General features: G+C 48.8%; 9 protein-coding genes across 20 annotated transcripts; 4 read left to right on the plus strand and 5 right to left on the minus strand.

Annotated features, from left to right (window-relative positions):
• Positions 1-253: 253 nt before the first annotated feature.
• Positions 254-36,434, plus strand: SYT6 (synaptotagmin 6). The gene is made up of 7 exons (XM_027746267.2): positions 254-628; positions 19,080-19,416; positions 22,568-23,126; positions 27,273-27,393; positions 28,368-28,539; positions 29,443-29,593; positions 34,875-36,434. Exons 1-7 carry the CDS (start codon positions 475-477, stop codon positions 34,944-34,946), a joined length of 1,566 nt encoding a protein of 521 aa, XP_027602068.1. The 5' UTR covers positions 254-474; the 3' UTR covers positions 34,947-36,434.
• Positions 36,435-48,191: 11,757 nt separating this feature from the next.
• On the minus strand, positions 48,192-51,904 carry OLFML3 (olfactomedin like 3). Its single transcript, XM_027746251.2, has 3 exons — positions 51,728-51,904; positions 50,932-51,217; positions 48,192-50,519 (listed from the first exon to the last, which is right to left on the minus strand). Exons 1-3 carry the CDS (start codon positions 51,833-51,835, stop codon positions 49,732-49,734), a joined length of 1,182 nt encoding a protein of 393 aa, XP_027602052.2. The 5' UTR covers positions 51,836-51,904; the 3' UTR covers positions 48,192-49,731.
• A 3,919-nt stretch (positions 51,905-55,823) lies between these two features.
• HIPK1 (homeodomain interacting protein kinase 1) lies at positions 55,824-78,618 on the minus strand. 3 transcript variants are annotated; one of them, XM_027746233.2, is made up of 16 exons: positions 78,363-78,618; positions 76,387-77,464; positions 70,786-70,909; positions 68,703-68,822; positions 67,852-67,938; positions 66,855-67,039; positions 66,388-66,550; positions 65,782-66,004; positions 64,808-64,929; positions 63,188-63,322; positions 60,529-60,668; positions 60,189-60,371; positions 59,426-59,641; positions 58,951-59,189; positions 58,449-58,585; positions 55,824-57,462 (listed from the first exon to the last, which is right to left on the minus strand). In XM_027746233.2, the coding sequence occupies exons 2-16, from the start codon at positions 77,460-77,462 to the stop codon at positions 56,980-56,982; spliced, it is 3,633 nt and encodes a 1,210-aa protein (XP_027602034.1). In that variant the 5' UTR covers positions 77,463-77,464; positions 78,363-78,618; the 3' UTR covers positions 55,824-56,979. The 3 variants fall into 3 exon arrangements, with proteins under 3 accessions (XP_027602034.1, XP_027602033.1, XP_027602035.1); XM_027746232.2 differs by having other exon boundaries at positions 60,529-60,671; XM_027746234.2 differs by lacking the exon at positions 63,188-63,322 and having other exon boundaries at positions 60,529-60,671.
• Positions 78,619-83,490: 4,872 nt separating this feature from the next.
• Positions 83,491-86,254, minus strand: DCLRE1B (DNA cross-link repair 1B). Of its 2 annotated transcripts, none has more exons than XM_039381937.1 (3): positions 85,803-86,254; positions 85,040-85,219; positions 83,491-84,869 (listed from the first exon to the last, which is right to left on the minus strand). In XM_039381937.1, the coding sequence occupies exons 1-3, from the start codon at positions 86,044-86,046 to the stop codon at positions 83,998-84,000; spliced, it is 1,296 nt and encodes a 431-aa protein (XP_039237871.1). In that variant the 5' UTR covers positions 86,047-86,254; the 3' UTR covers positions 83,491-83,997. The 2 variants fall into 2 exon arrangements, with proteins under 2 accessions (XP_039237871.1, XP_039237872.1); XM_039381938.1 differs by adding an exon at positions 85,395-85,539 and having other exon boundaries at positions 84,777-85,219; positions 85,803-86,047.
• Positions 86,246-94,962, plus strand: AP4B1 (adaptor related protein complex 4 subunit beta 1). 3 transcript variants are annotated; one of them, XM_027746229.2, is made up of 10 exons: positions 86,246-86,788; positions 86,878-87,102; positions 88,159-88,289; positions 89,147-89,294; positions 89,915-90,411; positions 91,089-91,172; positions 92,093-92,196; positions 92,350-92,557; positions 93,108-93,392; positions 93,621-94,962. In XM_027746229.2, the coding sequence occupies exons 1-10, from the start codon at positions 86,676-86,678 to the stop codon at positions 94,046-94,048; spliced, it is 2,223 nt and encodes a 740-aa protein (XP_027602030.2). In that variant the 5' UTR covers positions 86,246-86,675; the 3' UTR covers positions 94,049-94,962. The 3 variants fall into 3 exon arrangements, with proteins under 3 accessions (XP_027602030.2, XP_039237869.1, XP_039237870.1); XM_039381935.1 differs by having other exon boundaries at positions 86,660-86,788; positions 86,891-87,102; XM_039381936.1 differs by having other exon boundaries at positions 86,660-86,788; positions 86,930-87,102.
• A 1,039-nt stretch (positions 94,963-96,001) lies between these two features.
• PTPN22 (protein tyrosine phosphatase non-receptor type 22) lies at positions 96,002-112,605 on the plus strand. Its single transcript, XM_027746231.2, has 21 exons — positions 96,002-96,139; positions 98,904-99,012; positions 100,013-100,089; positions 101,065-101,160; positions 101,577-101,615; positions 102,019-102,090; positions 102,189-102,248; positions 102,690-102,832; positions 103,648-103,714; positions 104,755-104,832; positions 105,370-105,462; positions 106,770-106,846; positions 107,759-108,462; positions 109,470-109,583; positions 109,720-109,850; positions 110,550-110,577; positions 110,940-111,020; positions 111,314-111,417; positions 111,946-111,976; positions 112,155-112,232; positions 112,516-112,605. The coding sequence occupies exons 1-21, from the start codon at positions 96,053-96,055 to the stop codon at positions 112,578-112,580; spliced, it is 2,334 nt and encodes a 777-aa protein (XP_027602032.2). The 5' UTR covers positions 96,002-96,052; the 3' UTR covers positions 112,581-112,605.
• Positions 112,606-113,997: 1,392 nt separating this feature from the next.
• On the plus strand, positions 113,998-144,605 carry LOC114001229 (protein PHTF1-like). Of its 4 annotated transcripts, XM_027746222.2 has the most exons (23): positions 113,998-114,428; positions 117,973-118,643; positions 124,064-124,201; positions 124,635-124,777; positions 125,562-125,729; positions 126,655-126,763; positions 132,558-132,614; positions 132,692-132,761; positions 133,400-133,558; positions 134,065-134,224; positions 135,143-135,265; positions 136,044-136,203; positions 137,254-137,427; positions 137,508-137,585; positions 138,498-138,704; positions 139,239-139,367; positions 139,779-140,051; positions 140,614-140,745; positions 140,870-140,956; positions 141,903-142,058; positions 142,435-142,530; positions 142,887-143,012; positions 143,366-144,605. In XM_027746222.2, exons 1-23 carry the CDS (start codon positions 114,074-114,076, stop codon positions 143,384-143,386), a joined length of 3,792 nt encoding a protein of 1,263 aa, XP_027602023.2. In that variant the 5' UTR covers positions 113,998-114,073; the 3' UTR covers positions 143,387-144,605. The 4 variants fall into 4 exon arrangements, with proteins under 4 accessions (XP_027602023.2, XP_039237868.1, XP_027602029.1 ...); XM_027746228.2 differs by lacking the exons at positions 113,998-114,428; positions 117,973-118,643; positions 124,064-124,201; ... (1 more) ...; positions 125,562-125,729; positions 126,655-126,763 and adding an exon at positions 132,384-132,493; XM_039381933.1 differs by lacking the exons at positions 113,998-114,428; positions 117,973-118,643; positions 124,064-124,201; ... (1 more) ...; positions 125,562-125,729; positions 126,655-126,763 and adding an exon at positions 132,384-132,493 and having other exon boundaries at positions 136,044-136,095.
• On the minus strand, positions 144,308-213,045 carry MAGI3 (membrane associated guanylate kinase, WW and PDZ domain containing 3). Of its 4 annotated transcripts, none has more exons than XM_039381931.1 (22): positions 212,658-213,045; positions 178,801-178,917; positions 177,423-177,542; positions 175,678-175,887; positions 174,213-174,387; positions 173,314-173,393; positions 171,838-171,895; positions 170,702-170,796; positions 169,911-170,099; positions 167,949-168,560; positions 166,903-166,934; positions 164,744-164,894; positions 164,064-164,155; positions 162,238-162,430; positions 161,334-161,519; positions 157,757-157,942; positions 153,582-153,684; positions 153,375-153,492; positions 152,735-152,878; positions 150,093-150,231; positions 148,201-148,290; positions 147,440-147,732 (listed from the first exon to the last, which is right to left on the minus strand). In XM_039381931.1, exons 1-21 carry the CDS (start codon positions 212,977-212,979, stop codon positions 148,241-148,243), a joined length of 3,372 nt encoding a protein of 1,123 aa, XP_039237865.1. In that variant the 5' UTR covers positions 212,980-213,045; the 3' UTR covers positions 147,440-147,732; positions 148,201-148,240. The 4 variants fall into 4 exon arrangements, with proteins under 4 accessions (XP_027602019.1, XP_039237865.1, XP_027602021.1 ...); XM_027746220.2 differs by having other exon boundaries at positions 164,744-164,897; XM_027746218.2 differs by lacking the exon at positions 148,201-148,290 and having other exon boundaries at positions 144,308-147,732; positions 164,744-164,897.
• A 30,408-nt stretch (positions 213,046-243,453) lies between these two features.
• On the minus strand, positions 243,454-267,670 carry LRIG2 (leucine rich repeats and immunoglobulin like domains 2). Its single transcript, XM_027746263.2, has 18 exons — positions 267,503-267,670; positions 262,257-262,328; positions 261,690-261,764; positions 261,072-261,206; positions 260,415-260,558; positions 260,151-260,294; positions 259,273-259,416; positions 258,897-259,040; positions 256,161-256,241; positions 255,312-255,383; positions 255,111-255,179; positions 253,596-253,759; positions 251,925-252,245; positions 250,544-250,825; positions 249,185-249,634; positions 248,543-248,692; positions 247,390-247,671; positions 243,454-246,524 (listed from the first exon to the last, which is right to left on the minus strand). Exons 3-18 carry the CDS (start codon positions 261,758-261,760, stop codon positions 246,307-246,309), a joined length of 2,871 nt encoding a protein of 956 aa, XP_027602064.2. The 5' UTR covers positions 261,761-261,764; positions 262,257-262,328; positions 267,503-267,670; the 3' UTR covers positions 243,454-246,306.
• Between the last annotated feature and the right edge of the window lie 13,851 nt (positions 267,671-281,521).

Below are 281,521 nucleotides of genomic sequence, written 5' to 3' on the forward strand. Positions count from 1 at the left end.
TGATGTGCCATCCTCAGCCAGGAGGTTTCAGCATTCATTCTGTTTGCAAAATCTCTCCGGGATGGGGATTTGAAACTCTGTACCTGGAGAAAGGGCAGCAACGAAAGGGTTAAAAAGAATTATCTGGGCTGCAGCTTTAATACGTGTGTGTCGTGTGGAGGGCACGAAACTGAGTTTGGTAGGAGGTTCTTTGTCTGGAGCAGCCTTGGCAGTAAACAGATCTGTGATCTCAGAGGCAATGAGGCACCGGGAGCGCTGGCAGGGCCGTGGGGAGCTCAGGGGCCGGGAGGCTGGGGGAGACTCCGGCTCTGAGCGGGGTCCGTAGGGCTGGAGCTCCGGGTGTCCCAGCAGGTGCTGCCATGCCAGAGGGTGGAACTGGTGTGAAGCTGCTCGTGGGATGAAAACCAAACCCACCCTCTTTTGCTAGCCCAAGTTTCTTGGAGAGCAGGGGCTGGCGGAGGATGCGAGAGGGCGATGAGCGGCCCCAGGGACGACGGCCGCTGTCGCAGGGCAGTTCACATCGTCACCGAGCTGTGCCAGAAGAAAAGCCTACCCAGCTTGGACCTGGACACCTGCAGGGAATTCCTCCTGCTGCCTTCTGACCAGAGCCTCATCATCTCCGAGCCAGGTACAGTCCCCTGCTCCCGTCTGGAGGGTGCCTGTGGAAGGCAGGAGGACTCCGTGGGGAAAGGGAAATGTTTGGGATCCCTGTGTTAGACCTGAGGGATTGATCTGGGCACTCTTGCTGGGGGATTATTTTCCTCTACACATGGTCCACGGTGAAGTTCTGGGTGCAAGTATTGCCTCACCTGTTGATGTGGAATGGGAATGTTGCACGGGGGGACAGTCGGGGTGTTCCGGGCTGGTTAATGAGAGAAAGTTTCTGAGGAAGTTCCTTTTACACAAACCTGGAGTCCTGTCCTGTGTAAAACAAAAACCAAACCAACAAAAAAGAGTAGTAAAGAGCCTATTGAAGTAACTGAGGTGACAGAAACTGTTTGCTGCTATCCCAGTCTGAGAAAAGGAGGGACTCACATGGATTTCATGGATTTTAGTTCACCAGTAAGGGATCTGAAGGTACTCCCACGTACATTTTACTCTCTGTAAAGACTGCCTGAGTTGTTCCTCCTCGGGTTGTAGAGCCAGGGAGGGACACTGGTGTGTCAGTGATGAGTCAGGAGCAGGGATAATACTCCAGGAGCAAAGAGGCATCTCTGTGTTACAAAGGGGGAATTTTCCATACACTTCTGCTCACACCTCCTTGCCCCAGTGAGGTTCTGCTGTCATTTCAGGAGACATTGGCAGGGAAAGCTTGAGTCCCATGTGCTGAGGAGCAGAACCCCAAATCTCATGGTTTTTAGCATTATTGATGACCTGTATGTGTATTCCAACATTTTCAGAAGGATCCTTCTAAGGTTTCTGTAGGCAGTGACCTGCCTGTGGATTTCACAGCACCACTTCTCACAAACTTTCTTTCTCTCCTTCTGAACACACCCTGCAGAACCCCTGTGCAGCACAGTCACCCATCAATCCCTGCCCAAGGCTTTCTGTGTCATCTTCCTTCCCTTTTTCCTGCCCCCTCATGCTGGCATGTGACTGGCAACCAGGGCAGGTGTCACCAGGATTCTGCCAGCTGTTGGTTTGCACTGGTGCTTCCAGCACTGTTTTGCTGGTATGTCCAGCCAAACACCTTCCTTTCACACCCCACTCTGCCTGTAACTGAATTCTCTTTTTAATAACTTTGCTTTATACCTTGTTCTGGAGGCCTCTTGCCACGGCTGGTCGTGTCCTTACACATCACATCCCATGCAGCTCTTTTCCTTATTGCAAATAACTTATTGTATCACTTGGGAATTCTTCACCTCAGCACCAAAATTAACATTTTCCTGACTCTGCAGCAGCAAGACCTGCACTGCTCTTGTTCTGTCCACCCTGACATGACAGATGTGAATTTATTTGTGCAGCCTGTTCAGGACCTCGTGTTCAGGTCGCGATCACATCATCATCTGCCCTTAGCATTGCAAATGTTTGTGTGCTCTGAGCTCTGGTTGGAGCGTCAGCCCCAGTGCCTTGGTGAGTTGTGCTGGGCTGGCTGCAGGAACAGCCAGGGCTGTTGTCTCTGCTCTGCACGACTGGGCCCATTTTTATGTCTAGACAGCACCGAGAACACACTTTGGGCCCGACATGTGCTAATATTTCTCAATACCTGACTGTAAAACTGCTCCAGCACGGGAAAATATCTGTTTGCATTAAGTGTTAACTAATGCAGTTACAGAGGTACGAAACCTTTCCCATCAGTGTCTGGATGTTTATCTCATTACCTGCCTTGGTGCTTTGTCCATTTCATCCTGAAGTCTTACATTAAGCAAATTTGCTCTGGGCTGCCTGGAGTCCTGTGTTCAGACCCAGCGAGCTCGTCCTCATAAAGGCAGGCAGATAAAAAGTGTGGTTGTGTGAAGATGAGCAGATGGCACGAGGCATGTGCCATGTCAGTACCAAGGCAGAGGAGTCCTGGCTCCTGCTGGAGTGTCCCCGTGGGGACAGCACAGCCCTGGCAACCGATCACCAAGTTTGCTGGAGTCAAATTGGCCCTATTTGTCATCATCACGTGAAGTCTCGGGTGTCTTGGTCAGTTTGCTGCCTCCTGGATAAATCTATTAACTTCTGGCTGAATCAGCCTGGCTGGTTGAGTATCCTGGTGAAGTCCATGCTGAAGAAAGCACTGCCATGCTGCCAAAGCTGGGAGCCAGGCTGCTCCTGCACAGCTCTGCCATCAGTCCCACAGGGGCGGTTTGGGTTTTTTTCTGCTGTTTCATGCGTTGGTGGGGAGCAGTATCCTCAGGGAATGCTGTGGAGTGGCGAAGAAACGAGCCAGGTATCACCAGCCTTCTTGAACTGCATCCAAGAGTGGGAAAAAAACCTGTGAATATAAAAATATTACTGAACAGTTTATGTAAGAGTAAGGCTTTATGCAGTGATTTTTTTTTTTTTTAAACCATTTTGGACTGAATGGTTTAAAGTGCTGCTGTGGACGAGGTAGATGCTCATCTGCTCTCTGTCCTTCGGGTTATGTAATAGCTGAATCTCCTCCTTAAAGTCAACAAGAGAAATGGAGCTGCAGCATTTCTCCTGTGTACACCCAACAAAGGAGGATTGCAGGGCTGCTGCTGCTGCTGCTGCTGGCAAGTCACCCAGCAGCTAAATATGTCAGAAAAATGAGGTGTTTGGCTGGGGAAGGTTTGGGTCCCGATGCATCAGGGGGGTGTGAGGGGGAGCTTCGCCCGCAGTTTGGCCCTCGGCGGTGCCAGGAATAGAACTGAGCTCTTGGCTGGGGGCCCTGAGATCGAGCGAGAGCTGCAGCAGCCTTTTGTTGTGCCTGTCTGAAACCCTCCCCCGGAGCTCCCTCCATCTGATAGCTCTCTTCCCTGCCAGGCCTCAGCTGTCGTGCAGGGATGCTGTGAGTGCCACCAGTGCACAGGCACGAGCTGTGTGCAGGGGCAGTGCCTGTGACACGGGGACAGCATTCACCACCTCTGTGGTGTCCCTTAAATGCATGGACACGGCCCTTCTCTGCCCTAGAGGGGCAGTGGGAGCTCTTGGATCTTTGAGAGAGTTTGTGGTCCAGCCCCACTGAAGTGCAAAGCCCTTGGCTGTGGAACAGGGGAGCCCCCACTGCCAGGACCCCTCAGCACAGTGAGCTGCCCCCCTCACCAATCCCTCTTCCCATGGGAGCGGAGCTGCAACAGCCTTTGGGAAACAGGGTACTTGGAGTGGTCCAGTGCAGGGCCAGTTGGTCTTTGATGATCCTTGTGAGTCCCTTCCAGCTCAGGAAGGGATTCTTGAGCTGAATTCTGCAATTCTATGATTCCCCATGGGCTGCTCTGAGCTCCTGCAGTGGAGTGAGCTCTCCCTGCCTGCTCCTGCCCAGGGCTGATCCAGGGGGATGAATTCTGTGGTCCTTGCTGAGGGAAGCTTGGTTCCAGCATCCCTGAATCCCTGGGAACTGGGACTGTGTCGTGCCCTGCACAGCTCTCACCACCATGAACTCTGCTGTGACTTGTCAGGTTGTTGCTGAGTTTGGACTGAATTTTGTTGCTGACTCACTCCCCAAATTCCCCTGAGCTGGGTCCTGCTCCCTGTGGATTCACAGTGCTGGGTTTGGATGAGGACAGAGGCTGCCAGCTTGGGAGATCATGTGGAGGGATGGGATGGAAGGTTTGAGCTTGACTTATTCTGGAATGAATGTGCAGAGCTGCTGGAGTGGGACTAGAGAAAGTAGGTTTGGGTTGGGTGTTAGAAAGTAATCCTTCCCTGGGACAGGTTGCCCAGAGAAGCTGTGGCTGCCCCATCCCTGGAAGTGTCCAAGGCCAGGTTGGATGGGGCTTGGAGCAACCTGGGCTAGTGGAAGGTGTCCCTGCCCATGGCAGGGGGTGTGGAACAAAGACAAGCTTTAAGGTTCCTTCCAACCCAAACCATTCTGTGATTCCATGATTGTATGAGTGCAGCAGGTGGCCTGTGATGCTGATTTAAGGGATGGTGCCTGGGTATGGGAGAGAATTTACAAAAGGATCAGAGCATATCCAGGAGCAAACCCCTGGGTTTGATTCCTACCTGTTGCACTACTGTGCTGTGACTTTCTTTAAACAACCCAAGTTGTTGGTTTTTTTCTTCTTAATGATCCATTTGTAAAAAGCTTTGCTTCCCTCTGGAAAGCTCAGGATGCAGTGGGTGATGGACAGAGGGGCTGCAGGTTCTGTCCACAAAGCTCAGCAGTCCCTGTTGATCTCAGCATAGTGTGTGTACCCTCCTCAGAACCTCCTTTATGCACTGGCTCACCCCTGCAAAATGCTCTTGTGCTTTGCTGGTGCAGGAGGTTTAAAGATGAAGTGAGAGAATGGGAATAGGGCAGCTGGGGAAAACCAGAGGCGACTTTAGGATAATCTGTGTTCCCAGCACACGTTGCCAGCTGTCCTGGGCTCTCACCCCCAGTAATTCAGAGCACGTTTAGTGTTTTGCCCCTTGTGTGAACTGTTCTTTTTGAACTCTCAGTACAGCTCGTACAGCGCTGAACACCCTCCTGGCACTTGGCAAAGACTATTAAAATGTTAAACCAAGCACAGAAGTGTTCTTGCTGCGGGCAGGAAAAGGGGAGAATTTCCTTGCAATAGAGGATTTTTTGTTGCGGGAATGTTGGTGCAGAAAGACCATTTTTATATTGAGAAATTGCTTCTGGAGTATTTTTTCTTGGAAAAAAAAAATTATCCCTTGATAGGATAGTTTGACTAATGGGAAAACTGATTACACCCCCATTCATGGATATGGGATACCTGCAGCCACTACCTGTGAAATATGGGCACGTCTGGAATTTACTCACCAGCCATAATAACAGTTTCCTGAATCACCATTCAAGTGTATTTTAAGTCAATATAACAGTAAACATGCTCAAAACCACCCAAGCAAAGCTAATATTATCCACTGAAGCTTGTGTTTCCTGAGGCCAGGCATGTGAGGAGTTGCTCCTTGGGGCAAATATCCTTCTTATCACAGAGTAATGCACTTGTAAAATGGATCTTGCCTTTCCTCCCAGGAAAGAGCCAGCCAGAGCTATGTGCAGCAGATTTCCTCTTTAGATCAAGTAAACCAGGTTTCTGCTCAGGTCCTGGAGGTATCAGGTTCAGACCTTGCTGCCAGGAGGAAGGTTTGCAAAACTATATTGGAATAGTGTTGAAACCAGCTGTGTCAATGTAGGAAAAATAGATTAAATTGCCTCTCTATGGACACGTATCTCTGCTTATGTATTGTGTGCGGATCTGTGACTCTCCAGCTGCCTCTGGCTCTGCTCTGTGATGGTCCTGGTAAATAAAATGCACCTCTGGAGCCGTGTGGAGTGTGCGTGTTCAGGAGCCCTGTGAGCACCTCTCTGCATAGACGCAGGTTTGCAGCCGCCTGATTGCTGCTGGTTGATTCATCCCCGAGGCAGAGCGGGGAGGCTGCTCCTGTTTGTAGGTTTTTTGCGGACCGGGGAGCCTGTTCCGATGCAGCTGCAGTAGCCTCATGCATAGTCAGGGATCAGCATCTCCAACTCCATAGAAACAGGCGGCGGGATCGCTGCTGGTGTCAATTGATGCGCGAGCAGGCTGAGGGCAGCGACCAGGGACCGCTCTGAGGAGCTGCTGCCGCGCTGGTAAGTCCACATTTCTGAAGTTACTTTAATAATTCTTTGCCTTTTTTTTTTTTTTTTCCTCAACATGGAGCCGCTTATCCTTAAAAAAATACACATTTTGCTTCAGCAGTTTCTGCCTTCGCCGCCGAAACATTTCCTCCCGCTCTCAGCATCCTCCCGGCGTTTCGCCGAAACCCAGCGTGTGCTTCCTTCCAGCTGGTTCAAACCAGGGCACACGCACACGCAGCCTGGCTCCGAGCTTCCCCGCCGTTCCGTGGGATGGCTCGGGGAAGGTGGTTGGCGTTTTTGTGTTTGCAGGTGTTTGTTGCTTGACATCTTTGCCGTGCTGGAGTCGCTCCGGCGCCGGGCGCCGTTTGCTGCACGCACACCCCCCGTGTGCTCGCCGGCAGCCGGAGCCTCTCACATGTGTGTCTTCATTGTGCAGGGACAGAACAGACCCACAACAGGGTCTCACGCCTCATACGATTTGTTATTTAACTACAGTTTCGGCTATCGTTGTATTTCTTACCTGTTTCTTCTTACTGTTCCCCGTTTCTAGGTGCAATCACATATTCTTCCTCAGGACCCCGGGTCTCCATCTCATCTTGGTTAGGTGGCTTTTTCTGGCTTTAATATTTGCTATTTCTTTTTCAAGGGTGATAATATATGTTTTTCCTTCCTATCTGCATGTCATAAAATCGGGGAGCTCGTCTGCAACAGCCCTTATTGCTTCAATCCAGTGGACTCACTAACAGAGCAATCACGCTGGCAGTTGTTTGGGAGAGATGCAATTAGTCTCTCTGCCATGTATTGTCTTTAATTATACTTGTACCTTGCAAAATGGCATCCTGGACGGTCAGGGAGGGGATTTTTGGAGTGATTATTAGCTGTACAATTCACCTGCCTGGGGAATAAAGAAAGTTATCCTGCAGGGTGTCTCCTGCGTAGCGGAGCTGCAGATGCTGATTGAGGGTGTCTTTATGTTTAGTTCAGTTTGTTTAGTGCAGGTTGATGTTTGACAACATCACAGGAAACTGTGTAGCAAAGCCTGAAGGCAGGATGCCAGGAGCATGGTTCATACAAGCCCTTTCCAAGCCATCATTAAGACACACAGCCCTAGACTGTTTGGTTCCATGGAATAATAATTGCCCAGGAATTCTAGCACAGCAGTGCCTGTGGGATTGCATTACTCTGGGTTTCTGTGTGTGTTTGTAGCTGCTGCAAAGCAGTGAATACACTTGTGTGACACAGTGTGAGGGGAGCACAGGGAGCACCTCCTCATTTTATCCTCTCCAGATGCAGCACTTCATCTCTCGGATGCTGGGGAGCGTTTGCTCGGAGTTATTTGATCCCAGGTCTGAATCTGGGCTCTGGTCAAAATGTTCATTTTGGCAGGATTGTGAGCTGCAGGGTGTGGAGTGAAAAGAATCACTGGAAAAGGGAATCTCCGAACCCATTTAATCAATGTGTAGGATCAGGCAGCCCAGCCTGCACACACCACTGCTGCGGAGCACATTTGAGGGGTTAAAGATCCCTGTCTTTGTTCCAAGCTCATGGAAGCAGCAGCAGCAGCAGCTAATGACAGGAGCAGAGCCTTTCAGGGAGGAAGTTCCCTCATCATTCAGCGCAGCTTGAACAAAGAAATGCTCTTTTCCAAACCTCTGCATTTCAGAGCAGGGTCCCTGTACCAGCCGTGGGGCCCGGGCAGGTGGGACCTTCCTGGCTCTCCATCTGCATCCTGAGCAGTGCAGGACCCACTGGTGCTGCTCTGCCATTCAGAGCCAGGGGCTGCTGTGTGCTGGGTGTTACTGGCACGACAAGTTGAGAGAGGGAGAGAGAAAGAGGGCATAATGTGGGTTTAAGTGATTGTTTTGGGTCTGGGTGGCTTCAGTTGGCAACCTGAGGACACTGGTCTGGGTAGCACCCAACCTTTGCAGCCCCTGGAGCCAGGGGAGTTCTGGATGAATCCTGCATCTCTAGTTTTGGGTCTCTAGTGTGGCAGATCCAGGTAATGAAGCTCCTCCAGGATGCTGTGAGAGCTCAAGGAACCCCTTGTGCTGGAGGAGCTCCATGTCCTGGGCAGGGGCCACTCAGGAAAGTCTCTGGAAAGCTTTCTGGGCTGCCTTGTCCCACAGTTGGGATCTTCTGCCCACACTGACTGAGCACTGCTCGGATTGCAGAGCAGGGGGCTGCTGGCACTAGGAGGGGGGGGCACTTGTGCAGGGTTGGGGTGGGGAGAGACCCCAGTTCTGCTCCCAGTTAAACTTCATCCTGAGATCTTTTCAGGCCAGCCTGATTTTAGTGACTTTTTGAGCCAAAATGGAGTCCAACAGAGAGCTGCAGGGAAGCCTTTCCCTAAAAATGAATCCCACAGTAGGAAGTGAGGGACAACGAGGCAGCAGCTCCGGGGTGGAGAGTGTGGGCACAGAGGCACTGCAGACCTGTGCTGGTGCCTCACAACAGACACAGCTTTGACCAAGTTTTTGAAGGGAAATTTTAAGGTCTTCAGATGTTTAAGGGAGACAGAGCAACAGCAAAGAGCTTTTACTTGTTTCGTTTGCTTCGCATCCTGAAATGCAGCTGGATTTTTGCATCCCAGAAATGTCTGGATTTCCGTGGTTTCTTCTCTGCCCGACCTCTGCTCAGCTTCAGGTCTGAATAGAGGCTTCCCTTTATGTTGAACAGTCTCCACAAGGTTCCCCTGGCACACAGAGCTCACCTCAGGCCCTGTGTGTGCAGAGTCACATCACAGGATGATGCTCAGAGTCGGGGATTTAACCTCAGCCCGGGTCACTGTGTGTGTTCAGCACCACCAAGTTGTTTACAGATGTTGCTACAGCATATTGTGATTAAATGTCATGGGATTAGCACACAGCCCTGTGCAATAATTGCAGGCAGTGTGGCTTATAATAGTTCATTAGCTTGTCATCACTTAAGCAGAAAGCAACGACAACTCTTACTATCACATTTATAATGCTCTAGAGAACAGTTGATTAAGTCAGAAAGTGACATAAATCACCGGGAAATGTTTCCTTCGGCTTGAAAAAGTTGGGGTTTTTTCCTATTTTTGTCACTTTTGATAACAGGAGTGCTGTGTCTCTGACAGCCCAAAGTTCCCCTTTGGGCTGCACATGCCAGCAGAAGTTTCAGTGACAAATGTGCCTTGGACACAGCCTGGAGGGAAAGGCCAAATCAGCCAATAACCACTGAATACCAACATTTTTGGTCTTCAGGAGCCTCTGATCTGTCCCCTCCAGCCCAGCTGTTCTGCTGGGGCACAGCCCCACTGAGTGAGTGTTAGTTCTTGTCTCTGCTGTGTCTCTCAGCACAAAGCCCACGGTCACCAGCGGGCGAGGTGACGGTGGGAGAAGGAAGTTTTGTCTGCAGATCCCTCTGGGGATGTCAAGCTGAGGATGGGTTAAGGACTGTCCATAGGCAGAGCCAACATCTGAGAGGGTGGCTGGGACATTGGATTTGGCATTACAGCTCAGCAGAGGTGTGGGCTGGGTGGTATTTCATGGCTGTGCTTCAGCTGTTCGGAGCCTGAGAGGGCAGAGGGCTTGTGCCTGTCAGCTGTTCAGGATATTTTGCTTCTTTTTGGGGCAATTAACTCTTTCTCCATTCTATTTCAGTGAGCAAGGCACAAGCTCCAGGCTACCAAACTCTCATCTTACACCACATCCCTTTCTTTGTGTTTTGTGCACTTCCGTCTGGTCGGAGTCGATGATCTTGGAGGTCTTTTCCTTAATGATTCTATGATTTGTATGTGTTTATTTATATTTTTTTTTTTTGCTTTGTATACATACAGGGCTCTAAAGTACCTCATGGTTGACTCTGCACTTAAAAATCACGTTTAGTCTTTCCCTCTGAATGACTCTGTTCAGATTTCCCCTCTGCTTTTTTAAGCTCTGCCGGGGGCTGGAGCAGCTCCTGTGACTGAGAGCATTTGCTGCCTCTTCCCTGGGTGGTAAAAGGGCCAAACCTTCTACCTGATGAAGAACACCAGGTAGCAAAGGGTGTGGCAGTGTCTTTTCTCTGTTTAATGCACTTGTCTAAGCATCTCTCTTAGACCCTGAGCTGTGACAGTCCCCACCAAGGGACCAGGTCCGGGGTGCAGAGAGGACGAGGACAGCGCAGGCATCGCCTCCTCCGAGCCAAGACAGAGCAGGAGCTTCAGCTGTAGCCTGGATATGTAAGCAAGAATAAAAAACACTCTCTTTCCTTCTTGCAGGCAGGGCACAATGTAGGTGACTGCTCAGGGCTGTCCCAGGAGCCCATCCTCTCACAGCCATGAGGAGCCACAGGCTCCAACATGACATGGGAAAGCCTAGGGGCTGTGGTTGTTGGAACAGAGATTTATTCCATGTGCAAATTCATGGCTTAAATATTTTCTCCTTAATTATAATTTGAACTGCAGTTTACAACATTTGGGAATTTGCAAGTACTGGCACTCACAAGCTTTCCAGGGAAGCAAATTCTCATAGAAAGCTCTTCTCTGTGGTGACCAGGACACGATCTGATGGAACAGCTGGAGCTGTGTCAGGAGAGGGTTAGGCTGGATATCAGGAAAATGTTCTTCCCCAGAGGGTGGTTGGGCACTGAACAGGCTCCCCTGGGCAGTGGGTACAGTCCCAAACCTACCAGAGCTCAAGGAGTGTTTGGACAATGCTCTCAGGCACATGCTGGGATTTTGGGGAGTCCTGTGCAGGGCCAGGAGTTGGACTGGATGATTCTTGTGGGTCCCTTCCAGCTCAGGATATTCTGTGATTATAAATTACACAACAGTTAAAGGAACAAAACTTTGGCCGAAATTGTCCATGTCACACATTCTAGTTCCTTTCCCAGCCACAGAGCCACATCCCCATAAGAAACACAGTAAATAGTGGGAAAAGCCCTGGCATTGCTTAATGAAGGAAGTTTTGCCTGGATGAGAATGATGAGGCTGCTGTTTGCACTTGGGCCATAGATCACAGACACTTGAAATGCTGGATCCCTGCAAGGTCTCCATATGAAGGAGGTTGTCTCCATCCTTGCAATAATGAGATGGTTTGAGTTTTATAGTCTTATATAATTACTCTCAAAATAGCTTCTGATTCATCCTCCCCTTTGAAGCTTATAGTTTGCATTCCAATAAGCCCTTGCATGGCAGGAACCCTGTGGTAGCAGCAAATTAATTTTTAAGAAGTTTTTTGCTGTCTAACTGAAACTTTGGCATATCCAGTTTGAGTATTCCTGTCCTTGTCTCCCCAAGATCCGTTCCACGGCTCGGTGTGTGCAGGAGATGAGGAGGCTCCGTTGGGGTTCCTGGGGAGCCTGTGCTGGCAGGAGGAGGCTGGTGGGAGCTGATAGCACAGGACTCAGTGTCCAGGGCCTGGGGAAGCACAGGAACAGGAGAAATCTCAGCTTCCAGGGAGGTATTTCTTCCAGGGAGATTCTGTGGCTGGATGGTGCTCTGGGCAACCTGGTCTAGTGGAAGGTGTCCCTGCCCACGGCAGGAGGTTTGAATAAGATGATCCTTAAGGTCCCTTCCAACCTAAACCATTCCATGTTTCTATGATTCTATGAGTGTCTCCTCTCACAACATCCACCTCATGAGCATTCCCAGTATTCCCACCCCTCTGCTGCTTTGAGAGGGGAGTTTGCCTTTGAGCTCCCTGTGATGAGCTCAGTGTGAAAGTTTTCAGTCTGTGAAAACTTTTGTCAGTTCAAATTCACCACTCTGTCTCCAGTGGGATTGCTTGTGGTTGATGCAGAATAACAAAAGAAGTGGATTATTACTTACATGACCAAGAATTAAAACACACCCTGATTTGTTTCTCTGTTGACCAGGACCCGAGGGAACGGATGGAGCTGTGTCAGGGAAGGTTTGGGTTGGATGTGAGGAGAAGGCTCTTCCCCCAGAGGATGGTTGGCACTGAACAGGCTCCCCAGGGCAGTGATCATGGCCCCAGACCTACCAGAGCTCAAGGAGTGTTTGGACAATGCTCTCAGGGACAGGGAGGGATTTTAGGGTGTCCAGTGCAGGGTTTGACTATGATTCTGGTTTTTATCTGGATGAGTCATGGTGCCAGGTATTTCTGTGACTTCAATTCCCTGTCCCACAAACTCTCAGGATGTGTCACTGTCCTCAGCTGGGTGATGGTCCATGTCCTCCTATGAGAGATCCTGACAAACAGCCAAGCTCTGGTGGGTCTGAGCAGGGTGACTGCAGGTGTGGGTAGAGCCATAAGTGAGTCCTGTGCTCCTGGTGCTGGGATCACTCCCTGCACAGGAGCAGTTGGGAAGGTCTAAGAAAACAGGTCTGTGACCCTCAGACCTGAAGGTGATCAATGTCCCCAGTGCTCTGGGGTCAGATGTGGTGCCCTGCAGCCCTTACCACCTCCCACAGCATGAGATAACGTCTGAGGGGTGGCAGGAGCTCTGCTCCATCCAGAATTGTGTTCTGACCTGGTCCTTTAACATCTGCTGAGCACTTGATGAAATATTTTCCCCTCACTGAGACCCACAGCTCTGTGATCGTGTTGGAGCAGCAGCTCCTGTGCTGCCAGGCTGCCTGTGAAAGGCGAATTGACGGCGCTTAGACTTTGAAGTGACAGCTCCTAATGACTTGTCTAGCTCAGGAATATTTCAGGGCATTTTCCTGCTGCCTGGAGAACGCCACCAGTAAATCAGGAAGTTGCTGAAGTTTCAAATGACAGCCAAATGGCAGCGAGGGGGCCTGAAATGTGACAACGAAGCCACCAGCAGGGGACTGGCACACTGGACACCATCCCAGCAAACACAGGCAATCAGTGAGTGGGCTTGCAGTGCTTCCCTCCCGCTGCCACGCTCTCTGCAGACCCCAGTGCCCACTTAGCTGTGGGCTCTGCAAACACAGCTGCCAGCTGACACAGGGATTGGAGCTGTGTGGGGTGACAGGGACAATCTGATCTTTATTATTTGTTCTGTTTCCATTCCTGAGGCTTGGAGAAGGGATGGGGAGCTGGCTTAGAACTGCTCTCTGCTGCACTGCAGTCGCCTCTCATCCAGCTCAGCATTCCAGGATTTACAAGCCAGACAGTTTCCTTTCCAGAATCCCTGTTGTAAAGGGCTCTGTTTGCTGCTCACCCCCGTGGTGCCCCTCAGGGTTTGCTGTGTCCCCAAAGGGGACATTCCCATTTGCCTCTGTGGCCCCTGGTTTGGTTTTGGCTGCGATGCTGCTGTGGGGGTCTAATATTTGGTTTCTGTTCCACCCAGTCCCTGTTCCTTCCTCCAAAGCTGAACAGCTTTGCTAAATAAACATGTCTATGTCTGAGGTTTAATGGAACCCTCTTCCCTCTCCACAGCTGCTGCCCTGTGCTCCCCTCTGCCCACAGGCCTCTGAGATCCACCGCGGCTTCTCGTGCCCAATTTCCAACCCTCAGCTAATCAAACTCACATTGCTGATGCTTCTCAATTGAGAGAAAATGAGCTCAGCAGTTGGTGGGTGCCTCACGTGGTCCGTTGTAGCCCCAGAGCTGCCTGTCTTCTCCTCCAGCAATAACTCTTGTAGTAATCCATCACTTGAGTGCGTGATCCCTACAAAGCCCTGCAGAAATAGAACAATATATTCTCACAAGCACTGTTGCAAGAGAAAAATGTAGCAGAAAACGGACGGAGGAGCCTGGAAATATCTGCTGGCGTGGTGTGAGCGATGGCTGGTGTGTGGCACTGGAAAACCAGTCATGCAGCCAGTGCAGGAGAGGAGAAGGTACGTCACCATCACCCCCTGCCTCTGGGATCTGCCATCTCCTGGAGCTGCTCTGCTCTTCCAGGACTATTTGCGGGGGGAAGGTGTTACGTGCTCCGAGTTGTAGCTCAGAATAGCTGGGAGCTGCTGAAGGAAACCCAGTGGGGAGCAAATCAGCCCAAGCTCTCCAGGTTTTCCATGAGCAACTGGAGAACTTACAAGTTAGAGCCCCTTGCAGGGAATGACAGAATTACAGAATATGCTGAGTTGGAAGGGACCCACAAGGATCATGGAGTCCAACTCTTAGCCCTGCACAGGACCCCTTTGCTCTTGGTAGGATCAGTTTTGAGGCTGTGTCTGGGTCTGTGCGTGAGGATGGAGCTGTGGGACCAATTGTGCTGTGGTGACAGCACTGCTGGTACCCAACACCAGTGGAGGGTCAGGTCAGGGTGTCCCCTCTGCCTTGGTGAGGAGCTGCAGGGCCTGAGAAAAGTGTCTGTCCCCTTGCAGGTGTCACAGAGCTGGGAGAAGGGGACAGCTGAGTGGTGGCCACTTCAGCTGAGCTCCTCCAGCATCACTCTGTCCCCACGAGGCACCTCTGCCTGCAGCACTGAGTGTTTCCAGCCCATCAGACTTCCACTCATGGTATTCCAACTTGGTTTAAATACAACAGGTAGCTGGAATGACTAATGGATGCTGGAGTGCTGAGAGAGCCATCAAGTGTGTTTTGTTTTCTCTATGGGGAGTGGGTGGAAGGAAAGCTAAATTACATCTTCAGGATATTAAATATAACTCTTCACATTAAACTCGGAGTTAGCCATGAATCTCTTTAATGACAGTGCAAGCTGCTTCACAGCAGTAAAAGTCAATGTTGCCACAATTAGACCACTATTGTCTTGCAGTTAACAGACTGCTGTAATCATGACTCTGTCATATTATTAATCGCTTTCTGTTTGGACCTTGCTAATTATCCCCTTTGGTAACTCAGTTTGGGTATTATGGAGTCATCAGGGACATCAAGCTGAAAGGTAGCTCGACCATATCTCTTAATTAGTTCCCATCCAAGACGAAACAAAATGGGTGATTTTACTGATGAGCTGCTCCCTGAGTCCACAGATCCTGGGGTGGGGAGTGCTGGACTAACCATGGAATGATTCCCTCTTCCTCAGTTTGCTTTTAGCTTCACAGTTTTATTGCCCCACTGGCTCTTCGTCCTTCCCTGGGCCTTTAGTCTTTGATTTAAAGGCAGTAAAAAGCAGTGACCTTCTTGGAAATTTTACAGTTTTGAGCCATTCTGTGAGCTTTTTGGTAAGGTTCAGGAGCAATGGGTTTAGATGTGACAAAATGGGTAAAAACCACAAACCAAGAGGCCGAGTCAAGGCAGAAATGAGATCATTTGTGGGTGGCATTGATGGGATTCAGTCTCCCTGATGCTCTTGTTGCTGCTATCGGCTTCAGGTCTTTTTTGTGGTGTTTTGGTAACAAATGGGTTATATAATAAATATATAAATAACAGCTCGGTGACTTATCCTAAACATACCAGCTCATGCAGGGAGATGTCCGTGTTCATACCCGTGTCTTTCCTGTTCCTTGTTCTCCTCTCCCTCCTCATTAGTCAGTCAAGAGCTTCGTTACTGCTGCTCTGTGGCCAAAAGCTGAAGATTCCTCTGGGAAGCAGCTCTTGCTCCCAGGGGGGAGCGAGACTGGAAAATAACCACGTTAATTTGTTTTTGCAACCTCCTTCTTTTAAGCTTGATCTTTTCAATTACAAGTTGTAATAAACCCCATTTTCCAGCATGACAGTGTCTCTCAGGGGAACTGGGAGAGGATGAGGGACCAGCACAGAGTTTGATAGGACCAGAGTGAGGAATGGCTGGAGCTGCTCTGCACTTCTATCACACCACTTACCCAACAGCAAAGTGACAAATAACTTGCTGTTAATCTTTTTAGAGCAGAATACAATAAAAACATAGTTCTTGTCATGTTTTTCCTCAGGTGGGTTGTTTGTCAGAGTGATAATGTGACTCTGTCCCTCGTGAATGGTCAGGGGCTGAACTGTTCCTGCATTAGACAGACTCCTTCCTCACTGCTGGATACAGGCACATCCCTCTTTTCCCCCTGCTTAGGACATCTTGGATCCAAACCTTGCACAGGGTGGGATAATACTAACCAAGGAACTCATTCTTCCCCTTTTCTGAGGTGTCTTTTTGGTCTGTTCTGTCTTTGGGGGAACTGGCTTCACCTCCCTCTGTGCCAGGAATACCCAAGCAAGCTCTGACCCTGAGGCATTTTCTGCTAGATGAGGAATTATCCTGTTTTTACAGTTCCTTGTAAGTTAAAGGACATTTAAAGCATAACATTTTGAGTACTATGTATTTTCTGGAAAGTAAGTGGTATTTTCAAAGTCATAAGAGAAAGCTCATTAAGTCAATGAAGGTCAATTCTGTCCAATTGATATTTAAGTTTAATAAGTTGCGAAAAAGTCCTGGAGAATTCAATGTCATTTTCAAACAACCCAATATTCTAACCAGGCAGATGCTTAAAAACTGCCTGTAAAATCCTGATCCCTTCTCCTCCTGCTTTATGGCAGCTGCCAGAGGAAGGAGTAGGAGGTCATGCATAAAAGTGTCTGTAATGCTGTCAGATACATTATGAATGCCAGCCTGGCAAGGAGTGACAAGAACCAAGATCTTTCTCAAGCTGGCAACAGGTTTTCTGAAGGAAAAACTGATTATTTCTGATGGTTTCTATTAATGAGCCACATGGCCCATATAAATCCTTGGAATGGGTGGAAATAACAAAAATTCTGTGTCATGCAGCAATTCCCAGGAGAGAGAGATTCTGCATCACAATGATTTCCTTTGTGCCAACAAAGAGGTATTTGCAAAAAGTCCAGGTTCTTGAGTTTTCTCTTATGAAAGTGTTTGAGTTTCCTGGGCACAATTCCAAGATTTAACTCAAAGTGTGGGGAATTGGTACCTCTCTGCTCTCAGCTTTGGTGAGAATACATTTAGCCAAATCTCTGAGGAAGCTCAGCCGCTGACTTGTACAACCCCATTCATTATTAAATAAGATGGGATCTGTTTATTCACCCCAGCAGCGAGTTGTGTTTCCACCTCGGAGCTGAAGGAGAGAATAAATGCTGCAGCCTGACCTGTACAGGAGGCTGGGAAAGGGAAAGAGGAGTTGTAAAAAGCTCTGGACGACATTTATTCTTTCCCTCCGGACCTGCTGGCACCTTCCAGCCCTGCCCTTGGGTTGAAAGCACCTGTGGGCAGTCAGGGAGCTTTGCCTCGGGCTCTTGGTGAATTTGCTAAGCTCGGTAATTTTGTGGGAAAACACTTTCCTCCGGGATATCAGAAACAACAGATGGTTTCCCAGGTGTTCAGCAGAACTGACTTGCTCAGGTGTAGGTGTCACATCTTGTGTCTGGTGCTGCCTTGAGATTTCACTTACAGGAACTGGTGCAGCAATCCCAAACACCCAGGAGCTGCTGTATTCCCAGAGGCACATGAGCAAAGGCCAATGACACAAATGTGTTCCTGAACACTTTGCTGTTACGGTTCATAAACGGTGGGTGGGGTTTTGTTGTTTTTTTTTGTTTCTTTGCGTGTTTCTTTCAATAATTTTAAAATTCAGCTATTTTGTCAATGTAAAAACCTTGTCTTTTCTCATATTTCATAGATTTTTTTCTTAGCCTTAAGCATCAAGGACAGGTTGGACGAGGCTCTGAGCAACCTGGTCTAGTGGAAGGTGCCCCTGCCCATGGCAGGGGGGTGGAACTACCTTATCTTCAAGGCTCCTTCCAACCCCCACCATTCCATGATTAAATGTCTGATTACAGCTGTACAAAACTAAACTATATGACCAAGGGAAGCAGAAGGTCTTTTATGACTCCTGTTTAAGGTAAAGCACATGTCAGGAATCCCATTTATAGCATAGAGGTGAGTTCCCCAGTTCAGGAATGCAGAGGTCACCAACCATGTTCCTTGGGGTCAGACAGGGAAATAAATGTGGTAACAGAAAACATTTATGGCTCAAGAATAGCCATAAATAGGGTGAATAAGAGGTAATGGTTATTATGTATAAAATTTTGGAGTGTTTGGTGGTTTTTTGCCTTTCTGTCCTGACTTGCACTTAGGTAATTAAGAAGTGTTGTTCTACTGGTAACTACAAATAACACAGCAGGCAGTCAGGAAATTATCCATGAACTCAAAGCAATCCATGTAGTCCTGACACTGCAGACTTCCCCTGGCTTCACCATCAGGGACTGGTATTCCTTGTGATCCTTGTGATCCTGAACTCCTGGAGTTTTGGTTTGGGTAGGAATCTGGGAATTCATACACTGTAGAAAAGGAATTCAAATAGCCAATGTTTTCTCTTTGTGAAGTGCTGTGAATAATTTCATATCCTAGATGTACACACACACACACACATATATATATATATATATTCCCTCTTTTCTGATTCTTCAGCCACATGTATGGAAGCTCTGTCCTCTCCAGAAAAAGACTGAAATGCTGAATTACACAACACATGAGGTAAAAGTGTCTCAGAGAGTCAGAGAACACACAGCTCCTGTGCTGTTCAGAGTAAGGAAGACTGTGCAGTACTCTCTGTACAGACTCCTTCTATGTTTGGTTTCTCTGCATCAACAGCTCGTGATCTTTTTTTTTTTTTTTGGTGTTGGTATTTGCTTTTTATTCCCCCTGGACACATCTGGACAAGATGTGGGTGTTGACAGTACAACAATAATCTACTTCCAGGATGGTGGTAGATGGATTTTTTTCATTGTAGTGCCTGAACAGCCGTGGCATGAAGCAGAAAGGCACCTTCTGCCAGTACAGCACTGGAGCTTGTTTCTACCATGCAGTTGTACAATTCTTCCTGATTTCAGACTCAGCAGTTTGCTGATGACACAAAACAAACCAAGGGTGATATTTTATAGCCAGTTTGAGCATCATGGTATGAAACTTCATAGCTCTGGCCAGATGGAGACACTCATTTCTACCCAGACACGTCCCAAGTCTGTCCGGGGATGCTCATTTGGGTTTGACTCTCACTTGAAGAACTTGCCGAGAGCTCTACATTAGTTGTGAGATAAGTCAGCTTGGACCATTTCTTCCATTTACTTATGATTTTCTCACCATCTTTCTTCTCTCCTCTCCCGTCCCTCCCCTCCCTGTCGCTGTTGTTCTCTCCCTGTAGAGCTCTCCGTCAGCCTCCTTGCAGTGATAGTTATTGTGTGTGGACTGGCCCTGGTGGCAGTGTTTCTGTTTCTCTTTTGGAAGCTGTGCTGGGTTCCCTGGAGGAACAAGGCCCTTTCCTCTAACCTGGCCGTGCTGAGGAGCGAGGCAGGCTGCCACAAGGACAGCATGGCAGACAAGCTCAAGGACACGGGGGCCATCAGCTTCCTGGAGGCGGCGGTGAAGATCAGCCACACGTCCCCAGACATCCCTGCAGAGGTCCAGATGTCCATGAAGGACCACATCATGCGGCGCACACGGATCCAGAGGCAAACCACGGAGCCGGCGTCTTCCACCAGGTGAGTGAGGGGTTGGGATGCTCGGGAGGGATGTGATACCCAGTGTGCTGGTTTAAAGGTAAACCAGCAGGGGAAATGAACTCAACTCAAAAGAATAACAATTTAATAAAATAATACAGTAATACGATTATACAGACAAACAGTTGGTTTTAACCCACAAAACCCAAATGTATAACCCAGCACCCTGGGGCATGAACTGAGGGGTGTTTGTTGGGCCCCCTGAGTCCAAAGTAAAAGGAGAGGGGAAAACCTGTTGGTGAGAGTGCTGGTGCAGTCTGGCTGAGAGTGGTGATCTGCAGTCTTCCTCTGGATCCCATAAGTGGTTAAAAAAGTCCCAAGACTCCAAGATTATATATTCTCCAGTTCAGGCAGGAATGCCCAGTACTTTCCTCAGGGTGGGGAGCTCCACAAAGGGTGTGAGGACAAGAGCATCCTCCTATCTCACAGGCCTCTTAACACCCAGTTTATAGCCTGAGGAGTCAGGCTGTATGGGCAGAGGGTGTAAATGGTTCATTGAGAACAGTTTCTGGGCAATGGCATGGAAGGCTCTAGAATACACAGTTTTGGGTTACACCCATCCAGTGATGAACTGGTCCCAGCTGTTCTAACTAGGACACCCAGCCTGGAGAAGAGGAGCCTGAGGTCAGACCTCCTCATGATCTGCAGCTTCCTCTCGAGGGGCAGCACTGATTTCTGCTCTCTGTGAGCAGTGACAGGACCCAGGGAACGGCTGGAGCTGTGTCAGGGGAGAGTTAGGTTGGATCTCAGGAAAAGGTTCTTCCCCCAGAGGGTGGTTGGGCACAGAACAGGCTCCCCAGGGCAGTGGGCACAGCCCCAAGGCTGCCAGAGCTCCAGGAGTATTTAGACAACACTCTCAGGTGGGATTGTTGGGGTGTTCTGCGCAGAGCCAGGAGTTGGACTGGATGATCCTTGTGGCTCCCTTCCAGCTCAGGGTATTCTATGATTCTATGATTCTACTCAGCAGGGTCAAGGTGCTCAGCAGGGATGGGGTGCTCAGTAAGGACACTGCTCTGTGAGCAGCTGGACAGGCAGGAGGATTGCTGAATGAAGCCGAAGGTCCAGATACCATCAGGGAGGCTAAAGAAAGCACCAACATGTTGGATTACCATCCAAAGATTGGCCATTAACCAATTAATGTGCTAAGACTGGCTTACTGTGGGTCTTTTTAAAAAACCAGGGATTCAAGCCCTATTACTGTGACTTGACCTCATTGTGTCAAGTCACCAGCATGCTTTGGCCACTTTAATTTTGTTCTAACATGAGAGGCAGGCTGAAGTATCAATGATGTACTCTGTCAGACAGAATTAGACCTCTTGGCTCGCTCTCGCTGCCGTGGCTCTGAGCGGGAACAATTAGATCAGCAGAATTGATGTATTGCTCAGTGCACAAGCTCAGAACCAGCTGCAGTTGGTGCTTTTGCCCATCTCCATCTCAGCCAGGGACAGAGACATCAACATACCCTCAGGACGTGGGGTAAGGCTGGATGAACGTTGGGACACCTTCTCGGCAAGAATACTGAGCAGAGATTTAGATTAGATGTGGGGAAGGGGTTCTTTATTCGGAGGGTGGGGAGGCCCTGGCACAGGGTGCCCAGAGAAGCTGTGGCTGCCCCATCCCTGGAAGTGTCCAAGGCCAGGTTGGACAGGGCTTGGAGCAACCTGGGACAGTGGAAGGTGTCTCTGCCTGTGGCAGGTGGTGGAAAAAGATGAGCTTTAAAGTCTCTTCCAACACAAACCATTCTGTGATTCTATGAAATACAGTAGCTCTCCTTGACACAGAAGGCGGTGAAATGGGGACAGGAAGGGGTGATGGCAGGGTCCTGGCTGAGCCCCAGCACTTCTGTTTGCTTCGCTGGCCGTGCCCGTGATGTGCGAGGGAGAGCAACTGTGAAAACAGACATTGCTCAGAAAATTGGCTGCATTTCTGCAGAATTAGTGAGGCACCGACCGCAGCCTCCTGTTCGACGTAGCTGGAGTTAAATCAGCACTGTGCCACCTGCAATTCTGCCACACACTCTTTCATTTATCCACACGGCTCTTTGCACTGCTGATTCCCTCTCTGCATGCACATGCTCATTCTTTTTATTACACCTTTCCAAGAGAGGAGAAAAAAAAAAACAACAACCTCAGCCTGCTTGAATTAGGACAAACAAAGTGGGACTTGGCTGTACGTGGGCAGGTTTCAAACCCACTTTCTCCTTGGCAGGTTCCTCTGATCCACAGCCCAGCCTAATGCCTCCAAGGAATGTGCCAAGGAGAGTAATTTCTCCGAGCACCACGTACCACCAAAAGCTAATGCTCTGGCTGTACCAGTTCTTGGTTTGGTTAAGTAACTCCATAAACTGCCCTTGTAAACACCAGATAATCTGGAATAATGCCGTGAGTCCACAGAAAGCTTTTATGCTTTGCTTAGATAAAGCTTTGCTTACACACAGCTTCGCTTGTGCTGGAGGGGAGCTCAAGGCAAGAGATGATTCCTGACAAGGCTGTGCCTTCCTCCCTGTCAACAATTATCTATCAGTTTCTGATGAGTCTGTTGGAAAAGTCTGGAAGCAGCAATACCCTGCAAAGCCAATTGGATGGGACTTGGAGCAACCTGGTGTGGTGGAAGGTGTCCCTGCCCATGGCAGGGGGTAGAATGAGATGAGCTTTAAGGTCCCTTCCAACCCAAACCATTCTGGGATTCTACGGATAAAACCTCACCTTCTGAGGTTGTCATGGTTCTCTCACAAAGAAAAAAAAAGTGAGGGGTTTTTTTTGCCTGAGAGAATTTAGTGCCAGTATCTTGGACTGAGGGTGGGAATAGTCTGGATTGGTTTTGACCTGGTTAAGGAGTTGTTGGGGCTCATCTGTTCAACTTTGGGCTGTGACTTGTGTAACAGGTGAAAAAATGCAGCTTGTTGCAAATACTCTGGAATTTCAGAGATTTGCTGGATGGGTTCCTTCAAGATTTTTGGAGGTGTTCCCCTCAGTGTTCAACTTCCGTAACACACACGATTTCTGTGCAGAGGTCGGGGGGACCTATTGAACTCCTTGTGCTCTCCTGCTTTCCGAGCTTAGTATTCCAGGGGAGAATAAAGAAGGGGAATATCCTTGGAAAACCACACAGCTGTCGTGTCTTCCTCCTGCAGGCACATCTCCTTCAAGAGGCACCTCCCTCGGCAGATGCACGTGTCCAGCATGGACTATGGCATGGACCCCCCGGCCGTGGCCGAGCAGCCGACCAGCATCGGCCGCATCAAACCCGAGCTCTACACGCAAAAAACCCTCGACACCGAGGACCCCAAAAAGGAGGCGGAAAAAACCTGCGGGAAAATCAACTTCACCCTCAAGTACGACTACGAGAACGAGACGCTGACCGTCCGGATTCTCAGGGCTTTTGACTTGCCAGCCAAAGACTTCTGCGGCAGCTCGGACCCCTACGTGAAGATCTACCTCCTGCCCGACCGCAAGCGCAAGTTCCAGACGCGGGTCCACAGGAAGACTCTGAATCCCACCTTCGACGAGTCCTTCCACTTCCCTGTGCCCCACGAGGAGCTGGCGGGCAGGAAGCTCCACCTGAGCGTCTTTGACTTTGACAGGTTCTCCAGGCACGACATGATAGGGGAAGTTATCCTGGAGAACCTGTTCGAGGACTCAGACCTTTCCCGGGAGACTTCCATCTGGAGGGACATTCAGTACGCCACGACGGTGAGTGTGCGCCGGGGAGGGGCAGCCCTGCCCTGGCAGCGTGTGTGGGGTGGTGCCCTTGGGGTGGTGTGGGGTGTCTGACAGGTACCAGGCGTGTGCTTGGGCAGGGCTGGTTGGGATTCACTTTTGCCTGCGCTGCCCAAAGGGGTGAGTCCTGCACGACTCCCCAGTGATGGGTTTGTTGCCTCCCTGCAGTTGGTCCCGTCAGCCCTGGGGACCTGCAGCCGTGGCACGGGGGTTTGCCCATGTGCACATGGTCACAGCAAGAAAGAGCTCTGGAGGGCCAGTGGGAGGTGCTGGGCTTTGCTGCACTGAGAGATGTCAGATGTGCTGCTGGCAACTCTTCCAGAGGTGGGTTTGGGTCTTTTAGCAGTTCTGTTGAATTCCCTCTGAAAGAGAATCATAGAATCATAGAATCATAGAATCAGCCGGGTTGGAAGGGACCTCTGAGATCATCAAGTCCAACCCTTAGTCCACTACCCCCATGGTTACTAGACCATGGCACTCAGTGCCACATCCAGTCTCATCCTAAAAACCTCCAGGGATGGAGAATCCACCACTTCCCTCGGCAGCCCATTCCAATGGCTGAGCACCCTCTCTGTAAAGAATTTCTTCCTAATATCCAACCTAAACTCCTCTGGCAGAAGCCAAGCCTCAGGGAAGTCCCAGTTCTTTCAGTGTCACACGGAGCTGGCAAGGGAAGGCACTCCTCACACTGATCACTGAGTGCAGAGCAATGGCATTAACCTTCCAGAATAGCTGCCTGTTCCTCCACTGCCCTCCCAGGAGGACCTGGCTGGTTCTGGGGGCAAACAAATGATTGAGCTGCTTTGCAGCTGGACACCAAGTCCATCGTTGTCCTTGTCACTTCACATTTGTTATTTCTGAAGTGTAGATATGAGACACCCTCACCCCTGTGGCCCAAAGTGTGGGCCCTGTCACGTCTGTCCTGGTGATTGGCAGAACCCCACCCACCACTTGCAAAAATCTGTCCTGCAGCTCCCCTTGTAGCTCATCTCACACCTTTGCTCTCCCACCTTCTGTACTGGGGAGGGAACTGTCAAACACAAACACTTACTCAGTTGTGGTCAGCAGCACCAGAAGGTGTTTGCTTTGTAACTCTGCAGGTTTTTCCTCAGTTGTACCCCTTGGTCACTGCTCTCAGTGCTTGTTCTTCCACTGTAGGTGTTCAGAACTTTCTAATAGAGCTGTGAGGTCTCACACATGTGCCCAGCACTGTGTTCTGTGCTGCTGTGCCCAACAGGGACATGATCCCAGGCACCACAGGGAGCACAGTATGCATGCAGGATATCCAGGATATCCAGGATACCAGCCCTGGAAGGTGGCTCTTAGGCTAGAGCTGTCCTGGCAGGGCACAGAGAGCTTTTCCCTGCCAGTCTAAGGACATGGAGGTGGATGTGATGCCTGCCAGGTGCTCTGGGGCAGTGCTGGGAGCTGCTGCTGTGATGCCTTTTGAGCATCTTGCCTAGAAGTGCTGTGGGAGGGAGGCACAGGATCAACCACGAGGAAAGTCAGTGGTGTTAGTTAGCAGGGAGCTCACAGCTCTTGGCTTTCAATCCTCAAATAGCCATGGCTGCTATGGCTGATGGATGGTAATGAAAGGAAAAATGCTGGCAAAGAGTCAAGGAGGCACCAGGCACATCCTTCACCTGGCAAAGAGCTGCTGGGAGGGGAACAGGGTGCATCAGATGTGCTGGTGCCTCTTGGAGGAATCTACCCATCGGCTCTGCAAGAAATAGTGGGTGTTTTCCCAGCTAACTAAACCAATTCAATGGGGGGAAACCCGACAAAAACAGGTAAAGATACACCAACAGATGTGTTGCTGAGGGAAAAGCCTCCAAAAAAGGTGTGAAGGGAGCAGAGCCAACATCATGCCCAGGGCATGTTTGTGTAACAGCCTTGCAGAGCTCCCACGGACACGTCCAGTGCCACATTTGGCTCCATCCCCTCGTTCTCTCTGTGCTGTTCTTAAGGAATGAGCTGATCCTGGTACATCCCAGCCAGTTGTAGCACACCCAAGGACATTTCTGTTTAATCAAAATTGAGAAGGGTAAGTACAGTTTTCATAAAACCCAGAGAGAGCTCTGGGTGACTAATAATACATTAGATCAATCGTGTGGGTAAGAGGATGGGAACACAGGCAAAGACCTAGGCTAGTCAAATAGCCAGCACTCAGCTGCTTAATTAATGACTGTACAGCTTGTGAATCAGTGAAACACTTTTGGTTTCAAGTCTGAAAAGGTTATTGATTCAGAGCTTCCATTATTTCCTAAAAGGTACTGATATGAATTTTGGAAGTGTCCCAGTGTCTATAATCTGCAAGAAAATAATGTACCCACAGGACATACTTTGGTATTTATGGTTGCAAAGAAAAATCTCTTGCCCTGATACAAGGAAGTCAAGGAACAATTTATGTTCATTTTATAGCCTGAACAGGTTCTCCCAGTGCCAGAAGAGGAATAAAAGATGAAGTGGTGTCCAGAGTGTGCTCTCACCATCTCACACAGTCAGTGATGTCTCTTCTGACGTGTGTGTCCAAAGTTTCCTGCCCCTCGTCCCTCTCAAACCAACTAAGAACAAGGAATGCATGAAAGAATAGACCCAGTCAAGAATAATGACTTTATATAATATTCATTAGTATTCTGCACATCTAAGTGGAATAAAGATTTAATCTTTGCCTTACCTGAGAACGAGCAGGAAATAATTTGGCAAAAATCTCATCCATCAACAAGATCTATTCCCTTAACACTCAGCAAAGCTTTAAGTGCATTTACTTGTCTTTCTAGTTCCATCACTCTCCTACTAACAGCTACAATTTCTTTTCAGCAGATCATTATATCACATTGAAAGGAATCAAACACAACTTCCGAAAATAAACGGGTTGTTTGCTCTACAGATGTGGGGTCTGTATGTGGGAAATAAGATATTTTTCTTTTTAATCCATTTTTAGAAGGTGTTTGGAAATCTTTCTGCTGATTTCAGATAAGATGCTTTCTAGTTTAAGTAAGACATTTGGTTTGTTGATGTTTTTCCCCTGAATTCCCGTGGGCAAGGCAATGATGGAAAGGGCTTTTAGGAGGTGTAGTCGATAAAGCTGCATGTACAAGGGGTGCTAAGAGCAATGTATAAAAGTTATTTGATGGGGCACTAAAAGAGTAAATTGTGTTGGCCTCTGTGCAATCCAGAACTACCAAACACTTCTGAGTGCCATCTGCTGGTTAATTCACCATTTATACACACACATACACAGCCCCACACTGTGTCAGCTCCCTGAAGGCATCTCAGAGGGGTTGGGGGTCTAATTGACAGTAAACTAAAAGCTCAATTGCCATCAAACTGGGCCCTTCATGGTTCTCTTCTGATTTAAAGCTACGACCCCCCAGTCAGTAACTACCCGGAAACTCAAACTCAGCTCCAGAGAAAACCACTGTGTTACTCTAAAAAATGTTCCTTTTCTGCCAAAATGCTGAGCACTATCAAAGTCCATAAACCTCTATTACTGAATTCTCCCCTGCCCACGGCAGGGGGCTACAACTGGATTATATTTAAGGTCTCTTTCAGCCCAAACCAGTCTGTGGTTCCATGAGCAGATGGCACCAGCTGTGCTAGGAAGTTTCTCCTGGAGTTTGTTCCAGTGCACGACCAAAGAACAAGGCAACCCTGCCTGTCAGGGTCTCACCTTTCTGTCATCTCACTGTGTTTGTATCACATTCCTCCACTTGAGGAAATAGGTGTTAGTGTCTCACACTTGACAGTAGGAGATATACACTGTGCACTCAAATAAAACTTGATACTAATATAATTTCCTTGCTGGCACTGATCTGGTGTGAGATATCCCATCACTTCTGTGTGAGCAGTGGAGCAGAAGAGCAGGGCTGTGATGTTGTCACAGGAAGCACCTACTCCTCTGAGGCAGAGGAATATTGTCCTTAACTATGATGTGAAGCTGTAACGTATTTTTCCTGTTCCCTATAATAGTTTTTAGCCAAATAATGTTGGAGTGCACTGGAAGCCCCACCATGGAGTGAAATGTCCTTCACTTCAAATGGCAGAGCAGAGAAAACAGAGGCAGCCTGGCTGGTTCCTGCACGTTTCCAATCTCATGTGTTCTCTGTTTTATTAAAGGAAAGCGTGGACCTGGGCGAGATCATGTTTTCCCTTTGTTATTTGCCAACTGCAGGTCGCCTCACCTTAACAGTCATTAAATGCAGGAATCTCAAAGCTATGGACATCACTGGTTACTCAGGTGGGTGCTTGGTGGCTGAGGAGGATCCCTTTCCATCCACATTTCCCCCTCCCTCACGATATCCTCAATGGATGGTGGGCTTATGTCTCTGTGTCATCATGGAAACACCTGACAAAGCTTTGTCTGTGTCTTGTGCATGAACAACATTTTAAAAGTAGAATTATATTTTAAACTTGCTCCCCAGAGCCTGAACCCAGGGAAGGTGATTGTATGCAGGAATATACAGTTCATGGAGCCTGCCAGTGGTTTCCCATCCCCAGTGAAGGGTTTGCAGGGTGAGAGCTGTGATCCATCTCTCAGGTTGGACACAGACCTGCTGCAGACACTGACCCCAGCAGTTTTATGAGAATAAGGTGCTTTCCACCAGACAATCCCCTATGGCCAGAATCAACCATTTCACCCCAAAATTAGGAAAGGAGCATGGGCCACCTGGCTACATCCCAGGGGAATGTACATTCCTCTGTGCAGTGGCCAGTATTCAAACAGAAGGATCACAGTCACCTGAGGACTGTTTGCATTCACAGTTCCAAAGAGCTGATCTGTAAATTCAGCATGCACAAACTCTGGTTTTCATCATAAAAAGCAGTTTCTTTCCCAGAGATCAACATTTGAATTTCATTGTACAAAAGGTAATAACAACACAGACCTTTGCAGAAAATGTTTCTGCTCAGCAGGAGCTTGGTGCCTTATGAAATATCTGAGAATTGAGATTTCAGGTGAAGCCAGTTCCTGTAATAATAATGCAGTGCTGGTTCTCTGGTGCCTGAACCTCATGTCACCACTCACAGCAGGATGAGAAAAGGATTCAACTGGTGTGCAAACATCTCTTTTTCTAAAAGTCTGTTTGAGGAGGGCCTCTGGCTCATGGGAACTCACAGCCCATCCTCTGACAATGCTGTTTCCATATCGCAGAGGCAACAAAATACACCTCTGTAAACTAAACACAATGGTTTTTATTATCTCTTCCTCTCCAGATCCATATGTCAAAGTGTCTTTGCTCTGTGACGGGCGAAGACTGAAAAAGAAGAAAACCACCATAAAGAAAAACACACTTAATCCCACCTACAATGAAGCAATAATCTTTGACATTCCCCCAGAGAACATGGATCAAGTCAGCCTGCTCATCTCTGTCATGGATTACGATCGGTAGGTGGGAGGCCCTGGGAGCTGGAGGGGAGAGCAGCCCGTTGGGTGCAGATTTTCCTGCTCAACAGCCATTTTCCAGAGTGTTTTCCATAGCCTTGATTGCAGAGCTCTGTGGCATCAACCTGTCCCTGGTGATTTTATTGCTGCAGTCTCATTCATGTTCATGGTTGTGGAAAACTGGAATAGTGGGTTTGGTGAAGCTGGTCCTTGCTTTGTGGCATCACAGAATGTGCTGAGTTGGAAGGGACACACAAGGATCATCCAGTCCAACCCTCAGCCCTGCACAGGCCCATCCCCAAGAGTCACATCATGTACCTGAGAGCACTATCCAAACACTTCTTGAGCTCTGTCAGCCTTGCTGCTGTGCTCACTGCCCTGGGGAGCCTGGTCAGTGCCTGGCTCAGAACCTTTTCCTGAGATCCAACCTAACCCTGCCCTGGCACAGCTCCAGCCATTCCTTGGGTACTGTCACTGGTCACCACAGAGAAGAGATCAGTGCCTGTCCCTCTTCTTCCCCTCACGAGCCCTGTGTTCCCCTTTGTTATTTACTTGTCCTGCAACCCATCACCCCACTCTAGAAAGCAAACAGTCTCTGTCTGAGCAGCAAGTGGTGTACGAATTACCCATTACTGAACTTGCACTTATTCTTGCTGTCCACTACAGCACAAACATCCTTCCAGGTCCTGTGTCTGGACTGATCTGCAGTTCAGACAATTCAGAAGCTTCTCTAACTGTTCTGGCAGTGCCTGGGTGTGCTGGCAGTGCCGGGTGTGCCCAGACTGTCCCTGTGCAGCCCCCACGGCCCCGCTCACCAGCGCCGGGGGCCAAACCTCGGCTGGGAAACTTGGGCAGAGCGAGAGAGGTGATGAGAGGGGTTTGTGCTGCTTCTCTGTCGTCCTGCAGGGTGGGGCACAACGAGATCATCGGGGTTTGCCGCGTGGGGGTCAACGCTGAAGGGCTGGGCAGGGACCACTGGAACGAGATGCTGGCGTACCCCCGCAAGCCCATCGCGCACTGGCACCCCTTGGTGGAGGTGAAGAAGTCCTTCAAAGAGGTGTGTGGGGTTGTTCTTCCCTTCTGATGCATGTTCTGGGCATGAGTGAGCTGGTTCCAGGCTTTCAGAGAGCTTCTCCCCTCGCCTGGGATTTTCTGAGAGGAGACGAGGGAATTTTCTCACCAGAAATGAACTCCAGAAAACAAGTATTTCTGTATTGCCTCGAAATAGCTCCTCCAGCTCACAAGCAAGGATGAGAGAAACTGTATTTACAGATGTGACTGTTAACATCTTGTTTTTTTTATTTTTCTTATTTTTTTTCTTTTTAAATTAGAGATTGAGAGCAGTAAGGGAAGAGAATGCTGCTCTGATTGCAGAACAAATTGTCCAGGGATATTGCCTATTTCAAGTTTCAATTTTTCATCCTAAAAGATTTTTCTGTTGACTCATCTCCGAGCCTTTGAGGGAGAATAAATAGAACAAATGTAATTGCTCTAAGCATCTCCAGAGAAAGAGACTCACTTGATGCAGCCCCAGATGATAAAATAGGGCTGAAATGCCTGGGTACCATTTTGACCATCTCTAGCATTTTCTCCCTCCTTGCACTCCAATTTCTCACGCTCCTATAGAGCTCTTTGGCTCTGGCTGATTTAGGTCATAATTTCTGGAGGAGGGAGAAGAGGAAAAGGGCAGGCACGCTCTTGACACTTCAGGTATGAGAAGAAAGCCAGCATTTGTGGCCAGTGATAAGATAATAAAGGCAATAAAACCTCCCACTGCATCTGGGGCTAAGGAAGTATTTTCTCTCAAAGCTAGAGAATAGGCACTTAACAAAAAGCATCTTATTTTCCCCTTGAGGTTCAGATACTGAGCTGCACTTGAAGGCAGATACTGGGCTGGGTGAGTCTGATTTAGTGAATCAAACCCTTTGTTTCTTTGAAATCTGCTCTTTCCTCTAACAAGAAGGGGTGGGGAGGCCCTGGCACAGGTTCCCAGAGAAGCTGTGGCTGCCCCATCCCTGGAAGTGTCCAAGGCCAGGTTGGACAGGGCTTGGAGCAACCTGGGCTAGTGGAAGGTGTCCCTGCCCATGGCAGGGGGTGGAATGGGATGAGTTTTAATGTCCCTTCCAGCCCAAATCATTCTGTGACTAAGAAGGCAGTTTGTGCTCAGAGCTCTCTATCCCAGCCCAGGTGGGCATCACCCAGTGGGAAAACCTGGCAATTAATATTTTAGTTGAAGACACAGTGGAGGTGGATGTCAGATGGATCTATCAGACAATGGACACCTGAAAATTCACACTCATGGGGACTTTCTGTGAGCTCACCACTGCAAATCAGGAGTAACCACACAGGCCAGAACTGGTGCAAATGGAAGCAGAATTAAAACAATGTGCCACTTGTGTTTAGTAATGTGGTAATGTTGCCTTTTACTGGTGAGCAGCAAAAGGCTTTCACTGACCTTGCCATGCTGAAAACCTGGCAGTGGGAACATGAGCCATGTTTGGGCAGGATCCATGTGCCACCTCCCACAGCCACAGGGAGCTGGAGACCACGGGGTTTCAGCATAAATGAAATGTGGTCCATCATTTGATCAGTTGGCTCAAGGTCTGTGGTGTCTGTAAGGTGACACCAGCTGCTGTGTCTGACCCGGGGGAGTCAGGAGTTTCTTCTCTGGGTTATAGCTTTTATGGCTTTACTACACTATTTTTCAGATGCAGTTGGGGTTTTGAAAGAAAACTCTTCTAAAGTTCTTCATGATCACTAGGAAAAATAAAAAAAAGACATCACTATTATGATGAAATGCAGAGAAAGCAAGGGGCAGACATGTAAGATGACTCACCTTCTAAAAAATACTTTGAAAACCACGGCTGAGCCCCCAAGACTTTGGAAAAAAACCCTGAGTGAATCATTTCACCCCCCAGTGCACAGGTCAGGAGCTCTGCTTAAAAGGAAAGAAAAAACCCTCTGATCATCTGTTCTGGTATTTCTGCCACAAATTGGTGCACAGAGCCAGCAAGCAAATGGTCCCTGTGTTTATTTGCCCTTTTAGGTTTTAGCACTGCTGTCTGCAAATCCCTAGAGCAGCCTAAAAAAAAAACACCAAACAGAAAAGGCACAGGGCTCCCGGAGAGAAATTAATGGGAAATGGTATTTGCTGGTTACAAGTTATTGCATCATCTTTTCCATCATCTTTTCTGTATGAGTTTGGGCATTTTTTGAGAAGAAATTCGGGCTTTTGGTCCTGTAGCCTCAGCTCTGGGTCTGGTGCAGGCTGCTCTATCCATCCAGGCTCTGTGGTCTCCCCTGCCCCTCTGCCCTGAGTGGCCCTCCATCCCTTCTTCACCCTTGTGGGGGTGAACTCAGGCTGTGCTGAGCCATCATCTTCATCTTTGTCTTCATGACTTTCATCTTTGTCTTCATTTGCATCTTCATCTTCCAGACTGTTTGTTCTGGGCACCAGTAAATGGAGTGTTGGCTTTCTAGTTGATCCTCCTGGTGGTCTGTGACCATCAGCAGTGGCCTCTGCTGCACATCAGTGCCTTTCCTGATTGAGTGCTTGACCTCACACTGGAGGCGACAAAGCTGGGATTGAAGTGTCTTTTTGATGCCTAAATTGAGAAGTGGATGAGTGGAGCTGTTTGCTCCCTGGTTGGGTGTCCCAGCCCCCTCCCCACAGCTCAGAGCTGGAGAAAAGGGTGGGAATCTGGAATTTCTTTGCTAACCAACACGTGCACTGCCCTGCCTGGTGCACCGTGGAAAAGCTCCGGCCAAAAGAAGGAGCTGCCACCGTATTTTGAGCACAGCTCAAAACACCACCCAGCCCTGGCCCCCTCACCCTGCCAGAGAGCTACAGGACAGATGGATGGATGGACAGTGGTGTTGGATGGATGGAGAGAGGTGCTGGACACCCCAGGCTGGGCCACTGGCCTCCTCCTGCATTGTGGGCATGGTTCTTGGACTGTCCACCACGAGGACCTGGCCAGCATCAGCCTGTCCCACCACAGTGCTGGGCTAACATGGCCCAGAAACCTCATTTCTGTGCTGAAAATGTGATTTGGGCCCTTCCTCTGTGAGTTGGTGTCACTCACTCTTCCCTTCTCCTCCGTTTCTGGAGCCTTTAGGGAAATGCTTCTGATGCACATCATGTCTTTGGTTGCTCCATATTTATCAACAGTGAATAACAAACCATAATCACTGCACTTCTCTAATGACCATCATCATTAACAAGAGAACATGGAGAACATGTGCAAATGAATCATTAATTACAAGCTTCTAAGTACTACCCTCCTCACACAGATGTTCAGAAGGCGAGTTTCTGAGTAGAAGAGGAGAATCCCACTTGCTGCTGCATTGTGGAGTTATTCTGACAATAAATTCTCCCCCTCAGCACGACTTGTTCCCATCATTCAGCCCCGAGGTCCTGGTGGCACCTGCTTGGCCTCCCCGGCTGCTTCAACCATCCCACTCGTTGCTGTTCCCTCTTCATTTCCCAAAACTCCCATCAGCCAGGTCAAGTGACGTGTCCAGAAAGGGAAACACAAAATTACAGCTTGTTCTCCCAGACTTCGGAGGGAACTTCTGAAAATAGGAGTTTTTCCTCTGTTGTCTGTGAGAGACAAACTCTGATATCGAGGAGGAGCATCATCAGCGCGATGCAAAACGGGCCTTTGATGTTGCCAAGTGCCTCTGACATCCAGCAGGGGAGCATTTATTTGTTTAAAACATTTCTCCAGATAAAAACCGATAACTCTGCTGAGAGCCAAGTCATGAAGAATAACCGTTTATCTTTAAAGATAAGCTCTTCCAGACTTTTGGGCCTGTTTGGCTTTGATGGAAGTGCTCCTGGTTTCTGGCTGTTCATTGCACAATGCACGGTTCACCTTTTCTAATTGAAGGAAGGAAAAATATCTCCAGGCTCTTCTCCCGTCATTTGAACCTACTCCTGGAAAAATTTTCATCACATTTTTGGAGTAGCAACGTTCTCACTGTCACTGCAGACAGAACAAGGCAGGGGGCACAGAGAAGGCTCTGCCAAAAGCCTGTTGCTGCTGGAATTTCTGCAGTCTGCCCCTTTGGTGGCAATTCCAATCAGGAGGTTGTATCCATCATCAATTCCTCAGGGATTTTAGCAAATACATTTGACATGAGAAAAGTAGGAGAAAGTGTTTTCTTACCTTAAAGCTTCCCGTTTGGAAGGACAAGCTTCCCAGCTTCTTCATTCATTAATTTAATGCAATTAACTTAATGAAATTAGTTTAATGCACACCTACACAGTGAGTTACTTTTACACCCTTTGGGGAAGGAAATTGGCCAAATTCTTGACCACTCCAGACCCATGGAGCATCTGCAGGTGGCTGTTTGCCCTGCTCAGCCTCCCTGCAAGCACCACACAACCATCCTCTCATCTCCAATTACGCTTCTTTGAGATGCCTTTGCCAAGGCAAGGGCGAAGCCTGCTTTCCCAAGTGAGTTTTCACCCAGAGAAATGAAATTCATACATGCTTGAGCATTAATATCAGCCAGCAAAGAGCTTCTGCTTATGCAGGAGAGGAGGGAGTTGATCCGGGGGGGGGGGAGAAGGAAGCGGTGGAAATTCTATGCCTCCCGTTGTCTCTGGGAGATGTCTATCATTTGTCATTTGAATTTAATAAAACAAGATGGTGAGATGGGCAAGTACTCAAAAGCTTGAGGAGAAATGGGTTTGAATTGTAATAATAGCCCCCAAGGCAGATGACTAATAATTTATGATCCCATAAGTACGGCAAAAAAAAAAAATGTTTGCTCCATCCACTGACTCTCTGATCTGATTTTCCCTTTGAGAAATGTCTCTGTTGCTGTGGACAGAGCTGCTGTGGAGTAAAATTACCAGACTGGAAAGACTCAAGTACTTCTGAGATTAGACAGTATTTCTAACCCAAAAAGACAACGGCAATAAAGCAAGAAAGAGCCGAAAGCTGAACTGAGACCGCTTTGTCTTCACAGCACGCGGAAAAACTGTTTATTTTCCCTCTTTTTCTTCGTGAGGAGTCCTCACAATTGGGAATTGATTTACAAAGCAATAAAGCAAATTGTTCAGTAATTCCTCCTGAGCGGTTAAACACGGGCGTCCAGTAAGTTGGAAGATGTAGAGAAGATGAGAATGAGGTGGGACAGGAGACGGGCAGAGCGGTGCAGGGATGGGGTGGGAATGCTGAGGAACAGGATGCAGGCAGTGTGGAATACTGAGGAACAGGATACAGGCAGTGTGGAATGCCGAGGAACAGGATACAGGCGGTGTGGCACAGGGAAGAATCCCAGATAATTTCTGTTTGCTTAGGCTTGTTTTCTCTTTCCTCTCCCAGTGGCACGGCCGGGCAGCGAGCTTCGACAGCCAGGGCTCCTGTCCCTCTCCCAAACCACCCCCCACACCGTGAGATGGAGCACAGAGAGCAAAATGGGACTAATCCAAGTTGGTTTTGCCCTTGGCCCACAGTCTCAGTGATTGCTGAGTGGCAGTGGCAGCAGCGGGACTTTCTGGTCTAGTTGTTCCTGCGTGAGTAAAGGTAGAAACCCGTTTTGTGGTCAAATATGTTTTCGTCTAATATGTCTCCCAAGGTGATGTTATTTTTGTGGCTTTTTACTGTATGGATCTGTTTCCAGAGGAAGGAGGTGGACTGAGACATGAGCTGGAAGTTTGGTGTGTAAAATAACATGTAAAATAGTTTTTAGTGTCTACGAAGGCCGGACAAGTGAGAAGGTGTGTCTGCAGGGAGCAGAGGGGGCCAGGAGAGGGGACATCGCTGGGAGAGCCGCGGCAGAAGATGGGAGAGACTCTTCCAACCTGCCAGCAGCTCCGTCCTCGTGGTCAGCCCCAACCCAGCAGAGTGTTCCTGGGTTTCCTGTTCATGTAGAGGTGTCCATGAGCTCTTAGAAGTGTGTGCAGTGTGTATCCCAAATTCCTTTTGTCATATATAAAAAAATGCTGTTGATTCCTCGAGGGGTGGGGGGGGAAAGCTGGTTTTTTTTTTTCCCCCCTGTATTTGAAGTCTCCCCAGAGTTACTTGCATGAACAGTTTCTTCAGAGCCCTTTGTAGCTGCTGCTCATCCCCCCTGTACATCACCACGTTACCTGGAGTGGAGGGAACGGTGCTGCCAAAAGTGGGATTCAGAATTAAAAGGGGGAAGATGTTACAGAAATAGGTGATATCCTTGCATGACCACTGGATCTCTATTTCATTTATCACCCAAATAAATAAAGGGTGAATCAAAGGGAAAAGGGAAACACGACCAATACTAAAAAAAAAAAAAAAAGCTTCCAAACTTTTTTCTTGGACTTCCTGTCAGCATTTCCCCAAGGAATAAAGTTTCTAGGGCCCAAATCCTGGAGGAAGGTCAAGTTTTGGGAAAAAAAATGAAGCTTTGCTGGTTCCTTGGTTGTAGAGGCCAAAAATGAAGTTATAACATCCCAAGTACTGGCTTTGCAGCTAAATCAGCTGATCTTTATCAGCCAGCTGTGGAGTTTGGACACTTTCTCATTGTGGATTTTTCTCTGAGTTAAGAAGTGCTTCAGTGCTGTTAATTCCACCCCAATGAAATTAAGTAAAAGCAAATATTTTTGGTTTTCGAGGTAAAATTTGCGAGCGAGGCAGCCGGTTCTCCTCCCATCAGGGTTATCAGAACTGCTTTCATCAGCCACAATCCTCAGGTCAACTTCAGCTTCCATTTTCCTAAATGTCACCACATCATCCTTCACTGCACATCACGGCTGGCAGAGAGGGGTGTTTGCATTGCTTGGGGGTGAGATGAATCCTTCGTGCAGTGAAGGGTAAATACATCATTTCTCATCACACCTTGTGTCTTAATTCTCTTTACGTGCCACGTGCTATAGGAGCAGAAACCCAATAAAATTATTTTGTTTGTAAGTGCTGCCTTGCCTGGTGAAATATTTCCTCTTGTGAAAGCAGTAATTGTGTGATCTGTGGTGTTGGATGGTCGCAGTAATCACAGTGGATGCCATAAAATGTGCTAATGACAGAGCCTGGGATGGCGTGAGGGAGGGCAAGGGCAGACGGCGTCATTTGGAGCAGACATAAGCTCTGCAGCTCCTGGTTGGGCTGGCACAGTCACACCACCCCTTGGGGAACAGTGAGCACCAGTTGCAGGAGGAAAAAAAAAAAAATGTATTTCAAGCACTTACAGTTCATTGAAACAAAAAAAAAGTGGTAAAACTGCTTTAGCTTCCCAGCACAAAGGGCTCTGTGGGCTTCTACCGAGGAACAGAGGGGAGGACACCCTTTTTGAGGCCACCCATCCTTGCTGGGAATGTCCCAGGTCTCAGTACAGGAAAAAGGTTCTAACCACTGAAAATAATTGTCTGGGTGGGTCAAACACTGGCCATGAACCCCCTGAACCTTGGCCTGAGCTGAGCCTCAGGTGAGCAGTGCTGTGAACTGGCAGTGCCCCTGGCAGGTCTGCAGACCAAAGAGCAGGACACCCCCAGAAGAAGCCACAGCAGTCCTGGCTGATGGCACTTGACAATCTTTTAATTGCACCAACCCACTCAAACCCTTTTCTTCTTTAATCCTGGCTCTCCTCAGGGTTTGGCATTCCCTGTGTAATCTCCGTCTTTTATCCACTCTTCTTGTTATCTAGGATTTAGTCAAAACATACGTGGGGTTTGACACAAAGCTGCTATTTTTAATCCTGGCTTCACACAGATAATCAATTTGCACTCAATACTGGCTGTCACTCGTGTTACTGGAAAACTGGATCTCCTCTTAGTGAATAACACCCACGCCCGGGGGGGGCTCAGCCCCCCTGCACTGGGATTTTCAGTGCTGAGGTTTTGCCACATCCCCTCAGCGAGGGGATAATCAACCCATTGTGTGTTTGTCATCTCCTCCTTGCAGCCCCTCCTGGAGATTGGTCACACTCACGGGGACAAACTCCAGCACCACGAGTGCAAACATTTCCCTTTCATCCATGGGGGGGGATTAGAGCTCCGGGAAGGAGCTGAGCCTGGAACAAGTGCCATCCCACCATTAGTTAAGTTGTTTTCTTGCTCTTCACTTTCCTTGCTGCTCTTAACCACGGAACAGTAACTCACAGAGAAGTTTCAATTATTTCCAAGCAAAATAAGGAGGGTCACCACAGGGCCACATCCCACGGGATGCTTGGCCATCGTGGGACTCCTTTGAAACTTGCTGCAGAGGGGAGGATGCTGCTGCAAGCAGCCCCAAATGAATAGTCTATTTTATTGAGCTCTGCAAGCAAAATAAACACATGGAGAATTCCCAGACCTTCCTCTTATTTTTTCCCCCCCTCTTTCTCTTATGGTTTTAGTCTCACAATCTCCAGTTTAATAAAAGTCTGACTGACTGCAGGAAGAGTGAGAGACACTGGAGTGAGGGTGGCCATGTGGGGACTGTTGGTTTAAGGGTGGGGACACAGAGAGAAGGGAAATCCCACGGGTCCATTGCACAGCTCCTTGTGAGGGATCAGAGGGTTGGGAACTGTCCCAGGCATGTGCCCTTTCACTGACTGGAGAACAAAACAACTTGTACATGAAAAAAACCCTGAAAAACGTCCAATGGAAAGTGAATTTCAGACATAGAATCCCAGAATGGTTTGGGTTGGAAGGGACCTTAAGGATCATCTCATTCCACCCCCTGCCATGGGCAGGGACACCTTCCACCAGCCCAGGTTGCTCCAGGCCCCGTCCAACCTGGCCTTGGACACTTCCAGGGATGGGGCAGCCACAGCTTCTCTGGGCAACCTGTGCCAGGGCCTCCCCACCCTCACAGGGAAGAATTTCTTCCTGATACCAAGCCAGGGTGATATTCTCTGTTATTGGCTTCCCACTGATCACATTATTGTGTGAATTTTACTTTTCATACATCAGCAACACATTTGTTTGGCAAAGAGAGGAGTCTTGTCATAACAATTTATATTTGTTCTCCAAAAGTGGCCCTTAATTTCTAATTATGGAATACTACTCACAGGTTGGCAAATAACACACACGCACAAAAGACAGTGTGGAAGAAAACAACTGGGGTTTTTTGAGGGTTTTAAGAAATAAATCAACATGTTCTGTAATTATCTTAGGGGAAAAAATAACAACTGAGCAATAAATTTAACCTCAATATTGATGCTGACAGTGTTTGTGTGTGTCACAGCTGCCGTACTAAGGCTGGCTCTGTGTCCCCACAGCTGGGGATCACTTATTCCTCAGGATGTTTTTGGTCATGTGGGTCACTCCAGGTGCCCTCTGCCCACCCTGGGCTCAGCTCTGGCAGGACCAGCTTTGAGTGCTTCATTTTCAATTTTTTTTCCTGTTTCTTCCAAAACCTTTTATTTACATGTAATTCCTGAGTAGCCTATAAAGAGCATGGAATCACATCCATTCAATCCCAAGCACGTCCCAATCCTGCTTCAGTCTTTAGGTCAAGTAACATCAGTACAGATACTTTTATCTTCACTTACAAGATAATAAATTAGACAGAAAATTATATATAGCTCCTTGCAGAAAAGCACAGTCCTGATCCTGGAGATCCTGATCTCAGTCCTCTATTTGTTCTTCATTTTTACCACTTCTGTTATTTGCCATCCTAATTGTCTCTCTAATTAGGCAACCCCAGACTTCTCAATCTCATTTTGCCAGAGGTTTTTTCTGCCAGTGCCCTCATCATTCCTCCTGCCATCAGACATCAGCAGAGTTGAGCACTTATTTAAATGCCAGGGCAGGGATCCCATTCCTAGTTACAATGCATCACACAAGGATGTTCTCCCTGGGACTGGAAACTCTGCCATTTGTGTGGGCCCACAGCTCCTGGGTGAGCAAACCCAGCTGCTGCTGGGGCACAGGGGGCTGGGATTCACAGCCCAGCACTGGGAATCCTGCACCAGCTCCAGGTGATCTCCAGAGCCCAGGACACCTGGGTTATCCCTGCCTGTTGTGGGAGGACAAGAAGGGATGGTTCTTAAACTGCAGGAGGGTGGATTTAGACTAAATATTTGGGAGAAATTGTTCTTTGTGAGGGTGGGGAGGCCCTGGCACGGGTTGCCCAGGGAAGCTGTGGCTGCCCCAGCCCTGGGAGTGTCCAAGGCCAGGTTGGACAGGGCTTGGAGCAACCTGGGCTAGTGGAAGGTGTCCCTGCCATGGCAGGGGGTTGGAATGGGATTCTATAAGGTCCCTTCCAACCCAAACCATTCTGGGATTCTACGGTTCATTTTGCAATAAAAGGTAACATAATTTGCTCTTTTACTGGGGTGAGCATCACCCCAAAATCTGCCTTGTCAGGGGGCCAGAGCTGCAGGTGAACTGGAGTTTTGGCTCTTCTTTGCACATGCACAGGCTTAGAAATTCTGGATCTTTGCCTTTGTCTGCATCTTTGTCTGCATCTTTGTCTGGATCTTTGGACTGACATATCCTTGTCCAAGAGCCAGAGGCATCCTGGTAGCTCTGCCTGGCTCCCAAACCCTGCAAGCCTTCAGCTGCAATGCTACTTGGATGTACAGGAAATGTTGGTTTCTTTTTTCCCCTGGACTTTTCTTAAAGATAATTTGTAATTATATTTTACAGCTTTATATATATATGTATTTTTTTTTTTTAAGACAGTGCATTAGTCATGCAAATATAATTATATATCTTACGTTCCCATGTCAGTCGTAATTAAAAACACGGTATTTAAAGCACATCTATTTCAAAAACCCAGTGTAGGGTTCTATTAAAAATACAGTTCGTTAAAGCTAATAAAGTACCTGGATGGGTCAAGGCAAGCCCAGAGCATGTCCTGTTGCCGTGGGAACAGGAAGCATCAAAGTGCAGCCCTGGTAACCTGCAGCACCGAGAATAACCGGCAAAAATGGGATTAGGGGAGAAAACCACCCCAATTCCAGAGCGGCATTTTCCTGGCTGGTTCTTCCTGGAGCCGGAGGAGGTGCTGGGAGTGGATCGCAATGCTGGAGCCCCTAAGGCATCCCGTGGGGACGGGGTGTGGGGCAGCCTGGGGGGTTTGGGACATCGATTAGAGGCACATCCAGAGCCCAGACGGGCAGAGAAACATCCCCCAGCAAAGCAGCGGCTGGGAAAGGGGAGCCAGCCCTCCAATTCACATATGTAAATACTTTCTGGCTCGTTAATTGCTTCCAAAGTGGAAGATTTCTCCTAATCTCCCATTAGCAGCTGTTCATCCCTCTCCATTTCAAACTGCCGGAGATGAGGGTTTCTTCGCCGTCAGGAGGGACACAGTGGAGGAGCAGTAATTTTTTAATTAAGTCGGTTTGCTGGCTTTCCTCTCGGATGGCTCACAGAAATGAAAGAGGATTTTGCTCATTTTTGCTCATTGCTCTGCTGATTTCCTTGAGACCACCCCTCCAGCCCCAACCATGGACACCCCACCAATCTCCCTCTCCCACATCCACTCTCTGCACCAGCCCAGTGGGGACTCTGGCCCCACAGGACCATTCCCATCCCACAGGACCCTTCCTGTGCCACAGGACCCCAGTCCAGCACAGTGCTGCAGGTTGAAAATCCCCTGGAGCACCTCTGTTCCAAAGGCAGCCACACTGGGAGCAGCTCCAGGCACAGCTCCCTCCTCCCAGGGAGGAATTAATGCAGTTTTTCCAGGACGTGATGGTTACAGAAACCAGGAGGACCTTCCTGCCAGTTGCATAACCTCGGCTTTATCTAATGAGCCTCTAATTGCTGCCCCCTGTGTGGGCTCTGCAGGGCTGCCCTGTCCTGGTGGAGCAGCCCCTCTGCAGGGATGCACCAGCTGGTCCCTGTGTGGTGAGCAGGGAGGGAATTTTCCCCTCCTTCCTCAGGCCAGCAGGATCCTCCACAGGGCCAAGTGGGAGGGAGCATCCCACGGAGACAGAGGATTCTCCTCCTCGGGCTGCACAGTGGGAGCATCCCTGGTGCCTCAGGACTGGCCAAATGCCATCCTGGGACTGGCCAAATGCCATCCTGGGAGGGAGGATCCAGCTGTGTTGGGTTCTCAGGTAACTGGGCTGGTGTTGGGATGGATCAGGAGCCTTTCAAGCTCGTCCCTCCAAGGTGATGCCACCCGTGCTGATTCTTGGATGATGCTGCCATTCCCAAAGCCAGAGTTCCCAGCAGCAGGAATGGAGCTGATAATGCAATTAAAGTGATTATTTCCTAAATCTGCACATTTCTCCAAGCCTGTGGAAAAAGCGAAGGGGAGAATGGAAGCACCAGAGATGCAAACATGCAGCTGGAATTGCCTGGTTTGCCAGCCCAGACCTGAACATCCGAGGGGAGGATGACACTGCACCCCAGCTGTGCCAGATTTCATGGGATTTATTGGTATTGATGTCTCTTGATTAAATTACATTTCTTTCTTCATTTATTCTCTAACAAGCTGAACATTCCAATTTCCGAGGCGAGCTCGGGTCGGGGATGGCAGGAGGTGGTGGCTGCCACTGGCATCGGAGAGGGCTCAGTTGGGGAAGAATGCTTCTCATTTAAACCCCTGATTTCCTGAAAAACTGCAGTCGGGGAAGAATTGACAATTTAGAGCCAAGCTGTGAGCAGGGATTTTCTGCAGGGGCTCCGTGGCCTCTCTGGCTGCCAAGAATCCAAGGTTGCAAGGCTTGGAGCAATTTTATGTTGAAAGGGAGTCATAGAATCACAGAATGGTCTGGGTTGGAAGGGACTTTAAAGATTATCTAGTTCCAGCCCCCTGCCATGGGCAGGGAATCAGACCTTTCATTTTTCCTTCCCTGAGCAATTCCACGGAAGTGCTAATCTTTGCATCATTTTCATTTACAAGGGTTAGGAGGTAATTTTGGAGAAATCCATTTAACTGAGCAATTAGTGAGTCAATAACACACTCCTGCATTTTATTAGAAAGAGAAAAATTGATAATTTCTGTTTGTTTTGACCTTCCCTCCTTGGTAACGGCAGCAATTTCCCGGGATAATCACAGTTACCATGGTTATATCTCCCTCCAGGTCCTCAGCCACCTGCAGCAGGAGCGTTGGCACAGCCAGGGGTGCTGTGCTGGGGGGGCAACTGCTCCAACCCTCCCAGGTCCTGAGTCCTTGTGTCACCCCAGAGCCCCAGATGTGGGAGCTGGAGCCCCTGGGCAGAGCAGGGCACCTGCCCTGCCTGCACCACTTGTCCTTCTCCAGCAGAGAGGACGGGCTGGAGACCCCAAATTTGATGCTTCACTTGGTGCCTCGTCCCAGCTGGGCATGAGGGACTTGGAGGCCAGGAGACAAACAGAACTGCATCTCATGTTTCTTGGAGCTGACTCACGATCCCTGAGCTGCAGCCAGCAAAGCACTGGGAAAGGGACCCCAAAGCCTCCTTTCCCAGGGAGAGTCACTGCAGCCCCTCAGCACTTCTGCCCTCGGGAAGAGGGATTAAGCAGAAAATTCAGATCCATTCCAGAAAGGCTCCGGGGAGCTGATTTTTGAGAGGAAAGAAATTAAAGAACTGCTTAGCTGAATAGCTGAGCTGGTATTTTTCTGTCCTCGGGAAACAACTTTGCTATAATAGCATTAGTAATAATAACACCCCAAAGAAAATCCTGGTGAAATCATGTAGACTTTGCAGGGTGTGTGAAATCCTCGGGCTGGGGGGAGCTGTCAGTGTGGGCTGTGCTGGGGTCAGCAACGTCCCCCTTGGATGGGATGGAGACACAAACTGGGGCAGTGTCCTAGTTAGAACAGCTGGGACCAGTTCATCACTGGATGGGTGTAACCCAAAACTGGGTATTCTAGAGTCTTCCATGCCATTGCCCAGAAACTGTTCTCAATGAACCATTTACACCCTCTGCCCATACAGCCTGACTCCTCAGGCTGTAAACTGGGTGTTAAGAGGCCTGTGAGATAGGAGGATGCTCCTGTCCTCACACCCTTAGTGGAAACTCCCCACCCTGAGGGAGGTACTGGGCATTCCTGCCTGAACCTGAGGATATATAATCTTGGAGTCTGGGGACTTTTTTAACCACTCGTGGGATCCAGAAAAGGACTGCAACCACCACTCTCAGCCAGACTGCAATCCCCACTCTTGACCAGACTGCACCAGCACTCTCATCAACAGGTTTTCCCCTCTCCTTTTCCTTTGGACTCAGGGGGCCCAACTCACACCCCTCTGTTCATGCCCCAGGGTGCTGGGTTATGCATTTGGGTTTTGTGGGTTAAAACCAACTGTTTGTCTGTATAATCGTACTTATTGTATTATTTCATTAAATTGTTATTCTGATTTATAATCTCTCTTTTGAGTTGGATTCATTTCCCCTGCCGGTTTACCTTTAAACCAGCACAAGAGCACATGGAATAATCCATCCTGGTCAGAGCACCAAAATAACTGCACAAATCTGTCAGTGAGTGAAACTGCCCAGAAAATACTGAAATATTGAAATACTGGTGCGTCACGAGGCACCGCTCCCCTGACAGGGCTGAGAGCTCCCAGTTTGAAGAGTTTATTTTTAATCATCCTGTCAGGAGGGAAGGAAGGAGCAGACAGCACTGGGAGGGGTGAGAGGAGCCTGAGCACCCCAGCCTGGCTGGGGCAAGGGGGCACAGACCACAACATTCTGCAGAATTCACCTTTTTAAAAGGAATTTGCACCTCTGTCCCTTTGGGCTGCAGCACATCTGCTCTGACAGGGCAAAAGGAAGGGGGGAGTGCAGGGGTGTGAGTGCTGGGGGAGGCTTGGGGGGCTGGAGAGGGATGAGGGGAGCTCTGTGCCATGGAAAGTACAACCAGAGCCGGGGTTGGTGTTCGAGGAGGAACAGTGGGGCTGGGGGAAGTGGGGTCAGTCTGAACCCAGCTGGGGCACAATGTGCTTGTCCTCAAATCTCAGCTTCAGCACCAGCATCTCCCCCAGGCAGGAAAAGCTGTGGATGAGGGGACTTCATCCTTCCCCTCCCCAGGCTGAGCACCCCCCGTCAGACCAGCTCCAGGTGAGGGTCATCCCCGTGGATGGACAAACATCCCAGGAAAACCTGCCCTGGCACTTCATGGATCCTGTCCCTGCACCTGCACCCCCAGAGCCCTCCTGTCCCCACACTGCCTTGCAGGACCCCAGGCTCACTGACAATGCCAAAACTGGAACTAGCACAGAGCTGTGCTGGAGCACAGACTTCCCAAATCCCTGTAATCCGTCAGGAGATCCCACTTACAGAGGAAGGTGAGTGTCTCCACGTCAGGAAGCACTTCAGGTGAAACTGGTTTTGCTTGTTCTACGTTTTCATTAGGAAATGCAAAGGACTGTAAAAGAGCTGCTGCCATCCCATGTCCTTCTTGGCACATCCGAGCTCATCCCGAACTCCAGTGTCCTCCCAGCTCTGCTGGGAATCCTTGGCTGGAAAGTGCTTTGCTGCCTCCTGATTCATGTGTGAGGAGTTCGACCTCAACCAGATGTTCTGTGGGCAGAAACACCTATTTGAACTCAAAACCCAGTGATTAGAGTTGCCAACCAGCCATTAAGAAAGTATTAAATGGAGAATTATCCCCCCCTTCCCATTTCAATACAAAGGCAGCTTCATTATACACTTGTTTGAGTTGCCTGATTTTAATTTTAGTTCCAGTGTTTCTAATAGGACATCCAGAACCATTTCACTTTATCAATAGCTCCTGTGAGCTGAAAAAGAGTCAGGGAGGGAAAAAAAGAGTCAATATCCTTGAGAATTAGACAAAGGAGAAAAAATTAGCCCAAAGATCTCACTTTCTCTTTCCCACTGATAACACAACTTCTCAATTTACTTGACCAAATTGCCTTGCAAAGAGGAGTATTTTTCAAGAGGAGCAGAGATGAAAGGGATTATTACTTATAGAAGCTCTTCTTTAAAGAGATAAAGTAGTTGGCAATTAAAGCACAAGGAGCTGCAGACTCCCAGGGAAGGCTGTGACTTCTGGAGCAGCCCCATCAGCATATTTTCCACTAACCCCTGGTTTTGGAAAGCAGTGATCCTGCTGAGGGGTCGGGGTGTGGGGCCACCAGCCACCTCCTGCTGCTGCATGGATGGGGGGAACAGGAACAATCCTTGTCCCAGAGCCAAGTCCTCTGAGGGATGGAGGAATGAAGGTTTTTCACAACCTTCAGTGGGGAAGAGGGTCTGTCTGCCCACGTTGGCTCCAGGTAACCTGCCCAGTGCCAGACTGGAAGGCCATGGAATCTCTGCCACTGCTGACCCTGAGTCAAGGCTGAATTTTCCTGGAAATCTGTTAGTTCAGCAGGAACAACTGGGAGGGCAGAGACACAGCAGCCTGGGGCTGGGGCCGTGCAGGGCAACTGGGACCAGCCACAAAAACCCATTTCCACGTGGGACAGAGGGGTTTGAAACAGCCCTGTGGAGTCCCTGCATCCCACTGGAGTTCCTGCATCTTGTTTGGATCCCTGCATCCTGCTGGGAGTCCTTGCATCCCTCCAGGATGACTGCATCCCATGAGGGGACCCTGCATCACACCAGGATCCCTTCATCACACCAGGATCCCTGCATCACACCAGGATCCCTGCATCCTGTTTGTGTTCCTGCATCCTGCCATGGTCCTTGCATCCTGCCAGGATCCCTGCATCCCACTGGGATTCCTGCATCCTACCAGGAGTCCTTGCATCCTTGCCAAGGTCCCTGCATCCTACTAGGGAATCCCCTCATCCTGTTTGGGGTCCCTGCATCCCAACAGGGTCCCTGTACCCTGCCAGGGTCCCTGCATCCTATGGGGGTCCCTGCATTCTGCCAGGGTCCTTCATCCTGTTTGTGTTCCTGCATCCCACAGGGGTCCTTACATCCTACTCAGGGTCCCTGCATCCTGCCAGGGATTCCTGGATCCCACCAAGGGAGCCTGGGCCCTCCCATGGGCAGGGCTGGATGTTGCTGCTGCTCCCACTGGGGCCCTGGACAGGGCTGGGCAGTGGGTGGGGAGATTAACACCAGGGAGGGCACTGAGGGCCCTGACAGCTGTGGCACAACAGCCCCCCCAGCTGTGGAACAACCTTTGCTTTCTCCTAATGGGGTCAATAAATATTTAAACAAGAAAAAAAAGGGGAATCAATAACCCCTGGCAGGAGATGAGCTCTGGCATTCACAGCGGCAGACCCGGTGCGGTGCCCGGGGGGGGTGGTCGGGGTGGTTGGGGGGGGTGTTTCCATCCCAGGGCAAACATGTTCCTGCATCCCTGCTGCTCCTCTCTCCCGTGACTAACTCCCTGTTCTGTGGGATATCTGGCAGGAGAGATGCTGGAACAGGCTTCCCCTGGGGTCCCTCACTCTGCACAGTGTCTGTGATGCTGGATGGGGACATCTCGGGGACGGTCTCTGCTCTCTGTGACCAGGGACAGGACCTGAGGGAGAGGCTGGAGCTGTGTCAGGGAGGTTTAGGTTGGATCATAGGAAAAGGTTCTTCCCCCAGAGGGTGGTTGGGCACTGACCAGGCTCCCCAGGGCAGTGGGCACAGCCCCAAGGCTGCCAGAGCTCAAGGAATGTTTTGTCAATGCCCTCAGGGACATGCTGGGATTTTGGGGTGTCCTGTGCAGGGCCAGGGTTGGGCTGGATCATCCCTGGGGGTTCCTTCCAGCTCAGAAGACTCTGATTCTTTGAGCAGGACAAGAGCTCCCAGCCCTGCTCCCCACAGCCCTGTTACAATGAGCTCCAGCCAGCTCAGAGCTGAACCACTTTTCGTGATCAAACGTGTTTTTTGTCTAAGTGTTTGTCAGCAGATGAAGATAAGGCCGTTCTCCTTTATAGGAGTTATTCCAAGGCTTAATTAGTTGATGCTTCCTGAAGTACTTTGAAGATGTGGAGTGTGAGATAAGTGCTGTGCTTCAGAGGCCCATCGGGCACTGCAGTTATTTTTTCATTTTACTTCTCATTCCCAAAGTGTTTGTACAAAGCAAATTCCACGGGAGCATGTGGGGCCCTGAGCAACCTGATCTAGTGGGTGGCACCTCTGACCATGGTGGGGGATTGGAACAAAATGATCTTTAAGGTCCCTTCCAACCCAAACCAGTCTGGGATTGCATCCTGCTCTGGGGTCCCAGCACAGGAAGGACGTGGAGCTGCTGGAGCGAGTCCAGAGGAGGCCACGGAGATGCTCCAAGAGCTGGAGCCCCTCTGCTCTGGAGCCAGGCTGGGAGAGCTGGGGGTGCTCACCTGGAGAAGAGAAGGCTCCAGGGAGACCTGAGAGCCCCTTCCAGGGCCTAAAGGGGCTCCAGGAGAGCTGAAGAGGGACCTGGGACAAGGGATGGAGAGACAGGATGAAGGGGAATGGCTTCACATGAACAAGGGAGGGGTTAGATGGATATTTGGGAGAAATTCTTCCCTGTGAGGGTGGTGAGGCCCTGGCACAGGTTGCCCAGAGAAGCTGTGGCTGCTCCATCCCTGGAAGTGTCCAAGGTCAGGTTGGACAGGGCTTGGAGCAACCTGGGCTAGTGGAAGGTGTCCCTGCCCATGGAAGGGGGTGGAATGAGATGAGCTTTAAGGTCCCTTCCAACCCAAACCATCCTGGGATTTTGTGATCCTTGGCAGGTGCTGCTCAGCAGTTTCTGACCCTGTCCTGCTCCCACCAAGGGCAGCACTGGTGTCACAGGGGGTTCAGACTATGCAGGACTTGGTTCAGGTTACGAGATGGTTTCTGGGGCAAAGTCATTACTGCCCCATCAATTTTAATTCAGGACTGAGAAATCATCGGTATAATTATTTACTACTGTGAGATTTCTGAAAATTATATTTCTGGTACCGTAGTTATTGATCTTGAAAGGGGCCATAAATTAACTTGACAGTTCACAGAGCCTTTCACACTTGGATAATTTCTCTGCTTGACTTCCACTGTGTGTTGAACTTTCAGCACCAGCCAATTACAGTCATTCAAAGTGCATATTTGAAGATTTTTCTTATGCAACTAGAAGATATTTTGATTATAATACAGAAGAACTTGAAGGAAATACCCAGTGCCTTCCACACTGCAGGACAGCTTGAATTAAGGTGGGTATGGAGGGATGCTGAATGGGCCTCATGGTGACAGGGGGGTGGCATGGCCATGCCATGACCCTGGGAGGGCTGGTGGCCCCAGGATCCCCCCAGGTGCTTGGTACTGGTGCTCCCCATGGGGCTGGCACCTCCCTGGGGTGACCAGGCAGCTCTGTGGCCTCTCATCCCCGAGCTGGCACCAGCAGGATGCAATCCCCACCTGACCAGCCCAGCCCACAGCTTCACATGTTCAGTGCTTGTCCCCAGAATTGACCTCTGATGGGAAAAAGGGATGCTCACAACACAGAAACACCTCCTGATCCACCCTCTGTGCTCTCAGGACATTGTGACAGGAACAAATCACAGCAAACCCGGGTTTCTGGAGGGGCCCCACAGCATCTCTGGCCTGAAATGGGCCAAATCCTGCACCCTGCAGGGGTGTGGGGCAAGTGGGACATGTGGGACAGTTGCTGCAGGGGCAGGAAGGACGTGGCATGGTGGCAACAGGAGGCTGCATCCCCATTCCATGAGGGGCTCCCAGATCCTGCCCTGTCCTGTCCCACCACCTCTGGGGCTCCTCTGTGCAGGAACAGGAAAGGGAAGGGGCTGGGGGATCCGGGGCCTCACGTAAGGTGGTGATTCTTTGGCTGCAGGGGGAAGACAACTGTGCTTCATCAGAAATCAACTCAGAAAATCAGCAACATCTGGTGCCTGCTGGCTGACACCACCCCAGCATGGGACAGCAATCTCCTTTTGTCCTCCCAGATTAAGGGATTTTGCTGTTTGCTCACAGTTTTGTATATGTAAAACAAGCTGGCCCTGACCAGGGACCTGCTGAAAGCCTCAGCATCAATCCCTGCCCAAATCCCCCCCAAAACCCTCACCCAAAGCTCCAACTTCAATCCCTGCCCGAAGACCCCCAAAGCCCCAACATAAATCCCTGCCCAGTCCCCCACTGGGCAGCACTTGCTGCTCCAGCCAGCCCTGCATGGACTCCCTGCCCCTGGGAAGGGCCTTTTGGGGTGACTCTGGGACCAAGTGGGGCTCAGAGCTCTGGCAGCCTGGCCCCAGCACCCCCTGCTCCCCCCAGGCAGGTGACCGCACTCGCTGCGTAGTATTTATTCATTGTATCACAGAGAAGAAAACCTCCTTCAATTAGTCCAGGGTTCCTCAGGGTGGTCCCAGGCCTGGTGCTGGTGTGTGAAAGGGGTTGGCCTGGGCGGGGATCCAGCGTTTCATCCTTTCACAGTGGTGGGAGACGGGGCAGAGTGGGCGGCCCCTCAGACCTCCATCTTCTTCTTCATCTCCATGCGGTAGATGATCTGGTAGCCGTCGTCCCAGGCGTAGACCTGCCTCTCCCGGGGGCTGTACTTCATGCTGGAGTGGGACCCGTAGCGCTTGGGGAAGTAGACGAGGGAGGCGTCCTCGGGGGCCAGGGTGCCGCTGACGTCGAACACGCACTGGACGCGCGAGCGGCTGGGCAGGCGCGTGTTGTACACCACGTGCAGGGCCCCGCACACCACGAACGCGCCCTCCGCGTTCTCCCGCGGGCACGGCGTGTCCCACATCTGCTCGATGTCCAGCGAGCCGGGGTCCAGCTTGGCCAGGCAGATGTTCTTCTCGTCCTCCTTGGTGGCGTAGATGGCCCACAGCCCCTCCTCGTCCGCCGCCACCTCGATGTAGGTGAAGGGGGAGAGCCCGAAGACGGGGATCTGCTCCTCGGCCGGGAACACCGAGCTGTCCACCACCGTCTTGTTGGCCAGGTTGAACTTGATCACCTGGAATGACAGGCCCTGCTGGCGGATGTAGTAGAGGTGCCCATCGTAGACGAGGTGCCCGGTGCCCACCCAGGGGTAGGGCAGCTTGATGCGGGCGGCCTTGCGGGTGGCGGAGAAGAGGGTGAACTCCCTCATGCGGGGGAACACGTACACGGTGTCGTTGGCGGTGCCATCGAACACGTAGATCTTCTCTGAGTTCCCCGCGGCGTCCTTGGTCCAGAGCCCCGAGGTGCTGCCGAAACGCTTCAGGATCTTCATGGCTCTGACGCTGGCAATGGTGTCGCTGCAGTCTGCAAGGGTGGGGTAGCCATGAGAGCCTGGAAACCACCCAGCCCTGCACTCCCACCCCACACTGGCATCTCATGGGTCCTGCTGCGTCCTATCCCAGCCCCCAGGCAACTGCCCTGCAAATGCACCCATCCCTGATGGCATTGGGAAGTCCCCTTGTGCACCCGTGCCATGGGCAGGGGAGTCACCCTCACCCCAGCCCTGTCCCACAGGGCTCCAGCCTGGGGCTTGGATGCGGCTCCCAGGCAGCTGTGGGGATGCAGGATCTTGTGCCAGAGACACCTGAGAGATGCCCTGCGGGGACACAATGCCGTGGAACATGGCCAGGGGAAACTTGGATCTGGTTGGGCTGGGAAGGCTTGGGGTTAACCCCACATGGGATCAACCCCACAGGGAGCCACGGCAGCCCCTCACCTGTCAGCTTGGTGTACTTCTCATTCTTCCTCTGCTTGGCTGTGGCCACCTGCTTCTCCATCAGGGTCTCATCCACCTCCACGCAGGGCGGTGCAGGGTTCTGTGTCTCCAGGTAGTCCACCTCCCGCTCCAGCCGGTCCACGCGCACCGCGGCGCTCTCGGCCTCCGCCCGCATCGCCTCCCGCTCCTTCTCCGCTGCCTCGAGCATCCCCAGCACCTGGTTCTTGAAGTCCCGCAGCTCCGTGGAGTAGCGGCTGCTCTGGTCGTGCCACTGTGAGATCCTCTCCTGGGGTGGCCAAGGGGACGCTGAGGTCTCCACACCTCACAGCGTGTCCCGCTACCTGCACGTGGCTGTGGGAGCCCCCGGGGCCACACGGCACCGCAGCCCTGGGCTTGTGTCCCTGGGTCCCACTCCCATGATGGTCCCGCTCCTGTGATGTCCCTGCTCCCACACGGTGCCCCCAGACCTGTGATGCCCCTGCTCCCCTGATGTTCCCAGACCCTCGGTGCCCCTGCTCTCCCACAATGCTCCCAGACCTGTGATGTCCCCACTCCTGTGATGCTCCCAGACCCACAATGTCCCTGTTCCTGCAGTGCTCCCACACCCGTCATGCCCCCATTCATCCTCATGCTGGGCTGTGCAGGGCCCTGGCAGGGGGTGCCAGGGCACCCCACACTCTGCTCCATCCCCATCCCAGCTCCAGACCCCACCGGCCGCCATGGAGGAAGGACTGGGAGCCCCACCACGGCATGACACGGGGTGACTCGGGGTGTGGGGCCCTCCATGGGGCTGTACCTCCAGGAGGGTGAGGCGCCGCTCCACGTACTCCATGAACTGCTGCTGCTGGGCACGGAGGGGCACGGCGAGGAGCGGCAGGAGGAGCAGGCAGCACCAGGGCCCCATGGCCGTCGGGGAGTGCAGCCTCCAGCTCAGTGCTCAGGAATGCTCCGGCCTCTCCAGCCCTTATTGAATCCAGATGTGCAGAGGGAGGAGAGGCTGTTCCTTCCCCGCAGACCAGCCCCGGGCGCCTTAACCCCTTCACGCCCCGCCGGGTGCCCACGGCAGCTCCACGTGGTGCCATCAAGCCCCGGGGCTGGGATTGATGTGTGGGGCTGGGATTGAGTCGTGGGAATGGGGCAGGGGACAGGCTGCTGGTGGGGTTTGTGGGATTTGGGGCGCAGGGAGTGCTGCAGGAGCCCCGAGCAGCAAGGGAAAGACATGTTCTCATGAGGGACATCCCGTGGGACAGCAAGGACCACGCTGTGCCACAGGCATGGGTGCAGCCCTGGTTCCTCGCCTGCAGACATGCCCGAGGCTGGTGGCCAACCTGAGCCTTGGCTGTGCCCAGGTGGGGTGGAGGCAAAGCCAGACCAGCACTGCTGCCACCACCCCCCTGACTGTGTCACCCCCCCATGTCCTGGCAGCTGAGCCAGGAGCTCCTGCCTGACCCCCTTGTGCTGGGGTCTTGTGGATCCCCCTGGGCCCCTCGGGGCCGTTGTTTGGCCACGGTCAGTCACCACCCTCAGCCAGGGGCTGCCCAGCGCTGGCTCCAAAGGTGGCCTGAGAGCCAGTGTGGGGCCACACGGCAGCTCCCACAGCCAGGGCGGGACAGGGGCGGTGTGAAGGACGGACGGGTGGATGGACAGATGGACGCTGCAGCTCCGTGCCCTGCATGCAGCCGTGCCAGGCGGCTCTGTGGGCACAGCCCGTGGGCTCCTGGGCCACGGGAACGGGCCGAGGCTGCCCGTCCGTGCCAGGTGCTGTGGTAGGGCGAGTGTGCCATCTAGTGCTGCCACATCCCAAATCCACATCCCAAATCCACTTCCCCGGCACTGCCGACATCCCACCCCGACATCCCACCCCGGATGCACCAAACCCCTCCTTCAACAGACCAAGTGACCACATGAATAGAGTACAGAAAATTAACCCTTTTTATTGATGCATTGCAATTGTTCTACATTTTTACCATATTATGTAGAAAATACTTAAAATACAAGCTACTTTGTAAAACCAAAGACAAACATTGAATCCAAAGATAAACTATGTTTTCACAATGGACCCTTTTCCCATATAGTTAGTATTAAATTTTTAAATATCTATTTCTTTTGTTAAAATGATTTTTACATACCCCCTAAGTACATCAGCAATACAAACATAGATCAGTAATTGTCAGAAACTACCTGTATCTAGCGGCTTGTAAAAAGGAAGAGCACAACCATAAAAGAAAGTTAAATTTTACACAGTAACTAGCATATCAAATACATTTAATAAAGTAGGAATTCCATTGCAATATCAAGGATTCAAGCAGAAATACTAACATTACATATAATGTACTGCTACATGTAGTGAGATAGATATAGTTCAAGCTGAATCTGAAATCACACATTATATAAAGTTTAGCAACAAACAACCATGTGGACATGCGGCACCATTCAGAAGTTTAAATAAAAATAAAAAAAGAAAGCAGGGCTGTGCCAATCCTGTCATTTAGAAGCAATTTAGTTTCATGTACTAAAAGAAATTGCTGAGTCAGAGGTAAATTACTGCATCCCATCAACTAGGTGCTAAGCAGGAAAGCCTTGGGAGTCGCCTCTGCAGTGGCTATCACAGCTGCAAATACAGGTCAGGTAAGAGAAAACTGATTGAACAGCTCAAGAATCACACAGACAAACCTAGATGGGACCACGGTCATCAAATATTCCAAAGGTGAGTCCCAAACTAGTTGTAAAAAAAAAATTAAAGTACTCCAATTCCTATCCAGAGATAGCAGATTTCTCTACAAAATACGTGTAGTGGCTCTGACAATGAGGAGAGTCAATTCTTGAACCCAATTTGAGGCTGGATATGCAAAAGGGAAGAAGGGAAGTATCTCCTCAGAGCACAATACACACCCAGACTGGGCATCACATCCTGGGGGCCAGACTGGGACCCACCGAGCTTGTGAAGCCCAGTGTCCCCCTGGCCCTGCTGGGCTGGGGTTTGCTGTGTATCACTGAGGAATTCTGGGGTATTTTGGTTCCAAATGGAGCACATTTGATTTTATCTATGTCATTTCCATCTCATCCTCCTCGTTCCAACTCTTTTGGGAACTTGGGCAGTGGAAGAGATGACACCGTGCTTCGGGAATACATTTGATTGGGATTAATTATGTTACAGAAACTCTAAATGGTTATTTCAAGCTGCTTTTTTGGGGGTAAAGTGGGCAAGTTCTCAGAACTATTAACAGATTTTGCTAGAGGTCCTTTTTCTTTTTTTTCTTCCTGTTAGTAAAGTGTTTTCCACGAAGTCCTATTTGTGAAACAGGGAGTTGGAGCTTGGTTTGCCTTTCGGTGGAAAGGCACAACTCTGTACACCCAAGAGGTATCTCAAGGCAAGTACTGAACACAAGCAATGTCAAAAAAAGCAAGAAAGTGCCTACAGCAACAAACAGCATCGTTTCCAGCAACGATGTGGCATAGCAAGGTTGGTTATCCACTTACAGAAGTGCTCTGACTACAAACACACTGAACAACAACGTGGCTAATGCTACCGTCCAGTTCCAAAGTCCTCGACCCCTCCAGCAAAGAGATGCCAAAACCTCCATCAGTTCATCCATTTCAGGGCAGTCCAGACTTCCTTCTATCAGGAACGTGGGGATTTCAGAAATGACTTCTGCATTTCTCACCACACCACCCCCCCCCCCCTCAGAACTGGCCTCCTTCCCACTGGGACGGAACATAAACTGGGATTCAAGGTTACCAAACCTCTTATTGCTGCAGTAACACGACCGCTCGAACCAGTTTATCATCCACTTGGACAAGATACTTCACCTACGTATTAGATGAGAAATAATTCCTAGTACAAGGGACCCGAGAAAACAAAGTGTAGTCCAAAAACTGCACTGATTATCCAGAATGAGTATTTCCTCTGAACGCTAACTAGGGCTACAGCTGACAGACCTTCCCAACAACTCCACATTAGCAGTAGCATTATAAAACTTTTTTAATGGTATTATGTGCTTTACAGCAGGCTCTCTTTGGTATAAATATTCTATCACCAAGCTAGCAATATTTTACACGACACGTCTGCTATTCCTGTGGGGGAAGGTAACGCCACACTAACCTAATAAAAGTGATTGCACATATTTAATCACTTCTGCAATATTAGACTAAACATTCCAATGCATTCCCAGCACTACCTTTTATCCGAAATGCACTGACAGACACTAACAGTACATGTGCCATTTTCAAAGGGGAAGCTTTTAAGGGGACATCGCTTCACTGGGAACAAAAACGGAGCTTTGATGGAGCGTTGGAAGGGATAAGACGCAGCTCTGCACCTCCTGCTGCTCTGGCTGTGGAAAGCTGGGTGAATTGCTTCAATTCGACGGGGGCTTGCTGGTCCCTCATAAGGCAAAGCTCACTGTAAACTCTAGTCACACTACATCATCATTTAAGGCACTACAATAAGGGGACACACCAAACAACTCTTCATCACACATACCTGTGCAAAACAAATCCGAAGGTATCCTTTCCTCTCGTGAAGCTCTAACTCCTCTCTCAGTGCTACAGTGATGAGCTCTAACCATTGCATTATATCACATACATTCCAACATGAATCAATTCATTTTGGTTTAAATACAAAGGATACAACACTTCCATCCCCAGGAACGTTTAAGAATTAGACAAACACTAAGTACAGAGTTCAAGTATAATCACTACACATTTTGATTACAAAGACAGAACATTTGGGGTTAGCAGGAAGTTTTGCTTGTTATATTTTTCTAATCAATATGTACATATTTCATTTTCTGTAAAATATTAAAACACCACCAATACAAAACTTCTAAAATAGTTTTAAATTCAGTAATAAACTTTAAAATCTGGACTTTTTTTTTTTTCCTTTTTTTTTTTTCTTTTTCTTTCTCTTTTTTTGTTTCTGGTTTTTTTGTTTCTGGTTTTTTGTTGCAATTCCTACATGCACTTACTGTTTACAAGTCTTATTAAGAGCGCTTTAAAGTAGCTGTTGACATATCCAGGAGGATACGCTCACAGGAGTATAAAAAGCTGTACATCATCAATACAGTGATGTTTCATTGTATTTCAAATTCATCTCCCTCCTAAATGAATCACGTGAGGAAAAAAATCATTAAGAAAAAACAGAACAAAGCAAAGCCCTGTGCTTCTGTGAAGGAATCCAGCTCCATTATAGGGCCAGCATCTAATAAGCTGCAGAAACCAAATTTTAGAGCAGTGCTGCACTGTTCACTCTCAACTGAAGACAACAACATCCTGACAGAGCTGCTGAGCTCTGTCACACAGTGAGATCCTGAATGCACTTTGAAGAACTTAAAAGAATTCTGCAATGAACACAACAGAAAATTCAGCTGGGTTATGGAGAATTTTCAAGAAAACAGACTCCAGGGTTTGCAGGACTCCTGAATATATCACGTTGCTGCTGTAAGGCAGCTGCCTCTACCAGTCCTTAAACAAAGCAGAGAAGTAAACAAAAAACCTTTGACAGAAACATATATGGAGATGTAATGGCTTTTGCAGAACCAGCAATTTGTTAGAGACAAAGTGAATTAGAGAACAAATGTTAAAATACTAAATCTGATTTTAAAACTGCCCCAGCAACATAATGAGATAAACATGCATTACATTTTTAGTGGCAACATGGATTTGTGCAAGCTGCTAAAATAGAATCTGCAAATCTTTTCTGTTTAAGTTACACAAGTTAAAAAAAGACATCAGGATCTGTCTTCCAAGACACTGATTTGACACCCCTTTTGATTAGCACAACAGAACAATTTTAAATAAATGTGACCATGAATTTTTTTTTAAAAGCATCTATAAAAAGTAAGTAAAATTTTAAAAACTTAATTAGTGACCCTCGTACTGGTAACAAAACATGCTGCCCAGTTAGTGACCGAACTCACCAGAGACATTTTGGAACAACACACACCCAGGTCAGGGAGAAACACGAGCCAGGCAGTCATTCCCAGGTAAAGGTTCACCTGAAATCCTTCTCCACTCTCTCTCTACTGCAGGACAGTGCTTTACTGGGAACTACAAGTAGGAGTACTGGTTGATCTTGGTGGGGCTCAGCGGGTATCCAGTGTAAATAGCAGATCCTCTGGAAGCACCAATATAGGACTGGGGAGCAAACTGGTGTTGGTACTGGGCGGGTGGGACGTTGGAAGTCAGCAGACTGGGCCCAACGCTCACGGGGACCTGGTGGACGAGGGTGCTGGGGTGGGCAGCGTACGTGGGGTGCCGGGAGGAGCCCTGAGGGGAGAAGAGGTGGGCGATGGAGGTGGTGGAGCCCAGCGTGGCCGCCGTGGTGGGAGCGTAAGTGTACATGTGGGGCTGGCTGGACAGGTGGGCACTGGCCGTGGCTGCTGCCAGGTGGGGATGCACTGGGCTGCTGTGCTGGAACGTGTAGGGAGCCTGAGAAATAGTTGACGTGAGGGGGGCCACGTAAGCTTGCTGCCTACGCGGGACAGCATTTCCACTTCTCTCCTGGGAGGCCAGCACTGTGGTCTGCTGGTTCTGCAGGGAGAAGAAGTAAATAAGGTCAGTGGTTACCCCACTCAGGGGATCCCCCCTCAGCGCAGGAGGTGAGCAAGGGTCAGCCAGAGCCTCCCCATCAACACCTCCGTTCTACAACGCTCCTGCAGATCCTCCCCTGCGAAACCCTCCCTGCAGATCCTCCCCTATGAAACCCTCCCAGAGATTTGAGAAGGGTGGCTGCAGTTCCACTGAGACAAAAATGACACTTTTTCCCTACAATGGGATCAAACTGCCACACCTGGAGTGCCACAGGACACAGCTGGACAGTCCTAGGACCGATCCAGCCCTTGAACTCCTCACAATCTACTCCTCTGCACCTTGATGAGGGTGGCAGTAGGGCTAACACATTTTAGGACAAAAACCTGTCTTGTGCCCATGCCAGAAACGAACTGGAAGTGTAACACTCCCTCTCTTCCCAAAGGCTACTGCAGCGTGACTCAAAGGTCAAGAATCGTGACAAAAACTGAAGTGAAACCAAGCTCTGAAAGTTTCAAGGGAAGTCAGGGGCTAATTTTTAGTTCGAGGAAACAAAGTCCAGCCTTAGTCTCCTGGTTGGGCCTTTGTGAGTTCTAGAGAAAAAAGGTAAAGAACAAAAGTACTGTAGTTGTACTGTGACTTCAAAGCTACTCTAATTCAACAGCTGGATCTCTGTCACCCTCCCACCTGAGTGGCAAGAATGACCTGCTGTAAGACAGGTATGAACATGAGCACAAAGGAAGAATATGGACATAACCACACTTCCTTCTCCTGCCCTCTGGTACAGGGACAAATCCTTTGCCTCGAGAACCTTCCCTGTGCTCCCTACAGAGTCTGTCCCACCCTGCATCGCCCCGGCACAGAATCAGCTTCGAATCAGAGGTTGCAGCTATTGATCCTCCAGTCATTCCCCCTGCCTTACAGCACTGTGTTCCCAAAGCAATCCTAAAGCCCCACAGGAGGGGTCAGCAGAGCCGGGCAGTGCTCACCTGGCTGAGGTTGAGGGGCTGCACGCCGCTGGTCACCACGCGGTGGGAGCGGTACCCCGTGGGGGTTATGCAGCATCCTGACGACTGCCCGCTCACCGAGGCCACTGGCTTGGTCTTACTGGTGCTGCTCAGGATGCCTGAAAGATTTCACAAGCTTAGTCCATTCCTCCCTCTCCCCTGCACTGTGGTAACCAGCTCTGGGAAACAAAGAACGCCCAGGGGCTGTTTCTGTCACAGCGACTTCTCTTTAATTATGATTTAAAATGCGGTTAAGAAACCATCAGGAATGTTTAGAGATCTTTCTAAAAGCAGCCAAACATTAATGAAAGGTAAATCTATCAATGACATTTGAAACAGTCTAATTCTTTCAGAACAGCAGCTGTGAAACCTAAAGCTGCCAAAGACCCAGAAAGTCCAAAACTGTGGGAGTGAATGTGCCAGGGATGGGACACACCTGAGCCCTGGCAAAGCTCCTGGGCACAGTGAGCTCTGAGATACCCACCTGAAGCCTGGGTGGCTACAATGCAGTCGTTGAGCTGTGTTTTCAGGGGTGGCACGATGATGGTCCGGGAGCTGGAGCTGTCGGGAGCGGCCCTGCTCGGCAGCTCCAGGGCCCCTCCGGTGCTCCTGAGCGAGGACAGGGGGTCTGTGGCATAGGGGCTGTTCAGGGAGGAGTCAGAGTCAGGGGAGTCGTTAACAGTGACGTAGCTGATGACATTGGATCTCTGCTTCATGCCCAAACTGCAGGGGAACAAAAAGACAGAGCACAAAATGGAAAACATTCTGGCTTTTCCCACCAGAAAACAGGAGCTCTCCCTCTGGGATCTCATACCCTCCCTCCTCGTGGGACAAAATTCGGGTTAACTAGAGAACCAAGAGCACAGCAGAATTTTATGTCTTATGTGTTCCCCACTCTCCCTGATCCTTGGGCTGAGCTCAGCACAGATCAGTCCCAGCTGCCCCAACAAACCTCCTACCTGGCAGGTTTGTATTTGCTGTCCTCTTCCTCGTCGGTGTCGCTGCGGATGGTGATGACACTGACGGGGGGGCTCGGAGTGTCCGGGATCACGATGGGCTGGTGCTGCTCCTGCACTGGGACCAGCACGTTGGAAGAGGAGGAGGTGGAGCGCAGGGGGCTGCTCCCAATGAGAGAGTACACTTGGGTGGGCACGGTCTCCAGGGTTGAGCTGGGCCTGGGGGAAAACCAGAGCAGGATTCAGCTCTGTGTCAGCAGACTGGGGCAAACAGCACTAGGAACAGGCAGGTTCCAGCAGGCTGGAGCTTACACACAAGCAGCAGCATCTTGACAGACACAAAGAGGAGCTCAGTGCAGAGCACCACAGACACATCCCAGAAGCTATCAAGGCACTCAGGGATGCCCTGAATGGGACTGATCCACCTGAACACTGCCAGAAACCTGCCAGCCCTTGTTTGATGATTCTGTCACCTGCATTGCTATGGCACCAACACACCCTGAATGTGTAAAACCCCTTTGGCCAGGACAGTAAAACACTTGGTCAACCACATCCGTGTACTCACTGAAATTAGTTTCATTTAAATCAGTGACTACAGCACAGAGGTTTTTTCCAAGACCTCTTGAAATGCAATTGTAGCACAATAAAGTTACACATTCAGTGCCTCTGTGATCAGAAAACACGTTTTTCACACCATAAAGGCCAACCTCCACAAACCAACCCATGGTTTTTCTAGGACTGGGAGAGGAAGCAATGGGATTCTTACTTGGCTGTGCTTGGTGCTGGCTGCTTGTTCTTCTTTGCTGGCACATTGCTGCTCTGCTGCTGCCTCACAACATGAGCCACTCCAACGTTCAGAGGCTGTGCTGTAGCCAATGTCACGTGGTTGGTCAGCAGAGATGGCTGTTGCATGAGAGTGCTGTACTGATTTCCATGGGAATGTGCATTCCTGGAGTAGAAAAAAAAAAAAATAAGAGGCCCAAATCCCATGACTGCCCTGCAGGAACTGAGCTCCTGTGAGATTCTGAGGGGAAGGGAGACATTGTGGGCACTGTGATGGCATGTATTCCCAGCTGGCACAGAGCTGGAGCCCATGCAATCCCTACCTCCAGTCAGCCAGCTGCTGGCTGCTGCCGATGGTCTCTGGGATGACAGCTGCTGGCTGGACAGAGTTGTGCAGAGCAACCCCTGGGAGCTGCTGCCAGGTGGAAGGGAGCAGGATCTGCTGGGTTCCCCCCGGCCAGGCCTGCTGCAAAACAACAAACACACACACCAGGCTCACTAGACTTCAGTTCCTACAGGTGCAGGGAGAGATCTGTCCAAGCAATAAGTGCACCGGGGTGGATTGTTAACTTGCAGAGGTACAGCACATCATTCCAAAGGTCTCAGCACAGGAGGATGACAAAACCAGAGGAATGAGCTTCCTCTGAGACTTTGCTAATCTTTTAGGTCACTGCTGTCACCTGGGGAAAGGAGTTTAATATTGTTTTGCAGATGCAGCCACACTGCACTGCCAGGTGCAGCTTGAATGCTCAGGACTGTTTCTGTATGTAAATTTGCACACCCTGTTCTGCTGAAGGATTCCAAAATACTAAGCCAATTTGGTGCTTTCTGTTTTTCAGGGCTCACATTGAGAGAGTTGAGATGGTGTTATTATTGTGGAAATCCACCCATGTCACCGAAATGTTTAAGAAAAGCCACACTGAGAGATAAGTTAGTTACAAGGGAGATATGTGAAGAATAGGTCCAATTAATTAACATTATCAGTGTTCCTGTCCAAATAAATTTGACAGGAGAGTATTTCTATGATTTTGACAGGATAATATTTCTATGATTTTGACAGGACAATATTTCTATGATTTTGAAAATATCTCTCTCTTGCAGTTTAAGCTGCAAAACCTGCTGTTTTATATAAAATATTTCTGCAAGTAACAGATCCACTTAGTACAAATACCAGTTCCGAACAAGAAGCCTTCAAAGCAGAGAGCTGCTAAAACCTCTGCCAACATAAGCGGAATAATCATAACAACATTGAAAAAAATTAAAAAAATAAAAAGAGAAATATGTTAAAAGTCACACCATGCGTCTTTCCAAAAGCCAACACCTGCACAAGACAAAGCAGAGAGTTTAATACAGCAAGATATAAATTCCCAATGAGAGGCAGAAATCGGGCCTTCCAAGCGACGAACTGTTTTGACAGAGGAAGGACAAAAATATGCAAAGCTTAGCAAATGGCTAATGCAAACTCAGGGGAAGCAGCAAGGGAGAAGTGTCGGAAGCACTAAAGGTGAGCAAATTCACGCCAAAGGCTCCCAGAATCCAAACAGAACTAGTAAGTCCTCCAGGGAAACTCAGAATCCAGAGTCTGGAGACAGCTGGCTCGGATCTCCACGGCTGTACAGGGGAGTTGAACGTCAAGTCCACTGCACACACACAGGAGAACAGAATTTGCCTGTTGAATCAAAAGCCCAAATACACTTTGGAAAGCATCACTAACAACTCACTTGTGTCCCAAGCTCTGCTACAGTCACCCCTTGCTGTTTTTGGAGGTTAGATTGCAGCCTTTCAGCAATCTCAAAAGGAGGAAAGGAGAAGCATCCCTGGGTCTGTTTAGCTCAGAGCTGTGACCAGGAGAGCCCCACTCTCCTGCCTTCCCATCCTCAGAACCAGGGAGCAGCTCACTTGGTTCAGAAGAACTCAAATGAGTGGGTCTGAATTTCAGGACAGGTATGACTTGAGCAAATTCCACTTCAGCAGAGACCTCCCTCTTGGAAGAAAATGACATTCAAACTACCACTTCAAAGCCACAAGAAACAACATGGTTCACACAATGGAATGTGCTTTGAACGACATGTGAGGATACCAGCACTTCAGTGCACTGCAATGTTTTCAAAAGCTTCACTGATCTGATTCTGGAGTTTTACAATGACTTCTTTGTGGCACTCGCAAAGTTGTTCTCATGCAGGTGCCAAATAAATACAGAAGAGGACAATTTTGCAAATGGACATTTCTTAAAGGTGTGTTTATTCCCTTCCCCCATCCTTTTTTCAAAATTGTTCCAAATAACCTAAAAGCTAGCTATTGCCATTTTGGATACTAGAGCTCACCTTTAATTTCAACCAAGAAATACATATCAACTGAAAGTATCTGTGAAGAACAGAATCTTTATCTGGATGAAGCAAGCTACGTGCGATTGGCTATAAATAACAAAAGGCCAGAAAATTATTGTCAATGTTCAACAGAGGTTAAGAGAAATCAACTGCTAAAGCAATACATTAAAGGATTTGCTGTCATTAGAGATTTTAGCCTGTGCTTAATGATCTGAAACATTTCTCCATGCAAAGCAGCTTTAAACATGTTGAAAACAAAATATGGAGCTAACTTGCCAAGTAGGTCAAATTCTGGCCATCCAGGTACCTGTAGCAGAGTCAAGCTAAAGACTGATTCCTTTGTATTCCACAATCAAAAGGCAAAGATAGGAGAGTAAGCGAAGAACAAGAATGATTATAACTCTTCTAGATTATAGCTTAGAAGAGCTTTAAATACTAGGCTAGTAAAAGTCATAGTCAATGGATCTGGATTCTTTACAGAGCCACACTAAACGTCAGAGTCAGACAGTGCTTCAGCAATGTTGGGGAGGAAAACAACGAGACATTAAGATGTAGCAAGAACACAGCCACAAGATGGCACATGCTTCCATGCCCTCTGCAAGTCTAAGTTAAAACAAAAACTCAGTTAGTGAACACAATCAAGGGAGGCAATTACCAGTACTGCAGCCGTCTGTTCGACCAGCGCCGGCCGGCCGGCTGCGCAGTTCAGGGTAAAGGGCACCGCATACTGCGGCGTGATGGTGGCTACTTGAGGATGAAGAGTTGCTACCATTAGTGGTGTACAGCTCCCCTGAAATGTAGATCAGGCAGTGAGTGAAACACAGAACCGAGGCAGGGCAGTGGGGTCAGCAATAGGGCCAGGCGAGGCGTCACCTCGCTGGCGTTTCTACGGTGCGTGAGCGGGCGCCGGGATGGGAAGGGAGGCACTGAAACCAACACCCAGACCCTCCTCTAAGCACCTCCGTGGCCCTGAGGGGAACGTGAGGGACAAGGGATTTGGGAACAGCATCTCTCTGATGACACAGTTAAAAATGAGACAGGGTCGAGCTATTGATACTTTGCTGGGCCCCAGAGAGCAAGTGGCACCCTCACGCTGCACTAACCACGGCACAGGCTGTACCCTTGGCTCCAACCTACCTCCAAATCCACACACAGAACCCTCGGAAAAAGGCAAACTATGGGATTTAACAGAAGGCACAGCAGGTCTTTTGTGTCATCAAAGAACGAAGTTATCCGAGATGAAACCACTCAGACACGTATTAGTCCATCAAATGTCTAATTGAAACTAGACTATGAGTGTGTAATTTTTAAGTCTCAGGAAAAGCAGGGCTTGGATTCAGGTGGCCCTTCAAGTGGATTCTGCTTTTTGGATACTGTTACCTGCATCATTATGCTAAAGGAACCAGAGACCACAGAATGCCACCAAAATTACTTGGACTGAACAATTTAAAAATTACTCCTCTACAAGAAGGTCAGTAAGTTCAATATAATGCCTGGAGAGTAAAACTCACAGAGTATGTGTTAATGCCAGCAGAAACTAAAACTATGCAAATAAATAAAAATGCACTTAATTATAAAGGTAATTACAATTTTTCAGTGAATATAACTTGTGAGTCACTGGGTGCTCATTGTATATTAAAGCATTACTTTTTGGAAATAAAACTGATTTTAATTTATGACACATTACTAATGTTTAAAATAGCATTCTTAGCATTATTAGTCAGTTTTGTTATTACATGTTAAAACTGCAAACTACAGAAATAGGTATGTCATTGCTACACATTAATTCACACTCAGAATGTAACTAGTTGAGAAGGATTCAGAAATAATTTTGTTGATTTAAAGATGAAATTTTATCATGAATAATCTGCGTTGTCTCCTCTGTTTACTGAGATCTCACTTCTCTAAGAAATGGTTTCTCCTGACACCTTTTTAAAGTGTAGGTAAAAATAACACCCCCCTCATAAAGCAGTGTACACCCCTGAAAAAACACAGCCTGTTTTTAGCAACTGAAAACTACATATTTATTCCCATTATTAATTCAAACTCCTGAAAGCAGGGAGGCACACGATATAAGACAGTTTAGACTTTAAATATTCCAGAAGAACAAAACAAACCAAGAAAAGACTGTCTTAGAAGTGGATCTGCATTTACCCTTTCAGAGAGTTCTGAGAACCCACTGCACTCCCCCCAGCACGGGGGGGCAGGCAGGTTCTCCTGGATGGAGGTTGGAATTGCAGTTAATTCTGGGGGGGTTTGGGGTGGTTTTTTTTACCTGTGTGAGAACTCCAGACTGGATCTGCAGTGGCTGTGCTGCAGGTGCTTGTGGCACAATTGGGACAGCATTTTCCATCCTTACTGGGAACCCAGAATGCTTTGTAGTTGCCTGAAGTCCAGCTGTGGAGGACAAGATACATCACCACTAAGCTGATTTATTATTCTTTGTTTGTTTGTTTGTTTCCTAAATCAAATTCCTACCAGTAAAGGCAGAAGACAGGGCTGGATTAAGAGACAGAAAAGCTGTTCCCTGTGACAAAAGCCTACTAATAAATCACCAGCTGAAGTAAATACTTCTGCTGAAGGGCCGTGACGGACAACCAGTTGTCACCAGCTCAGCTCTGTGGAGTCTTGTCTTCAGAAACACAGATAACACAGACACCTAATTCTAAGTTGCTTGAGATCAATTCCAAAGTTCAAACCTTCCACTATCAGTTCCCATTTCACACATAACCCTTCAGACCAAGATAATCCAGGTACCAGCATAACTAGAGACCTCTGAGGATGAAGGGAGGGATGAACAGAGCCTGTGCTGAGCTCACAGATTCACAATCTGTTGCCAGCAAACGGCTGCCCCAGGGCTTGGGAACTGAGGCTCAAACACCACATATTTGCTCTTGAGATACAAAACACAGCAAGACACTTTCTGATTCTCAGGCAGGTCTGGCTCCTCTGTTGCTGCTTTCTGTGGAATGCTGTTGTGTTCAGTTTGGGGGGAAAAACTGGTTGAGCAACCAGCTGGAGGCTGCAACCCAGGCAGGCAAGATACTGTCACCTGTTCTAGCATGACCTGGAAGAGAATCAAGTTGTCTACACATGTCTGACCTGATTCTGCATTTACTGATGCAAGAGCACCGTGTGACACACACAGGGAGCTCTTCTCAACTTCATACTTCCTCAGTTTAGTGCAAATCACAACTTCTCCAATGCCTAATTGAAACCACAGGACCACACAAAGGGTTTTCTGCTTACTTTGAAAAGCAGGGGGACAAACAATGAAGGTCTGCTGGAAGGGGTCAGTCTGTGTGCAGATCTGGGTGGTTCCAGGCTGCAAGGAAACACTCTGCTGAGCCACTCCTGCAACTGGGGCTGCAGATGATGGGTACAGGGCAGACTGATAGTTTAGCAGGGAGACATCCGAGTTTGCCAGGGAAAGAGTAGCAGCAGCAGTAGAATTGGATGCCAACACACTGGCCTAGGAAGATAATTTAAAAAAAAAAATAAAGAAATCAGACTTATCTCTCGTACTTGTTATAAAACAAACAATAGGAACCATCAGTATTATACTATGAAGCAAGGACCATGAAAAGGTTTAAGGTAAAAGGCGTAAGATATAGGAGAAAAAACATGAATTACTCCAACTTTACTTACATTGCTCAACTGACAGACAAATTTCCCACACATGAAGTAAAGAGACTGCCTTGGCCTGAGTTTTGGAAAATTAAACTTCAAGACAAGACTATAAATTTTGCAGAGGAATGTAAATAAGTATTTTGCAGAACAGGCTTTGGCCTGAAGGCACTGAATTAGACTACTCCATGTCTTTGATTAGTGTAAAACAGGTAAAAGATGCTGTACCTGGTTGTGTACTGTGTTGAGCTGGTTGTTAAAGCTCATTGTCAGGTTTGTGCTTGTATTGGGAGCAACGTGAGTTGTGAATGGGCTCTTAATCTGATTCACTGTATCGTACATGTTAACCCTTCGCTTGCAGATCTCCATATTCTGAAAGCAAGATTTCACACTGGAACAGAGTAACAGAAGGAAAACATGAGATATGTAACAAGAGCACAACAGAGACACGACAGATTCCCAACTTTATGCACGTTTTAGGTTTAAATTCTTTTTTTTTTTTTTTAAACCAACAAAAAAATGTCTTAAAACACGAAAAGGAAGTTTATGAACATTCCATTCCTTACACATGCCACTGCTATTTTCAGGTTCAGCCAGAAATTGCAGAAAACAGCACTGACAGAAAGTAGAAAAGTGCTGTTCTGTGCTTCCAGTAAATCCTCCTGAAACAAAATAAGCAATCTAAGGAAGCTTACTGGTTACTGTGGGGGAAGTCCAGTAGATGTGTCATTGTAACAAATGGATGGTTCAAAGTCTTCAGTGGAGTAACTCTCTTATCTGCATCAATTGTCAACATTTTCTTCAACAAATCAATATACTCCCTTCGGTCAGCCTTCTCTGCCAACATGTCGGTGCCCTCTAAGTCTGTAGACATATTCACCTGAAAAATGAAATGAGAGCAGGTCACACAAACATCAAATTAATGCTACGTAACAATTCAGTGATTTCACACGGCACAGAAATATTTATTAACCATTTCTGTCTCTGAGCCAGAATCATTTCAGGTAGTGCAGCACTAACACACAACCTTTCCCTCGCTTCTTCTATGAAAGGAAGTCAAATTTAAATGTGGAATTCTCATCTCAACATGAAGTTGGTCTACTCAAAGACACCAACCAGGCTTCACTCTCCCCTGCCTGGCAATCTGCCCTCATGTTCTGGGGTGCTAGAAGGAGCTGGCAAATCAGAATGGGAAGATTCTACCTTCTCTGTACAGATGCAACATAATGGTAACACCTACAAAAGTGATAGAAAATTGATATTTAAGATTTCAGGCCTCATGATATTAAAAACACTCAGATATTCCTTCATTTCACCTCTGAAGAGAGAATGAAAAATAGAATGATCTGTAGTTACTGTCAATATTTTCAAAATCCAATAACAGGCCTAATCCTATAAACACATTTGAAGGGGCTTAGCTCTCCTATTGCTGGTGAGCACATTGAGGCATAGGAAAACACAATAAATTTCAGACAGGTTCATAATTGACATTTTGACAGCCTTTAATCCAGTGATTTCTGATGCAAACTGGCACCGTGGCAAACCTACACCAGTGCTCCCAACTGCAAGTGGAAGAGCTGATTATTCCAGCACAGGAGCCTCATTTTTAGAGATCCCAGTGATTAATGATGATTTTAGAGATCCCAACAACGTATGGAATCAAGTTCTCTGTGTCCCAGGACCCCCACACACCTGCGCCATATCATCCAAACAGTTGAAAATATATTTCCGAGCCTCTTTTGATTTGATTCCTGTTTCCAACTCATGTTCTTCTGGGGTCTATAAAAGAGAACATTCATTAACATAAACCGAGATATCACATACTGATAAAGAAAAAAAGCAGCAAGGAATTGCTGAGTCAGGTTTGCCTGTTTCACACAAACCACACCCCAGCAGGCCAAACCCCAGCCATGGGTTCTCATTCCCTCAGCTGCAGAGATCATTCCTTGCAAAGCTGAGTTAACAACAGGATGGCTTCATATCAAGGTTTCCTTAGGCTGTGCATTAGCCCAAAGAACTGAAGGTTTCTGATTTAGGAAGAGAAGAGGCTATAAATATTTTAAATCCCCCTTCTATAAAGAAGAAAGGCAAAATCCCCTTCCTTTTGCTGCTCAGCTTTAAAGGCAAATCAAGCCTACATCTGATTCTTTCCTGTCCTCTGCCCATCCATAAACAGATTCCTGTTAAACTAACAAAGACAATCACAAAATACTCGGTATTTTACTCGTTGTATTGTCAGGAGATGACAACAAGATGACACACTTCCCCAAGAATGAGCAGCCCATAATAAGTAACCATTATCTCAATTACTTTAACACCCACCCTTTGCTGGTACTATCATGCACAGCTGCCATTGTTAGAGCACTACCAGGGGGTCTGTACAGCCTCTGAAATTAAAATACCCCAAAACCAGCTACGTCTGAATGGCATCTCAAAGCCAATCTTCACTCAGAATGTTCTCACAGCACACTAAAACTAGGGGGGGATTTATATCAAGTCCTCCATGAACAGAAGAGAATTGGGGATAGAACAGACAGACAAACCTTTAGCCTCCACAGTGGGTATCCCAAATTTGGATCTCTGTTAAAAAACCTGCTTGTTTTCGTTCCTGCACTGAGAAGATACTCTGCTGGAAGGCCTTGAGTTTGTGAAATATAACGAATCTAGGAGAGAAAATGAAAATAATGAGGATTCCCAATATAAAGAATTCATAGCTGATGGAGTAATTAACAGCCAGGTTTGCTCATAGCAAATAGGAAATTACCTGTAAAGAAAGAATGCCCTGATAACTAAAACTGCAAAATTAAAGGGACTATCTCGAGTATTTATAGGAATACTTCTTCAATTATATTATCTGCAAAAATTTGAGGTTCTTGTTTTATGGAAATATTTTTTTGCTAAAGTATATGTAAGCAGACTTTTAAGACATTAAGCAATTTAAGAAGTGCATATTTTGAAAGAAAAATACCACAGAATTTTTCATTATGTATATATAATTAAAGGCATAATTATCCAAGCAACATTTCTGTGCCTGGCTGTATATACTCCAGGCACACAAGTTCAGAATAATGTCATGGCAAAGCTCTCATTGACAAAAAAAAAAAAAGCAAACCCCTTGTACAGTCAGATTCTTAGATCCTCAAGCAGTTTTAATATACTTTATTTTATATCTAAAAAAATGGCTTGAAATTTTGGGAGATGCACCTGAATCCTTGTGATGGTATTGATAAGACACAGGTAAAGAGATAACAAATAAAAAGGTATTCTCCAAAGGAAAGAAAACAGCAACTTTATGAAAAAAAACACAGTGTTAAGATAACTATGCTTTGTTCAAACCATCAATTACAGGACCTTTAGGATGTCTCATTTCTTATTTGCAAAACTCCTGCTATTCCACTGTGCCACAAGAGCTGAACATTGCAGGGCACTGAGCTTGTGATCACATGAATTTATGGGCTCACTTTTCATTTAAGCCAGTGTGGAACTAAGTGTCTGCAGGTGAGTCCTTTTTGTACCTACACAAGTTCTGCTCTTTTTACGAGACATAACTCTTGCTTTACAGCCAAGGGGTGTTCAAAAAATAGCTGTAAATCCCATCCTGACCCATAAACTCATTCCTGGAGAGGTCCTCTCACAGGTTCCACCTGAGCTTTCACTTGCTGCTGCAGCATCTCAGGAAACATGCAAGCAAGTCATGCCTAGTTTTCAAGGGAAATTCAGACATCAAAACCAACCCCGTGAAGTCACACCTCACTCTGCCTCACAAAGGACTGCAAAATCCTGTCATGAAGCAATGGAAAAAGCAGCTCCTCCCCACCCACCTACACGAGCAGATAAGGTTCTCAGAATTACACAAAATTCAGTGTACAAGGAAACCACGGTGCCCTACCTCAGTTACTTTCTAACTCATTCTGCTCATTAAGGTACCACTGTGTTTCCTTTGGAAATTTACTGTGCTGGGAAGACATATGACAAGTCAGTTTTCAAACTTACTAAGTTTTCATGTATTTTATCACATAAGGAAAGCTATACCCAGCACTGTAACAAGATACCACCATAAAAACCCCTGTGGAAAAGCTACTCTCAAAAAACCCCTCTTGCAGACTTTTTGTCCTTTTATAGGCACAGACCAGCCCAGGTAACAATGCCAAGTGTCCACGGAAAGGACTAATTAGTTCAAGATGCCTTTCAGAGTATTTCAAAGGCAGCTTGGGGCTCACACTTTGCATAAAAAATGAGGGCTGCTGTAGGTATTAACAGGGCAGGAATGATAGGCTTGCTCTGTCTCCACATGGAAAAACTGCCCTCATGGTGAAATTACAGAGAGCCTGCCACGTCAGGACACACACCTCGCTTCTGTTTTGACAGGAAGGTGTTTCAACAGCTTTTGGGTTTGGAAATCAGGGGTTAACTGCAAATTGGACCCTATTTTTGCACAGGATACATTCAGCTCAAGTGGAAACACAGAGAAGTATAGAGACAGGCAATGGGAATATCACAGGGGGAAGATGAATTTCAGATGACAAACAGCAGTGTGTGCTGGGTGACAGCTGACAGAGGACACATGGGGTTCAGAGGGTCATTGTGGTTTCATGTGAAGATCCCACATCCACCACGTGCTCCCACCTGATCATACTCAGATGCTCCTGGATACAGAGGCCAGCCCAGAAACAGCTCAGCAATCACACAGCCCAGCGACCACATGTCAATGGCTTCACAGAACGGCAAACCCAGGATGATTTCAGGAGCTCTGTCAGAGGAAAAACAAAATAACAGTAAAATAATTTCTTCCCCTATAAATAACTCTGGAGAATGACAGAATATGCTGAGCTGGAAGGGACCTGCAAGGATCACTGAGTCCAACCCCTCCATGCACAAGTAAACCTGTGTGAAAATAAATTATTCACTTTAAAGCTGAAGTTGTTTCCTCAAGCGGCCTAAGGGATCCCAACCTTTTCATCCCTTAGTGGCATAGCTGGATTCATTTATTGCCACAGTGCCCCTCAACTCCTAGGAGGCCTTTATGCACCTGTGATATGAAGTTACTCCTTGAGTAATCAGTTTAATTACACCTGACAGCAAGTGTGGTGTGAGGTGTCCCTGAGACAGCACATAGGATCACAGAAATATCAAGGCTGGGAGAGAACCTCTCAAAAATCACTTAATCCAACCTATCCTAACAGAATTGGGAAGAAAAGTTCTGGCAAACAGTGCTCAGACTTTTCTTGGAGGGAGGTCTTGAGACCCCAGGTAAACCAGCTGCCTGTTTTCCACGTGGAAAAGAAAAGCATTTGCAGAGCCAGAAAAAGGAGCTCTGCAGAGCAGTTTCTACCAGCAGGTTTTCATGCAGGGTTTGTTCAGAGTTTCGAGTTTAAAATGGACGGAGAGGGCCCAGCTGGAGGTTGTGTTTCAGGTTTCTGTGCACTCAACCACACCTAATGCAAAATGTACCTGCCTGGCCCAGCCTTCACCAGGAGGTGATGAAAAAAACCCTCAAACTCCAAGCAGGGTTTGCTTCTGTAACAGGTTGGAATTTCAGGGAAATTTCTGTCTGGAACTGACTCATAACACAAAGGGATGTTTCAGTACAACTCTTCACCTACACACAGCTCTGGAACAAACTGATGCTGTTCCGGCAGGAGAAATTCTGGTCACACATTTGCATACAGCCTAAAACCCAAGTGCTGCAAAACCCAAGTGAGCTGGTGTGGGAATTTACTCTGGAAAGTACAGGAAATACGAAAACCTTGAGCTTCTTCATGCATAACTAACACAAGCACACAGGAAGCAGAAAAGCCCTAAACTCCAGGCTATCTATTTCCCGACTGTGCCTCAGGGAACGTGTCCCAGGGCTTGTGTGGCATTTCTTGTGTTACACTCTGGATGCTTCAGTTGGTAAAAGAAGCTCTGAAAGCAGTCCTGATCCTTCCACAGGATTCTAAAAACCAGGGCTTGCATAATGCACAGGTGTCAGTAAATCTGACACTCGACTGCTCAGCCAGAATGTGCCTCCCAACTGTTTGTACATGGCAAGAAGTGACTCCCCAATTAATCACCCTTTGTGCTGTGGTGACACAGATACACCTTTTGTTTTAGGTGTCCACACAGGTGTCTCTAAAACACATGCACTCAGCCCAGCTGCCCACGCACAGTGCCCCTGAGAAAGGACAAGGTCTATCAAAAATGGCCAGGCTGGATGGAGCTGGAACAGCCTGGGCTAGTGGAAGGTGTCCCTGCCCATGGCAGGGGGTGGAATGAGATGGGCTTTAAGGTCCCTTCCAATCCAAAACACCCTGTGATTCTCTGATTCTATAAAAAAGATAAGCAGCTGAACCAGATGCAGTGAGGTCACTGTTACTGTCTATCATCCACCTTCTAGCAAGGAGGTTTTAGTGTGTCTGACCCCATGATGCACCTTTAGTAATCAGAATAATAGATTATTCAAGCTAAGACATTCTATTCTACCTTCTTGTTTGTTTGTTCCTGGCAGTTGTTGACTTTTATATGTGAAAATATAAAATGATTATGCAAATATGGTCAGGATCTGATATTTGAATGCTGAATGTCCTGCTAAACATTTATACTTTAAGGAAATACGGCAGAATAGATCCAACTTTCTACAGGTTAACAGGTGCAGACAAGAGGAATCTCTTCCTTCACAAGCAGAGCAAATATGGTTCATTCATTCACTCAAGAATGAATTCTGAAAACAGAACCTCACATGCCTTTAGTCTACAGAGTCATCATCAACAAACTGCACTGATCCTCTTGATTATGTTCCTCCTGATGCAGGAAATTCCAATTCAGAAAGGACCCAAACCTGTCATATAAGGAATGCTGCATGCCAAAGCTTCCTTGGTTTGGACTGGTAAACAAACTAAAATATAAATGGCTTGTGGAATATGCAGAGCATGCTAATCCTTCACAAGTGTGTTAAAAAAACCTCACCAATTCCAATGGAAACACAGATTTGTGGCACCAAAGGCTGGATGTGACAGTTTGTTAGTCTTTAACTCCAGGCTGGAACAGATTTAGGTATTCCTAAATCTCAATATCACGATGATAGCAAGTTGAATTATGTGGATTTTACTCCCTGCAATTAAATAAGTGAACTTCTCATGAGCCACCTGATTTCATTCTGACTGCAGGACAGAGCTGGGAAATCAGAATCCCTCTCATGTCCCTTTACACCACTACAATTAGCAGCATTAGGAGATGTGAGCTGGACCAGGCCAGCAGGCTGAGGTCACTTCCATAGCTGCTCTGACAGAGATTAAAGCGATTTTACCATCTTAAGCTCTTTGAAATAAAATCAACACCACTCTTTGCACACAGGCTTGCCAAGCACTGCCTTCCAAAGCTGGCAAATATGCTCAGGCACTCTCAGAAGACAGAGGATTCACAGCAGCCCCAGAAAAACCCGAGACTCACTCCGAGCATTTCCAAACACCCCATGTTTACACCTGTGCCTTCATCCCTCCCCCTGTGAGGGATGATGGGAACAGGGAGCTCCTACAACTGCAGGCAGCAATGCAGGGAACAACGGGGTCACCCCTTGGAGCTGGATTAGCAGGCAGAGTTAGATTTGGCAGCAGGCACTGCTGCTTCCCAGGCCAGTATGGCTGGGACAGAAGTAGGTCACGGAGCCCAATGCAGAGGTAAGAAACGGATACTCCTGCATTCTGCAAGCTCCCCCCGTGCTCTGTGCCACCTCCTCGTGGCCCAAACTGTGCAGTCCTTCAGCTCAGGACCTTCAGTTTGTGCTCTCTGACCCACAGGCAGCACCAGGAGCCGAGTAAAACTCACACGATGGCTGCAGTCCCACATAAGACAGGACAGGAGCAAACCTCCCTGAGATCAGTCTGCCAGGGATTTTTCCTTTCTGCAAGCTGTTTCCTTCCATTGTTCATCCTCCCCAGGGGGAATAAAAGCATCCATACCCTTCCTCACCTGACACAACAAGCACACACTCTGGTTTTCAGTGAGGAATTACTGCAAACAGTTCTCAGAACTGCCACAAAAACTCTTCACTGCATAGAGCTGACCTGCTCCTCGTCCCTGCTGGGCTTCAGAGACAAAGAATTCTTCATGGGCACTTCTACTCACTCTTTAAAGAGTGTCCAACTGCCAGAAGGACAGTCAGACCCTGGAGTGAGCAGGGCTGTTGGACAGGATGACCTCCAGCAGCACGGAGCATAATTAATATGTTTTTTCCTTCAGGGTACACAGACCAGAATGTCCCTCTTACAGCACCCGAGTGTGGCTGGTTTAGATGTCTCTACAGGAGACAGAGGCTACCTAAGTGCCAGCAGCAGGTATTAAAAACCAAAAGTGAGCACAGAAAAGTTTATTTTTAATGGCTGACAGAGACCCATATGAAGAACCAGTCACACTGTTTTATTAAACAGAGCACTGAAAAAATTTCCAACTGGGAACTCATCTGAACACTAATTTAACATGTATATGGTTAAAGCAATCCAGTCCTCCCACAATAAGCTGGTTTCTGTGCCATCTCCATAAATTCCTAGATTATGGATTTTAGCAATCATCACCATTACACTAATTACATATCACTAAATACTAGACTTCCCCATCACAGCATTCTTCACTTCAGCCAAGCAGACAGTCCAACGCCACCTAATCCCAGGTTATTTGCCTTTCTGGCACTGTCAGTCACCCCAGGGAGCTGGAAGGGGCTGTGAGGCCAGTGCCCCACACGCAGATGAAGCAGCCACGTCCCTCCCTGCAGCCCCTTCAAGATACTTATCAGCCCTCCCTGCTTTTCCTGAGCCAAATCTGCTCTCTGTGATACCAGAAACTGGAGAGCACCATGTGCCTCCCCAGACTGCTTTGCTGACACGTGTGGCAAGTCAGATAGAGGAGATCCTTGATCAGTGGTCCCCTCTTTCAATGCAACAACAACAAAATCGATGATGTATTTTGGAGAGTGAGCATTTTAACAGAGCTATGGGGAATAGGACATAACTGCTACAAAAAATAACAATCAATAGTTTAGAAGTGGAAAGATTGGTGCCAACAAGCTGAGCAAAGATCAGGAGGAATGGATTAAGAAAATAAAAGTCTATAGCAAACGAAAAATGGCACAGAAAGTTGGTACTGGGTGTTAGAGGGAGTTAAAAAAACAAAACAAAACAAAGGAGGCACGAATACAGGCAGTATGAGGAATGAACACAACAAACCTACAATAAGCCAGGCTTTAAACTGAAGTGAGGAGCCAGGAAAGACATCAAACAGGGCAGAGACACAGGGTGGGGTGGAGTGTCTCAGTCCTCTGTCTCATCCCAGCTGGAAGGACTAGATACTAGTTAAGTTTTGCGTCAAGTGAGCTCACATTCCACCCAAAGCAACCCTGACAACACAGCACAGACTTTTTCACGGCCCTTTGATGCCAGAAGTTCTTTCTGCATCCATTTATTAAAGTCTGCTGCTACTTAAACTGAAATACTTAACAGAACCAAGCTAGAGGAATAATTGAAAGAAACAGCATAGCTTGCTTTATACAAAGTTTATGAGTTTTAATGCTTTTGCCCATAGTTTATTTTTAATTCTTAGGCAGGAGTAGGGTAGAAGCCATCCCTACATTTTGCTAAGGGAAGCAGAGATCTATCTCACTGCTGCTTTAAAGGAGCCACAGGTCTCATGAAAGCATGACTTAGCCAGGGTTGACACAGGAAGTCATGTGCTTGTGAAGGGGGTTCAGACAAAGATGAAATCAGAAGAAACAGAGCAAAAAGAAACTGGCATCTCTTTGACTTCTCTCCCTTCTAAATGATCAAGGTCCATGGACTAGTTTCAGACCAAGGCAAACAACCCAAAACACACCACTTATCTGTTTCCCCAGTTTGCTGCTTCACACACTGTCACAAACTACAGAATGCTGTTACTACTGATGGGGTAAAATCAACTTACTGCACTGTTCTGGGGCGAAAGGAAGGTGCTGGGCTGCAGATCAGGTCACACTTGCAAAGCACGAGTTCTATTCATTTCCATACGAATTTCACAAGAAATCTCCAGGAAACACGCAGAGCAGTGGACAGGCTGATCACTTCCTCCTCTCCCCGGACAGGGGCAGAAGAGTCAGTGCCTGTAGAAGGAACCCTCCAGCACCCTCCAACAGCAGGATCAGCCTGCCTGTGCTAAGGCACCCCCCAGCACCCCAGCAGGATAAGCCTGGCTCGGTAAAGCCACCACTGTGTCAGTGCTCACCTGTAATAGCGTGACTGCAAGTACGTGGAGCACACGGCCTTGGACACGTGGCTGGCTGACCCAAAGTCTATCACCTTCACTCTGTAGGGCTGGCGTGCAGGATCCACCAACATGATGTTCTCTGGCTTCAAGTCAGCATGGATCAGACCCAGGCTCTTTAGCTTCATCAAGGCAGTGGCCACTTGCTGCAGAATGGGCCGGATGTACTTCAGGGGCAACGGGCTGAACTTGTTTTGCTTTAGGAAATCATATAAGTTCTGTTCCAGCATCTCAAATACAAGGCAAGTATGATTCTTGTGTTGAAAGCACTCGTAGGAGCGGACAAAGTTGTACTCGTCAGCATTCTCACTGCTCAGGCGGGACAGGATGCTCACCTCGATCTGGCCCTGCCGGGCGTACGACGGGTGGTTCTTCAGGATTTTGATGGCTACGATCTCCTTCGTGCTACGTTTCCAGCATTTCGCCACCTGCCCGAACGTCCCCCGCCCCAGGAACTCCAGGACCTCATAGCTGTTTGTCATAGAGCACAGGATCTCATGCTGGACCAGCTGATAATCCCCCTCCCCACTGGAGCTGCTGCTTTTCGTGGTGACCGTGGTGGTCGTGGCCGCAGCACCCACCGCAGGTCTGTTTTGCAGCATGAGAGGTGGATGTTCCTCAATGATCTGCACACTACCGTTGCTGTCGACCTCCTCACTTTTCCTTTTTAATCCACATTTTTGGTATGGTTCCAGCAAAGAAACGTTGCTCCTGTGTGAGAGGGTCTGGCTGCTCTGGAAGGAGGCGGTGGCACTGCTGCCGGTGCTGTCGGCCGCGGTGACCACGATGTGCTCGACGGAGGGAGCAGGGAGAAGGAGGTTCTGGTCGTAGGCAGGGATGCTGAAATTGGCTACCTGATGAGAGGAGCTGGCTTGCCCTTGAGCTGCTGGGAGGTTTTTGCTGTGGGTATAATACTTGTCACTACTGCTCTGTCCTGAAACATCCCAGACAGACGGCTCCACTTTCAGTTTCTTGGCACTGCAGAAGGCACTCGAGGATACTGACGGAGGGGAGAACACCTGCAGCTGTGAGGCCATACCTGGAAAGGGAGAGGAGAACTCATTAGGGGCAGCAGGTTGTGATGGACAAGTTCCTCCATCTGCAGGAGAAGAGGAAGGACTTCTGAGCACGGTATGGTGCCCACCACCGAGGGAGGCAACCTCTGGAACTGCTGCTCTTAACGGCATCACAGAGCGAGGCACTCTGTTGGAATTACTGCATTTTAAAAGCAGAGAGCTCTTTACCCAGCTCTCTAAAGGCTAAAGGAATCCCAGGACACGACAGGAATCACACGATCAATTAGTTTGGAAACGACCTCTGAGATCATCGAGTCCAAGCTGTGGCCGATCCCCACCTCGTCACCCAGCCCAGAGCACTGAGTGCCACGTCCAGTCTTTCCTAAAACACCTCTGGGGACGGTGACTCCGACACTCCCCTGGGCAGCCCGTTCCAATGTCTAATCACCCTTTCTGCCAAGAATTGCTTCCTAATCTCCAAACTAAACTTTCTCTGGAGCAGCTTAAGACTGTGTCCCTTCGTCCTATCGTTTGTTACACGGGAGCACCGCCCGGCCCCCACCTGGCTACACCCTCCTTCCAGGGAGTTGCAGAGAGCGATAAGATCCCCCCTGACCCTCCCTTTCCCCCGGCTAAAAACCCCCCAGCACCGAGAAAAACAATACCGAGGGGCGGGCGAGCGCAGGAAGTGGGAAGACCCTGCTGGAATCAAGATCCCGTCCCCGGGCCTGTTTCCCGGGCACCGCAAAAACAACAGTCGGGGAGGAAACCCACCCGCTCCCGGCCAACCCCCCCCCCGGGCCGGGCCGTTACCGGGCCCGCTCCCGGCCCCGCCGCCGCCGCGGGCCCTCCCCGGCCCCGCGCGGGGGAAGGGCGGGCCCGGGCCTGCCCGCCGCGCCGGGCCCCGCCGCCCGCACTCACCGCCGGTGGGGGGTTCTCAGCCGCGGGCCGGACCTGCCAGGGGGACACGCGGGGGTGCGGAGCCCCGCAGCGGGCTCATCATAGCCCCGCCACGGCCGCCGGCCCGGCCCGCTCGGCCCGCGCTCGCCGGGGGGAGCCCCCAGGCCGCTCCGCCGCCGCCGCCAGGCTCCGCCGCGCCCTCACGGCCCGGCCGGGCTCCCCCCGCCCGCTCCCGGCCCCGCCGCCCCCCGGCCCCGCCGCGCTCCCGCCGCCGCTCCGGCCCCGCGCCCCGCACAGGCCCAGCCAGCCGAGCCCCGAGCGGGCGAGCGCGCACGTGACCGCGGGGCGGGGCCGCGCGCAGGAAGGGGCGGGGTCGGCGCGGGGCGGGGCCCGGGAAGGGGGGAGCGCGAGGGGCCGGGCTGGGCAGGGGCGGCTCCGCCGGGCCGGGTGCGGGTGTCAGGGGCCGGGCCGGGTGCGGGGTGTCAGGGGCCGGGCCGGGTGCGGTTGTCAGAGGCCGGACCGGGTGCGGGGTGTCAGGGGCCGGGCCGGGGTGTCAGAGGCCGGGCCGGGTGCGGGGTGTCAGGGGCCGGACCGGGTGCGGGGTGTCAGGGGCCGGACCGGGCTCCGCTCGGGGGTGCCCAGCAGTGGGACAAGAGGCAACGGGCACAAACTGATGCCCAGGAAGTTCCGCCTGAACAGAATCACCGAGGTTGGAAAAGACCTCTCAGATCATCGAGTCCGACCTTTGCCCCGACACCACCTCACCTCCCGGACCATGGCACTGATGCCACATCCAGTCTCTTCCTAAACAGCCCCAGGGACGGTGACTCCACCACCTCCCTGGGCAGCCTAATTCCAGTGTCTGAGCACTCTCTCTGTGGAAAATTTCTTCCTAATGTCCAATCTAAACCTCCTCGGTGCAGCTTAACACCGTGCCCTCTTGTCCTACTGCCGGTTGCCTGGGAGGAGAGCCCGACCCCCACCTGGCTCCAACCTCCTTTCAGGGAGTTGTAGAGAGCAATGAGGTCTCCCCTGAGCCTCCTCCAGGCTTCCAAGGAAGAACAACTTCCCTGTGCAGTGACCCGGCACTGGAACAGATTGCCCAGACAGGGTGTGGAGTCTCCCTCACTGGAGATATCCCAGAACCGTCTGGACACTGTGCCATGTGCTCTGGGATGGTCCTGCTGGAGCAGATGGTCCCTTCTGACCTGCCCCACCCTGTGATTGTGCCCGGGCCCCACAAAGCCCAGTGAGCTCAGAGCAGCTCAGCAGGGCTCGGTGCCTCCCCTGCCCCAGCACGGGAGAAGTGGCTACACAGTCTCTCCTGACCTGGAGCCTCTCCAGCATCCCCACGTGGGGCTGTGGTGGTTTCTCACCCCTTTGATGCCCCTTAAATGAGAAGAAACCACGAGTGTGGGAAAGGCCAGTTCGGCTTCTTGGAGGTCAAATGCTTCCAGAGGGATTCAGTCCAGTCAGGTCACTGTTGCCCACTCAGGAACTCCATCTCCAGGATGTTTTAATTCAACTTTCTCCAAAGTCAGCGTTAAAGAGACATTTATTGGCTTTCTTGCAAAAGCTTACAACACTTTTAAAATAACGATAACAAATACTCTTACCAAAATTCAGACTGAAAGAGAGTAGGTTTAGACGGGATATTGGGAAGGAATTCTTCCCTGGGAGGGTGGGGAGGCCCTGGCACAGGTTGCCCAGAGAAGCTGTGGCTGCCCCATCCCTGGAAGTGTCCAAGGCCAGGTTGGACAGGGCTTGGAGCAACCTGGGCTAGTGGAAGGTGTCCCTGCCCATGGCAGGGGGTGGAATGGGGTGAACTTTAAAGGTGCCTTCCAACCCAAACCACTCTGGGATTCTATCAAAATTTCAGAAATTCTCACAGCTTCCTGTTTACATGAGCAGCAGCATAACAACTTGAAGCAGCATATCATATAATTATCAAGCTGATTCTACCTTTTCAACATGTTCTACTACCTTTCAGAGGACTCAATTAAAAAAAACACAAAGATTTTAGGCTTGAGCTCCAGTAGAGCTCAACACACCATAGAGGAAATTATGTAAACTCATTAATTTTCTGGTGAAGGAAAGATTTCATCATTGCACTTTTATTTTTTTTTTAATCTAGAAAACAAGCCCCTGTGCTGCAGGAAGAGACAGCAGCTCTGCAGCAGGGGAGAGAGAAGTTGTTGGAAGTGCTTTAGCCTTGTATTAGGGGAAGCAGAGTTAGAAACCAGACAGAGAAGTGCTCTGAGATGTTCCCTGCAAAGTGACATTACACTTGTTTGCCACAGAGTGCACGAGCCAGGCAAGTTTTACCTCAGTCTCTTGACAGCATCCTAAAGAGCAAATTTCTCCTCTCTAGCCCTTCATGCTTTCCAGTCAGAGCCAACTGAACTGCTCCATGGTGCAGTGATTGTCCCTCCTCAGGCAGCTCTGGAGGGAGCTCAGCAGACAGCCCTGCTCCGGAACCATGAGCCTGCCCTCAAAACATGCCAGCATTTGATCACAGCTCGGTAAAACAGCACTGAAAACTTGCCAGAGGGAACTCAGCTCGTTCCTTACTCCTCTGCAAGGCCTTGGCTGAGCTGTTTCACCCCACTGGGGCTTGGTTCCCAACTGTAGGACAGAGATAAGCAGCTCAAGCATGCTCTGTGTGTGTAGATTTGGGAGGACTTTGCTCTGAGCGCTTTCTTTTCCTGTCAGGATAACTGCAAGTTTCCCAGCATGTGGCCCTCAGACACCCCACAGTGAAGCAAATACTTGGCTACAGCTTCTCACTGTCGCTGTTGTGAGCAAACACACCTGTGGCAGCAGTGCTGCAGCTGAGCTGGGAGCAGCAGGTTCAGGCCCTGGGGGACACGATGCTCCAGATCCCCCAACACTGCCCTGTGAGCCAGGCTGGGGGCAGGAAAAGAGGGAAAATTTGGAGGCAAGAGTGAGGGAGGACAAGGCCTGTAAGAGGCCAGACATTTACTGTCAGGAGACTGCATGGAATCCTTTAGGTTGGAAAATGCAGTCCAACCCAGCACTGGCAGGTCCACAGCTAAACCCATCTACACATCTGACTTCAGGGGAAGCTGAAGGATGCTCAGAAACCTTGCACTCAGCAACTCCAGTTTTCCCCACAAGGCCACGTTTTCAGGATTTTAGAATAACACACAGTAGTATTTTAATGCCTAAGAGAGAAAGAAAAGCATGGCACTCAAATGCCTCGTGCACCTGCTGTGCTGAGGCAAGGATCTCCAACACTTGACTGTTGGTCAAGTCTCTCCTGCTTCTGTCCTTTTAAAGCCACAGAGAGATTTTAGGTTTCCTTGGCTCTGCATGATTTGGATAATTTCCTTCTCAAGTGGCAGAAACTACCTTTTTAGCTCTAGCAAGACACCAGCATTTCTTCTGCAGCTTTAACTAAGTGTGCAGAAATGGGGTGCAGATCCCCAGCTTCTGAAGGCTCTGCAGTTTTCATTAATTTTTGAGGGATTAAAGATCAGAGTTACCTCTGTGAAGAATTACCATTTACAACTCCTTTTTGCCCGGGGGCTGACCAGGAGGTCCTCCACTTCGTTTACTTGAATAAATAGTTGATAAGAATAAAAGAGGAAAGGCTGGATGCCACAAAGCATCAGCAGTGAAATGCATCAGATCTCCCAGGTCATTTGCAACATGCCCTCATGGAGCAGTGACTCAGAAGGTGAGCATTCCTCCTGAGCACTGGAGAGGCTGCAAGGAGCAGGACCTGAAATCTGGGAGCGAAGGCAGCAGCTTCACTCCCCTGCCTGTCAAATGAGTCACTTAAATTTCAACAACATTTAAATAACAGCCTGCATCTCCCAGGCAGCAGCAGCAGACAGCACACTACAAGCACAGCACTGTCATCTCCACGTTACAAAAGGTGCAGGTGTCTCCACTCACACTCGCCTGACAGAGCTCTGCAGCTGAGTTTGGATTAGCAAATAATCCATACAGAAACCTCCAAGAAAAGCAGGACACGCAGGCCACAGCAGGAAGCTCGAGCTGCCCTTGCTGCCCCTGTGAAGGAGTAGGACACTGCTGTGTCACTTCCCTTGGGAAGGGAAGGCAGAGCCACAGCAGGCCCAGGGACAGGCACTCCTTATGTAACAGGGATAAAGGCTGCCGTGCCTGGGAAGGCGCAGGGTTGGGAGCCAGGATTCATGTTTGCCAAACAACTTTCCAAACATATCCACTCTGGCTGTCGACACCCTCACTGCTCCTGACAGCCCTGTTTGTGACAGGTGTGACGGGGGCATCTACAGCCACCTTTGCTTTTCACAAGCCCTGGCTTGGCTCCAAGGGCAAAGGCTTCCTTTTCTGGCTCAGTTCAGGGAATTCAATCCATCTGGCTCCCTGGTCTTGGACAGACCTCCCAGGACACCACGTTCAGAAGGCTCTGATCCTCCTCATGATCACGTGAAACATTTTGCCTTGAAAGTAACAAAAGGAGGCTGGAGAGAGCTGAGGAACCAGCTGGTGTGTTGCTCCAGGAAAGTGCCCAGTGACCATTTCCACGCCAGTGTTGCTGCCCTGACCATACAAGGAGCCAATTTGCAATGTTGGCAGCGCAGTTTGTCACAGACAACTCCAGTGTTCCAGGCTCTGCAGTGGGTACCTAATGACTTATACACCAGTGACACTTCCCAAGTGCCAGGCCTGGCTCTGCAGTTTATCTGGAGTGGGAAAGTGCCTGACCTCTAAAAGCCAGTTTTGCTGTTTAGTCTTCTTTCCAAACAATGCTGCTAAGACTGATCACTTCACACCACTAAGCAGATGTTTCACTATCTTCCATTCTATTTGCCACTGTGTGACAAGAGCAGGCAGTGGATGGGAAGGCAGAATGCTGGCAGTTATCAGAAGTGCTTTGCAGTCAAGCAGAATTCAGATGTGCAGAGTCCAGAAACTGCAGAGGATATAGTGACCCACTCTACAGCTCAGGAGCCCAGACAATTCCTGTTTTTCTCAGCCAGAAACCTCAAAAAGCACTGACAATAAACATTGGGATGGTGCTTTCAGGAGAGCAGAACTACAGCCAGCTGCAGTTGGCTGGCTGGATGCAAAAGCTGGAAGTATTAGTAGATTAACAGATAGAAAACAGCTTATTAAAACTTAGAGGCACGTCATTTTCTAGATTTAAGCAGCATTTTAAAAAGTGTATCTTAATACAAAACATTCGAAATGCACCTTGGAATGAACCATTCACAGTCAGTGAAGCATCACAGACATGCAGAAAGAAGAGTCCTTGGGGCTCTCAGATTCCCCCTCCTTGCTTCTTTCATCACATTCCAAACATTAATAACATCAGCTGAAGGCAGCTCACACCCACTGCAGTGCTGCTTGAATCTTTTGTCACAGGGGACAGGTGAGTCACTGCAAAAGGTGGACACGAGGCACACAGGCAGTGGGACTGCACTGCCCCCTGTACTGGAGACTCAGCAGATGCAGAAAGACTAAAAAAATAAATAAATTTTAAAAACGTAATGTTTAAAAACTTGTCCTAGTTTCCTCTTGTCCTCTATTAAGAGTTAAAGAAAGTAGAGCCCCACAGCTGAGCTCCTCTCTCCTGATAGGAAACCTGAGTACGGAGAGCAGGATGAATCACTGCTACTGGCACCAGCAAGTGCCACACAATTTTTCAGGGCACTTCTCCCCTCCTAAAAAAGTCTTGTACCAGCTTGTCAAACGTCCATGAGGAATTCCGCTTTAAGACATTTAAGGGAGTGAGTAAATACTGCTCTGCAAATCCAGCTGTAAAGTGCTCCTTGGAAACAGGTGCCTGGCTAACAGCAGTGGCTGCTCCTGCTGCTCCCAGCTCTTCCCCACTCAGCTTTTCCTTCCCTTTTTCCTCATCCCTGTGACAAGTGCAACCTTCTTTTGAGCAGAAAGCTGGCTCACAGTGGCGCTGCTGAGGAATCTCAGCACCTGTAAATGCTTCAGGTTTCTCAGTGTATTTCTCTGGGGACTCAAAAACAACCCCCTGGGGTGCAGAATGCCGTGCAGCTCTTTTCCAGAGACACGTGGGGTCCTGCCCCCTCCTTTGGCTTTGCTGCTGCACAGACTCTGGCAAAGGCTTTGGGACTTGGAAGTCAGGAAGTACCTGGGGGGCAGAGCTCAGGTATTCCTGAAAGTAAACCTGGCACATGCTGCCCTTCACAATGGGAATGATCGAGCAAGGTTTCAGCCACTTCACAAACTCGCACAGCTCCGAAAAGGACGAGTGATCCGAGTACGGGATGGGGTGGATCTTGGGGTGGGTGACTTTCACAGGCCTGCCCGTGGGGAGGATGGCAATGGTGGGGTGCAGCGTGTTCCAGGTGACCAGGGTATCCCAGCGGATCTCGGCGACATCCACGGCGCGGATCCACCCGGCCCCCTCCTCGGCGGTGAACACATCCGGCAGCTCCAGCAGCCGCATCTGCTCCAGGCGCCAGGGACTCACCACCACCCAGGTGCTGAACTCCACGGCCAGGTCCACCAGCAGCGCCTCCTTGCCCAGGGTGTACACACCTGCCAGGGGAGCCGGGTGTGGGACAGGGTGGAGAGGAACAGGAGCCCTGCCCGGGGGTGCTGCCAGCTTGTGACCACCAAACCACCTCCGGAGGCGGTAAGCAGGTGGCTCCAGTTAGTGTGAGTTACTTAAATCTTTAAAGCTGGCGGGATGAGGGGCTGGCACTCACCGATGACGACGTGGTGGTGCGGGTGGGCGCGGATGAGGCGGGCGGCCTGGCGCGTGGCCAGCTGGCGCGAGGGCAGCGCCCGCCGCGGGTGGCAGTGCGTGTTGTCCAGGTACAGCCGGTCGATGCGGCGGCCCCTCAGCAGCGGCTCCCCCTGCATGGAGCTCGTGTAGCGGAAATCTCCTGCAAGGGACAAGGTTGTCAGCATTTGCCCAGAGAGGGTGTGGAGTCTCCCTCAGTAGAGACATCTCAGAGCTGTCTGGTCACAGTTCTGCGCCACGTGCTGTGGGACGACCAGATGACCCACTGTGGTCCCTTCCATCCTGGGATTCTGTGACGGTGGGACCCCGCCCTGTACCTGTGTAGAGGATGGTGCCGAAGGTGCCCTCGAAGAGGAACATGACAGAGCCGGGGCAGTGGTTGGAGTCGAGCAGCGTCACTGTCACCTCGTCCAGCACGTGGCTCTGCCCCACCTCCAGCGGCCGGATCCAGCAGGTTGGCACCTACAGGGACGAGGTGGAGGGCAGGGTAGGGGATGAGGGTTGGGTTGGGCAGGGCAGGGCAGGGCAGGACAGGACAGGTGGAGAAATAGGGGTACCTGGGTGATGAGGGCTGGGTGGGACAGGTGGGCGATGGAGGTGCCCAGGTGAGTAGGGTGGGGCCAGACAGGTGGAGAGGTGGGGATGCCCAGGTGTTGAAGGCAGGGCCGGGCAGGTGGAGCGATGGGGGTGCCCAGGTGATGAGGGTCAGGCCAGGCCATACCTACCCGTAGGCGGCTGTGCAGGAGGCGGGCGGTGATCGGGGAGCAGTACAGCGGGCGGCTCCAGGTGCTGGACAGCCCCACCGTGTGGTCCGCGTGCATGTGGGACAGGAAGAAGAGGCGGGCGCCGGCCGCCCTGCGCAGGCTCCAGAAGTCCACGGCGATGGGGGTCCCGGCCAGCACCGTCCCGCTCATGGCGGGCGGGACCCCGCGCCCCCTCACAGCGAATTTGGCGGGAAGCGCCGCGCATGCGCGCGAGGCGCGGGGGGGCCGGGCCGAGCGTCAGGGGCGGGGTCACGTGGGCAGGGGTCACGTGGGCGGGGCCGGGGTCCAGAACCGGGACCGGGATTGGGATTGGGATTGGTATCGGGACCTGGGACTGAGACTGGGATTGAGACCAGGACCGGGACCTGGGACCCGGACTAGGACTAGGACTAGGACTGGGATTGGGATTGGGATTGGGATTGGGATTGGGACCGGGACCGGGACCGGGACCTGGGACTGAGACTAGGACTGGCATCGGGACCGGCACCTGGACCAGGATCCGGACCTGGCACTGGGATCGGGACCGGGATGGGTTCCGGGACCTGGGCGTGAGACTAGGACTGGGACCGGGACCTGGGCCTGGGACTAGGACTGGAATTGGGACCGGGACTAGGACCTGGGCCTGGGACTAGGACTGGAATTGGGACCGGGACTAGGACCTGAGACTGAGACTGCGATCGGGACCGGGACTTGGGAGTGGGTCTGCGACCAGGACTAGGATCGGGACCTGTAACTGGGACTGGGACTAGGACTGGGACTGGGATCGGACCCGGGACCTAGGCCCGGGACCATACCGGGGCTGGCCGTAGCCCGGGGCCGGGCCGTGCCGGGGCCATGCCGTACCTGGGCGGCGAGGAGGCGCTGCGGGAGCTCCGCCGGGCCCTGTCCAACCCGCACGTGCAGGCGGACCCGGTGCGGTACCGCGCCGCCGTCCTGCGGGTCATCCGGTACGGCGGGGGCTGGGGGCACCCGCACCCGGGGCACCCGCACCCGGGGCACCCGCACCCGGCCCGGCCCGACCCGCGTGTCCCCGCAGGCTGATGGCGCAGGGCGCCGACGTGTCGGGGGTGTTCCCGGAGATGGTGAAGGCGGGCGCGGTGCCGGACGTGGTGCAGAAGAAGCTCGTGTCGCTGTACGTGCGGGCACAGGCCCCGCGGCAGCCGCAGCTGGCGCTGCTCGCCGTCAACTCCCTGCGCAAGGACTGCGCCCACCCGAGCCCGGCCGTGCGGGGGCTCGCCCTGCGAACCATGTGCGGCCTCAGGTGCGGCGGGGCGAGCGGGGTGGTGGTCCTGGGCTGGGATGGTCATGGGACTGAGGGTGGTGGTCCTGGGGCTGGGATGGTCATGGGACTGAGGGTGGTGGTCCTGGGGCTGGAGTGGTGGTCCTGGGGCTGGGATGGTCATGGGACTGAGAGTGTTTGTCCTGGGCTGGGGTGGTGGTCCTGGGGCTGGGATGGTCATGGGACTGAGGGTGGTGGTCCTGGACGAGGGGTGGTGGTCATGGACTGAGGGTAGTGGTCCTGGGGCTGGGGATTGTGGCTGTGGGGCTAGGGGTGGTGGTCCTGGGGCTGGGGTGGTCATGGGACTGAGGGTGGTGTTTCTGGACTGGGGTGGTGGTTCTAGGGCTCAGGGTGGTGGTCATGGTCTGGGGATGGTGGTCCTGGGGCTGGGGATGGTGGTTGTGGGCTGGGGTGCTGGTCCCGGACTGGGATGGTGGTGCTGGGCTGGTGATCCTGGGCTGGAGGTGGTGGTCGTGGGCTGGAGATGATGGTCCTGGGCTCGAGGTGGTGGCTGTGAGGCTGGGGGTAGTGGTCATGGTCTGGGGTGGTTGTCATGGGCTGGAGGTGGTCCTGGGACTGGGGCAGGTGGTCCTGGGACTGGGGCTGGTGGTCCTGGGCTGGGGGATGGTGGTCATGGGACTGGGGGTGGTGGTCCTGGGACTTGAGGTGTGGGGTTGGGAGGGAGGTGTCCTGGGGCTTGAGGTGTGGGGCTGGGAGTGATGGTCATAGGCTGGGGTGGTGGTCCTAGGTTGGGGGTGGTGCTCTTGGGCTCGAGGTGGTGGTCATGGGCTCAAGGTGGTGGTCCTGGAGCTGGGGGTAGTCCTGGGGCTGGGGTGGTGGTCTTGGGCTCGAGGTGGTAGTCCTGGGTGTCGCAGGTGCTGAGAGCACATTCAGGCCTTAGGGCTGTGCTGGGCTCGCTGTGCTGCCTCTGGATTGTCGTGGCTGCAGGGCAGAGAGAGGGGGAAGTGGAGGGGAATTAAAGGCTGGGAGGGTTGGGGTTGTTCAGGCTCTGGTACCCCCTGACCTGCCCTCCCTCAGGATGCCCGGGATCCAGGAGTACCTGCAGCAGCCCCTCGTGAACGGGCTGCGGGACAAGGCGTCCTACGTGCGCAGAGCGGCCGTGCTGGGCTGTGCCAAGATGGTGAAGCTACAGGGGGACTGCGAAGTGGGTAAGGGGCTCTGAGGGGCTGTGCTCCTGGGCTGAGGGGGGTGGTTGCTCAGGGTGGTTGTCCTGGGGCTGGGGACACACTGAGAGCAATACTCTTCATGGCTGTGCTGGACTCGCTGTGCTGCCTCTGGGTTGTTGTGGCTGCAGGGCAGAGAGAGGGGGAAGTGGAGGAGAATTAAAGGCTGGGAGAGCTGGGGGTGCTCACCTGGAGAAGAGAAGGCTCCAGGAAGACCTTAGAGCCCCTTCCAGTGCCTAAAGGGGCTTCAAGAGAGCTGGAGATGGACTTTGGACAAGGGATGGAGAGACAGGACAAGAAGGAATGTCTTCCCATTGACAAGGGCAGGGTTAGATGGGATATTGGGAAGGAATTCCTCCCTGTGAGGGTGGGGAGGCCCTGGCACAGGTTGCCTAGAGAAGCTGTGGCTGCCCCATCCCTGGAAGTGTCCAAGGCCAGGTTGGATGGGGGCTTGGAGCAACCTGGGCTAGTGGAAGGTGTCCCTGCCCATGGCAGGGGGTGGAATGAGATGAGCTTTAAGTTCCCTCCCAACCCAAACCATTCCAGGTCCATGTGTATCAGACTGTTAACAATGCAGTGCCCCTTCCCTCCCTACTCTTCCAGGGCCTCCCACAGCACACAGCCATCCCTGAAATCTCTGATCAGCCAGGGGCCATTCTCACCCCCACAAATATTCAGGGAAAAGCTGTGCCAAGGGCAGTTGTTACTGTAGAGCTGGAAGTTTTGGTGGCTCCTTCTCCCAGTTCAAGCCATATCTTCTTTTTGTGGCAAATACTCATAGGCAGTGATTAAACTGCAGTGTGCCAGCAGAATTTGATAGCAGGACCTCTGCTCCTTTGCAGATGGTGCACTGGTGAATGAGCTCTACAGTTTGCTTCGTGACCAGGATCCTATTGTGGTCGTGAACTGTCTGAGGGCCTTGGAAGAGATCTTGAAGAAGGAGGGAGGAGTTGTCATCAACAAACCAATTGCCCATCATCTCCTCAACAGGTTTGTTGTCTTTGATACTAAGGAGGTGCTGGAACCTTCATTCTTGTTCTTGTGTTTTCTATGCAGAGGACTTGAAGGGACTCTAGTCAGGCACCCAAAGATGGAGGTGCCCATCCTAAGATAAACTGAATGACTTTTAGGCTAAAGTCTTAAGAGTTATCTGGAATGCCCTGCTTTTCCAGGGAGTCTTTGCTTCAGCTGCTGGTTTATTTTGGAATTATAGGTTAATGTGATTAATTTTTTAGTGATAGTACACACGATATATTCGTAAATAGGTATGTTTTTAGTATGTCTCTCTAGATGCATTGAAAAATATATAACTTATCCTTTGCTTGAAGAAATGAACTTATCTGCAGATAATTCTGCATGAGCTGGGAAAAGAGGGGTGTTGCTCTGCCCAGGGTTCTTGTCAGTGTTGCTGTCTGGCCTAAACACCAGTAAGAATGCACATGACTGATCCTGAGTTAATGACTGGGCAATTCTCTTGAGATAAAAGTGTGCTACCCCCTCGGTTTGGAACAGAGACCATAAGAAACTCAGAGACTGAGGCCTCTGCTCTGCACAGCCCAGATCCTCATGCACTCCCTGACTCCTGCACACTGTGTTTGTTGTCCTGGCAGGATGCCTGACCTGGATCAGTGGGGGCAGAGCGAGGTGCTCACCTTCCTGCTGCGCTACAAACCCCGCAGCGAGGAGGAACTCTTCGACATCCTCAACCTGCTGGATGGTTACCTCAAAAGCAGCAGCCCCAGCGTGGTGATGGCAGCCACCAAGCTGTTCCTGGTGCTGGCCAGGGAGTACCCAGATGTGCAGGCAGATGTTCTGGTGCGGGTGAAGGGCCCGCTGCTGTCTGCCTGCACCTCGGAGAGCAGGGAGCTCTGCTTCACCGCGCTGTGCCACGTGCGCCAGATCCTGGGGAGCCTGCCCGGCCACTTCAGCAGCCACTACAAAAAGTTCTTCTGTTCGTACTCAGAGCCCCACTACATCAAATGCCAGAAGATGGAGGTGTTGTGTGAGCTGGTGAACGATGAGAACGTGCAGCAGGTGCTGGAGGAGCTGAAGGGTTACTGCACTGACGTGTCGGTGGAGCTCGCCCAAGGGGCGATCTTTGCCATAGGTGAGAGCTGTGCCTTGCCTGGACCTTCCAGGTGGGCTGTTCTCTGCTGAACTGTGTCTGGGCAAACACCAGATCACTGATCTGTGCTGCAGCAGTACAGAGACCAACCTCCCCAGCAGTGTTTTGTGTCACTGTGTTTCTAAACCGTGACTGGGCTGGTTCTTTTGGAAGCCTTGGCATTCATAAAGTCCTTGAATCCCATTCTCTGATGAGATGCTTTAAAGAAATTGCATCATTTCATCTTGTTAATCAGCCTTATAGCATTCAGTGAAGCTTTGTAGTGGGTGGAGGAGCTCCAATATCTGTTTATTCTGTGAGTTGTGATGGGGGCAGAGTTAAGGGGATTTGGGGTGCTTTGGTTTTGTTTTTGTAAGCTTTAAAATAGGTGAGTTTTTACAGTATTCATAAGGGTGAAGCTGGGGATGCTAAAGTGCTTTTCTTAGTGTATTACATTTAAGGAAAGCTCAGAAATCTTCTGAGGCATGGCCTCAAAAAAAAGGAACATGTCCCTTGTGTGGAGAACAAGCTCATTCGACCGCACTTTCATAAGTGGTAGTCAGAAAGGAAAAGAGAGAGACTGTTTCTTTAAAATGGGTTTGTGATGAATAGTTGGGCTCATGGTTCCTATTTCATTCTGATAAAAGGTTGACTTTTATGTCTTTTTGGCATCCTTGCAGGCAATATTGCCAGGACTTACACAGAGCAGTGTGTGGGGATTCTGACAGAGCTCCTGGGCCTTCAGCAGGAGCACATCACTTCAGGTAACCATCTGCAGGCTGCTTACCTGGCTTGTGCCTTCAGGAAGTGGCCTTGCTGGGGCTTGTGATCCCAAAATCAAGGCTTTTGAAGGCATTTGGCTTTTCATTTATTAGCACCTTCATGTGGAAGTTTTCCTGGTGGGTTTAGGGGTACTGTGTTCCTTCCATAGGAACTGCTCTTTGTGGGGAAGGAGGAGATGGTTGTAGCTGTGTTCTCGGTCCTTTCTGCCTGCCACCTGCTGAATTAGGGAGTGAGTGACTCAGCAGAGACATTTTAGTGTCTATTTGAGGGCCAAGATGATTAATAGATCTTTTAAATCTCTGTGATTTCTGTTCCTCATATAATAGTCTGATTCAATTGTACCCAGGCTTCTTTTTTTCTTCTGCTGCCCTCAGATCTACCTTCACATCACTGCTGCTCCTGCTGTTCTCTTTTAACTGCTCTGCTCTCAGTTTAAAAACCACGCACTTGCCCTCAGCTGTTGAATTCGATCTCGGGAGCTGCTGGTGTTTCTGAGTGGGCAGCAGAACCTTTAAAATTTACGACCTAAAGTTCACGAGACTCGTTTTGCATTGGGGTTAGTTTTAATTTGTCATTCCAACCTCGTGTGTCTGAAGCGTCGTGAGTCAGTGCCCTTTTAAAGGCTGGCAGTGTCCAGAAGAGAGATTGCTTTCCAGCAGCCAGAGGAACAATCTGAAGCCTCAGTGCTTTATTTTAGACTCGATGCAGCTTTGCTCTGACAAACGCAGTGTCATGGGACTTGGAAGGAGGGTGTCTCAAATCATAGTCACAAGCAGGGCACTGACCTTCCTGGCTAAGATTTGCAGAATCTCTTGAACAGGGGGGGTTGGATTGATTTTTTTTTCCCCTCTGGTGGTTTTTTGTGACTCTTGGGGATGCTGATAACTTGCTTTCCTTGCAGCGGTGGTCCGGGCTTTCCGGGACCTGGCTTGGCTGTGTCCCCAGTGCACGGATGCCGTGTGCCAGGCACTGCCTGGCTGTGAGGACACCATCCAGGACAGCGAGGTGAGGTGCCAGTGCTTGAGGATGAGTGAACAGTAACTGTTTGGTAAAAATCAGAAATCTTCAGCCGTGTTCTCTCAATCTCTTTATTTCACACCAGCACCGTCTTTCTGGCACACAGCACCCCTTTGCTGTTGTTTTCTGTGGTTCCTTCAGGGCAAGCAAGCACTGATCTGGCTCCTGGGCACGCACGGGGAGAAGGTCCCGAATGCTCCCTATGTTTTGGAGGACTTTGTGGAGAGTGTGAAGTCGGAGACGTTCCCAGCAGTGAAGATGGAGCTCCTGACAGCGCTGGTGCGACTGTTCCTGTCCCGTCCCGCCGAGTGTCAGGACATGCTGGGCAGGCTGCTCTACTACTGCATAGGTGGGTTCCCTGCCTTCTGTTCCACTGAGGCTGTGGGACAGGGGTTTTAGGACCTGGTTTGGCCCTGTTCCCAGTGCAGGAATGCTGTGTCAGCATCCTGGCTCTGAGGAGACTGTCCAGGACAGGCAGGGTAAGGTGGCTTTATGCCTTAGGCTGCATAAAATCCCAGAATGGTTTGGGTTGGAGGGGACCTTAAAGCTCATCCAGTTCCACCCCCTGCCACGGGCAGGGACACCTTCCACTAGCCCAGGTTGCTCCAAGCCCCGTCCAACCTGGCCTTGGACACTTCCAGGGATCCAGGGGCAGCCACAGCTTCTCTGGGCAACCTGTGCCAGGGCCTCATCACCCTCTGAGTAAAGAATTCCTTCCCAATATCCCACCTAACCCTGCCCTCTGTTAGTTAAAAACCATTCCCCCTTGTCCTGCCACTGTGCCCATGGACAGGCTTACACTGTATCCCTGAAAATCTGTTCTTAGTAATCAAGGGTTAGTACTCTGGGGAAATGTGGGCGAAAGAATTCTCCATAATTTCTGTCTCTCTGATCCCCAGAGGAGGAGATGGACATGGCAGTGCGAGACCGAGGGTTGTTCTACTATCGCCTTCTGCAGGCTGGGGTGGAAGAAGTGAAACGGGTCCTGTGTAGCCCCAAGTCTGACCCTTCTCTGGGGCTCCTGGGCAACCAAACCAAGCAACCTGTGAATGCTTGGGCTTGGGAGTTTAACACTCTCATCCCAGTTTATGGCAGAGAACGCTGGGCACTCGCCACTGCTCACCAGCCTGTGGAGCCCTCCTGCTCTGGTCCTCCTTGTACTGACTCCAGGAGCAGAGACACAGGTAACCTGCCCCACCTTCCTCTGGCATCCATTTTGCCCTTGTCAGTAGATCACAGAGTCAGGGAGACACAGAGTGGTTTGGGTGGGAAGGGACCATAAAGCTCATCTCATTCCACCCCCTGCCATGGGCTGGGACACCTTCCACTATCCCAGGTTGCTCCAAGCCCTGTCCAGCCTGGCCTTTGTGGATCTGTGAGCTGCACCTCACATGTTTGTGGTTTCCTTTCAGAGTCACTGATTTCTGAGGGGAATAAAGAAGTCCTCAAGGTTCAGCCCAGCACAGGCAGCCTGAGCCTGATTCCTGATGCTTCCTTGACTGCAGAACAGTTTGAGAAGACCTGGCTGAGCTTGGACACGAGCTGCCACCTCTCCCTGCCCTGGTGTGGGCCTGTCCCTCCAGACACCATACAGACAGCCCTTCATGTTGTCCACATCCAGACTATAGCCATGAGCAAAGCGGGTGCCCAGCCCTGGAAAGCTTATCTGAGTGCTCAGGATGACACAGGCTGCATGTTCCTGACAGAGCTCCTGCTCCAGGCGGCAGATTCAGAGCTGCAGGTGTCTGTGAAGCAGAGTGAGGCAAAGCCAGAGGCACTGCAGAGCTTCATCTCGGCCTTGAGGACAGTCCTGGAGGCCGTGGCTGGACTGGGGTCCTGACTGGTCCCTGCTCCCAGCAGGATGCCTGCTCAGGGCGCAGGAAAAGTTGATTTCTCTGGCTTCATTTGCCATACCTGATGCTGGTGTGGTATTTTTAAACTGCAGGAGTGTTGGCAGCCCTTTCCTGGGCCTAGGAAGCACAGTGTGGTGTGGGGGGAGCTGCAGCTGGAGCTGGTGAAGGGTCTGCCCTCCCCCTGGGCTGGGAGAGGGACAGGGTGGTTCTGGAGTGAGTCACACAACTCATCAGTGATGGTCGTCATAGGACACCAATGCCAGTGATGGAACCAGAATTCAGGAATGTGTTTTGGAGAGTTTTTTTCCTGAGAAGTATAAATCATTTAAAAAACAGCTCAGAGGCACCAGGACTCTGCTACTTACCTCACATTAAGAGGAACAGTGCAATGAAGAGAGGAGTGTTTTATTCTTGACTCCCTTTACATGTGATTTAGTTTTCTGTCTGATAGAAGGATTTTGATGGGAGCTTCACTTAGGGGTGGACAGAGCTCTGCTGTGTCAGAGATGGGTAGACAGGGTACATCCTGCTCACTAGAACCAACATGTTTCACTTGCAATAGAAAGAAGCTGAAATGTGTTACTGAGGTCACGAATTGCCCTCTCTGAAGTTCCCCCTCAGCTCCCTGTGCTGTTGCCATACTGAAGAGACTCCTTGGCACAAGGGTGATGCACACAGGTGAGGCACAGGTTACTCTGACAGGGCTTTGTGGTACTGTGTAATGAGCACAGGCTTCTTTAACCCTGTTCTGTAAGATCTCTTGTCATTGTGAATTTCTTTTGTGGCTGCATTGCACCTTCAAATCACAGTATGCCTTCCATGCAGTTCACTGGGACGCTGCTCTCACTGTTAAACAGCAAGTTTTAGACTTCTGATTTTCCTAATAAAAATGTGAACTGTTCTTGGCTGGTTTCTGGAGTATTTGTTCCTTCAACTCAGATGTGCAGGATGGAGTCACCTGATCACTGCTGTGGATCCACACAGAACTGCAGTCCAGCTCCTGCCTCTGTGTCCAACAGGGCTTTTCTCTCTGAACTTCCTTGAAGCAAAGCTTTAAGGAGCAATTGGCCAATAACTCATTTCAGTCTCATTTGCCAAATTACTGTAACGGGTGAACTACCTCTGGGTGAACTCAAAGGGAGATCAAAGTCAACTGTAGCAGAGTTCCTGTTAACAGTTCCCACAATGTTGTGTCCCTGTCCTTAGGGAGAACTGCACTGGAGCATTGGAATTATGCAGTTTTCAGCAAAAAACTAGGTGATAACTTGTTGGCAATCCATCATTTACCATGCTGTGACTAGACCAACTCTGGCCTCTGGGAAGGGACTTGGAGCTTCCAGCCTTTCATCCAGACCCCTTTCTTGATGAAGGAACAGGTCCCTTCCCACCCAAACCATTCTGTGCTCTGGGATCTGTGTGCTGTATGTCCATCAGGGCTCCTGGCTCCTCCTGGAAACTACTTTCCCGATCCCTCAAGGCAAAACCTGTTTATGATTCTGAGCTAAAAGGGGGACTGTGGATTTTCCATGCTGTTTTAGAGACTCTTCCAGTCACAGCATATTCCAAGTTCAAAGCCTTTTCAGTGAAGTGCAGCCCCCCAGTGCTCACCCTGGCCCCCTGGCAGTGATGGCTGGACATGGTGCTCAAGGAATTGGGATGATGGGGTGCTCGGGGTGGTCTCCAAGGTGTGGCCACCTTTGTGGCACAGTGCACACCCGGGGCACTCGTGCCCCGCTCTCTGTGCCCACCCTGCTGCGAGACCCCACATCAAGGGTGTGTGGTTTTAAAAGAGGGCGCCAGGGCCCCGTGCTGGGTGGTTTGTTGTGTTATTTGCCCACAGTATCTGCTACGTACTAATTTCCTCTCGGGCTGCTGATGAAGTCAGTAACCACAGCCCGTGCTCTGCTCCCGGCCGGCGCCTTCCACTGCGCACGCACTTGACATGTCCCTTCCCAGCAGGGCCAGGCCAGGCACGCTCCATCCCCGGCACCATGGACCAAAGGGAGATCCTGCTACAGAACCTGGAAAGGGCCCAAGGCAAGAAGCTCAACCGAGGGGAGTTTGCAGAGGAGTTTTTGGTAAGTTCCCTCAAGGCTCCGCTCGGTGTTTCTGCTCGTTTCGAAGGGAACCCCTCAGCCACAGGGACAAGATCTGCGTGTGACACTAAGGTTGTCTAGGGGTTTTATAACAGAAAGTCACCCAGGAGCTAACTGGGCTAAAAGGAATGTAAAGACAGAAGAGGAATTTAATAGTTTGCATTCAAACTCTTTGCTTTTTAGCTAATTACCCGAGTGCTTCCTGTTTTCTGCTTTGTGAATGCACTTGTCAAGACACAGTTTCACTTTGCCTGGTAACAGAATGGGGGTACAGGGAGGAATATGGACCCTCTGCCCCTTCTCCCCATTGCCATCTGTTGTACCTGTGACATGTGTGTTCCTGCCAGGGATCTCCAAAGTTCCTTGAATTAGCTTTTCCTTTTTTACGATAGAGCACAGGTTGGCCAGAGCAGCTGTGGGTGTCCAGTCCCTGGAATTGTCCAAGGCCAGGTTGGACAGGGCTTGAAGTAACCTGGGAGAGTGGGAGGTGTCCCTGCCCATGGCAGGGGGGTAGAACAAGATGATCCTTAAGGTCCCTTCCAACCCAAACCATTTTATGACCTGGGATCTCTGTGCTGTATGACCAGCAGTGCTCCTGGCCCCTCCAGGAAACTATTTCTTGTTCCCTCAAAGCAAAATCTGCAGAAAATGCTGATGGCTCCCACCACCCCCTGCATTCTGCAATGCCCAGCTAGTTCAGATCTGTGCAGTGCCCTGAATTTGTGAGCTCTCTGACATGTTTTTATTTGTTGAGGTGGCAGGGGTGAGGCTCAGATGGCAATGCACCATCTCAGAGCTAAACCTGGTGGCTGGTGATGGCTCTTGGTGTGTCAGCTCTGACTCTGTCAGGTTGTCTGGGCTGCTCTGAGAGGCAACAACATTGCCCAGCTTTAACAGACATCGGGAAGGGTAAATCTGGTACCTCTGTGAGATCTGAGACGTGTCAAACACCAGACTAAGCCCTGGCCGTGGCAGTGGGCTCTGGGCACAGGGGTTACTAATGGGTCCCCACGAGATCCAGCCCTGCTTTGTTGTACCAGCCAAATCTGGCACTTCAAACACTCGGGAAAAGCTGAGTGCTTGGTTTCCAGGTGTCTGGGGTAGAGGGAAGTGATTAATCTGAGCCTGCAGTGACAGTCTGTTGTTCCATGGAACAAAGCGCTGTCACAGGCTGCTGAATTTCCCCTCTCGCTGACGGGCTGTGCTTTGTGTGTGAGGCAGCAAGCTCTGAGCCCTGGTGCACAAACTGCCTCCAGCAGCCAAATGTATTCATTTCTGACCAAAATGGCAGGTAGAAGTGGTCAAGGCTGCATTTCCTCTTGTATGGGATAAGATCTTCCCAGCGTAACCCGAGTTGCCTCCACTTTTGCAAGGCCGGGGCCTCTCCAGGTGATTGTGCTGGCTTGTGTTTCCAAACTAGATAGAAATGTTCAGTGCCATTTCTCCATCCTAATTCCTGCCCTCTCCTTGTCTGACCAAGCATTTGTACATGCAAATTGTGGTGGTGTTACTGTAAATTACAGGGGGGCTGTTTGAGTCCCCTTTTCCTGCCCGTGCAGTCTCACAGATGGAGTTTGATCCTTACTGCTCTACACAGTTTCCCCAGGGCAGTGGTCACAGCCCCAAGGCTGGGAGAGCTTAAGGAACGTTTGGACAGCACTCTCAGGCACAGGGTGGGATTTTGGGATGTCCTGTGCAAGGCCAGGAGTTGGACTTGTTGATCCCTGTGGGTCTCTTCCAAGTGGGGACATTCTGTGACTCCATGATTCTGTGATTCTCACTTGCTGTCCCATATTGTAGGCATTTCCCAAGTGGTTTTATGTCAGATTATTCAGGGACAGAAAAGTAGGATGATTCAGAGCCTCAGCTCTGGGAACCTTGTGTTCTTAATTAATAGAGGCTGGACACGTCCTGGGCCTCCTGTACCTTCTCCCTCCCACATTCCATCAGGTCTGTGAGATGTAACTCCTGGGGTCTTGTGGCTGAATTTAGTGTTTTAAAACTGCAGTTTAATGTTAAAAACCAGTAACTCTGACTGAGACAAAAAAAATATAAAAGAAAAAATACAGCAAGGATGGTGCTTCTGAAGTTGATGGTAACAAATAGTGTGTGTTATTTAGAAGCTGATGGCAGTGAAATAAAATTTCATCATTTGTTAGGAGACAGATGCTTCAACTCTCTGTGAGTGCTTTATCCTGGAAATGAGAGAGATGAGAGATTTGCAGCCCTAAGGGTCTGTCCCAGGACTCCTTCTCCCCTCTCTTTCATCATTCCATGTTGCTGCTCTGCTCTGGTTGCTCGTGCTCCCTTTGTGTTTGCAATCATAGATAGGGGCATCTTTACCAAAAGTGAGAGGAATCAATCAATTCATCTGTCTTTTCTGATATCATTTGTTCAAGGTAGTTTAACAGTGTCACTCCTTTTATCTGGGTGCCAACTGTACTGAGAGTAATTCCCCCGTGTCTCACTTGTGAGGGTGATGCTTTGTGTCACTTCAGGAGCCGACGTGTGGGCACTGCCTCAGCACACACTTTCCATTCTTCAGAAGCCTGTGCTGGGGCTCTCAGGTGGTTCTGTGTCTATTCTTGCTCTGAGTATCTCGAGAAAAGCCACTCAGGAAAGAATTAATGGTACTGACCTTGCTTTGTGGCAGCAAACCTGACCCCTGGAGACCTTCACACATGCTCTCCAGTACTGTGCTGGATGTAACACCTCTGCTGTAATTTGTTCCATTCTTTTATCACAGAAGCTGAAAAGGCAGACAACAAAGTACAAGCTGGATAAAATCTACCCTACAGCAGCGGCTGAGCAACCAGAGAATGTCAAGAAGAACAGATACAAGGACATCTTACCCTGTAGGTTGGAAATGGCACATGTTTCTATTCAGCCTTTTGCTTTTCCAGCTCCAGTGTGTTCTCATCCTCCAGTACTCACCTGCACAGTTGTTGTATGGGAGCATCTCACTGCTGGCTCTTGGCCTTGAATCCTGCTGTTCAGATTTAAGGCTTTGGCTGCTGCAGTCCATGCTCTGGAAGACTTTGGCACATATTGATGGTCTCAGGCACACAGTGTGATTTTGGGGTTTTCCTGTGCAGGGCCAGGAGTTGGACTTGATGATCCTTGGGGGTCTCTTCCAGCTCAGGATGTTCTATGATTCTGTGATATTTTTAGAGACAGAAGAACCGCTGTTCTCTAGGAAATACATCCCTCAATGATCATCCTTGCAAGCTTTCTGGGTGCCATTGCAAGCACTGGTTTTCCAAGGCTTTCTAGAAAATGGCTTTGGACAAAGATGTCTCCATGATGTACAGGCAAAACCTGCTGTGGTTTGTCCTGGCTTCATGTGGTGGTCTCCAAAGGATATGCTGTCCCAGGATCAGAGCAGACTGCCCCTTGCATCCATCCTATCTTGGAAAAAAATAAATCAGAGAATAATTAAGGTTGGAAAAGACCTCCAAGATCATCAAGTCCAACCTTTGAACCATCGTATCTAACCCCACAGACCTGGTTTGAGCCTGTCAGATGCAGTGCTGGGTGATTTTAGGTTTGGCTTGCTGCACAGTCAGAGGGGTCAGCGTTGCACTGGGGTAGTGGCAGCACCAGCAGCTCTCCCCTAAGCCCTCACCCCCACCCCAAAAGGAGCTTGTCCATCCCCTGTGTGTGTAGGCAGCTCAGGGCAGGGCTGTGGGGAGATGTGGGAGGGAACATCAGCTGCTTGCACAGCCACTCACCTGCTCTGGGATGAGCTCTCTGGTGTCAGTGCTCCTCCAAAGCACCTTGTGCTGCACCCCGAGGAGCTCAGCAGCCCTGACACACAGACACTGACTGCTGCTGCTTCTGCTTTTGTGCCTGCAGTTGACCACAGCAGAGTGGAGTTGTCCCTGATTACATCTGACACAGATTCCCATTACATCAATGCCAACTTCATCAAGGTATTGCCTCTTTCGTGGTGTTTTGCCCTGCAAAGGTGTTCGTGGGGTCACCTCGCTGAGTTGTGCCAGGAGGAGCAGGTTGGGGGCTCTGCTCAATGAAAGGACTCTGCAGGAGTTTCTGGGCTGTGCTCAAAGATAGCTGTGTACAACCAGGGAGCCCTCCAAAAAACACCCCGTGCAGCACAGAGCCACCAGGCCACAGGACAAGGGACGTGTGCTTGCACTGGTGGAACAGTTTGTGGTTCACAGCCCCGACTTCCTCGTCGGCGTTGCTGCCTGGGGTGGGTGACAGTGGTGCAAAAGTGCCTGTGGCCAGAGTCAGCTTGGCTGAAAGCAGAGCAGAGGCAGGAAGCCTTGCACTGCAGCACGGCTGGGACCCGCTGCAGGGACCAGCAACGGGGCAGGTCAGCGTGGGCTGGCTCTCCAGCAGGAGCTCCACGAGTTTTGGGACTCTCCAACGCCTTTGGGACCCTTCTCTGATTGAAAGATAGATGGACAGATGGATTGATATGGATAGATAGATAGATAGATAGACAGACAGACAGACAGACAGACAGATAGATGGATAGATAGGTAGATAGATAGACTTCCTTCATTTTCCATGACAGTGATCCAGGGATCTGTGCAATCCATCTGGAGAAGAACAGGCCTTACCAACCCTTCCCAACAGACCTTCACGGTTCATTCTTTGGCACCAGCTGTGGCCACGTCACCTCCAAGCTCCCAGATGCACTGCAAGAGCTGGTGGTGGTCTCTGGGAGCAGCCCCAACCCAGCTCCCTGGTCTGGCCCTCCCTTTGGGAGGTTTGCACACCATTGTTTGATTTAATGTAGGTGCCTAAAATTCAACTGTATGAAAGTCCTTCTAAATCCTTAACAGGCTCATTGAATAAGGTCAGATTCAGAGGGAGGAATGACTTTATTTCTGCTGGTGAACTATGCACAGATGTCTCCATGTCTGGTTTGAATGTTCTAGGGTGTCTATGGGCCAAGAGCATACATTGCTACCCAGGGTCCTCTCCCCACTACTGTCATTGACTTTTGGAGGATGATTTGGGAGTATGAAGTCCTGGTAAGGTGCAGATTTATATTTAAAATTTATATGTTTGGGAGGATTTTTTTTGTTTTGGTTTGTTTTGGTTTGGTTGTTTTGTTTTTTCTTTTAAGAAACGTTGTCCATACAGGCAGAAGTCCTTTGTGGGTCAGAGGGAGCAAAAGGGTTTTACTCCAGATGTTGTGTGTGCCTCAAATCCCTCCCATCAGCCTCCTGTGCCAGGAATCTGCTGGTGGCTGTCTCTGCCTTCGGGCTCTGGGTGGGAAGGTCCTGGGGCTGTAGGTGATGGTCCCTGTTTTGCAGTTGTGGCTGAGGGGAAAGCAGCCCACAGAACCTCCTCATTGCTGATAAAGACCTGCAAGGGATGAGTTTGTTTTCACTGCCTGGATAAGGAACTTGTGTTCAGACTTCTCTAATGAACCTTCTCTCTGCAGGTCGTGGTCATGGCTTGTATGGAGTTTGAAATGGGGAAGGTGAGTGGTGTGTCAGAGGCGGCCTCTGCTGTGACAGTGCCAGGGCAGGGTGAGAGGAGCAGCTTTTTATTAAATCTCATTAGTGACAGCGAGTTTCTGTTTGATATGAGCTGTTTTCTGAGTCTCCAGCTGCAAATGGTCTAGTGGGAGGTGCCCCTGCCCTTGGCAGGGGGGGTGGAATGAGATGACCTTTAAAGTGCCTTCCAACCCAAACCCTTCTGTGACTGTGAAATTCTTAAGCTGTTTCCAGTAGCATAAAGAGCCTCTCTGGAAAGGAGAGTGGTGGCTCCGGGGAAGGGGAGGCTGGAGCTGCCCAGCAACGTGAATTTTCTCCTGAAAATTGAGACAGGAGCATGGCTGGGCCAGCGGGGAATAACCAAACACATCCTGCTTCTCCCAACAGAAGAAGTGTGAGCGGTACTGGGCGGAGGTGGAGGGCTCTCCCCTGCACTGCGGCCCCTTCTCCATCACCTGTGTGAGTGCAGCCCCCACAGCACCATGTCCTGCCCCAGCACCTGCCCCAGCACCCCGTGGCACCCACTGGAAATGTGACTCTGACTTCTCGTTCTGCAGGAAGCCGAGGAGAAGAGGAATGAGTACGTGATCAGGGCTTTGAAGGTGACCTTCAACGGGGTAAGTAGGAAAGGTCAAGGCAGGAAGTGCATCTTGGATGGCTTTATTATGTAAATAACATATTCAGATACGGTACATTTTGTGCAGAAAATTTCATGCTGGTCAGGCTGCTGATTTAGATTTGACAGTAGATGAGGGAACAAAGAAAGCAAAAAATTAGTTACCTCAAACGCCAGCTTCTGAAGCTGTTTGTCAGTTGTGGCAATAAGTGAAGCCAACAGGTAACGTCAGGAATGTCATAAAATGGCTTCTTCAGCAAAACCAGCAGCAAACTGCTCCTCTGCCCTTTGCCTGCTGGTGCAGGCAGGACCTGGAGATGTCTGCAGCAATCCAGCTTCCCCTTGCCATGCCAACACCCCTGTCTGTGCCTGCAGGAGCTGTGGCAGCGTCCCCTCGGTGGCACGGGCCGGCCCAGCCCCTGCCAGCTCTCTCCTCTTGCAGGTGACCCGCACCACCCACCAGTTCCACTACAAAAACTGGCCAGACCACCACGTCCCCTCCTCCATTGACCCCATCCTGGAGCTCATCAGGGAGATTCGCTGCTACCAGCCGGATGACAGTGTCCCTGTCTGCATCCACTGCAGGTGGGTGAGGTGGCTACCACCAGGGGAGGGCTGCTGGCCCCCTGGACCCCCGTGCTCCTGCTTCCCAAGTGGCCACAGGTGATGGCAGCTGGCCAAGCCCTCAGCCAAGCTCCTCTTGTGGGAAGCCCTAAGGCAAAGGGGTCCTCTGAGGACAGCTGGCATGGCCAGGTGACAGGGAAGGAGACAGGTAGCAGCAGGCCAGCAATAGAATCATAGAATCATGGCATTGTTTAGCTTGGAAAAGACCTTTAAAATGATCAAACCCAACCATTAACCCAGCACTGCCAAGGCCACCACTAAACCACATCCCCACATCTACACATCTTTTAAATCACTTCAGGGATTTCACCACTGCCCTGGGAAGCTGTGCCAGGGCTGGGCAACCCTCTTGGTGAAGAAAGTTTTCCTAATATCCAATCTAAACCTCCCCTGGCACAACCTGAGGCTGTTTCCTCTTGTCCTGTCGCTTGTTACTTGGAGAAGAGGCTGACCCCCACCTGGCTACAACCTCCTTGTGGTTGTGGAGAGTGAGAAGGTCTAGTTAAGAGATCACCAACTCTGGGCATGTCCATGTGTGGCTGGTCACCACAGGGGGACCGAGAACTGTTTTCAGGGGACAAGCTGTGCCTCCCAGCCCGCAGCAAAGCCGGGGGCAGGTGGAGCCCTACATGGGGTGAAGCTCAGCAGGGCCGTCGTGCAGGTCTGCGCCTTCTGCTGTGTGGGACAGGAGGGTCACAGGTGGCTGTGGGTCTCCTCCAAATGTCCTTGTCAGCAAGCACAGGGTGCCCCCCGTGACGCTGTGGCTGTCGTTGCAGTGCTGGCTGTGGCAGGACGGGCGTCATCTGTGCCATCGACTACACCCAGAAGCTGCTGCAGGACGGGGTGAGTGCCAGCCCTCGGCACCTTCGGATGGCACCTGCACCCCCCTGGCTCTCCCTCACTTCTCTGTCCCTTTCCCCCCCTCTGACTGCATAGTTCAGGTGACAGCCATGAACACAAGCTCCCTGCAGCCTGAGTGGAGAGCAGCGGTGGCCAAACTGATGCTCCATTCCCAGCCTGTGCTGCTTCTCCTCTTCAGGCTCTTCCACTGCTCCTGCCCCATCCCGATGGGACAGCATCACACCAATGGGGCAGAATCCCCCCTCCATTGCTCCCTCTGGCCAGACCTTGACCTCACAGCACTTGGCTCTGCTCTGACCTTCACTCTTCAATGCAACTTTAGTGTCTATATTTGTCTCTCTGCACTTACACATCAGATACCCAGTGTTTCCAGACTAACACCTTGTTTCACTCTGACTCTCCAATTTTGATGTGGGGGTAATAATCCCTGGCCCCAGGGCAGGTTGCTGGGACTCAGAGTAGGGGCTGCTGTGTTCTGTTCCACAGTTCCCTAAACCAAACCCATCCATCTGGGTTTCGTGTCCTTCGTGCTTTCCACAGATGTTACCAGGGCTGTTGTAAAAGGGTATTTTCTGTGGAGTGTGAGACAGGAGGGAGAAGGCTTGTAATAAAAAATGGCTCTTTAAGCAGGTCCTTTGTTAAAAATACTTGCAATAGGAGGCCTGGATTTCAGACACTGCTCTAAAGTGCGTCATGGCTTGCAATCTGCTTAGAATTAGACCTGTCTGCAATTTTGTCAGAGACATCATAGAAATCATGGAAAGACTTGGGTGGGAAGGGACCTTAAAGCCCATCTCATTCCACCCCTGTCATAGGCAGGGACACCTTCCACTAGCTCAAGTTACTCCAAGCCCCATCCAACCAAGCCTCAGACACTTCCAGGGATGGGGCAGCCACAGCTTCTCTGGGCAACCTGTGCCAGGGCCTCCCCACCCTCACAGGGAAGAATTCCTTCCCAAAATTTCATCCAAATTTCTCCTCTTTTAATTTAAAACCACTTCATCTTCTGCCCTTCTCGCAAGATTGTTCCAGTGAACTTCAGCGTGTTCAGCCTGATCCAGGAGATGCGCACGCAGAGGCCCTGCCTCGTGCAGACCAAGGTATGGTTGGGAAATCTCCCCCATCCCGGGACCTCACCTTTTCCCCAGGAGGGTTCACAGCATGGAAACCCGGAGCGGTTGTGCTGGTGGGAGCTGGGGCGTGAAGATGTTCTGCAAAGTCCCTTTTCTGAATAGAATGGTGATTTTGCAGAAATTAATTTGGTAGCTGACCATTTCCTCGTGGGCAGCTGGGGCAGTGCTTGCAGAGTGACTTATTGAAGGCTTACACTGTGAAACAAGGCACTGTCCAGGAAATAAAGTGGGAACTTTTCTCTGCTGAGGCAGCCTGAAGAGGAAGCTTGGTGCAGAGCAGCATTGTTTGTGCACCCAAAAACCCCCCAAATGCTTCAGTCTGAGCCCCGTGATAGTTGTGGCTTCTGCCTCTTCTGAGAATTCACACCCTGCCAACAGACAGGAAAGTGGCAGCTTCTCTCAGGGGTGATGCTTCATTTGGGCAGAGGTGACCATTTACAGGGACCTCAGGTGCTGGCACTCATGCTTATTTGTCTGCAATTTGTTTATTTGTCTGGAATGCAGGAGCAGTATGAGCTGGTTTATGATGTGGTGATTGAACTCTTCAGAAGGAGGATTAAAGCACTCGATGCCCAGAAAGATTCTGCTGATTCCCAGGTAAAAGTCCCAGAACAAACACCCTGCCTCTAATCTCGATTCCTGCTGCAGGCCTGGGATCAATCCCCATGTTTCCTGCTCCCCTTGATGCCCAAATCGATTCTCTTTTGAAGCTGACCCATGAGAATCCAGCTCTGAACGTGCAATGCTTATCACAACCAACACCTAAATTTTTCTTTGGTCCTCAAACCATTTTATATTTTCTATATACTTACATAATTGCTTAATGCCACGAGTGAATAGAAAAGCACCAGCTTACTACAGTAGTGGCTGATTTCCATGGGGATGTGCCAGTGGAACTTGTCTTCAGGAAGTGTTTCTGAGCAACAGTGTGATTTTAGTCCAGGTTGTGAAGGTCCAGGTTGGGAAGCTTAGGAACACAAGGTGGTGTGGCTGAAAGTGTTACCTGCTGGTGTGCTAGTGAGGCAATCAGCACTACAGCCCATCTGTGGGAGAGAGGAGGGTAAAATATCTGGTGAAAAAATATGGCAAAGTCTTTCAAATCCGCTGCACCTTCAAGGAGAAATAATGTGGCCTTGGTATGCATATAAACAGGAATATCCAAAACATCCCTGGCTAAGCTTTTCTTTGCTCTTGCTGCTCTGTGGCTGCTGGAATGAGCCTCACTGTTCCTGTGTAGCTGTTTGAATGCAGATGAAGTAAATGCATTGACATTCTCTGAGCTCATTTGCTCAGAGCCTTTTTTCTAAAGAATTGGGAAGAGGATCCTATGACGGGATTTCTGCCTCAGTCTTGACACAGGATTTGCAGGATGTCCCAAGCCAGAGCTGAGTGAGAAAAGAGCTGGAAACCCCCTTTCTTTGTGTGTGTTATGGACAGGCTGTGAGCAGAAGAGATGCAGGACTGGGTTGACATTAAATGCAGAGAATGTTTCAAGTCTGGATGTGGTTTTGCACCTCCTGTCCAAACCTCTCAGCCCCTCAAACCTCCCTGTCCTCTGAGGGCACTGGGGATGGCCATGAGCTGGTGTCACAGGTGAAACCAGCACCCAACTTGCCTGGCCACACGCCCACATGGGCTCCTGAAGGCAGAGAACTCTGCACAGGCTGCTGGGCACAGCTGGATGGTTGTAGGGCTTGCTGTACCCTCATTCCTAATTGCTCTTTGGGAGATTCTGTCTGCCGTTTTCAGCTCCAACTTGGGTGTTTTCAAGTTGGTGCTTGTCATTTCCCAACTGCATTAATAATTAAAAGTAGTTGGCGCAAATTCCAGCTCCTGAAGCACCATGTTGGTGTTCTTTGCATTCTCCCTCCTCACTCTTGTTTCCCAAACTTTCCTTTCCCTAGGTACAAGCAGGGCCTCCTGCAGCCAAGCCAGTCCTGACTCCAGTGGAAGACATTTATGGTCTGAGTTTACTCACCTGGTAAGGCCACAGCACCACTGTCCCTGGGTTGGTATTTGTCCCACTTTGACTCTCATGTTTGTTCCTACCATAATTCATAGAATCACGGAATTGCTAAGGTTGGAAAAGACCTCTAAGACCGTTGAGTCCAACCCTTAATGCAGCACTGCCAGATCCAACACTAAACCACGTCCCCAAGTGTCACATCTACATGGTTTTGGAACACTTCCAGGGACAGTGATTCCATCACTTCCCTGGGCAGCATATTCAAATGCCTGATCACCCTCTCAGTGAAGAAATTTTCCCTAATTTCCTGATGATTCCTGCTCTTCTCCCTGATGTGGCTCTGAGGCTGCCTCAGCCTCTTCCCTCTTTGCCATCACCTGTCCCCCTGTTCTGCCCTGGGATCTGCTTCACTTTGTGCTTATGTGATGTTTCACATATGAATTGAAAACAGTTTAAAAATGGCTCATGCACTTGGAAACACCCCAGAGCTGGGTCATTCCAACCCTCTGCCTGGCAGTGTGCACCCCACAGGGTGCCCCCAGGCTGGTCCCACCTTCCCTCTGCACGTGCTGCTCCAATACCTCTTGCTGCAGGAATAGCAGTCCTGAGGAGTCCAACTTCCCAACACAGGCAGCTTCCGTGGGTGGTGGGATCTCTGTGGGCAAGTTTTGGGTTGCAGTGTCTGCTCTCTGCAAATAATTTTGCTTTTTGGCACAGTTTACTGGAGTAAAGGGGCCTCCTCTGTTCACCATTCAACCGTGTTCAAGTGGGGCACAGTCCTTCCCTGCACTCCTGGCTGCAGACTGAGCTGAGAGAATTCCTGAGGGAATTGCTCCTGGGAGCAATGGGGTGGGCTTTGTTAGTAGGTTAACAGGGTTTTCTGAGCACTCCATGGCTTTGACTCCACGTCACGGTGCTTTGTTGCAGCTCAGAGCGAGAGGAGCGTGACGTGCACCAACATCTTCCTCCAGTGGCACAAAGCAAAGCGTCCCTGCCATCTCCATGTGCCCCAGGAGCACAGGACAGCTCTGGCTGTGGAGTTCCCCCCATCAGACAGGCCTTCTCCTTTGGTGCTCTGAACTTCATCAGCTGCAGGAAGGCAGCTCCTGCCGAGCGAGGGGGGGCTGGGGACGCCCCTCGGAAACGCCGCAGCTGGGAGCTGGACCTGGACCCCAAGGGAGCAGGAGGGAGGGGGCCTGGTGGCAGAGCACCTCTGACGTGGACTGCATCGACCCCTTTAGTGCTGGGGCAGCGGGGAGAAGACTGGGAATGGGATGGAAGGGGAGCCAAGCCTGTTTGGAGTTCACAGTGGCTGAACGCTGGGCACTCAAGCTTCCAGGATGGATTTTCCCCTGTGGACCTGAACCCCTCCAGACGAGAAGCAGATGGCCCCCCAAGCCACAGGAACCATGGGCAATGCCCTTACCCTTATCTCTGCTCAGCAGAAGATCCCTACTTCTCGTCACTCTCTCCAGACGACCCCGTGTCCCCAGTGTTTTCTGAGTGCTTTGTGGAGGGGCAGGATGAGCTTCTTCCTTCTTGTGCTGCCAGTGCCCCACTGCAGCCCTCCATAGCCAGCTCCCCACTGTCCCACCACGCTCCCCTGGACGAGGAGAGGATGTCCCCAGCAAGTAAGTGCTGCAGGGCTGGGATATATGGGGCTGGATCACTCTGGATTGCTGGAGGGAGCAGATGGTGTGGTTTTTTGGTGTCCAGGCTGCTCCTCAGGACTGTGCTCCTATGGGAGCTGAGGGAACAACCAGTTTCGTCCTCACACTCTTTTCATCCTGCCTTAATTTTTTCCCATAACCAACATTTTTTGGAACAGCGTGATTTTGGGGTTTGCATTAATACACAGTGGTTCAGAGCAGCTGTGTAATGCAAACCTTGGAACAGCTCTCACAGGAAGGTGGGGGCTGGTGCTGACCAATTCTTACAACAAAAAAGCATCCAGAAAGCTCCCAGACGTGGTTTTCTCTGAGGATGTAGTTTCCAGGTCAAAACCCACTGCTTTCTGCAAAATGTCTTGCAGGGGGACACTGAAATCTTAGTGAGACTGAGAGAACCAGGACTTCAGAGTCCAGAGCAACCTGATCTAGTGGGTGACACCCCCACCCATGGCAGGGAGTTGGAACTATATGGTTTTTAAGGTCCCTTCCAACCCAAACCATTCTATGATTTTATGATTCAACATAAGTGTTTTGCCTAGATCTTGTGGCCTTAAGACCATCATTCTCCATGTGAGAAAGGCAGAATTATTCCTTGGCCCACTCAGACACTTCCTTTTGCCTGCAGCTTTGGCATTTGCTCCGCTTTGTGCTGCTCAGGCCCTTCAGCATTCAAGGTCACAAAAACATGCTCGTTATCCAGGTGCTCCTGGGAAGTTCTGGGAGTTGCAGCACAAGCCGAGCAGCAGCAGTTCCACCAGCTGCTCATCATCTTCCCCAGCCCAGTGGGAATTCTGCTGCCAGCTCTGCTGGAGGTCTGTCCCTGAGGCCACGTGGCCTGGTCAACCGGTGCTGAGATTCTCTGGATTTTTAACCCCAGTTTAGAGGTGTTTAACCATCACCTCTGGAGCGTGGCAGGGCAGGAGCAGTGTCATGCCATGCAGGTAACCTGTCCATGTCTCTCCATGCAGGTAACCTGTCCGTGTCTTTCCAATTCCCCACTCTGCCACAGCCAGACGATGACGATGATCCCCCACCCCTGCCCCAGCGCACCCCCGAGTCCTTTATTGTGGCCAATGACCCGGGTAAGTGCATCCAACAATGTTAAATGTGGAGCACTGAGGGACCAGCCAACGTTTGTTCTTCCGTAGCATCCAGCAGTGGCTGTGCTCCAGCTGCCTGGGGAGAGAAATGACCTCTCCTGTGTTCAATTGCTTCCAGGACAATTTCCTCTGGCCACTTCTGATTTTCAGCTTCCAGACAGAAATCCAAATATCGGGACCTCTTGGGAGTGGAGTGGTGAGACTCACTCAGAGGGCCTTCATGACTCTGTGAGGCTGAGACCATGTAAGGTAAGTAAGTGGCTTTTTATCTCTTCTCCAGCACTATCCCTATGCTATTTTCCTTATCATGTTTCCTTCTGTGAGGAAGACCCTAGTTTTGGCACTTTGTACTTTCCATAAATTATTTCATAGAATCACACAATCCCAGAATGGTTTGGGTGGGAAGGGGTCTTAAAGCCCATCTCATCCCACCCCCTGCCATGGGCAAGGACACCTTCCACTAGCCCAGGTTGCTCCAAGCCCTGTCCAACCTGGCCTTGGACACTTCCAGGGATTTCAGGGCTCAGGACTGGAAGGAAGATATGGCCTCAGCCAGGCTCCTCCTCATCAACATCTACTTTACTCCAAACATTATTTTTGTGGGCCCTGAATGGGAATACAAGGTAATAAACATATTGTCCCTCATTTAGAGGAGGATAATGAAGACAGGAGGTTGGTGGTCCACTGAAGTTCACACAGCCCTGTGGAATAAGCAGGAGCTGAACAAAATGTAGGCATCTCTTGATCATCCCATAGCTGACTGACAGCTCTGCGGAGTGAAAGGATAAGGCACAAGTCTGTCTTCCATTACACGAGCGTGGGGGGGTGTGTGGGAGGGTGTTTGCACATCACATCCTTTCCTCCTCTTCTCTGGCTTCCTTGTGTGCAAGAGGACGACATTTGGTTGTGGGAATTTTAAATACCTGCCTTGTTTTTTTTTGTTTTCAGAGTGTGAAGCTTCGGAGCCCCCCGAAAGGTATAAGTTTAACGCTGCGATAATCTTTAGAATTAAGATCTGCTTTTTACTGAAGCCGCCTTGTTTAGTGAATGTCATTAGGATCTGTGCTTAGTCTGATGGAAATTTTGTGTTGCTAAATAGTTCTGGAACTAAATACTTCTAACCAGAACTAGACAGTTCTGCAACCAAAGGAATTGGCAGTTTTATATTTCCTAGTCGGCTCCTGCCTCATCCCATACATGAGGATGTTCCTTGCAGCCTCCTCTTCTGCTGCATGTTGTGTGTTTCCTCTGAGACAACTGAGATATGCTCGTTGGTTATAAAATATATTTTTTTTTTTTCAAGCTAGGTAGCCTACTCTTTTATCTTTGCTTTCTCAGAGACAACCTGGGATCTCTCTGACTCTCCTCCCCCGCTTCCTGAAAGAACCCCGGAGTCGTTTGTTCTCACTGAGGCAGCAAGTGAGTGCTGAGCTCTTTTCTCAGGATGTAACTGAGGTTTTATATTCACACCTAAACCTGTGGATAGCTGAGATCGTGGCCCACTTGTTCAGAGCATTACCAGGTAGTGCTTCAGGCCTTCAGGGCAGGAGAGTTCAGCAGATACAAAGAAAACAAACACAACCAGGGGACTTGCTGCAAATTTCTAAAAGTGGTGCATTGGAGGAAATGAAAAACAACAACAAAGCACTTGGGAAAAAGCAGGAGGATTTGTGAATGACCACTGAAAACACATGTATGATGTATGTTCCCAGGTCTGCAGCCTGCTGCAAGAAATTCCTCGAGTCCTGCGGGTTTGGAGAACAAGGGCTCTGAAACCTCATCCAAAGAGGCCATGAAGTGCTTCAGGAGGAGCAAGGTAAAGGAAACAAAAGAAAAGGTGTTGAAAATGGAGAAGGTGCCAGTGGCTGTGTCTTGGAACTCCAGCCACCCGGAGTGCCAGTTCCTCTTGGAGAAAGTTGCTCCGGTGGTGTGTCCTACAAGGGCCGAATCATCATCAGCCTCCTCTTTTTGTGACTCCTGTTAATTATCCTCGTGAGCTTGTATTTTGGGATGTTGTGGTTGAGCAGAAAAGCATTTGAGGAAAACAGCAAGGAAAATACAAACTGGAGGCATTCGGGGTGACAAGGAAAAGGCCAGGGGCAGAGGGATTGACACGAGTCTGCTTTTCAGTCTCAGCTGCAGGACACAATGCTTTTTATGAGAATAATACATGTACATTTACCATTGAATTCCCTTTATCACAGTAGCAGACTATTTATACATGAGTATTTATCAGTGTATTTATACATGTCCATTTATCCATGAATTCCCTTTGTCACACCACCTGATCTGTTGCTTCCTACATTTTTTTCCAACAAGCCTTTTCTTTTTTTTTTTTTTACAGAGCATGAAAATATTGAAAAATGTGAGAAAAAGTAAGTCTTTAAGGCTAATGTGCATCTTCCCAATGGATTTAAACAAGTATTAAAATACGTGGGATGGAAATATGAAGGACTTTTCCAAAGTGAAAGTCCCTCCATATCTGCTATTTTGGAGCAGTTCAGGTCTTCAGGACCAGAGACCAACTGCTCCAATTTCATTTTTTATTTCTAGGCATCTGCAGCCCATCTTCACTGACAAAATCATCAGAGCCTGCCCCAACAAACCCTCTGAGGTCTTTCCTTAACTTTGGTATGTTTTCTTCTTTATGTTTTGGTGGGAAGAACCTGTGTTTTGACAATCTAAATGCCAGGCAGAACACTAACAAATTACAAACGTTACAAATAATGTTTTTGCACATTTACAACTTTATTCACAACTACAGGATGTTGCTTTTCTACTGTATCTTAAAGTTTGGAAAGGAACTGAAATTACTAAGTATTTTCTAATACCTTATTATCTTAAGGAATCACATAATCAACATCTGTAACATATGGAATATATTGCATTAAAAAAAAATGTCATTTCTGCCTAGGCTTTGCAAATCGATTTTCAAAACCTAAAGGCCCAAGAAATCCACCCCCAACATGGAATATTTAGATGCATTTTATAGACTCGGTGTTGCAGATTTTTGAAGTCCTCCTGAGGCACCTGGAATGCTCATCCCAGTGAGGTTTCCAACAAAATAAACACATCAAAAGCTGTTGCACGGTATTGGCAGATCAGGCACTACTTGCACACTCTTCAACTGAAGATTTAAAGTGAAGAAGAGTGAAAAAAGGACCAACAGCTTTCAGTTAATTTACAACAGGGTGGAAAGTAAACCTGGGAATAGATATTTTATCCGAAGGAGGGACATTTTTTGTTGTGTTTTGGAACGGGATCATTTCAAAAGGATGGATTTGAGCCTAAACTGGAGATAGGACCCAGTGAAGACTGTGGAATGATCTGGAAGGCCAACGGAGCAGAATGAAGTGGGTCAAGACCCTGGATGGTGCAGGCACAACATCTCTTTGACATCACATTTGTAGGTCTACTGCAATCAAAGACACTTAAATGTTTACATTACTTGGACTAAAAAGTAACTAGCATCCTAGATTTTAGAAATAATTTAAGCTTTTTGTTTGTTTGTTTGTTTTTTCCATCTAAGCACTTCAGAGAATTTGTCTGGATTTGGGTCAATAGGACTAAGATGGTGATTGATCCCGAATAAATTATACCCGTTTAATTGACCCTGCTGTCCTTCTATCTGAAAAAAAAAAAAAAAAATCCCAAACCACCACCACAGCAAGCAAAATATTATTGTTTTTCTAAAAAAACAATGCTTTTTAAAAGGATCTGTGCGTCTCCACCACAAAATTTCAGGCAGGAACTGGGAAGATGAGATTCCTCACCAGATCCCACTGCTGTTTCTATCCTCAGTGGGGATAAAGATGCTGAAAACAGCTTTGTATGATTGTTTTCCTGTAAAGACAGAAACAAAACTGGAATATGTGGAATTCGGTCAAGAGGAATGTGCTGACCACTGCTGGAGTAGAAAACTCAAGCTGATTTAAAGCTACTTTTGCTGGAGGAATAGTCAGAACTGCCTTATTTTTCACTCGAGTCGCGGGTTTCCTCAACAGCAGAAACTGGTTTAGTGGAATGTGTCTCTTCCCGTGGCAGGGGGTTGGAACGAGATGAGCTTTAATGTCCCTTCCAACCCGAACCACTCTGGGATTCTGTGGTTCTGTGATCCACTGATTTCATTCCCGGGCGGGGATGTCCTCCTCTCCCTGGGTCTCAAAGCCTTCCTTCCTCCGCCCTTCCCGGCGGTCGGCGTTTTAACGGATTTAACGTTACGACGGGCGAGAAACACCGTTTAATAAACGTTATTACCCGCTGCGCCCTCACAGCCCCCCCCCATCTTCCAGCGCTCCCTCAGCGCTTTCCCGCGCGCGCCCCCCCCGGCTCACGTGACCCCCCCGCCCCGCGCGCGCGCGCGCGCCCCTACCGGCGACGAACTACCCGTCCCAGGGTGCCCCGCGGGCCGCGCGTGCGCGGCGGCTCCCCGGCGCTCGGGCCATTTAAATGTGTGTGAGGGAGCCCCTGAAATGGCCGCGCAGGTCGCCGCGGTGCCGCGGGCCCCGGAGGAGCCGCCGCCGCCACCGCCCTCAGCGGACCGGCCCACCCGGCCCCGCGGGCCCCGCCGCCGGCGGGCCGCACCGGGAGAGCCTCCCACCGCCAAGCGGGCCCGCCCGAGCGCGGCGCTGCTGGCCGGGCCCGGCCCGGCGGAGCCGCTGCCCCCGCCCGCCCTGCCCGCCGCGGGGCTCTTCACGTTCTCCCCGCTCAGCCTCCCGCCTCCCGCGGAGCGCCGCCACCACCACCGGCACCACGGCGAGCCCACCGCGCACAAGGCGAGGCGCGGCAGCCCCGCGGACGGCGCGGCGGGGCGGCCCAGCCAGCGAGGTGAGAGCGCCGGGCGGGGCGCGGTGGGTTCCCCGCGGCGGGCCGGGCCGGGCCGGGCCGGGGCCGCCTGCCCGGGGAGGCAGCGCCGCGGGGCAGCGCCCGGAGCACCTGTGGAGGTGTGAGGGCAGAGGGAGCGCCCCGCGGGCTCGGTGGCCCGTGTCCGGTGGTGTCGTGGAGGGCACGGCGGGGCTGCCCCGCGGGACGGGGCGCGGGGATGGTCCTGGGGCTGCCGGGGCTGCTGCTGTCAGGGTCGCCCTCATCGCAGGTGCAACAGCAACGGCTGCGGGAGCGAAGCGTTCTTCCCTCCGTGTGTCCAGTAACGTATGCTAGAGCTGGTAGTCTGCTGGATTTTTTAATTTATTATTATTTATTTTCTTCAGTAAGAGGGGATCCCATCAACCCCTACAAATATCTATAAGTGGTGTCAGAGGATGGTGCCACACTCTTTTTAGTGACAGGACGAGGAGCAATGGCCATAAATTAAAACACAACGAGGTCTGCCTCAACATGAGGAAGAACTTCATTACACTGAGGGTGGCAGAGCACTGGAACAGCTGCCCAAGGGAGGATGTGGAGTCTTCCTCTCTGGAGACATTCCAGACCCACCTGGATGAGTTCCTGTGTCACCTGCTCCAGGTGACCCTGCCTTGGTCTGGATGATCTCCAGAGATCCCTTCTAATCCTAACAAATCTGTGACTTCTCTAATAGAAAGGCCAAAATATCTCTGGATTTTGGTGCGTGGTGGGTGTGTTTTTGTTTGTTTTGTTGGTTTGTGTTTTGGGTTTTTTTTAACAGCACAGAATGACTCTTCTGTTTCTGCTCGCAAATTTATTGTAGTAAAAGCCTCTTAGTGAGAGCAACGTAGATAAAAAGTAACTGCAAAAGCTGCTGTAATAAAAATACTATGTTGTGAATTATGCTTTTGGAGAGTATGTGAAGGTTTTGTGCCAAAGAAACCAAAGATCCACGTGCTTACAGGAGTCAGGTCTGTAGTGTAAATTCTGGATAGGACTGTTAAGAATAGTCAAAACTGTTACTAGGAGAGACTTTTTCTCTGCTGGTTAATGCTTCTACTCCACTGTACTTGAATAATGACTGTAAAAGCTACTGGATTGTAAACTTCTGCAGTGTTATCAATATTTATCAGGCTAGAGTTTGAAGCAGTGTGTCCTTGTAGGCTGGAGTGTCACTGTGTCAGTTCTAACCCAGAATTAAATAAGGCCTCTTTTAATGAGGGCTTAAAGAGTGTGAAAATGAGCATCAAAATTCCTGATTTGCAAAGGAAAGCTGTTTGCTAATCTGAAGCTCTTCACTGCTTGCCCTCAGCTGCATGTGTTGTGGTTTTCAGGAAGGGGCTGGATTTCTTTCCCTGACTATCAGTTTTTATTTTGATGTATAATCTAATTAAACTACCTATTACACTGACTGTACTGTGCTTATCTGTGGCCTCAGGTGACAATGAACACCCCCCCTGTTTTTGCTGTTTAATAGTGGTGCTGGTGTGCTCAGTTATATGATGTCTAATCATTTTGGAGTAGCTGATTTATTGGCACTGCTGTCACTTGGCCTTGCTGCTGAGCCCACAGTTTAGTGACCTGGCCATAGCTTTTTTTATGTTTGAAGTATTGTAGGCTTTCTGTTTATTTAAAGGAATAATTAAAACTGTATTTCCCTCAAGATTGTCAGGCATTATGTTCCCCATAATGTCAGTGTTTAGCTTCACTTAATACAGTGGTTTCTCACTGTGGTAGTGGGACTCTGCTGTGTTCAGTGGATCCAGCAGCAGCCAGGGCAGCTTTTATCCTGAAGATAGACCACTGGAAGCTCCCAAATGCAAAGATTCCTCAGTGTTTGTCTGCTGTTAGGGAATAGCTTCAAACAGGCAGATACTCTGAATTAAAACTACCACATGTGTGGGCTTTTCAAGCGATACCTAAAATCAGAAATGCTTAAAATAAGATACCTTTTACAACCAAAAATTCTTAGAAGCATCTATAGGGAAATATTACCAACAGCTCAGTGGCATAAAATTCTTGTTTAGTTCCAGCTTGGAATCTCTGATCCCAGCAGAACAAAGATCCTGTGTGTGACTTGTGTGCTCACTGCAGTGAGAGAAGCAGTGCCTGCACTCGAGAGCTCAGCATTGAGCAAGCTCGTGCACTTCACTTCCGAGTCTTGCAGAAAACCTTATTCCAAGAACCGTTTTGGTTGACTTCCCAAAACAAGTGATACCACCCTGCTCTTCCTGGTTTCCCTGGCTGGAATAGAAAAAAATCAGGGCCTTTGCCATTTGTGAAGGCTACAGCAGCACTGTGAAAACTTGTATTTCAGGTCCTAAGACTATTGTATGGAGTGAGTGTTAAGCAATCGACTCTTTCTTTGCTCCGTGAGTAATTCTGCTGTTCCACCAGGCTGTTAGGAAGGTCACCCATCCCCAGTAAGGAGCTCTGGAGACCAAACCAGTAATGATCTGGTTAATCACTGGGGCTACCCTAAAGAACTTGGAGCTGTGTGTATTTATCATGACCCCCTTTCTCATAGAGCAGCGTAACATGTTTTTTCCTTGTAACTTCAAGTGTTACAGGAGAAGGATACCAATTTGCAGCCCAGGAAAGGGAATTTTGTTAACAAAAAGCCCTGTGCTGAGGGGAAAACTGCAACTTTAGCTACTGCACCTTCTGGTTGGGTTTTGCCTTCAGCAGCAGGTTGTTCTGATTCCCGTGGCTATCCTGGTAACAGAGATTTATGGGCATTGTTGGATGAAATAGTTCTTTGGTTCGGGCACATTAAAATCTTGTCTTGGGAATTGAGTTTTTAACAGCTGAAGCATCAAGTTTTCTAACTACCTTTGTCACTTGCTAAATGTCATTTAAACTAGTTTTTATTCTTGAAAGATAAGCGGTTAAAGTATTACATTTTGCCTAACAGAGCTACTTCTTTACATTTTACCTCTCAGGGTGATTAACCTTAAAGAAACCCTCAAAACAGCCTCTTAATTTCTCTCTCTGCATTAACTGAGTAGTTAACTATAAGACTAGCAGCAGATAGCTGAAACTGTGGATGTGATGATCTGGGTCCTTTAATTCAAAAGATCAACAGCCTAGGATTTAAATATTTTTACCTCCTACATGTCAGTAACACTTGTACCTCTTCGACTGTTCTGTTTTGCTTCTATATCACGTGTCCAAAATCAGGGAAATGTTCTGTAACGAAAGTCTTGATGTCTAAATGTTACACTTGTTGTTTGTCCTCTTCCCCTGCATGGCGCTGCCTTAAATGTCAGAAGTTATTAATGTACTTAATTATAGATGTCCTGAAATACAGACTCCTTTTAAAGGCATTCTAATAAATCTGTTAAAAATGGAAATATTTCTAAAATATTAAGCTTGAGTCTTTATTTATGTAGTACTAGAAATACTGCATTTTTGGTTGTCTAAGTCAAAAGTATTAATACTGGTCGGATCAAGTGAGGGGGCTGGATTCTTTTGGGGTGAATATGCTGCGACTGCAGAACTCTGATCTTCTCTTTATTGTTGCTGCCAGAAACTCCAGACGAAAATGGCAAAACCCAGCGAGCTGACAGTCTTATTATGAAGAAGATAAAGAAAAAAAAGAAAAAGAAACACCGGGAAGATGTGAGGGGGAAACGCCTGAAGATGTACAACAAGGAAGTGCAGACCGTGTGCGCCGGGCTCACCCGCATCGACAAAGAGACTCTGTCTCAAGGACAGTGTGACAGCTTGGAAATGAACAAGGAATCCTTCAGGTACCTGAAGGATGAGCAGCTCTGCAGACTGAATTTGGGGATGCAGGAGTATCGGATACCCCAGGGAGTACAAACACCGTTTGTGACACACCAGGAGCACTCTGTTCGCAGCAGCTTCCTGAAAACTGGCACTAAATTTAGTAACTTCATTCACGAGGAACACCAGTCCAATGGAGGTGCTCTGGTCCTGCATGCCTACATGGATGAACTCTCATTTTTGTCTCCAGTGGAGATGGAGAGATTTGCAGAAGAGTTTCTTGCGTTGTCATTCAGTGAAAATGATAAAAATGCAGCTTACTATGCCTTAGCCATAGTACACGGAGCAGCTGCTTATTTACCAGACTTCCTGGATTACTTTGCTTTTAACTTTCCTAACACTCCAGTGAAAATGGAAATTTTGGGCAAGAAGGACATTGAAACAACAACAATTTCAAATTTTCATTCTCAGGTAAGAACTGTTTACAGGCATAAAAGTTGCACAGCACCTAGATTTCATTAATCTCATTAATCCAGAGCAGGCCTGGCTTAAAATACGTGAGTCACAAATTTTAAGCAGATGAAAAAGACGTGTGCACTGTGATGTTTATTCCTGTTTCTGCTTAAGAGCTCACTGGTAGTTGATGATTCACACCTCAGACACTGCTATCTGTGACCTGAGGAAAGATCTGCACTGATCATAAAACACTGAGATTGTTCAAAACAACAGCCAAGTCTGTATCGAGAGTTGCAAAGACTGCAAATGCTAACACTTCTTTTTATTCAATAGATCTGGGTTGGTTTTTTTTTTGTTATTTATTTTTTTTGCAATAACATTACTTCTCAGGTTTCAGTATATCATTCACAATTTTTTTAAACATCTTAATTCTATCAGCAGCTGATGTTGGGTGTTTAGACTTCCTAACTTGGAAGTGGTTAGAGTATCTTTTTAATTCCCTTGGACTTTCATTTTATGTATTACCCTGGTTTCCATAGTAGGCTTAAACTAGCTTAGATTCTGAAACTGTATCTCCATGTAACTTAAATGGATGCAACAGTAAAAACTAAGCTAATTTCAAGATTCCTGTGTGAAAACTCGTTGGATTTTAATCTTGTGATCAAACTCAGAAATATCTATGAGCGTACAACAAGATTAGAATTTAGATAAATTTATTTTAGATGGAATAAAGCTGCTTTCTGTTTAGTCTGAGAATGGATTCAAACTGCTGATTACTCTTAAACTCTTTATTCAAGACATTAATTACATTTACTGGTTCACCTGTTGGAAGGATAAATCTGAAACTCTGTAGTGGAGTGCACTTCCCTACTGTAGGAATAGACCTTTAGCAACAGATTTTGAAATGTTAATGCTTGTGAATGGGCTGTTTGGATCTCTCCAGGGTTTACCAAATGCTTATAAGCAAGATTTGCATTGGAAAAACAATTACTGCTTTACAGAAAGTTCCTGCATGGTCACTGTGGAGTCTTTGAATACCATTAAATGAATCATTCTGACATTTGGTTTATGAATTTGTTTGACAACAAATAGCTGCTGCTGCACTTATTTTAACCAGCCTCTGTTTCTTGGTCTAAGTAACTCTTGGTGCTGACAGAGCTGTCAGAGTGCAGAGTACCCCAAAACCAATCTCTGCTATGGGCAGGAGCACGTGTGCACCTGGGTGCTGCAGATGTGAAACCTGTCCCCAGGCTGGGCTTTAAAGTCTTCAGGATCAGTGATATGTCTGTGCTATTTGGTGTCATGATTGCATTCTAACTCAAGTGCATGTGGTGACCACTAAAATGGCTTAACAGAGCCACTGGGATATTTAACAATTGCATTTTTCCCCAGTGAATGTCCTGTGAACATGAATCCTGGTACTATAAATACACGTGAGGAATGTATGGTAATAAATAAGAGGCTTTGTTGGGTTATAATCTGCGCTGGTACTTCAATTAATTCTATTTTAAGTACTCTCTAAACTTGATTAAGATTGAGTCATGACATAAGGTTCAGTTGGTCTAAACCACTTCTCTAAACCCAGCTCCAGCATGACCTGGTTAATCCTCTCTGGCTGAAGTATGTTATTGTCCTTCACTCTGAGCAAACAGCACAGGAGCTGTCACAGGCAGCCCAAAAGGGGCTCTGCAGGGGATACACGTGGTGCTTAAGCTTAAGGAAGCATTTAAATTGGTGGTGGGTTCACCCAGGTTTTGCAGGCTGGCTTCTCTGGAGATGGAGAAGGCCACAGTGCCCTGCTTGAGAGAGCTGGAAGGGCTCAGCCTGCCTGTTGTGCTGCTGCTCCTCGGCAGCACCGCTGAGGAGAGAACAGACTGGCCAGGCTTCACTTTTGACCTTTCTGTATAAAAACTGTACAGCACAAAAGCACTTGGTAGTTATGCTTTTGCAGATTAAGCATGTTACACTGTTGTGTGCTGTAACACTGATTATTTTTAATTGAAGATAATGAAGTCACCTCCATTCTGTGTTTCTTCTTCTTGTTTGCTGCACTGACCCATCCTGTGGTGAGGGGATTTTGAGCATTAGGTAGTTTTGAGTCCTGCAGACTCAGTCTCAAGAAATAAAGATTTGATCTGTAAACTACAAGTTAATGTGACCTTTGGCTTATACAACATTAAGCTGTTCTATGTACCTTTTCAGAGAAACTGAATTTTAGTAGGAAGTGTCTCCAGTTCAAAATAAGGACTTTAATCTGGAAGAACTGATAAAAGTCTGGTGATAATTAACTGCCTTGCCAGGGGAATTCCTTTGTTCTCAGGGCAGTGAGTTTATAACAAGCACTCCAGTATGTGCTTGGAGCATAAATGTTTGTTTTCAGAATCTTAAAATAATTACGCTTAAATGTCTTCTGGATTTTTTGCTTGCATTGGCTCCCATTGGTTCTACTACTTTAGTACTGAAGCTGAGCTTTAGTTTGGAGCTGTTCACTTGGGCTACAAGCTTTAAGGACTCAAATCACTGAGCAGTACTTTGTAAGCTTTCTTCACATAAGGGCACAATTTAATTTGGAAGCTCTTAGCAGTGCAGCTAGAATGAACTCTCATTTTCCTTATCACTTGCTTCAGTACAACTGCTTCTAGTTCTACTCAGTGAATCGGAATATATTTAGACTTAAGAAACACTTCTACTTTTTTTCCCCCAAGAAAAAACCGATCAGCTGCCTGTTGAATTCTTTCTCTGATCCAAAGGAGAGTTAGACTGTCACAGAGGAGTGGGGGTTCTGGGAAGAGGCCAGGAAAGAGCTGGGGAAGTAGGTTTTGCATAAGCTGTTGTTCCTTCTGGGGAGAAGCAGCCAACAGGTGATAACTGGAGACTTTTTCCTACTCCTGCTGTCAGAAAAGGTTCTTCTGTTCCTGCCAGCTTTGGTTAATGAACCACATCACAGTTTGGTTGTCTCCCCCACGTGAGCTTCTCTTAGTCTGGAATGGCAGTTCCTTTTTTTAGCAGAAGCTACCAAAGTGTGAAGTGGAGAAATTGTGCATCTGTACTGCAAACTTCAGGTAGTTTGTCACTAGAGCCACACAACCAATGCCCAGTGGTCTGGCTGCAGTATGTCACGTTGTAGTTAGACATGTCACCCTTGCTGTGCTGGCACGTCACTGTCCTGGCCCTCTGTTGTCAGTAGTAACCCCCTTGTGCTCTTGCTTTCTTCCTTGCAGCCAAGTGTTTGTGTGGTTGGTTTTATAGCTGACTTGCCATGTTGAAATATTGGCACTGTCAACTCATTCGTGCTTTTCTTACAACTGGAGAGAAACTTCTGAGACTTAACCTCGTTTGTCTCCAGCTGATGCCTCATCTGTGTGTCCTCTTCTCACCCTTTGGGGTTTTGCTGCTCACTTAACCCTTGGAGAGGCAGGGCAGGGGCTGGGGTGGCTCAGGGACATGCAAATAAATACCAGCTTTGCGATTTGGACAGGAAACACTGGTGCTGTCTGTTCCTGTTCTCACCCAAGTGTGGGGAACACTGATAGGCACACCATGCAGCTGCAAGAAAATGTCTCCCTGAGCACTGAAGAGCTAATTTTAAACATGCCTGTAACTCACTGTCAGTGTGGAGTGTGTGGAGCAGGGGACACGCAGGGTAGTGTGGCATTTGAAAGGGCACAGTGGTCTTAGTGGCCCCATGGTCCTTACACAACAGTAATTCTGGTTTTAATTCTCCAGTAAATGTATTTCATTTCTATTAAAAACTACCAAAACATTAAAATCCAATATTTCCCTGAAGTATTTCTACTGTCCCCTTTATAACTCTTGAATTCTTTTGGGTTTTTTTTCCATTGTGTTCCAGTGCATTTAAAAAAAACCCTCCAAACTTAAAGCTTCTAGTTTTTCATTTCCTTTGAAAACATTACAAGGAAAAAGTGCATATGGAATCATAATTCATTTTAACTTGTGACAAACACCTGTGAAATACTTGTGACTCTCAACAGGTGGTTTCAGTAGAGCAGATCTCATCTGGAAGCGGTCACAGAAATAGTGCCAGGCAGTTAAACTTTGCTGACTTAAGGACCAGAACATTTCAGTCCTTAGTTCCCCTGTAGGTGCACAGAACTGGAATATTGCTGTGGTGTTCCAGTGCTCCTGCTCTGAACTGCATTCAGTGAGTAGAGTGAGCTAAACTCCTATAATTAAGAAGCTAAATGTCTATGGCTGCTGTTAGAAAATAACATTGCAGCAGTAACTCTATTTTTCCCTAATTAGTCTCTCCTAATTTACCTTTAGCAACCTCATGGAGTAATTTAATAACATCTGGTTTGTTGATTAAACATGCAAAACTGAAACTAAACTTCAAACTAAGCTGCTGCATCCACATATCTATAAATGGAGTTAGTAATAAAAGGCATCACCCGTTCTGAACATGACTAAAATTGCCAATTTAGCAGTAATCCTCTGTCCCACCACTCAGCCATAGAGAACAGCTGGAGCTTTTCACCACGGGAAGCACTCGAACACAGAGGGAAGGTTGGGGCTCAAACACAACTGAGTGTGCAAAACAGACTAATTATGGCAACATTTCTGCTCTAAAACATCAAATACCTGTGGTACCTACATGGAACCTGCTCTGTGGCCATATGGGATTTACAGCTGCAGTCCATAGGATGAGGCTGGAGAACACTGGAGCCTTGCCAGGGGTTCTCCTCCAGGAACAGGAAATCGGTAAGAAAAATTGCCAGATGCCCTTGGAAAGTGGGACAGTCTGTGCTCCAGAGGATGTCCAAGGGCTGTAAGTGAGATTAAAGCATTTCTGGCCACAGCACTGGCAGCAGGTTCTACTGCTGATGGTTATCCTGAAGTTGTTCATGAGCACTGGGTTTCTGGCTAAACCTCTTGTTTCCTCAGTTTCTTGTCCAGTTTTGTGTATACATTATAACAACATTACCAGGGCCCCTGCATGAGGGACCCTGAGATTTTTCACAGCAGTCCCAGGGGAAGGACCTCTGGGACAAGACTGGAATGAAGAGTGTGTGTATTCCAGGGGCATCCGGTTTGAAATGTAGAAACAACAGTCAGCTGCACAAACTAGTGGAGAGCTGAAGCCTGCTGGTGAAAGACTGAGTCACAAGGAAACCTTGTGTGCTTGTTTTCTCAAGTCAGCCTGGAAGTGTTGAATTGTTCCTGAATTAGTCAAATACTCACTTGCTGTTATTCAAACTGGAGAAGGATTTCCTGTCAGGAGTGCAGGCAGGAGTTGTTTCTCTTGGGATGCCCTGTGGGCATGTGTTCTAAACAATCCCCGTGCCTATTCCCAAGGGCACAGCTACTGAAATAGAGGTAGATGAGTCCAGCTGTGGCCCAGTGTGTTGGGTTAGTGTGACTCTCCTGCAGCAGAACTAAAGCTGTGGTGGTGTTGTGTTTCCTCTCTGGGCCCCCAGGTCAATCGGACGTACTGCTGTGGCACCTACAGAGCAGGACCCATGCGGCAGATCAGCCTGGTCGGAGCAGTGGATGAAGAAGTGGGGGACTACTTCCCAGAATTTCTAGATATGTTGGAAGAATCTCCATTTCTTAGAGTAAGCAGCAACTTGTGGTTTGTTCAGAGCACTGCAGATATTTAAGCAATTACTAGGTTTCACATATTTCAAAGTAATTAGAAAACAAAAGGTGTTTTCTTTACTGATGTGCTTGTTTGGGCTACTGAGGTTCATTCTTTCCTGCGTCCAGTTGAGAGGTATGGAATAAGGTAGCTGCAATTGTGTAAATAATTAAAAAAATATAGTTTATCATATATATGCACTACATAATTCTGTGCTTCCCTGACAACTGAATTTGATAAAGTTAGCTCAGACTATATTTTACCTCTCAAACTTATTTAGTTTCTATGCAATTCTTTTGACAGCAAATTTGAACCAGTTTTACCAAAGGCGTCATTTAATTTTTCTATCTCACCCAGTGTTCTGTGTTATGTGTGTTTTGTGGGTTGTTTTGTTTCTCTTTTCTTTTCAGATGACTCTGCCCTGGGGGACTCTTTCTAGTCTCCGACTTCAGTGCAGGTCCCAGAGCGATGACGGGCCCATCATGTGGGTGAGACCAGGAGAGCAGATGATCCCCACAGCTGATATGCCAAAATCGCCCTTCAAACGGCGCCGGTAAGGCTCGGTTTGCCTCCAGCGAGAGAAGAAAACCATTGCAGTTGTGTCTGTGTTAGATTTGAGAACAAGAGCAAAGTACTTGATGTGTAAATGGTTCTTCAGATGACTAATTCGGATTTAAGATTCACTTTTTGTTTCAAATTGGCTCAGCTGATAAAACAAATGTTGCTTGTGATGGTTATCTTATTTCACTACTTTTATGTCCTAGATCAGTGCTTTCTTAAGATTAAAAACCTCTTTCATTATCCTTCAGGAGGCTTATTTTATTCATCTTATTTCTGTGGCGAGGGCAGCTCTAAAACAGCAGAGATCCTTACACTGCTCGTGCTGCATTTTAATGTTAGTGCTAAAGCACTTGTAGTACTGTCTGCCTGCTCAGGAAATATTGGGTGTACTTACATGTTTCTCAGAAAAAGAACAAATTTCAGGAGACTTGGAAGCATATTTTAATTATCATTTCAGGGAGGATTTTTTGATGTACTCCCAAATAATTGAAGTTCAGGTTCTATTAAGATAGCTCTATTTTACATACCATTCAATTCCTGGAGGAACTCTTCCAGCGTGAGTGATTGGATTTGTTTTATGAAGTTTGATCTCACAACCTGAATTGTACTTTGCTGTTTTTATTCGGCAAAAGGTCAAAACAAAACCGGGAAGAAATCGGAGGGAAGCGCTTTGTTCTTTTCAAGCCTTCAGCACGCATTTCAGATTACATTAACACAAATATTTATTTCTGAGGAGTCTGAAACGTTTTTCAGTGTGTGTTTTTACGACATTCTAGGTCAATGAACGAGATAAAGAACCTGCAGTACCTACCTCGGACCAGCGAGCCCCGCGAGGTCCTGTTTGAGGACAGGACGAGAGCTCACGCCGACCACGTGGGGCAAGGCTTTGACTGGCAGAGCACGGCTGCTGTCGGGGTCCTGAAGGCTGTGCAGTTTGGGGAATGGTAAGTGCTGCTGGAATGCAGCTGTTCTACACCTTCTCTTTAAAAAAAAAATAAAAATAATTCCTTGGAAAACAAGCCTAATCAGAAATCCGATTTTATCTAATAAGATAAAAGCTGCCTAGCGCTGAAAACCACAAGCTGTATACCCGCTATTTTCCCCTCTCGAGGCATTAAAAGATTGCAACAGCAGTTTGCAGAATATTTTAGTGATATATAAAAGCCTTAAAATACCATGCCTGGACCATCATCCCTGATAGTTCATTTCCTGAGCAGGTGTATTAATTCCAGCTTCTGTAACAGTAATCTAAGAACTCAGTGTAATTAATTTCACAGCTGCAGTGCCTTCTCAGGTCGTGTACCCAGGATATTGCTGGTGACCTTGCAGAGAAACTAGACTTGCATCACTGTAATTGCCAGAAATTACAGTGGGAATTGGATTGCATCATTAGCAATATCATTAGATTTTTGTATGAATAAAAGGTACCAGGACTTCCTTCACTCTGGTTCACAGCTGCTGAATAAAATCCAGCTCCTTGTTGCTTCAGCTGCAGAGTTACTTGGTTATTTTACATTTTTCCTTTAATGCAGAATTATTCTGTCCAATTATAAAATGGAAGAATTGAGGCAAACTGTGGTTCCTAGAACACAGAGAACTTTAGTAGTGGCATTTTGAACCTAGTTCTTGATCATTTTGGTATATTGTCCCTGAAAACATCACGTCTGGTGTGAAGGCAGCAAGAAAGAAGTGGGGAAAAAAGAGAAATCTGTCAATTATACCCCTTTTTCAAAATACATGTATTGAGAAGTGATGAGACTTTGTGCACAGTGTAGAACTGAGGAAGGTCGTTGGTTCAGTGAAACTTTCTGCTGGAAAGAGCTGTAATTCAAATTCTCTAAAAATTCCTGGAATTCTCATCTCTTCTAGGAGTGACCAGCCTCGTATAACCAAAGATGTGGTTTGCTTTCATGCTGAAGACTTCACTGATGTTGTGCAGAGACTTCAGCTGGACCTACATGAACCTCCAGTGTCACAGGTATTGGATCTTCCCTCGTGGCAGCTCATTCTTAGTGTTCTGGGAGTAGTTTCTGGCAGATCTCAGGTCCTCTCTGTAGCCAGCTCTTTGGTATCCCCAGTTCTCACTCTCTTGGGCAATTTCCTCGTGTTTCAGGATAGAATAGTGCAGTTGGAAGGGACCTTTTTCTTTTCCTTTCCTCCAAGCTGGGATTTATGCTGTGAGTCACAGTATGTGCTGTAGAAACAGTGTGTTGATTAAGAAGTCATGTGTGCCTGTTCCTGCTTTTTCTAATGTCTGATGTTGTCTTAAGAGGTGGAGACATCTCAGCTCAGTCCTGTCAGCCCAAACAATGCAGCCCATGTCACACCTACTGTTTTCAACTGTAACTAGAGAATCCTCTTCATTCTCCTCTCCCAAGATATGCACGTTGGCTAAATTGTGCTTTAAACATCCAATCCTCAGTTAAATTAGAATTTTTACCCACGAAACAGAAACATTCTGATTTAGACGTGAATTAAGTTGAAAACAGGAGGATACTTGAACTGTTTGAAGAGTCTACCACTAACTTTCCCATCTCTCCTTCTCCCAGTGTGTTCAATGGGTGGACGAAGCCAAACTAAACCAAATGAGACGGGAAGGCATTCGCTATGCTAGAATTCAGTTGTGTGACAATGACATCTACTTCATCCCTAGAAATGTCATTCATCAGTTCAAAACAGTGTCAGCAGTCTGCAGCTTAGCCTGGCACATCAGACTTAAACAGTATCACCCCGTGGTGGGGGAGAATTCTCCAAATGCAGACAGCAATTCAAGCCTCAACAGTAATATTCCTGGAAAGACAGAGGCAGAAGGTGAACCCCAAGGTGTGAGTGTAAAAATAGAGTCTGAAGACCCAGGTATAGAAGTTCAGCTTACCCCAGGGGTGCTCTCCTCCTCTGTTTCTTCAATATCAGGACTTGTGCAACCAGATCAGGTGGCCCAGCCCCTTCCAGGTTTTAAAATAGAGTCTGATCAGCAACACAATCCACAGGATCATGCAGGCTCTTCTGTGTGATATGTATATAATCAAATGTTTTTTTAACAACTTTTTAAAATTTTGATGTGAAGTTATAGTTTTGTAACTGGCTTATGTTTTATTGGAGAAATCTTGCCTATAATTCTATAAAGAAAGGTGACATTCCAAAATGTCAAGCATATCTTTTTTACACAGATTATGCAAAATTCAAGTTGTATTTTAACCCCTTAGTACAACCTGTAACAGTGGTCTACCACTTCTTTCTGTTTAAGTAAAGAGATGTTGAATATCTTCTCAAAGTCAGATTGAAATTCCTCCAGGAACATGAAATGGTTGAACTCCATTGGTCAGTGTTATTTCCCTACTTTTACTTTATCTCTAATCTTCACCAGAAAGTGATGCTTTTGTAGAAGACTTGCAAAGTGACTTCTCCATCTCCATTTTAATTGCTTAAAAAAAAAGTAAAAAAAAAAAAAAAAAAAAAAAAAAAGGAAAAGAAAAAGAAAAAATAGAGAAAGCACAGCACTTTTGATGATTTGTGGAATTTTTGGTATGTCTGTTCTTGACATGTTGGTTTATATACAAGCTATAGAAATTGATGTTTCTCACAGTTCCTACAAGGGTGACCTGTAAAGTGAACTGAAGCAAGTGTCTGATCCTGTTGAAATGCAATGACTTACTGACCTAACACTTCTCATAGCACTGCTTATGTTGTTTGGTGTGAGGGTTTTTGCTTCCAAAATACATCTTCCCTGAACGTGGTAAATACTAGTGTCAAAATTAGAGAACCTACTGGTAGTCTTGTGGAGGAAACTGCTATCTTTGAGCACTTTAAGGCTTTAAAATACTTAACCAACTTGGCAGCTTGTTTTGATCGGGTCGTAACGTGTCCAATGGATCCACACTTTCCCTTGTACTGATGCACTTAATATAATAAGCATTGAGTTGATACCTGACTTCCTAGAATAAGGACAGCCTTACTGTGTAAGTTCTGTATTAGTATTTCACAAATAAAAAGTATTATGGCATTGGACTGCTTTTTCCATGTGTAGCTCCTGGGCACCCAGTTACTGTGGAAAAATCAGTGGCACGTGCTCAATGTGTAGAGTGTCAGCTATCAACAGTTTTTAAACAATCTTTCAATATTTCTGGATGTTGACGTGTAATCTGTATTTGACTTTCACTCACCCCATTTATTACTGCCCTTTCCAGTCATCAAAAGGAAAAGTCCTGTCCCTTTTCCCTCTCCCTCTCCCTTCCCCCACATCTAGAGTACAAGTTGGGTTTTGGTGCAACTTAAGCTGTCTCCAGATAACTTTATTTGTTCTAATCCTCACTGGGGTAGGAAAGATTTGAAACACTATGTTAGACTAGACAAAAGCAAAGATGCTGTGTTAGTTCTGGATGCATCTTTTTAATATCAATTATTACTCTTCTCTTTATAAGGGTCTCTAAAATATGTTACTCTATTATAAATCTTACTTTGTGCAATATTGTTTGTGTAGGCTTTTATATACATATTAGCACCTCAGTGTAGAGGTCACTATTTTAAACTGATAGAGAAATAATCCTCAGAAGATACTGCAGTGATTAGTTAGAACCTGTATTACTCCTTATGTGTATGTATGTATTGTCTTCGGTACAAAAATGAGGACTAGGAAATATTTCAATTTTAAAACTAATTTACAGATTGAAGTGGTAGTGACTCGTTTAGTAATCTGTGTAAATAAGGTGTTAGAATGGAAAGCTTTTATGATGAGAAGTAATGTGATTCATGCAGGGGTGTAATTTAATCTTAGCAGAAATTCTAGATGACTCAGCGCGGTTCCGAAACGAGCCGTCACTTCTCTGGTGGGTTTTTTTCCACTTTTTATGTTGAGAGGAATTTCATAGCTTTAAGGGTTGTGCAAAGTAAAATTCCTCACAGGCAATAGCGCTTTCAGTTCATCCTTCACATTCAGAGGTTGTATTTCCCAAGGGTTGTTCTTTCCTTTTGACCAAGTCTGCGAGTCTTCCAAGTGCCCGTTCCACCCTTCCCGTGCTGCTCCTCGGCCCTGGCAGTGCAGGCACATCCTGAGGTGGCCCTTCCCTGGCAGCCAGCACTGATCACTCAGGAACTGACAAACCTGCAGAGACCACAAGCTTAACTTCAAAGGCAGAATAAACAGATTGAGCCCCCGTTGACCCACTTGTCTCTTTTATTGGGGAAATTGAAACAGAGTGGAGAGGGAATCCATTTGGAAATCCACTGTAAATTCTAGTAGCATGTTTTCAAAGGAATGAGTTAAGAACAGAGTGGTTAATGTTACTTTCCAAACTGTAGCTTTAGTGAAATCTGTGACAACAGCCTGAAATACCTGGAAAATGCTCTGACTGCCTCTTGGGTGGAGGGACATGACCAATAGCATCCTGCTCTCTGTGCTCTGCTCAATTACTAACCTAAAGCCTAATATCAGATTAAAATGCACATTAAAAAAGGTATCTTTGGACGACCTGAATGTTGCTGATGCGTGTTTGGAAGATTCAGGGAGAGAGGGGCTGTTTGAGAACCTCTTACTAAATCCATGCTCACCTCTGTTGTGCTTTAACCAGACTGACAGACTTTCAAACTCCACCTCACCTCTGGATGTAAAGTACAACAGGGATTGTTTGGGAAGCTGGTCACTGTCCAGCCATTGCTTCAGTTGCACTGAAAACAGCAGAGCAGAGTCAGAACAAGGCCCTGATGGCACAGGTGCAAATGTTTTCCAGAACAAGACCTGTGGGACACTGATTTTAGTGAGCTGCAGCTGTTTAGAGATGAAGAAACGAGTTCAAGCCACTTTACTGTTTGAGCAGAACAAATCTCTGGGTAGGGCGAAGTAAATATTTCTGAATATCTCATGTTAAATAGCTGCTATTTGAATTCCTCTAAGATTTCTTGGAGCAGCCTCCTTAATGAGATAATTAAGGGTTGTTCTAAGACAGGCTGAGAAAGTTGGGGCTGCTCAGCCTGCAGAAGAGAAGGAGCATGGAGACCTCACAGCTCCTTCCAGGATCTGAAGGGACCTACAGGGAAGACAAAGAGAGACTTTTCATCAGGAACTGGAGTGACAGGATGAGGGGGAATGGGGACAGACTGAAAGGGGAAGTTTAGATTAGTTATTAGGAAAAAAAACTTCACTGTGAGGGTGGTGAGACACTGGCACAGGTTGCCCAGGGGGGTTGTGGATGCCACAACCCTGGAAGTGTCCAAGGCCAGGTTGGAGCAACCTGGTCTAGTGGGAGGTGTCCCTGCCCATGGCAGGGGGTAGAACAAGATGAGTTTAAAGTCCCTTCCAACCCATTTAGATTCTCTGGTTCTCAGTGGAACCCGGATAGATACAGTTCCCAAATATGAATGTGCTGGTCTGTTACTGTAAATCCTCAGTTTTCCATTTATGAGGATCTGCTCTGTGATATGTGTCAGGTGATGGGTAGAAAATGCTCCTGCTTTATGCTGGAGACAACTGTCACTGCCCAAGTGCTCTGTCCATAGAGGGCTCAGCTTTGAGACATACAACTGAGCTTGGGCCCTACTTTATTTAAAAGTTCTGGGGATTAAAACATTATAGGGTTAAAGGCAGTGCTAGAAAGGGATTGCAAGTGCAATTTAAAGCTGAAATGCCGGCTGGCTTCGGTTTCCTCTCTCCTTAGACAAGCTCCAAGTCATTTTGTGCAGACACCTGACATGGTCCTTTCCAGGAAGGAGGGGACACACACGAGGTGTTCGCAGGGGATTTATAAGGAACACTTCTCACAGGTGTAGATCCAGAAAAAGGGCTGGGCTGGGCTCTGCCAGGTTACACTTCAGTTCCCCTGGACGAGGTAAACGTGTCAGAGCTTTCCCCAAGCCCTTCATCGGTCTGAATCCAGATAAACTCTGGAGCTGCAGTTCCCGAGGGGTGCTGAGCCTTGGCAGCTCTGCGCTGGCTGCGGGGGCGGGAGAGGAGGAGAAGGATTGTTTGTTCTCCCCCAGAGCCTGTTCTGGACCTTCTTGTGCTGCCCAGGGATGTGACCCGTGCTCTGAGCAGCGTCCAGGGCGCTGCGAGCATTCACACAAACACCCCCAGCTCCTCCCGATTTCTCTGTACAACATGTAAAGATACCGACTCCTGTATTGCTGTTTGGTGATTTCATTTGATTTGATTGGCAGCTACGATGATTATTTTTTTTTTTCTGTGGTTTTAATTTATCCGAGGTCTCTGCCTGCAGAGGACGTGTACAATTGCCTGGACGACTGTTTGCTTTGTGCGGCCTTAGTTGTATTTATTGCCCTTGGCGCGTGTGCGGGGGCGGCCCCGCGGCCCCCCCGCGCCGTCGGTAGCTGACTGTATACACCAGTGTCAAACTGTTAAGCTATTTCTTTGTAAAATAGTCCGGCGGAATGCATAGAAATTTTTTTCCTGTAAAGTATTTTTTTAATAAACAAAAAGTCTGATTTTGTCCTTTAAAAACCCGCCTGGGCGCTTCTTTCCTCCGCGGGCTTGGAAAGGGAGGGGGGGGGGGCTGGTGGGGGTGGCGCTCGGCGCTCGGCTGGCGCTGCCTGGGCGGGCTTGGGCGGGAGGGGGGGGCAGCAGGCGGAGCGAGTCGAGCGCCGGGTGGTTTCCAGGGTAACGGGGCCGGGGTCGGTCCCGGGGGTCGGTCCCGGGCCAGGGCCGGTCCCGCCGCCCCCCATGGCCTGTCGCGATGCCATTTCATGGTACCAGAAGAAGGTGAGTGCGGCGCGGCGCGGGAGGGCGCGGGCCCGGCCGTGCTCTCAGCCTCCTCTCCCCGCAGATCGGGGCCTACGACCAGCAGATATGGGAGAAGGCCGTGGAGCAGACACAGATGAAGGTACCGGCGGCGGGGGCGGGGGGTGGGTAAGGGCCGGGCCCCTCGCCGCTGAGCCGGCCGTGTGTCCCGCCCCGCAGGGCTTCAAGAACAAGCCGAAGAAGAAGGGGCACATCCAGCCCGACCTCATCGACGTGGATCTGATCAGCGGTGAGCGGGGCTCGGTGTGGACACGCGGCTCTGGGGCACCGAGGGGACGGCTGGAGCTGTGCCAGGGCAGGGTTACGTTGGGTATCAGGAAAAGGTTCTTCCCCCAGAGGGTGGTTGGGCGCTGAACAGGCTCCCCAGGGCAGTGGGCACAGCCCCAAGGCTGCCAGAGCTCCGGGAGTGTTTGGACAACGCTCTGAGGGACAGGGTGGCATTTTGGGGTGTCCTGTGCAGGGCCAGGAGCTGGACTGGGTGATCCCTGTGCGTCCCTCCCAGCTCAGGATATTCCATGATCCTGGGGCTTGGGGCAGGGCGGGGGAAGCAGAACCCGCCTGTGCTTCCAGGGGTGCCCCTGCTTGTGAGCCCTGGGGCAAAAGGGGTGTTGAAATCCTGAGAGCAGAGACAGGAGGAGTTCAGGGGGCGTTCAGCAGAAGTGGGTGGTGGTGGGAGCAGGTTTGGGTGGGCAGGGAAGGGGCAGAGCCAGTGCCCTGAGATCAGACAAGAGGCAGCTTTAGTTGTGCCTGTTGGGGCTCTGGAGCTCAGGCAGGTGCCTGAAACTGGGCTGCCCAAAGGGGAACTCATCAGTGAGGGGACATTTGTGATTCACAATTAATGATGGACTGTTTTCCCTTTAATTCCAGGCTCTACCTTTGCCAAAGCCAAGCCTGAAATTCCCTGGACGTCGCTAACGCGGAAGGGGATTGTGAGAGTTGTGTTTTTCCCCTTGTTCAGTCAGTGGTGGATACAGGTCACCTCCCAGAGGATTTTTACGTGGCTCCTGGTGCTCTATGTTATGCAAGGTGAGGGTGGGAGCAAGCCATGCCATAATCCTTGTTCTGCAAGGAATGTGATGCCAAAAAATGTGTGGACTGGGGACATGGGGTAGGGGTGGACCTGGCAGTGCTGTGGGAACAGTTGGACTCTGGTCTCCAAGGGCTTTTCCAACCTTAGGGATTTTGTAGTCAATAAGTTAAAACATAAGGATCAGATCTGGAACCTACTTAATGTACATTTCAAGACGTGTGGCACCAGCATTTGCAGAAATTAAATAATAATTACCAAATAAAGCAGGGTAAAAGTAAATAGTTAAGACAGAAGAACTGGGTCGTGCTGGGTCACAACTGTATGGTTTGATCTCATACGAGGTGCTCATCTTTACCTGCATTAGGGGAACCTAAAACCCCTTTCTGCCTCACGGTGCTGGTGCTTTGCTGTCAGCAGCTTTTCCTGGAGTAGAATCCCAGGCTGCTTTGGGTCGGAGGGGACCTCGAAGCTCCTCTGACTGGGGCCGTTTGCTCCTCCCCAGTGGTGGCGGTGCTGCTCTACCTCCTGGTGCCCGCGGGGAGTGCCAGCGAGGTGATGGGCCCCCTGTGCCTGATGCTGCTGCTGGGGACAGTTCACTGCCAGATCGTGTCCACGCAGGTGAACAGACCTGCCGGGAGCAACGGGCTGAGCCGGCGCCGCAGGTGAGGGACCGGGGTGGCCCCGCAGCCAGGGGACAGCAGGGGGGGCAGGTGGGTTGAGTTTTGGCTCCTCTGGATTGCTGCAGCAAAGATTTTCCCCGCGTTTTGCCTGTTGAACCTTTCCTGGTGATGTCCTGGGGGTATATTCTTAATCCAAATAAAACCTATATCAAATAATAAAATTTAATCAAATAAATGAACGATAAAGTGGTTATGGAAGTATTAATAAAATTAGTATAAAATTAAATTGAAGTTAAATTAAAATTATAAAAACGTTAGAAAATTATTGTAAAATTAATAATAAATTATTATAAATTAGAATTACAAAGTTATTAGAAAATTATTATAAAATTAACTATAAATTATTATAAATTACAAATAATGTATAAATTACAAATATATCAATATTAAGTATAAATTAGAAATAATTATATTAATTATATCAATTATAACTATATAAGATATAATACTATAATACTATATACTATATATAACTATATAAGATATATTACTATAATATATTACCAAATTAATATAGTATTAATATATTAATAAACAAAGCAATGTATTACATTATTTATATTATAATATTAATAATCATGATTAGAATATGATAATAAAGTGTAAATATTATATTTATAAATTTGTAAATTATTACTATAAATTAGCGAGCACAAATTATTATATTATAAATTATTATCTAGAAATTATTATAAAATTAAAGCAAAATTAGATAAATTAATAATTAAATTAAATTATAAAATTTGCTTAATCCAAATAAAACTTGTTTGTTTCTTTAGTCTGCACGACTTAAGAAAAATAGCATCTAAAAAGCTGTTCAAATCTCATTCAGGTATTTTAAGAAACACCAGAAAATCATGTGTGTTGTACAAATTTAATTGTCCTTTTCTTAAAAATCAGGAAATTACGCAAATCTGTGGGCGTGGATGGGAACAGTTGGTCTTCTGACAAAAGCAGCAAGGAAGAGCAGTCTGGCTCTGCATCAGTCCTTACCAATTTATCCAGCCTGCTTTTCCAGAGGAGGTACGTGATCCCTGCTGGGTTTGTGGGGACAATTTGACACCTGGAAAATGAGCACACAGACTGTGCTGTCACTGCCAGCCCCCCAGCCTGCCAGCTGGCTCATCCTGAATTTGGGCATTCCTCGTCCTGTAGGAGGCTGGCTCCTCAGGAATATTTAGAATGTTCTTATTAGATCATGTAAAATGAGATCATGTGAAACCAAGCATTAGATGAGATGCAGACCGTGGTGGAGCTTATTTTTATTTATCAGATGAGTGACCTTATTCGATTTTGTGCTGAAATGATATTGCTGTTTTACCTCATTTCCAGAAGCAATTGTGTCTTCTGGTTTAAGTTGCTTGGACAGTTGTCTCACTTTGCCACCTTCCTTTTCTAAAAATAACTCAAGGAAAAGGAGGAGAGGTTGTATGGGATAATATTTCATTGTTTCCTTCTTTTTTTCCTAGGTGAGTTTCTTGGTGAGTTTTCAGCTGACAGGTCCTTTCTCTTCATGAGGACTTTTTGTCTTCTGAATTTATTTATTTATTTATTTATTTTCAAAATACAAATAATGAAAAGTTTCCCCTTGGTTTAGAAATTTTGAGATACTATTAGAGTGAGGGTGAAGCAGGTATAAATATCTTTAACAGACTCAGCACACAAAGCCTGTCTGCCAAGACAATGATTTATCCCTCAGGTATCTTGTTTGATGCTGCACCTGTACGGCAAGTGAAAGATGTTTTACTCCAAAGAGTTTTTTCTCTGACATAAAAGTGTTTTATTGTGTTTTCTCTCATAGGAACAGAAGAGTGAAGTTGGTAGCTGAGAAAGGGACCGAGACAGAGAGTGGTGTGAGTGTTGTGGGTGATGGCATTAAACCCAGGCAGGCCAGATCTGAGCACAGGCTGCTGCACTCCAAAGAGAAAAGTAAACTTTCTGACGGGGAGAAGAGCCAGCAGGTACTGCCAGAGGGAACCTCTCTGGAGTCACAGTCTCAGTGTATTCTCTGTGTGCCCAGAAGTGTGTTGGTACTTCACTGTATGGTTTGAACTAACATAAGATTCTCCCTCCTTCTGCTAATCTTTAGGGGACCTAAACCCCCTTTCTGCCTCTCATTCACCAACTGACATCAGCATCTTTTCATAGAATCATAGGATAGAATCCCAGACTGGTTCCACCCCCTGCCCTGGGCAGGGACCCCTTCCACTAGACCAGGTTGCTTGGCCAAGTACATCACACACAGACAGTCCTGGAAACGTCTGTGTTCATTTAATTGTTGAGACTTCTGATCCCAAGATGTTCAGTTAAGGGAGAGTGCTGATAACGATTAAAAATAAACAAATTGGGAATTTTCAAAGGCAGTTCTGTGAAATAATTGGCCTTGCAAACAGTTCCCCACAATATCCTTGCAGAGGGGAGGTAGGAAAAACTGAAACAGCCCTTGGGGAGAGAGAAAGAGTTAAAGGATTGTGACCTCTGTTGAAATCTCTGAAACACAGAGATTTGGGGAGTCACTTTTGAGGCTCTTCTGGGTTGGTGGTGTGTTAACTCCCACATAAGGAACTTGGAATAGAATCTGTGCAGAATTCTGTCATACTGTGCCATGCCAACTCCTCTCTGTGAAGGCATTTGGAGAGGGGCAGAGCTCTGTGTAGGGACACAGCCCAGATTTCCAGGTCTCTGAGCCACCAGCAGCCTTAAGCACAGGAGAACAGATGTAAGACACAGCCAAGAGCTGCTGCTGCCTTCTCCTCTTCCTGCCCTTGCCCCAAATCCACCTCCATCCACCCAAAATTCCCTCTCAGTATATCTGGGGCAAGACAGGGATAGGGGGGACGAGTTAAAATCTCTGAAGTCTCTGCGATGCCGAGTGTGTGCTCTGTGGGGATCCAACCTTTGCAGGAGTGAGGGCTGGCTGTGTGTGCCAGGGGAGCAAAGCTGTGGCTTTGAGCCTGACTCAGGCTGGCCCTCTGTGGTGCCTCAGCCTGGCTTTGGCTGTGCCTTTCCAGGATGAAGGCACCAACAGGGATGGCATTTCGGACGAGCTGTCGAGCGAGGAGGACACCGAGGCCGTGGCACGAAGGGTCCTGTTACGCCGGAGCATGGAGGGGGCCTCCAGTGACAACAGCTACGAGGAGAAGAGGAAGAGGCCTCTGCCTTCTCTGAACCAGGCAGTCTCGCAGGTACCCACGTGGAATTTGTGCCATTTCCCACACTTTATTTTGCTATGGACAATGAGCTGGTTTTCCTTTGGTTTTGGCAGGTCAAGCAAGCCCTGAAAGGCACCAGAGACTCTGACAGTGTCGTGGAATCAGAACTGGAATCTACGTTGTATGTTCAGGTATGGTCATAAAGTCAAGAGAGGGAGCTTTCCCGGGCCTGGCCAGTGCAGGGACATCCTTCCTGTCACAGAATCATGGAATGGGTTGGGTTAGAAGGGACCTTAGAGCTCATCTCCTCCCAACCCCCCTCCATCTGAACAGACAGTTATTAAATGTTTGTGCTTCTGAATTTTCAGGTACAAGGTGTGACTTCCCTCCCTCCCTGTTCATTGGCAGCTTTGTAAACGTTGTTCAGAACTGTGCTGCTTTGTTAAACAAACACAATCAAACAAATAACTCTGTTGGCAGCTCTGAGCTGCCTCTATTTGCTCCTGTTGGAATTGCTGCAATTGCTCTTGTGGTTGGGAGGCAGTGCTGTGCTGTAGCTTTTAAGCTAATAAATTTTGATTTTAAAATCATAAGATGTTCTGAATTGAAAGAGACCCACAAGGATCATTGAGTCCATTTCCTATAATGAAGGAATAAATCTATTCTGTGATATATACCCAGTCACTTCATTACTTTGTTTTTGCCTCTGCCACTTCCCCCACCTGAAAATAAAACAGAAATAATATGTGAATATCAGATTATAAATATGAAAATCTATAAATTAATATAAAATAGAAATTAAATTTTAGATTATGGAGCAGGCAGAAAAGTTCTACATTTGAAGGAATAAGTCAGCTTTTATTTTGTAAAGTTGTAAAGAAGAAAGGTGAGGAACTAATGGGGTCTGTGTGAGCTCTGATGTAGAAATGCTTCTTCCCAAAACTATCCCTGAATAACAGTGTCTTAAACCACTTCCATCGGGTGGGTGAACCCGGGAATTCTAATTCCCTCGGGAAGCTGATTCCTGGCGGGGGGGGGAGGAGGAGGAGGTTTTACAGAGCGAGTGTGGGGCTGTGCCGTGGAGATTTTGCTGCTCTCTGAAGGACTCGAGGCCCTGCCTTGGCGTGGGGTCCCGGAGCTGCAGCGTGAGCCGGCGGGACTCGGAGAGCACCCGGCAGGACTCGGAGACCGAGGACATGCTGTGGGATGATCTCCTGCACGGCCCCGAGTGCCGCTCCTCCTGCACCAGCGACAGCGAGGACGCCGCCAGGGACCCCCGCAGGGACCCCAAGGAGGATGTTTTCCAGCAGGTTGGTTCACGTGCATCCAGTAGCTGAGAATACTTTCCCTCCCTGAGCAACCCAAAAGCTGGGCGAGACCATTCTGTCAACCAGAATCACATGGAAGTCTGGAATGATCTAAACAGTCTCATGATTAACTCCCTCCTCCCCACTGGTATTATCTCATCCCAAGCAAAGTATTTCATTGTTTCCTTCTTTTTTCCTAGGTGAGTTTCTTGGTGAGTTTTCGGCTGACAGGTCCTTTCTTTTCATGAGGACTTTTTGTCTTCTGAATTGCTCTTATTTATTGTTTTCAAAATATAAATAACGAAAAATTTCCCCTTGGTTTAGAAGTTTTAAGATACTATTAGAGTGAGGGTGAAGCAGGTATAAATATCTTTAACAGACTCAACACACAAAGCCTGTCAGCCAAAGACAATGATTTATCCCTCAGGTATCCCCCAAATTTGGAATCCCCCCTCAATCTAATTCAGGAAAAAGCATTATTTACTAGCAGGACAGAAGGAGAAGACCCACCTTTTTGCATTGCTTTCTCTTTTATAGAACCATTTGTTCTGGCTGCAGAACACCAGCCCAGCATCTGCCAAAGTGAGTGCTCTGATCTGGGAAGGGAACGACTGCAAGAAGGTGGACATGTCCGTGCTGGAGATCAGTGGGATTATCATGAGCAGGGTAAGGGGGGGGTGGCACTGCAGCCTCTCCCTCACACTTCAGAAATCAACCACCAAAGCCCCTGGAAGTGGTTACACGTGCAAGTATCAGGTGCAGTACGAAACTGGGCCCTCCCCAGCTGCAAAGACAGTTGTTCCTAAAATTTCCCTAAACTCCAGTTCTTGAGGTCTGTTGAAGACTAATCAGCTGATGATTGCTGGTTTTCTCTGCAGTGTGCTGAGGGTGGGGGTTTGATTATTTATTGGCTGGTTGCTGTTGGCTTTGGACTGAAATGGGTGGGACTGTTTTAGGCTCTGTCCTGGGAAGGGAAGGGGAACTGACTGCTTGGCTGAGTGGCTGCTGCCACAACAACAGGCCTTTTCCTTGATGCAAAACCCAGGTAATCATCCCATTTTTGTTCCTGCTTGCCAGGTGAATGCCTACCAGCAAGGAGTGGGGTATCAAATGCTGGGAAACATCATCACCATTGGATTGGCGTTCCTGCCGTTCCTCTACAGGCTCTTCCGCTTGGATAACCTGGAGCAGCTCTGCTCCATTTCTCTCAAGGAGCTCTTGTACATCTTCTGTGGAGCCCCTGCCAGCGCCCCTGTCATTGTCCTGTCTGCCATCAACTTCCTGGAAAGGCTGTGCTTAACCTGGATGTTTTTCTTCATGATGTGTGTTGCTGAGAGAACCTACAAACAGGTGGGTTTGAAGGTCCTGGTGCCTTCCCTGAGCCTGGGGCAGGGATCAAACCCCCCCTGCTCCTGCAAAGACAAGCAGGTCTCAGCCAGCTGAGGGGGCAGAGCTGGTGAGGGAACCAAGGTCAGGGAGGGGAGTCTGGGAAGGCTCCTATTGATCAGTCACAGATTACACCTGTCAGTGTGTAGTCTGACCCCTGTACCCCCCTCTCACCTGTCCCCAAGGTCTCACCCTGTCCCCTCTCTGTGCCCAGAGAAGCTGTGGCTGCCTCATCCCTGGAAGTCTCCAAGGCCAGGTTGGACAGGGCTTGGAGCAACCTGGTCTTAGTAGAAGGTGTCCTTGCCCATGGCAGGGGGTTGTGGATGAGCTTTAAGGTCCCTTCCAACCCAAACCATTCTGGAATTCTATAAAAACAGCTGCTGCCATTTCCCAGAGAGGTCGAGCACCCAGGTCTCATGTGGGGCTTCCCCAGTCACCCTTTCTGCCAGGTACCCCTAACAATCCCAGTCAATCTGATTTGTTTTAGACTGATTTATGTGTGTGTGTGTTTTGTTTTTGACTGCAGAGGTTTTTGTTTGCCAAGCTGTTCAGTCACATCACATCTGCTCGGAAAGCCAGGAAATACGAAATTCCTCACTTCAGGCTCAAGAAGGTGGAGAACATCAAGATCTGGTTATCCCTTCGCTCCTATCTGAAGGTGAGTTCTGATCCAGGGTTTGGTGTAACAGAGGGTGTAACAGTTACAGCTGTTTGTGGTGAGTTTTGGCTTCACAGCTCCACATCCCAACCTCAGCCCTGACCCCGTGTCCTTGTTTCCACAGAGACGAGGCCCCCAGAGGTCTGTGGATGTTGTTGTGTCCTCAGTCTTTTTGCTGGCTCTTTCAATTGCTTTTATATGCTGTGCCCAGGTGAGATTTTAACCTCTCTGGTTTTTAAAATAGGGGAAGATCTCTCCAAGTGCTGGAGGCTTTTCTTTCACCAGAATACAAAGAGCTTTTGACCTGGAGCTGTTTGACCCCAAAGTACTGTAGAGAATGTTGCATTTTTTAAAAGCTTTGTAATCTTTAGTTGGAAGTAGAGATTCATTCTCTGCTTGCATGGGAAGATCTTGGGTTTTATAATCATCAGGAAAACTTCAGGACATGGGCATTTGGGCACAAAGGGGAGGAGACTCTGCCCAAGGACCTCAAGTGTTCACAGGACATTTTATTCCAGAGGGCTGATTGCAGCATCCTCTGTAACCACTGTGTGGAAAAGCAGCTCAAGAACTATTAGTTACACCTTCTAACCTTCCCTAAAGCTGTTGCAGGCAGCAGTGCTAATGCTGGAGCCATTTCTTGGTCAGTGTTCAGGCAGGTTCCTGATCTGAGGATGCAGCTCTGGTAGCAGTGAGGTTGATGGTTCGTAGATACTCTCACTGCTGTGACTGTTTTTGTAAGCCACAGGTTTCCAGAGGAAGGAATGACAATCCCAGTCCTGCTGTGTTAGTCCCAGTGAGTCCATACTGGGAAAGGCAGGAGCAGCTCCCTCTGGCTGGGGGGGGGTCTGAGGCTGCCAGTGGGACAAGGAAAGGCACTTTATTCCCTGTTATTTGGTCAGAGGGAGGGAAGAGAAAGAACAATTTTCCTTTTCTGAGCAGACAGAAAAAATCAATTCCAAGCTAAAGCCAGGTTAGAAACAAGACCTTTTACTGTGACCTCATTACAGGAATGATTTACACTTTGTGGAGGAGCTGCCAGTGCTGGAGAGCACAGAGGGCTGGGCAGAGGAGGAGCAAGGGCAGTGCTTGTGCACTTCTCCCAAGAACAGGCAACTTGCTATTGACATTGGTGCTTTTTTTCCCCCCCAATACAGGTTCTTAAGGGCCACAAAACCTTCCTAAATGCAGCTTACAACTGGGAGTTCCTGATGTGGGAGGCAGCACTGCTTCTCTTTTTACTACGTCTGGCATCTCTGGGCTCTGAAACCAACAAGAAATACAGCAACATTTCCATCTTGCTCACTGAGCAGGTGACTCCATTTAGCTTGCTCTCCCTTTGCCTTTGTTTGGATATAATTACTGTATTTGAAACCAGCTTAAACACTAGAATCAAACTTTCAAAATTTAGAAATCCACCCTTGTGTTTGGCCAGAAGGCAACAAAGCACTGTGCAGCAGGGCAGGGGTGAGCTGGTGATGTTGGGACAGACTCAGATTCTGAAGTTCTGGATGGTTTTTGTCTCTGGGTTAGCCAAAACAACTGGAAAAAGAATGATGTTATCAGTGCTAAATTCACTTCTTCAGGAGTGACAGCAGACTGCAAAAATGGCTCTGGTTTCCCTTAGTACTGAATCACTGGGGGGCTGGTGCTGGGATATCAACACCTGGTCTGTGGTGTCTGTCACAGATAAACTTGTACCTGAAGATGGAGAAGAAGCCAAACAAGAAGGAGCAGCTGTCTCTGGTAAACAATGTTCTGAAACTGTCCACAAAGCTGCTGAAGGTAAGATACTCTGAACAGCTCAGTTTTATGGAAGTGGTGCCTAAAGGCAATACCATGTGGCTCTTGATTAGGTAAGAGCTGGCTCTCACTCACAGAGGGAGTTTTTCTGTGCTCCTACAGCTGTGACATGAGATGGAGCAATACAAGACCACTGTGGTTAATTAGTGCTGTGAACAGACTGTGGATTCAGCAGGAAACTTCTCTGAAACAGAGTGGGAACTCCTGTACATGCATTTGAGAAAGGACAGAGGCAGCACAGTCTGTGGGAGTGCCAGTGTTAAGCTGAAAGTCAGAGGATGAATTGCTTTGCTCTTGGTGAATGTTAATGGACTCTTTTCCTTGTCCTTCCACTGCAGGAACTGGATAGTCCCTTCAGGCTGTATGGACTGACCATGAACCCCCTGATCTACAACATCACACGGGTTGTCATCCTCTCTGCTGTCTCAGGAGTCATCAGTGACCTTCTAGGGTTCAATATCAGAGTGAGTGTCCTGTATAAACCAACAGCAACAGCTCTGGGGGCCCCCCAAACTCCTCCTGCCCGAGCAGAAAGGTTTGCACTGGTAATTCAGTGACCAGACTCTGCTGGGTGAGTCCCCACCTCCCTGAGCCAGTTCTGGGGGGAAGGACAGGGCTGACTCCAGTTTCATTTTTATTCAGGTCAAGCTGTTAGAATCCAGGGTTCCTTCCCTTTATCCCAGTCCTCCTGTGGCTCATCCTGCTGGAGCTCACTGAGCAGAGCAGGATGGGGAAGGGAGACAGAGTCTCACCTGTGGATGTAGGACATGCAGACCTAAGGCTGTCAGACCCAAACTCACTCTCTGTCTCTTTGCAGTTATGGAAAATTAAACCATGAACTGACAGAACATCAGCCCTGGGCATCTCCACCAGAGAGAAGAGAACCTCAGGTGTGGGCAGAAAGCAGAAAACTGATGGAAATCTGTAATTACAGCTTTCAAACAGATTCTCAGTGTTATCAGAAGTTTTCTTTCTGCTTTACTGTTCTACACCACCCAGAACCAACTGGTCTCACCAGTGATGTCATCCCATGGCATGCACACAGAAAAACTGCATTAATGGGGCCAAATCCTGGCAGCTGGCACTGAAACCAGCAGGAACTGGTGTGGGACATCAAACCCTGAAGCCATACAAGAGCTGCAGCTGGAGGGACACCAATGGCTCTGACTGGTGCCACGTTCCTGCAAAACCTGAATCCTGGGATGTGACAAGGAGGGAGTGAGCCCTCCCATCCCAGTCAGCCTTCCTGGAGCTACACTGGAATATTTCAGCTCGATCATCCTTAGCTGCACTTGTCTGGCTGTGCTGAGGAGAGTCTCAATCCTTAAAGCTCCACGTGCTTGAGGCTTTGCCTCTGTCCTGAACCGCTGCAGGATGTGAATTCCACCTCAGGATGTGAATTCCACCCCTCCCTGCTGCCACTCCAGCAATACCAGAGTCCTGCTGTTGGCTTAGGCTGGGGCTGCTGCGAAGAAATGATGAGTATTTTTCTGAAAACATTAATTACAGGAGAAAAACCTCTGCAGAAATACTACAGGGAAAGTGTTTATGAGCCGTAGAACATTTTGCCAGGTCTGTTCCCTGGAACACTCCACTCCATCCTGTCCTGCCTGAGAACAGCTCTGGCAAAGACCTCCTCAGGTTAGTGTTTAGAAAGGGCAGAGGAGAGAAAGAAAACATTTTAAAGCTTCTGTTATATTTCCCTTCACTGGCTCTATCAGCTTCTATTTATTAGTAATGAAAAGAGCAAAAACTGAGGAACTTTTCAGAGCTTCATTCTTTCACAGGGAGGGTAAGATGGCAGAAGCATTTTTGGTAGTAAATTGTTTACAGCTATTTTCTGTACAAGGAAAAGTTGTGAGATGTAAAAGGAGATGACAATTTTATATAGCAAAATGTACAAATAAACCTACAGGACAAGTATTTCATCATTACCCACTGTTTTCTACAGGACCTGATGATTTTTATACCACCTTTGTCAAGCATTTGCTGTTTGAATGGAGGGGGAAAGGGTGTCAAGGAAAATTCCAATAATAAATTGCATTTGTTTTCCAGAAGAGCAGCATGTTTGTGGGTAAAACCTGGGGTCACACCCCTGAAAGCCAACCAAGAACCTGGTTTATACAGTGCAGAACCAACAGGCCACGAACTGGAGTTTGTTTTTAATATCTATATAAAAAATAATGAGCGATTTACAGGTCTCTCTCTAGTCAGAACCTCAGAAGTCTGTATAAAGGTGCTGTACAATATATAAACATTTACACCCAGTACATCCATACATTGCTCAGCATTCCAAGGCCACATGGCTAAGTCTGATACAGGAAGTACAGATACAAGGTCTATGGAAGGAGAAATCACACACAGGTAAGACATTATCACATTAACATATAGAAAAAATCGAGGGGAGTTGATGGCAGGGGAATCATTTCAGTGGTGCTACTTAATTCATCTGGAATTAAAGGTCTGGATCTGTCACTGTACTCAGTGGTCAGGGCGAGTGCACACAGCTCAACATAAACCACCCTCTGGGGAAGGGCACAGGGGAAATATCTACACAGGCTACTTCAGAGTATTAAATATTTCACAGTCATACTCCACCCAGGGAGTATTTGTACGTGTTATGCTACACAGCAAACCTCGATGGATCGCCCGGGGTTGAGCAGCAGAGCACAGTTCAGAGCTGCTCTAAAGCCTTTTGAATTCCCAAAGTCTTTGTGGAAAAGCTGGCTGAGCAGTCAGCTGTGCTTGGGAAGAATTCCACTCAGAACTGCCTCACTGTGCTTCATCAGCCTTTAAAAACATCCCATGTTTCAAAGCCAAAAGGAGGTATTTGCTCGTTCCATTTCAGAGAGCAAATCCTATTAGTTTGAGTTTTGAGTAAGTAAAGCTCCATCCTTTACTCCTCCTTCTGCAAACTGGACCAACGGGCTCCTTTTACCATTAAAACCCTAAACATGTCAGGAAATCATCACTAAAACTATGAATAAAATAAACCCCTTCAGCTTCTGCTGTTCTCACAGCTTTGGGACTGAGGTGTCAGGAGGTCCTGGTGGTCACATCCCTCTTTAAAACGTCTCTGCCAGCCCAAACCATGGAGAGCGAGCCTCCTGTACCCTCTGTGTCACCAACACTCCCTGATCACACATTCCATGTAAATATGGGAGAGTTCTAACATACACAGGCAAAAACTTCACTGACGAGGCTGCTCTGGCAGCTGGGTCTGTCTAAGGTCAGTTGTTACCTCTACAGAGGGAAAAAATCCAATTCCTAACTAGCATTAATTAATTAAAGATGGGGCTTCAGCATCAGCTCCACACCAAGGCCGAGGATTTCGTGGTGCCACAAGTGAAACCAAAGGAATTATGTTATTTAACAGAACCCAGAATTTTCTCTCCTCACACAAGACGTTTGCAAAGCAAATCCCTACGAATCGAGGCAATAAAGCAATTTTGCTGCGTTCAGAAAACGCAAAATTATATCAAATACCATTTTTATCGACAGGGTTTGGTATGGGGTATAAAAACCCCAGGAAACACATCAACTGAGCAGCATCAGTGGCTCGTTTGCTGCCCTGGAACTGACAGAACCAACTCGCCCATGTCCTTCCTGACCCAGCAAGAACACGTGGGTTTCCTGACGCAAACAGGCACCACGCTCGGAGAAAACACCCACCTCAGCCCCAACCTGCCTTGTCTGTGACTGGAATCCACGGGGGGAGGATCAGATTGACTGGATACAGTAGATAAACTTGGCACAAGAGCAGGAAGTGAGTCAGGATCACATTGGCAACAGAGGCATTAAATAACTTTGTTCAGACCTCACGACACTCGGAGAAGCCGCAGCAGTGCAACGTTGGGAGCAGCAGACAAGGGCCTGCACGGGGACACGGGGACAGCAGCTCATGGCAGAGTTTCACTGAAGCATCCAAAAGGTCCTTCATGCAGCTTAGATAATTTAAGAACAAATCAAACCCTTTCCCCCCCCCTTCCAACCAGTTTCTGAGACCAAAAAAAAAAAAAAAAAGAGAAAAAAAAAAAAGACAACTGTGTGAAAAGAACCAATGCTTTAAATGACCCTTGTTGGAAAACTGGTTAAAACATGTTCTAAAAAAAACAGTGTCAGTCAGTCACACCCGTTTTCCAGCCACTCCTGCTGCTGGGGTGCCCTTAGTGGGGACCCTCCACGGCCCGGGAGTTATCGGCGTTTTCCTCGCTGGAGAACCCTCGGGGTGGGAAGTTCCATCTTTGGTTTCATGGGGCAGCTCCACGTGTCTCCCTCCGTGGTGCCTGTTCAGCGTGACAGTCTCCTGTGGTTCCCCCCTCCTTTGTTTCTCCGTGGAAAGCAGTGGGATGTTGGACAGGCTGGAGGTTTTGAACCTGCTGGAACTTGGCTCTCCAGAGCTGGACTTGGTCAATAAATCGTCCTCGGAGGCGTTTCTCCTGCAGTCCCTCAAGGGAAGGTTGTTCCCCTCAAACGCTGGGTAGTGTCTCTCTGCAGACCACCCTTCCATCCTTCCTGCAGTTTTCTGCTTCATGTCTTTCCTGCTGACTCCTGGTTTACCAATCCCACCTTTCAACTGCTCCACACCACCAGTTCTGCCCTGGCTCCTTCCCACCATTTCTGCACTTCCCGGCTTCCCCAGGTGCCTGTGGGGACTGGCTGACCTTCCTTGATTTCCACTGGAATACTCTTTTTTGTCACTATTGTTCGTTCCTGTTTCTGTGGTTTTACTCTCACTCCCTCTGGATCTGCCAGGTTGATGTGAGAGATTGTTCTTTTCAGGATCCCCTTTCCTGGGGCTGTGGAATCCCCTGGGAGGGTGTCCCTCAGCAGCCCCCGACTTTGCTGGACTGGCAGATCTGTCTCTTCTGGTCCCTGCTTCCAAACTACCTTTAGTGATTCCAAACCCAGGGCTGGAGGGACATTCCCATCTGTTCTTTGTTCTCTGGGGAGAAGACTGAGGCTTCCTCTCACTCTGGTTTTCAGTTAAAGTGCTTATCTTGTCAGGCACAGTGTTCTCTGCTTGTTCCAGTTCCTCAGACAGCTGAACTCTGGTTAAAGCTTCTCCTGGTACTGGTAAATAACACACTTCAGATGGGGAAGCAGAATGGGAAGATGAAGGTAATGGTGACTGTTCTTCATATATTACATTTGACGAAGATGGATTGTAACTATCCCAATCACCTGGAAGTGAACAGCAAGAGATTTGACTGAACAACCACGCAAAAAATAATAATCACTAAATATTTCACAATTTTAGCACCTCAGCAGCAAATTACCGAGTTCAATTTAAGAAACATTATGGAGTGGCATATTCTCAAAGCCTTATTTAGCCAGATTTACATACTGTCTTTTTCTACAAGCTACAACAACCCTGAGGATGTGATTTTGGAAAAAAAAAAACACAACCAGGGCTCAGAATGCTGCCTGATCCCTGCAGGACTGACACAGGCTTGGATCAAAACAATTTTGGAGCCTACACAGCAAAATTGCAAAATAGAAAGTCCCTGACCTACATTGTTTAATATGAGAAAACTAAATGAACTGGAACTGTTATGCTAAAAGAAACCTGAAACAGTGAAAAGTCAAGGTTATTCATAGCTTTGCACTTAAATAATAGGAAGAGATGGAACACAAGACATGCAGATTTACCAAGTCTTTAAGGAAAAACCAAGAAAAGCACTGAAAGCCCTTAATGTTGCTCAGGTTTCACGTAGGGACACAGACTGGAAGGAGCCAAACCTGAAGGAGGAAGAGAAAAAGCCCAGAAGTACATACCAAAAAAAATCACAGAGTACAGCAAGCAAGATTTCAACCAGAAATGTGGGATTAACAGCAAGGCAAGAGGCAACAAACCCTTCCCCACTCCAGCACCTCCTTCACATCCCAGCCCCCACTCTGGACAGAGGGATGGGTGGGATGTGCTCCAAGAGGTTCCCTCAGACTTTTGGTGATTCTGTGTTTCTCCCTCAAGCTCAGGGGGTTTCTGTGAACAAAAGGGCCAGGAGTGATCCCAGATAATCCCTGCACATCCCTCATGGATAAACTCCACTGGTCACTGCTGGAGTCAGATGTTGGGGAGGAGAGAGCAGGAGGCACCTCCACGCTCATTTTAATGGAAATGTCATTTTAAAGAGAACCTCCCCATGGCATTACAGAACATCCTGAGCTGGAAGGGACACACAGGGATCACCCAGTCCAACTCCTGGCCCTGCCCAGGACACCCCAACACCCCACCCTGTCCCTGAGGGCATTGTCCAAACACTCCTGGAGCTCTGGCAGATCTGGGGCTGTGACAGTTCCCTGGGGAGCCCGTTCAGTGCCCGACCACCCAACCAGAAGCTCATCAGAGCACAAGGCAGACTGTATTTAACTATATTTAACGATATTCAGCTTTCCCCCTCACTGAGGAGGTGATTCAGGGTGAGAGCCAGGCCCAGGCAGGCAGGGTTTGTGCAGGCTGAGCCCAGCCCAGCACAGATGGGCTGTTTCCATGCCCTGCACTAATTCCCTGCTTTCACTGTGCTGGGCAGGTCAGAGCACGGGGATGTTCAGGGCCCTTTTCAAGCTCTCAGGAGGAAAGAAATGGAGACAGCTCTGAGCAGATTTTACCCCTTGAGTGAACATCAGTTGCTGCCTGTAAATGAACACACAAAGTATTTGGGAGTTCGAACTGCGGGTTTGGGATTTTGAAAGGATAAACTCAGGGTTGGGACTGGGACTGAAAAGTTCTTTATCGGAAAAAAGCGACCCTCCAATTTAGGAAGTTCATCATGAGCACCCTGGTGGCAACATCAGGGGATAAAAGACTAAAATGCATATTTGGGAATCAGGTGCTCTTTGCTTTAAAATGCTGCCACTGCCACAAGTCTTTGATTTGCAGTTTTGGGGCCCTGGCAGACCCCAAATCATCAGTTCTGAGCTCTGTGGCTCCTGCAAGCGTTTGCTTTGCTGTCCTTCCTTTTATCTGGCCTATGAAATTGTCCTTTCCTGTTGCAGAGGCAAAAATCACCTTCAATCAAACCAAATCCCTTTGGAGAACAAAGTTGTCCCTCTCCTGCTTCCTGAAGTTTTGGTTTTGAAAAACAAAGCATTCCATAACTTAGAAGGCTAAAAACTGAAATGAATCTGTACAGAAATCATATTTTGACAATACAGGCATTTTTAACTAAGTACTGTAGCATAGAGAATTTTAATTTAAATTAAAAGGCAATCAGAGTTAATCATTTTTATAGGGAAGCTTGATTAGCTTGGACAGAGCTGAGAAACTTATTAAAATATGGAATAATTTCACAGGGTTTTAATATTCCTAAATACTTGTCATGTGTTAATTGTACCAAAAATACTCCTCATCTTTTAAAACAAATATTTCTATTTTCTATTTTTGTATTTTAATTTTTAATTTAATTCAATAATAAATAAACACTTGCACAGCTGTCACAAAGGGAACTGCCAACTACTGCAGTGAACAAGCACCTGAATCTGCTTATCCCACTTTCCTCCCCTGCCTTGGACAAAACCAAACAGCCCTTGAGACAACATACTGTGATCTGGAATCAATCCAGTCCCTGGTCTCAGCAGCAGCAAAACTTTATTCCCTCCAGCCTGAATCAGCTCAATGGCTCGTGTGTGAGTGATTCCTTGGGTGGGTTCTCCATTAATTTCCACTATTTGGTCACCAACCTGAGGAGAAAAGAGCAAGCAGGTGAGTCTCTGGGAATCTCTGACACTGTTAAAGTGGTTTTTAGCTTAGAAAGAAAAAATTAAATAATAGAGGCAGATGCTTCTGTTTTCCCTCTTGTGCTGAAATCCACTCAGCAACAGTGACACCCCTCCAGGGGTGATGAGCAGGGTGTGACCCAGGGCCCTGGGGGCTCACAGGTCACACAGGTCGTGTCCTGAGCCAGCTCAGGGAAAGAAAGTCTCAAAGTTCTCATTACTGACACGTTCCACCACTTATTCACAAGGGATTTTTATTTACAAGTGATGGTGTTTATTTTCTATCTGCTATTCATTTATAAGTGATGGGGCAGATCCCAGGAGGTGCTTGAATGTATTTTCCTTCTGGATCGTGGTGTGGAGGGAGCACAGGGATGAACCACACCTGAGTCACACCTGAGTGAGGTCACACCCCCCAGGTGAGGTGAGGGGCACCTTCACCCAGTGCACAGCTCAGGGCACAGCAGGTGGAATGGCAGGGAAGGAATTGTTATTCCAGGCAGGAGAGATCAGTGCCGAGGTCTCTGAGGCCAATTAACAACTCACAGAGGTGCTGGGCAGGCAATTCCAGCTCACACCAACCCCACAGGCTGCTGGAAAGGGGTTGGAATGAGCATGAAAAAGGGATGTCTGTTTGGGAAAATAGGAAAAAGGGAGGCCTATCTGGCACTGCCCAGAACAGCCAAGGGATGTCACTGCTGTGTAACAAGAGCAGCTCGAAGAGACTGTCCAGGCTTCCTTAAATAAACTCTGCCAAAGGAGGTCAGTGCTGGCTCAGGGTGGGACAGGGACACGCTGACAGCTCAGCTGGGTGAGAAATTCCTCTTCAGTGCGTTAAAAGCACAGCCAGAAAGCGACACCGTGTCCAGATGAGGAGGGAGACAAACAATGACAAGGGAAGTGTGAATCCCCTGGGGCTGGGAGAGCTCAGCCCCTCCGTGCTCTGAGCCCAGCTGGGACACCGAGCTGGGGACACTGAGCTGGGGACACTGAGCTGGGACACTGAGCTGGGGACACTGAGCTGGGACACTCCATCCCTGCACAGGGAAGGGTGAAGGGCCAGGGGGTGGGAAGGGCCTTTACAAAAGGCTGCTGTACCCACACCCCACGTGGAAATCACTGGGGGAGCTGGAGCTGGAGCTCTCAGCAGGATTTTGCTGCCTCAGTCCCCACAGAGCCAGGGCACAGGTTGTCTGAGTGACACAGGGAACAGTCAGCTGGGACCTCAGAGAGTCAGGGAATATCCTGAGCTGGGAGGGACCCACAGGGATCATCCAGCCCAACTCCTGGCCCTGCACAGGACACCCCAAAATCCCACCCTGTCCCTGAGAGCATTGTCCAAATGCTCATGGAGCTCTGGCAGTCTTGGGGCCGTGCCCACTGCCCTGGGGAGCCTGTTCAGTGCCCACCACCTCTGGGGGGAGAACCTTTCCCTGAGATCCAACCCAACCCTGTCCTGGCACAGCTCCAGCTGTTCCCTGGGTCCTCTCTCTGCTCACAGACAGCAGAGATCAGTGCCTGCCCCTCACAAGGAAGCTGCAGACCCTGATGAGGTCTGACCTCAGTCTTTTCTTCTCTGGGCTGAACAACCTTCTGGTTGCTCAAAAAGCAAGCCCTGGAGCTCAGTGTGACACCACTTAAAGAAGGAAAACAAGAGAAAATATTAGCACTGAACACCACACTTGTGTAGTCTCTGAAGCATGAGGGGAAAAAAACCTCATTGATGTGAGGAATTGGATAAGAGAAGTTAACAATACTTAGAGTTCCACATCCAATTAAGCCTCACAGCAAGTATCTGTATCAGCCCCATTCTGCAAATATAAACAGAGGCAGAACCATGTGCCAGTGGCCACAAGTGCAGGAAGCACCAGGACTGCAGTGGGATGGCATCTCATGGGCACCTGGCTCAGCTCCAGCCTCTGAAAATCCAGCTCTGGGAAGTAGCTACAGAGCCTCACCTACCACCATTCTTTGCTACTGTACCCACGTATTTGGTTTTATTACAATACCTGAGAGTGAATTCCTCCCACAAAGATAAGAATTAACATAACATTTTGAAAAAAAATTAGGTTTGGATCCCCAGAGATGGCCCAGAACGGCAACAGCACAATGTTCACACACATATTCCTTAAAAATTCACTGACTTGGACACTGATTCTCCTTTCAGCTCTCTGTTCCTCTGTGCAATCTCTTGCTGGAGTCCTAAAGTACCCTGAGGAGCTGGGTCAGGGATGTTACTGGAACTCAAGCAAGGCTGGACAGTTCCTTTTGGATGCTCATGGAGCTGTTCATGGATCTCTCCTCTCAAACCCCACAGCTGTCACCACACAGGGACAGCTGGAAGAAGGGCAGAGGCCCAGCTGCTGTTCTGGGACCCTGTGCTCATGGAAAAACCAAGTTTCTTGCCACTTCAGGTAAATTAATGCGTCAACTTGATCAGTAAATTGATCAGAGAAGCCAAACTCACGTGCACTCTCCCGTCCTTGACCGCTGGCCCGTCCTCAGCCAGGCGCAGGATGAACAAGCCCATGTTATATTCCTTCCCTCCTCGGAGGCTGAACCCAAACCCTCGAGGGCCCCTTTCCAGCTCCACTGGGAAACAGCCAGGACTCTGTGAGGAGGAAAAAAAAGGGGAAAAAAAAAAACAAAAAACCAAACCCGAGAGATGAGGACCTACAGGCAGATTTAAACATTTGTTTCACACATTTCTGTATTTTGAGATATTTTAAACGGAATCCACCCCAGCTCAGGTGTGACTCGGGGTAATGGTTCCATTCCAAGTCTAAACACACAGAACATCCTCCCTTCTGAGAGATGAATAAAATCCTTCCTGAAACTTTGCCAAAAGGGTCTGTAGTAGCTCCATGACAAGCATTTTCTGTTTCTTTCACAATTAGAATGAGAATTCCCTTATCCTAAGGAGATAATCAAATTTAAAGCATGGGCAAAAACACTCCGTGAGACGCTTCAGTGCGTTTTTAAACACAGCTTTTCTACCCACATCTGACAGGGAAATGTTTAATTGTCCTGCTTTCCAGAACTCCGTGGCAATGCCACCGATGGATGAGTATTCCACGTCTCCACACCCTCTGGATGGGCTCCTGTACCTGGGAATGACGGCCAACACCTGGAGCAGCATCCGACTGTGCCACGTGCTTGTGCTCGGGCCAGGACAGACGGTAACCACCGGAGACTTCTTTTCCAGCTTCACCTTCTGTGGCTCCCCTGTGGAGAGGTGAAAGGACATGGATTTTACCTCCACACCAACCCCTCTGCCCAAGCTTTTCCCGCCGTTCCCAGCCCCGTTCCCAGACCTGTCGGCGCCGGGGGGGTTGATCTGTGCCGGTCCCAGCGGTCGGTGCTGCGGGGCCGGGCTCTGCCGGGCTGAGTTCGGCCCCGAGGGAGGCCCACGGTGCTCTGAAATCCAAACACACCAACAGTCAGATGTCCTAGCTAGAACAGCTGGGACCAGTTCATCACTGGATGGGTGTAACCCCAAACTGGGTATTCTAGAGCCTTCCATGCCATTGCCCAGAAACTGTTCTCAATAGACCATTTACACCCTCTGCCCAGAGCAGCCCTGACTCCTCAGGCTGTAAACTGGGTGTTAAGAGGCCTGTGAGATAGGAGGATGCTCCTGTCCTCATACCCATTGTGGAACTCCCCACCCTGAGGGAGGTACTGGGCATTCCTGCCTGAACCAGAGGATATATAATCTGGGAGTCTTGGGACTTTTTTTAACTACTCGTGGGATCCAGAGAAGGACTGTGACCACCACTCTCAGCCAGACTGCAACCACCACTCTTGACCAGACTGCACCAGCACTCTCATCAACAGGTTTTTTCCCTCTCCTTTTCCTTTGGACTCAGGGGGCCCAAAGAACACCCCTCTGTTCATGCCCCAGGTGCTGGGTTATACATTTGGGTTTTGTGGGTTAAAACCAACTGTTTGTCTGTATAATTGTATTACTGTATTATTTTATTAAATTGTTATTCTGACTTATAATCTCTCCTTCGAGTTGAGTTCATTTCCCCTGCTGGTTTACCTTTAAACCAGCACACAGACCTTCCCAAATCCACAGCTGGGATCACAGTGACCACCAGAGCTGCTGCTGCTCCCAAGGAATCCACCAGTGGCACCTCGGGCTGAGCTGAGCTCGCTCACACAACAAGGATTTTCCACTCCAGGAACACAAGTGCAGCTCGTTGGTTCCATGAAATAAACCCCTGTTTTTATTCTTCTCTGTTTTTATTCTTTCATTCTGCTTTCCCTCAGAAAAATAACACAGTTTTACGGATCCAGACACGGACAGAAGGGTTTTGAGGTGCTAAAGGCCAGAAGGGATCAGGGGTGGTCAGGTCCAATATATGGGATATTCAATGTAATAAAATTTTGCAAGGGATTAAGAACAATGTCCATCTGAGAAACATCACTTTGGAAAGGTAAGGGACTGAGGATCTGCAGGATCAATGGGAATTTGGAGGTGAAGACCCCAAGGAAGGAGGGAAACTGCCAACTTATTTAAGGCACCACAGAGTTTTCTCCTGCCCAGCTCCAGGGAAGGTGAGGAACTGGTGCCACAGCCACACTGGGGGATAAGTTCACTGGCAAATTATCAACAGGGATTTTTAAAGTGCTTTGCCTTCTCCCAAAAGCTGAGTATTAAATTAAAGTATAGCATTTTAATAAAATATTTTAAGATAGCCTATTTTCCCTTCCACGGAAAACAGTGATTGTGCACTTTTAAATCCACTGAATTTATGGACAAAAAACATGTTTCAGGACACAAAATGACTCTGCCATTTAAGAATAAGGAACCACAGTCCATGCAAAAAGCTGCCTCTTAGCTAGAATCTGAAGGGCAAAGAGTGGCCCAAGATGAACTTCTGTGCTGAATTAAAAACTAATAAACTCCTTTTTCCCTATGAGGGTTAAAATAATAAACCCAAGCACCAAAACTAGAGATGTTCCAGCACTTTTAGGTGCAGCACATTAGTGCATTTCCTTATTAAGAACAAAAAAATTCCATTAAAATATAAAAAGTGCTCAACCATCTTAAGGGAAGGGAAATTTAAAGCATATTAAACTGAATTTCTCAGGTATGTGAGGCCTCCCAAGCCCTCCACAGGACTGCTTGGTGCTGCTCCTGTGACATGCCTCAAAGAGGTTTTTCTCTAGAGACAGAATGTCAACTTTTACTCCTGGTTTATCCTCAGATTTTTAATTTAGAAGCACAGGCAAGAAAAATGCCATCTGTTTGCAGAAATCCTGCAGCCTGCTCTCGTGTGTTCCCAGCTAATGCATGACAAAAGCTGACAGGCTCCTGCTTTGGTGAAAAATGTTAAAGAGTCTCTCCTGGTGCACGAAGGGGAATTCGTTTATTCCCAGGAAAAGCAAAGATCACAGGCCTGGGAAGGCTGGGGGGGACCAGGCAGAGGTTTTATTGCCACTCTCAGAGTGCTGGGGATCAGCAAACCTGATCAGGATTTGTGCTCTGTGAGGCTGAACAGCTTCCAGAAAAAAGAGCATTTTGGTGGTTTTTTTTTTTTTTTTGGAGCTGCATCCTGCATTTCCCTCAGTGTGAAGCACCTCTCTGAGGTTCAGCTCCCTCCCTGCAGTGCCTAACTCACTCCCATCCAGCTGGATCTCTCTGCTGCACACGGGGCTCTGCTGGGAGCTAAACTCCATTTCTCCAGCTACATCAAGGAGAATTTTAAAGTGGAAATATATTCCCACTTCGGTGGAGCAGGTTCTGCTTCTTTCTCCTTCATTGTCACGAAATCCTTTACATCTCAAACACGCCAACTCCAGCTCCCCTAAGCCACAGATTTCTTCTGACTGATCTTCACTCTGCTTTCACCACCTGCTACTGAGGGTTTTTTTTCCCCTCTCTTTGTTGAGTCTCCACAGGTTCTGGTTTTATCTCTACATTTTGGCTGCAAATCTATAATTGAGGCAGTGGGAAAAAAGTTCTCACACAGAGTCCAGGTAAGGTCATGCCTAAATAATAGGTAAAAACATGATATTCAGAAAACTTATTCTGAAAACAAGTGGAAGGTGTCCCTGCCCGTGGAAGTGGGTGGAATGAGATGGTCTTTAAGGTCCTTCCAACCCAAACCAGTCTGGGATTCTGTGACTAAAAGCTGCAGAGAAACAGATCTAATTCAACCAACTCGAACTTCAGTTGCTTTATAAACATCACCCTGGGCAACTGCTTTGAAGTGTGTCCCTTCAAACTGGAATGAATCAGATTCGATAAAAATAAAAATCTTAATAGAAAAATAACAATTTACAGAGGTCTCTCTGCTTCGAGCATTGACAAAAAGGAACATTAAGTCTTTGAAATTCTGTGTTACAGGCTGAGATGGCACGTTAAATATTTGCAACTAATGTGAAATTAGAGAATTATCTGCTGGCGTTATTCACAGTCTGGCTTTAGGTATTTATTATTTAAAAGGTGAAGGAAGCCAACTTTCTGACAAAATAATGATAGGGAGTTTAATTAAATCCATAAGCAGCAATCCAGAGAAATGCAGGGTTGGAAAACAGCTTTTCTCTTCAAATGATTGGATTTTACATATTTGTAGTGACCTGTTTGCATAGAAACAAACCTGTGGTGCCCAGTGTGGTCTGGGAGCTGACACCAAAAATAGTCCCTAAAGATGGGACTTTGCAGCCCCCAGGACTTACTTTGCTGCTCAGGTGACACAGCAGGTTTTGAAGGTGAAGGATTTGCAGAAAGACCCTGTCAAGGGTTTTCCCCCACGTGGTGGGATGTGACCCTTTGGCAGCCAGAACCACGGGATGTTTCTGTTGTATCCCAGGGGTGCAGCTTTAGGGAATCTGCGTGTTTGAACGTGGAAGGAAGGAAAAACTCAGGGGTTTAAAGGGAGAGATTTGGAAAGCAGGAATCCCTGTGGCCTTAGGGCAGGGACAGAGGATCCTGGGAGCAGCTGCCTCATTGGGAACAAAGCTCATTGGGAACAAAGCTCTGGCAGGACTTGCAGCAGCAAGAAATGGGCGGTGCTGGGGTGCAAGATTTTCTCTCTGAGCATCATCCCTTGGCTGCTGCAGCCCCCTCACAGAGGTCATTTCTCCTCAGTTGGAGAACACAAGGCCTGGACAGGATGTATTTCTGTGTCAGCAGCACTTTTTTCTCTCTCACACATGAGAAACCAAGAGAATTTCTCTCACTCTGCATCGTGTTGTTAACACTTCTATCTTTTTTTTTTTTTTGGGTGCAATCACCTTGGCAGCTGCCTCTCTCTGCTCTGCCTGCCTTCAGCTCTTCTAGAGCAAACAAAGGAGCTTCCAGGTGATTCAGCTTCCAGGAGCTGGACTCGATGATCCCTGTGGGTCCCTTCCAACTCAGGATATTCCACGATTCACCCTCTATAATTTCCGAGCACCTTCAAATGCTCGATTTAAGCGCATTAAGTTCAGCAGTGACAAACACCAGATTCTGGCAGTGTGGTGGCAGCTTCCTTACCTTCCTCAGCCACCACAGTGAGGGTCACCACGTTGCCAGCATCCTTGATGAGCTGCACGATGCTGTCGTGGGAGAGCTCCACGATGGACTGGCCGTTCACCGCCGAGATCCGGTCGCCCACCTTCAGCTTCCCGCACTGGTCAGCGGGGCTGCCGTCGATCACCCGCCCGATCTTGTGGGGAATCACTGGGGATCAAGGACAGCCACAGCAACACCTTAATACCCACAGAACACCCTGACTAGGAAGGATCAAAGTCCAGCTCCCAGCCCTGCACAGGCCAACCCCAAAATCCCACCGTCCGCGTGTCGAAAAAGCACCGCGCGGAATCTCCACGGTCATCCCGGAGAGTCACTCCCGCTCCAAAGGGTGGCACTGCTTTACAAGGAAAACCTGCAAACCGTGAGGAATGCTCCACTGGGAGTGAGCTGAGCCAACCCAACAGCACGGCCCTGTCACGGTACAGGGTGTTGTGCCTGAAGGAAAACACGGCGAGGAAATGGGTCACATCTGCAGAGGGATGAGTGAGAGCGCGTGGCCCCGCAGCGCTCCGAAGCAGTTGGGTTTTGCCACTCAAAATGTAGTTTTCCATTTCATGCATCCACCCTGGAGCGCTGTGTGGGCTCAGAGACAATTATGGATATCCAGTGTAACACAGAAATCTGGATGCAGGGGTAAACTCTTCCTCCTTGCAACTGAAAATTAACCCTTAAACGCACTTCAAAGAGAAATCAAACTTGTCCTGCCAGGGACTGACTCAGTAACCTGGTGAGGAACTCAGCAGTGACCCTGAGCACACCCAGCAAGATGTGTTACATCAGCTCTGCACAGACCTCATCCCTTGCCCTGCTGAGATGAACCTGCACTTGGAATTATCTCCCATTTTATTCAGCTCTCCTGGGTTGGTTCCCTCAGTTCACCCCACAGTGGCACTGTGTCCTGCACAGACTCCTCCAGAGGCCAAAGCAACGGGGCCAGAACGGACAGAATGGGGAAAAGAGAAAATTTTAGGAAAAGCAGAAGGCAAAAAAGACTGATTTCAGTTCCTTTCCCAGAGGTGAACACAGAGGCAGAGCTACAGGCAGGAGGAGGGAGGGATGCTCCACTCCAGCACCTCTCCCATGGCTCAGCTTCACCTGTGGCTCCTGTGCTCTCCCCAACACGAGCTGTGCTGGTGCTCAGGAAGGGATCCTGTTTTATGGTTTGCTGCCCCAATATCATGTCTGCAGAATGCCCTGGGCAGCCAGGGAGCTGCCATGGTGACAGGAGAGACCTTCCAAAACCTGGGGCAAGGAGCGCTCGTGGAGCTGCCCCTGTGCTGACGTGGCCCCGACAGAGCAGATCTGCATCACATGAAAGCACAGCAGTCAGCAGCTTTCCCAGGCATCCAAAACAGCCTCTCATTCATCTGGATCCCTGAAAGCACATCAGAGTTGGCTCCTGTCCTTCCCAGATCTCTCCTCAGGGCTCGTCTGTGCAGGAACCGCTGCACAGCTCCTTTGTAGTTCATTTCCAAACACCTCCCAGACCAACCTCCACATGTTCCATAAATGCTTTTTCCTGGTACTTCATGTGAAAGCCTCTTTGCATCTCCAAGGCCTGAAGCAGGTTTGATGGATACCTGTTTTCCACGGGTGCTGCTCTCCCAAACACACTTTCTCTGAGGAACACCAAGCACCTGCCTGGATTATCAGCTGGCTTTCCAAAACCACCAGAGCAAACCTGAAACACTTCCACAGTGCCACAGAATCCCAGACAAACTGGTTTGGGTTGGAAAGGACCTTGAAACCCATTTCATTCCACTCCCCCTGCCATGGGCAAGGACACCTTCCACTAGACCAGGCCATGAGCCACCCAGGATTAAAAAGCCACCAAGGATCATTTTAATGAGCCAGCACACACAGAAGTCACTCTGAAGGAACAGACATTGATGCCTTCTAGCCTTTACCATGAGTTTAAATTTTATTTACACTTCCCTTAATAGACTGGTTTTTAAAGTATTATATAAACCTGAGAGCCAACTGTGAAGAGTGAAGCACTGCAGGGTTGCAGACTTAATTGCTGATTACTTGACTTAAAATAGCCTGGCTAAAATATCCTGGCATCTATCCTGAAGAACCCAGGAGCTTCACATTAAACTGTGGCACAGACAAGTTCTGCAGATCACAGCTTGTGGATGCACCAGTGCCTCTTTCTCTGTGTTAGAAACAGCCTGGACCACAGGCCTTGTTTCCAGCACTGGAATTGGTTTCAGTTGCCTTCTATTTTCAGTTCTAATATCAAATAAAGACGGATTTGCAGCAGATCTTCAGGCAAAAATGCTGTCTGTAGCACAGTTATATTATAATTTATATTGCAGATCATATGAGGAGTGGCTGAGGGAGTTGTTGGGGCTCAGCCTGGAGAAAAGGAGGCTGAGGGGGGACCAGGACCAGACTCTGAATATATGTCATACAAATTCAGCACAATGCTACTTAGAAACAGTTTTTTTCTGTGCTCCTGCTGGTTTTTATTGTGCAGTAAAATGAAGTGAGAAAACAGAAGTGTCTGAGGCTCAATGAAAAAAAAAGAGACACTTTCATTACTATGTCTGGAACCAGCTGAGGAAGTTTCAGGTGATTTACACCAAGGAACTAAAGGAACTGAGTATTTCAGGAGTTATCTGTACCTTCATGTCAGTGAATTGGGTTCATCTGTGGGTGACCACCTAAGCCTGTATTTCAAGGGCTGACAGAGATAACCCAAACCTGATGCCAAAAAAAAATAATCCCAGAGATGATCCTACTCATCCCATCGTGCCAAAATGACTCGACATCCTCTCCCTGGCCCTGCCAGGTGAGCAGCAGCCACCAGCATGAGCAACACAAACACACCTGATGGCCCTGAGCAGACCTGCTCCTGTGCAGGACCTTCCCCTGGACTCCAGACCTTCCTGCCAACAGCTTCTCCCTCACTGCTGGTCACATCACTTCTTTTGGTTTAGCTTTTAACCTTGGTTACTTTGCTGTTTATCCTTACAGCTATGCCTGAGCTATGTTCATGTCTCACAACTCCAATACCACACCAGGCTACTTTTTCATTTTGATGAACTTCACAGACACTCTCTGTCTGACAGTAACAACTTCATTGCTTTCCTCCAAGCACTGCAGCCTCTCCTTTCTCAGAGCCCCAGAATAAATCTTACCTGATTAGGTAAAATAAATTAGGTAAAAATAAAGCCAAGGCTGAAACTATGCTTCCATTAAAATGCCAGTGAATTAATGAAGTGTGAGAATCTACATCACCACCAAGGCCTGACAAATATCCACATCCCAAACACTGCCCTGTGGCAAGTGCACAGTCCTGTGGACAGGCTGGTTGTGTGGGATATACACTCCCCTGCTCCCCATTTATGTCACAGTTGGGTGAAAAGGAGCACAAACAAGAAGCAAGACAGTCCAAGGCTCAGCTGGCTGGGCTGGGACAGGGTGAGGGAAAGGTGACTGTGTGAGTAACACCAGCACTGCACAGACAGAGAAATCCCTGGAGAAGCTGCAGCCAGGCTGGGCAGTGGCAGAGCCACCAGGACACGGCACTTACCCCCAGGAGGAGGTTTGTTCTTGGAGGTGAGGATGACAAAGCCAAACCCTTCGTTCTCCTTCCGCTGCAGACGGACGTCGTACACCTCCGGGCAGGGCTGGCTGGCAAAGTCCCCCCGGCCGGGGCGGGGAGAGCCATTCTGAGCCAGGACAGGCTGGGCCTCCTCCTCCTCTGCTGGCTTTTCCCCTGGCAGGTAACAGACAGACAACAAATAAGGAACAAACCACACCAAGCAACTCCAGCACAAGTCGGTGGCAGTGCCAGCACGGGGTGGCAACAGCGGGCACCGATCAGAGCAGGGACCGTTGTCGGCTCTAAATCCCATCCCAGCTCTGTCATTCAGGGAGTCACGGACAATAATCTTCTCTAAACTGCTGATCTGGACACTGATCTAAAACTGCAGAATCACAAGATGCTGCCCTGGGTCAGCTCTGGTTTGAATGCTACATGATGATGCCAAAAGACTTGAGAATACGACACGTGGAAGGTCCCCTGTCTGTGGCAGGGGCTTGGGATGAGATGAGCTTTATGCTTTTCCAACCCAACTCGTTCCATGATGTACAGAAAACAGACTGGGTTATTACTCAATTTTCATAGCTTTAGTGGCTGTTTTAACTACTACCTGCAAAGAGGTTTGAAGAAATCATCCCTACATCATAATTTTCAGAGCCTTCCCTGTGTGAGCAGTTCAAATTAGCAACCACCAGAGCATCAGCTTATTAAATTCTGCTTTTCTCCACTTACTCAGAGCTACAGCTGACCTTCCTCAATCTCAGGCTGCTCAGCTCTAGTGCAACAATTAAAGACTGAAATAAATGATTTCAGAGCAGCTTCAGTGGATGCGCTTACAAGCCCCCAAGTGCTCTGTGTGTCCTGCAGCCCCTCTGGGCAGTCAGACACCTACCTCCAAAGAAGATCTTCCTCCTGACTGTGAGCAGGACCTGCCCATTCCGTGCAGCACTGGTCATCAAATCCAGAACCTGCTTGTGGGACTTCCCTTTCACGGGGACCCCGTCGATGCACATCAGCTCGTCCGCCGCCCGCAGCCGCCCGTCCTTCTCTGCTGCTCCCAGGGGGATGATGGCCCCGATGTAAATCTGTCACAGAGCACAGGAATGGGAACATGGACTCAGCACAACACGTAATGCTTGGAATCCAGGTGAATCCAGGCTGATGAGGGCTTTGGGAAGATGTTTTTAAAGATTATTTCCCTGTCCAGCTCCAGCAGAAACGCAGGCAGTGAGTGTGCTCTGCACAGGCTGACCCAGGAGACAATCCAGGAGCTCAAAGCACTCAGTACGTACTTTTTAAAAAGTTTTGGGGGATTTCTAACCCTCGTTTTCACGAATTCTGCTCCCTTGAGAATATTTGTCAGCTTGCTAAAAAGCCCAACTTTTGACATGAGCAAACACTTATAACATATGTGATTTCTCAGAACCAGTGAAACAAAAAGCCTCTGTCACTCATTCTACTTATTCCACTTTGTTTTACCAGGAGTGGGCCAGAGTTTTTGGGGAAGAAGTAAAAGCTTTTGAAAGAACTCAAATTTATTTCTGAGAAGTTGCTTAGACAGCTCCATGCTCCAAGCTGTTTCAGTGCTCAGCTTTAGGTGATTAGATAATGAATTCAAACATTATCAATTCTGTCTGCCCCCACCTCAGAAAGTGCTACTAAATATAACACAGATAAGAACACCACACTCTATTTCATATGCTAGAATCACTTTCAGATTAAAGGAAAGATTAAGGATAATTACAGCCAGTGCTGTTGGAGGTTAAGCAATGGTGGGCAGCTCATCTGTGCACAGCACTCATGACATCAGCTCCACACTTCCCAACAGCTATGGCTGTTATGGAAACAAAACACCACAAATGCTATAAAAAAAGTGCAGCAGAAGTAACATTCTTTGGGTTTGCTCTTTTCTTTAAATGCATGTTAGGGAGGGGAGGTTAAATAAAAAGAAAAAAAAAAACTAGCACAGGATCACAGCTGGGAATGGAAAAACTGAATTCCTTCACTGTAATCAGAAAACAATCTGTGTATCTATTCCAAAAGGTTTTCCTCTTCACTTGACAGCTGAAGGAAAGGCCCCTGACATGCAGTGCTTCTTCCCAAAGAGAAATCTTTGCATTTTTGGACATAGAGGGCAATCTTCTGGGAGAACAGACTATCCAGGGGTGTCTGCACTGGCACCTGCCCAGCTGCCTCCAACTCCTTGCACTTCTAAAAGCTCAGTGGGAGAAGTGGGGGAAAAGGGGATGTGACCCCATCCCAACTCTCACCTCATTTCACTGCATGGAAAAGAACAGTCTGGTGGGATTCTGGTAGGGTGAGCAGCCCCTTCCTTCCACTCCACTGCTCCGGGGATGTGGAGAATTAAATCCCAGGAATGTTCTGTGCCAAGGTCACCACTGGGATCAGGTGGCAACGGGCAAAGGTTGGGCACCAGCAGAGCCCTTTTGAGGGCTCCTGGGACACAGCAACAGCTGCAGAAACACCACTGGCATCATCAGCCTGACAGAAAACCACTGCCAAAGACAGGCTCGGGACTGAAGGCAGCCACAAAGAGGGGAAAAGAAAGGTAAACTGGATTAACTCCTGATCTTTGAAAGGCAGGCACTGAACTGATCAATTCTGCCATCACTGAAGTGTCTGGAATGCTGGGAAGTGAGGATTACAGAGGATCACTCTAACAGGAACACACAGGTAACACTGAACAGGTCCACTTACAGGCTGATCCGGCCCGTCCCCTCCAAGCACCCGGAAACCAAAGCCTGACTCTTGTTTTCGCAGGAAAACATCCAAATCTCTTGTGTTTGGAGCTAAGAAAAAACATTTCAAAACATGTAAGGAGCTAATCTTGGATTACTGAAGGATTACGCTTTGGTGGTGCATTCTGAGGTGTCTTATTGACAAAACACAGTAACCAGAAATACAGTAAATAATAAAACAGCCAGATATTCAGTGATGTTCTCTTTCCAAATGGGAAAAATCAATTTTCAAAAGAGAAATCACAGCTACATTCATGCAGTGGGCCAGGATAAAAGCCAGTCTAACACAGCTCAGAGCTACTTCCATAAACTCTGAAAAGGGCAGCTTTACTTCAGGACTAGATCATCCTCAAGACCATTTCTGTAATTAACTGTTTTACTGCAAATACAGTTAAAACATTTTAATTATTTTTTAAAAAACATTTTAATTGTTTTTTTTTTTTTTTAAAATGTGTTCCAAAGTTTTCTGATTCCTGCATGAATTATGCATTTTTTTAAACTTTTTATCCACAGGAGGTTAACAAAATTTTATCCACAGAAGGTTAACAAACTGAGTAACAAAGTCTCAGTAGTTTTACCACACATATGACAAAGAAAAAATTCCTTCATAATCGAGTATTTTCAAGTTGATTTACTCACGTTTGTCCTCATAAATAGTCTTAGACTTCAGGTAGACTTCAGAAGGGTCCAGTTTGGGAGAGCCTGATCGCACAGCAGAGGGTGGGAAGGGCATGGGCTGTGGGATGGGATCACTGACAGCTTCCAAACTCCCTGAACTGTCCTGCTTGTCCTTCTGAAACACACCCCACCCACAAAATCCAGATTAAACCGAAGCAGAACTGAACTTGTGGGGGCAAAGACAAGGAACACCAAGCAGAAGAGAAACAAGGGAACAGGGGAATAAAATTGTGACTCAGTGTAGATTTTCCAGTGGATTTGTCTGACCAGAGGACTGAAGTCTTCCCCTGTGGGACACAGATTTCTAGTGGAGACTGGGCTGAGAAAGGGGTTTGAAGGGGCTGATGCCCAGAGGGGAGTGAAGCTGGGCAGATCCTGGTGGTTACCAACACATGGGCTGAAGTGGGATGCACAGGACAGTCACGGTTGGAGAAGACCCCAAATCCTTGCCAGGCACCTGCCGGGCTCTGGAGCTCAGCCCAGGCCCATGGGCACACACTGCTTCACCAGGGGCACTGCCTCCTGCCCTCTGCCAAGGGCATCCCCACGAGCACCAGGGGTGTTCCCAGCCAACACCAGGAGTGCCAAGGGCAGTGTAAACACAGGCCAGGAGGACACACCTGGGTAGTCTGAGGCATTAGAATTCACTATTTGCCTTTTCATGACCTGAGAGCTGCAACAGTCCTGTCAGTATTTCCCAAAGAAAGGACACCAACCGTCCTTGTGGTCTCTCACCCTGATTTCCAATGAATTGTGCACTAAAGTAACTCCAAATACTTACTCTGGGCAGAAACCCAGCCTGGAAAACTTGCACGTGGCTGAACCACAGCACGAGCAGAGCAGAGTTAGATCTGCCCTTTCACCAAGAGCACAAGAAACTGCCCTGAGCCATATTCAGCAGTTTGACACTTCTTGTATGTTTGTTTATAAACACAAGAACTTGCCCTTTTTAAGTGAGTTATTTTGCCACACTGTTTAATGCCACTGAGCATCGAGTGCTCCATGGGCTCCTGCACGTGTTGGAAGAGAATGCCAGTCCCCAAATCCAAAGTATTTTTAGCATGGGAGCCACACTGCCAGGGCCTGTGCCCTCCAACTGCAGGGATTTCTGCCCTGATTTATTCAGGGTGGGCAGCTGGATGCTTGCAAGGGATGGAATCTGCAGATCTTATTGAGCACAGTCTGCTGAACACGTGTGTCTGTGTTATCCCACTGCTGGGACACGACTTCAGCACCCAAACAGCAGGATAAAGATAGAAAGAGAAGCTACATCCACACTGTGGTAATGGGGTTCTCCTCAAATGCACTGATTTGTTCTGTACAAGAAGCATTTTTAAAGAAACAGCTGTGCTCAAGTAGCCTAATTTATAACAGAAACATGCATGGCAAACATATGCATTAATATCAGCATTATTAAATCAGAGGGTATTTTATTAAGCCCGAGGATTCTTTACTGAGCTAATATATAGCAAAGATGGCCCAACAGATTGAACTTCCAAGAGTATCAAGCCAGAAATGCACAGCTACACAGAGACCTGCTGAAAATATGGATCCAAAGATAAGCATTTCCAGAAGGGAGCACTAACCAGTCCATTAATTCTGTGTGAGGATTGAGAAGAATCAAAGTATCATAAACTTCCTTTAGAAATCCCATTCCACTTTAATAATTAGCAATGAAAAAAAGTAGATACACTCTATTTTGTTTCCCTTTTAATGAGTACTCTGACAGCAGCTGCTTAAGACAAAGAATTTGTGCCTGCCAAGTAGACGTGGTTTTGCTAAAGCATTTTGTAGATTATTACAGGGAATAAAATCCAGAGGAAATGAGATTACAAAGCAGGTCAGAGCATGCACACAATCAGCCATTTCAGAAAATAATGATAGAACTTGATAATCATGACAAACCAACAATATTACACTTATCATCATACCAGACTGTTGCTGTATTCTTGATTCTTCAGTAGTAATAAGAGAGATATCCATCATCTCCATTAAACAGCTCAAAAACCTCAAAGGAATATTTCCTGTTCATTAGACCATATTTAAGAGTCTGTTTTGCAACCCTAAACCCCTGAATATTCTCCATTAGAAACCAAGTTAAATACATCCCCAATACTCACCCCTTTGGCAGTTTTAGTAGGTGAGGGTGGACCTGAAGAAAATAGAAAGTAATTTCAATAGTAGGTTCCTAAAAGTTTAAACAACATTATAGCAATATAATCAGCTCCTCCTGGGGTGAAAACAGTAACTTCTGCTTCACTCTCCTTTGAAGTGACAAAGTGACCAAAACCATCACTTCAGAGAAGTCTCAATTAGAATTGAAAGCTGTACAACAATGAAAAATATCTGTTTCTCTGTTTGCTAAACACTGGTCAGTCAACCAAATCACCCATCAGTTCCTGGGATAGGCAGACTTGTGAATTTGTCTGAGGGAATTTCACTTGCTACAAAGAAATCTAATTATTCCCTTAGCTTATTAGGGAATAGTAGCATTTCTACAGAAAAAGACCTGGAGATTTTTGCAAATATCAGTGACTGAAGTGACACTCTACATAAAGCCTGAAGAGACACTGAGCAGCCATGAGCTGCTTCATAATCCACTCAGCTCCCTCTGAGAAACACACACTCTGTACTACAGTTTTTGGGGAGAAGGTGCATCATGGTCTGTGACTGACAGTCAGCGCAGGGGTATAAATATGCAAATGAAAAATCAGAATTTTTCTGCTATACCCAGTGATCAGCTCCACCTCTGCTGATGCTTCTTCCCTATCTCCTGCAATCCCCTGCCCATTACAGCCACAGTTACTGGAATGCATTTGGAGAGCCTCAGGAAACTCAGTCCCATCATATGCTTTGCATTATGCTGGAGACCACGTGTTTGCTTTAGCACTCCCCAGACACTTGGAAGAGACAGTGCATAAACATATCATCATATAACTTTGGGAAAAAAAGAAAAAGAGAAGAAAAACCAAACCAAAACCCCAAACAAAACCCTAGCAACCCCAAAAGCTCAGGGGGATAAATTAAACTCAGAACATAACAGCTCAGAGTCATAATGAGCTGCTGCTTAGCTGTCAAGACTGGACACGATTTAGGTATCACACTAAAAAAGGGACTTTATGAAAAGCTTATAACCAACATGATAACTGTAAATGTATGTCTGTACCTCCTCTTAAGATAAGCAGTGGCACCTCTGCCCCTACTGGGAACTGCTTGAGCACCTCCACCACCTGCAGGTGGGTCAAGCTCTGCACGTTCTGGTGGCAGATCTCCTTGATGACGTCGCCTTTCTGCAGGCCCTGGCACCACTGGCTGTCCAAAATCATCTTCACCTTCTGCCCCGTGGGGCTGTCTGCGATGGCAAACCCGAACCCTTTGGGCCCTTTGACCAGGGGGATGGTGACCAGCTCTGGCTGGGAGCCCCCCGAGGAGGCCAGGGAGACCCTCTGCTCCGCCGCGTCCACGGAGGGGCCGTTCAGGCGCCCGTTGACCAACATGGGGCCCATTTTCCCATTCTGGTCCAACACAACTGTCCCTGCTATCAAATCTTGGCTGGGCACAGCAGCATCTCCTCCCTTGGCCACCGGAGGGCCGTTGATGATGGGTGTGGCTGTCACGATATCCACCACGGGGTCCTCGGTGTCGTCAGGGAGGGGGTAACCCCGACACAGGGTCATGTTCACATACTGATTGACAGGAACCAGCTGGAACATCTGCACAACATCTGCATGGGTGTGGCCGAGCACACAGCTCCCATTGATGTCCACGATGACATCACCTGTTGCAAAAGGAAGTTCAACAGCGTCAAAAACAGAAGCAAAACCACCCACACCTGGAGCCAAGAACAAAAGCCTTACCTGGAGGAAATCACTGGGCAGGCTTCAAACTAATTGGCTCCTGGCTAATGTTGCCAAAAAGCACGCAGGATTTCCTCTCTGCTTTTATTCTATTTCATCTCAGAACACAGTGTGCTAAATATATAAAGTTTAATCTGCAGCAGATTTAAAAAATGATACTGTGCAGCCACGGGAGATGAAGCAGAGCACGCACACTCCTGCAAGCAGATGTCTTCTGCCTTAATTCATATTGTCCAGCATCCTAAACCCAATCCAGAATAAATCGGATTTTTTTTGGCCCTGTGTTTATTTTAGGACTGGCTGAACTTAAGCTAGGATTGCACCCACACACATTCCATACTATTACACTGCTGCCACACGTGGCTCAGAAGGTATTTTCAAAATAAGTGAAAGTGGGTTTCGGGTCCTGAAACCTTGTTTTGTGTTTCTATCATTTTGATGTGAAACTTTGCACGTGCAATACAACATTCCCTGCAAACTGCCTTATCTCTCAAATGCCTGGGCATCAGTAAAACAGGAACTCCCTTATTATTCCATGAATTGCAACAGGAATAGCTGCACATCTTTTCATTCCAACAGTTCTGCGGGTTTGTTTTCACTTTTACAGAGGTGGAACACGAACCACACGCAAACAAGTTCAAATAATATGTCAGCAACAAAATAGGAAATTGTTTCACAAGTAAATAGAATTAAATCATTCAAAAGTCTTCTTATCTGAAGAGTTTATGTGATACATAAAGAAGCATTTTGCCTTTCCTAGTATGTAAACCTTATAATAAGCTGAACTTAATTAAACATATAGTAACAATGAAAAAGTGTGCAAGTCTTCATGGACTGTAGGAACCCTCATCTCTCTTCTTTCCTCACTTGGCCAGCTCACACAGCTTTGCTTCCTCATTCCTGCTGCAGGTTTTTTGCAGTTTTAATATTTGGTGCTATGTTTTTTGGCAGCAATGAAGCAAAACACAGACCAGGATTCAGTAACGCTGTTTTTCCTTTATGTATAGAGAGGGAACAAGTCTGTGAACAACCACGAAGTCAAATGTCTTAGCTAAAGTACTGAAATCTTCAGAAGTGTCCTCAAAGTAGATTTTTATCTAGAACATTGCTTCTTTTCTTTTTTCAGCCACTGCTCTGCACAGATCTTTCACAAATCTGAAAACTATTTCATTTAGTGAGGATGTGGATGGAGTCATCCAACCTCCTGCGCCTCGAGCTGTGCTCTCCAAAGCACCCCAGGAAATGGAAGTTTTAGAGAAATAATACTTGACCTGGAGCAATTCTCCCATCTTGTGCAGCAGGTCCATCCTTTAACACATTCTTCACCTGGAGAAACTCATCAGGCCTGTCCCCCCCGATGATTGTGAAGCCAAATCCCATGGTGCTTTTTTTCAGGGATGTCCTTATAAGTGCTCCTGTGAGCTGGGATGGATCTCGAGTGAAGAGAGACTTCCCTGGTCCTGTTGAATTAGGGAACAGAGAGACAGGAAACCAGGGTTAGCTCTGGTAAGTTTTTGTTTGTTTTTTTTAAGTGTCACGAAGGTTAATGATTTGTTTATTGCTGGTTAATCTCTGCAGCACCATTGGGAAGTAAACAAACAGGACAGTGTTACATTAATTTCCCACCTGGGTCTAGGGAATGGAAAAAATAAGAGGTTTTTAGAACAGATTGTAACAGAGCTGTATCTAAACCTCCCACCTCGAATTCCCAGTTGTAATCCTTGAATACCAAGCTTAAAGTAAATCAAAAGCATGAAAACTCCAGGTGTGGTTTTACCTGCATCTTCCAGCTGGCTCTTCTAACCCTCCACACATCCCAAAGCTGCTTATGACAACCAGCTTCAGAATGATCAAAATGATTTAAAAGCAGGCTTAGTACCTCAGTTCAATTTTCACATTAAAAAAATCCTTCAAAAAACCCTACAGATTTGGGAGGGCAGCACTGCAGTGGCCAGCAAAAAGACAAGGCTATAATGCCTTGATGAATTCCCAAACTGGGTACTTACAAAGCACACCTGCAGATAAAGACAGAAGTGACAAAGACCACAATAATCAGTGATACCTGATTTGGAAGGGCCAGCATCAGCCTGTCCTAGCTGCTTTTTCCTTTTGGCTTCCAATACTGGATTTTCAAACTGAGTTTTCTGGTTAATGTGACTGCAGACACAGAAAAGGCAGGTCAGGGTTTCAGCAGGAAACATTCTGCCTATTGCCCAAAATCACAACCCCAAAGGATACGTCTACAAATGCTATTTTTTAATATCTCAGATGAATGCTCTGGAGGAATGAAGGATAAACTCCCATAATCAACCCTGAAAGCATGTTTGTTCTCTCAACAACCTGATTTACTTTGAGAGCCAATAAAATTTTACTCCCTTTAATTACTAGGTAGAGTTATAATAGCTTAGAACTGAGCAAACCTGCTTTTTCTCTTGACCCATCTACTTAAAATGTTTACAAACTCAGGCATCACCTTTTTACAGTAGATGCCAGTACAGTACAGAGGGGGAAAAACAGTAAATTTGAGCATAATTTAAATATTTCGGCTTTGCAAAGTGAAAAATGTTTGCTCTTTCTCTGAAGCTACATTTTCAACTCTACCAATTTTCTTCTCCACGGTAAAGGAGAGATTTAATTTCCTCTGGCCTGGAGGAGATTCCAAAGAGCTCTTGCAGCAGTTTAGTGGTTATTTACTTGGCTCTTTGGAGACAGCAGTGAGCTACAAGTTATTTTTGCTCTTTTACAGTTATCAGGTGTCACTCTTAAATCAAATGACCTTGTTTTTGTTAAAGCTAAGAAAAATTACATCAGCTCATTCACATTAATAAATTACTTTGGTTGCTACTTGCTTTCCCTCCCCAAATGAAATACACTCCAGTAAGTCTTCAAGGTCACACCATGAATTGTCCCACATGCCAGTGCTGCAGAAGTTTGTACCATGAACTCACCGCTCCCAGAACTGTTTTTACTGGACATATTTAAAACCTTCATAAAATCCCAGAATGGTTTGGGTGGGAAGGGACCTCAAAGCCCATCCAGTTCCACACCCTGCCATGGGCAGGGACACCTTCCACTAGACCAGGTTGCTCAGAGCCCCATCCAACCTGGCCTTTCACTGCATTACAACCTACACTTATCAAGCATTTGATTATTTCCTGCTCAGTTCATAATGATGTCAAACCAATAACTGGTACTTACTCGACATAGTATGTTCCATACTGAGGGTCTTCTATTTTCTCCCATCCATAAGGAAGTTCTGCAATCAGAAAGACCAAATTCTTCATTACAGTGGAAAGCTATCTACAAATATCAGAGATTTTATGAAAGATCACATAGACTCATGGAAAACATGAGGAAAGTACAGGTCCTATTTTCTTCCTTGATGAAGGTTATGAGTTTGTTCCAGGGAATCTGAAGCCCTGTAACTCTCACTCTTTCTTCCACTAGATGATGAGACTTATATTCAACAAAAATCACACCACTTTAAACATACAATAAACTTAAGGACCTGTCTGATAAAGGTCCTGGAAGTTACATGAAAAAAGCTCCTTTCAATGGCAAATTAAAATCTGGTAAGATGGTGCCCAGCAGCTCATGACTGACTGAAGGTGGTAAGCAGTTACCACAGAGGTCAGACTATTCTAGTTATCCTGACTATGGTAATTCAAATATTAGAATAATGGATACAGCCAGGTAGCCAGGCATTTTAAGGATAAATATGCCCTGCAATCTTGTTGGAGGCTGCCCTAAGTTTGACAGTAACAGGAATTTCCCGAGCATATGACAGCATGTTACCAATTATTAATACCAGCATCACTCCACAGGGTGTGACAAAAAACCCAGTGGGTCTATTCATTTAAATATTGTTCACTTGGATACCCTGCATCTCTGTTTAAAGTGCTCTTTTTATCCTGTGGTGAGCTGCACATATGTTTAATAAGCAGCCATTGCTCCAGCTGGCTTTATTATGGATCCGTGGCTGTTGGGCTGGGCAATTTTGGAGCACGACAGGCTATTCTGAAAGCCTGCCTCAGCTTTTGGAACATGTCAGGCATTTGCTGAAGACAGAGCTATCTGATACTCTTCTCTAGCTGACTAAATTGCCTGGCTATGTCGGAAATGGTTGCAGGAATTGCCTGCAGGCCACTCGTGGACCTGACCTGTGAGGCTTGAAGTGACAGTGGGAGGCATTGAAGGGAGTCAGATTGTTCCCTCTACTTCTGCATTCAAACAAGGCATCATGTCACATGCAATAGTTATCATTAGCAATATGTATTATGCCATATCTTCATTATTATTTCTATATTCTGCTATTTATGGGCCTTCTCCTCCTGCCATAATTCCACCCGCACAACAGTGAGATCGTCACTCACGTGCAGCTTCCTCCTTAGCAATGACAGTCACTGGAACAAAACATCTCCTTCTCTGCTCAGGAGTGCAGATAAACCCTTGGTTCAGCCAGATTCTGCTATTCCAGGGAAAGTACACCATAGGCTTTCCCAGTCTTATGTAAACTCCTACAGCCACCAAACCAGGGAGACTCAGTACGACGCTGCTCCAGAGTCACCTCGACCAGGAAGAAGCTTCTACCACAGCAGTAATGGATTGTATCCAGCTGGGATAAACTCAGACATTTATCAGTGACAGGTGACAAATGAATTCTGAACATCTCACCTCCATCTTCACAATCTTCAGGGGCTTTGGCCTTCTTACAGAGCCGGGGGTCGAGCCACGTGGTTGTCTTGGTGTTGTGACTGTGGAGCAGAACATGGGCCATTAAAAGAAGAAACTCCCCCAGACTGAAGAAACTTTACTTAAGTATTTACTGTTGTAGGGAAACTGCAGCCTTTAGATAATACAACCTTTATTTGTGCCTCAGTCACATCATAAAACTGCTAAAAAGAAAAGGCACCAGCAGAGTGGAGACTCCCCAGAGACACAAACCCTCTCCCCAGACCCCAAAAGCTCATGTGGGAATAGCAGCTGTCTCTACCTGATAGGAAAAAATATTTTTAGCCTCTTCATGTGCTTAACTCTCAGGGAGGTTTCTGTTTCATTTTTGCCTTGTAATTCACAAATGAGGCAGTTTCACAGGTGCACACATGAGCTGCTTCCCTATCCTGGACTTTCATCTGGGCTGTCTGTATTTTGAAACATGCATTCCCAGCCCAGGAACACAAGCAGAGAAGAAAGAATAAACAAGGTCTCAGATTTCAGAGAAATCTGACATAGTGAAGGTTTCTATAATTATATAATTAAGTTATAAATATATATATATATTATATAATTAAGTTATAATTCACTTAGCAATACCCACCCAGCTTTGTATTTGTGAGACACAAAACCTATAACAAACAAACTGACTTTGCAGTTTTCCTGCACAGTGGCAACTGCACCGAGTGTGCAACATCAGCAGGGATTTTAACAGCAGGAATATACTTAATTTCATAAAGAAACAGAAGCAGTAAGAGCAGAAGAGAGGTGCAAGAGCAGCAGCAGCTTCCCAAGCTGCAGGCAGCAGCACTCCTCCCCCCAAAGGGCACAGCAAACCCTCCCTGGTGCTGGTTACTCACTCGATGAAGTAGATCATGCCAGTGTCTGTGTAGGCCATCTCCCAGTTCTTGGGAAGGGGCTCCAGGGTCTCATCCCTCGACAAATAATTTCTGAAGTCCATGTTGCTGCTTGTCTGGTTGTAGCTGGGAACAGGTTTCATCCAGTCAGGAGAATCTGAATGTTTTTCTTTGTTTTCTGCAGTTGTTCAGGGAAAGTGTTACTATTTGTCAGATGCTTATGTTGTTTCTCACAAAGAACCACCCTCTTAATCTGGCTACGAGTGGATGTCAAACACGTCCCTGTATGTGATGTGCATTTTTCCACTTTTTTTTTTTTTTTTCAGCTGTGAACTTTGCAAAGCTGACATGAAAACACTGAACTCTGCTCTTCCCCTGCCAAACAGAATTAACCTTGTATTATGTGTCTGAGCCTACCCTGAAAAAAATCAACGCTGGCAGAACTCCAAGTTGACTACACTTTGTTGCTGTTCCTACAGAGAGAACAGTGTTTGCAATGCCATAATACAACCCCAAAAATCCTACTAATATTCCTCGAAGCACCAGAAGGAAATGCAGAGAAGACCCAAACTGCCAGTAAAACAAACAACATCCCTTCTGCAAGCCACAAGCATAAAAAAATAAGTCCCAAAAATCCCTGCAGGAAACTTTAAAATGGAAACCTCCACCCCTCAGAGCTGAGATTATGCTCAGTACTCTCTGTAACATGATGATGCCCACGACCTTCACCCCACCACCAGCCCCTCTGTGGTGTTGCCAGCCCTAAAACTGGCAAGTTTAGGTCAGGTCTGGTCAGTGTAAGTCTGTCTTAAGCACTCACACACAGGATCAGCTGCAAATGCAATGTGACAGCTCCTCTCCACCATCAGTTCTTCCCCCTCGAGATGAGTAACCATGACAGCAAGAGGAAAAGGGCATCCTGCCAATCTAGGAAAGGTCCTGCTGGACACTGCTCCAGCCTCAACACACTTGGCTTTATTTCTCTCCACAAGCTCTCCCTGGGTGGTTTCAGGTGGTGTCATAGTTCCCTCAACCAAAATCATCTGAAAATTTTTACAGTACGAGCTGGTGCTGCCCCTTAAACCAATCCCCTCCCTAAAATCTCCCGTGCACCAACCCAGTAACCGCCTCAAAATTAAACAATAACATTTACAGGGCACGAATTCTGCCCCGTGAAGGGCTCTGTTTTCTGAAGAGTGGATAAATTTTTCCTTCCTGCCCATGTAACTGGCCCATCCCCAGCACCACATGTTCTCCACTGAGCAGTGCATTCTGTGATGCAATTGCACATCTGGCTGGGGGAACAGCTGGTTCTGTTTAAAAGATCATTTCAAAACAGAGCAGAAGCACCAGCCTGAAGAGAAACTGCCTTCAGACTTGAGCAAAACTAAGGAAGCAGGAATGTTATTTGTAAACTCCTTATCCATTTATACAATACTCCAGGGAATGTCTCCCCTTGTCAACCAACCTATCCCTCCGCTGCCATTCACTGCCTCCTTTTCCTCCTCTTCCTCCTCTTCAGGGAGAGAACTTTCCATCCTCTGCATTTTGCTGACAGAAGTGGTTCTTTTCCTCTGCGATTCAGTATCAAAATCATTGTCAAAAAGAACTTGATCCACTGGATCAGGCTGGAAGGGGCTGGGCTCTGCTGGAGGCTTTGGAGTACCGTAAAAATTACCTGAAAATGAAGCAAAAATCAGGCTCAGTAAAGCACTGACACTGCTGAAAGCACTGGCAGTGGCTGTGGGTGTCTTATTGCCCATGTAAAGGTGTTTTGGTGAAAACTGAACTCCTCAAAGAAAACTCCAGCACTATCAAAACCCAATCAACAGTCAAAGCCTATTTATTCCTGTGCTGACTTTTTGCCAGTGCTGCTATTAGATATCAGAAAACAAGAGGTTTAATTCAAAATTTCTATCCTGCCACAAGTTTTCTAGAGAAAAAGATGGATTTGTTACTTTGTCTGGAATTCACTAATACTCCATAAAGAGACTTGGGGAACAATCTGAGAGAAGCAAAACAGTGAAAATCAATTTTTCTTACTCCATACACTAATTAACAGAGTAATATGCAAGAACAGAAACACACTGAATTCAAAAAGCAAATTAATTTTGTGCAGAAAAATAAAGTATCTATTTACATAAAAGCAGTTAACAAAGAATTGATTTTAAAACCTTCAATTTTCTACTGACAACACACTTGCTAAACAAAGCTGTTAATATGGCTTCACCTAAAAATGACTTGTACTTGAGAAAAAGGAACAGATTTTTGCCTTCAATATTTTAATCTAAAACACAAAGGAATCATCTGCTGTTTTCTGGAAAAGAATTTCAGCAATTGACCTCTCTCCTGACTGCTCATATGATTTTTATTAAGGAATTGAGAGCACAGCAAGAAAGCTTCCCAGAATTCCTGCTGGGGTAACTTTTAGTGCCTGGATATGGTTTTGACCATGTAAATAAAATAAATAAGAATCCCTTCTGCAAATATCAGTGAGGGTGAGGCTCAGAGTGGGGACAGTCAGATAAAGGGCAGCTAAGGGGAAACAAAAAAGCACCAGTTTAGCCTAAATTTGCTCAGGAGATTTCCACAGAGAGGACAATGTCAACAGTGTGGGACATGGAAAACAAGAGGCACAGAGCCTGTCACAGGATTGTCTACTTAGATAGTTTATTTTCTTTTCTTTTTTCACCACCTTCATTACAGTGTTTTTCCCCACCACATTTAACAAAACCAACTTTGTTCCAGATTTGGACAATCTGGTCTAGTGCTGCTCAATTTTTCACTGGAAAATGCTTTTGTTTCCCTGCTGGATCAGAATTCCCCTCGCTTTCTGCCCTTTTGATGCACATCTGTGAGGAGAACGTGGCCCTGTTCTCTGAGCTTTACACAAAAATCAGCTGAATTCTGTTCAAATTGTACCAGGCACAGACAAACCTTTTCAGAATGCTTCCGAAAATGCAACGAGGAAAATAATCAGGTGGCATTAAGGCTGGTTGAAAGGACAACCTGTGATTTAGCCCAGAGCTTTAAAACCAAATCACTCCCCCTCTTTTAAAGGTAACCCAAAAATAGACTCACTACTGCCTCTCTGCTACTTTCAGATCATCAAATGGGCAGGAAAAGTGGCACCACAGGAGCTACACTTGGACTGAGATCCTGGACATGAGTACTGAGCCCTTATTCCCATTCCATTAAACATCACCAACGTACCATCATACGTTCCACTTTCTAGCAAGGCTCCACTTTCTTCCAGTGCTTTAAACTGCTCAACAGGAATGAAATTATAGTCTACCCCAGGGACTTCCCCATCTCTGGGAGCCCTTGTAGTGCCTGCAAAGACAGAGAAAACACTCTTGTAAGATACTTAAGTGCTGCCTGTTACCAAATGCTGCCTGCTGTAAAATTCAGTAAAACAATGTATTTTTGAATCTTTATACAGTGATGTCACTCCAGTAAGAGTTAGAACAAATGGTGAGCAAGTGAACAATAATGTATAAAAACTGGGCCAATAAGTTCCATAGGAATGACAGTTCTGGTACTGACAGAGGAGGAGAGAAAAAGCTGGATGAGCTGGTAATTACAGAGAATTCTTTCTTACGCTCAGTGAACCAAAAAAACAACTTCTGTGGCAGCTGACGACGCCTGGGCCAGGCAATCCCAGTCTGGGATTCTGGGAACAGCCGTGGTATTTTATTTGAACCCAGCTGGAAGGATGCTCCATCTCCCCCTGCTTCCACCAGTACCAACTCTCTAATTTGCAGTGAGGTCAGCGTGACTAAGCACGTTTGATTTTTGGGTCACCAAATCCATAACTAGGCACAAAACTTATTTTTTAACCTTACAATTGAGAGTGTAATTCAGCTACACTCCAAGCCCTGGCTGTAGGTCAGCTTTTTCAAAGCAATCAGTAAATTGCTGTGTTAATGCAGAGGTTCTCAAAGGGTTGTGTCTATGAAAATAGGCCTCCCATAGTTAAAACAGCTTAATTAAAGCTCTCCTGGAAAGGACTGCACTGATTCATTACTGCCTACAACCTACCAGCATTTTAAAGGCACATGTCAATTTTGTCAGGCAGCAGCATGAAAAAGAGCTAGTAAATAAAAGATAATAACAGTGAAATGCAGTTTAAGAAAGCCACAAACTCTTGGGCGTGCTCAGAGAGAAGAGAACAGAGTTCCTGTAAATACAAAAACGTTAGTTGACAAACTTATAAGTTTTCAGTGCAATGAATATTAAAATCCAGTCGGTGATGAGCCTTTTGAATCAGTCTGTCTTCTCAGGATGATCAAACAGCTCCCCTGCACTCTCTGCCACTGTCACCCCTTCTGCACACAGCCCCTCCTGCCACCCTGTTTCTATCACTGAAACACTCTGAGCCTGGAATTCTGAACTTTTTTCCTCTTTTTCAGTCCATACTGGCTGCACCAACTCGTGGCAACTTCACATATCAAGCTATTCCAGCAAAGCCAGAAGTTCCTGCTGCAAGGTAAAGCTATAAACCAGATTAAGAGAGAAGGCAATTAAAGCTCATAAATGATGTGACTGTTAGCAGGAACAGATCAAATGAGGCTGACCTTTACATACTTACAAGGGATGGTTCTCAAGTAGAGATTGTCTCTGATCACTTGCTGGAGTTTGTGGTCTATCGAGCCCTTCTGGAACTGAAGGCTCAGGTAGTGGCGCAAGTCTTTGTTGATGACTTTTCCTTAAAAAACCCAACAGACGAGAATAACTTGTAAAAATTAAGCAGGATCTCACCACAAGAATTCTGTTTCACTGCTATAAATGTTTCAGAGAAAAAAAGAAAGCAGTGAAGGAGTTGGGTTGTTTTAAATGCAACGACCTGAATAGAAAAAAATATTCTGTGGGTTGGAAGGGACCTTAAAGCTCATCTTGTTCCAGGACACCTTCCACTATCCCTGATTGCTCCAAGTCCTGTCCAACCTGGCCTTGGACACTTCCAGGGATGGGGCAACCACAGCTTCTCCCGTGCCAGTCCCTCCCCACCCTCACAGGGAAGAGTTTCTTCTGGCACGGTGATTTTAAGCAGAGCTGAGCAACAACCATCCAATGCCAGCATCTCCCAGGCAAGGCAGTGACAATATTCTGGAGTTGTTTGAAAGTCAATAAAAAGCATTCAAATAGAAAATGTATTACCAAAATTCAAAGTCTCCACAGACAGCAAACTACTGTCACTGTATTTTGAAGCAGTTTCCATTCAATTTACACCTACTCACTAGTCACCTGAGCTCAACATTTTGTCACAAGGGAACCTGCATCCTTGGTATTATAAAAAGAAAATATTTCCTTTTTAAAAACACTGCATAGTAGAAGAGAGTTGTTTTTTTTTTTTTTTTTTACAATTACTCCTTTGCAATACTTCTGTCGGGTATCATTAGTGAATCTGTCACATCACTGGAGAACCACGGCCCCTTCAGCACACAAATAACTGAGCTCTTGTATTACTGCCTCATCCTTCTGACAGGAGGGTACAAACCAATCTTTTGTACCCTGTCAGCCTCCCAGAAAGCACATTAAACAGGGTTCAGTGACCTTGGTAAATTTAAGTTACGTACTACAGCAGCACACTCAGGGCTTTAGGAAAAAAGCTCAGCCTTTGTCTCCAAACCCAGCCCAGGAGATGGGCAGCAGCAGGAGAGTGCTGGTGTAGCACAACAGCAGGGAAAAAAGCTGGAACAGAGGGCTGCTCCTGCTAAATTACGTCACCAACAGGTTATGAAATGCATAAACCTGCCCTAGGAAAGGTTCTGACAGGAGCCTCTGAAAGCCTGTGAGCCCAACTGCTGAGGAGAACACCTCAACCAGGGCACAGACCCACATCAGCCCTCGCCCAGAGCTCACCTGCATCTTCAACCAACATTTCTGCACTTACATAAATGTCACATCTGGAAAAAATCCCAACACACCCAAACCATCAAAACCCTTCCACCGCTAACCAAGTTTTCCCAACCACGTTTCACTCCCAAAAAGTTCAGCTGAATGTTTTGGTTGTGGCAAGTTTACACTTTCCCCTTCCCTTCCAGCCAAGTTAAGGGCAGGTCACACCTTGTACTCATCTCTCAAACACGACCTCAGCGACCACCACCGACCACCAGCAAACAGAATTTCAACCTGCACCCTCTTCCCTCCAAACAAAACTGTGGCAAGTTGAGGAGTATTTCCAAGTGGAACCAAGATTACCTATCAGCCCTTCAGAGAGGCCTGTGCTGTCCACAAATTAACCAAAACCCAAGTAAAACCACCTTAAGCCCCCAAGCAAAGAAAGAAAAAGCTCGGAAGAGGCAGCACAGCCTGTGCCAAACAGGAGCCCTGAGCTCCAAAGGAAGTCGATTTTTCACCTGTTTTAACACTTAATTTATTTTAAAATGGCATCCAAACCCACAAAAATCATTCTGCAGCGCTAGGACAACACCTCAGCATCGTCCTTGTGGCTGTCCATAGTTCCACAAGCAACACAGCAACTCCCACTGAAGTGGATCCCACTGAATCCTCCCAGGCATGGAATGTGCAGCAGCTCCGCAACCCTCGGGGCCAACCCTGCCTGGTGTGATGCCACTGAGCCCCCTCCTCAGTTCCCTATTTTACCATCATGAACTGTCCTTTATAAAACTTTGGATTCTGCTTTTGCAGCATAATGAGCAAAACATGTAATGGAAAATGAAAACAAATGGGGTAATCTCCAGGAAGAAAAGTATTTTCCATTTGTTACTACAAATCACTTTATTGTTTGTAGACAAGATGGTTTCTCAACACTAAAAATATGGTTTACTGCTAAAATGGTCCATCCATCTCCCTGTCAAAGCCTGATCCATAGCTCTGCACTTCAGCAATCCCAGCATATTTCACTTAGGCAGATCAATACCCCCATATTTCACTCAGGCAGATGAATCTGGTCATTAGCTACGTTCAGAGCGCTGCATGTCAGAAAAAACTTGGCAAGAGGTGAAAATCTGCACTGTATGTAGAATTACAGAGACTTTATTTACTCACTGATCTTCCCCTCTTCGTGTTTTAAAATTTAAAAGCTCATAAACCCTTTTCAATAAACATCAACTCAGTTAAAAGACAAAGTAAAGGCAAAGCTGCTGCTAAGGATACACCCACACTGAGGGGTTAATCTCAATATTAAAACCTTAAAGACTGGAGACCAAGACTCTGAGCCCAAGGTGACTAAATTGAAGACTGAAAGGGCTGCCTGGGGAAAACAGAGGAAAGTCAAACAAAACAGCAGGCAGAGGGAAAACGACAGAAAGTCACACAATGCATTAGGAGGCAGAAAAATATAGTAAGGATGCTTTAGGCAACCTCCAGAGCTTGTTCCACGCAAAAGCCAGATTATTTCCCCTCCAGAAGCTGAACATGCTCCTTTACATTGTTTCACGCAGGCTTTTAGGAGAACTTCATGTATCAGCCTCTCCGAAATGACCTAATAAATGTCGGGTTGGTGTTTGTTGTGCTGCTGAGCTGCCTCTGAAGGACGACACAGGCAACACAGGGACCAGTCAAGAGGAATAATGTACTTTATACCGTTCAGGTTCTGCAAGATGAACAGGCACAAGCCTCTTGTTTTCAGTTTTAATTTAAATTAACCACGAAAGAGCTGTTTAAACGAGGATATGCACACTGCAGTTGGGCAAGAACTAAGTGGCTGCAGAAGGAAAAAAAAAAAGGGCTCGAGTGTCACTGCAGCAAAACACAGCGCTGGGAAGGACAGAGGCAAATGAGTGACAGGGACATGGTGAAAAACGGGGGTGGTGGCTCTCACAAACTGTGCTGGTGAAGTTGCCTTTGCTGCTGTACCTAAGCAGGACGAAGAACAGCTATTTATACACCCAACCTGTCATGGAAACGCTCGAGAACACACACTGCAGTCACAAACGGAGGAGCATTGCCATGGTGCTGCCAGAACTCGGCACCAAACCCCCCTCCTAGATCAGAAATGTTGGTAAAACAGCAAAGTTCAACGTTGAAATGTGCAAGTAAGAATTCAGTCTGTGCAGTTTTTATGTTGCTGTTTGGTAATAATGTCATAAGTGCCCCTGGCTAATGCTGCTGGTATATGGAATATCTGTGATGTCCCCCACTAATCACTCTGAAGACCACGTGGAAATTTTCCACATTGTTCTGATGAAGCTTTTACACAAACACAGGTGACAGCCTTCCAGAGACATGGAATTCTCTGCACTGCTGGGGAGTGATGCCTGAAGTTTCCATGCCAACACCTTCTGGAGACACTGGCAGCTACAGGCTCCCAAGGAGCTGCAGTGCTGATGGGTGACTGAATAAGTGGACAGTGCTTTTCTCTCAAACTTTTTGAAAAATACTTCACTGTTCATTATAAAAGCAATTTTTCAAAGTAGCAGTTTATTAAAAGCATGCTGCTTTCCTATTAAAGTATGTAATTTATTACCAGGGCTTACACCTTCGCTGTAGCTTTTAGCATAAAAATGCAATTTTAAGTGAAGAGGTGAGAAAATGGAATTGCATTCCCTTGTTTTTAGTGGAAATTTTTAAAAGCTCAGCTGCAGTCCTGGTGTGCTCTGCTGGTGAAAAGTAAAATCATAGAATCCTATAATGGTTTGAGTGGGAAGGGACATTAAAAATCATCTCATTCCACCCCTGCCATGGGCAGGGACACCTTCCGCTAGCCCAGGTTGCTCCAAGCCCTGTCCAGCCTGGCCTTGGACACTTCCAGGGATGGGGCAGCCACAGCTTCTCTGGGCAACCTGGGCCAGGGCCCCCCACCCTCACAGGGAAGAATTCCTTCCCAATACCCCATCTAACCCTGTCCACATGAAGCCATTCCCCCTTGTCCTGTCCCTCCATCCCTTGTCCCAAGTCCCTCTCCAGCTCTCCTGGAGCCCCTTTAGGCCCTGGAAAGGGCTCTCAGGTCTCCCTGGAGCCTTCCCTTCTCCAGGTGAGCACCCCCAGCTCTCCCAGCCTGGCTCCAGAGCAGAGGGGCTCCAGCCCTTGGAGCATCTCCGTGGCCTCTCTGGACTCGCTCCAGCAGCTCTAAAGGGGTCCCCAGGGCTGGAGCAGCTCTGCAGGTGGGGTCTCACCTGAGGGGGCAGAGGGGCAGGATCCCCCCCTCCCTGCTGCCCTCCCTGTGGGATCATCTCAGCACACAGGGGGTTTTGGGGTCCCAGCAAACGTGGCAGGAGCACATCCAGCCTCTCACCCACCACCACCAGCCCCCACCAGCTCAGGGCTGGGAAGGCAGGAGCACTCCCAGCTATTCCCGCGGTGATCTGCCGCCATCTCCCGGCACCTTCCAGCTGATCCCCCTTGTTCCCCCCCTTTCCCACTCCCCAAATCCACCCCAACCCCCTCCCCGGGGGGGTTTAAACACCACAGAATGAAAATCACACATGGCATACACTGCCAGGAAATTTTGTTTCCTCCCTCAGAGCAGAGCAGAGGGGAAGTGTAACCGGAATTCCACGTTCAGAATCCCCCACACATGGGAAGGCGATCCCGGAGCTGCCTGGTGTGTTACATAAGCTGGGACTGCAAAAGGCCACCCCGACCATGAAAATTCCACTGAAACACACGTTAGGGGGCTGTAAAACAGCTCCCTGGCTTCGCTCACAGGATAAACTAAACCAGGAATTAACAGGGTTCCTCAAGTGGAAAACAGTTACTGTTTAATTAAACTGGGCTGTCAATACTCAGAGTGAGATTAAGTGATCTTTGACGTGACTAAGCAAAAGCTGTTTAAAGAAATGTTCAGCTCCACAAAGCAGGGGCGATGCATTAGGAAACCCAGGTTATAATTGGTGTGTAACATTAGCTTTATTATGCTCCTCAGCAACTACTCACGTATGATAATGCCACAGAAGTTCCTGATCTAATTCCTGATCTAAACATGTGCCTCCACTGAGCACAATTATTTCCAAGCCTGCAAAGGAATCACTGTATTCACATGGAGAGGATGGAAAAGCCCAGTACTTCAGTACCCACACAGTGACCTGCCCACTGGCAAATCCACATCTGTGCTCCCACCACAAGCAATAGGTGGGAGGTTCAAATTATTTCAATTAATACAGAAAAGAGACAGCAGCATTTTTAGAACGCCTGACCCTGTCAGGAGGTGCTTCCTCAGGTTGTGGGGCAGAAACACAGATGGATTACTGTGCAGAAGCCTGCTTTTCCTCCATGGGAGGGGGCCAGGAGCCCTGGGAGCACAGAGCAGGAAGGCTAAGACCAACAGCTCAGGTCCCAGCTCACCCAGGGCTCCGTGACACGCTCCCACTCAACATCTCCCCGTCGCCCTCCCAGGTGATGGAGGCAAGAAATCAAGTTTGGAGTCTGCCTGTGGAAGAGTGGAGCTCCCTAAGAAAATCTGGGACAGCTCAGAAGGTGAGATGACACCACATCTGGGCCAGTGGCCCATCTGGGAACAGAGATCCTGGCCCCCTTACGGCTCAGGGGATCTTTGCAGCTTCTTCAAAGCGCAGCCGAGCTCCCCATCAGGTGCAGCATCACTTCCCAAGGGACAGCAGCAAGGAAACGGCTGTGTCCTGTCCACAGGGCTCAATAAGCACCTGGAGCCTCCAGCGATTACCAGCTGCTTTGGAGTTAAGTCGCTGCAAGGATGTTCAAAAGACCAAAAGCAGATAATCATCTCAGGAATGTGACACGAACTCCTGCTCGCCTGCCTTTTAATGAGCCTGGAACAGCGGTAGGTCCGCTCTGCTCCCGCTCCCAAAGTCTAAATTAATCACGTCTTTTGAGTGCCAGACCCGACACCAGAAAAGGCCAAGCGGTGACTAATTCAGCAGAGATTCTCCAAAGGGCCACGGTGGGCAGGTCTCCGGCTCCCACACCGTAAGGGCATCGTGGTTTGCTGTATCAGAGACATCTCTCTGAAACCAGCAACCTGTCACAAGACACAGATTCTCCCCTGACAGTGAACAGAACAGACAAGGTAAAGAATGAAAGCTGATTTCCCAGAGCAAACGTGGGAGAAGAGCCAAATACATTGGCAGCTTATTTTGGGATGTGAAATGCAAATGATGTATTCTACAAAGACAAAAAAAAAGAAAGAAAGAAAAATAATTAAAGGGCATGAAAAAAGAGCAAAAATATATTTTAATCTGTTCTGGCCATACTTACAGACTTCTCACCCCCTCCCTCAGCCCAGCATCATTTGCAAAGCTTTGGGTTGAGAGCAGACTAACAGGTGCCAAGAACCAAACTCTTCTGCAGTTACCAATGCTGTTGTCAGCAGAGGGATAATCTGGGAATGACCTGGGAAAGTTGTTTGGTGAAGGAAGGGAAAGTCCTGAGGATAAGGAGGTGATGAATGCAGATGCAACTGAGCTGGACTATTAGGGAATACGGATAGGTATGAAGGAGGTATTACAATTGAGAAAAGGGCTGTAAGGAGAAAATACTTTCAAAAGATATTTTAAATCCCTTTTTAACAACGGCTTTCAAACATTCACCAACGGAATCTCACTAAAGCCTGCTCAGCTGTGTGAATCTCCCTCTGCTAAATGTCTGCAGAGAACATTTGACTGAAGACAGGGACAGCAAAGCCATTTTCATTAAGCCATGCTGCACTCACACCAAGTTATTCCAGCATCTGGAGAAAACATGTTATAATAAAGGAAAAGGGGTAGTTGAGAAATTATCAAAACTTCCAGGCACAGGACAATTCGAGAGAAGGCCTTTACCCCATTACTCCTTTATGATGAGCTTTTGTACACAGCCCTGCCAAGCCCATCCCAGCCTTCCCAAAGCTTGCAGGAGATCCATTTGCTTTATCATACCTCTTAACTGCATCACAAAGATATTTAGGAAACATGAGCCATATGGAAATCTTTACCCTCCTGATGCCAGTGTCCTGTGGATATAGATCCAGGAGAGGGTCAGACCTGGGGGAGGTGAACCTGACCCCTCTGTGTGCTCTCCAGCTGTCTGGACCATCATTTTTCCATGCAATATGTCCAAGAACTGGACATCTAATAAATACTGAAGACCTAAACCAGCTACATTTACATTTTATAACCCCCTATCAAACACTCCAAGGCACAAGACTGGGTGGGAAGTCCCAGGATATCAGCACAGAAGGAAGGAAGCAGGAGCAGCAGGACCTGCCCAAGCAGCAGAGAAGGACTTTCATTCCTCTAAGTGACACAACTAATCTGGAAACTTTTAACTACAATAGGAAATCTTGTTTCTTTGTACTGAAGAAAAATCACGGTGCAGAGCGTTTGCAGATTACCCTGCTGTGAAATAAAGGTTGTTAAGTGGCTAAATGTTACTGGTGTCAGTCTGCTTTGAAGAAAATTGAATTAAGGATCTCTCACGTAGCTGAACTATGGCTGTGTCATTAAAGGCATTCTGCAAATTTATAAAAAGTAAAGGGTAAGTGTGTCAGATTCACATAATTACATTAACGTGATAGATGCAGAACAATTCATGGAGGAATTTAAGTAGTCTATTGTACAGAAAAAAAATCTCAAGGCTCTTCACAGCCACAATAATCCATTAAACCAGACTCATTTACTCACTGAAAGCCGAAAAATACTGGAAAGGTTTACTTTTAAAGGCTTAATTGTAGTTTGCTATATGCTGCACAATAAATTCTTGGTAATATTCTTATTTACAGAAATTATGGTAGAGATAAGCCTTGCAGTATTAATAAATCATTTACCAGAGCACTCAAAATACTGGCGGGGTGTTTACAGTCCTACTGAAAGAAATGAAAACCTGTTTATCCAGATTTAAGAAATAGGGTTGCCACCAACCTCATTACAGTTTGTACATCCCAGCTCACTGAGGGGATTTTCTTATTTTTGTTAGTAACACAGAATACACTCAGAAAACACCAATAACTACGAATTTTGACTTTTTCAGCCTCCAGATTTAGATCAACAAAAATGATCAAAGGGGTGTTCAACACCAGCCTTTACAGGATAATGCCTTCAGATCCTCAGTCGAGGCGGTGACTGATTTAGGGAGACAAAGTTTCTCATTTCTCATTCTTGAACATCTCAGCACCCTGTGCTGCACTGTCCCCTTGAAATCTTACAGGGTTGGAAATGCTCTCCCAGTAAACCAGCCCACTGTTGGTAAACCAATGCAAAACTAATTTGGCTTTGTGTTTGCTTATGAACTTCATCATTAAAGCATTTCAAGTTTTGAAGATAACTGAAATATGCTTTGGAAGGCACAACCCCAAACAATCTTGGAGAAACACAAAAAGCACTGGCAAACCAGGCACTGTTTATTCCAAAAAACACTCGGAGCTGAGAAGGACAAGAGGTGAAATGTAAACAGCGGGAGGTTGGGTGCAATCCCCCAGGGGTTTATTTTTGGCAGCACAGAAACAGCAAAGTCAACTGTAACAGAAGCCTCCAGAGTGTGAATATCCATGGCTGGGTTCCTGATCTACCATGAAAAAAAGAAAAATCTATTGTTTAGTGCACAAGGAAGGGGAAAGAAAATATTGGCAGAACACAGATGGCATTAGCTGGAGCCTTTCGGTGCCATTTGGTTGGTGTATGAAAATAACACTTGTTACCCAGCTCACACTTGTCGCCGTTCACAGATGCACCAAAACTGGCTGAATCCTGGAAGTGAAGAATAAGCCTGGAGCGATAGGACAAGTGGGAATGGCTTAAACTGAGAGAGAGTCGGTTTAGATTGAGCCCCTCTGCTGTGGAGCCAGGCTGGGAGAGCTGGGGGGGTTCACCTGGAGGAGAGAAGGCTCCAGGGAAACCTGAGAGCCCCTTCCAGAGCCTAAAGGGGCTCCAGGAGAGCTGGAGAGGGACTTGGACAAGGGATGGAGGGACAGGACAAGGGGGAATGGCTTCCCACTGCCAGAAGGCAGGGTTAGATGGGATACTGGGAAGAAATTCTTCCCTGTGAGGGTGGGGAGGCTCTGGCACAGGCTGCCCAGAGAAGCTGTGGCTGCCCCATCCCTGGAAGTGTCCAAGGCCAGGTTGGACGGGGCTTGGAGCAACCCGGGCTAGTGGGAGGTGTCCCTGCCCATGGCAGGGGTGGACTGAGATGATCTTTAATGTCCCTTCCAACTCAAACCATTCCATGATTCTATGACCCATCACAAGAGGTTTTTAACTTTCTACCACCTACCCTGAGCTCATCCCTCTCCACCTCCAGAGCGCAGACCATCCCCAGGCAGGGTGTGGGGACACTCCCCTGCACCCACGGAAGGCAGCTCCTATCTAACCACAACCAACAACAAAGAGCTTTTCTTCAAACAACCTAAAAGCAGGAGCACTGGGCTCACATGCCAGAACACACTCCCAGCAGGGACAGCAGAGCTCCCAGCAGATCCCTGCTCCCTTCCCTCCTGGCTGCTCCCGGGACACGGCCACAACACACGGCAGGATGGGGACACACACCACTTTGGAACGGAGGGAAAAGTTGGGAATTGAGGCCAGCTGCACTTGGAAACCCGTATGTAGGGCACCAACAGATAAAGGCTCCACCGGACGCAAAAACAAGGAGCATTTTGCAGTTACACAACTCCAGGGCAATTTAGTGGAGAGGTATTTTATCTTTTGATTAAAATAGAGTGTATAAGTTTAGTGGCGTTAACATGAAACGAAATATACATGTAAAAAACCAAATATGAGTATACTGAGAGCAGATGAAAAATGTTGGCAGTTACTGGTGGACCACACAGCTCATTATTTTTCACCAAATGCTACTTTTCTTCACTGTATCTTGTTACATCTATAGACACACTCGGCCTGTGCATGATTTCCATGGAATGACAGCATTTTAAGTTGGTTCTGTGCCCTGCACTGGTAGCACAACAGCTTGCATAGCCTAATAAATTGCCTACAACCTTAAGGATTTTTAAAATGAAAATCCTTCTGAGTAAACTAGTCAAACTTTGAGACTCCAGCTTCACACACACCAGTATCAGATATGATTACAGTAATACATTGCACGCACACAAAAATCCATTAACCATGGGAATACAGTCAGGAGAATTACCAGTGAGCAGGGTTTGCTCTGATCATGCCAAGTATTTTAATACTCTATTATTAAATAGGAGAACAGCAAGGCACAAAGGCCTGTACAGCTGTTTCTGATATAAGATCAGACACTGAAGGAGATATGAGCAGAACTCAAATGATTTAAAGTAATGAATGGGTTTCAAATCAAATGCAAACATAACCATTTCCTTCAACTTAACAGTGGGGAAGAAAAACGCAAAAGAACTTTCCACAAGAGAAGTTTGACCTTTTTTATTATATACGGAGACTTTCCTCTCTTCTCTTTGATTTGGTGTTTTCTTGAGAAGTGAAAAAAAGCACTGAACAGATCAACAATCTTTTGCCTATTTATAAAGATTTGTTATATTTTCAAGTGATATTTTAGTGCTCTATTCTTCTCCAGATCCTTCCCACACTTCGCTGGGAGGCTGCATGTATCCTGCTTAACTCCTGGGAAAGATGGAGCATTTCACAACTTTCTGAAACAACTAAGACTCACTGCAGAGAATTTGGTTTAAATTCCCACAAGACTCCACCTGCCAACACGGCCCATGATTTCCATCTCAAATCAAATGCATTGGCACTGATGAACAAGAATCATCCAGATAAACTGCACCCTGTGAGCCTCTGCCACAGCCAGGTATGAGACAGAGACAAGGATTTACAGGGATGTCTGGAAAATTCAGTGAGCCTGGGAGCTGGAAACACCTCACAAAACCCAAATGTAGGCTTGGCAAGGTCTAATTAAGCCTCTCGAAGTGAGAGTTGTAAAGAACAAGAGGCAACAGGGTTTTGACACCACAACAGCAGATGAATCAAATACACTGGAATACAGCTGGAATATGGAATTGTTAAGTTTGGAAAAGACCTTTATGATCATGAAGTCCAACCATCAGCCCAGCACCACCACCAAACCACGTCCTCAGGTGCCACATCCACACATTCTTTTAACACTTCCAGGCATGGTGACTCCACCAGCTCCCTGGGCAAACTGTTTCAAAGCTTTTCAACCCTTCCCATGAAAAAAGTTTCCTAATATCCCATTTAAAACCTCCCCTGGTGTAACTTGAGGCCATGTCCTCAATGCAACCTAATCGAACCACCAGCCCGTACGGCGACACACCAACGGGCTCCAACATGTTAAAAGAGTGTGTTACAACAATCTAAAGGGTCAAAACAACAATTAGAATTTGTAATACACCAACATGTTAAAAAAATATGAAAAATACAGGGTTTTTTAAATAATAGCACTTTAATAAAGCTTCTTAATTATGCATTCGAGGCCTTGCTGAGCTTTAATCAGTCTGCAAATCGCTACACCACAGAGGCTGTCCAGGGTGAGCTGTATCTGTCACTGCAACACTTGCATTGTAAAGTCAAATACAGACATCACAGCCATGAAATCAGAGCCCTCTGTAGCTGTCACAGGTTATAATAATACATAAAGCATTTAGTCTGCTCCTAATTGAGAAGCGGAGCACCAAAAACAAAGTAACACGAACAATGGACGTGATTTTCCTCGGGCTAACTACGGCTTGTTTTTTCTAATCAACAATCTTCCATTCATTCCCTTAAGTTTACAATGTGAGGTTTTAATTTATTCACGCTAGGAAAAAAAAAAAATGATTAAATGAGACAGCAAACAAACCCATTTGGTCTGGAAAGCACAATTAACATATGCAACTGAACAAAACGTTACTCGAGTCCCCAAACTGTTCTAATATTAATGCTTCCCTTTGGAAATCTGCAGCTGATGTGCAAATTTAAACTAACTGACGTCTAGGAAGTCTTGTTCCACATCCCACCCCACCAAGGGACTGCCCACAGGGCACCTGTGCAGGTTAAGCTGTCGCAGTGTTTGGCAGAAGCTGCCAGTCCTTGTGTTTGTCCTGACACAGCATCACGTTTCAGCTGTGACGTACGTCCAACATACCAGATCTCATTGCTTAAGCACCGTGCAGCTCTCCAGAATGACACATTTCAGTCACATCCCCAAAGAAAAATGTCCTTGCAGCTGCTCTGCGTTACACAAGCGATTTAATCTGCTTGGGACTTGGCACTGCTTTTCCCAGCAGAAGGGTAAGTGTTCGCATGCCAAGACCTTTTTATTTTTGATTTTTTTTTTTTGAGTGTTCTGATTAGAATAGAACTTATGCAAATCACAGACAGGTTTATTTTTAGCCTGCTTTCCATAGGAAGCAAGACATGCAATTACGCTCCGCATAATTTCTAGGCCCACTAACCTATTTCAGTCTGGAGTTTGGCAGAGCAGGAGCCTGACGAAGACACTTTATCGACAGAGATGCTGGATGCCTGTTCTCCTGGATCAGACAAAGCTCTTGGGTGACCATCCAACATGGGAAGCAGAAAATGTTCCCAGTAGAGGTGTCCTCCAGCTGCATTTGTGAGCGGCAGTGGTAGCTGAATCCATAAACCAATTTATACAGCAGTAACTTGGGCTCTCAAATACCATCCCAAACAACCCTGCTTTGGACTGCTTTCAAGTACAACATCTCTTCTAACAGTTGCAGTTCATTCCACACAGAAATGTCACCAAACTGCTTTTTGGGCACAGAGCTCTGTTGGGCTCCTCAACTCTCTGTTACAGCAGGACCCCCGAGCAGATGGTAAAGGAGCAATTCCTGCTCCACCAAACAAGAGCCATTATGCAGCTTCTGTGAAGGAATTAGAGCATCCTGAACCGGCTTTTCAAGGAGCTCTGGAAATGCCAGCACTGGCAGAGGTGGGATGCAGCATTCCCAACGGAGAGCTGGTGCTTTCCCAGGGAGAGGCAGCTCGGCAGTAAACCCACGGTGCAGCTCCACGGCTGTGCCTCGCTGAGCTCCCGAGGACTCCCAGGGACCTGGAAACACCAACATCTGTGTGCCAGGTCAGCACTCCTGTGATCCAACCCTCCGTGTCACAGCGGTATTGACTGGAGACATCTCACAGTTTAATTGGAAACCAACCCCCTCCCAGCGCTCTCTGCACAAACGGACAGTCAGCGAAATCCCTGGAACTCCAGATGTGCACGGGCCATGACTAATGGCAGTGCCTGACTCACACAGTTCACACGGCAGCTCTGCACCCAGGGAGGCTCTACACAGTCTGCTACAACCCCTGAGGACTGGGGGCACACCAGTGAGCACCACAGCACCCCAGTAAGGGCTGGGATGTCCCTGTGCCCATGGGAACACGCCCCATGCACCGGCTGTGGAGTCGCTCTCGTTGATCCCCTTTGGCACAACCACAGCTGGAAGGAAACAGTTTCACGTTCCCCAGATTTTTCAATGCATTTCTCAGCAAAACCAAGCTTGGTACAGAAAAGTATCAATGCTGACATTTTCAAGTGCTGGTACAAACACTGCTGCAACTCGTGGCTTGCCTGGGTCATGCAGCTATAATAAAAATAAGATGTGAAAAAGACTTCTGTCTGAAAACACAACCTACAAAACAACATTTAGTATCTGTTGTGGTTAACTTTTACCCTTAGGGAGTCTCACAGAGTTTGAAATTTTCCCCAGAACACCCCTGAGGACATACTGAACACCCACTGCAGTTTTACAGTGAGTGCATCCAACTCAGTTTTGCCACACTGTAAGCTGAAGGATGAGAAAATAACTCAAGCCCTACCAACATTGTTCAAAATACTTTTAAAATCTTCCAATTCAGAAAATAAGGTGACTCTCTTTCACCCGTGTGACGTCAGTCAAGTGTCTTTTCCATCGTTTACTTGGCACTACATTTGCATGTGAAAAGCACAAAAAAAAGAGCCAGGAGAGTCATCCCAGGGGTCGGGACCAGCAAAGCACATCCAGGGCCACGAGGAAACTCCTGCCTTGCCCATGTTAACTTGTCACACCCATGAATCTCACTGGTGTCACCGTACAAACTCCAACTCTATCACAACCCAATTCTGCAGAGAAGCTTGAGTTTATGATCTTTACAGCACACTGCTGAAGTAATCAAGTAAGAGAAGACCATTTTCCTATGTCTTAAGTTAATCATCATGTAATATTAAAAATGAAAGGGATTTCTCTTTCCGCTTGCACAGCATATCCTGTTATTTCATCACTATTCATTTAATAAGATTTATTTTCAGTTATGGCACACAGGATTTTCAATTAAGGATGAAACAGTGCTTTCTCCGAGCAGAGCACGTGTGAGGAGCTGGATGCCAGCACAGAGGAACTGCTCAGCCTTTGGGATCCAGCTGCTTTCTAGTGAAGTACGAGCATGAGCTGGACTTGCCCAGGCAGTGCTGGCACATCCCTTCTCAGCTCTTCCCTGCAGGATCCCAGGTCAGAGCAGCGAACCTGGCACGACTGCATCGGAGGTGCCGACTGACGAGCTCCAAACGTGGCCTGGGAGCGGTGCAAGTCATCCCACGGAGCCACAGCTCATCCCCAGAGCTGGCAGAGGTGCTCACCTCCACTGTTTGGCACAGTAAATTGAATTTCTAACAAACTCAGAGGCTGACAGACTCCTCCTCGTTACTGACACAGCGTTTCACGTGAAAATCCACACCCCTTCCCATGACCAGGTTGCAGGAAAACATGTCCAAAACCATCCTTGTCACCTGAGAAGCTGCTGTGGAACTGAATGATCTTTAAGGTCCCCCCAGCCCAAACCATCCTGTGAATCTAAATGTTAAGTCTGTATTTTGTAAATATACCTTTGAGCTAGTAAATGCCCTTACACCCATGTGCTAAAATCAGTGTTCACAATTTACACAATTTCTCCAAATTTACTCTTCAAACTGTTGTTACCTGTGATGAGTAACAATCAGAGAAGCACAGCTGTGTGTTTTGGGGGACGGAGGGACACGAAGGGCATTGAAGGGGTACAAAGGGAAGGACAATGGTGTTCATAGCCCCAGCACACACTCATTTATTTCTCTAAAGAGAAAATAAAAAAGGCATTGCAGAAGAGAATCATTCCAGAGGGCAGGCAGGTAACTGCAGCCTCAGCTCTAAATTATATAGCCAGGAGGGCAGAATGATCTTTATCTTCCTCCTTTGTACTCACTCACCCATGGATACAACAATGGCAATGCCACCCCAGGAATGCAGTTAACCTTAAATTTTAAAGGTGAATTTTACATGGCTGCACATCTTATTTTTGTCAGTTCCTACTGGCCCAACACCTCCACGTAACAGCAGGTAAAAACCCCACGGCACTAACGATGATTTGCTTTTATTGACAATTCTAGGTTCAGATATCGACAGTGCAGCTTTTCTGTCATTTAAATCATGATGCTCAAAACCCAGAAATGTTACATTTTACAACTAAAGGGTTAAGGACTTCTAAATTCAGCTCAACTGACCTTGGTGTGACTTACCACAACACAGTCAGCTCTTCAGCAACACAGATGGTTGAACTGATGCTGCCAATGTTTTAAGCTCAGAAAATGCTTCTTTTTCTCCCCCCCCAAATTATCATTATTATTTCCCCATGCTGTGTTTACTGTTTTACATATATACTCTGCCTGCCAAGGAATTGTTAACTAATCACTATGAGATTCATTTTGTTAGCACACAGCTGGGTACTTGGTCATGCAACGTCTGCTTCTCTGCATTTCTTCTTCTTCTTATCTCTCAGTAGTTTGTAAGAAAAGTGTCTCAATGGAGCATGTCAGTCAGTAGGTGGAAAAAGAAGCTGGTAACTAACAGCTATTAAAACATAAACCTTCAGATTAGCAACAAGCTCAAAGAACCATCGAATATCCTGAGCTGGAAAGGACCCAAAAGGATCACGAAGTTCAAGTCCTGGCCCTGCAAAGGACAACTCCAAAATTCCATTCCCTGAGAGCATGACTCTTGATGGAAAACCCACCTCCAGCAGACATGGGACAGGTAAGAGACCTTCCCATTTCCCCATCACAAGCTTTTATTAAAGATTGCTGCAACTTAGAAGGAGAATATAACCAGAATAAGGAATACAATGATCTTCTTCAAAGAAATGCTTCTGCAATAAAGTGTTCAGAACATCAGCATTCGAGAGACTGGCAGATTAAAAATGGGCAAATAACCTATTCATTGAAAGGATAAATCTGGTTTTCATAACCAGAAGTTACTGAATATTAAAGAAAACTTGCTGCTGTTGCCACTTAACGTGAACTTCTAAGCACAGACCACAGGTCAATTCTGCAGCAGACTCAGTTGTAGCTGGCACGTGGGAGTATTTGCTCAGCTATGGAACACCATAGCTGCATTTCCAGTTATTTTTTGACTTCAGAACAAACTTCTTCCACTACTCTATACTATAAACTAGAACTAGTTGAAGCTGAGACAAAAAGCACTGAGAGCAACCCCAGTTTTACTCCATGATTTCCAGCATAAAAGTAAGTCTCTGTAAGCCACGAACAACCCCATTTAAAAAAATGAAACCATCTGATTTTAGGAAGTCCTGAAGGGCCGTGGCTGCAGTCAGGCACAAATGGCACAATCACTCGTGGCCAGCTTCCAAGCCACCCACTCTCCCTTCTCTGAGTACAACAAATGACCACAAAATAAACGTATCAGCAGTGATCAACAATCAAAGCATAGAGGACGGGGCAGCAAACAACTGCTCCCCAGCTGGTGTCTGCGACAACTGTCTGGCTGATAAGCTATTAAATTCAGTGAGGAACTTGCACCAGTTGTTTTCAGTTTCAGTTAAGACTGTCCAGGGAAGTGTTGGACTCACCATTCCTGGAAGTGTCCAAAAAATATGCAGATGTGGCACTTGAGGACACGGTTTAATGGTGAACACGGTGGGTTGATGGTTTGACTTGATCTTACAGTTCTTTTCCAAGCTTAACAATTCCATGATTCTATAACTTTATGTTTGCCCCCATAATTTCAGCACGAGGTGGATGCTGTAAGCAAAATAATAATAATTTTGCAGAGGCTCTGAGACAGAAAGGGTCCTCAGTTACAATAATAGATGTTTCTCTGCACTCGGAGCTCTCAGATTCCGCTCGAGAAGCTGCCAGTCAGTGTCTTCATCCAGCTGTCTCCAAAGGCTGGAGTCATTTATATCTACTTAAAGAGCTCACTAAATTCAAGACTGACACAGAAATGGAATTCTCTTAAGAAAGCACTTCAAATAAAGAGACAGCTTTGAAGGCAAAGCCAAATCTAATTTCTGTTCTCGATTCACAATCAACCAGAAGGCGGCTATGGATGTACACCCCAACAGAAAACCCAAACTGACAGCAAGGAGTTTGTTCCTGCATTTATTGCATCATCCCTTTTCTGTCATCCCCGTCTGACAGCAGAGGTTCTGCAGTAATCTCTCTGAAATGCTTTACTATCACCAGAGCACAGAGCAGATACTTGTTACCCACAGTAGAGGGTTCTTATTAAAACACTCCCTTTTCTCCTCACTTCCAGGATACACGTGAACCTGAAGGTAAGAGTTTTAAAAGGTTTGTTTGAATACAAGTATATGATATATCCATTTACCAAGATAGTAAAACATGCAGCTAGGTGATGAAAAATCACCCTGCACCCACAAGCATAAGAATTACATGGAGCAAATCTGACAGCAGGTACCTGTCCTAACCATGTTCATCAGCTCACAATGGCAACGTAGTCAAGATCCTTCCCAATTCTACTCGTCACACTGAGTCACAATCAGGCAGCAATTACATAGAGAGCACTTGATTGTTACTAAACAAATGCATTTAAATTCCCAAATTCACTGTTCAGTCCCCACTGGCAGCTCTACAGCAGCAGCAAAGAAAAGCAACCAGACATCTTGCTGTTCAAATAAATCACGGGATGGAACAGAGATTAGCTTGTCTTTACCTGCCAGTTTAAATTCTTATTAAGAGACTAACGGGGCTTTCCTGAAGGCACTGTCAGAGCAGTGAGGTGAAGCCAAGGCTGGGCTGTGTGTGCAGCACATCCCCACCTGCCCAGCACTGTGCACACCTGGAGGGTCCAGAGTGCCCAGAGAGGGGCAACTGCAGCGTTTGTTACTCTAAAAAAACACCAGGGCAAGTCCAGCACGCAGGTTAGGAACAGTCTTTGCCCAGCAAAATTCCAAATATCCTCTGCTTCTCGACTCATTCTGCAGCAGCTCTGAGGTCCAGCCAAGCCTGCAGGCACCGCTCGAATTTCCTGTGTTTGAATCGGATGCGTGTTCTTACTTCAAAAAGCAGATTTTATTTTTTATCTCCACTTATTTGTCAAATATAGGAAAAGCCTCGCACTTCGCATTTAAAACTCAAGAAAAGCCTCGCATTTTGCATTTGAAACTTCCACTGCCAGGTGACAGTGAATGCTAAATCTTTCCAGACCACTGCAGTCTGAAGAGAGCACCCAGTCCTCCCGTCCCAGTTTCAAATTCTTCAGCCAACACGGAAAGTTCTGTCAAAGAACTGGGGTTTTGTCTGAAAACATTGTTTTTCTTTGTCATCTCCTTAATACCCAACATCTCTGCAGCCACACACCAGGAAGAGCAGCAGACCTCTTAAGAATATAGTTCAATAGAAAAAAGAAAATCCGATGTATTTGCCGAGGGGCAATAAATCAGGATTTCAGAACAACAAATTTTATGCTGCCCGAAGGTGATTCAACAAAGCAGAAAGTGATTTAAATCCTTTTTCTCTTTGCTCCATCTCACCCACCATAAGAAAAAACAGCTCACAGAAAGAATTTCCTCATGTAAAAGCCCTTTTACTATTCCTACAGCATGACACTTCACATTACCGATCGGAGTTTGATGCCTGAATGGAAAAATATCCTATTTTTAGCAGACTTTTCACTGAGAGAACAGTTGGTAGGACTGAATACTTTGGAATTTCCCTGTGAATATACTACACACACTTGTGTACAAGTACAGACTGATAAAAAGGTTCATGAAGACCCCAAAGATCCCATCCTTGGGGCCACCACTGCTCCCGAAGGGCCACCGATGTCTGGGGAAAATAATTCCATTTTAAACAGTGTCCACAGTTTAAACAGTGGCCCATCCACACAGCAGTTTTCATGTTCATTCCAGGTCTCCTCCCTGTGCAAAGGCCAGAGGAAGCTGATAACCTCCTGCTTCCTACCAGACACACCTGTTCCACCTCTTCTGTTATGCAATTTGTGCTAAAATCAGACATGGGCAAAGTTTATTAAATCTCTGTAAATCACAGCACTGTAACAGTGTTCTCCAGTCTCCAGAGAGTTCCAACTCTCAGTATTTGGGATAAAGAACCACTGGAGTAACACAAATGCTTCCAATGCTTCTTCAAGAGGCAACTGCCAGCTCTGGTGTCAAACAGCTAATTATGGGAAAACAGCCTGAAATGAGGAGCTGTGTAAATCACCTATGCTCACGTTTTAAAAATGTGCTGAGAACATTGTTTCAACAACAAACCCACCCCTGATTTACAAATATTTGTAATTCTGTGTTAAAACCACAACCGGAGCTCAAGTAAAACGAGGGCACCCGCCAGGACTCACTGATGGGGAGGTGCCAAAGGCCACCTGAGCTGTGGCCTCAGGGCATCCCACCTGCTCTCAGACCCTTCAGAGGGGTCACCTCAGCACTGGTGAGGCCACCCCTGGAGTGCTGGGTCCAGTTCTGGGCCCTCAGCTCAGGAAGGACATGGAGGGGCTGGAGCAGGTCCAGAGGAGAGCAACGAGGCTGGGGAAGGGACTGGAGCACAAGTGCTGTGAGGAGAGGCTGAGGGAGCTGGGGCTGTTCAGCCTGGAGAAGAGGAGGCTCAGGGGAGACCTCCTGACTCTCTGCAACTCCCTGACAGGAGGGGGGAGCCGGGGGGTTTGGTCTCTTTTCCCAGGCAACTCTCAGCAAGACAAGAGGGCTCGGTCTTGAGCTGTGCCAGGGGAGGTTTAGGTTGGATATTAGGAAGAATTTCTTTCCATTGGAATGGGCTGCCCAGGGAAGTGGTGGATTCTCCCTCCCTGGAGGTTTTTAAGAAGAGACTGGATGTGGCATCAGTGCCATGGGCTGGGAACCACGGCAGGGTTGGATCAAGGGTTGGACTTGATGATCTTGGAGGTCCCTTCCAACCCAGCTGATTCTGTGATTCTGTGATTCTAAGAGACACATCTGGCTAGGGAGGACCCACATACCCTGAAATATTTCACAGAACAGAAAGACATAACACACAGTACAGCGTAAACAACAGTCACTCCACTGCATTTATTTGCTGTTCAGACGAACATTAAGCACCCTGTCCTAATGAATGCCTTTAAGTATTAGCAGCATCTCCTAATGAGCATTAATTAAACTTTTCCAGCATCTCTACCTTCACCAGAGAAAAGTAATTACTCACTGCTGTCCTACAGAGAGGGAAATAAAATCCACAGGATTAGGTTTTTTTAGACTGAGTAAGTAGGGCAGAGAGGAAAGCCTGCAATTTAGAGGCAAGTTGTGTAGCCTGTAATTCCACACGAGCACTACTTCAGGCCTTGGATTGAGTAAAACAGTTTTCCTGCTGCCTGTAAATAAACCACAAAATGGGGTTTAATAATAGCACCAGGTCTGCCAAGGACGTAACTATTTGTCTTTTTCAAAATTCATAAAGAGGACACAGCACAAGCTGTTACCTCAGCTGTTCTGCATGGTTTAACCCCCAGCTGCACACACCCCTCGACAAAAATATTTTATTTATATATATGGCATGTTAATGCTTCTGTAATAAGCCAGTTTAAAAAAGTATGTGCATGAGAGGCATCTGAAGATGTCTCACAGAATCATCACAGAATGGTTTGGGTTAGAACAACGGATAACAACTTCAATGTATTAATACAAAATTGGTTTATACAGCAGTGACCAACTCTCAACATGAAATAAAACCACAGCAACGTCGTCAAACTTATGTCATGAGCATTTTTTGCAGATGTCAAACACAATTCATCGAAGTTCACATTCCAAACATCATCTTCCAAGGAAGCACTGTCAACTCAAAGGAAAGCCAAGCCAATACATATCTCAAAATACTCCTCAGCACTGGAACATCACATTTGATGACTTACTGGGGTCCTTCCCCTCGATGGCAACCCGCAGTTTACACAAACAAGTCCTCCCTGCACCAAAGCATTTCCAATTTAATCTCACTGCAAAGAAGATTAGTGAAATTACTGAGAGATAATAGTTGCAGCAACAGAGGTAAAAATACTTCAGTGGCACTTTTGGTCAGCTGATTTCTGAGGAATTCTTTAGACCAATAAAGGACGAAACAAGCCATTAAACATAATTCCCTGGGATTAATATAGGGCTCTGCCTCTCTTTTACATAACAGGATTCTGAAATTCCCCCCCCCCCCCAAGTACATGCATTAGGAGGAAATCATTTCTACAAACCTAAAACTTTAGGGCTTAGTTATTTCCTGATAGTTCTGTGGTTTTAGAGGAAATAAACTGGATGTTAATCCTCTTGCATTTAATGGGTAGTACCAGCACACTCTGCTGCTGTTTGTTGCGACAAGGTCATGGCAAACCTGGCGTATAACCAAGGAAAAGTCATATATACTGGCAATGAAACCTCAAAGTGGGGGAATGGCTTAAGTGGTTTGGATGTTACTGTTGTCTATTTGTGAAAAAACTGCGTCAAAATAATTTTAAAATCCACAGAATTAAAATCACAGGAAAATTTCACAGATTTCTCATAGAAGTCACAGCACAGGAGGGAAACACTTAATCAGCACGTTGGCTTACACCGAACTCAAATTATTTGTCAGTGGGTTTATGCTTTGGTTTTCAATAATGTCAGGGAAAGAAGAAATAACTTACTTACATGCAGCTCTGTCCTCAGCTGCAGGACAGAGCTGGTGGGCAAAACCAGCTGTGCAAACATGAGAAACAGGCCAGACAGAGCACACAGCCCTTGCTTCTGCTTCAGCTGTGCTTTTGCTATGATCTTCCAAAAAGTCTTGCAGGGAAAAGGAAAACTTACATGAAGACAGGCACTTCTGCTTTCTGCTTCGATTGGTTTTTGCCCAGACTCATTAAGTTTTATGCTGGACACCCCTACCCTGCTACGTGCTGCTGTGTTCAGAACCCAAAATGCACACCCAAAACACTGTGCATGCTTTTCCATAAAGTTTGGCTAAATTACAGCAACTACTGAAGAGATATAATACTTTAAAAGATGCTTTCTTTACTAAATTAGACAGCAAACCACCCAGCCATCTGAAGATTGTATCACAGAATCCCAGAATGGTTTGGGTTGGAAGGGACCTCAAAGCTCATCTTGTTCCAGCCCCTGCCATGGGCAGAGACACCTTCTACTAAACCAGGTTGCCCAAATATATATTCATTTTGTTATATCTAAGTTCAGTTTGCTAAAGCCATAGCCACCACAGGAATTTCATTTTCAGAACAGGTCTAAACCCAGGCTTTTGCCACATAAGACTTGGTGACACCAAAAAATTGAGACCAACATGTTGAAAGCAACTGCTCTAGAGGAAAAACCACTTTCTACCCTAACAGTATTTGCACTAACAACTTAATTTGATAACCTACATCGCTGTATCAAACAGTAATTAAGTAGCCACTTCAGATGGAATTTTTTCTCTCATCTGTTCTTTCATCAACATGAAAGTAGATTTTATTTTATTTCTTCCAGCTGAACACAACACTGGTGTTTATGCCACTGTGCCCTGCTCCCACCCTGACTGGGGGACCCACCGAGAGGACTGTCTGCCAGCATTCCAGACCCATCAGCATTCCATGGTGGCACTGAGCAGGACTGGGGTGACACCAACAGCTGGTTCTTACCCCCCTATGACCATAACACAGAATTCCCACATGGCAGCTCAGCACTCACTCCCCTGCCCACCCAGCCACAAGCTGCAGAAACACATTGAGAGACCTTTGCTGAGCCAAGGAAGGGATCCAAAAAGACATCCTAGAGAGGATTCCAGCCAGGCACTGCAGAAGAATCCATCCACCACGGATTCCCAGAGGCTGGCCATGGCCAGTCCCCACACCAGCACATCCCACTGTGCCCACAAGAGCCATGGACCCTTCCAAAGGGCAAACAGATGGGGCCTGGCAAAACAGTTCCCAAACTGCATGCCGGGCCCTCTCGTGCATGCTAAACCAGTCCCTAGCACAAGGGACACAATTTGAATCCCAAAACACAATAGCCAACACTGAATTGCTCTCAAAATACAACTGCTGAGCGATCCGAGTCCAAGGGAAATTAATTTCTCCCTAAACCCTTTATCAAAAAAATCCCTCTGGCAAAGGCAGCAGGGGCACTTGGGCAGGAACTCAGCACTAAATACACTCCTTTATGTTCTCTATGTTCAAAGCCTGATATACAGCCCAAACCACCAAATGTCCATGGTTGTTTTCCAGAGCAGTTTCTGGCAGACGACTGCACAGATCTCCCAACTTGTATTTTCAAAATTCAAAATGGCCTTTGGTGTTCTTCCCTAGCTCAGAGAAACTGGCTGACACTTCGTACCTCCAACTGCATTTGATTACCAGGAGGTAAAAAGCACTGGGACATACAAACCACTCATTTTTATTCCTAGGACATGAGATCTTTATTCATATTTGCACTACAAAGAAGTGAAATGCCTTATGGCCAGGCCTAAAAACGTGTGTGGGTTTTTAGTGTGATGGGTGAGGAAGGAGCTGCTTCTTTCTTTCAAATGACTACAATGTTTAGTCTGTGATGCACCTCAAGGTGAAAGCTTCTGAACAGTGTTTTTATGTAAACCTGTAATGGTCTGTATTCAGCTACTGAGTGTTGTAAATTGGCAAGCCAAGAATCCAAGATGGAGTAAACATTACCCTGATTCACAGGACAAGCTTGTCCTCACACCCTGTCTCAGAGTGCCACATTCCTCAGCCCCAAACAGAAATACAAGTCTATATTTATAGTCTGACAAAGCATGGGAAGACTGGAAGTGTTCAAGGACACATTGGACAGGGTTTGGAGCAACCTGGTCTAGTGGAAGGTGTCCCTGCCCGTGGCAGGGGGTGGAATGAGATGAGCTGTAAGGTCCTTTCCAATCCAAATCATTCTGTCATTCCACGATTGCCATGTTCCAACTTCACCAAACAGCCAGGACACATTCCCACCTCAGCTGGGCACACCTGGAGGGGAGGAATTTCACCCTGGCAGAGGTGTCTGTAGATGCAGGGCCTCCACCAGCTCCTACTCGACCGACAAAAAGATAAAGCTGTAAATAACATCCAGCACGTGAGGGAAGAATTCCCATGTCTCCAGTTCGAAGGTATACTGGGACCAAACTGGGAAAGCCCTGAACATCTGTGCCTTCCCACACAGGGTTATTAATTAGCAGGTACAAGGCACTAGACCAGCCAGTGCTACAAGGCAAAGTTCAAACGACGACTGAACCTCCTGAACCCGACTCCAGGGACGGCCTCGGCACGTCACACGCCTGAAGACATTTCCTGCTATCAGGAATTGCCTGCTGTGGGTTATGGGCTGGTATTTGTGCTGTGAGAGAAGAGCAACAAACTCCTAATCCTGCTCTTTTGTGCTGTTACTGCGCATCGCCCGCTAATTTCCTTTGTGTCATAATTCCACCTTTTTCTGTCCCACCACACAGGAGTTTTTCCAGGCCGGTGATACCTTTCTTTGTATCTCCTCTACTTCTGTCTCTTTGACATAAGGGGAACAGGCATCCTCAAAGTACTCCCTAGTACTCTCCCACATTCCCACTGGATCCAACCATCCCCACATGTTGGCTCAGACACCTGTGATGGACCAGCTTCTTCCCACCTGTGCCAGAGACAGTCCTGGACAGTCCCAGCCTCACCAAACCAACCCAGTTTTGTACAGCTACAACTGTGGCTGTAGTCAGATTTTGGGTTAGAATCTCATGTCAAGGCAAACCAGCCTGGATTTCATGTTCACTAGTTCCAAATGCAGCGGATGTAAGAAGTGAAAATTTCAGTAGCAGATAATTCACACAGTCACGCTGACCCTGTTGATTGCCTTTACCACCTATTTGAAAGAATACTTCATTACTATGCAGATGGAAAACGCATTTCCAGGCTCCAAACCCCAGAATACTTCTGATGTTTCCATATTCTGGTGAATCCATATTCATCAGACACCAGCTGCCAGGCTGATTGTATTTATTACCAAAGTCAGTAATGAAACAGCACTGAAGTAGAACACAAGAAGAACCACTATTTCAAGTGTACCACGATCTGATAGGGCTACAATTCAAGCTTTACTTTTTTTGTACAGGTAACTGAAGAGACATGGCAATTAAGAGCTTAAGTGATGCAACTTTTTAGCTGTGTCTCGGGAAAATAATTTTACAATGGATCGAGCTTTACAAACTGAACTGCTATTCAGCGAGCGAAGAGTGACGCGGGATGGATAGTAAACACACTAGTGATTTTCAATTTGAAAAGTTACATTCAACCGAGAGCAATCACCAATTCATAAAAAAATTACAGGCTTGAGAATCATACATATTGAATAGTAGCTTTAAGCAAGCTTTTTTAAACGTAGCTCTGAGAACAGGCTGTAAAAGCTCGCTGTCAGAGAAAGCCCAGAGTTATAACTAACAACCCGGGCGTGCTTTGAAAATGAAATCACACTTCCACAGAAAGCCACTACTTTAACGTGTTGCACTTGCATATGACAATAAAAGCACGGTGGCAGAAGCCTGAACAGAAGATTGCTGTGACTGGGTTTCATAGTGAAAGCTGCACCTGAACTACCCGCAGGACGTGGCTGTGTGAAACCACCTGTACCTGCAGCTCCAACAGCAGCACTGGGGACAGCTTTACACAGGTTTTACACCCCTAGCTGCTACTCCCTTTACTCCATTAGTGCCTCTGCAGTCTCCTTGACAAACACCCTTTCTAGGATGCTCCCCTTTTCACCTTGAGAATATGCTCTTGCTTTTAAAACCAACCAGCTTGGGATCCAGCCCATCACATCCAACTGCTGCTGGAATGCCACCTGGGAGCTGCTCCCACTCCCACTGTGACCCGCTGAGGGCCCAAAAAAGATTATTTTAACACAAATTCAAACATCAATTAACAACAGAGACGATGAATTTCTTAGAATTCTGATTTTGGTGATGATGCAGCAGATCAATCCAACTCTGCAATCTTCCTGCTGCATTTTCCCCTCACCTTCTGTTCAGCAGAATTAAATAAGGAATTTACTTGCAAATACGAAGAGCTCATATTTTTCTTGATCCAAATCTAGTACTCTCAGGAATACTATGCTTTGAAGAAGAAAATTGTTCCTGTTCAGGGAACAAGAAGTGATTTAACTAACGGCCCATGAACGCGACAAGATAGCTCTTAAAAGGAAGCATCATGAATTAAAAACAAGAACCAGAAGAATGAATTCAAAGACCTTAAAAGAGAGCAACAATGAAAACTACAGTAATTTTTTCAGCTGTCTGTTTGAATGCACAATTCTTGTCATATTTTAAGATTTTTTTTTTTAAATTAGCTTGAAGCAGATGCTTCAAGAATAAAGGAGCACAGCGCATAGCAAGTCTACGAGCACAGCTTGTTTACTTCAGAAGTTTCCAAAAACACAGTTTAGTTTTGAAGTGTCTTTCTCTTATTAAAGCAAAATGAAACTTGTTTAAAAAAATTAAAGGCGTTGTATCTTTTCAGAGTGATAAAACCCAGCCATTTTCTACAGCCAACTGACATTTCATTAAAGCCAGCCAAGAACTGAAGAGCCATATCTAGACAAAAATTATGGAGATGAAATCTGCTGTTGAAATCACGACTTCTAATAAAGGTTCATCTTTATTTCATTCTTGGCTTCATTCACGGAGAAGAGAAAGCCTCCTGCCACTGTAGACTAGCAGTAAAATTACATTTTCAAGGATTTTAAGTAAGTTCTCTGCTGACATGGAATCCTAAGGTTGGGGCTTAATAAAAAACCAGCATATAGGGAAGAATTTAAATTAAAACTGTCTACCTGAACAAAAAAAATGTCCTTCCAGGAACAACTGGAATAAAAGTGGTTTTTCAGTCCTAGTGAAAACTTGATTCCCCTAAAGGAGGGGACACGGAGGAGGTGGATTTGGAGAAGAACACCAACAGCACCACCTGCTCTGCCACCAGCTCCAGGTAAATGCCTCACTCTGCACTATCCTACAGAGTCTCTCCTGGGAGACATCAAGGAACGGAACAGGGAAGAGAATGGCTCTCCTGAAGGGAACAAGAAAGTACAAATTAGTCACAAAAGCCACATGAGGCCTCGTTATCATCTGAAGCGAACACGCCGAGAAAGAACAGAATCATTAGAGGGCATTTATGGTGTGATCATTAACACAGAACTCATCACAGTAAAATTCAAACAGAGGAGTGCGTGAGAGGGAAAGGCAGTAAGGTCTATGCCACCAGCAATATGTTTTATATGAAGAGTAATATGAATAGCAGGATTATAAATTACATGCACACCCTGATACCCAGTGCTATTAGTGCTTGATAGTCCTCTGCAGCCACACATCTGAGATGCAACTCCCAGCTTTTTGTGAAAGGCAGCTCTCAACCCGATGCAGGACAGCTTTAGAGAGACAACAGAAAGCATTTCCCCTTCAGTTTTCTTTTTCAAGACAGCACATTTATCTTCTGCCTCACCTCATGGAACTGGGATACCCTGCACATCCATTCCAGCAGCCTTGTGTGCTCTGAGCTTTCCCTAGTGTGGTAAAACGACCCAAACTTTCCTTTTTGGTACAGAACAGGTCGGTTCCCCATGAACCCTCAAGCAGGGAGGGCAGTTTTCCATGGCAGCCCCCAGCAGCCCCCACCCAACACCCACCAAGGGCTGCGCAGCTCCTCAGATTTCCCGAGTAACACATTCCTCTGTTCCATCATCCCGAGCTGGAGCGCTGCCAGCCTCCGCAGAAACGCAGAATTAGGGTAATGCCTTTCCTCCGAGAGGCAAAATTATCCTTGTGTGTGTACTCTGATCTCTGTTTTAACACGGCACATTTAGAATTCATCCGATTCTGTGAAAACAGCCCGGGAGTGCGGGCGCTGCCTTAATTGCCAAACATGCAAATGTTTACCCCCACATGGAGGCTTTGTACCCACCTCAAGCACAAGAGGAAATGTAAATGAATCTCAGATACTCAGCTTCAAGTATTGTGTCTCAAGTGCTGAATCCTGATCTGAGTCACTGGATTCGTCAGCCCCGTTTTCATTCATTCTGCTCCAGAAAAGGGACCCCCAAGCAGGGGTGGTAACACTCCCATTAGCTCCTGTCAGCAATGGAGGCATTAGGGATCGATCACAGTCACGTGAGAAAATGCATCCAGCAATAAGTTGTCCTGTAAGCTTGTATTAGATTTTGATCAGGAAGATAAGGCCTTGCTGGTTTCCTGCTCTTCAAGTCCCAGGAGCATCACATGATGTAGGGAAAGTCAGACTCACAAAAAATTGGTTTTATACCGAGTCCATCCACCTGTCAATCTCCTCACCCTCTGCACTAATGCACCGTAATTCAAATAAAGCAATGGATCTGAGGCAGTCAGAGATGTCACATCAGGAAGCTGCAGACAATGGTTGAGTGCACACAGAGCACAAACACACGTCAGCTTTGGGCTGGGGTGTATTGGATCCACCATAAAACACGTGAAGGGCTGAAAAAAGATCCCATCAATTCTTTGATATGAACTGGGATGTCCTCCACGTGTCCCACTGGGAAAAAACCATCACAGCACAAACTGGCACTTACCACAGGCCAGGCAATCCCGATTGGAGGCAAGGAATAAATGCCCCAGCTGGAGGAAGAGCTCCAGCTATGAGTGTGAACATCAACTGTGAAACAAATCTACAGGAAATCAAGATTTAATAGCTTCAGGAGCACTGAAAAAAAAGTTAGTTTGAAGACGACTTTCCATCATTTTAAATCTTGTTGCATTTTTTGACCAAGGATCACTTTTGACACAAGGGAGCCAACGTGCATTCCCTCCGTAACCAAGGGACCAAACTATGCGCTCTGGAAACATTTCTCAAGTGGAAGAGCTACAAGACTCCACCCATTTCTTCCCAGATGCTAGTTAGAGTGGTCATGAAACCATAATAATTGCCACAGAGTAGCTGTATTCATCAAAGCTCCTTAGTTTGGAAGGAAAGCACATTCCTTCCTACGTAGTATCTGGCAAGGCAGGCTGCAGAAAGAGGAACTTGCAGATATCAGTGATTTTTCTTACTTTAAGCCTGCAGTCTAGTTTTGATGTATTTTGGCTACCATGCTGCTGTGAAGAAAGAACACACTCCCAAGTTGTATTGAGGAGTATTTTAGTAAACAGGCTTGCCTGCACATACAAACATCTTTCTGCCTAATTCTGAATCATCACAGAATCATCATCATCATCATAGAATGGTTGGGTTGAAAGGGACCTTAAATACCATCCAGCTCCAACTTCCCCATCACAGGCAGGGATGTCACCCCCTAGATCAGGTTGCTCAGAGCCCCTGAATGCCACATGCAATCACAGATTCTATGCAATCACAGAATCACAGCATGATTTGGGTTGGAAAGGACCTTAAAGATCATCTCGTTCCACCTCATGCCATGGGCAGGAACACCTTCCACTAGCCCAGGTTGCTCCAAGCCCCATCCAGCCTTGCCTTGGACACTTCCAGGGATGGGGCAGCCACAGCTTCACTGGGCAACTTGTTCCAGTGCCTCACAGCAAAGAATTTTTTCCTAATTTCTAATCTAAACCTACTCTCTTCCAGTTTGAACCCATTCCCCCTCATCCTATCACCACCCGTGCTCGTAAAAAGTCCCTCTCCATCCTTCTTGTAGTACCTTCATCTTTCCAGTACCTTCAGGTACAGGAAGGAAAGTGGGTACCTTTAGAAGATGAACTCACCACTCTGATACAACAGATGTGAGTAGAGCAAAATGTTTCCCTTTTTCCTTTACGGAAATAGAAGAACCTGCAGCAGCACCAGCCAGTTACAAGGATAACACCCTAATCCAAGTAACACCAGACAGGGAAGGTCCTGGAGCACACAGCAGCCATCGTTTGGATGCATGTAAGCAGGCGATTAGTTGGGAACCAGCACTTCCCAAGCGTGGCTAAAATACAAATGGACTCATTACACCTCGCCGGCCGCCGGCAGCCTCCGTGCACATCCATACTGATATCCCACTGCACAGGCAGCCCCGGCTCTCTGTAGGGCTGCTTTTCTCATCTGATCAAGATGATGATGAATTATATATAAATAGAGGTATGGTTATCATCTCAATGATCACCTAGAATTTAAGTTTTATTCAGACAACTCGGATCTCAGCATCAGTCCAGGTGCGCTGGCAGAGCTCGAGACTGGCCTCCCACAGACTTTGCTGTGTAAATCCCTGTTGATACCATATCCATGGATTTTCCAGCCATCCCACGCACCTGAGGCCGTCCTCACCCGGGACACAACACCTACCCCCAGCACACAGGTCTTGTTCTCCCTCCTCAGCTAATAAAGACAGAGCAAGAACGGGAAGGACGAATTTCTTCATCAACAAAATGGTCCATCATTTGTGATGTGCAGTTAACAGATGGCGTTCAAATTAACATTCATATCCTTCGAGTGTCTTATCAAACAAGCCTAAACAGCATCTTGAAATTTCCATTTTAAATTTTCTATGAGCTTGCGAGAAGTATCACAGACAGATTTTACTGCTGTCAACTAAAGCTGTTGCTGCCTTTAGTGAAGGACTACAACTATGACTCGAACTAAAGCAGTCCAGCTCCCCGACGTGCCGCTCAAGGCCACCGGGTCACCTGCACAGACCTCACCTGGAAGTGAGCAGCCAGCTCTTAATCACCAAACTTGCCCTTGTAAAATGTTGAGGCAGGCTGTGAGCACCCCTAAAATCCAGAGACAAAGACACAAATTCCTCACCGTCGACCCCTGACATCGGATGCCCTCAGACTTCTGTCCCAACAGCACCCAAAGCTGAGGAGCAGTGGGGCAGAGGGCTCCATGCCTTTCAACATGATGAGGAAGAGCAGTTTTGACTGGGGAAAAAGCATGAGACATGGGACCCTGAAGACCCTGAAGCAATGCAATTATGGGTCTTTGAGGATTCTGACATATTACAAGCACACCAGAGAGCACCAGTTCCCAAGCCCTTGCTCTCTTCACCTCCACCACACACACGACCCCACATGTCTTCCCAGATGGCTCCCAAAGTCTGGAAGGTCTGGACGGTTCTGGATCACAAGGGAACACAAATTCAAAGTCACAGGTCTTTACAGAGAATGCCTTGTCAACAACTTTCCTAATTACATACACCCTGACTGGAAAACTGCCACTGAGCAGCTGTGGCAGCCTTGAAAAAAAAACCTGAACAAAACCCAGTATGTTTTAAAATGCTGTATTTAAGGACATTAAGTCTAAGACAGAGAATGACTACAAAAGTCATCTGATGTGGTAAATAAGCTTGCAATATGTTCCAGTACAGGAAAAATCGCTGGATCTGAAGAATCAGATTGATGTGTTCCAAAAGTTATATAAAATCAGCACGAAGAATGCAACTTCTCTTTTACCAACTCACCTAGTGTTGGGTTTACAAGCTCGGGATGACTATGCTAAACAGCACAGGTCCTTACAAGACTCCAGCAGCAGTTTCCTTCTGTTGAGAAAACCATTCCTCTATTTGAACTAGTTACTAACCCACAGGAGAATTCGGCTCTTATCTTTTGGCAGCTACACTGCCACACCACGCTCACTCAGCAAGAGCCTCATCCAAGTCTGCGATGCTGAAAGTCTGCTGGAAAATCCTCTACACCAAAATGCTTGCTTTTGATTAAACCATCCAGTGACCCTGCAGAAATTAAGAGACTTTCTTCTGAACAGCAGCCCTCTCTCCTCATTAAGTGGTATTGATTCACATGCCCAATATTCTCCTTTTTAACCTGAGTTTTAACCAACCTGCTGGAATCACCAGCCAGTCCTGTTGATCTTCTGGACCCTTTTCCCCACCAGTACCATATTCCCGCCCTCCTACCCCTTCCACACCACCCAGGATTTAAGGAACAGGCAACACGTTGCTGTTACCACGAACTCCTCATGCACATCATCTGGCTCTCGCCATTTTCTACTATTAATCACACCAATTTCTTCTAAATCTTTTCTGCCAGTTTGTACAGTTTGACATCTCTGTTGTGGAAATTCCCAGCACAGGAATACCCCTATTTCCCTCCATGGTAAACACAGAAATCCCTTTGAACGATGGTTTCATCTTCCACAAGCTTTCTCTTTTTAAAAGAGATTATTATTTTCTATCTTAAACAATTTGTCCCTCTTTTTTTTTTTTTTTTAAATCCTCTTATTTCACAACTAACTTGCAGCTGTTCTTTTCTATTTTCTCCATTTGGAGATCTCCACTTCTCCAATTTTGGGAATCAAAACATCTTTCAAAACCTACCAGGCTTCTGTAGGTGCTTTTAAGGTGTGTGTCTGTTTTTTTAATTCAGCAATGACATGAATCAGGACCAACAGCACAGTCTCTATATGTAAGACGACTTTTCATTAGTGGTCAAACGAGGAAAATCCAATTTAAAATACGTATTACCTGAAGTCAAACAGCACCCAGCAGTTATGAAAAAAGGACAAGACAGGTGTTCAGCAAAGCAGCTCTATGAGAAATACTACTGACTCCAGACATGGAAATACTGAAATCCGCTGGGATTCAGAGAAAACCAGTTTTTTCCCAAGACAGCTTCTCATAAGACACCAGGCTCACATCTGGAATACCTGACCGGGAAAGCAGCAGGTACGTCTGGAGCTCCTGAATCATTAGCTCGTGTGGCTGCAGGTGCCACTATTCGGCATTAATTTGACATTTGACAGGCACGTTGATAAAGAAGAACTTACCACAACCATCTGATACCACCAGCTAATTAAAGAGTGCTCAAAATTAACACAAACCCATGGAAAAAGAACACCCGGGAGTTCCCTCTTTGGCAAAAACCAGCAGGACGGAGCGATGGCAGCAGCCCGGCCATTCCCCACTCACCCCTCCGAGCAGCGGATCGTGCGAACACCACGGAAAACAACTCCGAGAGGACGCGGGGACCCTCCGGGAGCGACCCGGGGGGACAGCGGGGGTCAGAGCGCACCAACACCGGATCCGAGGAGCATCCCGGGCGCTCCCCGGCAGAGGCCGCCGGGCCGGGGGATCGCGCATCGCCCCGGGGCCACCCCGGCGCTGCCCCGGGACGGCGGGGCCGCCCCCCCCACCCCGCCCCGCCTTCCCGGAGCCGCGGAAACTTTCCCAGCGCGGCACCCTCGCCCCGGCTGCCCCCCCGGATCCCACCCGGTTGCCCCCCGGTTCCCTCGGGCGCCGCTCCCCGCCGCGGCCCTCCCGCCGCCCCGCAGGGCGCCGGCGCGGCCGGGCCTACGCGCGGCCGGCTGGGCGGCGGCGGGAGGGCCCCGGTCCGGCTCCGTGGCGGCAGCGGCGGCGACGGGAGGAGGGCCCCGGTGCGGCCCGCGGCCCCCGGGGCGCTCACCTGGGCGCACGGTCTTGAGGCGCACGGGCTCCCTGAAGTGCCGCACCACGGCCAGCGTGTCGCGGTGCGTGAGGCCGCTCACGGGGGTGCCGTTCACCTCCAGCAGCACGTCCCCCGGCGCCGGCGCCTTGCCCGAGAGCAGCACGGGGCCCTGCGCGCCCTCGCCGCCCGCGGGCAGGCGGCCCGCCAGGTACGGGAACTCGCCGCGCTCGGCGCCGCCGCGCAGCAGGTCGGGGTCCGGGCCCGCCGGGCCGCCCCAGGACACCACGCACTCCTGCACCTTGCTCAGCCAGTGCCGCTTCTTGCGCAGCGTCTTGGACATGCCGCATTACACGGGGCGACGCTGCCCGCCCCGCGCTGCCGCCGCCGCCGCTCCCGCCCCGGCCGCGGCTGCCGCCCGACTGCCGCCCCTCCGCGCCGCCCCGGACACGCCCCCGAGCCACGCCCCTCCAGGCCCCGCCCCGCCCGGACTGGCCCCGCCCCTCACTGACCGGCCCCGCCCCTCCGTGCGCGCCCCTGGACCCCCCCGGGGCCGGTCCCGCCGCGCGCCCCCGGGCTCGCCACGCCCTGGACACGCCCCCTCCAAGGTGGCCACGTCCCCCCCGCCGCTGGCCACGCCCCCTCCCTGGGCGGGGCCGGGGCCGTCACGGGCGGCGCGGCTGCGGGACCGGGGCAAAGTGCTGAGTCTGTGGGCTCGGCCCCCCGGCAGGGACCCCTCAGGGCCCTACCACGGGCAGGGTGTGGCCCCCTCGCCTGGGAAGAGCCCCTCAGCCAGCGCCCGCCCCGGCCGGAGTCTCCCCTCAGGCAGGGCTCTCCTCAGGCAGAAGTCCCCCTCAGACAAGAGACCCCCTGGTTGCTCCCACCCCAGGCAGGGGCTCTGCTCAAACAGGGCCAGAGTTGTCCAGGAATCTCCTTTCAGACAGGAGACCCCAATCAGCACCCACCCGGGTCTCCCATCAGTCAGGATGTCCATCGGGATCTGTCCTCAGAGAGGAGCCCTTGTCAGCCAGGACATTCCCTCAGCTGAGAGCCCCCAGCCAGTTCTCACCACAGCCTGGACCCTCCTTCACTCAGGATCTTCCTTCACTCAGGATCTCCCCTCACCCAGGATCTCCCCTCACTCAGGATCTTCCTTCACTCAGGATCTCTCCTCAGCCAGGAGCACCCCTAAGCCAGGACCACCCCTCACTCAGGATGTCCCCTCAGCCTGCATCTCCCTTCGACTGGGATCGCCCCTTGGACAGGATCTCCCCTCTGCCACCCCACCAGTACCTCCCAGCATCATTCCCAGTGCCCGTCACTGTCCCTTGCTGGGCGTGAGGTGGGATGTGGGTGCTGAGAGGGGTGTGAGTGTTGAGGTGGGGTGTCCATGCCAAGGTGGGGTGTCCACACTCCACTCTCCCTTTTGTATTTTCACTTGGCCACCATCCCTGGAACCAGTTGGTTCAGAGTCGCTCGAGCACCTCCGGCCAAAGCAGAGCTCAGAACAGTGGGTACAATCTACATACAATACTTCTTCAACTGGAAAACACAAACCCAGCGCGTTTGCCCTCCACATGAGCCCGTTTATTTAGCTGTGTATCACCGACCTCAGCGTAGCAATCAGCTCATGCTGGGTGTGGATGACATGCCAGGTACTCGCCATGCACATCCCAGTGTTCGGGAGCTCAGCTGCTGAACAAATGAAACAGTAAAAACTACAAACCGCAGGCAAGTTCATTCAAAATCAACGTCACCGCCATAAAAGTTGGAAATTAATCCTTTGAAAGCTCTCTGGTTCAAATTGCAAATTTCACTGCCCGGTCCCCAAACTGTTTTTCTCTCACTCAGAGGCTGAATTTCCACTGCAAATCTCTTCAAGGTCTAGGATGTTTTAGGAGTGTCTTGAAGGCTCCAGCTGTGCTGAAGTCCTTAAGGAGCAGCAGGGCTGCAATAAAACCCAGTCCTGAGAAGGTGTAGCCTTGCCATTGTTTGCAAATAAAGAGGAGTGACTTTGCATAACTCAAATAGTTCTTTCCTCTCCGGAGGAGGAAGTGAAGAAGCCGGTACCTGCAGAGTCCAAAGAATGTTTGCTGAGTCGTAAAACAATGGGTTTTTGTTCCCAATGCTGTGTCCCTGTGTTCACCTCAGTTTGGACCACATGGTGAGTTAGAAGTATCAGATTTCAACACTGAATTTGGCAATGGTAAATAGCAGCAAGTGAAAACACCAAGAAACCTGCTCATAACAAATACCAATAACTTCTACAACCAGGCATTTTCCAGTTCTCACAGATTCCTCTACCTTTATGGCCTGTTAATCTATGACTTATATAGTAGATATTACCAAAAAAAAAAAAAAAAAAGGCAAGAATGCTTCCAAAGAAGTCAGAACACCAACCTTATCATAAAACCATGCTTGCTGGGGTAAAGCAGTGTAATCCAAACTTGTTTGGGGACATTAACCAAATGCTCCTGATGCATCTGAGGTGTAGTGCCTCCGGCGTTAATGGAGTTGCAACAAGCACAGGTTCAGCTCATCGTGTTCGCTGCTATTTGAGGCACGTTGGGCCGCCTGCCAACAGGCACGGAAAAAAACTGCCAGAGATAAATTTTCTTTCACACTTGCAGAATGGAAGCAAGGAGGCTGAAAGCTTTGTGGCGCTCACGATGTGGACATGAAAAGGGACACTGTCACGTTATTTAAAGGCAGCCTTCGATATTTCACACGGGAATTGTGACACCAGGCATGAGCTGTAATTTATGAGCTGCTGACAGTGGCTTGTGCCAGATGATCCAGAGAACACGCACAGTCCTGTGTAGGCAGTGTGGACATCTCAAGGAGGAGATGAGTGTCCTCTTGGCTCCAGGGTGGGCAGTTTGTCCATCCCCCTAAGCAGACGGCTTGTCCGCCCCTCATCTTAGGAAAATGCAGCTCACTCTTTTCACTGACTTAGTCTTCAAACCCTGGAGTGAAATCTCAGTGCATTTACACACATGAAATGGGGGACAGCTGCAGAAACGCTGAGCTCGACGTGCCAGTTAATAACACTGGTAACCAAAAGCAAGTCATGAAGCTGCTGTTCCTTCAGTGAAAGTCCTGCTGTCTTTAATGGTTTGCTTCAATATAAACTTAAAAGCCAGAAAAAGCTGCCTAATCCTCTGCAAATTTTATGATGCCGGTAAGTTGGGCAGGTTCATTGTACATCACATGAACCATAATCCTCTTCTGGAGCTGCACGTTTACCTGCCAGTCTCGTATTCTGAGAGAGTAAATAGTGGTTTTGGATGTATTTCTTTTCTCTGCACCACTTGCTAATCCCCCATCTCCTCTTCAGCACCTGATGTGTGGATGCTCTGGCATCTACTAATCCAGGGGATGTGTGACACCACTCAGAGAGTGACCACAGCCTATGAGGCTCCTTGGGGCTCTGTCCAAGGGTTCCTGTTGTCATCTCTGATGGGGTGGACACTGCTGGAGGTCAGAGCAGCCTCCCCAGGCCACTGTGCAATTTTGGGGTAGCCCACCCCACACAGCACATCTCCCCCAACGGGACCTGCTGTACTGTTCTCCGTGGACAAACTTTGAAACACAAACAAGCTGCTTTGGAGCTGGCTGACAGTTTTAGTTCTCGTTTATGCCACGTGGCAACCAGTCCGTTCGTCCTGCTTTCCTTCCTCCCCCCGGATTACTCATCTCAGCTCCCAGACACGTGAAGTGTCTGCACTCACCACAATCCAAGGGAATGTGCTCTGCACCCCCACCAGCCCCAGCCTGCCGAGGGCTGAGGAACCGTTTGTTTACTGAGCGCTGGCGTTTGAGATCTCAGCGAGCTGAAAGGGGCCATCAAAGAGACATCAGAGCTCCAGCATCTCCAGTTCATCACCTGTCACACCATGGCAGCTGCCAGCCCGCCCTGCTGTTGGCAGCACATGTAGGATGCCACTGGAGGAGGGTGCTGAGCTCTGCCACATCAGAACAGAAACAAACTGCTTCAAGGCACTGCAACTTCTTGGTAGGCAGGGAAGCAAAGTTTGTTTATCACACCGCCAAAGTTCAAAGGCAATCAAAACAGCAAAAACATGTCAACCTGCTGTTTAATTAGAGCATGAAGACACACTTTCTCAGAGAGGTTGGGAAAGGAATTGTGGCGTTACGTTTGCACTCCTCTGAAGTCCTTTTCCTCGTGCCCAACACTTGTCATGCAAATCTCAGTGCGGGTCAGCAGTCCTGTGCTTACAGAGAAGAGACTCCCACAGAGGTAAGATACTCCCACAACACACACACACACACACACAAAATAAGAACAACTCCCTCCTCAGCAAGGATGACATGAAAGCAGGTTGCACCAGCACAGAGCAGTGCACAGACATTTGTATGTGCAGAAGTGTGTGACTGGGCACGCAGGAGCTCCAGTCGTCTCACAGCAACACTGCCTGACCACAAGGCTGTTCCAGCTTTGGGGAGAACCAATGGTGATGGTTGACTGCACTGCATTAACTGAAAACAAAAATAGTTGCCAGGGAGGAGAAGTGGGCACAATGTTCCTCCCTAACAGAGCACTCATCTCAAACACGGGGTAACAAATTATTCAGGAAGCTCTCTGCCTCTGAGGAAACACAAACAAGCCACGGCTGGATAAGAGTGGTTCAAAGCCAGGCACTTGCTGTTCTGTGGACAGACATATCCAGGACTGCCTGTTTGAAACCTGTGTGACCCTAGGATACATTTATCTGAAGGCAAACTTTTAAACTTGTCAAAAATTCACTTGTATAGGAGGAAAAGCGGCCATAGAAGCAGATCTTAGCAGGGAATTTCGTGAAGCTTAGAGAATAAATCCAAGCTTTAATAGAGATCTGTGTCACCCTGGGCTGACTAATCCCTGGTGTCTGGGCTCCTCACCTGGGAATGGAGAGTGTATCAGCCCAGCAGGCTGCAGATGGGAATCAATGGATGCTTCAACGATGCAAAGCTGCTCCATAAATCTGCCTGTATTTCATAAACACATCAGCACAGCAGGCAAATGAGAGGCAGCACCAGCAGGAATAGCATCCATGCAGTGGTGTGTCCTTCTGTCCTCTCTCTGCTCCCCTTCCACAAATAAATAACCACCCTTGAGCAATGTAGATATTATCTAGCAATCGCTGCATAAGATGGAATCACAGAATCATAAAATATCCTGAGCTGGAAAAGACCCACAAGGGTCATTGAGTCCAATGCACAGGACACCCCAAAATCCCACCCTGTCCCTGAGAGCATTGTCCAAATGCTCCTGGAGCTCTGGCAACCTTGGGGCTGTGACCACTGCCTGGGGGACCCTGTTCAGTGCCCAACCACCCTCTGGGGGAAGGACCTTTCCCTGATATCCAAACCTACAACTTCCCTGCCACAGCTCCGTGTTGTTCTCTCACTGGTCACCAGAGAGCAGAGATCAGTGTTGAACACCTCCTAAGTAATCCTGTAAAATTTTCAAACACCAGGACTGTTGGCCTGGGAATTTATGATGTTTTGACCAATGCTTTAGAGTAAATCAGACAGTAAATACAGATCCTCTGTTGCCTCAACTTCCCAGCTGCACATTCAACAATATTTCATACCTGAAAAACACCACAAATCCCTTTCAACTAATGCTCATGAAATGAAAGAAACCTCCGTGGAAAGAGGCTGTGCAACCCTGCAACGGAGAGAACATGGAAGAAAACAGACACCAAAAGGTTTGTTTGCTTGACACAAACACCTGCCAACAGTTTAAAAGCTCGGACATCAGATGAGACTGCTCCTGACCTGTGTGATACTGCTTTGCACAATGACAGCAGTGTTTAGTTATCCTCAATCTGGACAAAAAAAAAAAAAAAAGCCCAACAAAAAAGAGGGGAAGATAGAACAACAAACAAGGCACTGCTGAAAAGATGGGGAATAATTTCCATCAGGTGTCAAGCAGAGTTGCACAGAGCACTCTAGCTCTCAAGCACTTCTCATCTCCTTTGCCATTCCCTGCACGCCTCACCCTCAAGAGTAACTTCCAGAACAAATAAAAAAAAGTAACTGCAGAGATTGCTCCACATATGCCTGCTGCAAGTGCTGTGGTGGAGCTAATGAGATGAACTAAGAGGACTTGTCAAAGTGAATAAAGGAGCAGCCTATGCAAATACCCCTCAGCCGCTCGCTCCAGGACGTGCACGATGGGATCGGGCACCGCTGACGCCGGGGAATGCAAATTGGGGATAAAGGCCCAGGCAAACAGGGAGCCAGAGTCATGCAGTCACACAGAATTACAGCACGGGTTTGAAGTCTGCATATTGGATTTAAAGGCTAAAAGTGGTAATGGAGTGTTTAAGTCTAGATCTGGAGCTTAGTGCTTTGCAGAAAAATGGAGGCTGGAGAAGAGCGGCGGGATGCTCTGGCGTGGCTGGGGGGGGTGAGCATGACCCAGGGGTTTGGGCAGCGAGGGCCAAGGCAGCGTTGGCAGGGAGCTGCAGTGGCAGAGCCTCTGCTGCTGAGTTAAAGAATCACAGATCACAGAATGGGGCAGGCTGGAAGGGACCACAGTGGGTCATCTGGTCCCACCTCCCTGCTCCAGCGGGGTCATCCCAGAGTACATGGCACATGTTCCAGAAAGTTCTGGAACAGCTCCAGTGAGGGAGACTTCACACTCTCTCAGCACTGTTCCAGTGCTGGGTCACTCACACATTAAAGAAGCTCTTCCTCATATTCAGGACATCAGTTTCTGCCTTTTGTCCCATTGCTGGGCACCCCTGAGCAGAGCCTGGTCCATCCTGTGACCCCTCCCTGCAGACACTGACAGACACTGATGAAGTCCCCTATCAGTTGCCTCTTCTTGAGGCTGAACAGGCCCGACTGCCTCAGCCTTTCCTCATAAAAGGGATGCTCCAGTCCCTTGGTCAACTTTGTAGCTCTAAATTCATTGACTGGAGCGGCCTGTGCTGGGATAAAACCCTGGCCAGTGGGTGTCAGAGGCCACGTACAAGACTGACTGGCAAAGTACACGATTTCATCCATTTATGTTCATCAGTTCAGCCATTTCTCCCCTTTTGGGTGTGTTCCTGATCATCACCCACTGAAATCCCTTGCTTGAACCTTCTCCCTGGTGTCAGCCTCCTCCACCAGCAGCGAGTTACCATCTGTAAGCGGTTCAGCGCTGTCAGTGGTTTTACATCTTTAATAGGATCTGAAATATCTATAGCAGCCTTGTCAAGTTTTATAACCCTGTTCACAGGGATTTGGGATAGCTTGCAAGGTCCAAAAGCCTACCCCAGTCTCTGCCTGATAAATGTGATCCCCAGGTCCTCTCTGATTCCTGCTCCTTTTCACCAGTCACTTTCCCTCTCCTCACTGGGTATCTGGGGAAACAAGGAAGAGCAGCCCAAGCTTGTGGAGCACTCTGTGTCCATGCACAGTCAAACTTCCCTGGAGAATGCAGGAGGAAAATCCAGTTTCTGGAGAGCAGATGCCCACTCCTGTCTGTCATCGCCTCCCAGCCCAAGTCCTGCACGTGTTCACAGGCTGAACCACCTCTGTTTGCCTTTCAGAGACACCCTGAAATATCAGGGGGGACTGGAACCAATGATGGAAGGCTGATGTGTTGTCCTGCCCTCTCCAGTTCCACCAACCCCACTGACAGAGGAGGGGGGGGTCTGAGCTGCAACAACACACTGACAACTCTCTTTACTTCTAGAAAACAGGACAGGGGAGGGGCAGTGGAGTGTTGGGACCAGAAAAACACGTCTCCTTCCCCCCCTGCATTTGGAGGGGGCACTGGTAACCTGTGTGTGCACCATCCTTCTCGGGGGGTCACTCCCTGGTGTCCCAGGTGTGACCTCAGCCTGACACAACGGGCCTTTCCTTGGCTGCTGTTGACAACACCACTGGCTTTGTCCCTCTGTCACTCTCCCAACTGCTTGAACCTGGCAGGAAGCCTCATTTGAGCAGATCAGCCTTGCCCAGACGAAGGGCGGCTGCGTTCGTTATTCCGAGCAGCAGCTCCCACAGATCTGGTTACATTACTGGTACAAATCTATATGATTAATACATCCCTTGTCTTCCCATGATTAGTATTTAAGCAGCAGCAATGGCATGCCAGGGTTTTTACAGACTTATTTAGAAAGAGACTGTCCCCATTCTTCCTTTTTGAATGCTAATAATGCAGTTAGAGTCTCAGTAGATCTGTCATAAAAAGTATTATCAAAGGAACCGAGATAAGTGCAGAATTATTTGCTGTTTGGAAAATCCAGACACATCACAGAAAGCAATAATAACACAAAATAACTTTGATAAAAGTTTTAAAGAATGCTTTTTTTTTTACAGCCCCAGCAGTAATTACAGCTCATTGAAATAAGCTGCTTACAGTGGCTTTAAGTTCATTTACATCTTAGTACAAGAAGAGGAATAACTCACTCTGACAGAGTGGAGTTCATCTCAAGGGAGGGGTCACCCAGGTGTGGCTACCATGGAGGGAGAACTTGGGAAAAAATATATACCTGGGGTTCAGAGCCGCCTCAGAGTGGGGTTGTATGTGGATGCAGCTCACCCAGAGCTCCCCATGCTCAAGAAGTAAAGGTCTCCTTATTTTCTGTGGCCTCCACAACAGCCTTGCTGAGCACCTACTGAGAAATAAATTGCTGCCTTCCCACTGCACCATGTGGGTTTCTCCCACTCCCTGAGGGTTTCAGCACATTGCAGAGGCCATCTCAGAACCAGGGGCCTTGTACCAGTGTCACTCTTCCTCCAAGAGCACTGGTGAGACACCTTTCCCTACATTATTTTGTCCCTCCCCTATCAGCCACACAAAAATGCCCCCCACTACGTTATGGCATCCGTAACTCTGGAAGTCCTGTTCTATTTTAATTCAGTTTTAAAATTACTGCTCTGAACGCAGGCAGAGAGTTTTTCTAGGCTCTTTTTTTTCTTCCTGGCACTGTTTGTACAGCAACACATGTCACTGTAGCCAAAACCTGATTAGTACTGCTGGGTTTTGTTAACAGGTTATTAGCAAAGGACTCCTTGGGAGTAAATGGGATCTAATAGAAGCTTCATAGGTTTGCCATTATACTCCACCATTATCATTTAGAGGTAGTTTCTTTTGTAGTCATTAATGAATAATGACAATATGATAATCTTCAAAGCTCACCATTCCAGCACCAACCTTTCCTCTGACTTATAATTAAGATGTCAAAATTAATTTCCCTCTCACAAAGCAGGGACTTTTCTCTCTTTGCTGATGGATCTGTTTAACAGATATCACTTCTCAGCTTCCCCTGCTCGGCTCGACCTCACTGGGAAGGATGGGGGTGGGGATGGAGTACACTGTGCTTCATTTTTCACTGTCAGACCTCAAAACCAATTTTGCTAAGAAAGAAAAGAAAAAAAAGAGAGTGTCCTGTTGGTGGATGGCTCCTGCGGGCTTGGACTCTGCCTGTTATTGACATAAGGGTCAGGAATCACAGAATCAGGGAATCATTTAGGTTGGAAAAAAACCTCTAAGACCATGAAGTCCAACCATTAACCCAGCACTGCCAAGACCACCACTAAACCATGTCCCCAAGTGCCACACCTACATGTATTTCCAATCCCTCCAGGGATGGTGACTCCACCACTGCCCTGGGCAGCTGTGCCAGGGCTGGACAACCCTTTTGGTGAAGAAATTTTTCATAATATCCCATCTAAACCTCCCCTGGCGCAACCTGAAGCCATTTCCTCTCATCCTACCGCTTGTTACTTGGGAGAAGAGAGAATCATTTAGCTTGGAAAAGACCTTTAAGATCCTTGAGTCCGATGTCAGGATCTTTTACTCTCCAGAGCATGATGTGATGCTTTTCATTTTTAGGTGAGTGAAATAAGACCCCCGAGGCAGAGCTGTGCTGCCTGGACATGAGACACACAGAAATGCTGCTGTACAGCAGCCTTTTCATGTGTCTGACACCCCAGGAGCCTCACACTGGGCCTGCCTAAGTGTCAGAGATCCTCGAGGATGCCCTTATCCCATTAAACATTCATGTCCTCTTGCTTCTTCTCATGTATTTTTATTACTAACAGGTTTCCCAGCTGATAACACACCAGTGAATACATTATTCAGCCTGGCTCACTGACTGCACTGCTGGCTGTCTCAATTACACTGAGATCCTCCAACATTTACGAGTGGGGATCACAGGATTTGCCTGAGTGTCCTGGCACAAACGTGGGCAATGCCACAGGGCTCAGCAGGGAGAGGCAACGGGAAGGGACCAGAGCCAGGGATCCCTGTCCCGGCTCAAAGCAGCTCTGGAATGCACACTCCTGGCTCCTCCAGCTCCCTGTGAGCCCCAGGAGATGTAGGTGAGGCAGGAGAGGCTTCTTGGGGCTGAAGCACCGCTTGTGCTCCTGCTGTTACATTACAGAGCTTCCACCACCTCATTAAATCCCTTTTTCTCTTCTCCCACATGCACCGTGAACAGAGCAATTACCTTTGCGTCTCACAGGGGGCCGTGAAGCTTTAATTAATTTGTGGGTTTCGGTGCTTTGTGCTCTCAAAATGCAGTGTGTTTAATTCCTTCATTACTTCACGGTTAATAGAATTATTTATTTCAGTCAGGGTGGTCCCCCCCAAGCCTGTGTGATGGTGGGTTCCCGCTGCCACACCGTGCACTGGGCAGGCACAGACTCCCCTGCTCCCCGACACCAGCTAAGAGAGGGGAGATTTAGAGTAGATGTTAGGGAGAAATTCTCCCCTGTGAGGGTGGGGAGGCCCTGGCACAGGTTGCCCAGAGAAGCTGTGGCTGCCCCATCCCTGGAAGTGTCCAAGGCCAGGTTGGACAGGGCTTGGAGCAACCTGGGCTAGTGGGAGGTGTCCCTGCCCATGGCAGGGGGTGGAATGAGATGAGCTTCAAGGTCCTTTTCAACCCTAAGTCTGTGATGCCTCACCAGTGGGCCCAGGGAGACCCTCCCCAGGTGGGTTTGTGTCTGTGTGTAGCCACAGGAGCACATCTGATGGTGCCTTCACGTGCTGTCATCCATGAGGAAGAGGACATTGGAATGGGCTGCCCAGGGAAGGGGTGGATTCTCCATCCCTGGAGGTTTTTAAGATGAGACTGGATGTGGCATCAGTGCCATGGGCTGGGAACCACAGAGGGGTTGGATCAAGGGTTGGACTTGATGATCTCAGAGGTCTTTTCCAACCCAGTTGGTTCTATGATTCCATGATTCCATAACATCTGTGCCTGACGAGTGGGGTGGTACGAGGGGAAGCAGAACCTCAGCTTATCACAGGCAGCCTTCATGCCCAGCTGCTCACAGAGACCGAGCAGGACAAAAATTAAACAGGCCATTAAGCAGCACTCCAGTGGATTAACATTCATCTGCCTCGCTTACACTGCAGGATTTCAAAATTCTTTTGAAGTTTGCATATTAGAAAATCACTTTCCAAGCCACATAACTTTGAGCTTTAGATGTTTCCTAACAGTTCTGTGGTTGAGGAACAGCTGACTAATCCTTTAGGATTTAATGAGGTTAACTAACATGCACAGCTTTGTAGGGAGCTGTAGTTGGTATTTTGGTAGCAAACATGAAAAACATTGTCAATAAGTAATGTTCTGTAAAGAGCTGTTATGGGAGCACAGCATCATCTGGGCAACTTTTGCCAAAGCTTCTTTTTCCTTCACGGAGCACAAGCTGGAATTCTGGTCTTGCTCAGTCATAACAGTCAACACCGAGCAGCACTATTTGCTTGCAACTCTCACTGAAGTCAATAGGATTACACTCTTCTGTTCTCTGGGTTAATTCATGGTCTTGTAGCTTCTCCTTTGGCTGTCCAGGAACCTCTTCCATGGACTGGCAGAGTTTTCCAGCAGCTGGAGTGGGTGGCAGAGGGTGCTCAGCTCCAGACTGGGACTGGAGCCACATCCCACACTTTGCCCAGCAGAGCCCAAATCCATCCGTGGTGAGGTCGGGCACTGAGCCCTCCTTCAGCTGAGCCCCTGGAACAATCACAGGAAAGAATCATAGAATCATTAAGGTTGGAAAAGGCCTCCAAGACCATCAAGCCCAGCCTTCTCAGCTCGGGAGGTTGGCTCTGGAGTCCCTGTGCCTCGGGCGCCTGGAGACTGAGAGATGAACCTAATTTGGTATTTACAGAACGCACCCAAGTTGCACGTAACAAGTTGACACATAAATTCATTAGGATGCAATTACAGCGATCAGAACGTCGGCTACTCAATTATTTTTAGCAAGAACATGTAATTAACTGCAGGTTCATGTCGAAGGCTGCCTGGTGCCATGAAGCAGGTTCTGAGGATTGGCTCGCACGGGAGAACACAGCAGCGGGGTTTTTCCCAGGGCACAACCTCCAGCTGGGAGAGGCAGACTGATGGGAAACAGCAGTGGCTGGATAGGTGAGAGACAAGCCTTAGTGAGATGAGAGCAGCAGAGCGTCTTGTCCATCACCCAGCAGCCCGGCTGACGGGGCCAGAGCCTCCAGGGATGTGAGCTCAGTGCATCAAAACACATCAAAATACATCAGGTGTTATCGCTGCTGCACCATTGCTGCCTCATGATTAAACACCATGAATATTAATGAGCTCTTATAGCTGCTTTGGAAAGATCTGCCCGTTATGGCTCACAGATCACAGTGCTGCTGGGAGAAAATAAAACTATGTCCAACTGTTTGCCTGTTGCTTGTTTGTAACTCTCTCCTTCAGCTCACGGAAGCCTGGAGACTATTCCAGAGAAGCAGCTCCCTCAGCATCTCTTCCACTCGTGAATTATGTCATGGGAAGATTTCTCCTAATGACAAACGGAAAATTCAGTGTGGCAATTAATATCTCCATCACCCTCAGGCCCTCACGGTCCCTGTCAAAATACACATTACACCAGCAAGAATTCCATACAGAGCAGCAGGCAGGCAGGTGGCTGTTCAGGGGCTGTGCATGGAAAGGAGGAAGAGGAAAAAGACAGGAAATCTTTCAGGATTAATGGGTACCTAAAGCAGGAGAGCAACGTGGCTGTGAGAGGCACAGCACGACCTGGGAGACGTGGCACAGAGTCCTGCGTGGGGCTGAGCAACCCGGCCTGGGGAAGGTGTCCCTGCCCATGGCAGGGGGTGGAATGAGATGAGCTTTAAGGGCCCTTCCAACCCAAACCATTGTGGGGTTCTATGAAGTTAATTTGGTTAATTGCTGTCCTCCATCCCCATCAGGGCAGTGATGTGGGGTGCAGGAGTCCCCTCTCCCTGCTCCTGTCCCATCAGAACAGGCAAAGATCCCGATCTTCCCACATCTCACTTCCAGCTGGACTTTAACAGACTCCTGTCTGCCAAGTAATAAATAAGAACCTTTACACTGCAACACTCAGCACATTGCAGAGAGCGTTAAACAAAGCCTAGAGAGCAGCTGGTTTAGGGAGCAAGGTCGGGAAGGCAGCGCTGCCGTAGCTGCAGTGTGTGGGTGGGATGCACCAGCCAGCCAGGTTTTTGGCAGGTCCCCAAAAACCAAACCCGCTGCCAGGCTTAGAGCCACCACTGAGAGCTTTCCCCTGTGGCAGTGAAGGGAAGGCTCTGAGGGATTACGGAAAATGCCTCATTCCAGCAAAAGTAACGCGGCTCTGGATTTCGTCACCGCCCCTCGGTGGGGGAAGCCTGATGTGGCACGGCGAGGGCAGGACCAGCACTGGCAGCACGGAGCTGTGGGGCAGCCGTGCCCTTCCCAGGGAGAGCAGGGCCAGACATGCCCTCAGAACTTCCCAGGCCAGCCTGGGAACCAGCAGGCACCAAACCGGAGCTGGAGCCCCTGTGCCGACTTGCCGGCAGCCGGAGCGGGGCTGGCAGAGGCAGGAGCACCCCGGGGCTCCCCGTGGCAGCTCCGCACGGCGGATCCCGTGGGCTGCTCCAAGTGCTTTACACACCACTAACTCATGTAACTTCCCTGCTGCATAATTCATACCTTTTTAGCAGGAGATAAAAACTTCACAACTGCTAATGTGCAAGTGTTTATTAACGTGAGTCTGCCAGACAGCCCCTGGATTTGGAAGGAGCTCTTGAGAAAGAGCCAAAGTCTGTCCTCAGTAAGCAGATTTTTTTATTTATTTTTTTTTTGAAAGCTCAGAGCCTGGTGGCTACCGGGCTTGGAGCGATTCTCTGGTGGCTGCTGAGCTGCTGGTTCATCCTGGGGCCCCTGAAGAACTTGGAGCATCGCAGAAGCAGAAATAAATAAATAGATCATTTCCTTTACACGGGGCCGGGTGCTGGATGTGCCGTATTGTTCATGTCCCTCCCCTACACAGAGCAGTCAACCGAGCACAGAAAGGAGATAAGAGCATTTGTTCCCACAAGGAACACGGAGAGGATGAAAAACAAGATTTCAGTCGTGTTCCATGCAAGGTTGTTTATAATGCCTGTGACTATTTTTAAGCCCGGGGAATGAAGGGCTGCCAGCTGCAGCCAGCTCTTGAGGGAAGGTGCATTGTGTTCTGTAGCACTGTCAGGTGAACCGGAGCGGACACTTGGTACCCGGGAGCCAGCACGGGGACACCGGTGACACCACCCTCCCCGTCCCTGTCCTCGGCAGGAGCCCGGCCCCAGGCACTGCCCTGGCAGGTTGGGGTGACACCAACCTTCACGGGGACAATGTCACTGCAAAAAACCTTCCCAAAGACGTTGCTGGGGGAAAAAAAGGCAGTTTCTGGGTCTAGAGGAGGAGTGAGGCAGAGCCTGCCATCGGTGCTGCCTGTTCTGCAGGGATGTGTCTCGTTGAGGCACAAGCAGACAGGACAGCTCTGCAACCCCCTGGCTGGTGCAGGGCAAGGACAGCTGCCTGGGGGGCTGCTCCTGGTGCCAAGGATGGAGAGCAGTGCTGGGAATGCAGGAGATTCTCCAGCTCCTTCAGCAGAATGGGCAGCCAACTCCTTCCCACCTCCCGCCCCACCGCTGGCACACAGGAACTCTGAGATGCTGACAGCAGCTGTTTCCAACAGCCCCTGACACGGTGAAGTGAGAAATCATTTCCCAGAGCCAGAACCTCTCAAGCGTTTTGGAGAGATTTGAGGCCACCCAAGCTCGTGCTGTAAAATATCATGGACACTGAAGAGGCTCCCCAGGGCATGGTCACGGCCCCAAACCTGCCAGAGCTCAAGGAGTGTTTGGACAACACTCTCAGGCACAGGGTGGGAAAAATCCCACAGGGTTGTCCTGTGCAGGGCCAGGAATTGGACTCAATGATGCTCGTGGGTCCCTTCCAGCTCAGGATATTCTCTAATTCCATGATCACTGCAGCACCTTGACCAAAGTGTATCTCTGTAAAGAGCCTCCCCACAGGCAATCCCAGAGCCAACACAGAGCTCTGCCATGGCCACAGCTCAGTCCTGGCTTCCCTGGGGAGCCACTCTGTCATTTCCTGGGGGTTTGATGTGTGTTCATCAAATTGAAAGGGATTAAAAAAGAAGCAAACATCATAAATACCCTAAATGAGTTGGATCTATAAATGCTTCCCTGGCACTGCCAGCGTGCTGTCAATACAGATATAATGTTATTTAAATAATAAGTTCAGAACTTTCGCCTGTAAATGAAAACATCTTATTGAAATAGATGCTGATTAAAAGGCAAATGTCTTTGTTCTAATTATCTTCATTACGGGTTTTTAATGGCAAGAAGCTGCAGAAATAAAACCACCCATAAATGGCAGCGTGGAACGGTGACGGCTTCACCCGCTGGTGCTGGGACTGGGCTGTCAGGGAGAAGGTTGCCCTGGTTCCTGGGGAAGGTGAGGAGGGTGGTGGGTGTGCAGGGAGGCTGGAGGGCTGAGAAAGGTGTCTGCACACACGAGGTGATGGTGGCAGCCTCCGTTCAGCATCCCTGTTTGTACAGCACCCACCCCGGGGGTACCAAACCCGTGAGCTTCGCTGCAGAGAGCGGCTGCTTGGGAGGGAGGGGAGCAGGAGCCTGGGCCAGTGCATATGTAATTAGTTAATTCATTTAATTAGTTGATTCATTTCTCAGTGCTTTGTCCTACCTGGCTGGAGTGCTGCTGTGAGTGCTGCAGCCCTGGGGGAGGGTTTGCCAGGGAGTCCCACCTGCTCCATCAGCGGGTCCGACAGTGCCAGGACAGAGGGTCCAACCAGTCACCTCCCACTCAAGGGTGCCAGGACGTTGGGCAGGGCTGCTTCTGAGCAGAGGAGCAGTGCTGGTCTCTGCTCTGCAGCAGTTCCCTCTCTGCAACAACATGCAGAGAAGGAAAATTAATTTCCATTTTCTCTGGTTCAGCACTAGCGATTGCATTCAGCCTTTTGGGCTCCTGCCTCCACTTCCATTGCCTGTGCCTGAAAAACTAATGAATTTCCACTGATTACTTGTCTGCTCTCTGTCTCCTACCTTTATTTTATTCTCATTTTAGCTCCTTATCTTTCTTCACACTCTTTTTAACTTCAGTGAATGGTTTCATCCTTTCTAAGTGAGGCTCTGTGCCACTCACAGGCTCTTTCTTATCTCTGAGAGCACTAAAAGGAATCACCCACTCTGTTCCATAGCTGGATGCCCCACAGCCCTCTCGGAGAGACAGGATGGAACTCACTGAGAATAATACCTGGCTGATTAGTGGGTAAAAACCCAGCAGTGGGAGCCTGAGCTGAGGATGATGCCTCTGGACCATCCTCAGCAGCGTGGCTGCTCCATCCTCTGGGCTCTCAGGACGTGGCAGGTGGGAAATGCCTGTGGACACCACGTGGGAGTTGCAGGTGGGCAGCAAGTGAGGCCACACACACGTGGAGACGCCACACAGGCTTCACACTCCTGTCTAGACACACAGATAAAGGTGGAGGGGCTGGGGCAGCACCCCCAGAGCCCCCTGAGGCTCCTGTCAGCAGGAGGGGGCTGCCGGCTCCTGCCACAACCCGTGATGGTGCCAGCACAGCTTCTGCCAAGCCAACCCCAAAAATAGACCAGAAGCAGGTTCTATTTACCTCCAGACTTACGCAGGGATGACAGCTTTTGTTCTCCAGCTGCGCATTAACCTGCATAGCCTGGGAACATGAAGTCGTGCCCAAAAAATTGCGGTGGCACAATTTCTGATTGAATTCCTGGTCTCATGACTGCAGATTATGAGACTCCACTTCTTTTCCAGCATTTGCTGGGCAACCTGCTGTCCTGGACCAGCTTAGGTTTGTTCTTGAATTACCAGAGGTGCTTAATATAATGCAGAAGAGCTCAGTGCTACCTGTTTGCACTCAGCTGAAGAGGGACATTCTTTTTCCTGGTGAGGCATTTGAGCAGTGCAGGAAATCAAACATGCAAAAGGTTAAGGCTATTATTAAAAAGAAAAACCAAAACCAAAACCCAAAGTGTTGAAAAAAAAAATGCAGCAAAAAAACTCACAGCCTGGGGAGCCTCTGATTTTGTCCTCAAGATGACTAAAACCAGGGTGTCTGAAATATCAAAGGGAATTTTCATGTTACTTTCACAAGTAAAGCCAGAAGTCAGTTTTTTATTATCACAGAATCATGGAATGGTTTGGGTTGGAAGGGACATCAAAGCTCACTTTGTTCCACTCCCTGCCATGGGCAGGGATACCTTCCACTAGCCCAGGTTGCTCCAAGCTCCATCCAACCTGGCCTTGGACACTTCCAGGGATGGGGCAGCCACAGCTTCTCTGGGCAGCCTGTGCCAGGGCCTCCTCACCCTCACAGGGAACAATTTCTTCCCAATATCCCATCTAACCCTGCCTTCTGGCAGTGGGAAGCCATTCCTCCTTGTCCTGTCCCTCCATCCCTTGTCCCAAGTCCCTCTCCAGCTCTCCTGGAGCCCCTTTAGGCCCTGCAAGGCGCTCTCAGGTCTCCCTGGAGCCTTCTCTTCTCCAGGTGAGCACCCCCAGCTCTCCCAGCCTGGCTCCAGAGCAGAGGGGCTCCAGCCCTGGGGGCATCTCTGTGGCCTCCTCTGGACTTGCTCCAGCAGCTTCATATAATGCATATAATGTGCTTTCTGTGCTGTTGTTCCCCAGAGCTGGAGGCAGCTCTGCATGGGGGGGTCTCACCTGAGGGGGCAGAGGGGCAGAATTCCCCCCTCCCCTGCTGCCCACACTGTGGGATCAGCCCAGGACATGGAGAGGTTTCTGGGCTGGGTCATGTCCAGCCTCTCACGCACCAGCACCTCCAAGTCCTCCTCCCCAGGGCTGCTCCATGATATATTGTGCTGTCATGTCACTCACTGGGATGATGAGTGTCCTGCCTGATCCTCAGCACCCTGGAACAGCTCATCTGTTCTATTGCCTCCAGAAATGCCCTCGGAAAGAGTCTCTGTTCTGCCCTCAGCCTTGCAACACATTTCGGAGAAAACCAGCAGACTGATGAGCAGACTGGAAGGCAGATTCAGGTTGTTTTTCTTTTCTACCTGGACATATGGATACAAGAAATCTTTGGAGACCTTGAAAGGAAAAGTGCCTCCCTTTGAATTGCTAAACGGCCGGCGTGGCTAAGAATAGCCTCCGGAGGGAGAGGGGAGATGAATGACACGAGGAATTCAGCACCTTTTCTTACCGTGCAGGAGTCTCGGAATTTAAAAAGCGAACACCGAGACGAGTGCAGGCAAAGGGGGATGGCCAGTCACGCTGAGGACATTTGGAGGAGTGTGCTATTATGTAAAACCAGCCAGGGAAAGGTTAGCAAATACCACTGCTTCCCTGGGGAGCCCTTCTTTTGCAGGAGTCATTAGTGCACTGGCAGGATAACAGATCCTCTCTGCTAATTCTCTAGGTCATAAGCAAATTAAGACAGAAAAGCTGATCTGCCATCCATCTACATTAGGCACAGCTGCCCAGCTCACCTGTCCTGCAGCTGCTGGTTTACAGAAGGGTTAGGACTGGAATAGCAAAGTCTTATCATTAATCCAAGCCCATTTCCCTCTCTGCTCAGCCAGGCTGGGCAAAGGGGTCCTGGCACCCCTCGGGTGGGAGCAGAGCTCAGGGAGCACAATTCCCAGTGCCCCAGGACCTCCACCAGTGCTGCTTCATCCCTCCAAGGGCTCTGGTCCCCACAGGGAAGGCTTGGGTTCAGCCAGCTCCTGCTCACCTCGGAGACTTGCTGCCAACTCATACTAGTGCAGCTCCTCGTTTGGAAATGGGCAGATCAGGGAAGTGCTGCTCCTGGGATGTCAGAAACTCCATCCCCAGGCAGGAGGGGGTGAGTGAGGGCAGGAGGAGGCAGAGGCTTCCCTGGGAGCAGCCTGAGTTTCTCCCAGCGTGGGCACAAAGAGCTTTTAATAACCTCAGTATAAACTGCTCGGTGAGATTAAAGCAACCCACTCACGGGCAGGGTTAAGCCCAGGTCTGGAGCTGCTCCCTCCATGGACATATGAGCACCCTGGGCACGGCTGGTGCTGGGAGAGTGATCTCCTCCACTGGGGTCATCCCGTGGGTGAAGAGAGGTTCAGGTTGAGTATCAGGAAAAGGTTCTTCCCCCAGAGGGTGGTCGGGCACTGAACAGGCTCCCCAGGGCAGTGGGCACGGCCCCAAGGCTGCCAGAGCTCAGGGAGTGTTTGGACAACACTCTCAGGCACATGGTGGGATCTTGGGATTGTCCTGTGCAGGATCAGGAGTTGGGCTGATGATCCTTGTGGGTCCCTTCCATCTCAAGATATTCTCTGATTCTATGACTTCAAACAGAAACGCTGCCTGAGAAACCTCCAGAGTCACATTTGCAGTGAACAAAAACACCCACCCGCACACAACACAGCGTTTCAAATCCTGCCTTTAATCTCAGGTTCCAGTAACAACCTTCTCCCCATCCAATTACTTGTCTTACAATTGACATGGCAATATTAAATTCCTAAGAACTAAAGCGCTTTGAAAGTATAACCTACTTTTAAAGCAGACAAGATTTAGAGTGGAAGCGTTTACTTTCTAGTCCTTGACGCTACCAAAGTCACTGATGCCTCATCAGCAGCTCCACAAATGAGGCCTCCAAACACGCTGCCTGGTTGGCATTTGCTGGGCACCATTTGCAGGCTGAGCCCTGCCACATGTCCAGAGCTGGGTCCTGGAGGCTTTGGTGTCAGGTTTGGCAGGGGTGTGATTTCACCACGGGAGCTGCAGAAAAAGGCCTTTGCAGTTGTAGGGAAAGGAGGCCAAACAGCCATCCTGGAAGTGCTCGATCCCTGGAAGTGTTCCCCCATCTCTGGAAGTGTTTCTCCATCCCTGGAAGCGTTCAAGGCCAGGTTGGATGGGGCTTGGAGCAACCTGGTCGAGTGGAAGGTGTCCCTTGTCCCCACCCCTGCCTGGCCCCATCCATCATCATAAATTGCCACGCTAACCTACATGGAGAGGCACTAACTTTTGCTCCTGAAACAAGGTGCAATTAGTTGGGCACAAAAGAACACCGAAGTGATGCTAATTACCCTCTAAAAGACGAACAGAATTAAGTCAGAGAAGCAGAAAATTACCTTTGTGGGAAATCTGCTGCAGAGTTTAAACCGAGCCAGCGACGGTGGCTGGATGGCTGCTGTGAGGTTCAGCTCTGCTTCTCCTCCTCCCTGTTTCCAGCCAAGCCATGAACCCCTGCACCATCCAGGCAGGACCCTGGGCCTTGTAGCAGGGTCTGCACCCACCCACACCACCCCTTAGCCACGGGCTTGGCACGGCCCTGGCATGAGGGGCATTGGGCAGGAGGATGCTGGGCAGCTGCAGCCGCAGCAGCTCAACCCCCACAGCGAAGGATTTGTCTTTTAACACCGGTTCACGAGCACCTTGACTCTCTCATTTTGTTTATTCCTGGAAACCATCCAGAGTTTTAATTAGCCATTAACTGTTCCCTGTGCATTCAGCAGCACTCAAGGAGCCAGCGGTACCGATTTCACCTCCCTCCCGCAGGCTCCTCCCGCTGCCTCTCGGCACTTTGCTGATCGGTAATTGCTTCCGAGAGCAGCACATCATTCATCACCGACCAGCTCTGCTCCTGCAGCCTGCCCGGAGGTCATAGAATCCCACACTGCTTTGTGTTGGAAGGGACCTTAAAGCTCATCTCATTCCACTCCCTACCATGGGCAGGGACACCTTCCACTAGCCCAGGTGGCTCCAAGCCCTGTCCAACCTGGCCTTGGACACTTCCAGGGGTGGGGCAGCCACAGCTTCTCTGGGCAACCTGTGCCAGTGCCATTCCAGAGCTCACGGATGGGCCAAACCCCCCATTCTCAGCCTTCCTGGGAAGCCACAGTTCCTCCAGAGCTTTGCCACTGAACCACTGAGCCCCAGTCCCGTGCTGGGGGTGTTTGCTGTGGTGCTGCTCTGTGCTGGTGCTCCTGCTGTGCAGAAGATCCTGGGTCCCCACCACATGGGATGGTGACAGGACTCATGAAACAAAGTGTGATCTGTCCCAGGTTTACTCCCCTGCAGCCATGAGGAAACCTGTCTGTCAGGCAGCTCCAGTCCGAGCACTTTCTGACTCCAAATCCTTCCCTTGCACACGTCTGTTCTGTGGCTGCTGTGCCCAAAGCCACCTGAAGCATCTGTGGAGGAGCTGGAACCCAAATGGGACAGCCCCAGGGCTCTGTATGGCCAGCACATGCACGGGGATGTGCCATGAGCAGCCGGTGACAGCCCTTGGCATAGGTGACTTTCAAGGCTGAGCAGCCAAGGTGAGGTGACGCTCTTGCCCTTCAGATCACAGCACTGAGCTCGTGGCTGCACCCAGGACAGACCCCCCAGAATGGCCCATGCAGGACTGGGTTACCCCACGAAAAAGCTGGAGGTCACAGGGAGTTTTATCCAGCACAAACCCACCTGAATCCGAGACCTCAAGGAAGTGCTGCCCATTTGTTCCAGGCAGGCAGGCAGTACACAGTACTGTGCAGCTCCTGGGACTTTTAGTAGTAATTAACAATCTGTCCTACTCAAATCATGGTGGCAAGGGTCTAGGGAAAGCTGCCTGCTGGGATCTGGAGCAAGGCACCCACTGGGATGGCTCCGATGTGGCTGCAAATGCTCCGAAAAGGAGAGAGATCTGTTCTCTCCCTCCTGCTTTCCCTACTGCTCTCTGAAGTTCATACATATAAAGCCTTTATGTTCCCATCAAAGCTACTCCCGGATTTATGCTTATGGGAAAAGCTGATGGAATGTGTTGTGGGAACTGAAGACTTTAAAAGGCAATTTGAGAAGCAGTGCAGGAGGGAATGTGCTCCCAGGCACCGCTGCTCTCCCTGCAGCGCAGGACTCGCTGTACCTGCAGCACCGGCTGCTCGTTCCAGCCTGGTTCCAGCTCTCCTCATTTACAAGATGCATTATTTACCAGCCTGACATGCAGCTCATTTAAAAATCAGATTTATCAGCAAAATAGCAGCGCTCGCTATGGTGGCTTCCAACAGGAGCGTTCCGCTGGGCTCCTGCTGACTCGGCAGATTCCAGCCCAATCCATCACCAAAGGGCTCTGGCACAGAGCCCTCAGCCCCTTTCCAGCCCTGGGGGCTCCAGTCGCAGCACCACCAGGACATGGACCACCTCAGCCTTGGGATTTCCACAGACAAGCCAAGCAGGAGGAGAGCATGCCAAGGGAATGACCTTTGTGGAGTCACAGCAAGCTCAGTGCTGCAAAGAGCTTGGATCCACAGCCAGATCCTTTCTGGGCAGCTGGATGCTGAGCCCAGGGGACCATCAGTCTGTCCTGTTCCACAGTTCCTATGAGGTGACACAGCCTGTGACACACACCAGTGGTGGCAGCAGGACCTGGGGCTCCTGTGGAGGATCCCGGCGGTGCCATCCCTGTGCCCACTGCAGGCAGATCCCTGCGTGGCTCCCTGGGAGAGAGGCTCAGGGAACAGGTGAGCAATGGCCACAGCTTTACCAGGGGAGGCAGGGAGGGTATAAATGTGCACAGGAAGATCCAGGCAGTCCCTGTAAAGCTGCATCCCAGGATACCACCACCCGTTACACCCCCTGTCCTGTGCCTGCCAGATCCCTGAGCTGACGCTTCCCACACCCAGGAGCAGGATCTGCCCTGCTCCTCCAGCCCTGCAGCAGCCCAGCAGTGCCCAGTGTGTTGTACAGAGCTCTGGGGGTGTGAACAGCCTGCTCCAGCTGAACAAAGCTGCAGGAGCCGCTCTGGTGCCAAGGAATTTTTAGCAAACCGTGGGACGTGTCAGTCGCCCCGCAAAGGTGCGACTGTTCATGGAACGAAGCGTAACCGGAGCTCATCGGCGGACCAAGATCCACCCTGGAAAGGGGATATCAGCTCTCACTGTCCTCCCCTTGTGTGTTCCCTTCCCAACCAGCAACTGACCTCCCGCTCCTGCGCTTTCAGCTCCCAGGACCAGTTACCCCATGGGGCTGTTACCCAGTGCTTATTTTAACCTCAGTGTGGCCGAGACCCTCCGAGCGCAGCAGCAGAGCCACAGGCACATGGGCCAGGCCCAGGGCCAGCCAGCTCTGGGTCACAGATGGCTGAAAGGCCCGTGGCCACCTCGTCACACCAGTGCCTTCGCCCCACGACACGTGTGTGCTCACGTGTGTGCTCACGTGTGTGCTCACGTGTGTGCTCACGAGCTGCTCCGGGCACTGTGGCCCCTCCTCTGCAGCCGGGAGCAGGAGCACGCTGTAAACACACATGAATATTTCATGTTTGGAGAGAGAGTTTTTGCCATGACCCAGATTTCTTTCCCCCAGACACCCCGCTGGGACCCCAGGGGGTTGTGTGGGGTGGGAGCGCGGCCGCGGACACGCGTGGCCCCCGCTGTGCCCACGGCAGCCCCCAGCCCAAATCAGCCAGGATGGCACATCTTCACATTGTCCCTGCCCACTGCCCCATCCTCACAGGGCTCCTCCTTGAGCCAAGGTGGACACGTGTCTGCAGGTGCCACACTACCCACAAGTACAGGGTAGGGAGGTGGATGCCCTGCTCCCTGTAGAGGCACAGGAGGAGTAGCTGGGATGCTCCAAGCAGGATCAGCCCCTTTCCCACAGCAGGCAGCTCCCCCAGGCGTGGTGCCCGCCCAGAGCATCCCAGCACCCGCCTCGCTGTGGCATTCCTTGGCTCTTCTCCCCATCTGCTCAGGCCAGAGGCAGGATGACCTCCCCGGGAGCAGGGCCGAGTGCTGCTCCCCTGCTCCCGCTCCAGGCAGAGTCACGTCCTCCAAAGGCAGCGCTGCCTTATCAATAATAAAAGGCAATTTCCCCAGACAGAGCCGGGGGATTACTCAGCCCTTCGTGCGCCTCATCCGCCGCTGACAGGATGGGAAGGACTTTAATAAGATGAGATTTGACAGTAACACAAAACAACAACAGCATTAAGGGAAGAATAATGGCAAAGGCAGCTGTCAAAAACCTCATGTTCCCTAACCAGGAGCAAGAAATCAGAGCTGTCAGGCCCCAGCAGAGGCTGAAAGGGAGGGCAGGACCGCAGTGGGCAGCCAGGTACCACTGCCTGTGGGGGATTCTGGTCATCGTGGGAGCTCAGCTTGGGATGGGGACACAGGGAGGACAAGAGGATCCCGCTGTCACCAACACGATGGAGACGCCGGTGTCACCACGGCCAGCTCAGCAACGTGCCAGCTCCAGGGCCACGGAGCCCAGGAGAGGGAGAGGCACCACCGTGCCCCAGGTAAGTAACGCTGCACATCCACCACAGCAGGACCCGGTGCCCTCTGGTGTGACTGGGCACGGGGGGAGCTGGGCACAAGGATCTATGTGCCAAGGCTGCTGCAGGGCTGGGACCTGTCACCGGGGCTGGCTGGGAGGGAGATGGAGCTGGGCCAGGCACTGCTGCGTCAGTCGCTATGAAAATGAGCCAGAGGACATCTGATGGTGTTGAAAGACAGAGGGATGAGATGTGTCCAGGGCAGCCCAGGCTCCTTGGGGGTGTGTCAGCTCAGCAACCTGAGGTCTGCAGACCAGGAGCTCACAGGAAGGGTTCAGGCACAGGGAAGCAGTCCTGGGACACCTTCTGCAGAGGGGGGACCACCAATCCTGTGGGGACAGCTCTGCTGACACCAGGGAAGAGGGGACATGTCTCAGGAGGCAGCACTGGTGGTCCCTGGAGCTCAGTGTAGCTGTGAGAGCTGAGTGGGATGCAGCAGCAGTCCTGGGGGCTGGTGGGCAGTCTCCAGAGCCCATTCTCTCCCCAGTCCAGGACCAGAGCAGATGTGTCACTGCTGAGAGCACCACAGGGCTCAGGCCACTGAGACATGCCCGGGTAAGGCTGGGCCTGATTTTCCCCTTAATGAGGGCACTGGATTTAGGGATGTTTGTGTGTCACCTACACGTAACTACAGCCCCTGTTCAGTAATTTACTTTTGCCCACCAAAGTTCAAATCCCATCACTGGTGCTGCTGCCAGGAGAGACCTGCCCAGCACAGCCAAAGCTCCCAGGTCCTCCCCAGGGAGGAGCCGAGCGGCACCGCTCCAGCCCGTGGGAATGTCGGCGTCAACCACACATCTCATTAAGAGTCTGTTATGCCTCAATACTTATAATGAAAAAATGAGAGTGAGAAAGAGAGAGGCCCCAGTGAGGACCTGATCTCCTTTTGAATACGGGCTGTGTGTTATGAACCACGTTAACACAAGAACCAGAGCCATGGCTGAGGCCTGTCCGGGGAGAGGCAGCGCCGCCGGAGCATTTCTGTGAGTTATTGGCCTCTGCCAAGTGAGAGATTCCCATTAACCAGAAATGTTTTCAACCCATCCCCTCACACAGACCCTCTCCTCCAGACAGGGCATCCCTGAGTCTTGCTAAGGACCTCGGGGATCCCCTGGTGCTGGGATAACACTGACAGCAGGGTGGGTGGTGCTGCAGGCGGACGCTGGGTGTGAGGGGCTGGGGGAGCCCTGCATGAAGCCTGTAATCCCCACCACGAAGCAGGCAGGAACAACACCTCCTGCTGCCTGTCTGAGGTTCCCCTCTCCATCCCTGCTGTGCTGATACCTGCAGGATGCAACACAAAATCCCAGAATTGTTTAACTTGGAAGGGACCTTAAATCTCATCTCGTTCCACCTCATGCCATGGGCAGGGACAACTTCCACTGGAACAGGTTGCTCCAAGGCCCATCCAACCTGGCCTTGGACACTTCCAGGGATGGGGCAGCCACAAACATGGAGTAAACAACCATTCAAACCCCATCCCCTCTGGAGCCAGGCCCCTGCAGAGCCGGACACTCCTCTCTCCCAGGCTGGATGCTCCTCCTTCCTCCAGGCACTCTGTTTAGCAAAAGTCACTGCGGGGTCGTGACACCCGTTACACAACCCGCTCATGAATATTGCAGCAGCCCTGGGCAGCCCGACTGGCCGGGCAGGTGCTGCATTGGGAAGCAGCAGAGGGAAAACCTCTCTGGAAAATCACTGGCACAGCCCCAGCCCGACACCGCCAGGGAGCCGCAGACCTCTGCGGCTGTAGGCAGTGCCAAGATGGGGAGGAAAAACACCAGGAAGAGGAGGGACGTCCCAGTTGGAAGGACACCGAGAGCCCCTCACCGTCAGAGGCACCATCCTATGGAGGAACAGCTTCCAGAGCCTCTGGAAGCAGAGGCTCAGCCAAAAAGTTCTCTGGCTCCGGCCACGTCGCAGCATCCAAGGGGGAGAGGACACCTCCTGTGCTCTCCAGGCTCGTAAGAGTTGCTGCCAGTCAATAAAAACCAGCGAAGGGTTTGATAATGTGTGTGCCTGGAAAGACAAACAAACAGGGCTTAATGAAACCTTTATTTTAAAAATACGGTTTTTAATTTAAATGCAAATTGGGTGCTGTGGTAGCTGTAGGTCACTCACACTGACACACTGCTTAATTGGCAGGGATGAGGCTCGGGAAGCAACAGCACTAATGGCTGGCCCTTTCCTGGGCATTTATTTTAAGTTAATTAAAATTTTTCAGGACGGGATGGGTCCTGCTCTGCAGAACAGCTCTCACTCTGTTTGGCCAGTCCTTTCCCAAGCCCCACACGCTGCCAGGGATGCTCTCAGCAGGCTGTCAGCTATTAATGGAGCAGGGCACATTCATTTCTGCATCCTGAAATTCCCTTTGGCGAGTCACAAATCGCAGCCCCCCCGCCCCACAGATGCTCCTGCAACATCCAGCATCAGAGATAAATCTGAGCAAGGACAGGGGAGGTTTCTCCAACTGCTGGGGTGAATTACATGGATAAGTCTCCAGAAGAGAAGCTGAACCTGATGTGAAATCAAAGCTTCCCAGTGATGAGCAGAGCAGTTATCCCGAGTTACACGCGAGTTATGCGCAAGAGGATCTCTTCAGAGAAGATCTGCCTTTGCCAAGAGAGATGAGCTGGAATGAGAGCCCTGATCCAAGAGAATTGAGCTGGAATCCAGAGCCCTCATTTAAGCGACATGAGAGCTCTGATCCCTGCTTCAGGGCTCTGGGAATGGAGCTTTAACCCTTCCCTCGGGCCAGCTCTGCCTCGTGTTGCTGTTGCCCACCACACACAGACCCTTTGAGAGAGAAATCCAGCATGAAACATCACCAGGAGACGGGAGGGCAGGGCAGGAGTGACCCTGGGGCAGTGCCTGTCGATAACCGCTCAGGGTTCAATCCATGTGTCCCTCATGGAGCAAATCGATGGCAACTCATCGGGAGAAAACGAGATAAACAGTGGCCTTAATAGCGCTCCACTGCCCTCAAACAGCAACCCTGGCTGGGGCTGCCTCTGCCTCTGGCTGCAGGAGGAAAAGGCCCTTGGATGAAAGGACATGCTCCGAGGTTGTCCCTTCTCTGCTGTGCTGTTTCCTCCCGTTTCCATCCTGGCTGGCTCAGAGCAGAGAGAATGAGCAGATCCAGCACCAGATGGGTCAGACATGGGAATTACAGAATCACAGAATCAGCTGGGTTGGAAGGGACCTCTGAGATCATCAAGTCCAACCCTTGATCCAACCCCGCTGTGGTTCCCAGCCCATGGCACTGATGCCACATCCAGTCTTATCTTAAAAACCTCCAGGGAGGGAGAATCCACCACTTCCCTGGGCAGCCCATTCCAATGCCTGATTACCCTTTCAGTAAAGAATTTCTTCCTGATATCCAACCTAAACCTCCCCTGGCACAGCTCAAGACCCAGCCCTCTTGTCTTACTGATCGTTGCCTGGGAAATGAGGCCAACTCCCACCTGGCTCCCCCCTCCTGTCAGGGAGCTGTAGAGAGTGAGGAGGTCTCCCCTGAGCCTCCTCTTCTCCAGGCTGAACAGTCCCAGCTCCCTCAGCCTCTCCTCACAGGACTCGTGCTCCAGTCCCTTCCCCAGCCTCGTTGCTCTTCTCTGGAAGGAGAAGCAGATGGAGCCACATCGAGTGGTGGGAGCCCAGGGCCCTCTGGGGAGCTGCTTCCCTCCTCCCTCAGTGTCACCCACTCTCCTAAAGGGTGTTGGAACCCTGATCTCCAGTGCACAACAGGAGCTGACCACCCCTTTGCTCACCAGGGGATCCCCAGGGGAGCAGCCACAGCACATTCACATGCCCATCACTGCCCACCCTGTCAGACATCCCTGTGTGATCCATCCCATCCAGACCCAGAGATCCCACAAGCCCAAGTCTGCCTGGAGGCACCTGATGCTCTCCACCAGCTCCCCACTGCTGGTGTTCCCAGTTGGCTACTTCAGGGCAGCAGCCTTAAAAATTAGGATTTGGAGTTTACTTGTTCCCTAATACTCCTGTCTGACCATGAATGCCTGTTTCATTCTGAAACAGGATCCTGTGTCTCTTCCACCTTCCTACATGTGGGGAACAGCAGCCTGGAGCTCGGGGGCTCCTAGTGCAGGACCTGTGGCTGCCTTGGGATTGGAGTCCGAAACCTCTAAGGCTGGGGGTTCCACAGACCCAAGGATTGTCTTCTCCTGCCATCTCACCCATTTGCTTAAACCCAGACCTAAAGGAACTTGGGGCTCGATTTGGCAGAAGGTGAAGCTGTTGGCCCAAAAATGAGGGGGTAACTTTTCCAAGATCCAGGGATAGATGGGGCTGCTCCCAGGGGGGGCTGCATCCAGCCCCTGCCCACCACGCCATTCCCATCAGCTCCCTCACTCCGTGGTGCCCAGGCTCCCATCCAGGCACGTGTGTGGGGCAGCTGCTCATGGCACCAACCATCACTCCTGAGACTGGAGACTCATCCAAAGGGGCCACAGAACTCCTGCAGGAGAGAAGGAGGGAGGAGAACCCGGCAGGCAGGAGGGAAGGTGCTTTAATGAAGCATCATTAAACCACTGAAGGATTAAAGAGAGGAAGGGATAGGATGCTCCACAAAAACTCAGTCATTAGTGAAGCCCGAGGGTAGATGCAATTGTTTTTTGGGGTTTTTTTTCCTCTCTTTGATGACCCAGTTTTTTAGTCCCATCAGCACCAGGCTTGTGTTAATTTTTAAATATGCTTGGGTAACTGAGAACATTAACTATTCATGATCTTATCTGCAATAGCTGTTGGCTCTGACACTGTGCCAGGGAGAGCTGAACTTACCAGGGAAGGCAATAGCAGGTTTTTCCTGAGCATCTTGTTGACATGATCACAGGATGGGGTGGGGTTCCACAACACTCCTGGATAAATCAAGGCTTGTGGGGCAGCCTTGGATCATGGAGGCCATTCCCTTGCAATTGTGGTGGCTTGAAAAGACATAAGAGCACACAAAAAGCTGGGATGTGGGGAATGCTGCGGACAATCTGTGAATGCTTCAGCTCCAGGGAAACCCCAACACGGTTTATAAATATGAGGGGAGCCTCCTGAGCTGCTGTGAGGTGGTGAGCTGGCTCTGCTGTGCCCTGCTCAGCCAGGTACTGCCCCAGTCCAGGCAGAGGCTGGAAGGATCCCTGGTTATCAGGAATGTGAACTAAATCATTGAATCACAGAATGGTTTGGGTTGAAGGCACCTTAAAGCTCATCTCGTTCCACCCCCTGCCATGGGCAGGGACACCTTCCACGAGCCCAGGTTGCTCCAAGCCCTGTCCAACCTGGCCTTGGACACTTCCAGGGATGGGGCAGCCACAGCTTCTCTGGGCAACCTGTGCCAGGGCCTCACCACTCTCAGAGGGAGGAATTTCTTCCCAATATCTAATCTAAACCTGCCCTCCTTCAGCTTAAGGCCGTTCCAGCCTGTCCTGTCACTACCTGCCCTTGTGCAAAGTCCCCCTCCAGAACAAGCACAGAAGTCACAGCCAGGGCAGGTGACAAGGCACACACAGCTCTGGGGAGCCCTTGCCCTGGGTGCCAATGTCACTGTCAGCAAGAACAGGGGACGAGGCAGCTGCAGGAGATCAGGTTAACCTGGGAGAGGTACATGATGCTGAGAGCTGTGAACAGGATTAACAGTGAAGAACAAAGAACAGAGCACAGGAGAGCAAAGGTGATTAATTATCAGAACATCAACCAGCAGAAGAATGCAGTGAGAGAGTTATTCAAAGGGACAAAAAACTCACATTGGCTTTGAGGAAGGATGGAATCTGGAGGCACCTCCTGCAGCAGGTACCTGCAAGATGCTCTCACCAACTCATGCTGACGGTTTGTTGCTGGAGAGAAAAATCTCCTTGGTACTTCAGAGGATCCAAGTGGCAGGAAGGCAGCACTGGAAGCACAGGAGGACAGTGTTGGGAGCACACTGATCCACGAGGCTCCTGGCCCAGAGTCCACAGCCCTGTGGGAGAACCACCCCACGTTTTCCAAAGGGGGTACAGGTGCTTCCTGCAGGAAAACTGAAATGAGAATCACAGAATCAGTAAATGGTTGAGGTGGAAAAACCCTCTGGAAGTCACTTTGTCCAGCCCTCGGAGCCAGATTCCCAGGACCACGCCCAGACACTAAAGTTTACTCTAATTTTTTCCCCCCTATGAAAATTAAATATCATAGATCAAGATTTAATTATTCTATCTGCAAACTAAGAGAGTCACACTGGATGCTCAGTGTATACAGCATTTTATTGAATGGACGTATATTACAATAGACAAACATATATTACACATGCTATACAAAATATACATTCTTATGTGAAAAAAATATAAATAGACACTAGGAAATAGCAACAGGGAACAGGAGCAGCTTTGCTCTTGCTGCCTCTGAACCCCCAGTTCCTGTACCGGTAGTGCTTTGGCATTGATTGAAGAAACTGCTTGTTTTTACTGAAAAAAGAAAGGCCACTCTGTCCCCTCTGCACCCCTGGAGCAAAGGGAGAGAAGAGACACATGATTTGAATCCAAGTCTACCAAGGAAGCTTTTCCACAGTGCAGCAAAGTGACACCTACTTACAATCATCAGCTATTTACAACCAGCTTATGGACTTTAAATGCCCATGGAAGGCTGTAAATGTCCTGATTCACGGAGGCAGCTTTTCCAGGCCCCTCTCTCACAGAAATCAGAGCAGCTTTAGCTCCTCAGAGGCTCCAAGAGCCAGCACTGGCCTGGTGCAGACAGCGGTGATTTTAAAGCCTTGGTCCTGGCCAAGCAGGTCTCACCTCCCTAATGGGAATTCCCTCGCTCCAGGGAGTTGTGCCCCAGGTATTCCCAAGGTTTGGACATCCCCAGCTGCACTGTGACAGACCTGAGTGAGCTCAGCTGCTCAGAGGAGAGAGAAAGAAAAAGGAGCAAGTGTCTCCCAAACGGTGATGGGAGACAGAGCAGCAGCTGGGATGCTGTTTTCCCACTCTTGGGAATCACACGTTCCAGCAGCACCCTGAGTGAGTGCCTGCAGAGAGCAGCCCAGGAGGATGGGGCTCTGCTGCTGCTGTGGTTTCATGATGTGACCTTTCTCATCTGGATTTGAACTGACAGTACTGGGTTCCCACAGCAGGGATCACTTTGGATTGAGAATAAGCACCGTGTCTTAAATGCTGTCTGGGAAGGAAAAGCCTGGAGGAAATAAAACCAGAAAGGAGCAAACTCAAGATTCCTTTTTTTATGTTATTAAAACATTTCAGCTGTCAGAACCCAAAAATTAACACACCTGTGTGTTTCTACTTTACCCAAAGGTCAAGGACAATTGGATGCTCTTCCCACTAAAGCTGCTATCAAAGCAGCCACGCTGGCTTTGAGAGCATGGGAAGAGCCCTTGATAATATTTGCTCATTTGCACAGATCTGACTATTATTCATGTCCAAAGAGCCGTGGGAAAAGAATCATTAGTCCCAGTGTTTCCTCACTCATTTACTCAAATACTCCACAGCCTGTAAAGTCTGAGCTGTGATTCTGCACGACTGCACCTCACACTTAGTCACACACCCTCCACTCTAGGGATGGATCGATGGGAAGTCCCACGTACCTGTCATGGGCTGGGCCAAAAGGGGTTTTCTGTCTTTACAAAAATACCACACAGCTGGTTTTAGTTGGGTACAAATCCTACAGCTCCAAAAAAAGGCACCAGTGACCAGGAAGGCCACCTCGCTCTTCAGGTGTGAGCACAGAGCACACACTGAGCACAAAGCACCTGCTGAAAACCCATCCCTGAGGAGTCTTTAACCCCTTCTACACGACAGGACACTCTCCCAGAAGAAAGAACTTCTCAGAAGTCTTTACAGTGTTCTTCCTCCTAATTTTGTCAGGCACATCCCACTGGAACCACGAAGTTTGCACTTCCTCTGTCTCAGGGTTTTCAGTGTTGAGTGGTTCCCTGCATTGTTTCATTTCTCACCTGTCAAATATTTAAACATTTTGGCCACACTGAGGTCTAAGGCCACGCTGAGTTCAACAATTTAGCCTGATATTTTACAACAGAAAAAGACATGAGTGTTTTATGCCTTTGGCTGTGCAGAGGAAACAGAAAACCCACAGTATAGTTCACTAAGTATTTATCAAGTGCTCTCCCAATTTACCTGATCCTTTCCATCATCACATTCTTTCTAAAAGTTCACTTAACTGTCAGCTTTGAAAAATACATGGAGACCTCTCAACATACACAATATGAAGGGGGTTTTTTTAAAGGTAAAAGATTAGATAAAACTCGGAATTCTGCTAATATCACGAAATGCATCAGCTTGCAGCCAGGCTTAATGCACACAGAGTTGTAGGCAACAATGAAATGCATCAATATCACAGTTTCACCACATATCTATAAGTAAATTCACTCCTTTCCAAAACAAAGACAGCTCTATCCCCTCACAAACAAGCTTTCAGTCCCCCCAAAACCTCCCATATGGCTTGATATGCAGCTGTCAAGACTAACAGTATGATACATACTTTGGCATAATAAAAAATATATTTACATTACAGCCAACACATTTATATGCTTAGTGTATACAAAATATTTATAAATGCAAATTTATTTACAATTAGAGTCCATTATTCATTGGAGAAAACAAGGCCCAAACTCAGACTGGTAACAGGCACCTGCCAACAGTCTAAGGAAGGAAAAAGCTGGCCAAGAGTTTTATGCTTACAGTTCCTGGGGAATTCCATGAGGAGGCCCTGATGGTTTGTTTCCAAGCAGACAAAGCGCTGTGAAATAGCTACACACATTCTTGAGAGCTTTCCAAGGCATGCACCAACACAAAGGCTGCTTCCAGCACCACACAATCCATGCTTTAATGCTATTTTTTGCAGACAGCACCGATCACCCACGTGTTCCCCGGTGCACGTTCCAACCTCCCAAAAGAGAAATCCAAGGAAAAAGGGCACGTGAAGAAGAGACCCCAAGAAGAGTCTCTTTAGTAACTGCAGACACACACACACACAACACGAGAATCTTTGGCCTTGGGGTTAGTCCTGAGGTAGAAAATACAGTCAGTTGATGTGGATCCGCTCGTGGGGCCCCCTCAGTGCCTTACGTGGCTTCGCTGTGGCCGTGACTGTTCCGTGTGCGGGTAAAGTCCAGGCTGTGCTCGCGGGGCCTGGGGCAGGAGGGCCGGGGCGAGCCCTGGGCCTGGTCCCGCTCGCCCTCGGCGGCTCCGTCGCTCCGGAGGGGCCGTGGGGGGTGCAGGAAATGGGGGTGAGGGTGAGCCAGGTCTTTGCTGACCCCCCACAGAGGGACCTGGAAGGGCTCTGAGGAAGGAAAATCAGAAGGTGAACAGGAGCGAGTCCATACAGTCGCAGAATGTGCTGAGCTGGAAGGGACCCACAAGGATCATCCAGTCCAAACCCCATCATCCAACCCCAAATCCCACCTTGTCCCTATCTCCAAATACTTCCAGAGCTCTGGCAGCTTTCAGGCCATGCCCACTGCCCTGGGGAGCCTGTTCAGTGCCCAACCACCCTCTGGGGGAAGAACCTTTTTCTAATATCCAGCCTAACCCTCCCCTGACACAGCTCCAGCCATTCCCTGGGGTCCTGTCCCCGGTCACAGAGAGCAGAGATCAATCACACTCAGATTTTAGGCAGGTCTGAGCTGTGTGACTCAGCAGTAACAGTCGTTCTGAGGTTATTTTTGCTGGTTTTGAGAGCATATTTTGCTGGATGCTCTCCCTTTCCAGCAATCTGTTCCAGTAACCAGAAACACACACAGTTTCAGTGTGAATTTTTAAAAAGGCGATCTGGAAGAAAGTCAACTGAAAACCAACCAATTTAGGAAGTTCTTTGAACCTCAGGCCAGCTCAAGCAGAAGGGCTATTTGAATTTCTCAAGTGAAGCTCCAACTTTTGGTTAATAGATGTCCTTGAAGTACATTCAAAGGCTCACATTCCACGAAGTTTGAGAGCTGAACTGCAGAAATTCTGTATTTTTAACATCACCCTCTTCAATCTGAGGTAGTGGATGCAAACTGAGAGCTAGTCTGGAGATCAGGTGGTTAATAAAAAGTTACTCCACAGACTACAGGCACTTCAAGGGATTAGCTGTGTGTCAACAGGGAAGGGCAGCACAAGGAAAGCCAAAGGAATACAAAGCAACAAAAGGAAAAGGGGACACTCACCACTAATCTGCTGGGAGGAGGTTTTCTTTTCACCGATTTTGTCGTGGTTGGTAAGGAAGACAGGCACGTCTCTGTCTGCTAGGAGATTATCCAGAGCACTGGTTTCGTGCTGGGTGCGTGCTGCGTACGCTTCCTTGGGCATCTGCACCATGAGGTTGGGGAGTGTCTGATCCAGGGGATCCTCCTCGGAGATGAAGGCATAGGGACAGTACTCTCGGGTGCGGGAGTAGATGTTCGCGTTGTCGTAACAGTCTGAGCAGATCACCAGTGGTGCTGCCCCACCTGAGGAACACGATGGAAAGAGCAAAATACTCTCAAAAAGGAGGAGGGTGCCTGATTTCCATAGGCTTTATGTCCTGGTGTGACCATGGGTTACAGCACCACAGTTTGAAGGGCCTTTATACAGTTCAGGCTCGAGAGGTCACGTGAGAAATCCCCAGGCTCTCCTCACCCAAATTCTCCACAGCACTGCCCTTCTGAGGGTGACCAGGGGAAACCATGGACATGCTCCCCTATTGCACAAGTAAAAGGGTTCCCTGCAAGTCCAGCCAGACCGGGAACCAGGCTGAAACAGCCCTGGGATCAAACAGGGATACCTGTTACCTGTTCATACCTGCTCCTGGACCTGACTCGTCCCTTCATGCCCACACACCTCAGACCTGATGACAAACTGGTCACTGAGCTTGGAGCTGCTTCTCAGCTCCTTCCTGACACAGACTCTAGTGCAGTGGGACTACACTAGAGGGAATGGATCATAAGGCAGGTGTGAAAAACTCTGAGGGATCACTTTTCAAGCCAGTCTACATAAAGACTGATGGCTCCTCAGCATCTGGGTGGTAAAAAATAGCATCTCTGTAAACTCAGTGACACAAGTTTCCTGAAAAGTGTCCCAACAAGGCAGAGAATAGTGCAGACCCTTTATATATATAATAGTGCAGCCAAGTGGATGTCTGGAGAGGCAGGAATTTGACACCAAGAGGGACAGCAAGTCATCGTCCCAGCAAACTCTATTTCCACCTCTATAGCCTGGGCTCTTGAGATGCCAACGGAAAGAAGCAGGATCAAAATCTACCTTGGCATTTAACCTGTGAGGACAAGGCTGTGCCCTGGCATCAGCTGAGGCCCAGGTAACACACCTGAGGGCTCTGCTTACCATCTGTGCCTTTGTGCACGTAGCTGCCAGCTGGAGGCATCAGCTGCTGATGGCTCCCTGCCTCTGAGTTGCTGTAGCCTTCCTGAGGCTCTGACAGTGTTCCTTGGGAGGACAGGTAGCTGGGAATGTCGGCAGGAAGGTTCATCTCCTCTGCAAGGCAGAATTAACACCGATGACATCAACAGCATGAAGATTTCAAGGGATTACCAGCACTGTTCCCCAAATCAACAAGAACAACCAGAATTTCAATTCACATGTAGATATCTTCTTTCCTACCTAGTTATCTTTTTTCCTACATCAGTGATTAAAAATCCACACAGCCCTTTCCAAACTTACAGGGAATGGAAATTTACACACATTATTCCAGGTCCTGAAAATCTTTTTAAGTTCAGTCAAATATTTACTTGCAAACTTTACTGTTTCCCCTCAATGTAGGACAAATCTAGAATATAAGGAATAGAATTAGCACACTTTTGGTATTTAAAAGAACCTCTAAAATGGAAGGAATTTGAGCAAATCCCCGAAGAGATTTGAGAAGGAAATCTTCGGTTCTTTAATCTTATCCATTTGTAATGAATCCAGAAATTTCAAGTGTTTTGGACTAAAAACGGGGCCAAAGACTGTTGCTTTTCGCAACTTTACCTGTGTTAGTGATGCTGTAATCCTCGTTCCTCCTCCTCATGTGGTAGATGACGATGACCCACACCAGGGACGTCCCCACCACGCAGCACACGACGACGATGATCACGATGCCCACGGTTGTCCAGCCGTCCTCCTCGTGGACAATGCCACTCTGGGAAGAGTCACAGTTGGGGGAAGCCAGGACATTGAGGTAAATGTGGCCACGCTCGGTGCCCAGGGTGTTGGACATGATGCAGGTGTACTTCCCAGCGTCCTCCAGCCCAGCATCCACGATGATGAGCAGCTGGTTTGCCGCGGCGAAGAAATGCCGCTCTGTGACGGCGAGGGGCCCGTCGTCCTTGGTCCAGTTGAGGCGAGGGGCAGGGCTGCCCCCAGCTATGCACTGCAGGACAGCAGTCTCACCTCGGGTCACCGTCCTGTCCTCCAGGGGCCTCACGAAGGAAGGAGTTTCTGGGATAGTGGAGGGGAAAAAATTAAACTGTAAGATAATTTCATAGAATCACAAAATGGTTTGGGTTGGAAGGCAGCACCTTAAAGATCCTCTGGTTCCGCCTCCTGCCATGGGCAGGGACACCTCCCACTAGCCCAGGCTGCTCCAAGCCTTGTCCAACCTGGTCTTGGACACTTCCAGGGATGGGGCAGCCACAGCTCCTCTGGGCAACGTGTGCCAGGGCCTCCCCACCCTCACAGGGAAGAATTTCTTCTTCCTAATATCCAATCAAACCCTGCCCTCTGACACCTCCCTGCAAATAGTGATAGATATGGATGAGGTTACTTCTCAGCCATCTTCTCTCGAGGCCGAACAGGCCCAGCACCCTGAGCCCTTCATGGAATCATTTAAGTTGGAAAAGACCTCTAAGATCATCGATTCCAGCTGTTCACCATCTCCTTCTAAAAGAGATGCTCCCTTTATCATCTTTGTTGCCCTGTGCTGGACCCACTCCAGAAGCTCCCTATCTCTTATCCAGAGGAGCCCAGAACTGGACACAGCACTCCAGATGCACCTCACTAGGGAGGAGGAGAGGGGCAGGATCACCTCCCTGACCTGCTGGCAATGCTCTTCCCAATGCACCCAGGATCCCACTGGCCTTCTTGGCCACAAGTTCACATTACCTGCAACTAAATTTGCTCTAAGGCAACGCAAATTACCTGCCTAATCTTCACTGCTGGACTGAGATATGCCCCTTAGACCCCTGCAAAGATCATACGAACTCCAGCTCCACTGGCCAGCCCTGTAGCTCAGCTTCTAAAGTCATACCAAGTGCTGCTCTTTGTATTTTAACCTCATTTTCTGGGCTTTCATTCCCCCTGCAGACACACAGGGATCCACGTGCTGGCACGGGTCAGCACAGGACTCACCCAGCACGGTGAGGGTGGCGTTGGCTGACAGTCCCCCCGCGATGTTCTGGGCCATGCAGCTGTAGATCCCCATGTCCTCCATCTTCACGTTTGCAATGAAGAACACGTCGTCCTCGGGCATGACGTGCATCCTCCTCTCCCTGGCAGCTGGGAAGTCTGTGCCCCCGTCCTTCTGCCAGGAGATCTGTGGGGTGGGGTGGCCCTCGGCAGCACATTCCAGCCGGGCCATCGCCCCGGTGCGGATGGTGAGATCCATGGGGGTTTTCAGGAAAGAAGGGAGCTCTGGATCAAAGGAGACAGAGTTTCAGGTAAAAAGCAGCCAAAAGTCCACAGTAGAGAGAGAAAATCTGGAAACGTGCACATCTGGAGCACACCTGAAGTTGTCCCTGAGGGAGAGGGGCAGATTCTTCTGAAGAACTGTACAAATTTTCAGAGGTCACTTCTAAGAGCCTGTCCTCCAAATTTAAATACAGTATCTACAGTGTTCACAGAATGATGGAATGGTTTGGGTTGGAAGGGACCTTTTTAAAGCTCATCCACTTCCAGCCCCCTGCCATGGGCAGGGACACCTTCCACTAGGACCAGGTTGCTTCAAGCCCCATCCAACCTGGCCTTGGACACTTCCAAGGATGGGGCAACCACAGCTTCTCCAGACAACTTGTGCCATGGTCTCACCACCCTCATATGGAATTTCTTCCTAATATCCAATACAAACCTACTCTCTTTCAGTTTAAAGCCATTAATTTCATTTCAGGTGATGTGAAGAACAAGATTTCTCATGGGGAACAGACAGGGAAAAGGTTTAGCCTCCTTCCTAAAACCTCTGTCACACTTTTTTTTCCCCTGGTAACAGAAAAGGTCAACATGCATCTCATTATTTCTCCTCTCAGGTACCATGGGTATCAGTAGCCTGTTGAGTGCTGTGGACATTGACTTCTCACCTCCCTTCCCTCGAGGCAAAATAAACAGAATCCCAACTGCTAAAAATAAAAAAAGACTTCACTTTTCACTTTCCAGAGTGTTTCCAGTCCCACCACTTATTTTCAGCTGAGTCTTCCCCAGTTTTACAAACATGTGGGAAAGGTGCTGAGTTCCGAGGAGACAGCAGAGGGAGCTTTCAGTTTAAAGAATTCCACCTCCAATTAACTAGATGAACAACTAATTGTCTTCTAATAAAGCACGGGAGGCAGCTGCCACTTTTCAAAAAGCAAACGGAGGCTTTTCACCCGCAAAAAAACCACCCAAAACATTTGTTTCCTGCTTTACAAAAAGATGTTTGATATTTCTAAATCCCAGTTAGACAAACTTGCAAGAGTATTTTGGGCCGGCTCTAGTGAAAAATAGACTTGCAGGTATTCTAATAAAGACTTAGGTCACTCACCATTGACAGTCAGCTTGGCTTTGTTGGAGTAGTTGGAGCCGAAGTGGTTGGTGACAATGCACTGGTACTTCCCCTCGTCGGTGAAGTTCACGTTGAAGAGGTGCAGGACCGTGGTGTATTCCAGCACCTCAGCACTCTGCTGCTGGTACCTGGCAAAGTTCTCCACCTCTGCATCGTAGAGGACCTCGCTGTCCTTGCGCCAGGCCGTGGCCATGGGGGAGTCGCTGCTGCTCACGGCGCTGCACGTCAGCGTCACGTTCATGCCCCGCAGGGCCACCGTGGTCTCGGGGTGAACCCTGATCTGCGGCTTCGGGAAGTTGTCTGAAAAGAAAAACCACCCAGATCAGCTCCTGCTTTCCCCTTCGACTCGAATTAATACTGTAGGGAAAACTCGCTCGACGGAAGTAGAAAGGAAGTTTTGGGAAGAGATGTCCGGCTGGAGGTGTGCAGATTGAGCAGTTTCCAGCTGGAAATGAAGCTGGGAAGGAGGGTTAGAACCACAGGTAGGCAGAAGAATCAGCACTGGGAACAATCAGTGTGCAAACGTGGTGCTGAGCAGCCCAGCTGTCTGGAACTTGCTATATTTAGCTCACACCCAAAAGCCCTGCTCAGCTGAAGAGCCAGGCTATTTTATGAAGGGCTGAGACTTACTTTCAGATATTTTAAATATCCTGAAGAGCCTTTAAGTTCTACAAGTATAAAGCATAACAAGCTGGCAGTTCACTATCTCATCCCACTCAATGAGGGTGACTTCAATACTCATTATTTCAGCAGAGACTCTCACAGGCACACACAGAGTTCTGTCAGGCACCACAGTGGTGATGCTGGAGTGGAGAAGAGGGTGCTTGCATCTATACATGATGATTACTGTAGCCTCTACCACCAAAGCAATAAAAGAATTGCACACAAGTAACCTCTATCAGACTGCTCACCCAGAAAAGGGAACACCAGACTAATTCCAGGCCTGCCAGAGACTTCATCCAGGACTCTGGGTGAAGAGTCTCTCAGTTCTTCATCTCACGGTTCAGTCACAAAAATAAACAGGCTTATGTCTGGAACTGTGGTGGCAGAAACCAGATAAACATCCCAGATATGGAGCACCAGGAAGTGTACCAGAGTGTGAACTACTCTAACTGTTGCCCAGAGAAGCTGTGGCTGTCCCATCCCTGGAAGTCTCCAAGGCCAGGTTGGACAGGGCTTGGAGCAACCTGGGCTAGTGGAAGGTGTCCCTGCCCATGGCAGGCGGTGGGACTGGGTGATCTTTAAGGTCCCTTCCAACCCAAACCCTTCCATGACTCTTTGATACTCCAGCCTTGCTGGCATGGACAAGAACCAGGAGGTGTCAAACAGCTCATGGCATTCAAGAGCAGGGAGAATGGAAGCATAACTGCTTTTTAATAGCAACCTAAATAAAAAACAATGCAGTCTCACAGCATTGCTCCCTCAGGTTGGCTTCAGTGCTCAAACACCACAAAACAGAGCGAAGAGAAGCAGAATGAAACCCCAAACTGATGTACACAGGCCCACACATGCACCAAAGGCAAGACCAAGCACCTCCACAGCACCACAGCTTGATTTCAGCTGCACAGACTCACATCGCCACACTTTTATACCAAATTAAAAATATGCTTTTATACCAAATAAAATTTTATACCAGTTAAAAATACAAACCACAGACGAAGTCATCAGGGTCCACACTGAGAAGGCTTTGTCCTGCCAACCACTCAGGGTGGGCACAGGTGACATTCACAGCCTGCTGCAAATGGCTCTCAGTGAGCCACTGGGGCAGCCACTTCAACTGGCAATCACAAAGCAAGCTGCTTGTGTTCAGAACTCTGCAGAAACAAGGCAGAACAACGGGGTGAATAAAGTGCATTTCACATTCCTACCTGTGATTTCATGCAGCAAAACAACTTAAAGCATACACGTTCAGGACTGTCAAGATTTACAGTATTATTTTGCACCCGTGGGTATTATAAAATCTTAGCTATTTGTGACAGAAATAACTCCTCTGCATCAGCATTAAAACCTTAAATTTCTTTTTAATTCTGGAGAATATAACCTTGGAGTTTCAACTTCTAAAAAAAAAATACCCCAAAAACACTAAGCCTGTCTTTACAATTATCTCATCCCTCTCCAAAGCAATTAAAAGAACAACACTGCAGAGCAGCTCCATGTCTCAAACTAAGCACACTTGCCATCATAAAATGAGTAGAAGCCTCAATTCTCATTTTCATGCCAGCTGATAAATATTTAAGAGCGATTTGTTTCATACAGGTATCAACTGCAGATCATTTTCTCTGCTCCACGGAAAAACTGCCAACGGGAAACAATGATGGCTCAACTTTTTCCCCACCACCTGCTTCCAAAGTTTCCTAAATATTATGTATGAGTTACGACTGACTGGAGACCTGCTACAAGATGAATCCAGCAGTGGGAGAGGAGAGGCACCAGACAAGCCAGGATTCCACCCTGCTCTTTGCCTGCACATACCAATGATTCCTCGCTTTTAAAATACATCAGAGAAGGCAAAGAAATCTTTAACACCTAAAATGTGTCTCCTCACACTGGCAGATCTTGCAGATTAAATCCATCTGGCTGAGACTAACTAATGGAATAACAGTTTTAGACCAGATTACACGATATTCACAGACTTTATCTCACAGAAAGGACTGTGTTACAGTAAGATTAGTCTTGGGTGTGAAGGTCACTTCACACTATAATACTTCAAATGTCTGGAGACCACAAGAGGCTCTAGCAGCTTAAATATCTGCTGAGCATGTAAAAAGTCTCGTGTAGCTGTGAATTTTAAAGCCTTTCCCTAGCCCCAAAAATAGGAAGTCAAACTGTAGGGTTTGCTAACCCCCCCCCAAACATTTCTGACCAATTATTTGTTTTGTTCCCTGCCCACATGCAAGTGAGTGCTGCGAAATCATAAGACAGGAAAAACTTCATGGTTCAGCACTGGTAAAAAAAAAATTTATCTCCTCCTAATTGCAACTAAGGTGCAGATTTTATCAGACCTTAATCCTAAATATATTTGAGTTCATAATTTACCAGCATTGCTGAAAATATTTCATGATGGAAGCAAACAAGCTTGAACTTCAGACAACCCTACAATGGCTGAAGGATTCTTTCCAAGGCAGGGCTTGTAAAAAAATCTCTAAATAACTGTCATGAACTTACAGCTCCTTCAGCTGAGCCTGGGCAAAGGCATTTTCTTGGATGGACATTACTGCATTGTTGCTTAGATCTCTGCAAATTAAGCAAAATAATGGGTCAGTGTGATTTCATGTGGTACCTTCAGCTAAACTCTTGAAAATTTGACAGAGAATGTAAGACTGAAGTTGACAAATAATTACAAGTTCTACAGTGTAAAGTACTTACAGATGTTCAAGCCCCTCCAGACCAGAGAATGCTTTTTTGGTAATGGACTTGATCTGGTTTCCTTGCAAGATTCTGAAAGACAAAGCCCCAGATCCCAGTCTGAATGTCAATGAGTTCACAAACGGGACCCAAAAGAAGTTCCCCATAATGCTTAACTACAGTTTTTTCTATTTCTAGTTGAGCTAAAAGATTAAATGTTATTTTTTTTTTAGCTTAAAGGCTCAACTAATTTTCCCACAAACAGTGTTTCATTTCTGTTTTTACATTAGAGACTTGGGTTAGAGATCTCAGAAGATAATTTAAGTCAGGAGAATGAAACAGTGATAAAAAGAACCATCACATGAGCTCCTGGACTGCACCCTCACACCAGGCTATTTGTTATAAGCCATGTCTGTAGGTCCACAGGATGGAGCTTCCTACAAAGCACGTGGCACTGGATGAAAAGTGCATAGTCCAAGTATTGAAAAGTTGTTAATTCAATGGTGTTCCACATTTCCTCAAAACTACTTTGTGGTTTCGGGTTGTTTTTTTGAAAAGCAGTAACTTTTAGCCAAACTAAAGAAGCACAGGAATTGATAATCATCACACAGAGGGAGGGAGCTATTCAGTGATAAATGAAGTCAAGTGCTTCTGCTTAATTTCTTCAAACTGGTGCTGCAATCCAACGTTCCTGAACGTGGAACCCAAGCTCATATCAGCAGGTTGTGGCACACAAGTGGAAACACAGAACAGCTGCCACTAAAAAAGGCTTTCTGCCTTGTCACTGATTTACAATTGCTTAATATTTTGCTCTCCCTCTCCTCTGCATGCCTGGGAAGTGCTGTCATTCCCATGCTTTGTAATACATACAGTTTATCCAGCCTGCTGAGTCCCACAAATGCTTCATTTGCATCTTCTATGGCCCAGGAGATCTCGTTGTTCCTCAAGTCCCTGCAGGAGAAGAGCTGTCTTAGACAAGAAGCTTCCTGGAACTAAGCTTTTTTCTTAGAAAGAAGCCTTGGAACATCATCATGACCAGGCTTAGCAGTGAGCTGGGGAAGGGACTAGTGCTGTAGGGGCTGGGGACAGTGCTCTGGCACAGCATCCCCTGGAAGGTCTCAAATCTTTCACAAAACTAAGCTTGTCAGGAGATGAATATCCCACTTCAGAGGTACAAGGGAAAACTGTTCCTGATCAGTGCTGCAGCCAGAACCACAAACAAATTCTGCAGTACGACTTCTTGATGTGGTATTTAAGGAAAGCCCCAGTCTGACCAGCACTTGTCATGTGATGGAGTATTTGCCAGGAGCTGGGAGAGGCTCCTGAAGCAAGTTGGTTCATGTAAGGGAATTAAGCAATACACCAGCAGAATTAATCTTCCCCAGTAACAGGCTTATAACAGCATTAGCATATTAAGAGATTACACACAGGTTACAGTGTAGGGCTGCCAGGCACACAGGGGTGGATTTTCAGAATGAAGTTGATATTCTGTTCACAAATCTCGTTATCAGCTAATGGGATTTCTGATTGACCTCTGCACAGCACTTCAGCCCCTTATGGAGAAGAGAGGTCTAAACAGCAAAAGCAATAGAGCAATCTGGTTTGGAGAGGATTAAATGCTTTTTAGAGTGAAGAAGAAATAAATTCAGTTGCATTTTTAGCCTGAATGGGACAGACTGAGCCAAGAGCATGTTGTGATACCACCATGCACAGAAGTCCCTGCAGACAGGAGTGTTTAAAGGAAATCACACTAATAAAGAATAATCTGTACTGTGTTTCTATGCAACAGCTTGTGGAGCTTCCAAATGAGTCAACTGACACAAAACTAGCTACATACACAGGCAACTGTGTATAATCACTCATATAAGCACCTTTTTCCCCTGTGCTAATGGGGGAAAAATGAAGTATCTACTTTCCCTTGGGTGAGACTGTGAACTGTGTAAAACCCCATCCTGGAAGAGACTTGGATTAACCTCCAGAACACCATCAGCAGTAACATTACTTTCTGATAATTCTTTGAAATATGAAAGTCTTGGTCCTAACACCAGGCAGCAGCCATTTCCACAATTAATACATATGCATGTTAAATTTTAGGACAAAAATAAAAGGAATTCCACGTTTCATGCATCACAAGGTCTGAAGAAATATGGCCTTGAAACTTGCTCACATTAAATATTTTCCTCTTTAAAAATTATTCAAGCTAAAGTACTTGACATGGATGTGATCTAATGAGAGTGACCAGATGAATAATACGCCAAATTTATTTCCACGTTGCTAATTCTCGTGATTTAAAAACTTGTTTCCAGAATTATCTCGAGGTCTGCTTTAGAATGTTAGGTGGTGAATGCTGGAGAACACAAATGCCAAGCTAATCACAGTATTATGAGTAAATAATGGGGTAAGATGGAAAACTTCAGTGCTGTTTTTTAGACACGGTTTTAATTCTACCTTGCAGTTAATATCAGTTTTACAGTTTATTCTCCAACACAGAGTGGCAGGGGCTGAACACAGAGAAATATTTACATCAGCCTTAGCCCTGAAACAACCAGCACACAACCAACAATGGGACTAATCCTGCAGCCACACGGTGTCTCCTGTTGTTTGAAGTATTTTTACACTCCACTACTCAGACCACTTAGCAAAACGAGCCAGCAAACCAAAAGAAAAGCCCCTCATTGTGTGAGCAGAGGAGTTGGCTCCTCATGCCTGGCTGGGCACGAATGCCTGGAGCCTTGTTAATCACCACTGCCCCCCGTGCTGCACATTCCAGCCCCAAAGGAAAGGGCCAGGCCCTGGGCTGTTGACGCCCCTGAGAGCCCAGGAAAACCTACTAATTAATCTGCTCTTGTTCTTTTTCATGCTGCTCTAAACCTAAGAAATTAGGTTTAATTATTTCATTAAAAGGTTGCATTAAGGTTAACAGAATATGACTGCTTACATAAATCTCTCTGGTGAGTTTGCTTATTTAAGCATTTATTTAATGAAGTGACAGAGGGGTTATAAACTTTCACTCCTTTCTCAAGTACCATTGTTTAGGATAATTACAACTGTTCAGATCTACTTGGGGCAGGAGTGGGTCTTTTCAGAAATACCCAACAGCTGCAGCTGCTGTGAAAGGTCCTGGCAAGTGCAGAGCTGAGCCTGTGACAGCAAGAGGAACCCTACACCTCCTGTTAGTGTGTGACTCCAGCACACAGGCAGGGTGGCCTAAACCACACCTTCTGCAACACAAAAGGCTTCACCACTTGGTTTCTGAGGTTCCAACCTTAACACAAAACCCTCTGGAACAAAGAGCTTCAGGCTATTTGCTCCACAAGTGGCATTTACCCAGGTTATCCACACCTCTCAGAACCACTGGGGCACATCTGGGCACTCAGGGTCACCGAGTCACTGTTTCTCACCACCACTAAAACTGAGCGGTTGGTTTGTTTTGGCTGGGCTGGAATTCTGTTATCTTGGCAAACCAAAAGATTATCAGCCCTGCCACACCTGCAGGCAGGACAGCCCAGCAGTGACCTCAGTGCAATACCCATTGTCTTTATTTCCAAAAGCTCCGTTAAAGCTGCGTTGAAGCGAAATTTCAGTCTGATGTTTTTCTGTACTTACAAGGTTTGAAGATTTGTCAGACCCCTAAAGACACCATCAGCAATGTGACTGATGTGATTGTCACCCAGGTTTAGCTTCTCCAACAAGCCAAGTCCCACAAAGGCAGATTCCTTGAGGCGAGTGAGCTGGTTGTACGACAAGTCCCTGGAAACACAGAGCACACGATTTAAAGGGGGGATTAATTATGAAGATACTATCTGACTTGATTAACCATTGTGTTCTGATTAATTTCTCTAACAGAACACTCATAAGTAAAATACACAGCACTTATCATGGGCCTGACAAGGAAATGGAGTGCTTCCTTTGGTAATTCCTTCTTGCCAATCTGTTATTGCAACATTCCAAAATCCCCAGTGAAAAGCAGCCCAGGACTTACAGCTCAGCAAGTCTTTGGCAGAATTCCCATGCATCTGGGCTGATCCTGGTGATGGCATTCTGGCTAACATAGAGCTGTTGCAATGTTCTCAGCCCATACAGCCAGCCCTTGTTTACTTCTGTTAAGTTATTATGTTCCAGTTCTCTAAGGAATTAGAAGGAAAAACATTTGTCAAGTAGATAATCAATGAAACATCTATTTAGAAACTTTCACCTTGTGGGTCTCAAAATTATTTACTAACATGGAGCATTAGAAAACACAAAATGCACAATTATATCCAGATTCCATTGAAAGCAAAATATCGAATTAAAGTATATGAAGAACTGAGTAACCCAACACCAGCTTCAGGGATCCAGTGGCAGAAACAAAACTGCAATCTCTGTTTTCAAAGGTAATTTCCTTTTTGCTAACACTGCATGGCACACCCTGGTGTTTGCTCTGTCAAAGTCACAGAGCAAAGCCCCATGTCATAGGGACTGCAAATGAAAACCAGCAAAAAAGCAACTACAGAGTCCAACCTTTGTGATCACCAAGTGGGAAGAGGCTGGGAAGAACACCAATATCATGGAATCACAGAATGGTTTGGGTTGGAAAGGACCTTAAAGATCACCCAGTTCCACTCCTTGCCATGGCCAGGGACACCTGCCACTATCCCAGGCTGCTCCAAGCCCCATCCAACCTGGCCTTGGACATTTCAGGGATGGGGAAATCTATCTTTCCACCTCTGAAGTAAAAATATGACATAAAAATAATGCAAAAATACTCTTTTCCTATGATTTCTTCAATACCTCAGCACAGCCTTGATGTAAGGGAAGCCATTCAGGACACACCCTCCAGAGTCAGACCCTTAAAGAAATTCCACAATTAGGCATACTCACAATTCCTCTATATTACCCAGGCCAAAGAATGCTCCATCCATTAGTCTGCTAATCCCATTGCGCTGCATTTTCAAGGATTTTAAGGATTCCAGTCCTTGGAATGTAAGGCTTTCCACTATTTTAATCCGGTTCCTTTTCAGCTCCCTTTTATAAAGATGACATTCAAATATTAACCCACCTTTCAACAGGCACCACTGTGAAATGATAACGTGCTGAGATGAACAACACAGCTGTAAATGCTTGTTTTATGCTCTTGTTACTCACAGAAACTGCACGTGAGGCAATTTGAAGATCTTTGGTGGAATCACACTAATCCTGTTCCTGTTCAGCTTTACCACCATCAGTGAGCTCGATAAGTTATCAAGGCAACCTGCTTCTAGAGTAGTTATCCTGTTGTTACTCAGATTCCTAGGAAAGGAAGGGGGAAAGAGGCCTTTCAGAACAGGGGGAATTTTATGAACACAATGGCACAAGCACCCCAGACAGGCCACTGGTTATGAGAACTACAGATCCCTGTGAAGTCACGTCAGGAATCTGAATTCTGGGACACCAAATCCTTTTTTCCAAAGGAATCAGTGCAAGGAGCTGGTTTTTACTGCATGCCTGTGCTTCAGTTAGACATTATTGAGACAGTGTCCCCAGTGATCTACTCAAACAGGGCAGAAATCACCCCCTGTCCCTGCTGGCTGCACTTTGACAACAGCAGTAGTTGTTTTCCATGTTATTTGGGAAAATGCCATATGGATTGGCACGAAAAATATTTTATTTCATGCACATTTATAGCTCCATGAAGCACTGCTACCAGTCCAAAGATATGCAAAGCCCCCCCTACTTTAAGATAGTAACTTCAGAGTAGTGAGGTGTCCAACACTGTCATTGCAGAGCCAGGACTCCCTGGCACAACAGCTCCCTTGTACTCACAGGTACTTCAGTTGCATCCGTGGAAAAGAGGAAGCTTTAATTTCTGAGATAAGATTAGAACTAAGATCTAGATTTTCCAGTGAAAGGTAGACCTGGAGCTGCTCAGCATTTATTTCTGGAATGGTATTGTGCACCCTGAAAAAGATCAGCAATAAATATGATTATCCAAACATCCTCCCAGTCATCCAGCTGAAACAGCCACAGGATTCTGTGTATCAACATTAGGGAGCCTCCCGAGTGGGACATGCACCACATGCTTCCCAAAGTGTTAGTTCCTAAAGCAATACTGCAAATCCCAGAGCTATTTGCCACCTTGACATATGAACAGATTCAAATTCTGAGGCCTGTAGCTGGGCTGTTCCTTGTGGGAACTGTCATTCCCAGACTGAATCCCTCCCTTTCAAAGCTGCCTGCCTTGGTTGACTGCATTTTATTGGTAATTTAGGGTGACTTGATTGTCCAACTGATTTGTATTTCTTTAAAGAGTGCTTACATATTCCCTAAAGCCCTTCAGAGGAGCAGCATTTCAAGACAAAAGAAGATGTTTTCCTGCAATTTGATGGCAGAACTCTAACAAGATTCTCCCCTTTGTTAAAAGGCAGATGAGCTGTTACTTACAATGAGAGAAGAGTTATATTGGAAGTTGTTTCTCCAAAATACGGAATTTCACTCAGCTCATTGTAATTCATTTTCCTTAAAAAGAGATTAAAAAAAAAAAATTACTGGCGCTTCAAAGAGAAGAAAAACCCTTCTGTACACAGCAGAAATAATTCATATCACAACACATTAAACAAGTTTATTACATTAATAATACTACGTAGTTGACAAAAAAGATCACTAAAAGCTTAAATGCTAATAATTTGAACAATTTAACAGTAAAACATGCTAGTTTTCCCCATTTTTGTGGATACTATTACTTCTCTTTCATTTAAAATCGGCTATAGCCAAAACAATGTCTCACTTCTCTTTAAAATACTGGTCTTTTAATCTTTTATGAAAAAGTTTTCTGCTCACAAAGCAGTAATTTTATACATAAAGTGTGTGCCAACACAGAGCATCCATTTTTAATTAACTTGCACTGAATATTTCTACAAGTCAGACAAAGTATCTTTACATGCAATGAAATGTTCTAATTAGAATTAGGTAGGATATCTCTAGAGTTTATCCTCATAAAAACCAACTTACACTTCTTGCAATGTATGAACAGACAAATCAATGCTCCAGTTGGATGATAATAAATGATTATGACTTAAGTCCCTAGAGAACAGAGAGAAAAGTTATTTAGCTCCTGGAATAAAATAAATTTAAAAAAAAAAGACAAACCATGTATGCTTTGTACAACACAATACATATTTATCACAGTTAGTTTTAAGCTTATCAGGCAGGCAGCAGCTATGCTGACACAGGAGAGAAAATCACCCCTTACAACCAAAACTACCATGTACCTATTAAAATGAATATTAAAATGTAGCTGAGAATATTTAAAACTACTTCCACTGACAACCAGGCTTGGGCAGCCACAGCACCCACACACTCCTCTGCTGCTGCAATAGCTTTGAGCCCGTGCTTGACTCCAAATACACCGAGGGCCAAACCTGATCCCACAAGGATCACCAAGCCCAACTCCTGGCCCTGCACAGGACAATCCCAAAATCCCACCATGTGCCTCAGAGCGTTGTCCAAACATCCCTTGAGCTCTGGCAGGCTCCTTTTGATCTGTAAGACCAAAACTTATGAGGAGAGAGCAAGGACTTGACACCTGACAGACTATTTGTTGTTAACTTCCCCTCAGGTTCAGCTTAAAGATTCCGTTCTAGCCATGAATTATTAAAATCCTGGGTGTCATGGCAAGCCAGGCAGTTGTTAATGTATTCTTTTAATTACATCGAGATGAAAATTACAGAGATAGAGCAGCAAGCAGGTTTGCAAACAATTATTCATTCCTACAATTAAAAAAAAAAAATAATCAAGAGAACCTGGAGAAGAGAACAACTGCAGCGGCCGAACGCTGCTCTGCAGGCTGGCTCCCGTGGCACATGTGGGAATTAAGCCAATCCTAAGTGCCAGACACACAAAAACAACGGAGTGTGAGCTGCTCCTGAGCAGCCTTCCCTCCTCAGGGATGCTGAGTGCTCAGGACACCCTCCTGGGATGCCTGGATTGCCCAAAGCCCAGCTCAGCCCCCGGGCACCCTCAGGAGCCCTTGGTGGAGGGAGTGCTGCTCCCAAATCCCAGCAGCTGAGCCTTTCCTGGAGGATGTTGCAAACATGCAGGCCCCCAGCCAGGGCTGAGGAGCCTAATCCTGGAGCAGTGGGTTTAACCAGAGCGGGCAGTCCCAAGCCACGCTGTTCCCAAAGGATTTGAGCACAGCCCATGGACGAGACAATGGACATGGAAGATAACAACACACCCCTGGAGGGGAGCAGATGCTCCACTGAGGACGGCCATGGGCACTGTGTGTCAGATTAGTACAAAGAGAAAACTTAGTACACAGGGAGAACATCACAGAATATTTCAGCTGGAGGTGACCTACAACAATCCTCTAGTCCAGCTGCCTGACCACTTCAGGGCTGGCCAAAAGTTAAAGCAAGTTATTCAGGACACTGCCCAAATGCCTCCAAAACACTGACAGCCATGAGGACCTGCTAACAAAAGCCTACTGTCTGATTATCAAATTAGAAATTAAGATTTTAATGTAGAAAATGCCCAGAAAAATATTTTTTCTAGTATTAGTCAAATCTGGACTACAACAAAGTTTTCATTGTAGTAAGTCCTCTTTCAAGAAGTTGGGTATAGCTCATATTTAAACCAGCTCTGACATTATTTATATCTGATATATATATATTTATATCATATTATATATATATATAATTTAATGTTTTGTTACTGATGCTTTTATTTTTCAAACAGACCAACTGATCACTAAATACAGAGTGAAATTCACTGGCTGATTTTCTGTGTTTAGAGATCATTCAATCACACAGCTAAGATTCCTGTTATCCTGCAGAACCAGATGCAATTCCCTTGCTCTGGAAATGCCAAAATGGAAGAATCCATCATTTTATCAGCCCTTGCACTGGAACTGGGAGGCCCAGGCTGTGCAGGAGCCAGAGCAAACACGCAAAATTTGTATTTTAGAAGATTCATCTGGTATTGTGTATAACATATCTAAACATTCATTTTGAACTGAAGTGGTTTTCATCTCCTAAGTAAATAAAACAGAATATACACACCAAACTGATTATGGGTGATGGAGAACGACCTTAACTCAGCCCAGCTGAGCTGTGGCACTGTGCTGGTACAGGTGTCAATGCAGGGAGTCATTTGAGCTCACCCAAAAAAACCTGCTGTGAATGGAACTTGCTGAACTAATTAAGTGATACCTAATCTACTTTTATTCATCATCTCTCTAGTTACCAGGATATATAAACACACTTGGACTGGAGGCAGCGACCACCAGCATCGTGCTTCCCTCTCCCCCTTCACACACCCACCCTTCAAACAGGGCTGGAATTCCTTGTTCTAAAGAATCTAATGTGTTAAGATGCAGACATATAAAAAAATATTTCCTAACTCCTAGACTTCCCTACCCTTTTCATCACCTGCCAAGTAATCCACAAAACATACATCTTCACAGGAAAAATGAAGTTACAGATGCCTGCATACTTCCATTGTGAAAATAAGTTCCAAAAGTGCTCTCCTGGCCTTATTAAAAACAAAACCCTAAGAGAAAACCAACCCCCCCACACAATAGAAGCATCACCTGTAAGTAGTTTTGAAAGAGTTAGGAAAAAGAATTTTTTCTCCTCAAAGCCAGGTGAAGTGATATCATAGAACTAAGAGAAAAGCAGATCAGAGACTTCATCATGTGAGAAAAATTAGGCTTTGATTAATTTTAAACAGCTGGAAAGCATTATAGCTCGTTTAGATTGAGAACTGCCAGAGCAGTCCTAGCGAAGGAAAAACGTCACCCACACTTCATGTGCCAAAATCCTGAAAGCCACAACAGAGACAGATACAGAATGGATGGAGAGCAGCCCTGAGGAGAAGGACTTGGGGGTGTTGGTGGATGAGAACCTCAAGAGGACCCAGAAATGTGTGTCTGCAGCCCAGAAACCTCCCCCGTGTGCTGGGCTGATCCCACAGCGTGGGCAGCAGGGGAGGGGGGATTCTGCCCCTCTGCCCAGCTCGGGTGAGACCCCACCTGCAGAGCTGCCTCCAGCTCTGGGGAACAACATCACAAGGATATGGAGCTGTTGGAGTGAGTCCAGAGATGCCATGGAGATGTTCCAAGGGCTGAAGCCCCTCTGCTCTGGAGCCAGGCTGGGAGAGCTGGGGGTGCTCACCTGGAGAAGAGAAGGCTCCAGGGAGACCTGAGAGCCCCTTCCAGGGCCTAAAGGGGCTCCAGGAGAGCTGAAGAGGGACTTGGGACAAGGGATGGAGGGACAGGACAAGGGGGAATGGCTTCCCACTGCCAGAAGGCAGGGTTAGATGGGATACTGGGAAGAAATTGTTCCCTGTGAGGGTGGGGAGGCCCTGGCACAGGCTGCCCAGAGAAGCTGTGGCTGCCCCATCCCTGGAAGTGTCCAAGGCCAGGTTGGATGGGGTTTGGAGCAACCTGGGCTAGTGGAAGGTGTCCCTGCCCATGGCAGGGAGCGGAACAAGATGATCTTTAATGTCCCTTCCAACCCAAACCAGTCTCATACCCTTAGTGTTTGCAGCACCTCAGATTGCACAACACAGCACGGTGCCAGCCCCGCTTCTTCCCACCGCACAAGTTGTGCCAAGCAGCTTCAAACACACCCTCCATCAGCTTGGAGAAAGATACAAGTATTTGTTGAAGCTTGAAAACTTGCTCTTCAAACAACATGGATATCATTTTGCTTATTAGCCTCCTGATGAACTGCCAACTCCCTTCTCCAGGTGCTGACACCCTACCTGACAAGTTACAATATCCTTGTGCCTCTCTAAACATGAAAGGTTGCACATACAAGTTGTATTTCTATGCTGAAATGCACATTTTCTCCCTAAACATTTCCACTGGCTGATTGTGCACGGAAAGGAGAGAACCACAAAAGAGCAAGAAGGTGACAAACTTCCTTGGACATGTCTAGTTTTTGACACACATCAGACTCTTGAGTCCTGCTAGTGGAATTCCTGGAGTTAACTGAACAGTGGTTTGTGTGTTTATAGTACCTGCCCAACAGGTTTAATTTTCTCTTGGTCTGGAATAATGCCATTCCTATCAACTGGGAAACACAACCACTCCAGGAGGGACAGAGAACTCTGTGCACAGAAGCAGGTTTTGATATCCCTCATATTCCAGCACCTCTTCCACCTGAGTATGTTGTAGCCAAAGGTGACAAAAGCAACTGTGACAGCAACAGTCAAGGAAGGACAAAGGCTTGACCTGTGTGAACACTATTTAGCACACTGTCTAATTAAACACTTGGGAGCAGAGACTAGGATGGCTCTTAATTGCTCTGTGGGATTTCTTTGGAATAACAACGGCAAATGTCAAAGAGAGTCCACAAAGGTTTAACGGAGGGGAAAGGAGGGAGTCCCTGAGCTGCTAAGGGATGCAGAGGAGACCAGGAGCAGCAGGAGGTGCTGAGGTCGGGGTGGAAGGAACACTTCCAAGCACAATCCTAAGGGACTGTGTCCTACAGCTTGATCTGAGACAACGTTAAGCCCTGACCTGACTGGCATCACCTACAGCCTTCCCAACCACAGCCTGCTTCCACACTCCTCTGGCACAGAGCAGGGCAAGGCCAGCGTGAAGCTGCTCCCTGCGACCCCGGCACATGGAGCCTTGAGGGGTAGACCCTCTTTCTCTCCACAGCTCCGCTCCAGCTTTTCACTCTTAAGGAATCACAGAACATTCCGAGTTGGAAGGGACCCACGAGGACCCTCGACGCTTCTCCCCGTGAGCCACGACCCAGAGCCGGGGCCGCCCTGCCCTCGGCGCTCCGGGCTCTGAACCCGTTCTTAACACCCCGCGGGCAGAACTACAGAACCAATTTGCTGGGAAAAGACCTCCAAGACCATCGAGTCCACCCTCTGCCCGATGCCCACCTTGTCCCCCAGCCCAGAGCACCGAGTGCCACGTCCAGTCCTTCCTTGGACTCCACCAGCTCCCTGGGCAGCCCCTGCCAAGGCCTGACCCCCCTCCCATGGACAAATTCCTCCTGATGTCCAGTCTGACCCTCCCCTGGCACAGCTTGAGGCCGTGTCCTCTCCTCCTGTCCCTCGTTCCCCGGAGCAGAGCCCGGCCCCCCCGGCTCCCCCCTCCTGTCAGGGAGTTGTACAGAGCGAGAAGGGCCCCGAGCCCCCGCCCCGCTCGTGCCCTGCCCCGCACCGCCCCCGCCGGGCCCCGGGCCCGCACCCCTCGCCCCCGCCAGGCCCGTGCACACCCCCCGGCGCTCACTCACAGCCCCGTGGTGCCGGCGGGCAGCGGCGGGATCCAGCGCGGGCCCGGCGCGCCGGGCAGGCGGTGGCGGCTGCAATCCAGCAGGCCGCGGCGGCACGAGCAGGGCGCGGCGCAGGGCTCGGCGGCGGCCACCCGCACACACAGCGCTGCGGCCGCCAGCACCCCCAGCCCCAGCAGCAGCGGCGGCGGCGGCAGCACGGGCAGGGCCGGCGGCAGCGCCCCGCGGGCGGCCCGCACGGCCGGCCCCGCTCCCCGCATCGCCCGGCCCGGCCCCGCCGCCCGCCCGCGGACACCGCAGCGCGCAGGCGGCGAGGGGCGGGGCTTGGGCCGGCCCCGCCCACGCAGGGCGGTACAACAGCGGGCCGGCAGCGAGGGGCGTGGTCAGGAGGGGGCGTGGCTGCAGCACGAGCCACGCCCCGCTCGCTCGGCAACTGGTCCTTGTAGTCGGTGAGGGGGCGGGGCCACGATGAGAGGGGCGGAGTCAGGAGATGAGGAGCCATCGCAAGCCCCGCCCGTTCCCCGCTCGCGATGGTCGCAGGGGGCGGGGCCAAGAGAGGGTGCGGCTTACGTTCGCCCCGCCCACTCCCAATAGTGACGTCTGTTGAAGGCGGAGAAGGGCGGGGTCACGTCAAGCCCCGCCCCGCTCCGCTCACATCTCGGGACAGTGGGGGCGGGGCTATCAAGGGGCGGGGCAGGACAAGCGAGGCCTTGTCGCGATGGCGACCTGGGCACGTCGTGTCGGTGGCCACCAGTGTCACCAGGGTCAGAGGCTGGGCCAGGCTCTGCTCGGGGGTGCCCAGCAATGGCGACGGGCAGGAACTGATGCCCTGGAAGTTCCAGCTGAACATGAGGAAGAACAACTTCACTGTGCAGTGACCGAGCACTGAACAGGTTGCCCAGAGAGGGTGTGGAGTCTCCCTTACTGGAGACAGTCTGGACACAACCCTGTGCCGTGTGCTCTGGGATGACCCTGGGTGAGCAGGGAGGTGGCAACAAGTGACCCGCTGTGGTCCCTTCCGATCTGAACCATCCTGTGATTCTCTGTCCCCACGAGCCGGGTGTTGTCGCCAGAGTGTCACCCCGTCCCGGGGTTACGGGCGCTGGGGAGATGTCCCCTAGCAGGCAGCGAGGTGGTGGGACAGACAGACAGCTGGTGGGAGCCTCGGGCATCGTCCTTGCTGTTCGGGCACTGCCACCTCGTGGTCCCGGCCCCGGCCGGGAAGGGACGCGTGTGCCCGGCTCTCCCGGGGCACGGCAGCCCCGCAGCCCGCCTGGAGTGGGCGAGACGTGGGACACGGGCACCGCGAACCCAGCCCGCCCGGTCGGTGCGGGGCTGCCCGAGGCTCCATCCCGAGCAGGCTCGGGAAAAAAACATCCCGATCCTCTGCCCTCGGGCCGGGATGTGCAGCTCAGCGCTGCCCTCGGGCAGGGCAAGCCGGTGCCGGTGCTCGCAGCGCCCGCGGTGCCGGGCCAGCCCCAGCCTCGCAGCGGGGCTGGGCAGCAGCCAGGTCCTGCCCCGGGCGAGTCTGGCTGCGTGGGGAAGGCGGAGGGAGCCGCGCGCTTCCCTGCTTCCCAGAGCGGCTCAGGGCACGGCTGCTGCCGGCTGCAGACACTGGAATGGGATGCCGGTGGTAGGTGGAAGGAGATTCCCACGGAGCAGCGAGGCTGAGCCGCCCTGCCCTGTTGCTGCTGGCGCATTGGCAGCGATGTAAATGTGTCAGAGAGTGTCCAAAGGAGGGCTGTGAAGATGGTGCACGGTCTGCAGGGGCCATACGGGGAGGGGCTGAGGTCACTTGGGCTGTTCAGACCTTAGAGGAGGAAACTGCTCTCTGTGACCAGTGATAGGACCCAAGGGAACGGCTGGAGCTGTGCCAGGGGAGGGTTGGGTTGGATATTAGGGAAAGGTTCTCTCCCCAGAGGGTGGTCGGGCACTGAACAGGCTCCCCAGGGCAGTGGTCACGGCCCCAAGGCTGGGAGAGCTCCAGGAGTATTTGGACAATGGTCTCAGGCACATGGTGGGATTGCTGGGGTGTCCTGTGCAGGGCCAGGAGTTGGGCTGGATGATCCCTGTGGGTCCTTTCCAGCTCAGGATGTTCTCTGATTCTGTGGTCTGTGCAAACATGCCCCAGCTCTGAGCAGGGACAGGGATGCTGCCAGCTGGGAATCTGCTCCCTGCATCGGGGTGGCCGCTGGAAGTGCAGTCCGGGCTGCCCAGGGGAGCTCAATAAAGAGCATCTGCTCAGACAAAGTCCAGCACAGGTCTCTCCAACAATAGTTCCCACTGCAATTTGCATTTACAAGAGTATTGCCATGGCAGCATAAATTTGCATATTAATAGAAGCCAGTCTTAATTGTTGAGCTGCTCCTAATGCCTCGGAGCAGAAAGGAGCCTGCTGTGATTCATGGAGCTGCAACTGCCACTGCTGGAGGCCCTGCCTTCCCAGCCAAGTTCCTTAAAGTTCTCCCTCCTGCTCCCTCTGCCAGTCCCAATCCGGTGCAGCTCCTGGAATCTGTGCAGTCGCCCACAGCATCCATTTAGCAGTGAAATCCTGGGCTCTCATCCTGCCTCTGGGAGCCATCTGCACACACAGGGCTGCTGCTGTATGCAGGGCACCTCCTGTGTGCCCAGGATTGCCTGTGCTTCCCTCCAGGTACCCCAAATTCCAGCCCTGCTGACCGTGCTTGGGCACAAGCCCTTGCAGAGCAGGAGGCAGTTGCACACCTGGGGATTCCAGACGAAATGATCCTGCTGGAGGTACTTCCAGCCTGCCCAGCAGGGCTGGTGTGGTTTAACATGGGGGAGGCACTCGGTCCCTGTCCTGTCCCTGGCTGGTTCAAGAGGGGTGGATTGGCCAGGGGCTCTCCAGGGAAGCACTTGCATGTCTCCCCATCCCTGAGATGAGGAGTATCCCTCTTCCCCATCACAGATCCCTGTGGCAGGGGCAGGAGGCTCTGCTGCAGCCCAGCCCTGCTCATCCCCCTTGGGCCACTCTCCTCTCCCAGCACCTGGACTGCTCCCTGAGCACCCCGAGGGGAAGCCTAGGATCCTGTTGCAGCATCTGCCAGAGCCCCTCAGTCCTTCCAGGAGCATCCCTGGCCTGGGAATGCCTCCCTGGCTGGGTGGCAGTGGAGATTCAGCACGTCCCCTTGCTCTCTGCAGCCTCTGCAGAGGGTCCTCCCTGGGGAGATGCTTCCCAGGCTCCAGGCCAGCATGTCTCCAGCCCAGCATTCTCTCCCCGGCGCTGAGCTGCAGCGTGGGAAGGCTCAGCCTGTGCTGGAGCCGGGCCTTCACCACTGGATGGCACACGAGCCTCGGCAGAGGAGCCTGGGTGGTCCTGCGAGAGCTGAGCAAAACCCTGTCAGCTCCGGGCTGGGTGTGTCGGCGGGTGCTGAGAGGGTGCCAAGAGGTGCTGGGAGGTGCTGGACTCCCAGCCCCACAGGTGTGCTCCCTCCTCGCTGCCCTCGGGAATGCTCGTGACTGGCTCGGAGTGGGACTCTGACCTTGGCTGGACGGTATCTGCTGCACCTCCGGGCGTTTGGCCGCTCCTCGGGAGCACCCAAGGCTCTTCCCGACCAGCACTCCCTGCAGATAAGGGCGACTTCACCTCCCTGCTCCTCACAGGCTGGAATTCCAGGGAGGTTTTTAAACCTGCTGGCCTTGAAAAGCACGGGCTGAAACAGGCTCTTTATTTAATGTTATCCTTCGTGCCAGCAACTCTGCTGGAAGGCAGAGGGTGCTAGCCTGGCCAATAACTCACAATAAAACCCCCTCTCTCTCCACAATCCCTGACCAGCCACTTTTCTGTCTGCCCCTGTCGCACTCACAGCCCTGTTCTCCCATCTCTGGGGGCCTCACCAGCACAGAGGTACCTCTGTGTCCCTTCCCAACATCCAGGTGGCCTCGTGCCCAGTGGTGTGGTGCTGGGGTGGGGCAGCACCAGAGTGCCCAGGCTGTGGCTCCTCTGTGGGGTCACCCTGCCCTGGCTTTGCCCCAGCTGTGCTGTGGGTCCGTGGGGTCTGGTACCCCAGCTGTGCCCAGGAGGGTGAGTGGGCAGCCAGAGGAAGGGACAGGGTGTCTCTCTGCTGCCCTTGGCCCCATTGTTCTCCCACGGCCACCGTGTCAACAGGAGCTGGGAGAGGAAACGGGGGCTAAGGAGATGCCAAGACCCCTGCTGCTAAAGGAAAGATAAGGAGGGAGGGGGCATTTTCTGGCTGTCCAGGGGTGGCGGATGCAGGAGGTTCCCCTGTGGTGCAGGAGAGGGACAGCATTGTGTCCCCAGACAGCCTCCCATGTACCACGCTGAGCAAGGGCAGTGACTGGGGATCCATGGCATGCTCAGGTGGTGGGTTAGGCCAGACTTTGAAATATGATTTGCCTGAGAAGCCTTGGAGACAACTGGCACTGCAGGGAGGACTCTATCACCCACAGAACCTCCTGTGGGCATGAGGCGTGGATGGGCTCTGACTGACACTTGGTGGAGTGTCCCCATCCCCTCCAGCCCATTCCCAGGGTGTCTGCACCACCCCAGCCCCGAGGGGCGGGGTGCAAGTGGGTGATCCTGGCTATGTGCCCTCCTGTCCAGGGCACTGTGCTTGGCTGGGAGGAAGGGGTGAGTGCCAGGACTGGTGGCACTGCTGCCTCCCCTGAGCACCCCCAGGATGCAGCAACCTGCCACACACCCGCTCCAGAGGGCCGACCCGAAGGCTGGAGAGGGACACTGAGCTTCCCACATCTATGCTGACAACAAACTAGGACTGGACTTTTGATGTTGCCCTTCAAAGGGCCGGTAAAGTCCAAAGAGCAGCCGCCGTGGGCCCGGCCAGGGCTCACAGGCCTTGCCCACAGCACACATGGAGACATCCCACTGCCACAACCTCCTCCCTGGCCGCAGGTCTGTGGGTTTGGTGGCCACTGGACCACCACCCACAGCAGCTGATGTGCCTCTGTCCCTGCAGCTCTCCAAGTGCAGTGTCTGCACATCCTTTCAGATCCTGTTTTCTGGTCAGGAGCCGGAGCCAAGCCTTGGCACTGCCAACCATGTGAGCTGGAGTCGGGCACCGGTGCCTCATCCAGCGCTGCTGCTGTGCAGGAGACACAGAGCTGTGGGTTTGCAGTCATCTCTGCTCAGGGTCACATTCACAGCATCATCATGAAGTAACAGCAAAAGCCCCAAAACCCCCCCGCAGCCTTTGGGCTGCCCCGAAATCCACACCCTCCCGGTCATCAAGTGCTTCCCAGGAACAGTAAGGAGATATCCAGACCTGTTTTTTCCAGGGAAATCAGTGCAACACAATAGCATCTTCATCTTGGCTCTGCTGACATATGGCCAACACCTACAGCCCTTCCTCTCCCTCCCAGCAGTTTGTTTTGTTTCCTTCAGCATTTATAGGTCAGCTGGAGTCAGGAGAGCTAATGAGCAGGAGCATGGCCCCGGGCACTCCCCAGGCTGTTATGGACTGGGGATGGGGATGGGGTGGGAATGGGAAGGGGTTGGCCTGGGGAATGCTCTGCAGCACACAGTTGAGTCAGGAATCCCCAGGTTTCAAGGGTGGTGCAGGTCCAGTGCAGAGACCACGGAATCAACCCATGGTGAAAGTGGGTAAAAAAATTAGGAGCAGTAGTTTAATATTTATCCCAGCGTAGAGACCAAATACTGTGATGAATTAAACAACAAAACAGAGCTGTTGGTTTATAGTCTTTAAGCTATATTTAAACTAAATGGAAATCAATCTCTGAAAAATTCTGGCTTTATTCACATTTATGTTTTCACCATCAGACCAGATCAAAGGGTTCCCTGGGGAATTTATTTGAGGAGTGTTTTTGGGACATACACCTGTGATGTTACTTTAGTTGGGGCACTCAGCCTATGCAACCAGCCACAACTCTTCCTTCCCATCACCCAGTGTTATTTCCAGTGATAGGGCTGGAACCACCCTGTAGATCTGCTCTCTGGTGTGGAAAAGCACCGGATCCAGGCAGGGAGAAAGAGACCGTGACTGCCCAGCATCTCTGGCAGACCACCACGACAGAGTGCTTGGGGCAGTGCCACACCAAAGGCTCTGCAAAGCCACCTTCTCATCCCTTGCTGCTGGCAGGTCCTGCTCAGAGGGCACAGGGATCAGGCTCAGGAGCTGCAGCCATGTGAGCACCGGGCCTTCTGCTGCCACCCCTTGTGCCCCACAGCCGTGTCCTGTCCAGCAGCTCTTGGCACCGCTGCGGCAGGAGCTCCAGGAGCCAGCGTGAGATCCAAAGAGCACACCGACGTCAGAGCCAGGGACAAAGTCTGGCAGGACACAGAGAGGTGTGAAAGACAAAGTGCTGTCACATGTGCCCGATCCACGTGACTGCGGGCGCAGGACGTCGCCCACAGTGCTCTGCACTGATGACACGCCTGGAGAGCGGGGCCAGGGCGGGGATGTCTCCCACCATGCGTGTCTCCTGGAGCAGGCATGGGACAGGGATGTCTCCCACCATGCATTTCTCCTGGAGCAGGCATGGGACAGGGATGTCTCCCACCATGCATTTCTCCTGGAGCAGGCACAGACAGGGATGTCTCCCACCATGCGTGTCTCCTGGAGCAGGCACAGGACAGGGATGTCTCCCACCATGCGTGTCTCCTGGAGCAGGCACAGGACAGGGATGTCTCCCACCATGCGTGTCTCCTGGAGCAGGTACGGGACAGGGATGTCTCCCACCATGCATTTCTCCTGGAGCAGGCACAGGACAGGGATGTCTCCCACCATGCGTGTCTCCTGGAGCAGGCACAGGACAGGGATGTCTCCCACCATGCATTTCTCCTGGAGCAGGCACGGGAGCAGGGAGAAGCATCCCTTCCTGTGGTTACCAGCTACCTGGGACATGCTGTGTGGTGTGTCCCAAGACCATCCCCGTCCCCTGGGATGACCGTGCTGGCCCCCAGTGCGTGTGAGGGTGTCCGTGTGCCCCAGCCAGGGCATCGCCTTTCATGGGGCTTTGTCCACACCACCACTAATAATATCAAGGTGTTCTGCCAAGTTCCTTCCAGCAAACCTATGACTTCATTCAAACTGACAGGGGACCTGATTTATTATACTAACGAGCCGGCGATAAATAAACATGACCTGAGAGAATCCCAATCCCACAATTCCATTCTTGTTCGGCTCCTTGGGGGAGATGAAAGGTTTCCTACAATTTCCCAGTGCTACCCAGAATCTCCCCTACTTGATCTGCCAAAGCTTTCTCCTGCTGTCGAGCCTGGCATTTGATTGAATTGACAGAAGCAGCTTATTAATTGTACTAATGAGGGACTCAGCAATATGGAGCGGTGGAGAGAGTCCAGTGTGGCTAATAAAATGCTCAAAGCTGAGCAGAGCATAAGGTCACCCTGTTGCCAGGCTACTGGCTAAGCTGCCTGGAAAACGAATATGTGAACCAGTAGGTGACTCTGGGAAAAATATTGCTCCAGAACTCACATAATTAATAGGACAGTGATGCTTTATTTTCTTAGGAAGAATATAGAGCAGGGAGGGTGTGAGCACACCCAGGCGTCGCAGCTGAGCGGCTGGGGAGGCCTGGGGGCTGTGCTGTGGTTGGGATAACGGGGTCTCCTCCTCTCCTGGTCTTTTCCCAGCAGCTCCCTTGGAGCAGGAGCAGCCGTTTGCTCGCTGGGCCCTGACAGGCAGGATCCCAGAGCCAGGATCTGGGAGAGGCGTGAGGAAAGGTGTCCACAAGTGAGGGATTCGGTGTGGCCTGAAGGCAGATTTGGGATATCTGGTAACAATAGTGCCCCGTGTTTGACCTGAGCTGGTTGCTCAAATACCACCGCAGGGAGAGATAAACAAGGCTGATTAGAGGTAACAATAAGTGTAAATTTGGCAAGGGGATGTTCTCGGGATCTCTGATCTCCCGAGACAGTAACTCCCGCTGGGAGTTTACCATACAGCCCCCAAGGGTTTATAGCAATAAACAGGAATATTTTTGCTCTACTAGGAAGGAAAAAGGAAAAGAAAAGGACAAATACTGATCTTAATCTCCTTCTTTGCAACCGGTTTTGGAGCCCCCATTCAAGTTCTTCAAATTGCACCTCACCAGGGGAGCTCATTCTCATACCAGACCGTTATCTGAGCAAAGCCCTGGAGCACGAGCCTCTGCCTAAAGCAAACACTGGAAAAAGGTCATTAATCTTTCAGGCTCGTGTGGGACTTGCAGCACTGGGGGCTCCCACATGCCCCCCTGCCCGGTACCTTTGCTGCCTGCGAGGCTTCCTGGGCTATGAGCTGCCAGCTCTGTGCTCAGTGTCAGTGGGGTCAGTGACCAAGGGTCTGGACTGGCCCCCAGCACAGATTTGCAGGCCACTGCACCACGTGCTGGGCACTGATGTCTCTCCCACTCCATCAGCAGGAGCAGCCTTTCAATCTGCCATCATGTGGGCTGGTATTGCCTTTGGGACAGAGGTGGGACAGAGGTGGGACAGAGGTGTTGGTGTGGCTGTGGTGGCTGTGGAGTGGCCACTGCTGAGCCACAGGAAAGACACTCAGGCAGCACAGTGGAAACGTCCCTTACAAAATCCACATTAATGTCAGGGGAATGAGGCAGTGTGACAGAAATGGCTTTGCCTGCAGATGGGATCACGGAGGATTTACCCATCTAAACAGAGAGGCCCGTGGGGCACCAGGGGATCGCCAGAGCCCCTCTGACTGCTGTGGGTGTCCCTGGCTGTGTGGGGCCGGATCCTGACCCTGTTCCTGGCCGTGGACTGGCTCCTGGGGAGGTGCTGGTCACTGCCACCCTGTCCTGGGACGAGCCAGCTGCTGCTCCCCACAGTGGAGGGGTGTCAGGGCAGGCAGGAGCAGAGGGTGCCCCAGACCCCTGTCCCTGAGGAGCTGGTGGCACATGTCCTGGATGGAAGGGCAGGCAGGAGGCAGGGAGGAAGGGCAGCCTCTCTCCACGCTGTGCCTCACCCCCGGGGCTGCCGAACAATGACAGGGAAGACCGTGGGAAGCTGGGAAATGCGGGGGAGAATGACAGGACATGCTCCAGTCCCCTCTGCCCTGCCCCTGCCAGAGCCCCCTCCTGCTGTCACTTGCCTCTGGCCACAGTTCCATCCCTGCTCCACAGCTCCCTGCCCCTGCCCTCCCAGGCAGCTGCCTGGCCCTTCCCTCCCAAAGCCTTTGTTTCCCTTCTCTGGAGACCAATGGATCTGAGGCTCAGGTTTCCAAGGTGGAAAAGCAATCTCTTCCCCCGCAAATTGCCCCCGTTTTGTTTTGTTTCCTGACTCTGCTCACAGAGCTTTGGAAGCCGGGGCTGCTGCCCCCCGGGCAGGTCACAGGAGCTGTGGTGGCTCCTGCTGGCACCCAGGGCCACCCTGAAGAGTGGGAGCCCACCGTGAGCTCTGCCCATGGTTCTGCTGGATGCAAGAGCCGGCTGCTTTTCCAAGGGACCTGCCTGCACCCCTGGACTCAGCAAGTGCAAACTGGCCGAGCCTGAAGCTGCAGCTCAGAGCATCCCCCCGTGCCAGAGGGTGGGTGTGCAGTGTGGGAGCTCAGAGCAGGGCCAGAGTTTGTGGGCTCCAGCATCCACCTGGGACACAGCCCCCAGCTTTGATATGGCCTCAGCCCTGCTTCAGGTGGGATTTGGGGGTTCTTCAGGCAGAAATGGGTGTTACGAATCCCCTGCTCGCCCCAGGGATCCACGCCTGGGGTCACAGCCTCTGACACCTCACCAAGGCCTGTGCAGCTTTAGGGATATGCACAGGTTCAGACTGTTCTCCAGACAGGTTGGTCCATGGATTCCGCCCCAGGAGTGGGAGTTTCAGGTGTACTCCCTCACGAGGGATGAAAAATTAAAGGTTTCCTGGTGTGAAGGCTCTGCCAGCACCACTGCAGCCCACTGCCCTGCTGCCTGGGGTCTCTCGGGCAGGGCAGACCACTCCACAGCGTCCTGCCCTCACCCCCACCCCTCCCACCCTGAAGATATCAAGGTGTTCCCCCTCTCACCCCACCCCACCCCACCCCGCCCGGATCCAGCTTGAAATTCACTTGGGAAAAAAAAAAAAAAACCCAAACAAAACCAACCAACACTTAGACTAACAAATAACAACCCTGGCGGGCAGCCAGCGATTCAACGGCTCCAAGAGAACGAAGCCGAAATTTGCAGCTGGCCACACTCCCTGCCTGGCTTGGCAGCAGCGCCGGTGTCTGAACACCTGCCAGGGCCAGGAGCGCGCCGGGCCGGCCGCGGGGCACCCTGCGTGCCCTGGCACCGCCGTACCTGTGCCCCGGGCTTTATTCTCACAGAAAGGGATACGCTGGCTGCAGGGAGCAGCTGCCAGGGCCAGGAAAATGCCCTTGGGGGAAAAAATAAAATAAATAAAAATGTTTGCAAAGAGCGGCGCTGCCGTGGGAGTGCGCGGGGGCTCTCCGGGTACAGCACCGCAGCGTGCTCAGCATTCCCGTGTCCAGAGGAACCCCCCGGCCAGCCAGGCTGGCCCCCTCTGGGAGCTGCTCAGCCGGGTCAGGTGCTGCCAGGGTGGTGAGGGAGCTGAGGCTGGCTGGGCAGCGGTGCTGGGGAGCGAACAGCCGGGCGAGGAAACACAGCAGAGCCTGGCAGAGGGTCGGGGCTCCCGCGGGGAAACGCAAACTTCGATAATCTCAAATGACACCGCGGCACCGAGCGGAGGAGGCGAGCGGGAGGCTGCTGGAGGGGCAGGGAGCTGGGCTGCAGCTCCCCGGCCTCCCCGCGCCCGGGGAGGGGTGTCATGTGGGAGGGTAATTGGATCCCGGGATTTACTGAATGATACTGTGGATTATTTCACAGCCATCGTGTCACAGGGTAATCTCGTTATGGCATTACACAGCCACGTGCACGCGCAGCCCTGTTGTGCCCAGGGCTGGTGACACATGAGGACCTGCCTGGGATGTCCCTTTGCCGAGGCTCAGTCTGAGACCAGATGGCAGAGGAGGGGTCAGTTAGCCAAGGGTGGCTGGTGCCAGCTGGGACCTGGGGTTCTCCAAGGCACTCAGGAGGCTGGGACATGATGCCCGGGCTTTGTGGAAGGTGCACGAGGAGCATTGGCATGTGGCAGTGTGGCCATTCCTGCCCTGGTGGCACTGGGGCTGGGGTGTCACCCCTGGGCAGAGGGAAGAAGTGGCCACCCAGCCCGGGATGCAGCACCAGTGCTGGGCTGGTTTCGGCAGAGCTCAGACCTAGAGAGGGAAATTCTCCCTCCTGGGAGACCTGAGCCCTGAACATCCCGGGAAGCACGGTCAGGGCATCCTGCGAGGCAGAAGGGGCTGGCGGGGCTGGGGTGCTGCAGGAGACCTGGGAGCGGGGTCTGCGGCTGCTGCTGGCCCTGTGACAAACACCTCCTGCGAGCCCAGACCACGCGCCTCCCCCTCCGCTCCCTGCACCGCAGTTGGCCGCTTTTCCAAGGCATAACGGAGGCGAAGCCCGCCTCAGAGGCAGCGAAAACACGGCTCGCCCCCCCGACGTGTGTAAGAATAGCAGATGAGCTGGGGCAGACAAACAACCGCGAGCGACCGCAGCTTCCTGCCACTGCCCCGACGAGATGGAGCTGATGGAGACTGTCCCGCACTGGGGCACCCGCAGCCAAACGGGCACTCGGGGCACTGCCAGGAGGGGAGGGTGGCCGGTGCAGGGGTGTGAGACCCCAGACCACCAGGGCTGGTGCCCGGATCCCTCAAGCCAGAGGGTGGTAGGAAACTGTCATCCTCCTTCCTCTTCCTCCCTCGGGATGGGGAAGTGAAAAAAGGGCACCATCAAGAGCTGCCACCGCCCGAGCCACAGCACCGGGCACGCAGTGTGTGTGTTCCCGGGGATTAATCATCTTTGGTGTTTGTGCCATAACGAACTTCCACCCAGAAAATAAGTATTTGTGCCCGGCAGAAACAGGTTTAATCAAAAACAAGCTTCTAGGGTGTTTTTTGGTTTGTTTGTGCCCGGCTGAAACATGGAAATCTGAAACACCGCCGATCAGCCAAATCTCCCCCAGCAGCTTTCCAGCAGGTTAACTTTGAACTGGGATGATAACAAATTATCTGCTAAACACACATGTGGAGGGAGCTCAGTGCCACTGTGTCTGACTTGTCTTCAGCTGCTCCTGCTCTAATTTTCTAAATTTCTCTGACTTTTTGTGTCACTCAGTGCATTTTGTTCCTTTAAGCCTGTAAACCAGGCAAAGGGTAGCAGCGCCTTTATCCTAAGATGAAGCATGACCTCCTGCTTTAAAACAAGGGCTGGCTTTATTTATCCCCAAGCTGGGCTTGGGGAATAACAGAAATGTTTGTTGTCCCACAAAAGACTGGCTTATCAGCTATTATTAGAGAGGGGATGGCAATTCGGAACGAGCAGCTTATTAGGCACATTTAACCCTGTTCTCTGATTATGGAAGATCTGGGATTTGTTGCTGGGGTTGTTGCAAGGATTTTCTGCTGAGGGTTTTTGGAGTCAGCACGGTGCACCTGCCCTGAGCCCCTGTAGCAGTCGAGCTGTGGGTGGTTGTGCTGCCACGGTGGGTCAGAAGTCAGTTCACAGGGCACCTGCCCAGGTGAGGAAGCAGTTCTGGCTTGCACATAAGGCTCATTAAATTGCTTTATGCAATTCCTCCTGCCTGTAGAGCTCAGCCACTGGAGTGTGTGTAAGACCAACACAAACAGCATGTGAATGAGGCAGGACTGAATTTGCCATCAGGAGCTAGTTTGGATGGACACTTCACAGTGTTTACCCAAACCTTATCCATGTTAACGTGGACTTGCAAGGCAGGATTTGAGGTCTGTAAATGTGTTTTGTCTCCCAAAACAACCTTCTTGCTGGTCACCACTGTGGGCAGCACTATTTCAGAGAGAGGAGTGGGACCTGATCTAGTGAGTGGCATCCCTGCCCATAGTGGGGGATTGGAAGTGAAATGATCTGTAAAGTCACTTCCAACCCAAATATTTCTGTGGTGCTATGATGATGTGCACAGTGGGCAGAGAGGGCAGAGTGGGTAAGAGCATCCTAGTGGGATGGGGTGGGTGCTGATGAGTGGTGAATGTGGCAGTGAACAGGCCCCTGAAGAAGCAGCAGCACCAGTTTCCCAGGGACAAACCAACTGCCTCCCACCCCGAGCCTTGCTGCTGGCATGGCATGAAATCCCCACCTGCCCCACTCTCAAAAGGCAAAAGGCAGCAAAAGGCAAAGTCCCCAAATCCTGTCCTGGGGCCAGGGCTGCCTCCAGCTGTCAGTGTACTTTGGTGGTGCCAGATTTAGGCCTGTGTTTGTGCAGGGAAAGCACCTGACTCACTTCAGAAGAAGCCGCTCCAAGCGAGCCTTTGGGACAGGCTCCGGCCAGTGCCTGGGGCCCCACTGCCAGCCACGGGCACTGCTCCCTGCTCCCTCCTTCCCAGGGCTGGGCAGGAGGGAGCAGAGCCTGCAGGGTGTCCTGCCTGCCCACGGCTGGGGGCTGCTCCCTGTCAGCAGCAAGCCTGTGTCAGGGCACGGAGCGGCTGCGAGCTCCTCTCCGGGGATCTTTCCTCCAAACAAGCACAGTCGAACAAAGCCAGGGGGACAGAGGCTTTCCTGACATTGTCAGTCCTGGCTCTTTGGGAACGAAGCAAGTGGGGTTTTGGAACAAGCAGCACAAATGTGTATTTACACGTGGACACAATGGGTTGTGTGCTCACAGTGCAGGATGAGAGCACATCGTGTCCATCCTGCTGCCAGGCCCTACCAGCGAGGGGAAGATGGAAACAGCAGCCACATTCAGCCACGAGGAAACTGCCAGCATTTGCTTTCCTGTTATCCATATCACCTCCTTGCAGCCTGATGGGCTGGGCGCTGGGTATTTAAACACCTCCCCTGCTCCTCCGAGCCGGGCTCTGCTCTCCCCTGTGCCCGTGATCTCACAGCAGAGCAGTGCCCAGTGCCCAGTGGCAGTGCTGGGAATGTGGCCAGGAAAGTGGTGTCTGCAGGGAAGGGACAGGCGGCTGCTCCGTCTGGGGTGTTGCTGGCACAACATGCCACAGGTCCTGCCTTTCTCTCCCT

This window comes from Pipra filicauda, unplaced genomic scaffold (assembly GCF_003945595.2).
Source record: "Pipra filicauda isolate LSUMZ 115617 unplaced genomic scaffold, ASM394559v2 scaffold249_size1133689_pilon, whole genome shotgun sequence".
Lineage (NCBI taxonomy): Eukaryota > Metazoa > Chordata > Aves > Passeriformes > Pipridae > Pipra > Pipra filicauda.

Bases quoted from the DNA above. Each gene is read 5' to 3' on its own strand.
- SYT6 (XM_027746267.2), top strand. From the start codon at position 475: ATGAGCGGCCCCAGGGACGACGGCCGCTGTCGCAGGGCAGTTCACATC. The intron at 28,540-29,442 runs GTAGGTGGGAGG...GTCGTCCTGCAG, and splicing joins TCTGTCATGGATTACGATCG to GGTGGGGCACAACGAGATCA. The intron at 29,594-34,874 runs GTGTGTGGGGTT...TTCCTCTCCCAG, and splicing joins TGAAGAAGTCCTTCAAAGAG to TGGCACGGCCGGGCAGCGAG.
- OLFML3 (XM_027746251.2), bottom strand. From the start codon at position 51,835: ATGGGGCCCTGGTGCTGCCTGCTCCTCCTGCCGCTCCTCGCCGTGCCC. The intron at 51,218-51,727 runs GTACAGCCCCAT...TGGCCACCCCAG, and splicing joins GGCGCCTCACCCTCCTGGAG to GAGAGGATCTCACAGTGGCA. The intron at 50,520-50,931 runs GTGAGGGGCTGC...CCACCCTTGCAG, and splicing joins GAAGTACACCAAGCTGACAG to ACTGCAGCGACACCATTGCC.
- HIPK1 (XM_027746232.2), bottom strand. From the start codon at position 77,462: ATGGCCTCACAGCTGCAGGTGTTCTCCCCTCCGTCAGTATCCTCGAGT. The intron at 66,005-66,387 runs GTACAGCATCTT...TTATCTTCCTAG, and splicing joins TCAACACAGTACACAACCAG to GCCAGTGTGTTGGCATCCAA. The intron at 58,586-58,950 runs GTGGGTATCTCA...GAAATCTTTCAG, and splicing joins TGTAGCCACCCAGGCTTCAG to GCATCCTGAGCAGCACCAGT.
- DCLRE1B (XM_039381937.1), bottom strand. From the start codon at position 86,046: ATGCGCGGCGCTTCCCGCCAAATTCGCTGTGAGGGGGCGCGGGGTCCC. The intron at 85,220-85,802 runs GTAGGTATGGCC...TGTCCCTTGCAG, and splicing joins TCCTGCACAGCCGCCTACGG to GAGATTTCCGCTACACGAGC. The intron at 84,870-85,039 runs GTGAGTGCCAGC...CTCCCCTGGCAG, and splicing joins GCACCACCACGTCGTCATCG to GTGTGTACACCCTGGGCAAG.
- AP4B1 (XM_027746229.2), top strand. From the start codon at position 86,676: ATGCCGTACCTGGGCGGCGAGGAGGCGCTGCGGGAGCTCCGCCGGGCC. The intron at 89,295-89,914 runs GTTTGTTGTCTT...TTGTCCTGGCAG, and splicing joins GCCCATCATCTCCTCAACAG to GATGCCTGACCTGGATCAGT. The intron at 91,173-92,092 runs GTAACCATCTGC...CTTTCCTTGCAG, and splicing joins GCAGGAGCACATCACTTCAG to CGGTGGTCCGGGCTTTCCGG.
- PTPN22 (XM_027746231.2), top strand. From the start codon at position 96,053: ATGGACCAAAGGGAGATCCTGCTACAGAACCTGGAAAGGGCCCAAGGC. The intron at 101,616-102,018 runs GTGAGTGGTGTG...TTCTCCCAACAG, and splicing joins TGGAGTTTGAAATGGGGAAG to AAGAAGTGTGAGCGGTACTG. The intron at 102,833-103,647 runs GTGGGTGAGGTG...CTGTCGTTGCAG, and splicing joins CCTGTCTGCATCCACTGCAG to TGCTGGCTGTGGCAGGACGG.
- LOC114001229 (XM_027746222.2), top strand. From the start codon at position 114,074: ATGGCCGCGCAGGTCGCCGCGGTGCCGCGGGCCCCGGAGGAGCCGCCG. The intron at 135,266-136,043 runs GTACGTGATCCC...TTTCTCTCATAG, and splicing joins AGCCTGCTTTTCCAGAGGAG to GAACAGAAGAGTGAAGTTGG. The intron at 138,705-139,238 runs GTTGGTTCACGT...TCTCTTTTATAG, and splicing joins AGGAGGATGTTTTCCAGCAG to AACCATTTGTTCTGGCTGCA.
- MAGI3 (XM_027746218.2), bottom strand. From the start codon at position 212,979: ATGTCCAAGACGCTGCGCAAGAAGCGGCACTGGCTGAGCAAGGTGCAG. The intron at 153,685-157,756 runs GTAAGGAAGCTG...TTTGGATTTCAG, and splicing joins CACTGTGGTGGCTGAGGAAG to AGCACCGTGGGCCTCCCTCG. The intron at 153,493-153,581 runs GTCTGGGAACGG...ACCTCTCCACAG, and splicing joins AACCCCCCCGGCGCCGACAG to GGGAGCCACAGAAGGTGAAG.
- LRIG2 (XM_027746263.2), bottom strand. From the start codon at position 261,760: ATGAATTACAATGAGCTGAGTGAAATTCCGTATTTTGGAGAAACAACT. The intron at 252,246-253,595 runs GTTTGTATTTTT...TTTTCTTTTCAG, and splicing joins CCCTGATGACTTCGTCTGTG to ACAACTTCCCGAAGCCGCAG. The intron at 249,635-250,543 runs GTGAGTCCTGTG...CCACTATCCCAG, and splicing joins CGCCACCCTCACCGTGCTGG to AAACTCCTTCCTTCGTGAGG.